General features: G+C 43.7%; 3 protein-coding genes, 1 long non-coding RNA gene and 5 pseudogenes across 10 annotated transcripts; 6 read left to right on the top strand and 3 right to left on the bottom strand.

Moving 5' to 3' along the window:
* Gm10784 (predicted pseudogene 10784) lies at positions 34,142–35,455 on the top strand (annotated as a pseudogene).
* On the top strand, positions 77,249–80,523 carry Gm8674 (predicted gene 8674). Its single transcript, XM_017315659.2, has one exon. It carries the CDS (start codon positions 77,360–77,362, stop codon positions 80,381–80,383), a length of 3,024 nt encoding a protein of 1,007 aa, XP_017171148.1. The 5' UTR covers positions 77,249–77,359; the 3' UTR covers positions 80,384–80,523.
* Positions 80,524–91,794: 11,271 nt separating this feature from the next.
* Gm272 (predicted gene 272) lies at positions 91,795–213,117 on the bottom strand. Of its 7 annotated transcripts, XM_030247493.1 has the most exons (20): positions 213,027–213,117; positions 212,323–212,403; positions 211,094–211,241; positions 209,194–209,392; positions 206,615–206,770; positions 195,357–195,501; positions 194,855–195,054; positions 191,715–191,829; positions 155,565–158,959; positions 150,507–150,636; positions 148,956–150,034; positions 135,565–135,711; positions 134,969–135,070; positions 133,815–133,977; positions 132,248–132,401; positions 123,015–123,071; positions 121,474–121,619; positions 100,881–100,985; positions 93,995–94,302; positions 91,795–91,957 (listed from the first exon to the last, which is right to left on the bottom strand). In XM_030247493.1, the coding sequence occupies exons 9-10, from the start codon at positions 158,907–158,909 to the stop codon at positions 150,622–150,624; spliced, it is 3,360 nt and encodes a 1,119-aa protein (XP_030103353.1). In that variant the 5' UTR covers positions 158,910–158,959; positions 191,715–191,829; positions 194,855–195,054; positions 195,357–195,501; positions 206,615–206,770; positions 209,194–209,392; positions 211,094–211,241; positions 212,323–212,403; positions 213,027–213,117; the 3' UTR covers positions 91,795–91,957; positions 93,995–94,302; positions 100,881–100,985; positions 121,474–121,619; positions 123,015–123,071; positions 132,248–132,401; positions 133,815–133,977; positions 134,969–135,070; positions 135,565–135,711; positions 148,956–150,034; positions 150,507–150,621. The 7 variants fall into 7 exon arrangements, with proteins under 7 accessions (XP_030103353.1, XP_006517055.1, XP_030103356.1 ...); XM_006516992.3 differs by having other exon boundaries at positions 94,023–94,302; positions 194,855–195,501; XM_030247496.1 differs by having other exon boundaries at positions 194,855–195,501; positions 209,194–209,365.
* Gm19011 (predicted gene, 19011) lies at positions 95,806–96,616 on the bottom strand (annotated as a pseudogene).
* Gm8672 lies at positions 115,380–117,771 on the top strand (annotated as a pseudogene).
* On the top strand, positions 173,616–174,828 carry Gm7251 (predicted pseudogene 7251; annotated as a pseudogene).
* Gm30302 (predicted gene, 30302) lies at positions 189,320–195,603 on the top strand. Its single transcript, XM_006516996.4, has 4 exons — positions 189,320–189,536; positions 190,738–190,789; positions 191,311–191,371; positions 191,618–195,603. The coding sequence occupies exons 1-4, from the start codon at positions 189,372–189,374 to the stop codon at positions 194,670–194,672; spliced, it is 3,333 nt and encodes a 1,110-aa protein (XP_006517059.1). The 5' UTR covers positions 189,320–189,371; the 3' UTR covers positions 194,673–195,603.
* Positions 213,118–214,226: 1,109 nt separating the features above from the next.
* Gm52027 lies at positions 214,227–215,365 on the top strand. The gene is made up of 3 exons (XR_003950536.1): positions 214,227–214,293; positions 214,822–214,989; positions 215,110–215,365. It is a non-coding gene; the product is annotated as a predicted gene, 52027 (long non-coding RNA).
* Gm19334 (predicted gene, 19334) lies at positions 227,212–228,409 on the bottom strand (annotated as a pseudogene).

Below are 230,248 nucleotides of genomic sequence, written 5' to 3'. Positions count from 1 at the left end.
GAACTCTATACCCTGGAATGTCAGCTGATTTTAAGGCTGAAAGAAGCTGTCCCCTGCCACCATAAAACCCACATAAGCCAACATGATATTGTAATATCTGATTTTTGACTCCTTTTGATAACTAATATCTAGGGGTGGAGGCAGGACTGTTGAAATACAATACAAACACAAAGCTGTTCCACTGCATAAATATAATACTGAATATCTAACCTAGTCAAAGACTTCCATTTGTTTTAATTTTTTCTAATCTTTAACATTAAAATAAAACAGCATTTTTGCACTCCTTTTAAATCTACTATTTCCCTTCTCCCACACCCTTTTAATCCTTATATGTTGAAAATGTATAAATGTATGGCTAAATGTGATGAGTCTGTTCAGTGATGCTTATATGTGTATATTTTCAGGTCTGAACACTAGGTATGGGAAAGCCAGTTAGGGGGCTCAACTGTGGGAATAACTAATTCTCTTAGTAGTGCTTAGTAACTTATAGCACTTTATCTCAGGATAAGTTCCCTTTAGGTTTCCCCCACCCACACTACCATGTTGGATGATATTGTCCTTGTTTAGGCTTCCTTTAAGCAGCCATATTATTGTAGTTTCATGGGTGCAGCTTCTATGTCATTTCTAAGAGACACCCACACTGTGGTTATTAGGATATGGAGAATATAGTCAGGAATTACAGTGGTTTAGTAAAGTGTCAATAGCAGACTGTGTCATAATATCCATGACCTCAGTAGCCATGCAGAATTAGTTAGGGTTCTAGTAACAGGCAGGATTTCCCTGTTGAGCAAGCCATGATTTAAATCCAATGACATAGACCATCTATCACCAGATGAGTACCTCTGTTGCCCCCTTTGGGACCTATCATGTTGGTCACATGGTGGTTAACAGACATTATGATTGTGTCCCTCTCTTGACAGCTTCTATAGAACCTGCCAGGATTCTGAAAGTTGGTCCTCATGGAGGAGGTTTTAGTATCACATCTATACCAAATTCCTTGAGCCCTATGTCCCAAATGCTTGGTATTTTCAGCAATAGGGTCTTACCTTCAATTCCTAGGAAGTGATTAAGGAAAGCATCAGTAATATATAATTTTAGGGAGTCTCTTGGGCCCCCATGACCAGCAAATCAAAAGGAGGTTCCTCATGCCAGGGTCCTTGTGTTTGAGGGTCTAGCTTGGGGACCTTTGGTTTCAGGATACATCCTGTCTCCTTTGGGAACTTGGTTTCTTCTGGTTATACAAGGATGATGTTTTGTCCCTAACTCCTGAAGTTAACAATGTGTCATTGGCTGTTCTGAATTCATGTTCTGGCTCGGCTACTTTCCCATCAGGCTTTTACCTGGAGTTCTCGCACTTAGGTTTCATCCAGGCTCCTTTGATTTTATCCAGGGCTATTTTTTGTTAGGTTATAGCCCATGTTAAAAGAAAATCTATAGTGGTAGGACTTTCATGTACACACACTAAGGTTCACTTGTGGAGTTTCTCACCATTTTTCAATCCCCAAATTGATCCAATAGGCAGAAAACAATATTTAAAACAAAAAAACAAAACTTTCATCAAGGAATGTGATAAGAGCTTTGGGTGAGATGACTCAAATATTTTTAGCAATCATTCCCTCTCCCCATCCCTGGAAAGTCTGTTCTGTTTGTAACTCACTGCATTAATTGCTAACGCCCTTCCTTCTGATGCTGGCCCAAATACACTGCGTTCAGATTCTGCAAGCCCCTGTCTAGAATGGGATCGGGCAGATAGCTGCAGCTCAGACCTCCTTAGGATGTCACCTGAAAATCTATGGAAAAGCCTGTGAAATATGTGATCATTGACCATTATTTTTATACTGTCTGATGGACTCTCATATCTCTGAAGGAAAAGGAAGTGTGGGGAATGGAGTAATTCAGGCCCAGATGGGAAGGAAAAGCCCTGTGAACATGTATACCCAACTGTAAGGAAGGGATTTACTAGACCATGAAAAGCCATAGGATGATGTTCACTGAGACCCCATACAAAGGTCCTGGGACACTGTGAATAATATACATTAACAAAGGCCATGGGAATGGGACGCAGAGATGTGGTTGGAAAGTGAACATGCCACAAAATCTGCCGCCTAAACTTCCCAAGATCATCAGAGGCAAGCCCACAGTTACAAGACATTGACCTCTAATTTATCTATTTGAAGGAACACAGCACATTTTACTGTTCACTAGGTGAGGGCTCCTGCTCACTTGGTCCCTTTCTTTAGTTTTACTTGGGAGACTCCAACTAAAGGCAAAGATGCAAACCATGGACAGGGTTACACTCAATTCTGGATGAAGTGTGAGCATACAAATGTGCCATGCACATGGAGACAGCAGGTAAGAAAGAGACGTGCTAGCTACCCACACTTGCTGTTTGTATCCATCACAACCTGTTTTAAGAAGTTCAACTGAGGTTTGAAAACAATCATTCAGAAATACAGGGAAGAGCCAAAATATGCATTTCAGGAAAAGACATGGTAGCAAATGAAAGTTATATTTATTGAAAACTAGATACACAATGCTAGGGCATGAAATGCCTGCTAAAGAATAATGTAAGGCTACAAGGCTTCCTTGTAGTGAAGATTGTCCAAGATCATAAAAAGAAAGAGTGTGGCCCATACACTCTTGAAGTTAAGCTGGACCCAGGGTACTCTGTAGTCAGAAGGCTGCCAGGATCCCACTGATGTCACTTTATGGCTTTTGCCATCATTGCATTTATCAGACCAGCTCTCCTTGTGGTTAAACTGTGTCCAACCTTCCTGGAGTAGTGGGTATGGCTCAGGTCATACTTGAGGTCAGCTTCTCCTTGACTCTAAAGGGTCTCATCTAGGAAGACCTGGGAACAGAGAATTTCTGAGTGGAGCTCCCACACCTTTGATTCCAAGGTGTCTCCTTGTTATGTTCATGCGTGACCACTTGAAAGCAATGATATGGTCTTAACACAACTGATATGAGATCTTGCCTCTTTTGGAAGAATGCCAGATGCAGCCCACAAACCATAGTGGTACACAAGGAGTTTCCAGATTATCATTGATGAGATTCACAACCTATGATCTGATGTCAGTGATCTGTGCAGGAATGGTAGTAAGTCCAAATATATTGTGATTGATCGACCTTGGTCACAAATGAGGCTTTGGTTTGTTCTGGTTATGGTAAATGGTGTTAAACATTTTGTTTTTACATGGCTTGTCTTCAGAGTCACAGTTTGGATTAGAAATACACTTTTTCTTAGCATGGTCCATGCCTCTTTTTTTTTAAAAAAAGAGGTCCAATATCCTCTGCTTGCTAGGGTCCAGGCTTCATAGGGGTCAGGACCTCGGTTCACACATCTTCTACTTTGCCTTGGGCCTCTTGAGGATTAGCGAAAGGGCCAGGCACCAATTCTTGTTGTTTTGGCCTAGGCCTCTTCAGGATCAGAGGTTGGCACAGGCTGCCAACATTTCTGCTTATTTTGGATCTGGGCATCTTCAGGGTCAAGGCTTGGCCTAGGCCAACATCTATACTAGTTTTGGGACAAGACTCCTCAGGTAAAGGGATAGGCCCAGGCCCACACCACTTCTTGCTTTTGGCCCAGGACTCTTCAAGGGTAAGGTATAGGCCCAGGCCTCTTCAAGGGTCAGGGCTAGGCCTGTGCCCATATTGCTTCTTACATTTGACCTGGGCCACTTCCAGGGTTAGAGATAGGCCCACGCCAATACCACTTCTTGTATTCAGCCAAGGCCTCTTCAAGGATCAGGGATAGACCCAGGCTGACACTGCTGACCCAGGACAATTTCAGGGTCAGGAATAGGCCCAGGCCCACATGACTTCTTGTTTATGGCCTGGGCCTCTTCAAGCGTTGGAGATAGGCCCAGGCCAACACCACTTCTTCATTAGGCCCAGGCCTCTTCAAGGGTCAGGGATAGGCCCAGGCCCACATCACTTCTTGCTTTTGGCCCGGGCCTCTTCAAGTTTCAGGGATAGGCCCAGACCCACATCACTTCTTCATTAGGCCCAGCCCTCTTCAAGGGTTGGGGATAGGCCCAGGCCCAAAATACTTCATTAGGCCCAGGCCTCTTCAAGGGACAGGGATAGGCCCAGGCCCATATCACTTCTTGCATTAGGCCTGGGCTTCTTCAAGGGACAGGGAAAGGCCCAGGCCCACATCACTTCTTGTTTGTGGCCCGGGCCTCTTCAAGGGTTGGGGATAGGCCCAGGCCCACATCAATTCTTCATTAGGCCTAGGACTCTTCAAGGGTTAAGGATAGGCCCAGGCCCACATTGCTTCTTCATTAGGCCTGGGCCTCTTCAAGAGTCAGGGATAGGCCCAGGCCCACATCACTTCTTAATTAGGCCCAGGCCTCTTCAAGGGTCAGGGATAGGCCCAGGCCCACATCACTTCTTGCTTTTGGCCCGGGCCTCTTCAAGGGTCAAGGATAGGCCCAGGCCCATATCACTTCTTGCATTAGGCCCGGGCCTCTTCAAGGTTCAGAGATAGGCCCAGGCCCACATCACTTCTTGCTTTTGGCCCGGGCCTCTTCAAGGGTTGGGGATAGGACCAGGTCCACATCACATCTTCATTAGGCCCAGCCCTCTTCAAGGGTTGGGGATAGGCCCAGGCCCAAAATACTTCATTAGGCCCAGGCCTCTTCAAGGGACAGGGATAGGCCCAGGCCCATATCACTTCTTGCATCAGGCCCGGGCTTCTTCAAGGGACAGGGAAAGGCCCAGGCCCACATCACTTCTTGTTTGTGGCCCGGGCCTCTTCAAGGGTTGGGGATAGGCCCAGGCCCACATCAATTCTTCATTAGGCCTAGGACTCTTCAAGGGTTAAGGATAGGCCCAGGCCCACATTGCTTCTTCATTAGGCCTGGGCCTCTTCAAGAGTCAGGGATAGGCCCAGGCCCACATCACTTCTTAATTAGGCCCAGGCCTCTTCAAGGGTCAGGGATAGGCCCAGGCCCACATCACTTCTTGCTTTTGGCCCGGGCCTCTTCAAGGGTCAAGGATAGGCCCAGGCCCATATCACTTCTTGCATTAGGCCCGGGCCTCTTCAAGGTTCAGAGATAGGCCCAGGCCCACATCACTTCTTGCTTTTGGCCCGGGCCTCTTCAAGGGTTGGGGATAGGACCAGGTCCACATCACATCTTCATTAGGCCCAGCCCTCTTCAAGGGTTGGGGATAGGCCCAGGCCCAAAATACTTCATTAGGCCCAGGCCTCTTCAAGGGACAGGGAAAGGCCCAGGCCCACATCACTTCTTGCTTTTGGCCCGGGCCTCTTCAAGGGTCAAGGATAGGCCCAGGCCCATATTGCTTCTTCATTAGGCCCGGGCCTCTTCAAGGTTCAGAGATAGGCCCAGGCCCACATCACTTCTTCATTAGGCCCAGGCCTCTTCAAGGGTTAGGGATAGGACCAGGCCCACATCACTTCTTCATTAGGCCTAGGCCTCTTCAAGGGTTGGGGATAGGCCCAGGCCCAAAATACTTCATTAGGCCCAGGCCTCTTCAAGGGACAGGGATAGGCCCAAGCCCATATCACTTCTTGCATCAGGCCCGGGCTTCTTCAAGGGACAGGGAAAGGCCCAGGCCCACATCACTTCTTGTTTGTGGCCCGGGCCTCTTCAAGGGTTGGGGATAGGCCCAGGCCCACATCAATTCTTAATTAGGCCCAGGCCTCTTCAAGGGTTGGGGATAGGCCCAGGCCCACATCACTTCTTAATTAGGCCCAGGCCTCTTCAAGGGTTGGGGATAGGCCCAGGCCCACATCACTTCTTGCTTTTGGCCCGGGCCTCTTCAAGGGTCAAGGATAGGCCCAGGCCCATATTGCTTCTTCATTAGGCCCGGGCCTCTTCAAGGTTCAGAGATAGGCCCAGGCCCACATCACTTCTTTATTAGGCCCAGGCCTCTTCAAGGGTTAGGGATAGGACCAGGCCCACATCACTTCTTCATTAGGCCCAGGCCTCTTCAAGGGTTGGGGATAGGCCCAGGCCCACATCACTTCTTGCTTTTGGCCCGGGCCTCTTCAAGGGTCAAGGATAGGCCCAGGCCCATATCGCTTCTTCATTAGGCCCGGGCCTCTTCAAGGTTTGGGAATAGGCCCAGGCCCACATAACTTCTTCATTAGGCCCAGGCCTCTTCAAGGGTCAGGGATAGGCCTAGGCCCACATCTATACTTCTTTTGCACCTGACCTCCATCAAGTTCAGTTTGCCCAAGGCACATACTTTTTTTCTGGTTTGTTTGACCAGCCCTGTTTCTTTTCATTCCTACTTATCTAGGTCCAGAAATCTTCAGGATCAGGGTATCTGATTCTTTTTTAGGATTTAAATAGAGTATACTTTTGAGTTCATATTTTTCCAAAGCTAATTTGTTGTTAGCCTTGATTTATGATCAATATTCCTGGGGATAAAAGAGACAAATATTGATAGACATATTTAATATCCTTCTCTGGCATCTCAAATGTACTCAGATCATCATTGACCTATCCTCTAGGAAACATGCTCAGACATTGACACATATAGTTTACAGTCCAGGTAAAACAAATTATACATTATACAAATAGAAAGATTAATAAAAGGCTGTCTGGGCAAGCCCATCCTGTTGCATAGCTGTCCATTATTGTGGTAGAGAGTACCCATGAACTCATGTGGAAAAATTGTTGCTTCTAAGTTGTGAGAGCTACAAGAGTGTCTCTCCAAGGTCCCATGATGCATTTCCCTCCTTCAGGAGGTCCCATAATGGAGTATCACAGGAAGTTAGGAGAAACAATAGAGGTTAGTCCTCCAAATGTCTTGCTAAGGCATTGAAGGCTGTGCAGATCTTCACAATTTCCTATATGGGATAGGTCTTCTTTCTATGTGTTGTACATGGCCATGGTCTGTGAGGATATCCCTCTAGTCCTTGCTATTACCACATCTGTCCTGTTCATCAAAATCCCTCAGACACTGAACTGTGCCTTAGTCACCTCTTTCACAAGAAGCCCTCAGTGAAGTACATGTCCTGATGTGAGATCAGGTCTTTACCCAAAGATGTTTCTGCACTGACTTACCTAGAAAGGATCCCTGCCACCTTCTCCTATCATGGACTCTGCTGCCCTCAGCACTAGGGCACACCCATAACCACGACAGTGACCCCTTCTGTGAGGTCACAGAGGCCAAGCTTCACTCTGTTTAGGAAAGCTCAAAGGGTATCCAGGCACACAGGTGCCTTTTGAACTGGTATCAAATTGAAATTTTGGCCTCCAACCTGTCTCTTCAGTACTATTAAACACAGCTTGTACTAGGATTCCCGAGAAAGCAGCATTTCAGGAAGTTTCCTTCCTTGGCCTCATCATGGTAGTTGATGACTTCTGAGAATGTCACTAAAGAAACAACTGACATAATCCTGTACACACACACACACACACACACACACACACACACACAATGCACACAGATTCGTTCACAAATACATTAACACCCACAAATATAAATATGAAAAGTAGACAAAGAGAGAATGTGATATCAATGTCTGTGTCCATGCAGGGAAGGGCCTGTGAGTTGAAAATAAAGATTTCTAGGAAGGTTCGTGTTTAAAGAAGCCACAGAAAAGGTCCTGAGAGAGCACTTCCTTATGAACCTGTGTAGCATATGTTCCGTGACTTAATGACATAGGGGCAGTGTAAGTAGTTAATCACTTATAGGCATGAGCTTTGAGTCTTAAAAGCAGGCACTGACTTGACAGTTTCTCCCAGAGCCTCTTACTGGCATGTATGGTGTCTTCTCCCTGAGTTTATATATAGCATGCCATTAGGCAGACACTCTTGTATTTACTGCCATTCTGGCTTAACAGAACTCCTATTGTGTTAAATAAGGAACACCTCAAGAACTTCATGGAGCCCTTGTGACTGCCATTTAGGTCCTTGCTCCTGCTCTTTCCTGCATGCCTTTATACCTGAAGGCACATGTACTCCCGTATATATACTCCCAGACCATGCACACTGACATACAATTTAAATATAATCATGTATAGTGTGCAGGGTTAGGTAGAGTGCTGGAATATGTCCTGTTAAGTACCTGCTTTCAGTCATGCTGGAGACAACCCCTGGACATAAAAGACAAGATTATTACTATGAAAAAGCAAAGTCCTTTCAGAAGCCCAGATGGTAGGACTCGGGACCATCTCCTACCTGCCCTGGACTCTATGGGCTGCCATAGCTGATAGTTGTCCCTGGCTTAGGGCACAACAGCAGAGCTTCATCCTGCACTGGTCTGGAGCCTGGAGTCTTTTCACATGATACAAGCTGGGTGTGTCCATTCCCTAGGCTTATTCTCTGGAGAGTTGTAAATGTTGTCTCCCTGAGTACTTGTTTGGCAAGTTCTTTAGCGTGTGCATGTGCACACACAGACACACACAGACACACAGACACACAGACACACAGACACACACACACACACACACACACACACACACACATCCTGCTGATACTTACTGCAACTGTTTTTACTGCTCTAGCACAAGTCACTTCAAGGACCGCATTATGCTTCATACACTTCCTCACTCCTATCTCCCAGTATAGCACACTGAGGTTTGGTCAGGACTTCATCACGGAGATCTGTATATATTTCTTCCAACATACAGTCCAACATACCTGCAGTTCCGTCCAAATCCCAGCCCATCTCTGAGCTCCCTCACACCAACACCATAGCCTTTAACCATGGCAACAGGCTATTGTATGAAGTAACAGAGGCCTGACCACACCTCTCTCCAGCTTCTTCCTATGTGCCTAGATGTAACATGAGGAACAACCTTGCTTTCTCTCTTAAAGCCTGAACATAAATTACCCTGACTCCTGTAATTATGTGTATATTTATAGCAAGATATGTGGCAGCATTCCATGTCCTCCTCGTGCACTTTCACACACGTGGATGTGGACCTGCAGACATGAGCACACACATAAGCACACATACAACACACATACAAAGTGAAAACCTGTGTCTAAGTACAGAATGAGAGGTCATGGTGCTTCCTGTGATACTGGCATTGATGTTTGTCGCATATTGGGGCAGCTCTCTGAGTGTACATGCAAAGATTGCTACTGCCAGGGACTGAAGTCCCCAGGGAAGATCAGACACCAGTGCCAGGGATGCTGGGCTTCCTTCCCTGGATAAGCCATCAGTGATGGTCAAATGTGGGTGTCCCAACAGCACTGTTCTGTCCTTCCTGTGCTAGGCTGGGGACTCAAGTCCTGGACCAGATATATAAATTATATATATATGGATTCTTTCCAAGCCCTCTCCTCCTGGTGAGTGAGGGGCTCTTCTTCCTGCAGTCGTGAGTGGCTATTCCCACTATTGTGATACTTCTGATCAGTTTCTAGCTCTTCTTAGGGTGAGATGTCTTTAGTCAGAAACACTTCAAGTCCCTCTCCCTATTTCTGTCTCCCCAACTTAAGACCCCAATGAAGAAGTGCCTCTCACTGAGTGAGCTACTCACGTGATGAATTTCAGGTAGTCCATCCCAGAAAACAGCCCAAGCCTGGGCAGACACACGTGCTCAGTGTGAATCCCAGCCCTTCTTGCTGGACTCTGAGTTATCCTCAGGCTAAACACCCTGCTGTTACTAGGGCAGGGATTTAACCTGTGAGGTCACAGAAGCCTCACCTCACAGCATTCTGAGAATCACAAGGGGCATCTGGTGCTCAGTCATCTCCCAGTTTGGTCCATCCTGTTCTCTACACAACTGCTTCCTCAGCTCAAGTGTCTGACCTCATCATCTCAGATCCTCTTTTGCCACCATGGTTTTTTTGCTGCCCCTCAGCCCACAGGGTGCCATTGTCTGCCCCTTGTCTCTGATTCTAACAGTTACCATACGTACATAATACATTTAATTAAATTTTCTCTTATTTTCAAGCATCTTTGGAAACACTGAGCTTTGGGAAAGTAGCTACGTTTCTTGTTTGTTTGTTTGTTTGTTTGTTTGTTTGTTTGTTTGAGGCAGGCTTTCTCTGTGCAGCCGTGGCTGTCCTGCAACTCACTCAGGAGACCAGGCTGGCCTTGAACTCAGAAATCTGCCTGCCTCTGCCTCCCAAGTGCTGGGATTAAAGGCATGTGTCACCACCGCCGGGCTGCAAGTGTTTCTGAGAGACAACTCCCTGGGAATCACCTACAAGCATCTCCTGTCAGCCCTCCATCTTCCCATATTACCTTCATCCTTGAAAGGAGGAACACAGTAGACAGCACTGCTTCCTCAGCTCAAGTGTCTGACCTCATCATCTCAGATCCTCTTTTGCCACCATGGTTTTTTTGCTGCCCCTCAGCCCACAGGGTGCCATTGTCTGCCCCTTGTCTCTGATTCTAACAGTTACCATACGTACATAATACATTTAATTAAATTTTATCTTATTTTCAACTACCCAATCCATCACATTTGTTAAAGAAAATGACTTATCTTGTATACTAGAGAAATAGTTCAGTGGCTAAGGTCACTCGCTGCTCTTGCAGGGGACCTAAGTTTTTACAGCAGCAACTGCATGGCATGGCTCACAACCACCTGTAACAGCTCCAAGAGATCCAGTGCCCTTTTAGGCATTCTTGGGTACTTAAGTGCACAAACCCACATTCAAATATACACATATAATTTGACATATAATTTGACATATAATTTGAAAAATAAGCAGCCAAGAGATGGTGGCACAGACCTTTAATCCCCAAACTCAAGAGTCAGAAGCAAGCAGATCTGTGAGTTTGAGGACAGCCTGGTATATTCGGAAAATCTCAGAACAGCCAAGGCTACACAGAGAAACCCTGTCTTGAAGAAATAAATCAATAACAATAACAACAGTAATGATAAATATAATAAACAATTTAAAAAAGAAAGTGGTTTATCTTGCCACTTCTCTGTTACAAGATCTTAGTTGTAAAGAGCTAAATAACCAGCTATAAGAACAGTGCGAAGAAGAATAACCAATGCCCCAGATGTTTACAGTTAGCCTGATATGCCACAGTGAATTAGAGATTGGCCTGAGAAGGAACAGTCTTGGGCAGCATAAGAACCTAAGGCTCCTGGGACACTGAGAGCCAGCCATCTCCATGTCTGTGCAGCTGAAAACACAGGGAAATCAGAAGATTAAAATGATAGGCAGAGTTCAGTTCTCTTGTTCTAGGTTCTTTAGACTACAAATGAAAAGAAAACTCAGTTCAGAATTAATCAACTGGATAGAGATTTCTAGACTATATTGTAAAATTATAGAACTTAAGAGAGAAAGCCAAAACAGTGTGGTAGTTTGAATAGGAATGGCCCCTATAAAGCTCAAATATTTGAATGCTTGGTCATTAGGGAGTGCCACTACTTAAAGAGATTAGGTGTGGCCTTGCTGGAGGAAGGGGTAGACTTTAGGGTTTCAGAAGCCCAATCCAGGCCCAGTGGCTCTCTCTTTTCCTGATGCTTGTGGATCTGAATATAGAACTCTCAAGTTTTCCTGTACCACATTTTTCCTGTGCATGCTACCATGCTTCCTGGCCATGATGACAATGGACTAAACCTCTAAAACTGTAAGTCAGCCACAAATAAATGCTTTCCTTTTTAAGAATTGCTGTGATAGTGGTGTTTCTTCACAGCAATAAAACACTGACTAATTCACTTAGGAAGATTTAAATTATAGAAATGTCATTGGGTCTCCCTAATCATTTTTATCTCCCTACTTTCTTCATTTTGTCTTTCCCCATTTTCCTTAGACATACCTACTCTGCCCTTCCTCAATTCTCTGCTGTTGCACCTCTCAATGAGGTCTATGGTAATCCATGTACCATCTTTCACATATATTATTATATTATATTATATTATATTATATTATATTATATTATTATATTATAGGTTAAAGTTAGTAAATCCCTGGACTCATGCCAACCCGATTTTTCTACGAGAAAAAAAAAAGTCCTATTTTCTTGGTTCTTATGTTAACCCTCCAGAGAATCCATTTGAGCCTGGCTTAGATCCAGTGCTCATTCCATGGTGGGAAAGAAGAACATGAGAAATGAGCTGTAGTCAAGTCCTACTGTTAGGGCAGGGGGTAGGGAATCTCCCCCAGAACAGAATACAGTTCTAGTGAAAGTCAGGGAGGCATGATAGCTATGAGAAACCTGGAAGAGCCATGAACTTAGAAGAGAAAGGCAGATTTTAGAAGCATTTCTAACAACAAAGAAAAACTTGTGCATAGGAATTGTACCTATAGGTGCTAGAAAGACGTGCCTCCTGCTGTCCCCATCATAGGATATAAACAGTTGCTCTTCAGCGATTAGAACAACCCTGCCCTCCGTGAGGAGAAATGGAAAAAAAGCTAAAATGTAGTAGAGAAAGAAAAGACAGTATTCCTCCTCACAGAAAGTGAGTTCCAAGACTCATCACCCCAGAAGGATACTTTCTCTCAGGCAGAAAGGCCTTACTGTGCCAAGAGGATCCCTGTAGAGCCCCAAAAGCCACTCAGTGTCTGCCTTACAGCCATCTACAGATCCATCTTGAGAACGTCTGTGGCCTTAGCAATGTGTGGGAAGAGATACACTGAAACACTCCTAGCAATTATTTCTGGATGAAGGAATTATGAATGGTCCTGTTTCCCCAGAGTTTTCTGTTTCTCTTTTTTCAGACACATGTGTTTTGCATCTTATAAATTTAAATATCTATATCTATATCTATATATGAAATATTCATGTATCCTCAAACTCTTCTATAGCCACTAGTTACAATAAATACAATGGAAATGACACTTAGATAATATCCAGTTGAAGTTACTTAGAAGTTAAAGCAATGCTATAAGATAATGTCCCGAGAATTAGTGTGAATGTCTGTGTACCTATATTCTCTCAAACACCGGGTTATTTAGATGATGTTTATCAGTGTTTATGGTTTTTATAAAATCAGGTTTACTTTCCTAGTTGGGTTGGCTAAAGCTAACATCAAATTAATTTGCATTCGCTGAGCACACAACATGTGAAATGGTACTGAGTACTTGAGGGAAATTGACCTTGGAAGAAACATTTGCTGCCAAAAAATAAAGTGCCCAATCTCCACAAAGATAACGAAGAATGGGTAGTAACAGTTATCAGACACCAGAGCAAACAGGAACCCATGACAACTCTCAGGTGGTATCATTTATGAAAGCTCCCATTTGCATCGGAGATAATAGCTTAAGACTTAAAGCCAGTCAAAATGTAAACAAACCTGGAGCAGGCAGAGTCCCTGAAAGAGTTCTCTGTGTGATAAGAAACCTGGCCAGTTTGCAAGAATGCAAAGCCAGTGTCACAACCAGCCATTGTATAATCATCTTGTGTAACCAGCCCTTTGTGCCTGCCTGCTGCTGCCCACGGTAATTTCCTTCCTACATCTTTCTTCCCTCCAAACCACACTGCACAAGGAACCTACAGGAGTTTACAGGGCATGTGGAGAATGAATGGAGTCTGAAAAGTAAGACAGCCTCTCCCAAAGTCAGAGGGGAACCGAAGAAGCTTATTCACGGCATACCTACTTCCATAAATCTGATCCTGATCTTCTTGTAGCCAGAAGTCCACAGGCCATTAGCATGGAATGCACAGCTCCTCTAGGGCACTGAGCTACTCTTTCCTAGCATCCTCCTCTCATTTCCTGGATTACATTTACTGCCATAGTAAATTACCCAAACCACCATCAGTTTATGCAACATCACACACACATGCATGTACACACATGCACTCTCGCGAGCACACACACACACACACACACACACACACACACACACACACACTATGGTGAGTACCCATGCACTTGGGTAATCCCTATGTTCCTGGCTCTATGCTGAGCAATTTATACACATTTTATCATTTAAGTCTCACCAAAACACAAAGTCCTTATGTTATATACCAATATTATTCCCATTTTAGGGATACTGCTTTTTAATTTAATTTAATGCTCAGAATCTATGATCTAACCCAAAGATAGAAAGCAATAAGAAGCATTAGATATTATCTAACTAAGCCTGACATGCTCCAAAGTTCACATGTGCTCTTGCCATCATTTAATAGAAAGATGTCTGAAAATATAACCACACAATTTCTCTCTGCCTGGTAAGACTCTAAGTGACATTCTCATTTTTGGTCTTCTACGTGAATTCAAAAACACACAAAAGCAAAAAAACATACACTTGTATACTCACTATCCAAACATTACAAATTTTAACCTTCTTCTATATTTCTTTAGATCCCTTTTTAATTGCATGTATACTTAAAAGCCCTTAGTCATCCTGGTTGGAGCCTGAGAGATGTAGGAGACTGCCCCTTATCGTTGAAGCAGGAAATGCTTTTTTCCAAAGCTATTGCTGTAGCATATGCTTAGGAAGGTCAAGTCAATCCAAGGTGGAATTTTATGCACACAATTCTGTAAAGTCGGGTGAGATGTGAGGATGGGTGGATGAGGTGGGCAAGAGCAGAGATGAAGCAGCTCCTGGGGGTCTGATCCAATGATAGCTCTATGTTGACAAGAAGAAGAGTAAACTCTGTGAGCCTCACCATTAACTGCCAATAACCATTGCAGATATTTACTTTGAGTGGAAGTGAGACATTAGAGAAGTTAGGGACAAATTCTCTGGCACAGACACTCAGAACCCATGCGTTCTGTGGAATTGATATATCATCTGACTTTTGTCTAACTGGAAAGCCACGTCATCTCTGCCAAGATGAAGTTAACAGATCCCCCCAAGAACAAAGTATAGCCCTTCTTAAAAGGCATTTCTAGGTCCTCGGGAACAAGGAATAGCTAGGCTCCTAAGTTCTTATAATGCCTCCCATACCAAAATCACTGAATGCTGTTTTGTTAATATAAATATCACAATTTTTACCTGTTCTTATTAGCTTCTCAACCAAATTGTATTAAAACAATGGCATTCATTGGTAATAAAGCTATGTGTTTACTTGAATCCCCAAACTGATGAAAGAAGCTTTGAAAACAATAAGTAGCTTGTTAAATTCTATGACTACAAGAAAAGACACAAACCAGAGAAACCAAAGCCCATCTCTGTAACAAATTCATTCAAAAGTTGCAACTGCCTGCCTAGGCAGTCTGTCTCCCGTCAGACACCTGTGAGGCAGTGAAAGTCCTGTTGTTTCTAGCCTTGGAAATGTGAGGACTCACTCCTGAAACCACAAGTAGAACTGAACACTATGTGTACTTATTTTTCCTACAATTACACACCTATAATTAAGTTAAAATTTTAAACTAGGAACAGTGAGAAGCTAACAACTCATAATATAGTACAGTATGATCTTATTATATTTCTAATAATATATTCTAATAAAAATGTGTGTAGAGAGTGTTATTCTGTGGACTTGCCAGTACCCTGGGCCCCATGCCTTTCCCATCCTTGGAAGTAGGATGATTCTCTTGCTTGAGGCAAGTTCTTGTCATATGAGATGACAGTTTACAGAGGATAACGAATGAAATGATCCTGTCTTCTCAACAGGGTAATCTTCTAATACCATGAGTGGATGCCCGAAACCACATAAAATACTGAGCTCTGTGTAAAGTATTTATTCCTACAAGGTACACCTAAGAGAATGTTTAATTTATAAGTTAGGAACCAGATTATATTAACAATAGCAAGTAATCAAATAAATTGAACAATGTATTAAAATAAAATTGCTGGGTGTGATGGTACACTCCTTTAATCCCAGCACTTGGGAGGCAGAGGCACTTGGATCTCTGAGTCTAAGGCAGGCCTGGACTACAGAAAGAGTTCCAGGACAGTCAAGGCTACAAACAGAAACCCTGTCTCAAAGAAAAAACAAAACCACAAAGAACCAGAAAAATGCATATGTGCTTGTTCTATCGTATATTGTCCTTGCCCTTATGATATTAAGAAATGATACAATATTTGCATGGTACCATGATGTGAGAGGAAGTGTACAGAAATTGTGAGGAAACATTGGGCCACAACATAAGGGTCACTTAATCACAAGCATAGAAATAGCAAGACACATGACCCAATAACAGAACAAGCCATTGAGTGACTAACAGGTAGATAACATACAATGAGGAGTAGATAATACATGCAATATGGATATGCTGGACAAAAGAATGGTTAACTTCTTGGGGTATGGGGTCTGAATAGGATGGCACGAGAGTTCATCACACTGCTCAGAATGGCATGCGATTAAGAACTTTTAAGTTATTTATTTCTGGAATTTTCCATTGGCTATTTTTGGATGCCTGTAAGTAACTAAAACCACAAACAAGCTGTAAGAGCAGACATGGTACCTGGCTTCTCCTTCAAGCCCTTTCTACCCATCCTATACCACCTGCCTCACCACAACAAAACCAATTTTATGCAAATACTATAAAGAAGTTTTCTTCACACCATTCTATGCTCCATGCAGTTGGGCAGTAAGTAATGGAGGAAACCACTAGTAATAATTAATAAGTTGATACAAGCTTGTTGATACTAATGTTCAAAGATCATAGTGAGAGGCCCACACGATGGATTATCCAGTTAAGGTGCTTGCCTCTGAGCCCAGTGACCTAAATCATTCCTCAGGATGAACCTCCCATATTTCTGGGCTGTTTTCCTTAACATGGTGTCCTCCATTCCTGTGCCTTGTACTGTAAATGACAGGATTTTATTCTTCTTTGTGCTCTATATTCTTTGTGTTGCTCTGCTTCAGCTTTGTTCAGCTGTTTTGGCCAGATCCCATCATATCCTCTAATGACTATAGGAAATAATGACAATAGGAAGCCAACTTGGAAAGATGGCTTAGCAAGTTAAATGAGGCACTATTAAATGGCAAAAAGAAATGTAAAGCACATTCCGTATGATCTAGGCTTTATTAAACTAAAGTTAAAAACCTTTAAAAACAAACCATGAGCAGTGTTCACGCTCAGCAAGATGCAAGATACATACTCTGCTGCAATTTGTTGAAAAACACTATATTCATCTATAGCATACCAAATTAAGTCAGGGTCATCCTAGAAAACAATAATTAATGAAATAGAAGAAAACACAATCATTAAATAAATAACTTATCCCAAGGATTGTAAAATCCTAACCTTAACAAGCAAGTAAAACTAAAAGGTTCAATGTTAATGTTATATCTTTAAATAGACATGAGCATCACTCCCATCTTTCTACCTTAGAATCCTTCCATACAATAGCAGACAACTAGACTGAAATTAGAGACTGAATCACAGATGAATTACTTAAAGAACCTGTACCTTTATTACCCATGACCTCTCTGCCAATGAAGAATACCAAACAGCATATAGATATAAACACTCCTGGAAATTTTAATATCTGAAGTTGTTCAAACCTTTATTAAAGAAAATAACATTGTAACGGAAGCATTAAATCTTTTTAGGGATGTCAGAACAAATAAAGTTGACCTAGCTAGCCTAGGGCCTTGCTCTTGAAATTACATTCACTCTAGCTTCTTCCCTTTGGGTAATTTCGTTTTCATCTAGTCTACCTGATAAACTTGCAGCCTTGGTTGTGCACTACAAGCATGCTTGACAGAAGGGAGGCAATTTCAAGAATAATGATGAGCCATTTGAACTCTCTGATGACGCCTTCCAAGAGCACTTTACCCACTCGTAGGCTCTCTGCTGGAGTCTCAGCAAGTGCCTCACTACTTAGCTTTCCACTTTAATGGAACACCAACTTATATTTAACTCTATGGAGAGCATAGGTCAATATTTTACTAGCTTCTTAAATCACTACAGTGGTTTGGTTCCATAGAAGGCATCTGGAAAGAGAAGAGAGGGGTCCTACCTGAGTTAGAAACAACCACCAAGTTGATGTACTTATGAATCTAAATGCATCTTTTCTTCCCTCTTTCTGTTTACCCAAAGAAGCCTGTTCTCCAGGGAGATACATTCAGAACCTTGTGACCCCATTGGCTTTGGGGTGTCTCCCCTGGGGTTAGATCAGGATGTGGGTGCTTGATACTGGCTGTTCACACCTCTAGATGTGGGTGCTACATCTAGAGGTGTGAACAGCCAGTATCAGGGAAGTTGCTAGAGGTACAGTGAGGGCCTCTGATAACTGCTTATGAAGAGGAAAAGTTCTAAAATGGTTGAAGACTCTTCCACTGAGCAATAAATTTCTCTCTGTTTAAAACCATATGAGGGAACTGGGCCGGTCCCTCAGTGGTGGAGTGTTTGCTTAACAGGAGTGAAATCCTAGGTTCAATCCACAGTATGTCAGCAGCAAAAGTTAAACTAATATTTAGATGGCATACTTACCAACAATGATGATGATGACTAAGAATTTCACAGGGGACACCTGATTGGATTATCTCTTACTCCTCTCTATTACCAGTCTACCACATGGTAAAAAGATTTCTAAACAAACCCATTTAAAAAATTTACTTGTTTTATGTGTATAGGAGTATTTATGTGTGTGTGCACATGCATGTACATGTATGTGTGTGTATGTGACTGAGTCTGAGTGTTTGTATGTGCATCATGTGTGTTCATGAGCTTGTGAAAGTCAGAGGAGAGCATTGACCCACTGGATTTACAGCTGGGTGAGCCTCCTTGGGGCTGCTGGGAAACAAACGTGCTCTTCTTCAAGAGCAGTAAGCATTCACAATTGTGGAGCCCACTCTCCAGCCTCAACAGACACTATTTATTGACTTGGATAAAACAAAGATGGCCAGCAATATAATTCTGTAAGGTCACTTACTGATTCAAAGTACAATAAAAGTTAATCCAACTTTAATCAAAATGAACTTGAAGACATCAAATACATACTGAATATTTCCCACAAAAATGAAGTCTAATAGACAACAGTGACTTGATGAAGCAAGGAACTAACACACAAAGGAACGAGAAAAAGTATACTTCACCCTTAAAACTTGTATATCCTAAGAGAAATTATGTTTGTGCACAGTATGCCTTTCTGTTGATATTGGAGACTTATTCTGCCTAATGCTCCTCTCAAGGAGGCTTTAGCATATTAGTCTTCTTTTGTCAGATAAATAATAGAAAAGAAATATAGCAGAAGAGAATATAAGCAATTTCAGCTGGTAATAAGAACATAGCAGGGAAAGCAGCGTTTCTCTCTTTAGGATGGTTGGAGGCTACACAGAGACCCCCATAGATTGTAACTGTTGAATCCAGAAGTTGTTGCTAAGATAAAAATAAATAAGAATCGTTATGAACAGGATCCCCCATTTTATAGCTCTTTATACTCTGACCAGTAACAGCCCCGTTTACTGATAAAATCAGAACAAGGTCACCTATTTTAATGAGGTTTTGTAATGAATATGTATGTGCAAAAATTAATGCAGTCCAACAGGATGCTAGTCGGTTCCTTCTTTCTTTCTCCTGGGGGTGGGGTAGTGTGCATGCATGTGTTACTGTGTATGAGTGTATATGTATGTGTGCATGTGTGTGTATGTATGTGGTGGCCAGAGCTGGTAGTTGAGTGTCATTCTCCAAGATCTATTACTGAACCTGGAGCCAATAGGCTGGCTGGACAGTAAGCTCCAGTGACCACCGTCTTTAATTTGCTATAATCCCACCATCACTGGGATTATAGACGTGCACCACATCTGCCTCTTTACTTGGGTTCTCATGCTTACACAACATGCATTTTACCAGCCAAGCCAACTCTCCAGCCTCCTCCTTTCTCTTCCCTTCTGTCTTGCTTTCTTTCTTTTTACAAACCTCCTGTTTTATTAAAGATTTATTTTTCTTAATATTTAAATTATATATTATAGGGGCATGAATATGTGAGTACATGTGCTGTGGAAGCCAGAGGTAAACTCCCCTAAGCTACATACAGTTGTAATACCCCCATTGTGGGTGCTGACATCTAAATTCAAGCTCTCTGTAAGAGCAGCACACATCTTAGTCACTGAGTCATCTCTTCAACCCTCCTGTCTCTTTCTTTCTTTTTTTGTCTTCCTCCTCTCCATCCTCTTTCTTTCTTGAAGGCAAAATATAACAGCATCCAGGAGGCAAAGGTAGACAGATCTCTGTGGATTTGAAGCCAGCCTAGTATACATAGTGAACTCCAGGCTAGCTATATAGTTAGACTCTGTCTCAAAAAAAAAAAAAGTTTGCAGTCCAACCCATTAGGCATGCTCTCCACACCTAGCACAATCACACGCAGAATGCCTGCTGCCTCTGTGGGCCCTGTGCAGTGCAGACCATCAGTCACACAGATGGGAAGGAAGTGCCAATCCAAGCACACATGTGGTGCCTCGACAGGACCGAATCACCCTAGGGACAGAGGAATGGGCCAGAGGAGACTCACAGAAGCATTTGAGCTGCTCCTTACAAGTTTCCCATGGAGAATAAAGGAGCGCACAGTTTTATCTTTTGCTGCCAGCTTCAACACACATTCTCGTCATTCATAAAAAGTACGTCAAAGAAAAGAACAAAAAGCAAGTCCTAACCCCATCGTCCCCATCAGATCTGAAACAGGAAGACGCGTGATGAATATGTCAGCACTTCCGAGTTCTCCATTTCTTCTCTAAAACAAATTCATCTGCAAGTGAGTCATGCATGCACTCTGGGGCTAGGCAGGATCTTCATTCCCACACTCCAGAAAAGAAAAACAACAACAACAACGTATTTATTTCCCTTTACATTTCCTGCAGCTCAGGGGGAAGGCAGGTGCCATGCAATTTCTGATCTAGGTTGAGGTCTGACATGATGTCAGTTCTCTTTCCTTCTCTAGAGCACAGTCAAAGTTTCTAAACCCAAGGCTAGGGGTTTCCTTTTTATTTTTCCTCAAAGCACATAAAGTGCATAAATCATCCCTCAAGAAAGAAGATAAGGCTCCCGGACTCCTGTTTGTCCAGCATGAAAACGAAAGTCCAATCTGTGAGACATTAAATTGCTATATTCATCTGCTGTATGCTCAGATCACTCCGGAAGACTGTAATTCTCCAGGCTATTTCTTTTTTAGTACAATAGTCAGAGAACGGTTGTTTCTTATGCACAGGTAACTGAAAGCAGGTTCCCATCTCACATAAATTTATCTTCTCTCTAAAAAGTAAGTGCATCTCAACATGCGGTCCCAGGCTCTGAAGGGTTGCAAGCTGCCCTAACACTCCAGGAGGCAGAGATCTGTTAGGAGAGGGAGGATTTTTATGGACAGAGCCTGGAGCAGATCCTGAGCTTATGTTAAAATGCCCTCTGCTGGTCATTAACCATAATTACTGAGACCAGAGAAAGGAAAACCGCCTGCTGTGGTCTTCCAAATGTCCGTCTGATCCTTAGCTTTGCAGCTGTTTGATTATGGTGTAAAATGCTATGCTGGTGCTGAGGTGTGAAAGAGACTTTCAATTGTATCAAAAGGACACGACTCTGTCTACTCAGTAAGTGCCCTGGAGACAGAGGAAACCTGTAAGATGTATTTGCTAGGTGACTAATTAAATGAATGGCTCCAGCTCGTAAATAATGGATCCAGTGTACCCACTGTGAGTTTGGCTCAGCAGCAGGCATGTGGATTCTTTCTGACTTCCATGGTGTACTCAAGTCACATTTTTCCCCAGGCCTCATTGCACAAACTAAAAGAATCACTCCTGTAAAATGAGGAAATGTAATGAGGATACCAAAGGAAGTGGTCTCTTTAAAAAGCCTTTCTGGGTAGAAGGGAAGAGGGTATTCTCTGACTGTCCACAGCCAAACATTAGGTGGAGCTCAGAGAGCCTTGTGGTATAGAATTGAGTGATCCCAGAGGTCGCAAGGTCACCACAAGGAGACCTAGAGTCAACTAACCTGGGCCCATGGGGGCTCACAGAGACTGAACCACCAACCAAAAAGCATTCAGGTGCTAAACCTAGACTCCCCACACATTTGTAACAGATGTTCAGCTTGGTCTTCATATGAGTCCCCTATTACAAGCAGAGTAGGGGCTGTCTCTGACTCCATTGCCTGCCATTGGAACCCCCTCCCCTCCCTGGACTGCCTAGTTGAGCCTCAATGGGAGAAGATGTGCTTAGTCCTACTGAAACTAGATGTCTTAGGGTGGGATGGTACCCAAGGGGGGCTTCCATTTCTCTGAGGAGAAGGGGAGGAGGTAATAGAGGTAATGGAGGAATTTGTAATAGTGGGGCTGGTGGAAAGGAAGCAAGGCTGTAATCAGGATGTAAAGTGAATGAATGAATAAATACATGAAAAATATATATAAAGAAAGGACACCACAAAGGAAGTAGAGTTGTGAAGGAAATGATTGAGTAAGTGGTTGTCATGACATTCAAGCATGCCATCCCCCACAGCCACCAGTGGACGTTACCTCATAAAAAGAGACTGCAGAGTTAGATTGCTCCCTCCACCAACCTGTCTCCAAATCCCTGTGAGAATTCCTTTAGGTTCCAGATTGTCAACCCTGTGGCTTCTGCCTCTACATCTGTATTTAACCCCTCTGGAGCTGAACCAGACAACACACAATGGGGTAGCTTTCAAATAACCCACAAGTGTCTACATCCCCCAGTGCCTGCACTACAGACTTCTCCAGCTGCCCAGAGAAGGATGCAAAGGAGGCAGGGTCATACAAATTCCAAAGTGAATAAAAGGGCATATAGTGAAAACACAAGGCAGAGACAGTGTGTGCTTCACACTATTCCCCAGACTACCCATGTCTCCGGTGAGAACACTATGCTAGCCTGCCCCTGCAATGGGGGAAGCTTCCACCTCTGGGCTGCCCAGTTCCACAGCTTAGCCAATGCATTTCAGCATCTGTTCCTTCAGCTGTAAAAGTGGGTCAGTCAGAGAGCGCATGTACCTACAGAATATTACGCACTTGTATTGAAACAATATGTGTTAAATAAATACAGTAGATGGATAAGACTTCTGTTGCCTTTCAAACTCACGGTAGATGCTGATAGTTGGAGAGGAGGAGGAGGAAGTGGACTTCTGGGGTGTGAATCAAGTGAAACGGATCCCCTCAGGCTCAGATACTTGAGCATTTACTGTATCGAGTATAGTGACAAGATTACAGTTTTAAAAACACAGAAATATTAGAACAATAATATAAAATATTGTCTTAATCCCAGGTGTGGGGATATAGGCCTGCTCTGTAGCAGCTGGCTATAATTTGGCCCTAGTCAGCAAGAAGTAGTCTAACAGTAATATCACCCACTTTCTGACCCCTGACTTTATTCATAAAGCTCTTTACTTTCCCTTCTATCCTTTTTTCTTTCCTAGTCAGTGTTCGGAGCTTGAAAAGGTGGAAGTAAGAGGGTTGAGAAGGGTGGAAGAAAGAAGAACCCACAAGGTAGCAAAAGACTGGTTGCAATCTAGTGGTTCTGTTTGGTGAGGCTGGAGAACATTCAAGCTGAGGAATCTTCCTGGAGGAAATGGCATCAAGATTTTACAGTCGGCTTCCATTCTCTGCTACACATTTTGGATACTACATGATCTTTGCCCACGTGGACTGTGTCACCTAAAACTGAAGGCCAAAATTTCAAAAAGCTTCTTTTGGCTATTAGAGCCAAGAAAAGTGACTATAATATAAGGACCAAATTGCTTTCCAGTTCTTGGAATAGTCTTTGCACTGGTTCTCCCAAGATTCCGAAGGAGCAGACAGAATGTCAGGAAGGAGACTTTCTCTGGATATTGAGGAAAGAAGAGCTATCATGTGGGCATGATCCACAGTGGGTCTTGTATCAGGCAAGATTCAGGGTCTGCAATAGCCTATGCCTTTTATGAAGTAGAAATCAACACAGAGCCGTGTTCCAAGCCAAATCTTATAAGCTAATAATTATTCTTAGTTTTTTTTCATAGTTTTAATACACATATGCTCTTACTCGCATAAGCACACACATAAATGCTCAGTGCATGTAATTGCACTCAGGCGCTACCACTCAAAAGACAAGTAAATGAGGAGTAGGAGATGGCTCCGTGGGGAAAGAGCCTGCAGTACATGAGTGAGGAACTGAGTGTGTATCCCCAGGACTCACATAGAAGACATGTGCAGCGGCACGTATCTATCTATGGCCCTGGTGCATGGCAGAGAGCAGAGAAAGATGGATCTCAGAGCATGCTGGCTAGCCAGTCTCACCAAAATAGTAAGTCTCTAATTCAGAGAAAGACGCTGCCTCAGAAAGTAAATTAGAGAGCAGTACAGAAAGACACCCACTATTGACCTCTGGCTCCTGCATGATTTCAGAGTTGGGGGGTGGGGATGCGTGCACACACTGCACCACACACACAGTAAAAAGAGGAGAGGAAGAAAAAGAGGATGAAAAGGAAGAGACAGCAGTAATGAATGCCCACCCACCTTTCCCTCTTAGTGGAGGAATTTTGCCTTGATTTTTTTCCCTGTTTTCTATTTTGGCTACCTCCATTAAAGTCTCCCAGGCAGTCCCATACCCCATGTCTCAAAACAGCTTCCAAATTCAGTGTTAAAGGAGAAGCCACCTTCTACAGCCAGCAGAATTAGGCATTTACCCCAAATTCTCAAGCCACTTCCAACTGGAATGCTACTCCCGGCACACCCTCCTGCCCTCTCACATGAACAGTTGAAGGACGCGTGGGTCTCAGTCCTCGGGCGGTGACCATCCTTTTACTCCAGCCTAAATGTCATGCTCGCTGCCAAAACCCACCAGCAAAATAATACAGATAGAGCCACCACGCTGAAGAGAATGCGTTTGCTGAGTTGGTTTCTTTTTAACATCAAGGACTTTCACTATATTACAGTTAAAATCAGTAGAAATGTAACCTTTTCAACCACATCAAGTGAGTTCATTTGTATTGGTGGTCTCTTTCTACCATTACAGTGTGGGGATTGCAAAAGGAACCAGGTCAACTTAAGCTTTATTGAAAGACCATTAAAGAAACAAACTCAAACTCATTTAAATCCTGAAGGCAGTATATTTTTAAAAAGATCAATACAGTAAGAACACCCGGGTTGGCTTTACTTAAAACATCCCACATATGAGAAGCATTTCACCATCACAGTTCGAGCAAACCCATAAACCTAGGAGACCTGCCAACAACGAAGCAATGCTGTTTCGTTCAATAGATTTGGAACCATGTAGCCCTTAACTTTAGCCTGATTAGGCTTACTGTGCACCAGCTTTTCTCCTGTATTTAAAAACTCATCTGGCAATGACTCACTAATCAATGAACACCATTTGCTTAAGGAAGACATTAGCTCACTGGGTTAAGGGAATGCTAATGTAGAAAGTGCAATTTTGTTCTCTAAGAATAACAAACACAAGTTAAGACTCTGGGGAAGGCCTCTTCCGGGGAAGACAGGAAAATCCCCCTCCTAACCACACTTAATTTGGCATTTTACTCTCTATATCTACCAATAGTAATGTATGAGACTAAATACCAACCAGTGACCCTATGGACTCAGTAGATTTAGGTTGGATATAAACCCCTCTGTCCCACAGGTTCCCCATCCTTGGCATGCTATAACCCTCTCCTAAATCCTTTCCTGTTTACAAGAATCAAGAGGACCACAAACCTCTTCAAGTCCTTCCTTGAAAACTACAGTATACATTGCAAACTCTTGTCATGGAATATACTCAGAAGAATTACCAGAAGAGTCTCTATTGGCTACGAGGCCCATCCATAGCTAGTCAGTTCTTTATTACATTACTACTACTAGAAATATATAAAAAACTCATTTGTGTCTGAGAACGTGCATGTAATCAGGCTACTCTACTAGGGAGGCTGAGGCAGAAGGACTCACTTTGAATTGGAAACCACATTGAGCAGCTTAGTGAGACTGTCCCAGAATTTAAAGAGGTGCTGGAAATGTTAGTTTGATGGTAAAGCTTTTTGCCTAGCAAGCATGAGACACTGGGTTCAACCTTAATATAGAATCAAGTGTGGTGGTTTTTCTAATCATAAGGCTAAAGGCATTCGTTTGGGTGAACTCAAGGACACAAGGAATGTAAGTGTCCACTCTTCCAATAAACCCATCTCTTAATCATGGACACTGTTAGAGCAATTCTCCATCTTAACCCTACCATCAAGCAAGCACATTGAAGTTTATTCCATGATAAAACAAAACATTCTCTCTTTACGTCTCTGTTTCTTTGCTTTCCTTTGCAGTGAATCTCCTGGGATGAGAAATTCATGCTTGGTATTTCAAGTCAGCTTGAATCATTTTCTTTATTTGATTTTGCTGAAGGATAAATTGTATGTAACAAAGACAGACAAAGAGAAAGACAAAGGGTCCTGCATACAAAGCTATTCTCCCTGCACATTTACACAAGGTTATATGCAGAACATTACAAGCCAGAGAAGCTACTCTAAGCCTTTGTGTTCCAAGTGATCTGGGGCTTAAATTACATACACATGATAGAGTGAGGCCTTGACCTCACAGGAGGAACCAGTCTCCAGCCCTTGTCTGTCTCCCAGAAATCAGACTGAGAGCTCAACTCTCCAGTCACGTACTTGATCAAGCAGAGAAGAAAAACTGATACCTCCTCACCTGACTCCCTGGAAATACGGCCCTCTCTCCAGGGCCTGTCAGAACTTCTATTCTAGGGAGCTTTCTCTTGACCCAAAGCAGGTGACTGATTCCCTCAGAATGGAGAAGAACCAGTGTGTTAGTCTTGCCTACAACATATTTGCCCAATGTAAAACTTGGTACCATCTGTGGGACAGAGCTACCTACCATGGCCTAGAGCATTCTCTGGATTTCAAGGTTTATGAAAGGGATACAGCATATCAATTATTCAATAACTCAGTGTCACATATTATATAGTCACTAGGCCTTTGTGTGTCCCTTTGGAGAAATGTCCCACATCCCTTCAAACCTTGACATGCTAGGATAACTCTCTCTCTCTCTCTCTCTCTCTCTCTCTCTCTCTCTCTCTCTCTCTCTCTCTCTCCTTCCACATCAGCTCTCACCTCCCCTCCATGCCACTCAGGCCTCTTCCACTATTTGGGGCAAACACAAGTTGACTCTTCCCTCATTGATTCATGAACTGGGTTTCCCAAAAATAGTCTAAGCACTTTAACCCAGTTTGCAGTGTTCTTATTGGCATCACTAGTTTAACTCCTGGCACAGTTTATATGGTGATTGACAGAAAAATAGAAAAATAAAAATAAAATAAAATAAAATAAAATAAAATAAAATAAAACATGGAAAGCCTGTGTAGCTGCATGAGGATTCCATGTGGTTTGTTGAAAGGCTGTGTGGGATAGATTGTCAGGAAGCACATGAAGTGTATGTCAGAGTCTCTCTCTTCCTATGAGCAGCCTGCAAAACCCCTAGCAGTCAGGATAGCCTATGACAATCACTCCTCTACACCCTGGGTGGTGTATGGGTCAAGTGCCCTGCTGACAGGTGCAGTGTTCTTGTTTTTTTAATAGTAGATGCTGATGCAACAACTTCTTCACTGTCCTGTTTTAATGACATCTTCCTATGAGGGGCACATTTTCAGATGAACTCTGTGTCTAGATTAGTCCTAGCAAGAATGATGCATTCACAGTTGGACAGAGTAGCCCCTTTTTCAACACAGACCAGTCTCAGCCTCAGTAGGCACATAGTGGGAGATCAACAGTCATCCACACCAGATTGAAACTGGATCCTACTTGATATCATTCCTAAGGCTCCCAGAAGGAGTTCACCCTGGAGTTTACTTGGGAACTATACTTCAACACCCTCCCTGGAAACTGTGCTAGGCAAAAACTACAGAGATGAAGTGTCCTAGTTAGCTTTAACTATCAACTTGACATCTTAGAGATATCTGAGGCAGTCTCAGTTAAGGGATTATGTAGATCAGAGTAGCCTGCAGTCATGTTTGAGAGATTGATGATTGATATAGAAATGTCCAGCCCACTGTGAGTGGTTCCATCCCTAGTTAGCTGAGCCTAGCCTATATAAGAAAACTAGCTGAGCATGAGCCAGAGAGTAAGCCAGAAAGCAACACTTCTCATGATTTTTGCTTCGACTTCCTGCTTAAGTACTTGCCCTGACTTCTCTGAATATGGACTGCAACCTGAGAGCTAAAATAAACCCTTTCCTCCCCTCAGTCACTTTTGGACAGATTGCTCTCTCTCAGCAACAGAAAGGGAACTAGAATGTAAAGAAAGACTAGATAGAAAAAGACTCCAATTATTCTTACAGTCTGAACTGTCTCTCCCAGGCTTCCTTGTCTGGATTTCTTCATTCTCATCATGTAATTCATGACGATTGAGCTATAGCCTCATATGATACAACAATGGCATACATACTAGTACCAGTTCTCATAAGCTAGACCACCTGATTTTAGTTTTTATTCCTCTTCTGAGTTTCCTTTCCCTTTGCTGCTAAATCAACTATAAAGTAAGAATTTCTCCTCTCATTTATGGATTTTTTTTAATTGTACAGATTTGTTGATGCTAGACAGTCTTCTTAGTTTTTAAACTATCTAATGCCCTAAATAATATGTAGTGTTTGTCCAGTAGATGGGGTGTTAGACTAGAGAAAGCAAAGCCAGGGGTGAAGCCTAATCTTTTTCTTTTTTGCTATTTTGAGAAATTTTTTATAGAAAACATAAATCACCTAAGGGGCTCCCTAATTCTTTTAATTGCATCAATTCAGCAGAATCCAATTACACTAGACCTTAAGAGGCAGATATATTTTACTGATTGCATGACCATAATAATGATGGCATAGTGACAATAGCGAGCATTTATATTTCCTCTCATTCTAAAATGGCTTATCAAACCGTACATGAAGCCTCCTGGCATCTCTGAAAGAGAAATCATGCACACAAACAGCAAAGAAAGAGCTGCCTCTGAAAGTCTTCACCTCCCAGGAGTCTTCTGCCTCATGGAAAAGAATGTCCTCCCTGACTTTGGTAATAAGCCAAAAGTCACATGACCACTTCCACTCTGGGAACTGGTCAGATTGCTAATGTCCCCCAGGACACCAACTCCTGCTTTACAGTCATTAAAAGGTGATGAACTATATGTCCCTCAGGTCCCTCCCTGCTTTAAAACCCCTGGTTGAACCTGGCCTCGATAGGAGCATTTTCTTCAGCCCCAGTGCTGGGATCAAATTTGCTGAGATCACTAGGAGCATATGGCACAGACGACTCTTAAAGCACACTCTGGACCTCAAAACTGCGAGGTGCAGAACAGCAGCCTGGCGGGGTCGACTCTGCTTCCCACCCTCTATCCACTGTTGGTTGGCTGCAGTGCTAGTGTCCTGAAAGGTCACAATTTAGGTGACAGCCCAGAGCTGGGTCTCAGCAGAAGTCTGCTCAAAGCCATCAAGGAGCCTAGGAGAGTACTGCTCCTGAGATGCACAGAAGCATCCGTCCAGCTTCCTCTTCACGCTTCAAATGAGGAAACTAAAGCCTAGGAAGGCTTTGTGACCTGTTGTCATCACACAGATGTTCAGTGGCAAAAATGAGGATATCCCTAACTCCTCTCTCAACTGTCCCTTCTTCTTCACACTGGACATCAAGAGCTGGTTTTCAGGAGCCTCCTAATGATCATCATAAAGAGAAAAAATGGCATAAAGTTCTGCCCATGACTCTAGAGAAGGGATGAGGTTGCTTCAGAATGGTATTGTAGCAATCGAAGCATAGCCTTGGGAGGACTGATTGACTGGCTGGCTGGCTGACTTGTTCCATTTTTATAACCCTCTGACTCGGATTTGGAGAAAGCACCTCTTTGCCACATATTTTCACCCTTAGAAATGCATGGAGATGGACAGTCTACTATGACCCTGGCCACCTCTGGCCTCATTTAATTAATATAATAATCAGGCTAAGCACTAATGAATTTGCAACATGATGGAAGCATATTTGAGAAATCATGGCGCATGTGAAGGACTAAGAGGAGCCCAGTCCACACAAGCAGGGAGAAGGGGGAGACAGTCTCACACCTCTCCCGACACTAGAATGCTGTCCCTCTCCTTTCTAGCCTCCAGGGGTCATTCGTTCTCTCCTGGCTTGTCCACCTGTGGCTAGCTGCAGTGTTCAGTGAGTTTTCCCTGCATAAGACAAACACCAGGTTACACATTCAAGCAGCTGTCTGATCAACCTCATTGCCAACCCTATCACACACAAAGGGTCTGCTGACTCTCACTTGTTCTGAGGGTTCCAATACAGATGAAAGAATTTTTAATCCTCTCTCTTCTCCTTAAGTATTTCTCTAAGTCAGCAGGACTCAGGAGCAACTTAGGGCCCAAACCAAGTCTAGATAGAAGACTAAGTGACTTCTCATTGCATCTGAGACAGGTAGCTGGTCAGAAGTAGCCATACAGTGAAGGACACCAGGTTTTCAGCAATGTGGTTCCAGGAGCTGTTCCTGTTGAGCTCAGATTTTTCAGGGCAGTGAGAAATAGACCAAGGCATGAAGATACAGAGACCTAGGAGGAGCATCTGATGTCTTTTTGTTGTCTTTAGAGCCAGGCTTCCTCACTCCAACCTGATGGCCTTGACAGTCTACAGTGTCAATGAGGTCAATTCAGTCAATGGGGTCATTCATATAACACTCCCTCAAAATCAAAAGTTCTAAAGGAAGAACTAGAGTACCCATAGCTGCACACACACACACACACACACACACACACACACTAGCAGACAAACATGTTTCAGCCAAAGATTCTTTTAATAATTCTTATATGAACACCCACTAAATTATAAACCCATTTCCCATGGATCAGAGATAGACAGATAAGGCTGTAGAAAAAGAAAAAGACACAGGAGTCTAGAGCTCTGTTGGTAATTCAAGGGCACCACCACCAGGAACTGTTTCCTCTCTGCCTACCCAGCCCAGGGACCAACACTAAACAGGCAGGAGTTATCTTCAACTACGTAGTAAGTTCAAGGCCAACCTAGGATACAAGAGACCACGTCTCTAGTAAATTAAAAGCAAGCAAATGGATGAATAATTATATGGATAAATAGATGGTATATTCTACACTCAATATCTCTAATTTAATTCTAAGTAGTACTTAAAATAGGATACCAGGAAAAGGGCAAGAAGCTCAGACTTTATTAATACTTCATTATGGTAGAAGTGGGGCCTGCGGCAGAACTGTGCCCTAGCATCTAAGGAGAGGGTGCCAGGAATAGCCCATGATTTCTAGGTATTTCCTCTGTGCCTACCCTAGCTTCTCTGGTCCATCTCTCAAACACAAACAGGCTGATGAAATCCCTTCAAAGTCTGCCAATGCAAACTGTGGCTTAAAAAATGGAAATGAGCTGAAACTGCACACTGATACCTGCAAGGACATTAAAGCTTCACACTCCTGTAGAACATGAGGCTCCGCCAGCATCAGTATGCTTTCAATGACTTAATGGTAAATGTTGAACAAATTAGTGTCCCCTTAAGGTTGTCCTGGGGCACATGGACTCACAGTCTTTAATTTTAATGAGACTCTTTTACACAATCTCTTATCGCCTCTTAACTTGCCAGGAAAATGACCACCAGCTTAATGTTCAGTAAAATAGCTCACTTGGACCTCAAAGAAATTACCTTGAAATTATTACACTTAACCGTTGTCAATGCACCAGGGTTCATTTGAGAAGAGGTGGCCACCTGGCAATGCCCGCAAAATGAGCCGTCATTTCTTCGGGCTTTTCAGGTTCTGCTTTTGCTGGCTTTATTTGATTTGATGCATATTCTCTTTTTAATGTAAGTATTTAAAACGCACGGGTGATTTCGAGTCCCTTTCCTGATTGACAGGGCCAGGCAGCTTCCGTTGAAGAAGCTGTACCAGGGCTGGCTAGTTCTATGTCAACTTGACCCAGGCTAGAGTCATTTGGGAAGAGGGAACACCAAACAAATTTTTCTGTATACAAGTCTGTGGGACATTTTCTTGACTGGTGTGGGAGGAGCCAGCTTCCTGTGGGCAGTGCCATCCCTGGGCTGATGGTCTTGATGCTGTAAGAAAGCAGAATGAACAAGGCATAAGGAGCTCTCCAGTAAGCCTCTACATCAGCTCCCACTTCCGGGTTCCAGCCCTGCTTGAGCTCCTGTCCTGGAGATGGACTATGATGTGGACAGCTAAGTTGAAATAAGCCCCTTCCTCCCCAAGTTGCTATGGCATCGGGGTTTTATCACAGCACTGGAAATCTTAAGTAAGACAGTGCCCGAAGCTGCCCGGGTTGCCTCTATAGTCAGACATAACTGGCTAAGAAGGCTAATCCCGCCCCTTTTGACAATACTAGACTTTTCAAAGTAATACCAGGGGAGTGAAAAATCTCACGATTCCACATCTGTTATATAAAACCGTAAGAAGAACTTAGCACAAAACCTTGGGTACCACAGTTGCTTAACACCTGCTCTTGTTTTTCTCTGCTAGTACAACACCCCATTCCCAGTAAAGCCCTCTAGAACCAGGCTCTCTACCAGACTAGGTTTATCACACTTTGCCAAATAAAGGCACAGCAGTCTGAGTTCAAATGAAGGACAGAATCCACAAGGCCAGGTAAACACAGGGTGTGAACATGAGAAGGAACTCTGGTAAAGGGAGAGTATAAGATTTAGACACCCCGAAGCTGAGAAAGCATATCCCAGGGAGAACCGATGTGGAGAGTTTCCAAATGCTGAATGCTAGGGATAAAACTTTCTTCCTTAAGATTGCCACCTGGGCCTGGAAAGTAAGTTGCTCCGGGGCAGAGTTGCTACTGGTCAAGATTGCTTGGGGAAGGGAACGTTTGCTCAGGTTTGGGGTTGCACAGGGTCTTTTATGAACTTGAACTCGAATTCAATCTCTTACTACATTGTACAACGCAGATTTATAGATTTAAAGCCACATAGTCTTGTAGTCTGTGCATAGTCTGGCATCTGTGTGACTGGCTAAAGCGAAGGGTTCAAAGGCACCACCTTCTGAAAGGATGCTCCCCTGCATTCCTACATCTACTCTTATCTTCTGAATGACAGTAGCCTCTTCTTGTGTCTGATAAGAAAACTAGTTCCCTTTTCTTGTTCAGCTTCCAAAAGCTGCCTCATTCCTCAACCCTTCCGAACCATATCATTCTTGGTGCTTTGTTTAATGTCAGAGTGCCTTCTCTTCACTCTGCCTCCCTCCCACAGGGGCTCCTGTGATTCCCTGAGATCTGTGTAGAGAGTTCAAAATAATCTCCCCACCTCTTCCATACGTCTTCACAGATCCTCTTGCTGTGTTCAGGTCAGCAGAGCTAGGCAGTGGGTATCTCTGGGGTCACCATCTGTCCACCATATCTCTGTTCTGGGGTAACTCCAGCATGGTCTCTGCCACCCATCCATCCATAGCCATGAGGAAACCTGGTGTGACATTGTCCCACTGAGAAGTTCTTCATGCTTGGATAGGGACACCATGGTCTTGCAGCAAACCATCAGCAAGAAGTGCTGTGAAGATGCACGTAAGAGCTGCCACTTCCCTTCTGAGCTGCAACAGCATAGCCTCTTCACCAGTTCTGTGCCAGCCCATCTACTGCCAGCTTCCTTCCCAGTCATGGAGCAGGGAGGAGGGTGAGAGGGCAGTGAGGGAGAGAAAGCGGGAGTATGAAGTAGAGGGATTCTCACCCCTGATGCGGAGAAGTGGGAAGAGTTCTCTTCTCTCCCAGCATGCCTTCCGCTGGTCTTCATTGAAGAATTCCCTCCTACCTTCCTCCATGACTGTGAAATGTCACATTTGCCACATTTTGCCTGTTGTAAACCACTTCCTAACAGAGTAGATATCGTGGACTGGAATGATTTGGTATTGCCCTGGGATGTCTGTCCCTTTTGTTGTCGCTATTGTTGTTTGTTTTTCTTTTAAGACGCTCACACTGTAATCTTAACTGGTCTTGAACTCACCATGTATCCTAAGCTGATCTCAAACTCACAGCAATCCTCTGCTTCAGATTCTAGGACTCCAGGTATAAGCCACCATGCCTGGCTATATTTTTTTTAAAGTATTACTTTATTAATTAAAACTAGATATAGTTGTAGTATATCTTTAGATATATGTAGTTCTCAACCTTCCTAATTTTGCAACACTTTAATGCAGCTCCTTATCTTGTGGTGACCCCGAATCACTAGGTTTTCTTGTTTCTACTTCCTAACTGTAATCCTACTATTTTTATGAATCATAATGTAAGTATCTGGTATGCAGAATATCTGATATGCCATACCAAAGAGGTCATGACCCAGAGGCTGAGAACCACTGCCTAGCTAGGTCACCATTAGTTGCCTAAACCAAAATTTTGAGGGAACCATTATTGTTTCAAAGCAGAGGAATAAAATTTCATTTAAAAAAAAAATGTGGGGCTTCCGTAGCTAGATGAGGGCAGTGGAGGCGCCACGTCCAGGGCGGTGTCTGGGAAGAAGTCAGTCAGGCCTAGGGACAGTTTGAAGTAACTATGGCCTTCACGCTGTACTCCCTGATGCAAGCGGCCCTGCTGTGCATCTCTGTGCTGCAGGAGGAGCACTTCCTCAAGAACATTGGCTGGGGAACAGACCAGGGAATTAGTGGATTCGGAGAGGAGTCAGGAATTAAATCTCAACTAATGAACCTTATTCGGTCTGTGAGAACCGTGATGAGAGTGCCATTGACAATAGTAAGCTCAATTACTATTGTATTGCTTCTGTTATTTGGCTAAACATTGTTGGGAAATCAGAGACTGAGAAGAAGAAAAGCCCCAGAAGTTACTTTCTGTTGTGACCGGAATATTCGTGTTTCAGCAGGCTCATCTTGAAGTTGACAAAAAAAAAGTAAAGTTGACAATAAAACCAGAGTTTCTATCTATCTGATTTTTTTTTAATTGTAGTTGCACTTGTAGATCAGATCATCAGAGGCAGGAGCACTCCTGGATTGGAGCATACTTGTTTTAGCTAAAATAGGTAAAGGCTAGGAAAGGGCACAGAACTGCTGCCTCCATGTCACTCCATATGACACCCTGTTACAGCACAGGGATGGATTTAGATATGACCTGAGAGTAAATAACTTCCTATATAAACTTAAGAGTTTTTTAAAGTAACAGTTACATCTAGTTGACAAATTGATATTTGGGTAATTTATTTTGAACTCTTTGGTTACCTCGTTTCTGCTATAAAGAAATTTATACAGGGCAACGCCCTGATTTCAGAGAGACTTCTAATTCTGGAAACCAGTTGCTTGGGAACTGTGGTTTTTACACCATTGTTTATTAGTTGACCTGAACAGTGAGACAATGAGAGCAGACTACTTACATATTTTCCTTTGTAGGAAGTCTTGCCTGTTTCACAAGGATTTGTTTTATAAAATCAGTGTAACTGTTCGTTGGCAAAATCAGCCCATACAGCCACAGACTAACCTGCTCCCATGACTGTCTGTTGGGAAGCCTTTGCCTTCCCTAGGTCGTGCTGCCATTCCTCGGTGGAGTGGCATGCTGTAGGTATGATTCTTAATTCTGTCTGTAGGTAGGTTGTTGATTCTATGTAGCCTTCGTTTGTTAGTCTGTCTTATGTGCTTTGTAATGTCTTAGACCAGCATTGTGGTGTTCTTGACTCATCTCATAATACTGTTTAAAGGGATGGGATGGCATCTTTCTGTATAGAAAACTTTTATAAATAAAGTTGACTTTCACATTAAAAAAAAAATGTGAACCTTAGCACCTTTATCCAAACTCCTGGCTTCATAGATGCAGGGTTTTGTTTAGCCTTGAGCTCAGTACAAGTACTATAAAATGACTCTCATGAAAGCCAAGTTCATCAAGTCTGAACCCTTAGAAACAGCTGAGAAAAAGAGGGGCTTCCATGGTGTGCAGTCAGAAGGTATCTTGGGACTCACTTCACTTCTATGACCATGACTTTGAGAGGAGCACTGTCAAAAGTCAACATGATTGTTCTGAGCACCTGTCAGGGGCTGGGAATGCTATAGACCCCTTGTGCACATATTATCTTTTTCTCTCTGTGTGTGTGTGGCCACTCTACATGCATATGGAGGCCAAACACCAAAAATTGACATAGGTTCCTCCATCACTCTCCATCCTTTTTTTTTTTTTTTAAGGCAGGGTCTCTGTTGAAGGAAATATCTAAAAAGTAGAGCCGGCACACTCCCGCGGTTGTGCCTCTGCCCTGGCAGCCTGGCTGGCCATGCACTGGCGGGCAAAGGCCGACCTATTTTATCTTGTGGAGTCTCTCTGGCCTGGAGCTCCTGAAATATCTCCATTCAGCTTGCTAGGTTCCCACTGTCAGATCGTTATCAATCCAACCTTGTGCTTCAAACCCCCCTGCAGCCTTTGTGGTGCACATCTCGCAATCCCATGCTTTGCTGCTGTACCTCTCTCTCTTGAACCCAGCTGAGCCACTGCCTAAAGGAAAACACAACACAAACTTAGGTCAGAAACAATGGTAACTCAATCTCTGGGTGCAACCACTGAAACCTAATCTTGTAAGCCTTATTAAAAACTGATTCTGCCATGACACAAGGAAACTCTAGCAGCTACATCTTACGCCTCCACTGTCCAGTTCCAAAAGGGCCCTAACTCGCTCCTGCTTCCTCTCTTCCTCTCTCCAACCCAGAAGTCCCACCTACTTGCCCAGTGATTGGCTTTATTCAGTAGGTGATTGGTTCACAAGAACAGCACGAGGCCCATCCACACTAGGTCTCTTCCTGAACCTGGAGCTGCCTGGTTGGCTAGACTGGCTGGTCAGAGACCTTTAGGGATCGCATCTCTTTCCGTATTTTCTCTCCATCCCTCCTACTGGGTTGCCTGTCCAGCCTTGATAAGAGGGTTTGTGTCTAACCTTATCGTAACTTGTTGTGCCATGTTCCATTGATATCCCTGAGAGGCCTGCTGTTTTCTGAAGGGATGCAAGATGTAATGTATCAAAGAAAAGTAAAAAAAAAAAAAAGAGCGAGTCACAGAACCCTAGAAAGTGATAAGAGCTCACAGCTGGGGAAGCACAAGGAGACCATAACTGTCATTAAAAGATAGGCCAGAAGAAGATGTCATGTGGGCACACAGGGATTCATCATAGTCTATGAAGCTGTGACACCACGGTTTGCACATGTACCTGGGAAATGTGGCCAGAAACATGCATTGTTCCAAGTCACTTTTGAGGACTTTCCTCTTTTCCACTGGGGAAGAACAAATTCTGCCAGAGGACATGGGCCATTAACCACTGTGATCCCCCCACCCTACTCTCAGCCTCTACGGATGCTAAATATAGCAGGAAAATTCATCTCCTTCTGAAACGCAAGTCGACCATATTGAGCTGCAGCATGCGATGGGGATGGAGAGCATCCGAGGGTCAGCATTCCTCTGTAAGCAGACAGCATCAGTACAGTGAGAGAATCCCTTTAAAACCATAATTACATAGACAGCACTGTCTAGCTCAGAGGACAGCAATGGAGATCCAATCAGGCAGGTTTTACTCTATGGAAATGAGTGTGGATCCTAATCCAGCCAGCAAATCACTCAGCTCTGGAAGGGTCTGTACTCATCAAACTGTTTTCAAAGGAAGAGACAGCCTTCCTTTTCCTCAGGGTGGACTTTAAATCCTGTGCTGTTGAAGTAGTTTCTAACAGCTTGACAACACATCTAAAAGCTCTAGAAAAAAAGGAAGAAAATTCACCCAAGAGGAGTAGACAGCAGGAAATAATCAAACTCAGGAGTGAAATCAACCAAGTGGAAATAAGAAGAACTATTCAAAGAATTAACCAAACTCGGAGTTGGTTCTTTGAGAAAATCAACAAGATAGATAAACCCTTAGCTAGACTCACTAGAGGGCACAGGGACAGCATCCTAATTAACAAAATCAGAAATGAAAAGGGAGACATAACAACAGATCCTGAAGAAATCCAAAACACCATCAGATCCTTCTACAAAAGGCTATACTCAACAAAACTGGAAAACCTGGACAAAATGGAAAAATTTCTAGACAGATACCAGGTACCAAAGTTAAATCAGGATCAAGTTAACCATCTAAACAGTCCCATATCCCCTAAAGAAATTGAAGCAGTCATTAATAGTCTCCCAGCCAAAAAAAGCCCAGGACCAGATGGGTTTAGTGCAGAGTTCTACCAGAACTTCAAAGAAGATCTAATTCCAGTTCTGCACAAACTCTTCCACAAAATAGAAGTAGAAGGAACTCTACCCAACTCATTCTATGAAGCCACAATTACTCTGATACCTAAACCACAGAAAGATCCAACAAAGATAGAGAACTTCAGACCAATTTCCCTTATGAATATAGATGCAAAAATCCTCAATAAAATTCTCACTAACCGAATCCAAGAACACATTAAAGCAATCATCCATCCTGACCAAGTAGGTTTTATTCCAGGGATGCAGGGATGGTTTAATATATGGAAATCCATCAATGTAATCCATTATATAAACAAACTCAAAGACAAAAACCACATAATCATCTCGTTAGATGCAGAAAAAGCATTCGACAAGATCCAACACCCATTCATGATAAAAGTCTTGGAAAGATCAGGAATTCAAGGACCATACCTAACCATGATAAAAGCAATCTACAGCAAACCAGTAGCCACAACAAAGTAAATGGTGAGAAGCTTGAAGCAATCCCACTAAAATCAGGGACTAGACAAGGCTGTACACTCTCTCCATACTTATTCAACATTGTACTTGAAGTCGTAGCCAGAGCAATTAGACAACAAAAGGAGATCAAGGGGATACAAATTGGAAAAGATGAAGTCAAAATATCACTTTTTGCAGATGATATGATAGTATATATAAGTGACCCTAAAAATTCCACCAGAAAACTCCTAAACCTGATAAACAGCTTCGGTGAAGTAGCTGGATATAAAATTAACTCAAACAAGTCAATGGCCTTTCTCTACACAAAGAATAAACAGGCTGAGAAAGAAATTAGGGAAACAACACCCTTCACAATAGTCACAAATAATATAAAAGATCTTGGCGTGACTCTAACTAAGGAAGTGAAAGATCTGTATGATAAAAACTTCAAGTCCCTGAAGAAAGAAATTAAAGAAGATCTCAGAAGATGGAAAGATCTCCCATGCTCATGGATTGGCAGGATCAACATTGTAAAAATGGCTATCTTGCCAAAAGCAATCTACAGATTCAATGTAATCCCCATCAAAATTCCAACTCAATTCTTCAACGAATTAGAAAGAGAAATCTGCAAATTCATCTGGAATAACAAAAAACCTAGGATAGCAAAAACTCTACTCAAGGATAAAAGAACCTCTGGTGGAATCACCATGCCTGACCTAAAGCTTTACTACAGAGCAATTGTGATAAAAAACTGCATGGTACTGGTATAGTGACAGACAAGTAGACCAATGGAATAGAATTGAAGACTCAGAAATAAACCCACACACCTATGGTCACTTGATCTTCGACAAGGGAGCTAAAACCATCCAATGGAAGAAAGACAGCATTTTCTTTTTTTTTTTTTTTTCTTTTTTTTTTATTAGGTATTTTCCTCGTTTACATTTTCAATGCTATCCCAAAGGTCCCCCATACCCACCCCCCCAATCCCCTACCCACCAACTGCCCCTTTTTGGCCCTGGCGTTTCCCTGTACTGGGGCATATAAAGTTTGCAAGTCCAATGGGCCTCTCTTTGCAGTGATGACCGACTAGGCCATCTTTTGATACATATGCAGCTAAAGACAAGAGCTCCCGGGTACTGGTTAGTTCATATTGTTGTTCCACCTATAGGGTTGCAGTTCCCTTTAGCTCCTTGGGTAATTTCTCTAGCTCCTCCATTAGGGGCCGGGTGACCCATCCAATAGCTGACTGTGATCATCCACTTCTGTGTTTGCTAGACCCCGGCATAGTCTCACAAGAGAGAGCTATATCTGGGTCCTTTCAGCAAAATTTTGCTAGTGTATGCAATGGTGTCAGCATTTGGAAGCTGATTATGGGATGGATCCCTGCATATGGCAATCACTAGATGGTCCATCCTTTCGTCACAGCTCCAAATTTTGTCTCTGTAACTCCTTCTATGGTTGTTTTGTTACCATTTCTAAGAAAGGGTAAAGTGTCCACATTTTGGTCTTCGTTCTTCTTGAATTTCATGCGTTTGGCAAGTTGTATCTTATATCTTGGGTATCCTAAGTTTCTGGGCTAATATCTACTTATCAGTGAGTACATATTGTGAGAGTTCCTTTGTGATTGGGTTACTTCACTCAGGATGATACCCTCCAGGTCCCTCCATTTGCCTAGGAATTTCATAAATTCATTTTTTAATAGCTGAGTAGTATTCCATTGTGTAAATGTACCACATTTTCTGTATCCATTCCTCTGTTGAGGGGCATCTGGGTTATTTCCAGCTTCTGGCTATTATAAATAAGGCTGCTATGAACATAGTGGAGCATGTGTCCTTCTTACCGGTTGGGACATCTTTTGGATATATACCCAGGAGAAGTATTGCTGGATCCTCCGGTAGTACTATGTCCAATTTTCTGAGGAACCGCCAGACTGATTTCCAGAGTGGTTGTACAAGCTTGCAATCCCACCAACAATGGAGGAGTGTTCCCCTTTCTCCACATCCTCACCAGCATCTGCTGTCACCTGAGTTTTTGATCTTAGCCATTCTGACTGGAGTGAAGTGGAATCTCAGTGTTGTTTTGATTTGCATTTCCCTGATGATTAAGGATGTTGAACATTTTTTCAGGTGCTTCTCTGCCATTCGGTATTCCTCAGGTGAGAATTCTTTGTTCGGTTCTGAGCCCCATTTTTAATGGGGTTATTTGATTTTCTGGAGTCCACCTTCTTGAGTTCTTTATATATATTGGATATTAGTCCTCTATCCGATTTGGGATAGGTAAAGATCCTTTCCCAATCTGTTGGTGGCCTTTTTCTCTTATTGACGGTGTCTTTTGCTTTGCAGAAGCTTTGCAATTTTATGAGGTCCCATTTATCGATTCTTGATCTTACAGCACAAGCCATTGCTGTTCTATTCAGGAATTTTTCCCCTGTACCCATATCTTCGAGGCTTTTCCCTACTTTCTCCTCTATAAGTTTCAGTGTCTCTGGTTTTATGTGGAGTTCCTTAATCCACTTAGATTTGACCTTAGTACAAGGAGATAGAAATGGATCAATTTGCATTCTTCTACATGATAAAAACTCTTCTCAAGGATAAAAGAACCTCTGGTGGAATCACCATGCCTGACCTAAAGCTTTACTACAGAGCAATTGTGATAAAAAACTGCATGGTACTGGTATAGTGACAGACAAGTAGACCAATGGAATAGAATTGAAGACTCAGAAATAAACCCACACACCTATGGTCACTTGATCTTCGACAAGGGAGCTAAAACATTCCAGTGGAAGAAAGACAGCATTTTCAACAAATGGTGCTGGCACAACTGGTTGTTATCATGTAGAAGAATGCGAACTGACCATTCCTATCTCCTTGTACTAAGGTCAAATCTAACTGGATCAAGGAACTTCACATAAAACCAGAGACACTGAAACTTATAGAGGAGAAAGTGGGGAAAAACCTTGAAGATATGGGCACAGGGGGAAAATTCCTGAATTGAACAGCAATGGCTTGTGCTGTAAGTTTGAGAATTGACAAATGGGACCTCATGAAACTGCAAAGCTTCTGCAAGGCAAAAGACACCATCAATAAGACAAAAAGGCCACCAACAGATTCGGAAAGGATCTTTACCTATCTTAAATCAGATAGGGGACTAATATCCAATATATATAAAGAACTCAAGAAGGTGGACTCCAGAAAATCAAATAACCCCATTAAAAAAATGGGGCTCAGAACCGAACAAAGAATTCTCACCTGAGGAATACCGAATGGCAGAGAAGCACCTGAAAAAATGTTCAACATCCTTAATCATCAGGGAAATGCAAATGAAAACAACCCTGGGATTCCACCTCACACCAGTCAGAATGGCTAAGATCAAAAATTCAGGTGACAGCAGATGCTGGCAAGGATGTGGAGAAAGAGGAACACTCCTCCATTGTTGGTGGGATTGCAAGCTTGTACAACCACTCTGGAAATCAGTCTGGCGGTTCCTCAGAAAATTGGACATAGTACTACCGGAGGATCCTGCAATACCTCTCCTGGGCATATATCCAGAAGATGTCCCAACTGGTAAGAAGGACACATGCTCCACTATGTTCATAGCAGCCTTATTTATAATAGCCAGAAGCTGGAAAGAACCCAGGTGCCCCTCAACAGAGGAATGGATACAGAAAATGTGGTACATTTACACAATGGAGTACTACTCAGCTATTAAAAAGAATGAATTTATAAAATTCCTAGGCAAATGGATGGACCTGGAGGGCGTCAGCCTGAGTGAGGTAACACAATCACAAAGGAACTTACACAATATGTACTCACTGATAAGTGGATATTAGCCCAGAAACTTAGGATACCCAAGATATGAGATACACTTTGCTAAACGCATGAAACTCAAGAAGAATGAAGACCGAAGTGAGGACACTGTGTCCTTCTTAGAACTGGGAACAAAACACCATGGAAGGAATTACAGAGACAAAGTTTGGAGCTGTGATGAAAGGATGGACCATCTAGAGACTGCCATATCCAGGGATCCAACCCATAATCAGCTTCCAAACGCTGACACCATTTCATACACTAGCAAGATTTTGCTGAAAGGACTCAGATATAGCTGTCTCTTGTGAGACTATGCCGGGGTCTAGCAAACACAGAAGTGGATTCTCACAGTCAGCTATTGGATGGATCACAGGGCTCCCAATGGAGGAGCTAGAGAAAGTAGCCAAGGAGCTAAAGGGATCTGCAACCCTATAGGTGGAACAACATTATGAACTAACCAGTACCCTGGAGCTCTTGACTCTAGCTGCATATGTATCAAAAGATGGCCTAGTCGGCCATCACTGAAAAGAGAGGCCCATTGGACTTGCAAACTTTATATGCCCCAGTATAGGGGAACGCAAGGGCCAAAAAAAATGGGAATGGGTGGGTAGGGAAGTGGGGGGAAGGGTATGCGGGACTTTTGGGATAGCATTGGAAATGTAATTGAGGAAAATACGTAATAAAAAAATATTAAAAATTAAAAAATTCAACGAAAAATGTTTTTTTAAAAAAAAAGAAAGAAATATATGAACATCAAAACTCATATTTTCACGCTGTGCACACTTCCTCGCTCCTGAGGCTGCCACAATTCAGACCTCAAAGTTACTCCTCCTTGTAGCTATTTCTCCAGTGCTCTTCAAATGCCCTACCCCATGGCCTCTGAGCACTTGGAACACAGAATGAATATTTCCACACTTGAAATTTGACTTCATTCTGAAAATAGACTTTTCCCTCAGGCTCATAGACAGAGTTCCATCCTCCTGGTAGAGAACAGAAGGCAAGGTGAAGTATTTGCACTTTCTCAGGACTTCCCCAGAGTGAATCCCCACTCAAGTGTAAAATGGCTCCTCTTGGAGAGCCATGACACTTGGTGCTGACAGATCTACCTGCCCTCACCACTACCATACTCTTCCTAACATCTCTACATTTTCTGAGGACTTTCAATCTTGTTTACCATCTTTTCTCTCCTCCACAATCCTCCAGATCAGGACAAGCCTTTCAGAGCAGGCAAGCTCAGCCTTTAGTGCCCTGGCTCTCCTCTCTCTCCCATTCTGCTAGCTCACACTTTGGCCAGTCACTTTTGCCCAGATCCGTGAATTGTCTCTGACTCCATTTTCCTTTTCTCGAAACAACAAAAACTACAAGAAATTCCCTAGTCATTTCTTTTTTTAAGGTTTATTTATTTATTTATTATATGTAAGTACACTGTAGCTGTCTTCAGACACCTCAGAAGAGGGCATCAGATCTCATTATAGATGGTTGTGAGTCACCATGTTGTTGCTGGGATTTGAACTCAGGACCTTTGGAAGAGCAGTCGGTGCTCTTAACCACCGAGCCATCTCTCCAGCCATCCCTAGTCATTTCTTGCCTGTGACATTTTCCCACTGTGTCCCCGGGTTGGAGGACCCTCATTATCATGCATCTTCCCCAGTACTAATCATTTCCTCCATACCCCCATCCCTACAGACTGTTTCCCCTCTGAGGAAATATGTCAGACTTTCTCTCCAGACATAATCTATTTATAATTGCTGCCTTTTCTCCCCTCTAACACTATCACTCATTGTCCCTTTGTTCCTAAGTGCTCCTTAGTTCTCTTCACTATTTCCTTTCCTCCATTGCTCTATGAAAACTCAGGTGACAGCAGATGCTGGCAAGGATGTGGAGAAAGGGGAACACTCCTCCATTGTTGGTGGGATTGCAAGCTTGTACAACCACTCTGGAAATCAGTCTGGCGGTTCCTCAGAAAATTGGACATAATACTACCGGAGGATCCCGCAATACCTCTCCTGGGCATATATCCAGAAGATGTCCCAACCGGTAAGAAGGACACATGCTCCACTATGTTCATAGCAGCCTTATTTATAATAGCCAGAACCTGGAAAGAACCCAGATGCCTCTCAACAGAGGAATGGATACAGAAAATGTGGTATATTTACACAATGGAATACTACTCAGCTATTTAAAAAAATGAATTTATGAAATTCCTAGGCAAATGGATGGACCTGGAGGGCATCATCCTTAGTGAGGTAACCCAATCACAAAGGAACTCACACAATATGTACTCACTGATAAGTGGATATTAGCCCAGAAACTTAGGATACACAAGATATAAGATACAACTTGCTAAAGGCATGAAATTCAAGAAGAAGGAAGACCAAAGTGTGGACACTTTACCCCTTCCTAGAAATGGGAACAAAACACCCATGGAAGGAGTTACAGAGACAAAATTTGGAGCTGTGACAAAAAGATGCACCATCTAGTGATTGCCATATGCAGGGATCCATCCCATAATCAGCTTCCAAACGCTGACACCATTGCACACACTAGCAAAATTTTGCTGAAAGGACCCAGATATAGCTCTCTCTTGTGAGACTATGCCGGGGCCTAGCAAATACAGAAGTGGATGATCACAGTCAGCTATTGGATGGGTCACACGGCCCCCAATGCAGGAGCTAGAGATATTACCCAAGGAGCTAAAGGGAACTGCAACCCTATAGGTGGAACAACAATATGAACTAACCAGTACCCGGGAGCTCTTGTCTCTAGCTGCATATGCATCAAAAGATGGCCTAGTCGGCCATCACTGCAAAGAGAGGCCCATTGGACTTGCCAACTTTATATGCCCCAGTACAGGGGAACGCCAGGCCCAAAAAGGGGGAGTGGGTGGGTAGGGGATTGGGGGGTTGGATATGGGGGACCTTTGGGATAGCATTGAAAATGTAAACGAGGAAAATACCTAATTTAAAAAAATTTAAAAAAAAAGAAAGAAAACGTCCCTCACTAATATCCTATCTATGACCCCAAAATGACCTAATTAACCACTGAACCCAGTGGACCCCAGCTTTCCTTTCTATCTCTAGCACAACTAGAGATAAATGGAACCTGATTGGCTCCTTCAGAACTCATAGCCTGTCTGAACATTGATTGGACTTCAGACTGTTTTGAAAACACCTTGTCCCTGGCCTCTGGTACTTCATCTCCACGGCTGTCCCTCCTAGTCTCTGTCCAGCACTGTCCTTCCTCCACTCAGGCTGAGTCTGCCATGCTCAATGCTTCCTCCTGGGTCTTCTTTACCTTCACTCTGCATAACCCCTGGGAAATCACATCCATCCATGGCTACAGCCACCTTCTGCCTTCCACACCACTGAATGTCCCTCAGTCCCCATTCCCTAAGGCTCATCTCTTGTCTGCCAGCCTTTGAACAATGTAAGTAAGAAGGCCTTTGTAGAAAGACTGAGTGGAATTAATGCAGCTTATGATTTCTATATGCTCTGTAAGCTTGGACGAGGCCCTTGCTTCTCTAAGTTTCCATTTCCCAAGTAGTTTATTGAAATGAAGCTAATGAAGTACATTGCACTAGAGTGTTATAAGGATCTAAGGGATAACATTGTATATCACAAAATACATAGTGGCCCTTTGATAAAATGTCTGACACCCATCCTTCTCGGTTTTGCCTAGTTCTGTAAGTGTCTCTGGAACTATTCTTATCGTTAATGGATCTATATTGCCAGCCAGATCTATCTCAACACAAACCCTGATCTTGACTTTCTACATGGCTCTAACCCACATCCTGTGGTGGAAGGGTTGAAAAGTCTCCAGTTCTCTTCCATAAGGATGCTTATCCCCTAAATAAGAGGAACTTGATTGCCTCCAAAGGCCACAACTCATTCTGGGGACTAAGTGTTCAACATAATAACTCTGGGGAAATGTGACCCTTCAGAGAAATCAAGCCATCTTCCCTACCCACAATCTGTGGAACTTCAAACATGACCCATATTCATCACTCTCCTTCATGTACTTCAACTCTACATTAGAAAACTTACCCCCGCCCCCTTCTCTCACCCATCTACATAGAGCTGGCCCAGATGTCAGTCTTCACATTAGAGTCTATCTCTTCCCCCGACCACTATTAACTCCTAGAGCACATGGCCTTTGACAGTTTCATGCAGATTTATCAGGTCTTCCCAGGATGTTTTCATCCTAACCATTTTTCACATCATCCATAGGAATTCACATAGGGGAGGGGAGGCAATAGTTAGAAATAGATTTGGAGTCTGGAGAGAAACTGTAACATGTTATATCCTGAGGGGTAAGGTTGATTGTGGTAGGTAAAGCAATAAACCTACTTACTAAATGTGTAAGTGGTATAGTCAAGCAGAGAGTAGAAGATGAACAGCCAACATGGGGAAATACTAGAAGAAAGAATGTCCTCCTGAAAGAGCTGGGAGAGCTCGCCAGCTAACTCGGCCTGCTTCTGTAAGCACAAGGGCCCCTTGGGCCTATAAAGCTTTGGCAATTGGCAGTGCTGCAGCTTAGATTTCTGCTGAGCCTGGTCATAAATATTAACCTGAGAATATAATAGTGAAAGTGGTGCCTTGTTTTCACATCCCAAACCCAAGAACAGAAATATTTGCCGTCATGTCTACAGTATAATATTAATATATTATCAGATGTTATGCATATTTTAAAAAGCATACTTTCCAGAAAGTATCCCTTATTGTTTTCCTTAAAGCTGGGGCTACAAAATGACCTTTAATGTTGCTGGGACACTGCCTAAAGAGTTACTAAAGTGGAAACCTGTTTAGTGGCTGAGGCTACTTACTTTCAGATTGATTACGGATTTCCTGCCACTTCAAGGCTACATGAGGAAGGAAGTGTGTCACCAACTTTGATCCATGAGTGGAATGGCTATGTTTCAATAAAGCTTTATTAATGATGCAGGTGACCAGACCAATGGATCACAGTTGACTGACTAATGAGCTATTCCTTGAATTCTCAGTTTTAGTCACTCAGCTGACCTGTTATTGTGGGTGTGGCTAAAGATCTACTCCTCTTACAATTACAGCTGCAGCTCTGCTCCTCCAGCAGCCTGGGTGGTTAACGCTGGTTAGATTAGCTATACACTGTTCATGTTGTGTGACTTTATCCGTGGTAGAGGTAGCTGAACTATATAACAGAATGACATTTCTGGTTTGCACAGGTTTTTTATTCTCTTTTTATTTATTATTGCTAGGCATTGAATCCAGAGTCTTGTGCATGCTAGACAAGTGCTATACCACACTAAGCTACATTTTTATTTTCCATAAGGTAGTCATTTATGGTTCATTTTCTGTAAGGTAGGCATAAAAATCAAACCAAAATTCTCTCTCCACTTTAAAAATCTTTACTCAACATGCATCATACATACATGACAGTCTCTCCCTTGCCTTTTCCTGGGAACATCATTCTAGAGCATTCTGTGGATGAGCCACTGTGGTCACTGCATCTATGGTGCTGTGTATTCCTTGGCCTCTGGATCATGTGGGCACGGTTGCTAACGTGTCAATGACCTCCTCTTCTAGGTAGTTAAGTGGAGCACCTTTCTGTGAGTTCTGAAGGGCATGACAACCATTCTCCCTCCCACTGAGCTGAGCTCAGGCAGACTGTGGAGCACTGGGTGTAAATCACTTCCCTTCATTGTCTTGAAGGACTTGTTCCATTGTTAGTAGCATTGCTCTGTCCAAGTTCAAGGCCATTCTAACCTTTAACTCTCCACTAAATACAGTGTTTCCCTCTCTTTGTAAGCTTTTTGAAGCTTCATATTCTTCTCCACTTTCTGAAATTTCAAGAACATTATTCAATGTGGGTCTACTTGAGTACTTGTCACTGGATTATTTTAATGGGCTTTTGCCTTGGAGAGCCATTTCCTGTAGCTCTGTGACATTTCTTTGAGTTGATTTTGGAGGTTAATTTCCTGTATTCTCTGTTTAGCTCTCTTTCCACGACTTATGTCCTTGAGATGCCATGCCTCTTGGATTGACTCTGACTTCTTATGGTTGTTCTCATTGGTTCAACTTTCTTGTCTCTGTTTCCCCAAATTTCTGAGCCATGGTCTCACATTTGCATTTTGAAAATCTCCATTGTTTTTTCTTTCTTTTATGTCCTGAATTTCCAAAAGCTCTATTTCTGCTCTTTGAAAATTTCTCTGCTGCTTCTTATTTTGTAGACATGACATGCTATTGACTAGAAAATACTAATGATGAGTTTGTTTTTTATTTAATTAATCTTTCAGTGGTGGGAATTGAACTCAGGACCTTACATACTCTAGGTAAGTGCTATGCCACTGACCTACTAAGGCTCCAGCCTTAGTGAGGGCTTGCTTCTGTCTTTTCTCTACTCGGTGTCCCTTCGCTTCAAGTAGGTCTGCTTTGTGTTTGTTTATATAACAAGAGAACTCTTGACACCAACCATACTGGGTCTTTCTTGTTGATCAAAAGCCCTAGTAAAGCATTTTTCTATTCTCTTGACTGAAGGGTACACAGCTAGCTGCCATTTTTCTACAAGCTAAGAAGAAGGGATGTTATTAAATGACTAAAGGGATTTTTGAATGGTTAAATTAGTTATTAAAAACAAATTTTATGTTTTAAAGTGATGTGCTTTTTCTCTTTCTCCCATGGTGAATTTTCTTCATGTTGTAAGAAGAAGACTTAGGAAAAGAGCTATGCATAATTATTCACTGTAGAAAACTTGGAAATTTTTTCAAAAAAAAAAGTATAAGATGATCTTTAAAACATTCTATACTTTCAGCATTAATAGACATACAGCTTGATCCATGGTGTACATACACACTGAACTAATACATTTCTATGCTTAGATTTATTTCAAACTACTATTTTAAATAGATCCAATTTTTAAAGATTGGTATGTGTGTGTACATGTGTATGTGTCTATGTGTATGTGTGTGTGAGAGTGTGTATGTATATGTCATTCCTACTTAGACTAGCTTATATTCACCCCCATTTTCAGCCATCACATACAGCTCATTTTTCAGTAAACCACGGCTGGCTGCACAGCGCTGATTCTGTTACTTTAGGCTATATGCTGGGACAACATTTTATTTGACCTGAAATCTGCAGTTGAGATACAAATGTTGGCAATTTCTCTGGTTATAGAATGGAGTTGTAGCAATAACAAGCAACCAGAAAATTCATGCATTTTATTTGTTTCAGAATTTAAACTGGCCAATTCTCTTTCCAGACAAATGAGAAGGCCTTGGTAAAACACCATTCTTAGAAACCTGGGTTTACATAAATATGTGAACATTTTGTGTGTTGTGTCCGGCCAGCAGACCACAACCTGGGTTTTAGCCTGGAAAGGCATTTTGGAAACCTGGAAGAGAAGAGGGGCTAGGTGGCGAGAGAAAAGAATGTAGCCAAGACAGTTACTCTGATCAAGGCTCAAATTTTATTGTTGCGACACTAGTTATGAAGGAAGGGGGAGGGGACCCGATTCCCGCCGAATAATCTCTGGTCCAGTAGAAAGGTGTGGCTCTGCAGGTTCCAGCAGTGGGCGTGGCAGAACAAATGAGCAGGAAGCTCCACCCCTGAGCAAGCAGGTTTCAGGCTAGGGGAGGGGAGACTACATCTCCTCCCTTTTATTAACAAAAATTTAAAAAAAGAAAAAGCTGGCCTGAGGGGGTGAAAATTATCTATGCTCAATAGTTCTGCCTGGAATCTAGGGCTAAAGAAAAAACTTGCTTTCATGGGATTCCTTAACTTTTCTTATGGTAAACTGTATAAGGCTAAGACTGTCCTTTCTTATCTTAGTGAACAACTAACTGAAAAGCCTGGAGCTGTAGGCTCTGACTTTATAATGCTAATTAGTACTTGGTAGGTAACTTTTTAGTTGAATTTTAAGTAGGGCGTTGGAACTCTGGCTAAGTTTGACTGAACAAATGTGAAATACACTATAATAACACTAAGTTGATATTTCTCCGCTTTTTTGGATGATAGGTGGGAAACAGGGAGAAGGAGTTCGACCGGCTCTTGTAGTACAAGGCCAATTGGCTTTTTTATTTGGGTGGGAGGCAGTGAAGGGCTTGCCCTTTCAATAGTACGTCTCCAATCTCTCTCCCCCCTATTGATTAAGTTAAATAAGGCAACGCTTAACTGAGGTGATCAAATGATTTTCTCATCCGTAGATGAGTGGGCTTTTAACCTTGGCTTGGGTGGACATGGACCCGATTCCTCTCGTGGGTATTGATAAGACCCACACATGTGGCTCTGGGTATCTTTTGGGGAGGCGAGGCAGAGCCGGAAAATATTTTTGATTTTTAACCAAAATATGATACCAACCTCTTTTAAACCGGGTTTATCTCACAGGAAACTCAGAAATGGTCAAGCCGGACCTTCTCTTGTAGTACCTCTGCACCAAGCGATGTCCATACTGAATTTTTACAATCACAAACCAGTATGCACAGTTTTGAGTGCTGTGCAGCTCTTAAAGGAGAATTGTCAACCTCAGAATTAGCAAAGCCTAAGCAAGAATTATGTCGTTAGTAACACCACGATTTGTGGCTAAAATAGGAGCTGGAAGTCGTTTCTCCTTATCCCTGTTTTTTTCATAGCCTAAGGACACCTTGCAGTAACAGCAAGGGTGAAAAGCCAGAGGTCAGCTAAGGGACTAAGCCTGTCTATCAAAATAAAAACCAATCTTTATTAATATAGAAATAACTACTTTTTTAGCCCTCTTGGTAAACCTAATTTTTAACTCAGACTGAAAGCCACATGCTGGAAATGTCCTTGGAAAGGAGATAACAGCAGCCACCTGTGTGCTCTAGGGGCGCGGGGATGTACATCCGCTGGTCCGCCTCGAGAATGTTGATTTACCTGTTTGAAAGACAAAATCTCAGACAGTGAGAAAGTAGGAAAGCAGAACTTCTTTTGGGGAACTTTAGGTACTTTATTTAAATGCAAATTGTAAAGCTGAGGCTAGTCTCCGGCCTCCTGTCCGGAGCTGGCTTAGAGAGTAGCTTTTTTCGGAGCCTGAGTCTTTAAGCCGACTTTTAAGCAAAAGAGGAATTTTAGTCTTCAAGGTGATACTTTAGAAGATTTAGAATCTGTGTTCATCTAACAAATTAATTTATCTGGCAGCCACTGCGCTCTATCTTCATCTCGTGAAAAAACACAAACTGAGTCTCTACCCCAAATTAGAACTGGATCTGGACCCTTTTATTCATTAGTCAGGGGGTCCTTCTATTTTACCAATGTATTAAGTGACCAATTGCTCTTTAATAGCTTTTTCCACTAGCTGTAAGGCCAGCAATCTTTCTGAGGTTAGGGATCTAGGGGAAGTGGGGGATGTGCTCTGAATTAACTTGCTAGGTAATTTAGAATATAGGAATCTCTAACATTGGACTGAATATTAGGACCAGTCTAAGATTGAGTTAGAATGGCTGGTCACACTGAAGAAAGGAGAAAAATCATTATGACTCTATTAAATGACTAATTTTACTAAGTCTGAATATACAGTCTCTGATGTACTATTGCCATAAAGTTAAAAGGCTAGAAGCTAGTCTAAACTGGAAAAATGACAAGTAAGGATGGATCTAAAACATGAATTTAATTTAGTTTTTTAGTCAATTCAATCAGGACATGAGTCAACTTACCTACCAGCTCGTCACACGAATTTACTAATATGCTTTTGTAGCGTTCTGTGGAGAAAACCTGTTTTTTTCTTTTTTAATAAGGTAGTTGTTTTAGGATTAATCTATAAGCCAATAAGTAGATCCCTTTAAGATACTATAAAGCATTTATTAAACTCTTTGACATTAAAATATTAGATTTTGAAAATAAAGGTAAGACTTCAATAGTGTGCATGGGAATGCATTAAATAGTATGCATGGGGATACAATTTTTCTCTTTTTTGTCTTTTAAGAAGTTAAAGTTTTAAAATTTTACAATACCTAAACTTTTGAATTTATAACTAGTTGACAAAACATTTTAAATACTTGGCTGTAAAGGGGTAGTGACTAATTGCACTTTCAATCAATTTTCTTAAGGAGCAGTTGTAATTAGAAGGCTTGTAAAATTATTAAGAGTCACATGTGCATAATTTATTTATTAACTAGAAATATGCATAAGTAATTGTAAATTTGAGAATTAATAGTATCTGAGGGATGAACAATTTAAGTAATTGCGAGCTCAGAGATATGGCATTGACTATTAATATACAAATTAAGGTTTGATTGTTCAGCATTTTAAAACACCATCTACAGCACACAACTAGATCATCTGTGCTGGAACAGGGGAAACTGTGTCTTAAGACTCCGCCCCACAGAAGCTAGTTGGGCCCACATGGGCCAACGATTAGCTGGGAGGATGAGAAAAATGACTTTACAATAATGTTTTTTTTTTTTGTCAAAGAATTGTTTTGGGCACAAACAATTTTTAATTACCAATTAATAACAATTATAAAAGCTTTATTTTTTGTAGAAACTTTTGTAGTAAACTAAAACCCTAAGTAATAAAAGGATATTGTCTCTGAATCTTTTGGGTGAGAGCAAGGATTTAAGGTAAACTTTAAGAAGCATTAGTTAATAAAATACTTTTCACTTAAGAAACAATATACACTGAAAGATTAAAACTCTTGGCTTCTTGTATAGAAGCAGAAACAATAAAAATTTTTTCTTACATAATGTAAAGCTATATTAGCCATACCTAGAGGCAAAATTTTTTAGTGATTACAGTTCACTAGAAGCAAAACTCTTTGAATTTAAGCATTATTTTAAACATCTGAATAGATCTGTAACACTGTTAAAAAGAATTTCTCTTGAACACAGGGAAAAATCTTTCTCAGGCACTGTTTGTAAAACAAAAGAAAGGCCAAAAGCCTCTCTGGGGCTGCCCAGAGCCCTGCATTGACTCAAACGTAAAATACTTTTTAATCTGAGCATCTTGGCCCTCTTGTAATAAGGACCGATTCTAGAGAAACAATATAATTGTCTACGCCTCTAAATTATGATACTCTTTCTTAAGATGACTTACAGTTAAAACGTTCTTCACAACTTTAGTGTTGTGAAAAAATTGTCCGTACTGCAGTTTTCTGTCAGGCAGCAACTATAACCAAACTGTTTGTCTAATCTATTTACAAAGACAAACATAACTAGATAACTCTGTCACAGTTTTGTATGAAGTGAGCTGTATGAGCGCTCTCATAAGATGATTACTCTTGTAATTATCTTAATTGCAGTATACAGGTGAATTAAAGATCTTAAATTTGAAATCAAACTGTAAGCTGCAGTCAATGGAACAATAGCAGTTTTAACCACAATTTTTAAGTTTTTTGTGCAAGGTTAGGATAATACCTGTAACCTTGGGAAAGCAAAACCCAAGTTTAAAACAATTTATTATCTTTAAAATCAATATTAGAAGCATTACTATCATATTACGAAGTTTGGATGTCAATTAATACCTATGAATACCTATTAAAGCAAGCTTTAATGCTTTAATAAAAAGACATTGCTTTAAATCTTATCTTAAATTTTACTATTTAGGATACGAACCACATTAATTATTACCTAAACTAGAAATATCTTTAGAGACCCAGCCTCTTGGGCTGCCTTATGCCATGTGTCGGAAGGACTCTAAACTTGAGTTATCAAATTTAACACTAACCATCTGTAGCAATGTAACAATTATTAATCTTAACCAGCAACTTATGAGCTGATTGTGAAAACACTCAGAGCACATTACCAATAAAAAAGAACCAAATGAAGCAGTTACATTTAGACCAATCAGAGAATAATAATTTTTGTAGCTACAACCATAAAAATAAAAAACACTTTACCATTGTCAAACACATTAATCATGAACCATTTATTAGCTTTTTTACTCTGAAACTTAGAGGCTGCGCACTCGCCCTTATTTCCTAAAATGAACAGTTTTTCCAGCAGGGGCCCTCTCGCCACGTGTCTGATTCCTGGCTGAAACACGTGGCAGCTCTCGGCTTTGCAGATAAAGTTTTTTATACCATCTTTATTACCTAACACAAAACATAGAACATTCATTTATACAGACTGGACACGAACATATATGAATTGAACACGAGAACAGATTGGTGCACCGGACATTAGACAAGACACAAAAGGTAACAGAGTACTCCTGCTATAAGGCCCAGAGAGAAATTTCTCTCTGCTTTTTGGGACATTTTCCTCCCTTATGATGCATTTTTTATTAACTGGGGCAATCCGCCTATTCCTTTTAATAAACCCTTTCTTTTCTCACGCCTCATGTAGCTTCGGAGAGCTACGGCCTACCGCCTGATACCCAGCTCCTCACTGCTGAACCTAAGTGAACCAGCGCTCGGGTTTAACGCTGTCTCAGCTTAGCCCATACCTTCTCCGGTATGAATTTCCTTTATCCTTTATTTTATGGAGCTCCGAACCAGCAGCGTCTCTTCCAAAAATCCTTTGCCGTTTCTCAGCCCCACGTTGGGCGCCAATTGTTGTGTCCGGCCAGCAGACCACAACCTGGGTTTTAGCCTGGAAAGGCATTTTGGAAACCTGGAAGAGAAGAGGGGCTAGGTGGCAAGAGAAAAGAATGTAGCCAAGACAGTTACTCTGATCAAGGCTCAAATTTTATTGTTGCGACACTAGTTATGAAGGAAGGGGGAGGGGACCCGATTCCCGCTGAATAATCTCTGGTCCAGTAGAAAGGTGTGGCTCTGCAGGTTCCAGCAGTGGGCGTGGCAGAACGAATGAGCAGGAAGCTCCACCCCTGAGCAAGCAGGTTTCAGGCTAGGGGAGGGGAGACTACATTTGTGAATCGTACTTTGCCTGTAACCAGGGCAAATTAAATATAGGATTTTACATATAAGAGCCTTTCAGTAGGGGAAAAGTATTATTTCAACAATATATAGCTTCTGAACATCAAATCTAAGCCAAAATACATTTATGTTTCATATCTGTGCTTTCACTGAACAAACATGTCCTGAGATCCTGCTTCTCCCGACACAGCACTCGTCAGTCTCTCCGGAACATCTATCTTAAAGCAAGAAGAACATACACTGTTCTGAGGAAAGGAGCTCTAAATATATGGTAAGACCATAGCAGAAACCTGGCCAGTGCCACAAATAAGGGATGTAGGAGTAAAGACCTTAATCAATGTAGAAACACTGAGATTAGAAACATGAAGGAAGCCAGCCTTTAAACTGCAGAACTAGGTCAGAGTTCAAGCATGACCAGCTGCAAAGACGATCCCTCCTACCCGTGCTCACAATTGATACCAGAGTCCTTGATAGAATTCAGTGTGTATGTCTTTAATGAGGATGTAAGGATTTCAGAAGCAGAAAACTAAATAGGCGCAGACAATACCCACACAGAGCCTATTATAATGATTTTATTGGACATTCTAGAGAAAACCATTGTCTGCTTTCCTAGACACTACAAAATCCATCCAACACAAACAAAACACTGCTCCAAGAGGAATATTAGAGGCAGGAACACTGACAACTCTAAGAATAGGCAATGTCTGTGCTAGTAAACAAGAAAGCAGATAAACCAGAAGATGCTTGTCAGATAAATTTCATTTTTGCAAGGTTCTGCAGAGGTGCTGTGAGTCTTTGATATTTGGGGGTGGCCATCACAAAAGTCCATAAGCTCATCTTATCTACAGATGAATCTTCATCAATATCAAATCCAACTCTGCAAAATTACCTCTTCAGGTAATTCTGAACATACCAAGATTCCACATATCCTCTAGTAACTTACTGTCTAAGGCTGTTACAAGAATAGACATGGCCTCTACTTTTGCCTTTGGGATTCTTTATTTCATGGCTCCAACCCAAAGAACTTTATCCTTCACTGGTAATACTGACTCTAGAGAACCTGAAAAAATCTACAGAGACTCAGGTACCCAGAGTCAGAGAGAACTTGCTTCAATAGGTATCATGCCTCCACATGTCCACACTTGTTTTAAAGTTCTCTGGGAAAATATAATGTACAGCCATGATGAAAACTGTCACAATAGTCCCATGAGTCTGACCCTGTCTTTAAGATACTTTGGAAGAGTAAACTTGGAGCTCCAGACTGTCATTCAGGCACCTTTTCCAACATCCAAAATGAAGCTAGATTTAGTCTTAGATGTTTTAATCATGTGTGCTCCTTATGGTCTCTGATAGAACATACATTTTGTTCATTTGTAGCAGTGAGTTTTTGACTAAACCACTTTGTATTCCCAAAGGATTGCACATATGCACCATCCCAGGAGCTATCTTTGGATCCTCAAATGAAAGACACACACAGTGTCACACACACACACACACACACACACACACACACACACACACACACACACATTAACCTATTTTTTAAATGCCTTGGCTAACTCAAAAGCTGGGCACTCATAAACCTTCCCTTACTACCCTAATCTCAATTGAGGAAGTAGCCAGTGGCTACTTACCCAAAATCTCACATGGCTGGTTGACTTTATCTCTTGTTGCTCCTAGCTCACATAACTCTAAGGGTCCTGCCCTATCTCCCTTTGCCCAACAATTGGCTACTGACATCTTTGATTGATTGATTGATTGATTGATTCATCAAAAACCAATTGAGGACAAGGACCTTTAGCATTTGGACATGTAGATTCCTAATTGAATCAAATCATTAGAACCACTCTCCTACACATATGTAATTCTCTTTATATATTTCTTGCCCCTATACTATCTACACTACCATCTTGTTCTCCAAGTTATAAGATTCTGGCCCAAACTAACCACCACTCCTAATCTTACTGGGAAAAATTAAAACAGTTAAAGTGAGTTTTTAAGAAAGTAAACTTTAAAAAAGTAAAATTTATAAAATGGATCAGGAACCTGGTAGAGCTGTGTTGATGAAGGCAGATGGGCCATAATGTTAGCACTCATAGTCATGAAACAGAGCACTCCTTCCACTTCCACAAACTCCTCTAAGGCAGTGGTTCTCAACCTGTGGATCATGACACCTTTTGGTATCAAACAACCCATTCACAGGAGTCACCTAAGGTCATTGGAAAACACAGATATTTACATTATGGTTCATAACAGTAGCAAAATTAGTTATGAAATAGCAACAAAAATAATTTTATGGCTGGTGCTCACTATAACATGAGACTCTGTATCAGACAGTTGCAGCATTAGGAAGGTTGACAAGCACTGCTCTAAGAAGTCAGGTATTCTATCTAACCATGTGGCCTTCTTACTATAGCACACCCTCTGTTAGGTAGAAAGCATTGCATCTCTCACAAATTGTGCCGTATGTAACCTAGTCTTCCCCTGCTTGTGTTAGGTGAAGGAACCATTGTCACAGAAAATACTATGATCTCAGAACTTCCCTCCTTCTTGCAGGTGTGCTTAAACAGGTCAGCTCTGAATGTAGCCCAACATATCTATAGACCACAACACAATGTCACCATGTCAAATGGTTGGATGTCTCTGGGCTACTGTGGTCCCATGGACAGACAGCAGGGTTAGCTTGCATGTGACTGTCCTCACAGACACCTTGTTGCTGCTTACTCTCTGCCTTGTTTTAATTAGCTACCCAACAGGAAACATTCTATTGACTGCTGCCTGTCAAAATCCATAGAGTCATTTTAGCACACCAGAATTCCACTTAAAAGTGTGAGGATTTCTCCCTGAGTTTTGCCAATGTGTGCCTATAGCCTCCTCTTGGCATCCTCCATTCTGAACATCCTCACTGAGTTGATTCCTATTATCACATGTAATTAGAGAACAAAACTATAAAGTAATATTTAACATGTCTTGTTTAGTAAATCCCTGTAATAAATTTCCCCATTGTTCCACAGCCTGTCAAATCACAGAAAAAAGATGCATGCTGTAATTGAATGTTTAACTTCTGAGTCCCAAGGGTTACCACTATTCCAAGCCTTAAAGAAGCCTATGCATCGCTTGGAACTGGCATTAAGCTAGATTCTCACTGTGTTTGCTTTTGTTTGGCAAATGGCACCTAACATGAGTAAAACATTTTATGTTAATCACTTTGGGCTTCTACTGTCTGTGTTGGTCAGCTTTCCATCTCATAATGAAATAGCTAAGATAATTACTAACTTTATTGTTGTTGTTGTTGTTGTTGCTTTGGCTCAGAATTGGAGATTCTTCCCCAAGATCCTATGATCACTTGTTTGGACCTCTAGTGGATGTGCTGTGTGACATTGACTAGGAATATATATGGGAGCCAGCTACTTACTTGATAGACAAGAACCAAAACAGAAAGAAAATAATGGCCCTAGTATTCAAGAGTTGGAAATCCAGGACATACAGGCCACCAATGAGTCCTAGAAGAGAATTTTCAGACAGTTCAAGGAGCTGGGAGGATGAATCAGTAGATAAAAGCACTTGTTGTTCAAGCATAAGAGCTTCAGTTTAAATCTGTAGCAACCACATAAAATCCCGGAGTGGCCACATACCTACACCCACCCCCAATGCTGTGTGGTGAAGAGAGAGAGCATGGGAGAGTGAGAGGTGGGCAGGCTGTAATGGTTATATCAAATGCAGGCCTTTACACCTTAACATGTGTGTACAAAAGGAGTGTGGTTTTGCTGATTAAATAAAGACAGACTAAAGCAGGGTGGGAGAGCGAACAATTGTCTTGGTTTCTTTGTCTGCTACTGAGATAAAATATTCAAGTAAAAATCGGCAAAAGAGAGGAAGGATTTATTCTGGGTCACAGTTCTGCTCAGCTTCCTCAGTCGCCTTTTACAGTTCATCTGTACAGTACAGGAAAGGGTACCAGCCACAGTGTAGGGTCTTCCCATCACAATTAACACAGCCAAGAAAATCCCCCAGAGGCTCTTCTCTAAGGTGATTTCAGAGTCTGCAAAATTGACGATCAACATTAACTGTCATACTATTAAATAGACACTTAGCTCAATTCTTAATTATTATGGTTACATTCTTAGTTATTATGGTTATTTTTAAACTGAGTAACTATAGCCTAGCACTAGATACATGTGGGTATATTTTTATGCATACAGCTTATAAGTAGTATTTGCTTCTGACACAAAATTCTGGCTTTTCTGTGCCCTACCTTCATAGTTGATACTCCGGATAATAGGATGTACTTGAGGCTTTGCTCACCGTGAGCGGGAACATGATTTGGAACAGGCTGTTCAGAGAGAAGAGAGTTATTTGCTTTGCCCAGACTGTGGGCTTCTGGATGGTTAGAGAAATACACACATTTCTTTTTTTTTTCTTTCCATTTTTTATTAGGTATTTAGCTCATTTACATTTCCAATGCTATACCAAAAGTCCCCCATACCCACCCGCCCCCACTCCCCTACACGCCCACTCCCCCTTTTTGGCCCTGGCGTTCCCCTGTTCTGGGGCATATAAAGTTTGTGTGTCCAATGGGCCTCTCTTTCCAGTGATGGCCGACTAGGCCATCTTTTGATACATATGCAGCTAGAGTCAAGAGCTCCGGGGTACTGGTTAGTTCATAATGTTGATCCACCTATAGGGTTGCAGATCCCTTTAGCTCCTTGGGTACTTTCTCTAGCTCCTCCATTGGGAGCCCTGTGATCCATCCATTAGCTGACTGTGGGCATCCACTTCTGTGTTTGCTAGGCCCCGGCATAGTCTCACAAGAGACAGCTACATCTGGGTCCTTTCGATAAAATCTTGCTAGTGTATGCAATGGTGTCAGCGTTTGGATGCTGATTATGGGGTGGATCCCTGGATAAGGCAGTCTCTACATGGTCCATCCTTTCATCTCAGCTCCAAACTTTGTCTCTGTAACTCCTTCCAAGGGTGTTTTGTTCCCACTTCTAAGGAGGGGCATAGTGTCCACACTTCAGTCTTCATTTTTCTTGAGTTTCATGTGTTTAGGAAATTGTATCTTATATCTTGGGTATCCTAGGTTTTGGGCTAATATCCACTTATCAGTGAGTACATATTGTGTGAGTTCCTTTGTGAATGTGTTACCTCACTCAGGATGATGCCCTCCAGGTCCATCCATTTGGCTAGGAATTTCATAAATTCATTCTTTTTAATAGCTGAGTAGTACTCCATTGTGTAGATGTACCACATTTTCTGTATCCATTCCTCTGTTGAGGGGCATCTGGGTTCTTTCCAGCTTCTGGCTATTATAAATAAGGCTGCTATGAACATAGTGGAGCATGTGTCCTTCTTGCCAGTTGGGGCATCTTCTGGATATATGCCCAGGAGAGGTATTGCTGGATCCTCCGGTAGTACTATGTCCAATTTTCTGAGGAACCGCCAGACGGATTTCCAGAGTGGTTGTACAAGCCTGCAATCCCACCAACAATGGAGGAGTGTTCCTCTTTCTCCACATCCTCGCCAGCATCTGCTGTCACCTGAATTTTTGATCTTAGACATTCTGACTGGTGTGAGGTGGAATCTCAGGGTTGTTTTGATTTGCATTTCCCTGATGATTAAGGATGTTGAACATTTTTTCAGGTGCTTCTCTGCCATTCGGTATTCCTCAGGTGAGAATTCTTTGTTCAGTTCTGAGCCCCATTTTTTAATGGGGTTGTTTGATTTTCTGAAGTCCACCTTCTTGAGTTCTTTATATATGTTGGATATTAGTCCCCTATCTGATTTAGGATAGGTAAAGATACTTTCCCAATCTGTTGGTGGTCTCTTTGTCTTATTGACGGTGTCTTTTGCCTTGCAGAAACTTTGGAGTTTCATTAGGTCCCATTTGTCAATTCTCGATCTTACAGCACAAGCCATTGCTGTTCTGTTCAGGAATTTTTCCCCTGTGCCCATATCTTCAAGGCTTTTCCCCACTTTCTCCTCTATAAGTTTCAGTGTCTCTGGTTTTATGTGAAGTTCTTTGATCCATTTAGATTTGACCTTAGTACAAGGAGATAAGTATGGATCAATTCGCATTCTTCTACATGATAACAACCAGTTGTGCCAGCACCATTTGTTGAAAATGCTGTCTTTCTTCCACTGGATGGTTTTAGCTCCCTTGTCGAAGATCAAGTGACCATAGGTGTGTGGGTTCATTTCTGGGTCTTCAATTCTATTCCATTGGTCTACTTGTCTGTCTCTATACCAGTACCATGCAGTTTTTACCACAATTGCTCTGTAGTAAAGCTTTAGGTCAGGCATGGTGATTCCACCAGAGGTTCTTTTATCCTTGAGAAGAGTTTTTGCTATCCTAGGTTTTTTGTTATTCCAGATGAATTTGCACATTGCTCCTTCTAATTCGTTGAAGAATTGAGTTGGAATTTTTATGGGGATTGCATTGAATCTGTAGATTGCTTTTGGCAAGATAGCCATTTTTACAATGTTGATCCTGTCAATCCATGAGCATGGGAGATCTTTCCATCTTCTGAGATCTTCTTTAATTTCTTTCTTCAGGGACTTGAAGTTTTTATCATACAGATCTTTCACTTCCTTAGTTAGAGTCTCAATAAAATTCTTGCTAACCGAATCCAAGAACACATTAAAGCAATCATCCATCCTGACCAAGTAGGTTTTATTCCAGGAATGCAGGGATGGTTTAATATACGAAAATCCATCAATGTAATCCACTTTATAAACAAACTCAAAGACAAAAACCACATGATCATCTCGTTGGATGCAGAAAAAGCATTTGACAAGATCCAACACCCATTCATGATAAAAGTTCTGGAAAGATCAGGAATGCAAGGCCCATACCTAAACATGATAAAAGCAATCTACAGCAAACCAGTAGCCAACATCAAAGTAAATGGAGAGAAGCTGGAAGCAATCCCACTAAAATCAGGGACTAGACAAGGCTGCCCACTTTCTCCCTACCTTTTCAACATAGTACTTGAAGTATTAGCCAGAGCAATTCGACAACAAAAGGAGATCAAGGGGATACAAATTGGAAAGGAGGAAGTCAAAATATCACTTTTTGCAGATGATATGATAGTATATATAAGTGACCCTAAAAATTCCACCAGAGAACTCCTAAACCTGATAAACAGCTTCGGTGAAGTAGCTGGATATAAAATTAACTCAAACAAGTCAATGGCCTTTCTCTACACAAAGAATAAACAGGCTGAGAAAGAAATTAGGGAAACAACACCCTTCTCAATAGTCACACATTTCAAGGTACATGATTCTTAAAAGAATCTCCACAAAGCAGATTCCATAAACTGAGCTCACATGTCCAGGAAGCCAGCTGTTTAAGGATTGCAGGGGAAATACAGCTGACCCCACCTCTGAAAACTGGTGTTTGCAAAATTACACAAGAGACCTCACACTTTCAAAAACATTATCTAAAGAAAATTGCTAACTACCTCATACTGCCCATGCAAAACACCTTTCCAAATTAATGATCGTTAGCTGCAAAACTCCGGCTTTGTGTGCAGGCTAAATCATCTCAGTCTTATATGCCCTGGGTCTTATAGCAGCATGTACTATCCTAAGCATCCACATGTCCCATCCACAGAATTTATTAGAAATCAGGACCTATTACACACACCACTGGGGGCAGCCAGCAGCCTGGTGTTTCATCAGACACCATATCAGCACCACACACCGACCTGCAGATTCCAGTCCTCCAAGGAACAGACACAGACTCTGAAGAGTGTAGTAAAACAGTGCCAGGCTGAGGGCATCCAGGAGGGCCTGTTACATAGCAGTATATGAGTGATGTGCTGTGCTGAGTATGAAACATATCAGGTTCAGCTTGTCCCCCCGGCAATCCAAAAAAAAAAGTTATATATAGAGTATATAGAGTATTGTTACACACCTCACACCTCACTCCTCACATAAGCATCTAGCTATCAGACCCTTCTACCAATTCTGCAGGCACTGCTAATGATCAGCCCTGGTATAACCACATTTCTTTTGAAAACCCTCGAAAGACTCTGATACGTGGCAAGCCACCCCCGAGCCTGTAATCACTGATAATTGCTGAACTTCTTCGCAGAACTATCACTGGACTCTCAAAACTCTAGCTACTGAATAATGACACAGAAACTTATATTTGTTTATTGTAGCTTGGGCCTTAGCTTGCTACCCCACAACAACCATTTATAACTTCATTAACCCATTTATTCTAATTCACATTTCCCACATGTCCCATAACCTCATGTTCAGTTCATCTGACTTCCTGCATATCTAGCTGGAAAATCCCTCCCAACTCAGATTTCTTCCCAAGTTCCTCTCTCATCTCATAAGTTCCAACCTCTGTATTCTGCACAGATATAGGCTTGCAGCTCTTTGTTAAAGCCAGAGAATGCCTTAGGCTAGTAAGGAGGACAGAGATAACCTACACTCAGTGCACAGAAATGCTACCCCAGTAAAGACCCAGCAGGGTGTCAGTCCCTCTAGCAGACCCCATCACCACCACAACCCCTGCTGGAAATCATCCCCTGCCTGACAGCCCCTCCATGCTGTTCATCACCACAGAGTCTAAGTGTGAGGGCGGTTGCACAATACTCTAGAGCCGTACATACACAACTATGTGCTAGGCTCCAGTGACCTATGCCCTCTCCCAAACCAAACATATGGTCTTTAATGTTAGCTCCTCATCATTGACACCCAAACTACACTAGTGTTATTTGAACCATGATGGCCTCCCAAGTACTGCCCTCCAACCAAAATTTTTAGAAATCAGACTTTGTTGGACAAAATTCCCAGGCAGCCATTTCACATACAATGCTGGATATTAGACGCTTCTAGACACATGTTCTTCTTGTACCCCACATAGATCACTAAGCATCAGGCCCAACTGAACAATGGGGGTTATGGCCACATATACACATCTAGGTATCAGGCCATGTAGTGCTTTTACCCACAAACACGGTTAGAAGCAGACCTTGCAAGATATCCCCCTCTGTTGAAGCCAAAGCCACATATGTTTGGCTGGCCTTGCTGGGCTCACTATCCCTAGACTCTGCAAATTCAAACATACCTCTTGGTATCAGGTCCTCTCCCTCCTTCATCCCAAACCAACATTTACTCTTATGTGTTTTCCCATGATGGTAGTCCTCTGCCATGTTTCAGGTACACCTTAGGTTACATGACAGCAGGACACACACACACACACACACACACACACACACACACACACACACACAAAGACTGCAAGGAATCAGGTCCTCCTGGATACTTCCCCTGTCTCTGCCACCACATACACATTGTTATGCACTGGGCTCTTTTGGACAACCTTCATCAACTCTCCATACAATGTTACCTTGCACTATTGGACACTACCCAGCATACTGTGATAGGAGCAAGGTTTTCTTGAACATGGTCCCTACAACACTGGCAGCAAAATATTTATTTTTAAGCCATACTAACTAGACTTAGCACTTTTGCCATCCTTTCTAAAATTACAGGTGTCAGGCCTCCTAGACAACTCCGTCAACTGACAACTCACATACAATTCAAGGTAAAAGGCCTACTGGACACCCTTCTACCACAAGTGCCATCCTACTATATAACCCTAAATCTCAGCTGCCACTCAATTCCACCATGGATAGACTAACAGGTGTCAGACCATGCCTGGCACAGCCTCAGACCCTGACTGGATACCAGCATAGCCTCACCATCTATAAACTTGTAAGTATCAAGGATCCTTTTCAAACATTCATCCAACATTTCATTATTTATGTAAAAATGAATCAGAGTATGCATCTCACTTGTGTGAAGAAGGTTTTCATCTTTAACAAATAGTAAAGCAATATGCACACAATACTGTTTTCAAACAAATGAAGGATTATTTGAAGTAAATGTTTCATGGACACATCAGTATTACAAATAGAGACACAGTCTAGGTCCTGTGAAAATGTTCTCAATTGAAAACTTTAGTCATGAATGGATGAAGTTTAAAAGACCCTTGCTCTTCACCACAAAGACTGACAGCCTCCTGCTGTGTGGGTCACAGAGAAACCTTGATAATCTCATGATGGCCTGGGTGATCCTAACAACTAAAAGATCATTGGCACTGGGTTCCCAGGGTCCCCAAAGTCAGAATATGGTACTAGGTAATTGTCTCAGGAAGATACACACAGATCTGAGCTCACCCATACTCAAGCTATAAGATATCCTGGTAGACCACCATCTCTCATACACTGTCATATATCAGGATATGTTAGATACCCCACCCTCCTGACATCAAATCCCCAAATAATATTAGTCAGAATGGCTAAGATAAAACATTCAGGTGACAGCAAATGCTGACAAGGATGTGAAGAGGAACACTCCTCCATTGTTGGTGGGATTGCAAGCTTGTACAACCACTCTAGAAATTAGTCTGGTGGTTCCTCAGAAAATTGGACATGGTACTACCAGAGGATCCTGCAATACCTCTCCTGGGCATATATCCAGAAGATGTTCCAACTGTAAGAAGGTCACATGCTCTACTATGTTCATAGAAGCCTTATTTATAATAGCCAGAAGCTGGAAAGAACCCAGATGTCCCTCAACAAAGGAATGGATACAGAAAATGTGGTACATACACAATGGAGTACTACTCAGATATTAAAAAGAATGAATTCATGAAATTCCTAGGCAAATGAATGAACCTGGAGGGCATCATCCTGACTGAGGTAATCCAATCACAAAAGAACTCACATGATATGTACTCACTGATAAGTGGATATTAGCCCAGGAACTTAGAATACCCAAGATACAAGATACAATTTGCAAAGCACATGAAACTCAAGAAGAACAAAGACCAAAGTGTGGACACTTTGCCCCTTCTTAGAATTGGGAACAAAACACCCATGGAAGGAGTTACAGAGACAAAGTTTGGAGCTGAGATGAAAGCCTGGACCATCTAGAGACTGCCATACCCGGGGATCCATCCCATAATCAGCCTCCAAAAGCTGACACCATTGAATACACCAGCAAGATTTTGCTGAAAGGACCCTGATATAGCTGTCTCTTGTGAGGTGATGCCAGTGCCTGGCAAACACAGAAGTGGATGCTCACAGTCAGCTATTGGATGGAACACAGGACCCCCAATGGAGGATCTAGAGAAAGTACTCAAGGAGCTAAAGGGGTCTGCAACCCTATAGGTAGAACAAAAATATGAACTAACCAGTATCCCCAGAGCTCATGTCTCTAGCTGCATATGTAGCAGAAGATGGCCTAGTTGGCCATCTTTGGGAAGAGAGGCCCCTTGGTCTTGCAAACTTTATATGCCCCAGTATGGGGGAATGCCAGGGCCAAGAAGTGAGAATGGGTAGGTAGGGGAGTGCGAGGGAGAGGGTCTGGAGGCTTTTGGGATAGCATTTGAAATGTAAATTAAGAAAATACCTAATTAAAAAAATTTTAATTAAAAAAAAGTAGAGAAAAATTATTGTGATACAGTAGCAGATACAGCAAGGCTCTAAGAACATTTAAAACAGAGCTGGAGAGATGGCTCAGGGATTAAGAGCCCTGACTTGTTCTCACAGTGTTCCTGAATTCAATTTCCAGCAACCTCATGAGGGCTCACAACCATCTGTAAGGGATTTTATGCCCTCTTCTGGAAGAGTGCAACAGTGTACTCATATACATTAAATAAATAAATAAATCTAAGAAGAAAGAGAGAAAGAGAAAGAGGGAGGGAGGAATGCATGGATGGAGGGAGGGAAAGAGGGAGGGAGGGAGGGAAGGAGGAAGGAGGGAGGGAGGGAGGGAGGAAAAGGAATAAGAGGAGAAGAAGAAGAACTTTTAGAACAGATCTAAGATTATACTTGACAGATATGGGAAACCTATACTACAATCAATTGACAGCAAGAACTGGGGAAATTTCCAAATACATATAAAATTTTTGAATAGGTTAAAAAAGCAATGAAGTTGAAAAATTAATAACTAAAAATAAACCAACAAAAAAGTCCAAGGTCAGACATATTCATAAATCAACTCTACCAGACTTTGAAAGATCACCAATGTTCCTAAAATAATTTCATAAAATAGAAGGGAGGGGATACTTTCCAATGTGTTCCAGAAAGCCAATGTTACCCTATAAACAAACCCAGACAAGCAGAAAGCCAGCTGCTTCAGTGGGTAAAGCTGCTTAGGACCAGACCTTATATCTGAAGTTTTATTCCACGAGCCCACATGGTATAAGGAGAGAAGTGGCTAGAAAAAATGTCCCCAGACCTTCACACGTGTGCAGAAGTATCCATAAAATTAAAACTACAAGAAACCAAATACTTAGCCAATATTTTCATTTCAAAGATGCAAGAAACCTAAACTAGAGTCCTTGATAATTCACACTAGTTGAACAACACATTTAAAAGTTCATGTTCATGATCAAAATCAGTTTATGTACATTTGTAAGGTGAGTTTGAAATACACAAATCCATACATAGGAGCATGTGACAAGTATACAAGATTTAAAAATTGCCTAGACTTAAGAATGACATATTGTCCTTTTCTAGAAAATAGGTAGAACTAAGGATAATGCTACATGTGACAAGCCAAGTATCCAAAGGCAAATATGCTGTCCTCTCATTCCTATCATTATAAAAGGACTTTCCATGGTCACATCAATGTCCTGTACAACTGCAGAGGAATAAGACCAGATCTGAAGGCCAGAAGGGACACAAGCAAACATGTTACACTCATCACATGTGGTGCTCCTGCCCATTTCATGCATTCCTGCCTCACATTTCATACCTGTATTCACTATTTGTTCCAGCAAGTGAACACATCTCACTGTACTTTTTCAGCATGAAGTATAATAGAGGTGTCGTCCCATGCTCTACTTACCAATGCCGACCCTGTGCCTCTGAGTTGGCAACAAGAATTCAAGTGTCCACTGTGGTGGATTCAACCTCACAGCAAAGCTGTTGCCTTACAAGGCAAAGAATCTTCTATAAATAGCCTAAAAAACTCTATCCTCAGCTTCCAGGTTCACTAATAATAGTGCAAACTGTGCAAGTTCACAACATTTTCTATCCATAACTTAGATATCTTTAAAAATGCATTTGTGTGTGTGTGTGTGTGTGTGTGTGTGTGTGTGTGTGTGTGTGTGTGTGTGTGTGTATGTGTTTCTGTTTGTGTTTTTATGTACCTTCTGGACAATTGTGTGGCTGTTTAGACAATTTCAAGTATCATTGGCGTTCTTCCATCTTTGGATCTGGGGCCTAATTGGGTTGCTAGATTATGGAATGGATGCTTTTATCTGCTGAGCCATCTTGACATAACCCCCATAACTTAAATCTCTGGAGGTCTGGGTCCATTGTCTTAAGATGAGCAAACTCAGGATGGCATGGCCCTCCTTTACTGAGCATGCTCAAGAAGAGACTCTCACATCTACAACTGGATAAAAATCCACATGCTTTCTGTCTTTGGGGAAGATATTGCCCTCCAACAGATGTACATGCTCTCCTTGCCTGTGATAGGCCATGAGTCTTCACTCTCTATGCAGCATCTCTGTTATTTTGCTTTTGCACTCACTAACACAAGAGTGACCCTTGTTCAGTTACACCATCTCTACACAGAATAACAACACACAGCACCTCTTGCAGGTGTGTGTGCTCATGTGCTCGTCCACATTTGTAAAAGAAACTTTACTAAAGCTCAAAGCACACATTGAAGCTCACACAATAATAGTGGGAGACTTCAACACCACACTCTCACTAACAGACAGGTCATTGAAACAGAAACTAAACAGAGACACAGTGTAGCTAGCAGATGTTATGGACCTACAGAAAGCACAAATACTCATGGAAATTGCATAATTCTCTACTCCATGATAACTTATTCAGGAAAGACATAAAGAAAGAAATTAAAGACTTTCTATAATTTAATGAAACTGAAGGCACTGCATATGAAGGCACTGGCCCAAATTCATGGGACAAAATGAAAGCAGTGCTAAGAGAGAAAACTCGGAGCACTAAGTGCCTTCATAAAGAAATTACAGAGATCTGACACAAGCAACATAACAGCACACTGGAAAGCTCTAGAACAAAAGAATGCAAACACTCTCACACACACAAGAGGAATAGACTGGAGAAAACAATCAAACTCAGTGCTGAAATCAACCAGTTAGAAACAAAGAAAATGAGACAAAGAATCAACCCAACCAAGGGCTGGTTATTTGATGAAATCAACAAGATAAATAAACCCAAAACAAAACCAAATAAAGGACATAGAGAAAAATATCCCAATTAACAAAATCAAAAATGAATAGCAATGCATAATAACAGAAATGGAAGACATTTTAAAAATCATCAGCTCTTACTACGAAAGCCTATATTCAACAAAACTGGAAAATCTAGGTGAAATGGATAATTTTTCGTATGTGAGACAGATACCACATACCAAAGTTAAATCAAGATCAGGCAAACTATCTAAACAGTCCCATAACCCCTAAGGAAACACAAGCAGTCATTAAAATCTCTTAGCCAAAAAAGCCCAGGGCCAGATTCTTATAGTGCAGAATTCTACCAGACCTTCAAAGAAGAGCTAAAACCAATACTCCTTAAATTATTTCACAAAATAGAAACAGAGATAACACTACCTAAATCATTCTATGAAGCCACCGTTCCTTTGATACCTAAACTGCATAAAGACCCAGCAAAGAAAGAGAACTTCAGGTCAATTTCACTTCTGAATATCAATACAAAAATACTCAATAAAATTCTAGCAAACCAAATTCAAGAACACATCAAAACCATCATTCCCACACACATTTGTAGCAGTTGTTCAACTCAGGCTACAAGTGTGTCCTGTAAAATTGCATTGGGAGCTGTCTTTGACTCTGTTGCCAGCCTTTGGATTTTCTAACCCTTGACTGCCTGGGTAGACCTCAGTGGAACAAGATGCACTTAGTCCTCCTTCCATTTGATTGCTGGGGCTGGTTGGTACTCAAGGTAGGGTGACTCCTTCTCAGAGGAGAACAAAAGGGAGTAACGAGGGACAGATTTTGGGGGTTAAGACTGGAAGGGGGCAATATGATCAGGATGTAAAATGTATTTTAAAAAGTAATGGAAAAGAACGGCAATAGCACATAAAAGAGTCCAATAAGTTAAAAATGAGATTTCATGAAATTTAAAGGCTCAGAGGATGGAAGGTCATCCAACCCGCCAAATTCCAATGTGGCCCTTAACATTTAGAATGTACAAAGAACTGCTCTTAAATACCAAAAAAAAAAAAACAAAAACAAAAACAAAAAACAAAAAACAATAAATGGACTAATGAAACTTTTTTTAGATGAAACACAGAGTATAATAACTTCTTACCAAAAGTTTTAGCATTCTTAGCCTTCAGACAAATTCAAGTTAGAAATACATAAAGAACTCAAGAAAATAGTCACCAACAAAGAGAATAACACAATAAACAAGGGAGAAGCATAACAGAGAATTTACAACAAAGAATTCTTTAATGTTTTTAGCTATCAGATAAATTCAAATTAGGGTAACATTGAGATTCCATTTTATCTAATGATCCTGACTGGGATCAAAACAAATGAGAAATTCTACCAAAGATGAGGGAAGGAACATGTCAGGAACTGCTATTGGGTGTGTAAACTGGAGCAGCAGGGTGGAAATCGGTATAGAGGTTCCTAAAAATAGAAATACCACAGGTATTTTTGAGCATGGATTCAAAGGATGCAGTCTACTTCCTGCCAAGAAAATACCTGCACATTGATGTTGATGGTGGTACTACTCCAAATAGCAAGACAATTAGGTATTTTAAAAATACCTAATTAAATTCTATGATGTTTACTAATTTAAAAAGTAAACATGTTGGGCATTTCATCAAAGGTATCTCCCTATGAGTCCTGGGAGTCTCTTACCTCCCAGGTCTCTGGTGCATTCTAGGGGTTCCCCCCAAACTCCTATTTCCTGAGGTTTCGTGCTTACATTCTTTCTGCTGGCCCTAAAGCTTCAGGCTTTTCCCTCACCCAATAGCAGTCCAGGTTCCCTCTAACCCCCACTGCCCCGCCCTGTCCACTTTCCCTCCAAAGTCCCTCCCTCCTTCCCTACTTGGGATTGCTTTCTCCTCCCTCCCAAGTGGGACTTAGGCATCCTCCATTGGGCACTTCACCTTGTTGAGCCTTTGATATTCTGTGGACTGTATCTTGTGTATTCTGTATAAGTTTGTTTGTTTTTTGTTTTTGTTTTTCTGGTTTTTTTTTGTTTTGTTTTGTTTTTTTGTTCTTTGTTTTTTGGGCTAATATCCACTTATCAGTGAGTACATATCATGCATGTCTTTTTGGAACCTACCTCCAGCAAGAAGATAGGACATCAAGTGAGGAATGGGGTTGCCATTCCAGTGTTACACCTCTGACCATAATTATTTCTTTATGGAAGAATTAAAGGAATGGAAATTGAGAGGAACCTGAGAAAAATAATGTCCAGTGAGAGGCCCAAAGTGGAATCCAGCTCAAGGGGAGGTCCCATGGCCTGACAATATTACTGAGGCTATGGAACACTCACAAAAAGAGGCTTATCATGACTGCCCTTCCAAAGACCCAACAATCAGCTGAAAGAGTCAGATGTAGGTATGTGCACCAAACCAATGGGCAGAAACCACTGATCCCAGTTGTTGAATTAGGGAGTTTGGAAAGAAGCTGAGGAGAAGGGCAATCCTGTAGAACAGCAATCTCAATTAATCTGGGCCCCTGAGATCTCTGAAACACTGAACCACCAAAAAGACAGCATATACCAGCTGATAGGAGGCTCCCAACACACATGAAGTAGAGGACTTCTGGGTCTGTGTTCACTCAGAGATGATGCACCTAACACTCAAGGTACTGGAGGCCCTAGGGAGTTTAGAGGTCAGGTGGGCTGGGGGATTGGGGGCATCCATGTGGAGACAGGGTGGGGTGGGGAGGAGATGTAGGATGTGGAGCCATCGGAGGGTGGATGGGGAGGGGCGGGGAATGGAAGTTGGAATGTAAAAAGTGAATTACAAATAAAGTTAAATTTAAAAAAGGAAACATGTAAAGAAAAGAAGCAAAACACTACTAAGCATTCACATTATCACAGATGGTTTAGTTCATAATTAGCTACAGGCATTCTTATGATTAGGAAATGAATTTCATTTTCTTTACCATTCTATACCTAAAGACAAAAAATTGGACTGTTTGAGATTATACTGAATAATGAGAAAGCTAAATAAATAGGAGATAAATGTAAGCTTTGTGTCTGACTTGAGATGAAGCGGGATCATATAACAGACAGACACTGATCTACAGAAAATGACAACCTGAGAGAAACCTTCCATAAGAAAAAACCCAAGATCTGCAGAGAAGCACATTTTGTCAAAAACGAAGAACCTGATGGCCTCAAGCAGGAGACAGTGTAATCTTCTGACACTCAACCTTCTTGAAAGATGACATGTCTCCCTAGAATAGGCTCATATATGCCGCAGAGCCCTTCTACTGCAGTGCTTAGCCATGCAACTCTCTCGGGCTGCTGAAGCACACTCACTCTATCCCGTGCAATGAGACTAGCCTCGTGGGGTGCAAGAGCTGAATGGCCAGCGACCTATTGCTTAAGCATAGATAACCATATATCAGGGGAAGCACCATGTTCTAGAGCTGCAAGTGCCTGGGCAATAACCACCTTGTCTCTCCTAGTTTGGGCCTTAAGCTTACAGACCAACCAAAGAAGCAACACTAATCCACAGCAAAGTGTATCTCCAAATAATATCAATCCCACCCATTCTTTAAAGAAGGAAAATGCTGAGGAGATCCAATCGGGTAATCCTTTGATCAGGGACAGGTCCAAGTGCATGGAGTTGACCTGAATGATGGCAATTCTCAATTCCCGAAGGGTCTGTTCAAATTCAGCCGTCCAGTTCTGTAACATATACTGAGAAAGACTTTTTGACAAATTAGCTGCCCTAGTAAATTTCTCATACTGAATGGAAGTAACGCATAATGAGAGGTCCCCCAAGCTCCCAACAAACCCTGAGCCAGTCTTGTAAACCTTTGTTCTTTCTTGGGGCTATGGCCGCTCTGCATTCCTGCGTGGCTTGCTCATAAATAAGCTATTCTACCAGAGGTGCAGCTTGCTCTGAATCTCCAAAAATACGCTCTGCTGCCTCTGTCATTCTGGCCACAAAATCTGAGAATGACTCCTGAGGTCCCTGGACGATCTTTGTTAGTTGTCCAGTGGCTTCACCTGCTCCGGGGAGCGCCTTCCAGGCCCTAATAGCCTTTTCATCTGATTCAGAACTATTAAGAACTGGCTCCTTGAGCTCACCTAGTGATGAGTATAGACTCCTTCTCCTAGAAACCTCCCATGATTGATCTTTTTTCTTTTCTTTTTCCTTCTCCTTCCTTCCAATCTCTCCCCAGGTATTCTTACCTGACCTAAACTTTTCCTCGGGTTCAAGACCCGTGGAAAGGCCTGTATACTTATTTTGTGTACCATATTTCCTCTTTGCTCCTACTCTCTCTCCCCGCTTTACTTCTGATAGATTGCCCTGAATTTCATCCAGAATTTTCAGCCCTGCCTTAACCACTTGATAACATGTGAAAAAGAACAAAAAGGCTCCTAACACTAGAGAAAGTTCAAGGCCAAACATACCTTGTAAAGCTATTTCCCACTTTACTTCTGATAGACTGTCTTGAATTTCGTTAGAAAGTTCAAGGCCAGACATACCTTGTAAAGCTATACTTACGGGTACCCTGTTCCCCAGCTGAAGAGTTCTGAATTCACGCAGTTGAATCCTTCTCAACAGTCTGTGTTGCGGGAACACTTTATTACCACCATTCCCCAGCTGAAGAGTTCTGAATTCACGCAGTTGAATCCTTCTCAACAGTCTGTTTTACGGGAACACTTCATTACCACCGTTCCCCAGCTGAAGAGTTCTGAATCCACGCTGGATCCTTCTCAACAGTCTGTTTTACGGGAACACTTCATTACCATGACCCGCAGTTCTGGTTCTGGAATGAGGGATCTTCCTTGCGCCGGTGATGGTAACCGTCCCAGGTTTTCTCGTCCCAGGTCTTCTCGTCCCGGGTCTTCTCGTCCCAGGTCTTCTCGTCCCAGGTCTTCTCGTCCCAGGTCTTCTCGTCCCAGGTCTTCTCGTCCCGGGTCTTCTCGTCCCGGGTCTTCTCGTCCCGGGTTTTGGCACCAACTCTTAGACGCGTTTCGGCACCAACTCTTACACGCGTTCTCGCGACCGGCCAGGAAAGACGCAGCAAACCGGAATCTTCTGCGGCAAAAGCTTTATTGCTTACATCTTCAGGAGCAAGAGTGCAAGAGAGCAAGAGCTCTATTGCTTACATCTTTAGGAGCCAGAGCGCAAGAGCTTTATTGCTTACATCTTTAGGAGCAAGAAGCAAGAGCCAGAGCAAGAGTGCAAGAGAGAGAAAGAAAGCAAGAAAAAGAACAAGAACAAGAAAGCAAGAGCAAGAAAAAGAACAAGAAAGCAAGAAAGCAAGAAAAAGAACGAGAGCAAGAGAAAGAATTGCAAAACCCCGTCCCTTTTAAGGAGAATTATCCTCCGCCTAGGACGTATTACTCCCTGATTGGCTGCAGCCCATCGGCTCAGTTGTCATCACGAGAAAGGCAGAACACATGGCGGGAAAACTGCCCCTGCACGTGTGCAGATTATGTTTACCACTTAGAACACAGCTGTCAGCACCATCTTATAATGGCAAATGTGAGGGCGGCTCCCAACATTTCAGAAAGAAAGAACAAAAGATAGACAGAGGTCTATTTCTGCCTGACTCAGCAACAGAATATGGAAGGAGGGAGAAGGGAAAGGACACAAGAGGGCATGCTGGGATGGAGGCTGGGGAAGGGCTGTGGCACCCTCTCCCCAGCCAGGAGCCCTTTGTGATGAGGAGGCCACAGATGTGTGATGTGTCCTGAGCCCTCTTTAAAAGTCACATGCTGTACACCACAGCTCAGTGTTCTGACAGCTGCACTGGAATAAAGAAGATGGGGAAATTTCTTGCTCTGATGAATAGTATTATTGACTCATGGATGGGCCCCAGCTCCATGGACATAGCAATGGATATAGGCATTGCCTTTATGTGTGGAGCAGGGCTCTTTTTCCTATTACAGCGCTTCCTGAAGGACTGCCCAGTGTCACCACCACCTGAAAGAGAAAGGGACATCCCAAAGGTGAGGAGAGCCTTGCTTAGCACACAATGGAACAGCAGTCTGTTGGTCAGGACTGTTACTCTCACATTTCATAGAAATACAGGTGAACTGAATATTTTGGACATTTAAGAAAAACATAAATATAAGAACATAATTTATTATTTAATCTCAGGTATAGAATATAGGGATGTTCCATACTGTCCACAGAAACTGATTCTGTTTTGCCTCATTCAAGAAGGAGCATGATTTTGCCAATAACAGATAGTTTCATTGTTCTTGAACTTTTGGAATTCTGGGAACTTTTCAGAGGGTATATAAATACTAATTCCTTGAGAGGTATGATGGGTTGTTGGTTGTTGTTAGTACCTATACCTTGCTGGTGTTTGTGCTTTGCTAACTACTCATGTGCACAAAAGAAAGAAGTAGTTATCCTGGATATCCAGAAGTAAAGATCAAACATGCCTCAAGGTACCCAACCCCCACCCCCAGACCCTGCTACTAATCAGCAGAAGATATTCCAACAATAACATTCTTTCTCTCTCCTATCTACTGTTACGGGAAAGAATAGGTGGAACCAAAAAAAGGATGAAGAAGGTTGGAAGAAAGATGAAACTACAATTTAATTACGTGTACATACAGTCAGGAGAGGAGAATATCCAGAAAAGAGTCTGAAGGAGTTGACAGGCAGGGCTGAGGTGACAGTGGCCCTGAGGTGTCTGCCTGAAGTTCTCAGATCATCTGTAGAGGGTGGCAGAGAGGCCAGTAAGGACTAGTGAGTCTCTATGGACAGATTACATTTCTGAGTTGGTGGGGTAACAGGACAAGCGCAGAGGAAGATCATCTGTCCTCTGTTCAGGGTCTTTCTTTTGTTTGTGCTAAGCTGTTGCAAAGCATCTGATGAGACCAAGGGCCTTAGATCAAGGCTTGAGTCTCCTCAAGTCTAAGGAAGCGGATATCACTTGACATCCCAGAGTCAGAGGCTGAGCTCAGCCTTGGGTAGGAGCCTGTCTGAGAAACACTCACTGTACCATGTAAAGGTCATGATGACATCCCTGGTAAGTGTGGCATAGACTGCCCTTTTTGTTGGTTTTCCAACAAGACTAAAGAAATGAGTTTATGTTCAGTGAGCACGAGGCAAAAATGGATGACAGAGAGAGCTCCCTGGGAAATATATATTTCATGTATTATAGGACCAAACAGAGCAGGTAGCTTGTTTATCACAGAAAGGAAAAAGAGACCCCAACTCATCTGTGCTGTTTCTACCTGACAGGATGTGAAGAGGGGGCCCAGCAAGACCAGGAAGAAAACTGTTACTGTAAAAGGTAGGATTCTGCTTTTCTGTGGTGAGATATTCCATCTGGCCTGCCCTTTAGTGAACCAGGGTCATGATGAGAGAGTCATGTGTCCAAGGACATGATATACAGGAAGGAAGAGGGACTTTTGGGAAGGAAAGTAGAATCAGGGAATACCCAGGTATTGTGATAGAAAGAAGCTGTGGTTGGCCTTGGATGGGTGCTGCACATGGGAGTGTTATTCAAGGCACTGGACTAATGCAGTGTCCCTGTATAGGGGTACTCAGCTCAACCTGACAGCAGGTAGCTTCAATTCTCACAGCTGCATTTCTCTTTCAGATAAATGGTGCTGTGTCCTTTGCACTATTGTAAGGGAAAATGACAGAAGGGGGAGGTGCAAGGAAAGTTTAAATGGAGAGATGAGGTCCATCCAATCTCCTTGCTCACTTTCAGTGCTCTGTCCTTGCACTATGGTAGTTGAGCATTAGAGTCCTAGCAATGGGTAGTCATAAGAGATATGCCCCCCTCCTGGATATTCTAATTCCTTGTTCTTATCCTAAATAACTATCTCCAGGTGGCAGAGGTGGCAGAAAACATGTGGAAGAGACCCAAACTCCATCACAGCCTATGAAAATGTAAGGAAACTTGGTCTCTTAGAATTTTTGTGCGAGAATGTGAGCTCTTCATACTGAAGATGCTATGCAGGGTGGGATGGGAAGACAGTCATGTTTAATGAGAGACTTCTGAACATGTGACATGGAGGCAATGGAGGGAAAATACCAGCTAGTGCAGGTACCATATTGACAAAGACTGATGGCCATACTGATCCTTTCTTGTGGCTGATGCTTTTGCCTCCTGTCTTTATAGCCTCACAAAGCAACTCCTGCAGGACTCCACACCACAACCCTTGTGGAACCCTAATCAGAAAATGGATCACCTTCCTCTCTTTCAGTTGTTGTCTTATCTTGAGGTCTTGGAGGGTCTCATACACAAGGAGTTTAGTCAAATTTCCTGGGGCACATCCTCTATGTTCTCTAACTCAGTTGTGGCTACTGCCCATGTCCTCAGAACCTCTTCCTTGGCAGAGCATAAAACCATGAGGTTTCGTGATACCTGTGGCCCTGCCCACACCCTATCTGAGGCTCAAGGACCACCACAGCTTTCCCAGGACCTGCCATTGCCTCTGGAAATTGTGACACAATGCCTGGAAAATGAGACATGGTTCCATGAAATGGAAATGGTCCCAAGTTCTACACCAAACCAAATGCCCCCTTGTTTCAAGAGTAGGACCTGTGGAATAGCATGTCCTACCATTGAGAGAGGGACACAGACATCACTACCAACAGAAAACCAGCCATGGCCACATGGACTTTATTGGAAAGACACCAATGGTTATGATATCCAAAAACTTGATACAGACATTAGCATTCCCACTGGGAATTTCTCAAAGGGCACCATGCATAGGAAAGCTACCATGCCAGCATCCATCCTTTCTGAGCATTATCAGATGGTCCAAAACAATGAGGAGCCACAGAATGAAGACAATACAACAAATGGGGGTGAACAGCAAGGAACTCCCAGCAGATTCCTCCTATCCCAGAAACTGACCCAGCTTCAGGAATGTTTCCCAGAAAATGATAATCACTATTGCAAGAACAAGACTCAACTCTCTCAGCCTGCCCATCCATCCATCTTCAACTTCAAAATATGCAAATGTAACAAAATGATGGGGTCTGTGCCCCTTGGAATATCCGTAAAGAAGGACATAGCAACCTGTGACATACATAACAGCATCAAAAAGGGCCTTGGCCCAAAGGGCCTAGACCTGCCTTGCACTTCAAACAGCAGCCCTGGGAAGGTGCTGAAGCCCAGGAAAAGCGCACTGAAGACAGACAAACTGTCCCACGTGAACCCTGATGAGCATTGTTCCTGCCTTGACTCAAACACTGAAAGGAAGCTTACATCAAGCATCATGAAGCTTCCCATGAAACGAAGAAAAAGGCCATATTTGCAGATCCTTGATGCAACAGATTTCACCCCACCTGGAGTTCCAGCCTCAAATCTCCACCAGTTTGTTTTTCCCTCCTCTCCCATCTATGATTCCAAGGCTGCCATGGTCCTGGAAAATTTGCATCACCAAGATCCAGGGGGGACAAGGGTGGAAAGCTTATCAGATGCCAGGCTAGAGAGTGCTGTGTCTATAAACTCACTTGCAGAGGTTCAGGAGACCCAAAGAACACCTTCACCTGCTGCCAGCCATAGGGTCTCAGAGACCCATATAGATCAATGTCAGAGATGCCTGAGTGTTCCACAACCTGCTATCTGCTTCCAGGTAAAGCCTCCGGAGAGCAAGAATGTCCCTGCAACTGGGACAGGAAGCCTGCAACCAAGTTCCGGCACCCAAATGGCCAAGCTTCCACTACAAAAGAGGTTTCAGAATATTGAATCAGGACACTGCTGGCTTGGCCCTGTGATTGACCCTGAAGACAGGGTCCCACCTTTAGCAGCCAAACCAAACAATACACTGGAGGTGAAAGAAGAGCCAACACCTTCATGGAGGCTGAGTCTGGGATCCAGTAACACTCACAATGACCAAGCCATCAGTATCAGTCCCAGGGAATTTGGGTCTTTAGAGACTAAGAGAAGACCATGCCATCTCCAAACACCTACCCCACAGCACTCACAGTATTCAGGTCTAATACCACAAGCATACAGTAAGTTTGACTTGATATCAAAGGAGCAGCCACAACCCTGGCTTGTGAGACACGATCCAGATGGCCCCAGTACATTACATATTGCCAAGGCCATCTTGCCTTCACAGCACTCTCTGCCCATCTTCCAGACCAGATGCCAAAACCCCAAGACCTCCCAGGGTTTATGCAATGTCTTCAGGAGGAGACATGAGAGGGTCTATACTCAAGAGAACAGTGTCCCAAAGGATGAGATCAAAGTGGAGAATGTGAAGGGGGTTGATCCACGTGAAGAGAGGGAGGGAACTCTAAGATCTAGAGCCATAGGTCAGAGAGAAAGGCTTGAGAGACTAAGGCATTCTATCCGGAGCTACACACAGCTCAAGGCTGCAGAAAAGACTTGGATAACAGAAAAAGGAGAGGCTACTTCTCAAAACCCCTGGAAGAACATCACAAGGAATGCTTTACAAGAACGAAACCTCAGCACAGAGCACACCCGACAAGGGGAATCATTAAAGAATGATCAGCCCCCACTACCTGCTGAGCATACAAAGAAAGTCCCAACAAGGAAATCTAAAATCTACAGTATGATAGCAGAACTGCATTCCCTTGTGGATATACTGTTCCAGATCTTGGAGAACACTGGAGGAGACCCATCAAAGTTTCAAGGGTGTGAAGTGGAATCATTGACATCCCACCTGCGTGGCTCATCCCAATCATGTGAGAGTTTGTATGACACAAACTATAGCAGACCAGCAAGCAGGAGGATCTGTGGCCATGCCAGCCCTGAGATGCATAATTATCCCTTCACATATAAAGGAATTGGAGACAAACTGCAGTCAGGGACTGAATACCAGAGAGCATGTGACCAACATGTGAACCAAGAAAAGAGAGGGATGTGCTTTGACCAGCTCCACATGCCCACGGGGAAAGAAATTCGATGTGGACACATTAGAATTGGACCCATGCAGGAGCCAGCTCCTGCTGACCAGAGAGCCTCTGGCTCAGGTAGAACAAGGATTGTAATGGGCCACTGTGCACATAGAAGTCCTGAGGGGCACAAGTATTCATTCAGATACAGAAAAATTGGAGAAACACAGGAGCCAGGTGTTGACCATAAAGCCTTTGACCCACATCAAAGCAGAAAGAAAACCATGGGCTGTGGCTGCTTTCTGAGTCCCAAAGAGAACCATCCAATCAAGCACAGGGGAACTGACTGCTCCGCTTTAGTTCCTACCCAGCGAGACTCTGACCCCAGGTAGACCTTACCAGAATAGGTCAAGGAGCAGGTGGCTCAGGCCATCCATGCCTTCCCACACCAGGATCTTCTAGAAGATGTCCCATCTGCCCAGCCATTGTTTCCCCCATGCCTCCTGATAATAAACTTCGTTTTGTCCTTGCAAGGAAACTTTTTTTTTTTTTCTGGAGTTCTTCCTTGCCTGCTCATGGCTCCTTCCCAGACCAGAGTTGCTTCCTGGTTCCTGCTCCTGTCTTTCAGCACAGTGGTTTCTGTCCTACAGTGATGGAGCAGGGGAAGGACAGCATTGCTTCTCCCTCAGTGCAGTTTATGGAGAGACAGGGCCCATGGGGAGGCACAGTCCCATAGATGTGTCATACTCACACAGTCCTATTACTGTGCAGTTAGTATTAATCTTTCTGTCTTTACAGAGACAAGAAAACAATAGGGGTGTTTCAAGATGAGCCAACCCTGTGAAGACCCCACCCAGGTCTGTGGTCCAATGTCTTCCCTTCACTGTCCCACCTTGATTTATTTGTCACTGTACAGAATAAAGTGCAGTGATAACAATCACAAATTTCCATCCCCAGTTCCAAAGTAGGAGTATCTCTACCTGCATGCATTTCTAGGACAGGCACAGAGAACACCTATCCCAGGAGACCCTACTCAACTTGATGCAGGCTGATCCCCTATCAATGCTTACCTCAGCCTGGGTGATATGGCTGTTACTATCCAGTCTGCTTTCCTCTCTGAATAGAGCAGGGTCCAGAATACAACCTGTAGTGTATGAAAGTCGGTCCTTGCTGAAGGCCATGTCACACAGGCCTGCCCAGAAACACAGCAAAGCCTGCAGAGAAACCAGAGACATCTCATTGAATCCACTCAGTGCCCTCCCTGCAGACCTGGATCCATCCTGCCCAGGCCATTGCCTTGATGACATATGGCTATGCAGGTCACAGGATTTTGCACCAGTGCCACTCTGGTGTAGACAATGTCTGTCAGCTTGTAGTGTTTCCTGGTGGAAGGATTCTTTGTGAATAATTTGGAAACCTACATTCCTACTTTACAATCAGTGAGCTCTGAGAACAGAGACCCTATTGCATCCATTGTCTGTCAAAGTTCAACCTCTGGTCTTTCTTCCCTTAGTTTTCTTTCAATTCTGCATCCTTTCTGCCAAACCCCAAATGAAACTCCATTTTCCATCCCACACTGCTTCACCTGATCTCATCTCCACTACTTCTTTTGTATTTTCTTCATGTATTTGTTTTTAGTGTAAAATAAAGAAAATATAGCAAAACATATATGTGATGCCAATTCATTACTGTAATAAACAAATCCACAAACACAGGGTAAAAATGCAGGATGCTGTCAGACCCTCAAAGTCCATGTGCTCCTCTGTTATCAACCCTCCCCCCTGCAAAGGATGTCACCTTACTTTAGGAACCACAACCTGACATTTAAGTAGAATTTTGATACACTGAGTTTGTATTGCTCAACTCAGCAGCCTGGCTTGCTCATACTGTGTCTGGTCTCTGTCTGGCTTCTTTCATTTAACATTGAACCATAGGATGATACTTACTTCCTCAGTAGAACCTCATCTGATTCATTTGTATTAACTAGTTTCACATAATTTTAATATATCCAGATTTCTCTATTTATTCCAAAGTTGATAGATGTTCATATTTCCCAGTTGAATTGCTGTGACTTCCATGGAACCCACTTCCTCCATGCATGTTGCTATTAATAGCAGCTCCAGGTCTTGTGTACAGAGGTTCCACCTGACACATGGCTGGACTTACATTCTGCTCATTTGAAACTTCTTTTCCCTAGCTTACTCACTTCAGTAACCTTAGTATTGGCAAATGGGGTTGGGGCTTACGTATGTTTGGTGCCTGTTTATATTTGTTTTATTACATGCAGCTCAGATATAGGCCATTCTTCAACACTTTTCAAAAGACTTTTCCTTCATTGACTTAAAGAAACATATATTTTGAGTGTATGCCTGTAGAGCCATTTCTGATGCTAAGTTTCTGGACCCCATTTGCATCTTGATCTGTCAGAAAAGAAACCCAGGGACAAATTACTGGGTGGAAGTTAAGGGCAGGACTTCTAGGACCCTGCAGGACCAAGAGACAGACTCAGTGGAGGAGAGAATTCCCCATGCTTTGAGAGAGATAAGCCAAGCAGCCACATGAGGTCTTGGGAGGAATGGTGGTCGGGGTATTTAGCAGGGATTAGATGTATCTTACCAACTTCAATTTTGGGCATGTGAGAGGAGAGCAGATAAGAATTTGGTTAAGGGCACACTTCTCCAGATAGGGTGTAGGAGAGTCCAGCAATTATGTCTTAAGGCAAGTTGCAAAGGAACAACTGAGTGTGTGTCTTTTATTCGGGGATTCAAGGGAAGCTGGGTGGGGTCTGGTAGTTCCCAGAGCACAGGCTGGGTAGTGAAAAGCCCTTCACAAGATGAGCCCTTTATTGGTTGTATAACTTGGCAGGAAATAGTTCCATGCAAAGCACTTTCCCCCTGAAAATTGAGTTACAGATGGCTGTGTGCCACCATGTGAGTGCTGGGAACTGAACCCTGGTCCTCTCCAAGGCAGCCATTGCTATTAATTACTGAGCCACCTTTCCAGTCTCATAGGTCTTTTTTTTTCTATTCACATTTTTTAATTAGGTATTTTCCTCAATTACATTTCCAATGCTATCCCAAAAGTCCCCCATACCCCCCCCCACTCCCCTACCCACCCATTCCCACTTTTTGGCCCTGGCATTCCCCTGTACTGGGGCATATAAAGTTTGCGTGTCCAATGGGCCTTTCTTTCCAGTGATGGCCGACTAGGCCATCTTTTGATACATATGTAGCTAGAGTCAAGAGCTCTGGGGTACTGGTTAGTTCATAATGTTGTTCCACCTATAGGGCTGCAGATCTCTTTAGCTCCTTGGGTACTTTCTCTAGCTCCTCCATTGGGGGCCCTGAGATCCATCCGATAGCTGACTGTGAGCATCCACTTATGTGTTTGCTAGACCCCGGCATAGTCTCACAAGAGACAGCTATATCTGGGTCCTTTCAGCAAACTCTTGGTAGTGTATGTAATGGCGTCTTAATAATATATTGAAGGACTTTAACTATTTCATCCATCAAAATAATTTTATTATTCCCATTTATTTTTGTATACATATGAAATCCCAGAAGAAATAAAAACCTGTACCTTTATCATAATAATATTAAATCTGAAAATAGTATATTGAATTCTCATTTTCATTACACTGGAATGTATATCAATTACAATAACCAGTACCATTATAAAATTGATTCTTTTAAATTATGAAGATGTAGTTAGTACTTTAAGTTTAGGAATATTAAATATATCTTTTCATAATTTTGTAAAACTTTACTTTCAAGGCTTTCCTGCTTGTATTAGATATTTTCCTAAATGCTAGTTATGTTTTAAAATTATGGGACAGAACCAGTATAATTTTTGTGTTTTTATTTGTTTTATTTTCCTTAAGCCAAAATTATGAAGTTGGGTGGGTAGCAAGAAAGAATTTTTGGAAAAGTTGGAGGAAGAAAAGGAATATGAACAAAATATATTGTATGAAATATTTACAAACAAAACAAATGATGCTCAGGAAAATAAGAAGAGATGTGCTACCACATGACAGTCAAATAAAGGTAAATAAGATTACTTTGATATATGGAAAAAAACATTTTATTGCTGCATACTGAAGAGCTAACCAGCTACTTTGCTCACTTCTCAGGGCTTTCTTCTCAGTTCATTTTCTTACAGATTCTGCTGTTAGGAATGACATGTGCTATCCCTGCTCTACTCCACTTCACACTGAAACTCCATTCCCTCCTATGATTTTGGCTCTGGGACATAATTAGGTTACTAAGATTTAGATATCCTTGTATGTAGAAACACAGAATGCTTGTGTGCTCTATCCTCTGTATGACGCTATGTAGTGTGTGTGTGTGTGTGTGTGTGTGTGTTTTGTATGTGTGAATATGTGCCTTTCTCTTTGTTTCCTTAGTGTGTGTGTGTGGTGGGGTGTACCAATACAAGAGGCACATCTGAAAACCAGGAAAAGAGTCCTCACTTCAAACAAATCATGTGTGAAACACATTCCTAATTGAATTGCCCTTGGTGCCCAAAGAAACTAAGGGGGTGGACCTCCATCTATGTAGGTATGTGGAAGACATCAGGCTCACTGCATCATAACTTTTCTGTTACAGCTCGGCAGGGAGGAAACCAGCAATTCTGCAGGTAACGCATAACCTATGCTCTGTAAGTGAACACATGCACTCATTGATTCCCAATGTGGATCCTGTCAGAGTGTGTCACTGGGACCTTGGAAAGGAGGGTAGAAGTTAAGTCTCCTTTTAGGAAGAAATTCTATTGACACCTAAGCTGCTAAGATTTTACTTGCTTTCTTATGTCAGGGCAGGAGGTGTCCAGCAAGATCTGCATCTAGCAGATTATGTAGGTCAATGACAGGAGGTGGGATGTCCAGCAGGACCTGATACCTATCTCTGTATCTCAGGTGGCACTAGGGTCAGAGGATTGTCTAGCAGGTTCTGGTCCCTGTCATTGTATAGGCCACAGAAGAAGAGATGCTGTCAAGGCAGGACTGATATCTAGAAATCTATATTTTGGGTCTAATGGTAATCCACCACATAAAAACATGACAAGGAAAGACACCCCAAAGGATCATCTCATTAGATGCTGAAAAAACTTTGACAAGTCCAACAACACTTCAAGTTATTAGAGGCAACAGGAATACAAAGTGCACACCTAAACATAAGGGAGGCAATATATAGCAAGCCAATGGTGGACATCAAATTAAATAGAGAGGAACTTTAGCAATTCCACTAAAATCACAGACAAGACAAGGCTGCCCACTCTCTCCCTGTCTATTCAGCATGATACTTGAATTTCTAGATAAAGCAAAAAACAACTAAAGGAGATCAAGAAGGTACAAATTGGAAAGGAAGAAGCCAAAGTACCATTATTTTTACATGATATGATTGTATACATGAATGACCACAAAAATTGTACCAGAGAATTCCTGCAACTGATAAACACAACAACAAATTGGCTGAATACAAAATTAACTCAAAAAAAAAAAATCAGTAGTCACAACTATTTTCAAAGGCTACTTTTAATGATGGATCCTAAAGACTTTATCCACCAGGTAAGCAGTGGAAGACCAATCAACACACAAACACTTCACAGGTATATGAGCAGAACAGTTGGGTATTGTCAGGATAGCAGCAACAGTGGCAAAGACTAGCAGGAAGAGCTAGGCCTCCATAGAACCATCATGAGTCAGCAGGAGGGATGCGAACCAGAAGGTATGGCAGGAGCAGCTGAGCCTCTCTGGACTGAGTGAAAGTCAGTGAAGACACAAGACCAAGAAGAGTTTATCTGCAGAAACACAGTCCATTGAGTCCAATTACACTCCCTCCAATCATCACATGTCCTCCCTGAGTTTTGCCTCACCGTGTGTCTTGCCTCAGCTCTTGAGTCTGTCTTAGCTGACATGACTCTGCTAATTGGCTGGAGTCCTCAAAAAAGCAAGAAACATAGCACAGCATGTCACCAGAAATTTTTTTTGGAGAGTTTCACTCTATGGAGTTCTGACAAATGGAGATGAAGGAAGAAATGTGAGGGGGACCAATACAAGTGGGTTGTTAGTGAAATATCATTCATCACATGTCCCATGTGCTTGCTTTTGCAAAACATCCTTTCACCTGTGTCTACTTCAAGGAACGCTTTCTTGACATCTTTGCTCCAGCAAACCACCATCCAAAACAAATGACTTTCCAAAGAACCCTTATGTTTCCTCATCTGTTATAATGAACCCTTATGTTACCCCCATTTCTGTTTAAGAAGTTTCCTTTGCTCCAACATTAACAATTTATTCACAATAGACATAAGAAACATCAGATTTTCAATAAAGGGTTTATTTACAATACAGTCAAAATGAGCTAACAAAACAAGCTTACATTTCTATGATTATAGTATGACTAAATAAAAAACCTGACATTTCTTTCAATATACAGTAATTAAACAAAAACCTTAAGTTTCTATTAATATACAAAATCCAAACAAAACCATCTACAACCCTAGATAGCAACCACAACACATCCAGAGTCTAAAACTACCCTCCCCAACTTAAGGGATTGGGATGATCGTCTTCTTTTCCTCCTGTACTGGGCAAAAGAATTCCTGTTTTCAGACCCAGGGGAAAAACAATCTGAATAAAGCTAGCTGTTGCATTTATTTGCCAGCCTATGCATTTATTCAGTCTCTGTAATTGTCCGTTGTTTGCCTCTGCACCAAAATTATTAGTCTACAGCAAACTAACAACTTTTTGCTTCCAGAATAGGGCCTATGGAAAAGCTGTTCCTAATACTGATAAAGGGATACAGGCATATCTTCAAACTAAAACCAACCCCCACTAAAAAGGACTGAATTGGAAAGGCAATACAGGTTCTAATTAAGCAACCATTAGCCAGCAGATGGGCACCTTTTCCTGGGACTCCCTACCCACGAAAGCTATCAGGTAAGCCTCCATCATTCCTGAGCATTGTCAGATGCTCAAGCTCCATGAGGAGGCACAGAATTAACACAAGGCAACAAATGTGGGAGAACAAGAAGCAACCCTGTCCTCAGATTCCTCCCATGCAGGAAACTGACCCTGCTTCAGGGACATTTCCCAACAAACAGTGATCATGTTTTCAAAACCAGGCATCACCTCTCTCAGCCTGCCCAGCCCGCTATGCAAAACTACAAAAGGTAAAGGTCAAGCTTTGTCATGGAGTCTGAATCCAGGGAGATGCTCTTACAAAGGCAATAGCTAAGCGTAACATACAACATGCCTACAGTAAGAGCCTAGGTGTTAGGGACAATGTGCCTTACACTTCATGCAACATGCCTGGGAAGAGGCTGACACCCAGGAACCCTGCACTGAGGACAGACAAGCTGTTCCATGTGAACACTGCCATGCATCATTCCCTGATTGACTCAAAGATTGAAAGGAAGCTGGAATCAAACCACACCACTTCCTGTGAAATGCAGGAGGAGACCATATCTGGAGAACTTAGAGGCAAAGGACCTCACCCCGCCTGTGTTTCCAACCTCAAACCTTCCCTAGGTTGTCAATACCTCCTCAGTCATCTGTGATTCCATGAGTGAACGCCATTCCAAGTCTGCCATGATCCTGGAAAATGTACATCACCAAGATCCAGGCGGGAAAAGCGTAAAAAGTATATCAGCTGCTAGGCTAGAGAGTGCTGTGTTTATACACTCACCTGCAGAGGTTCAGGAGACTCAAACAGCCCCTCCATCTGTGGTCAGCCATGGGCCCTCAAAGGGCAATCGAGATCCATGGCAGAATTACATGAATGCTCAGCCCTACTTCCTGCTTCCAGACAAAATGGGAGCAGAGCACAACTATCCAAGGAACTACAACAGGTAGCCTGCAAACAAATACCATTTCAAAATAGGCAAAGTATAAACCAGGACAGATGTTGGATGAAATGGCGTCAGGATGTACTCACTGGAGTGCAACAACTGTAGGCTCTGAAGAAAGGGTACCACATTCACTGACCAAACAAAGCAATACATGACAGGTGAAAGAAGAACCACCTCCAGCCTTGAGAGTGACTCTGGAATCCAGTAAGATTCACAATGTTCTAGACTTCAATATCAAGTCCCAAGAATTTGAGTCTGTACAAGCCAACAGAAGCACAGGACATCTCCAAACACCTATGCCACAGCAATCAGTGGACTCAGTTCTAAAAACACAAAGGTACAGTAAGATTGATTTGGGATCAAGCACACAGCCATAGACTTGGTGTGTGTGACATCATCTAGATGGCCCCAGTTCAGTACTCCCTGCCAGGGTCAGTTTGCCTTTATAGCTCTCACTGCCTAGATTCCAGAGTAGATGCTAAAACCACAAAACATCACAGGGCTTAGTTGAGTTTCATGAGGAGTCATCAGAGGTTCAATATTCAAGATTTCAGAATTCCCAAGGCTAAGATCAAAAGGAAGGATCTCAATGAGTTTCATCTCCATGAACAGAGGCAGAGGATGATAAAATCTCAAGGCATAAGCCAGGGGGAAAGGCTTGAGAGAGTAAGGCCTTCTATTTCAAGCTCCACCAAGCTCAAGGATACAACCAAGACTTGGAGTCAGTCCTCTTTATATGATAAGAAAATGAAAGTCTCCTTCTAATGCCTCTTTGAATAACATCACAAGAATGATCTGCTATAGGTAAATCTCAGGACAAAATTCAATGGGATAGGGAATTCTTTGAAGAACAAAAACCCCACACCAGCTACTAAGCACAGGACTTATTAACAAGAGAAGAACCCATCTACTCTATGGCAGCTGAACTGCAAGCCCTCATGAATGATCTAGTCCATATCCTGGTGAGTAACATACAGGACCCATCAAAGGTACAAAAATGAGAAGTAGAATCAGTGATGTCTCAGCTGGTGGCTCATCCCACACTTCTGAGGTTCTCTATGACCCACACCATAGCAGAGCAGCAAGCAGGATGAACTGTGGCCAAGCCAGAACAGAAGGGCACAAGCATCATTTCATATACAGGGGAATTATAGACAAACTGCAGTCAGACATTGATGCCAGAGGACCTGTGACCATCATCTGAACCAAGTGAAAAGAGGAATGGGCTTTGACCAGCTCCCCACTCACAAAGGGAATGACAATGTTGGTACAGGGGACTTGGAGAAAAGCAGGAGCCAAATCTTGCTGACAAGAGAGTCTGTGACTTACATCAAATTAGGACAAAGGTTGGAATGGGTAGCTGTCCTCATAGAGTCCTGAGGTACACAACCATGCCTTCAGATGCAGAGAGACTGGAGATAAAACAGCAACCAGACATTGTGTATAAAGTCACTGATGCCAGGAGCCATCTAATAGAAACTAAAACTAAAACCTAGCTGGTGATCTTCCTGAGATTTTTTTCCTCATGAACTACACAGGATGTGGGATTTGCTTATTTAGGTAAGGCCACAAAGATTACATTGGAGTAAAGATTCCTGTTCTTAATGCTCTTTTCAGTTATTATTAAATTTATATAAAAAACACTAGATATTAGCCCACCCTCTTGAGGACATTTCTGCAGAACAACAAATATGTACTGTCTTATATTGGTATTATATAGACAAATAGTTGAATTGTTAATTCATTTTAAACATACAAAAATTCCTAAAATTATTAGGAGTTATTAATACCTTTAATAACATGACTGTTATTAAGTCATTTCCTATGTCAAAACTGTAATGAGAATCATGCACACCTTCAAGGATTCTCAAGAGTTAGTTGCCTGTGAGACACAGGCATCTACAACTTAGAGAAGCTTGTAAAACAGTTAACCACCGGTGATAAAAATGGAACTACCAGTTAACTATAGGTGCAAGGACAGAACATAAAAAAACTGATTTGGTTCATCTATAGAAAATTTCAATAATAACTTAGTAACAAAAATTATGGTTTTTCACTTTCAATAAACCTCTTGAACTTGTTTGCATCTAATGAATGTTTAGCTTGATAATTACTTTTCATAGAGATGCATGCAAACATTCTCCGTTGTAAACTTCTTATTCAATTTATTATTTCAATTTATTTATGTGTAAACTTGTGGTGAACTTTTTATCATGTCATCATATATTTTTAAGATACTTAAGTGTTAAGGACAAAGAGAAGACAGGGAACACTTTTTCTTGAGACCATTTTGGAGAAATGTTTAGAGAATACAGATTCTCAGAGACCTTTATAGATATAGAAGTTGCAAATAAAGATTAAAATTGCTTTATTCTGGGTCTGCACTAGCGGGCTGGAGAAATAGATCTGAGTGGTTCCTGAGGAAGAGGCACAAAGGCTACTTTACTTAATGCTGTGCTTTTATGTTAGAAGCTTTAATCACCTAAGCCAGTGGTTTTTAACCCTCAGAATGGGCCAATAATATTTTCTATGACTTTTTAGGGGTATAAGCAAGCATTGAGAATAATCAGAGAGCAGGCTATCTGGAGTACATCCATGTTTAAAGCTACACCTCCATCAGATACTGTGTCTAACTGTGCAGGCTCCAGGCAAACTGACCCACACCAAAGGACAGAGAAAGGAATGGGCTGTGACTGCCTTACAAGTCACAATGGGGAAGGAAAGTCCCAGTGAGTAAGAAAATGGTACCAGATGGTAAATCAAATTCAAACAGACAAATGACAAGAACAGGAGTGACAGGGTCTGTGTAGAAATGAACAGACTCTACAGGGATTGGTGTCCTATAAAGAAATGAAACAATGTGTTGGATTTCCATCACAGAGATGTAATACAAATAGCCATTAGGCCCCAGAGGAGGGAAAGAAAACAGCTGTTCTGAAGCAGTTTGTCTATGCTATCAAAGCTAGATTACTACTAATCTGAAATAGGTTTGGGCACATCATTAGAGCATCTAGTAACTATGGTCACAAAATCAGCCAAATAATTACCATGACACAATAAAAAAATCTATAGACAAATATCTAATAAAAATAAATAAAAAATAAAACCACACACACACAAATATCTATAGAGAACAAAAGGAAACCATTGAGAAATAAATATGAGCTGTAGGATGAAACAAAACGTTACAAAGAAAAGTGTAAAGCTAACCCCATCAGTGAACCGTCATGACCATGTGCTTTAGTGGGAAAGGCTGATAAACTTGAAAAGAACGTGGTTTTGAGTAGGAGTTTGTTTGTTTGTTGTTTTGTTTTGTTGTTTTGTTTTTAAAGCAGCCCACTTTGGCTAATAATGTCACAATCTCCAGCCATAGTATCCTTAGTTTTGGGAGTGTTGGTGTTGCTACCATGCCAAAATAAAGAGAAATGGTTAGGAATGTAATTTCCAGTGAAGGAAAGGGAGGTGTTGCAGTCACAGAGGAATGGAAGAAATAGGAGTGTGTATGAGAGAAGGAAGCCAAGAAGAAAGGAAAGAATAAAGGGAGGGAAGGAGGGAAGGAGGGAAGGAGAGAGGGTGGCTGAGAATGATGGGGGGAGGGAGGGAGGGAGGGAGGGAGGGAGGGAGGGAGGGAGGGACAAGGTGGAAGTGAAGGAGGGAGGATAAGTTGCTCGCCTCAGTGGCACTGCCAGTAGAATTTTCATTCATAGACGGTGTGAATCTATATGATGATAATTCCAGCCACCCCATCAAACAAAACTAAAGAAAACATGAGTAAATAACTGGAATTATTAAACAGTCTTAGAGGTTATAGAAAATAACATTACTGTTAAGATTTTGTGCCCAGCATGCTACAGATTCACACACTGTACATTTCAAAGAGCCTCTTAGATTTCACCAATTACCAGCTTACAACTTAGTCAACAGAACATCACTTGCAGGTCACTGCCCCCAGCAGAACACCCAGGCCTGGCCAGCCTTCACCTCTCAGTCTCCTCCTGTCCTGTGTCTAGAATCACAGATTAGGCATTGGAAGCCTGAAGAAGGAATGTACAAGTTTTATGGGGAAGTCTCCAGTTGTCTCTGCTCTCCACCCTGCAGCTGGTTGGATTCTTGTGCTCCTGAAAGAGAGGAACCCAGATAAGACTCAGTTTAAGGTCAAACACCCAAAATTAGGGAGATAGCAAGGAAAATCAAATACACCCTTCAAAAACAAGTGGGCCTAGCAGAATGGACTCACACCATGTAAAGTTTTTCTGAGCTTCCTGTAGCGTAGGCACATGAAGTGCAGATGTGTCCTTCCATACAAGCCCATTTTACCATGAATTAAGTCTAAATGTTTATATATAATTATGCCACCTGTAATGTTTTTATGACATGTATAATAAATATCATCTTTTATATTAATATATTATGAATATATAACATATCATGTATCATACATACAATATACACATTACAAGAATATATTATATATATGCAAAATATTATACATACATCACAAGAATATACACAATGGTCTAAATTCACCCAGAGTGGTCAAGTTTATTAGACGAAAGCATAACCAAAAGGTACCTGAAGGGAACTGAGTTTTTCACAGTCCATCAACAAATGCGACCTATTGATTCTATAGTTCTTTTTCACAGCCCACCAAAATCTTGGCATCCTGTTTGGACACAAGCTGATGGTCTTGGAATCTAACACTGTACTGCAGTTCTACCTTGATCTTGTTCATCAGTAGACAGATACCATTAACTTACATCCTATCTGTAGGAACTGTGCAGGTGCAACTATTACCTTTTAGCTTCTATTTGTGGGCCTTGTCTGTCACTCTTCCCAGGAACTAGCCTCCTGTCTAACACAAGAACAGTGTGTCTTACAAAATGAAAGTCCACCACATGTATATAGCCTCAGGGGAAAGGAGGAGGTGGACATGGGAATAAACCTGTCCCATCACATTTCACCAATGTAGACGGGCCTTCACAGAGGACAGAGACTTATGGCAGGGAAATGTGCACCACCCTTGGACACAAGGACCTCTCAGGTATCAAGGACAAGTTGATATACCTGCAAGAGTTGCTTAGAGTGGTGATTCTCAACCTGTGGACCACAACATCTTTGTGGAATGTATATCAGATATTCTTCATATTAAATATTTACATTATGAATCATAACAGTAGAAAATTACAGTTTGGAAGTGACAGCAAATATTTTTTATGGTTGGGGGGTCACCACAATATGAGGAATTGGATTAATTGGTTGCAGAGTTAGGACAGTTGAGAAACACTGGCTTATAGGAAGGAGATCAGGCAGAAAGGCCAAAAGGAAACACAATTGTTATTCTACATTGTTTTCATAAGTGATTCCTGCTTACACTGAATTACACAAATAGCTTCCCAGCAGTACTTGAACATGAAGTCTACAAGAAACAACTTCAAACCTAAAACAGTTCCATGTGTGCCCTGTGCACAAAGGCGGGCTACAAATCTGTGTCCACTGTGGCTTTCTTAGCTGCACTCTGTGGTATTCTTAGCCACACTGTGAGGAAGGCACCTTCTGGAATCTGCTGAAAGCTAATGTCCCCTCTTCTGTCTGTCAGTTCAATTTTTAAGGTAGGTGCTGCATGAACACGAATTTAGCATGCTCAGGAGTGCAGTAAAATACTCCTTAAGCATGCTTAGTTTAGTGAACTCCTGTACTGATCATGCTAAGGACGGATGACTCTTCCTCAATGACGCATGTTCAGTAATCATCCCACAGGCTCATGGAGTGAAGTACCCACATGTTGGATCAGGAGGTGGCCTTCCAAATAGGATGGCAATGGTCTCCTCATCCTCTTCAGATAATAAACAGTTCTCTTGTCTTTTGGCTCATCTCTGCTTAGTGTGTCTTTGAGTCACTGCCATGAGAGCCTTTGGATTTAGATAATCAGTGTAGCCCACAGAACAGGCTCCTCCCTACATTTATTCTGCATAAGGGACTTCACCTGCAGGGAATTTGCAAAGGTATGTGCACTTCTAAAGGTCCAGCTGAAACACATTTACATCTTTTTCAATAAGATGTGGCAGCAACTCCTGGTGAAAAGAGGACCTAACATTTAAGCCTAATAAATGTGCAAAGGTGGGGGGAAGGATCCCACTTCCCATTTTCTATTTCACCTGTTGGTGTTGGTCCAAGTTCCAGTACCTGTTGCAAACAAAAGTCAGGATCTGGGATGATTGAACCATTCTTGACTGGCTTGACCAGGACTTCATAGCTGGAGCTCCTGAAAGCGGATGGAGCATAGATCCAGCAACTGGAGGAAGGGCACAGGCACTTGTATCCAGAGTTGCATTGTTGGCTGGTGGGTGGTCAGGCGTATGTCTCCTTGAAGCTTGAGCCTGGCTCTTCTTGAAACTCTCAGTCCTTGTCAGGATACTCCCTGATCCCCATGGTTCAACACAGAGTTTGGGAGTTTCTCCATCATCTGAGAGACACAGGAAAGAGACTCTATTAGAAAATATAAAATACTGCACTTAGTACTGAGTAACACTCACCAGTATCAACAGCATCCTGTAACCTATGTTGTAAATCAAGTCTGGGCCAGAAAAATCCATTACTCATATGGGCCAAGGGAAAGAGAGGTGGAAAATGACTCCTCAGAAATCTGAGCATTCATGAGAAATTGTGGAAGATTGATTGATTTGTGAAAACGGCTTGAACTGTGGCTTCCTCCACCTGGTCACAGAACTGTTCACCTTAACAGGAGGGTCAGAAGTGCACCCAACTCAGCATTCATTCATTGCAACTGTAAGTCTCTAGGAGATTATCCAAAAGATGTTAGCAGCTCTACCATCTTCCTTGTATTCTATGTGTCTAACAGCAAGTTTGCTTCTCCTTAATGAGTAGATATTACTGTGACAGTATTGATGGCACAAGCACATATGTGAACATACTGCATCTTGCCACTGCTCAAAGTTATATCTGAAATGCATCCCCTTCCTACCATTCCAAAATGATCCAATAGATATAAGGACCAATACACACACATACACACACACACACACACACACACACACACACACACACAAGGTATTACATCCTGCAGGATACTACCAACTGCTGTTGCCTAACCAAAAACAAATCGACAAATGTCCAAGACCAGAAATATTCTTGGATGAAATCTCCCAGACTTTTAAAGAACACCAATGGTTCTAAAATAATTCCATAATATACACTAGAAACTTCCCAATGTGTTCCACAGAGCCAAGGTTACCCTGAAAGCAAAACCAGAAAAAGCAAGAAGCTGCTTCAGTAGGCAGGGTTGTTCACAACCAGACATGATACCCCAGGTTTTATTTCTGGATCCCACATGGTGGAAGGGGAGAAGTGACCCAACAATTTGTCCCCTGACCTTCAAATGGGTGCAGACAGAAGCATAGGATTTAACCTAAGAACACCCAATTACTACGCCAATATTCTAATATAATAGAGGTGACAAACCTCAGCAGAGTACTTGATACTTCACACTAGTTCAACAACACATTTAAAAGCTCATGATGTTCATGATCAAGATCAGTTTGCTCATGTGTATAAGGTGAGTTTGAAATACACAGATCTATAAATAAAAACATGTCAAGTGTATACAAGACTAGCACCTAGCCTTGAGAATGTCATTTTTTTTCATTTTTTATAAAATAGGTGAAACTGGATGTAATACTATATGTGATAAACCAAGTGTCTAAAGACAAATGTGTTTTCTCTCCATTGCACAATGTGAAGGTTTCAGGGATCTTAGAAGGAAAAGGGGGACATGAAAGAGGGCAGGGTTCTGCTTCTCTGGGGTCGTCCACAGGACATGTGGTGGGCAGGGGCCTCCTGTATGTCTCAGTCACCACAGACTGTCCAGGGAGTGCTGTACAGAGTCCTGGGAGGTTCAGCATCCAGACTCCTGCAACTCTGAGGCCTCCTTAGCCAGCTACTGGAAGACCTTGCACTTAAACTCATCCAACACAGTTACACTTGGGAAGTACCTTGGGCTGAGTAGCCAGTGTATCTCACATTTCTCCATCCCCTCAGGGGCTGGTAATGTGAACAAATTTCCTCTTTTCACTCAGTCTGGGGATTCTGCATATTTTCCTTTGAACATTCTCTTTCCATGGGGTATTCATTGTCGGTTGGCTCTCTGCAAGGTTCCTGCCATCAAACCAAAGATTCCTTTCAAGGAATCCCTGACATAGGGCTGCTTAATGCACATGAGGAAATAGCATGTGGCACTGTATGGAAGGCCAGGAGAAAAGAAGGACCCAACCTGTCATGGAGCCACACCAGGATGCAGAGAATCATGGTGTCAACTAGGGTTACTTGCCTGTGCATCGGGAAAGTCCTAAACTTATCTGAGTGACCAGCAGCTTCAGGATTCACTTCAACCCTTTCTCTGAAACTTCAGTATACTGTACATCATGCAAGATGCTCAAGGCGAGGACAACCAGGTGCTGGCTGGAGAAATGATGTCACTATAACCAGAGCTCACTCACTGCACAGCCAAACTGCTGCCTCTGCCTGCAGCTCCCCATTGCTCAGGAAAAAGGAACTGCATTGCTCTCAAGCACAGTAAATTCATCTTCACTCTTGAATGCTGCAACCTCATGCAAAGGGAGTTTGAGGAGAAAATCAGAGCTTCTGTTGGTTTGGCCAAAGTGGAAAAAGGGTGCTGTGGGGAGCACATGGCCTGAGCCCTGCTGCACTGAACAGCAATAAGGATCTTGAAATCTAGGATTTTAACAATATGTGTACAGTGTGCACGGGGTGGGGGGTGCTGTCTGATTGTCTTTACATAAACATAAAATAAGGTTTCTCTGGCTTTTTCTATCATCCTTGGCAATGTTCCCTCTTGGTAATTCCCTCCATCCATCCCTCATCCCCTGAGACTGTCACAGTACCCTCCATACTTCTTGCTGTTTCCCCTGATTATGACACCTGTTTCCCACTATCCCTCTCTCCACAAACTATGGACTCTCGGGCCCTTTGTACTTTGGTGTTTTGTGAGGTTACTCCACTTGAGAGGCGGGAGGGGACAATGCACTTGACAGGGCAAGTTCCTGGGAAGTAGGGTGCCCATTACTTTGGAAGCAACTCAGTGGGTGGTATAGTTTTGTCATATCTGGATTTATTTTTTGCTTTCTTGGAGATCTCCACACTAACTTGCAAAGTGGTTACACCTTGGTATCTATTTTGTTTTGTTCACAGAGTATTTCATGTAGCCCAAGCTTGCCTCTAGTTTGCTATGTGGCTGAATCTATTCTTGAACTTTTGGCAATCCTATCGGAAAGAATTTTAGGGATCCAGGAGAGCTACTAATACGAGATACCATTTGCAAATAAATGATAGCTTTTCAATTGTTTCAGACATGAGGAACTCAGCAGGCACATGATTGAAGATACTTTGTCACAGTCCTCAACAGGATGAAGCAAGAGTTCTGAGCCACTGGGTTCCATTCTGTGCAGCACACATCCCATAATGGGTGGCACATGCCTGTTAAACTAGCTCTCAGAGGAGACAGGAGGAACAGTGGTCCAAGGTTTCAAGGTCACTGTCCAATACTAAGAGACTTCAGGCTAGCCTGTGACACATAGAGCCATGTCTTAAAATCTTAAATGATTTTATATACTTCCATATCCTTATGCAAGTATATAAAATCATTGAGGATGACTATGTCAGACCAGTCTGAGTACTCTTATCTGAGGTACTGAGGATGTCTCAGTGGCACAGCTCCTTCCTGTAATGCATGGGATGTCAGCTTAGATTTCCCAAAATCTAAGAGAGAGAGGACTGGGTGGATAGTGACCCAAAACGTGGAGCTTTCTGAAGATTGCTGTGGGAATATTCAGTACCATGCATACAATATCCATTTAATATATTTATATAATTAAACAAGGGATGCCATTGAGCAATGGTTATCTTTTACAACAAACTTGAAAAATCCCTGCAAATGTAATAATCATTTATATATTGGATACATTCCCTATCTAAGAAAATATAAGATAGGCTTTCATACTTGACACTCTATTTTTATTTTAACTCTGGGATTGTGGCCTGTGGTAGAGCACTGCTTAGCATGTATAGAACACCATATCAAATCCCATGTACTAAAGAAAAAGAAAGAAACGGGATTCTTGTGTCCATGATTTAGCAGGCCAACAAACCTGAGTTAGTCATCATCTCCTGTGGATGAGCATCTTCCCTCCTCTCAGTGGAAGATCCTCATTCCCTCATCTCTGGGAGTTCATTACTACTCCATGTCGGTTCTGAGAATGTGAAGGACAGTGTCACATGATCTTCAGGAAAAGAAAATCCTGTGCATCCTTTGAGAAACACCCAGAGCTGCATGGATTCCATCTCATAACAGAGGTCCCAGCCTCTGCATTTTCAGACCCTGTGTTGTGGGGACTCTCTCTTTGCTGCAGCTCAGTGTTTGAGAGGAGGGAAGCTGCCCTTACAGACAATCCTCATGTCCCAGCACCCCTAGAGGTTCTCCTGAATCTTCCTTTATCCTTTCATTGCCTTACTTGCATCCTTCTTGTATCAGCACCAGGGCTAAATATCACTGCCATTTTTGGCTACTGTCCCTCTACCTTGGCCCCTGTTCCTGCTTGGTGGGATGTAGTGCATCTTCAGTGAAGGAGGAGGAGGAGGAGGAGGAGGAGGAGGAGGAGGAGGAGGAGGAGGAGGAGGGAGAGGAGGAGGAGGAGGAGGAAGAGGAGGAGGAGGAGAAGGAGGAGGAGAAGAAGAAGAAGAAGAAGAAGAAGAAGAAGAAGAAGAAGAAGAAGAAGAAGAAAGAAAGAAAGAAAGAAAGAAAGAAGAGAAGAAGAAGAAAACACACACACACACACACACACACACACACAAAACCCAAAAGTTGTTAATGGGACCTAGATGGACACAAAGCCTTAATGCCTTAACACCAGGAACACTGAAGATAGCAGACACATTTTCCTCTAACAAGAGTGCTAGATAGGAATAAAAGTGTTATACACAATCACACTCACATGGTCAAGAACATACACACAAACACACTCAAGCACATACATAAACACAAACACCACACACACACACTCAAACAAACAAACACATACACACAAACACCCATACATATGTGTACACACAGAAACACACACATAGACTCAAATACACACACACACTAAAGAAACAAATGAACAAATAAACACACCCCATATTTCAAGATCTAAGATGCAATGGCAGTAACCAGGCAAGAGCAATAAATATTTTGTTCCTGTTCTTGGATGAATCAGGAGCTACCTCAGGCTGGGACACATTTCTGCATGACCCTTGGTCCTGGGCAAACAGTAGAATTAATGTGTATGCACTATCAAAAGCAGCAGGAACTGTCACTAAGTCCCCAAGAATTTTCAGATATCTTCTAATAAGCCCCAAAGTCACACATGTAATCCAATTCTGCTTCCAGTAGGTATGCCCCTTAATTTTATGAACTCAGCAAGATCCATATATATAATTTGTTCTCAGACACAGTGGAGTCCATTGACTCTGAGGAAAGACTCTCTACCAGGCCTCACTGTCAGCCAGGGGTACTGAGTATAAGATTTCCAGACCACCACAGTCTCAGGCTGCCTTCTGTCAAGCACAGATTAGGCTCTGTGTGTGTGTGTGTGTGTGTGTGTGTGTGTTGGGGAGTGGGGAATTATGTGGAGTCCTAGTCCTTCCTGTCTTCCCCTTTAATTGAGGGTTGGGTGGAATATAAACTCTTTGTGAATGTGCAGAAGCCGGTTTAGAATCAGGAGAGATGGAGCTGGAAGTAATACCACCTGGATGTTGCTGTATACTAGAGTATAGCATCATGTAAGAGCAGACCCTCCTGCTGCCATGGCAAGCAGAACTCTAGTGTCCCTGGAATTGGCAGCACTGGATGCTAGTATGGAGTCTAGTATGAGATGAGGCTGCCACAGGAGACTAAATACAGACCTGAAATTTAAGAGACTCACTATGAGTCCTGCCATGAACATGGTTTCTTTTGCTATATGTGGCACAGATAGGCTCTTGCCTAGCACTGGCCTTTGGGCCCCTGGCAAAACCAGGGCAGAGAGCTGGAGTTCCCCAAGTGCTATGCTAAGTTTCAGGTCCAGAGGACAAATGGGACTCCCTGAGGATGAGGGTGACCTGAGGCCAAATGCTCCCTACACTGGTACACTTCAAGCCTCTTCTTCATATTTTGCTTCATGAAGACAGATCTCTACATCACTAACACTGAACCCACAGACTCCATAACTTTGTTAATAAGAGCACAAGAGTATTTAGCTGAGAAGTAGGTTAGTAAAATTTGCTACAAGGCTATATGTGATAATCTCTACTTCCTGACTCCTGAGGACAACTGGTAACATGGGGAAGTCCATGAAGAGGGAAGGGTGACAAGATTGTCCAGTGGCACCTTCTCCATATGCATGTGTGTTCTTCCCATTCTCATTGATAGACATGGTCCCTGTGAGTCTGGAGAGCAGACTCTCTTTGTGTGTCTTTCCTAAGCTCAGTCACTAGTACTCTGCAGTAGGTTTCAGCAGTGACAACTGTGAAAGCCAGGGAGAACATCTTAGAGCTGGGCTCTACTGCAGCCTCCCAATAGACTTCTTGGCCTCTATTCATGAAAATGAAGAACAGGCATGATGAGGCCTGCCCTCTTCCCATGATATTTAAGGAAATCTAGGACTTGCAGGGAACTGAAGATGAAGCCTTTGGTGCCCACTTAGAGATAGAAATAATCAACATTTGGATGAGTGCATAGCCTATTGCAACATCTCTTTGTGCAACCTCATCTCCTAGAACAGTGGAGAGCAGACTCTAATGGCTCTCTGCAATCTCCACTCCATGCCACAGTACAAAGGAAAGCACTCAAAGGGTCTCCTTGTCTTTGATAGTTCCAAGTCAACAGCCTAGTCACAGGAATACAATTTTAAAAGACACATCTATGCCAGAATGATCCACCCAGGGCAGTTTTCACCTTCCAACCTCTCTTTTAACTATATCCAGACTCACAATTGCTAGGCAGGTGCCTGAGCATGTATCACAGAGCCGAAGAGTCATGGAAAGTGCTCCAGTTCCCTCTGCATTCCACCAGCAGCTCTGTAGGTTATTGTGCTCCTGAAACACAAGAGTTCAAATGGGACAACTCAGAACACCAAACATCCAGAAATTAAGGAGTTCAAACAAGCAAAATAGAATACAGTGTGTATGAAACAAGCTGACTTAGCAAGTTAAGTTCCCATCTCTTCTGTCCCTGCCATCCCTGCCCTGTGCATCCCTCATCATGGAGTGTGCTTCTCAGTGAGACCCATTTTTAGCATGAATTTAGTATATGGTGACAGATACAGTGTAAGAATATGTATAGGGGTATAATCATTCCCCAGATCTTACCGTCTGCTAGAGGAAAACATGGCAGCTTTCTCCATGTGATCCCTTGTCCAGGAACTCTCTGAAGACTGCTACTTTAGACACTGACCCATGGCACCTACCCATGGCCCTGTTTCATGGATCACCAGAACCAAAACCTTTGCATCCTGATTTCAGTGTGGCGTGAACCACCACCTCGTTTATATTCTGACCATTACTTAACCTCCAGGATTATCTTCTCATCCTGTTTCAGGACCCTGAGAAGGCCAGGCCCTGTTCTCATGCCCTGTTTTAGGGACAGTGTGTCAGTTACTCCAGGACCTAGCCTCCTGCCTAATTCAAGGATGATGTCCTGAAATAAAAAGAAGGTGCCAGGGCCTGAACCGTCTGCTGAGTGCCATCTGTCCTCTCTGAGCGTGGAGGTTCCAAGCAGAGAAATAAAGCCACATGTGGTTCACAAAAAGTCTGCACCAGAGCCTTGGCCTCTTACAGAGGGTGAAGGTTCAGGAAGCCATGTGTTCAAGGGATGGACACCACCACATGGCATCAAGGGAAGAGGCCATAATTAAGCAGGGGCACTCTTCACCTGAAGAAATGTTGGAGATAAATGTGAACAGATATCATGGCAAAAGGACTTTCCATGGTCACATCCATGTCCTATATAACATCAGAGGGCCAAGACCAGACCTGAAGGTCAGAAGGGTCACAACCAAGCATGCTACACTCATCTCATCCAGTGCTCCTGCTCATTTCATGCAGTGCTCCCTGACAAGTCATAGCTGTGTTCATTCCTTCTTCTGGAGTGGACAGAACTCAGTGTAGTTTTTAACTATAAATTTAGTACAAGTATCTGCCCTGTACAGCAGAGGTAGCAACAAGAATCCAAGTGTACACTGTGGTGGATCCAGCTTCAAAGCAAACTGTTGCCTCCAAACACAAACAAAATCTTCTGAAAAAAGCCAAAAAACTCTGTCCATAGTTTCCAGTTTCACTGTTAACAGTGCAAACTGAGCACACTCACAGCACTTTCTGTCCATAATGTATTATGCATGTATGTGTTTGTATGCATGTGTTTATATATTTTGTGGCCACTTCATTTGACAACTTGAGGTACCACTGCTCTATGTCCATTGGATCTGGGGCCTAATAAGGTTGCCAGGTTACAGAGTGGGTGCTTTCTCTGCTGAGCCACCTCAGCAGCTGCACCATAACTTAAATCTCTGGAGCTTTGCTTGCACTGCCTTAAGCAAACTCATGATGGTATGGCCCTCCTTCACTGCACATACTCAATATTAGACTCTCCAGCCTACTACTGAAAAAAAAAATCCACAAGCTTTCTGTCTTCAGGGAAGATGTTTCCTTCTAAAGGATGTGTGTACTCTCCTTAACTGTGTTAGAAGATGAGTCTTCACTTCACTCTCTATGACCCATCTCTGCTATTTTGCTTCTATACTCACTAACACCAGTTCCATGGGTGTCCAGTTACACCATCCCTACAGAGACTAGTAGTACACAGCATCACTTGCGGGAGTGTGTGCTGATGTGCTCAGCCACATTCTAAAAGAAACTTTACTAAAGCTCAAAACACATATTGAACCTCACACAATAATAGTGGGAGACTTCAACACTACACTCTCACTAATGGACAGGTCACTGAAACAGAAACTCAACAGAGACACAGTGTAGCTAGCAGAAGTTATGAACCAAAAGAAAGCACAAATACTCATGGAAACTGCCCAACTCTCTGCTCCATGATAACTTGGTCAGGGAAGAGATAATGATAGAAATTAAAGACATTCTAGAATTTAATGAAAAGGATGGCACAGCACTCCTAAACTTATGGGATACAAAGAAAGTAGTGCTAAGAAGAAAATTCAGAGCACTAACTAAATGCCTTCATAAAAAAAAAATTACGGAGAGCCTACACTATTTGTGATAACCCGGGAACTATATCATCACCAGGCGCTGATAGGAGACCCCCCGTTTCACAGGGCAGATTCAGAACTACAGGACAATACAGCTCTACAAGGTATGGCTTTGAACTTTCTCCAGTGTTAGAAGCCTTTCTGTTCCTTTTCACAGGGCTCATTCTTTTCTTTAGATTGCGTACAGTTTCCACAGGAGAAATTGCTAACTAGTGTTCAGACGAGGTCAGGCAAGGTTAGAACAAAGGCAAGAAGATAGCATGGGAGCCTCCCACTCTGTGGTGACTGCCTTACAGTCGGTCCTGAGGCAGCGTGGCTTGAAAGTCTCCACCAAGACACTAGAATGCTTTGTAAAAGAGATAGATCGCATAGCACCGTGGTTTGCATGCTCAAGGTCCTTAACTATCCCCTCTTGGGAGAAACTCAGGGGAGATTTAGTTGGGGAGCAGGAAAACGGCAAGCTTAAAGCAGGAACCATGCTGTTATGGAAGCTCATTCAATCGTGTTTAAAGAACGAGGAATGTCAACAAGTAGTTAAGGCAGGGCAGAAAATTCTGGACGAAATTCAAGAAAGCCTATCAGAGCTAGAGCGGGAAGAGAAAGTAGGAGCAAAGGGGAAACATGGTGCACCAAATAAGCATACAGGCCTCTCCACGGGTCTTGAACCTGAGGAGAAGATAATGTCAGGGAAGGATACCCGGGGAGAGATAAGAAGAAAGGAGGAGAAAAAACAAAAGAAAAAAGATCAATCAGCAGAGGTCCCTAGAGGAGGGAGCCTATACCCGCCGCTAGATGAGTTTAAGGAGTTAGCTCTTAGCAGCTCATAATCAGATGAAGAACTTAGCCCCTCTGAGGAAACAGACTTGGAGGAAAAAGCAGCTCGTTATGAAAGAGAAAAGTACCAGCCAGATAAAATTCGAGCTAATCAGGCAAGAAAAAAGCCAAAAGCGGCTGGCGAAGGCCAGCTTGCTGCTCTGCCTCCGGGCAGTCAGCTTCAAGGTCATAGTGCACCTCCGCCCTATGCGGAGCCCCCACCCTGTTTATTGTGTCAGCCCTGCACAGAGAGACAGTGTGCAGACTCGTTCATTCCAAGAGAGAAACAAAGGAAGATGCAACAGGCATTTCCGGTCTTTGAAGGAGCCGAGAGTGGGCATTTCCACGCTCCGGTAGAGTATATACAGATTAAAGAGCTTGCCGAGTAGGTCTGTAACTATGGAGTCAGTGCTAATTTCACTGTGGCACAGGTCGAAAGACTTGCAGCCTTGGCAATGACTCCCAGGAACTGGACAACAGTGATAAAAGCTGTGGCTCCAAATATGGGAATGTATCTTGAATGGAAAGCATTGTGACAAGATTTCTGCCAGACACAAGCAAGGGCTAATGCTACCATGGAGTGAAAAAAGAAGAAAAGAGAAAAACAAAAGATAATATAAAATATAAAGATACAAAAGATAATATAAATTATAAAGATACAAAGGATAAAAATTAAAATTAAGTTAATTTACCCTCCTCTCGAAGACTTTGACTAAAGAGGCAGCTTTCATTAAAGGGTGAAGATAACTCTCAGGGTCACTGTACCTCCTCTCATTCTCTGGCAGTATTCCCAGAAGAAGGAGATAAGGAAGTAGAGTCTGTACATGAGAGAGAGAGGATGAGTTTTAGAAGAGCAGTTGTCCCCTGTTTGGGATCTTTTAGCAAAAAAGAGAAAAAATGAAAATAAGCTATTTCAGAGCGCTCCTGGGGAACAGAAGAAAAATGGGAGTCGTCCTGTTTTCTCTCTGACTCCTATGGGGATTTTCTTAGCTCTGGTTGAAATATCTGTGTCCCTTTGAGACACCAAGTTCTATTCCCTGTCTGTCTATTGTCTGTTTTTGGTGCACCAAAACAAATTGTCCATATGTCTATCAATTCATGTTTGTTTTTGTTTTGTGGTTTAAATGGTTATTGTTCTGTGTTTCATGTTGAAAAATATAAATGGTTAAAACTTGTTTTAAAAGTAGTTTCAATTTGCACAAGTACAATAAGTTAGCTGCACTGTGGCTGGGAACCAAGTACAGCTGAATAAGCCTTTCAGAGAGCCTATTACAAACGGAGCTCTTAAAGGGGCAGGCAGCCTTTTGCTTGTAACAGAAAGTTAGCTTAAAATTGGGAACTCAAGGTTAGAATCTTTCTAAACAACATAAACAAACACAAGAAAACAGGTCTTTAAGGATACTTCAACATAGGGATGATCTTTGAGCCAAGACTCTGGCAGAGTGTTCAGATTGAAAAAAGTTTGCATTTGGGTTAAGGCTGAGCTCAGAGGGGAGCAGCTTCAGCTCTGCTTGTGTGGCACTTCTTAGAGCCTTATTACAGACCTAGCCAGATGTTGTTCTAAATAAAATTTAAATTCAAAAAGTTTATAAAAGGTCAATCAGGCTATAAAACTATATTATAAAGGCATTTCAAAATAACTTGCCTACTTCATATAAAATTATTATAGATTTAAAAGTTTAATTTTTTCCATTTGTAAAGAGTTTACTTCTAGTGAACTGGTGACCATTTAAGGTTTTTGCCCCTAGGTATGGCTAACATAGTTTAACAATATGTAAAAAATTTTTATTATCAGCTTCAATACAAGAAGCAAAAGGTTTAAATCTTTCAGTATATATTGTTTCCTAAGTGAAAAGTATTTTATTAGCTAATGTCTCTAAAGGGAAGTTTAAAGTTCTAGGGAATAGTTGTTGCTTCATAAGATTCAGAGGCAATATCTTTTTTAATAATTAGGGTTTCAGTCATACTGGAAAATTGGTACAAATTTACTTCAAAATTTTATTTCCAAAAGCTTACAGGATATGTTAATTGGCTAAGACCTCACCTTAAACTCGCCACAGGAGAACCTATGCCTTTGTTAGGTGCTATCAAGTGAGATTCCAATTAACTGGTGAGAACCAAAAAGGCTTTAACAGAAAGTAGAAGAAACTTCTGTAATCTATTGGTATCAATTGTAATTGGTGGTAATCAAATATTAGTTACATATTCTAGTTATTTTTATTAAATGTGTCCACAGCTATTTTTTGGCAAAAATAAACATTAATGTAAAATCATCCTTCTTTACCTCAAGTTTTAACATCCTATTATAAGGCTGCTGTGGTGCTAATTAAGAATTCCTTGTTCCAAACAGCAATTGGTTATTGCAGAATATTGATATTTGACCTATTACATACCATCATATGAAGTAAAATTGATAATTATCCTAAGATAAGTTAAAAATTTATAAATTCATGCATGCATGCATCCCATTTACTGTGTTTAAAAAATAGCCTTTATATGAGAAAAAAGTATATGTAAATCAAATCACATGCTTATCCTGTTTCAGCACAGATAATTAAATTGTGTGCTGAAGATGGTATTTAAAAATGTTGAACAATCAAACTTTAAGTTGTATATTAATAGTCAATATTATATCTCAGAGCTTGCAATTGCTTATGCAATTTATAAGAAAAAATACTGTTTCTTTAAGAAAATTGTTTTTGGGCAGTTAAGAAATTGTCCTAAGTTGCCTGGAAAAGACCTCCAGGATTTGCTTTTGTGTTATAGAGGTTTACATAAAGCTTTAACTAATAAAGATTACAGATAGCTCCTGAAAAGAGATCAAGATTCTTATATTTATTTGAGTTTTAAAAGATAGTTATTTACAGAAACAACTTAAAGATTTTCTCTAATTTCTGATTAATAAATAAATAAATTATACACAAGTGACTATAATGACTTTTCAAGCATTCTAGTTACAATCTCTCTTCAAGAGAAACAATTGAAAGTGTAATTAGTCACTGTTCATGTTATATTAAAACTGACTAACAGTTCAGTATCTAAAATTCTGATGAAAATACAAGATTATATTTTGATGCGTGAGCACCCTTTTTATATTCAACATATTAGAGCACATGCATCATTACCTGGCTCCTATTCAAGGGAAAAATTCCTAAGCTGAAGTTAGCCACTGACAAGAAAGACTAAACAGATAAGTCCTAGCTGTTTATTTTGTAAATCTAAATAGTATATATGACTGGGCTGAATAGCCACCCTAGAAACAAATGTTCTGTTCTTATTAGTCAAAAACATTCATGACAGTTTTGCCATCAGATGAATGTGACTCATCTGACTGGCCTTCCTTATAATCCTCAAGGACAAGGCATTGTAGAACGTGCCCATCACACTCTCAAGTCCTATTTAATTAAACAAAAAGGGGGGATAAAGGCTATGACGCCAAAGATGGCTCTATCCCTTATAATATTTACTCTTAATTTCTTAAAATTGGATAATGCTGGGAGATCACCAGCTGAAAGGCACAGACAATGGCCTCAATCACTCAATGAAATGGTCAAGTGGAAGAATGTCCTTGATAATAAATGATATGGCCCGGATCCTATTTTAATAAGATCCAGGGGAGCTATATGTGTTTTTCCACAGGAGGAAGATAATCCCTTTTGGATTCTGGAGCGCCTCACTCGAAGGATCCAGCTCTTGGACAATGAGTCACAGGAACAAGATCCCAAGACATCGATGGATCATACTCCTCATGCTGGACATTCTGGTTCCTAGTATATCTGGAGAGTTAAGATGGGGAATTATGTCAACTTTCCCTCTTCCTATGCCAGTTATGCATAATGCACAAATATTTCCACGCTTTTTCACTACAGATAAAGAGCTGGGACTTGCTTATTTACCCTTAGATGAACAGATTCAGGCTTTACTAGAAAATAGAACCTTCTTCCTACAGGGAAGCCTGTGCTTTATGTTAATTTCCTCGTTACAAGATAAGAGCCAATGTATATCCTTGCATTATCAATCAGCAACCTGGTTAAGAAAGAGCTCTTGGGGCGTAACGACTGATATAAAGGCTGATACCATAGTTATAAGAGGATGGTGGGCCAGCCGAAAAGGTGGAAGATCTAAAAATAAGCCACCTTCACAACCTAGAATGGCACCCTTTTGCAAGGAAGGGTCCATGGAAGATGTAATGTTACCTTGGACAGGTTGCCAAGCTAAAAAATATACTTGGGCAGTAGAGAAATATTTTTCCTTTTCCCCATATATTAGTAGAGAGTATAATGATACTTTTGCTGGATATGATTTTAGTACTATGGACCCCCTCCAAACTAATACTAACCCTTTTGATCAGTGGTTGCTTTGTGGGGTTAATGGAAGCTGTATTGATCTCGCCCCCATGGCAATGATTGGAGGAGGTTCTAGTGAGAAAGGAGAATTGACCTTTGATTGGAAAAGTACCTTGAAGACCGGTCGGTCTGATAAGCAGAGTCCAAATTCTTTTAAATGGACCACCTCCAATGTTAGATATAAAAAACAGAAAGAGGTAAATTTTACCGCCACCCTGGTATGTGTATGGCCCCGTTTTTGTGGGTGGTAAGTAACAAAAGCTTAAATCAGAATAAGATAGAGATAGATTGCTCACAAGAAAAATGTTTTTATGCCTTATGCTGGGATGCTAAGAAATATCCTTTTGCTTTGGTTACCCGCATGCCTAGATTTGTTCCTGTTCCTGTAAATGCCCCTAATAGCTTGACTTTGTTTCGAGGGAAAAGAGATTTTGGTATTTCTGCTATCATAGTTGGATTGGTGGCCACAGCGGCGGTTGCAGCCTCTGTCACAGCCTCGGCACTTGCTCTATCTACTAGTATTAAAACAACACAAACTATTAGTGAGCTTTCTATGATGGTCACAACGGCTTTAGATAAACAAGCCACAGCCAACTCACAAATACAAGGAGGGTTGTTGCTGATAAATCAGCGCATCGACCTAGTCCAAGAGCAAGTGGATATTCTTTGGCAGTTGGCTCAATTGGGTTGTGAATACAAGATGCCTGGTCTTTGTGTTACTTCTGTTCAGTTTGAAAATTCTACAAGAGCAGCAAATTTGTCAAAAACTTTGTCTCGTTATATGTTACAGAACTGGACCATGGAATTTGAGGAAACGCTTCAAGAGTTGAGAGTTGCTATTCTACAAGTGAATTCTACGCGTCTCGACCTTTCGCTGACGAAGGGCTTCTCCACCTGGATTTCCTCTGCATTTTCCTACTTTAAGGAGTGGGTGGGGGTAGGCTTGTTTGCCGTGATCCTATGCGGTGGAGCGTTGCTTTTGCTTTGGATGGTCTGTAAACTTAAAGCCCAAACAAAAAAGTACAAGATGGTGATAGCCCAAGCACTTGCAGCATTAGAACATGGTGCCTCCCCTGGTATATGGTTATCTATGCTTAAGCAATAGGTCGCTGGAAGCTCAGCTCTTGCACCCCACGAGGCTAGTCTCATTGCACGGGATAGAGTGAGTGTGCTTCAGCAGCCCGAGAGAGTTGCACGGCTAAGCACTGCAGTAGGAAGGCTCTGCGGCATAAAATGAGCCTATTCTAGGGAGACATGTCATCCTGTATGAAGGTTGAGTGTCCAAGTGTCCTTCCCCCAGGAAAAAACGACACGGGATCGGACCAAGACCCCTCCGGTTGATGAGCCTGGGAGAAGGTTTTGTGTAATGCCCCTATTTTTGCACACTGGGGATTTGACCTCTATCTCCACTCTCAGTACTGGGTGGCCTGTTGCCTTTTAAATAAAAGAAAAGGGGGAAATGTGAGGAGCCGCCCTTGCAATCGCCATTACAAGATGGCGCTGATATCCGGTGTTCTAACTGGTAAACAAGTAGTCTGCGCATATGCTGGGGTATTTTTCCATGCCTTGTGCCCTGCCTGTCCCGTGGCGTCATCTGGGCTAATGGTGAGCAGCGAATCAGGAGCTGACACGTCTCCAACCGCTCTTTGTGGGTTATAAAAGGACTGATTTTCCTGTATTCGAGGTCTTCCTGATATGTAAGCAATAAAGCTTTGCCGTAGAAGGATCTGGTTGTCCAAGTGTGTTTTGCTGGTGAAACATTACAAGGACAAGAACTATTAAGTTAACAGCACCTCTGAAAGCTCTGGAAAAAAAGAAAGCAAAACAGGCTCAAGAGGAGTAGATTGGAGGAAATAATCAAGCTCAGAGCTAAAATTAACCAATTAGAAACAAAGAAAATGAGACAAAGAATCAAAAACACCAAGAGCTGGTTCTCTCATAAAATCAACAAGATAGATAAACCCTCACGAAAACCAACTAAAGGATATAGAGACAATATCCAAATTAACAAAATCAGAAATGCATAGGGACACAAAGTAACAGAAACTGAGGAAATAAAAAAATCATCAGATCTTACTACTAAAGCCAATATTCAACAAAACTGGAAAATCTAGAGGAAATGGATAATTTTGTTATGTGTAACAGATACCACATACCAAAGTGAAATCAAGATTAGTTAAACCATCTAAACGGATCCATAACCCCTAAGGAAATACAAAGAGTCATTAAAATCTCCCAACCAAAAAAGTCCTGGTCCAGATGCTCTTAGTGCAGAATTCTACCAGACCTTCAAAGAAGAGCTAATACTCCTCAAACTGTTGCACAAAACAGAAACAGAAGGAACACTGCCTAACTCAGTCCATGAAGCCACAGTACTCAGAACCTAAACCACATAAAGACCCAACAAAGAAAGAGAACTTCTGACCAATTTTTCTTATGATTATCGATGCAAAAATATTCAATATAATTTTAGCAAACCAAATCCAAGAACACATCAAACCATCATTCCCCCTACACATTTGTAACAGTTGGGCAGCTCTGGCTTCATGTGAGTCCTATAAAATTGGAATGGGAGCTGTCTTTGACTCTATTGCCAGCCTTTGGGTTCCCTTCCCCAAGCTGGAATGCATGGGTAGACCTCAGTAGGACAGGATGCACTTAGTCCTGCTTCCAGTTGATTGTTGGGGTTGGTTGGTACCAAAGGTGGGGTGTCTGAAAGGGAGTAATGGGAGAGAGATTTGTGAAGGTGAGACTGGAAGGAGGGACTATAGTCAAGATGTAAGGTGAATAAAAAAATTAATGGACAAAAGAACAACAATAGCACAGACAAGAGCCCAATAAGTTGAAAATGAAATTACATTAAATTAAATGGTTATATTAAGCAGATAAAAGATGTTTGCATTACAGGCTCAAAGGATGAGAGGTCATGCTAACAGTGAAATCCCAGTGTGGAGCCTTAACATTTAGAATATTCAAAGAATTACTTAAACAAGAATTACTTAAATTTAAAATTAGTTAAATACCAAAAATAAAAACAATCAACTAATGAACAGTTTTTAAAATGAAACACAAGAATAGAGTAACAAATTTATCAATTGTTCAACATTTGTTGCCTTCAGATAAATTCATGTTAGGAATATGTATAGAATTCAGGAAAATAGACACCAACAAACAAAATAACCTGAGAAATAATAAGGTACAGAGCACAACAGAGAATTCACAACAAAGAATTCTTCAATATTCTTAGCCGTCAGATAAATTCAGATTAGGATAATATTGAGATTCCATTTTATCTAACAACACTGACTGACATCAAAACAAATGAAGAATTCTACCAAAGATGTGGGGAAGGTACATGTCAGGAACTACTATTGGGTGTGTGAACTAGAGCAACATGGTCTATGTCAGTATATAGGCTCCTAAAAATAGAACTACCATAAGCCCAGGTGTACCATTTCTGAGCATGGGCTCAAAGGATGCAGTCTGCATCCTGCCAAGGACATCATGCACATCCATGGTGACTGTGGTACTACTCCCAATGGCAAGACAATCAGGCATTTTAAAAATACCTAAATAAATTCTATCAGAGTTTGCTAATTTGAAAAAGTGAACTTGTAAAGAAAAGAAGCAAAACACTACTGAGCATCCCTATTGTCAGAGATGATTTCATCCATAATTAGTCACGGACATTCTTATGGTTAAGAAAAAAAAAGGGGGGAGATCTTGGGTGCGACCTTGGTGGGGGGTCCCAAAGTCCCCAGGGGACTCTCAACACTGCAGGCATCCTAGCACACCCAGGATCTTGAGATCACTGGTGAGTGGAATGCAACATCTGTTAAAAAAAAAATAGGGTCTTGTGCTAGCAGGAACAGGGTCAAAGGACAAAGGCAGGCCCTAACACACCCAGAATCTTGGGATCACTGAGACTACTCTACACAGGAGAGCTCGTGGGCAGCAGAAGTAACAGAGATTCTTGGACAGGGTTCCTTTCCGGCCTTCATCCTCAGCCAGGAGACAGAGCTGAGACCAAGACCCCTGAGAACCTTCCCTGCCAGAGCAGAGTCAACCTCCAGGGAGGGCTCTGACCCCAGAAATCAGGAGGTGGATCTGAGCTCCAGATTCTGTGCAACTTCCCTGCAAGAGGAGAGGTTGCATGCAGAAGTGCTCTGACCACTGGGACTCAGGAAAGAGTTGGAATCCCAGGAGTGCTGACAGAGGCTAAAGAAACACAGAAGGAATAAGCTCCAGCCAGAGACGGCTAGAACATCTAACACCAGAGATTACCAGATAGTGAAAGCCAAATGAAAGAATCTTACTAACAGATAGTAAGACCACTCGGTATCATCAGAACCCAGTACACCCACCACAGTGGGTCCTGGATACCTCAACAAAAGCAAGATTTGGATTTAAAATCATATCTCATGAGGGTGATAAAAGATTTTAAGAAGGGCATTAATAACTCACTTAAAGAAATACAGGATAACACGCTAAATAGTTAGAAGCCCTTAAAGAGGAAGCACAAAAACCCCTCAAGGAATTACAGGAAAACACTGCTAAATAGGTAGAAGACCTTAAAAAGGAAACACAAAAATCCCTTAGAAAATTACAGGGAAACACATTCAAACAGGTGATGGAATTAAACAAAACCATCCAAGATCTAAAAATGGAAGTAGAAACAATGAAGAAACCCCAAGGAGACAATTCTGGAGATAAAAAACCTAGGAAAGAGATCAGGAACCATACATTCGAGCACCAGCAACAGAATACAAGAGATGGAAGAAAAGAATCTCAGGTGCAGAAGATTCCATAGAGAACATGGACACAACAGTCAAAGAAACTGCAAAATGTATTGCAAGCTGGAACAACCACTCAGGACATCAGTCTGGCGGTTCCTCAGAAAATTAGACATAGTACTACTGGAAGATCCAGCAATTCCTCTCCTGGGCTTATACCCAGAAGATGTTCCAACTGGTAATAAGGACACATGCTCCACTATGTTCATAGCAGCTGGAAAGAACCCAGATGTCCCTCAACAGAGGAATAAATACAGAAAATGTGGTATATTTACACAATGGAGTACTACTCAGCAATTAAAAACAATGAAATCATGAAATTCTTAGGCAAATGGATGCATCTGGAAGATATCATCCTGAGTGAGGTAACCCAGTCACAAAAGAACACACATGATATGCACTCACTGATAAGTGGATATTAGCCCAGAAACTTAGAATATCCAAGATACAATTTGCAGAACACATGAAACTCAAGAAGAAGGAAGACCAAAGTGTGGATATTTCACTCCTTCTTAGAATGAGGAAATAAATAGTCATGGAAGGAGTTACAGAGAAAAAACTTTGGTGCTGAGAAGGAAGGAAAGACCATCCAGAGACTGTCCTACCAGGGGATCCATCCCATATACAACCACCAAACACAGACACTATTGCATATGCCAGCAATATTTTGCTGACAGAACCCTGACATAACTCTCTCTTGTGAGGCTATGCCAATGCCTCGTAAATACAGAAGTAGACGCTCACAATAATCTATTGGATTGAACACAGGGCCCCTAATGAAGGAACAAGAGAAAGTACCAAGGGAGCTAAAGGGGTCTGCAACCATATAAGAGGAACAACAATATGAACTAACCAGTACCCCCCATAGCTGTGTCTGTAGTTGCATGTGTAACAGAGGATGGTGTAGTCAGCCATCAATGGGAGGAGAGGCCCTTGGTACTGCGAAGATCATATGCCCCAGTCAGGGGAATGCCAGGGCCAGGAAGCAAGAGTGGGTGGGTTGGGGATCAGGGCGGGGGTAGGGTATAGGTGGCTTGGGGGATACCATTTGAAATGTAAATGTAGAAAATATCTAATAAAAATGCCTTATTAAAAAAATAGAAAAAGAAAGGAAAGGAATTTCATTTTCCTTACCATTCTATACCTGAAGACAAAAAGGTACATTGTTTCAGATTATACTGAATTATGACAATGCTAAATAAATAGGAGACAAATTAAGTTTTGTGTCTAACTTGAGATGAGGTGTGATCATAGACAGACATGGATCTACAGGAAACGACAACCTGAGAGAAACAATCCCTACGTAAAAAGTTGAGTTCCACAGACAAGCACATCTTGTCAAAAACTAAGAACCCGATGAACTCAAGTCAATTATCTTGCAGGAGACAAAGGTAAATCGTAAGCTTCTGTTTCTTTGGAGACTCGGGTAAGTTATAATGATGTTTTGCTGAGGCTGACCAGTGAAAGCCTGTTTTGCTAAAGTAGACACCTGAAAGGATGTTTGGGTGAAGCAGACACAGGTGAGGATGTTGTATACGTGTGAAGGGATGCATGGTGTTTAGAAGGAACATTAGTGTGACCCCACAGACAGTGGGAGCTCCAGCTTTGGCTCGCCTTGCTCTGCCTTCCTAATCATTGCTGCTGACAAGCTTGTATTGGTTCACCCTACATTTTATTGCTGAGCTTAGCCTATGGCATCTTCTTCAAAGACTCACCAGGGAAATTCTGATAAGATTCCAGAGGCTTCTTGCGATTTCTTTGGAAATGGCCCTACTGGTGAACCTCACAGTTTCTTCTCAAATGAACTGCCCTTGCTGACTCATGTGTGGTGTCTGGAGTAGACTGGACTGGAGCTGCTAATTCATGTTTGCTATTTGCTAGGGGACTGGACCAGTAAGAAAGAAGATTGGGATTTTTGAAAAGAACCATTTCCAAGTTGGCCTACTTCACTCATGTCCCAATAACATTCCTTCTCCACAAGTTCTGGTGGGTTGTGAGTCAGAGGGGATAGTAAACTCTTATAAAAGTAAGTTGGGTAAAATATATGCCTACACAGATAAATATTGATGCTCAGAAAGAAAGAACAAAGGATGGACAAAGGTCTATGTGTGCCTGATTCAGCAACAGGATTTGGAAGGAGGGAGCAGGGAAAGGACACAGGATGGGAGGATAGGCTAGAGGCTGGGGAGGGGCTGTGGTACCCTCTCTCCTCCCAGGAGCCCTTTGTGATGAGGAGGTCACAGCTGTGTGATGTGGCCTGAGATTTCATGACACATATCAACCTGCACCCTAGGACTCAGTAGCCTGAGAGCTGCTCTGCTGTTCAGAAGATGGAGAATTTTCTCGCTCTGATGAACAGCATTAGTGACACATGGATGAGTCCCAGCTGCATGGACATAGCAATGGACATAGGCATTGCCTTTGTGTGTGGAGCTGGGCTCTTTTTCCTACTACTGCCATTCCTGAAGGACTGCCCAGTGTCACCACCACCAGAAAGTGAAAGCGACATCTCAGAGGTGAGGAGACTCTTGGTTCACACACAATGGAGCAACATTCTGTTGTTCATGAATGCTACTCCCACATTTCATAGAAATACAGGTGTAGTGACAAATTGTATACACACACACACACACACACACACACACACACATACATACTCAGGTGTGAGCTTCAGAATGCTCACAGCAACTGACTGTGCGTTACCTCATGTTCAAGCAGTAGCATGAATTTGTCAACAGCAGAAAATTTCATTGTTCTTATGACTTTTGGAATTCTAGGAACTTTCAGAGGATATATAAATGCTATGTGCTTTAGAGGCACACTTGGCAGTTGGTTGTTAGGTGCTATCCATTGCTGGTGTTTGTGCCTTGTTAACTATTCTAGTGCACAGAAGGAAGATGATATCCTGGATATCCTGACAATGAAGATTAAACTTGCCCTAAGTAAATAAACCCGCCTAACCAGCAGAAAATAGCTTAAGAATAATGTCTCCCCATTTCCCCTCTATCTTTTTTTTTTTCTATCTAGTATTTGGGGACCGAATGGGTGGAAAAAATGGTGGAGAAGGAAGGATGGAAGAAGGACAAACCTACAAAGTAGCTAAATTCTAGCTACAGACTGGTGAGGGGAAATTTCCAGAAAGAGTCTGAGAGGGCTGACAGGAAGGGCAGAGGTGAGAGTGGCTCTGAGGTGTCTGCCCAGAGCTCCCAGAGCATCTGTACAAGGAGACCACTAAGGACCATTGAGACTCCATGGACAGACTGTATATCTGAGTTGGTGGGGACACAGGAGAAGCTCAGAAGAGATCATCTGTCCTCTGCTGAGGCTCTTGATTTGTCTGTGCTGTGCTGACAACAAGCAGGTGATAAGACCAAGGGCCTCAGATCAGGGCTTGAGTCTCCTTTGCTCTTAGGGAGCAGGTATCACCTGACAGGCCAAAGGCAGCTGCAGAGCTCAGCCTTGGGTAGGATCCTGTCTGAGGACACTGACTGAGGACATCCCTGGTATATGTAGCATATATAGCCACTTTTGCTTCTTTTACAACAAGGCAATAAGGAAGTGAGTATAGGGTGAATGAGGCAAGCATGGCTGAGAGAGAGAGCTCAGTGGGAAATGCAGATTTCATGTATTCAATCACCAAAGAGAACAGGTAGCTTGCATACCAGAGAGAGGAAGAACAGACCCCAGATCATTTGTGTTGTTTCTAAATGGCAGGATGTGAGGATGGAGCAGAACAAGACCAGGAAGAAAACTGCTACTGGAAAAGGTAGACTTCTGCTTTCCTGTGGTGAGATATTCCATCTGGCTGGCCCTTTAGTGACCAGGTTCATGATGAGAGGCATGTGTCCAAGGACATGATATGCAGGAAGGAAGAAGGACTTCTGGGAAGGAAAGTAGAATCAGGGAACACCCAAGTTTTGTGACAGAAAGAAGCTGTGGTTAGGCTAGGATGGGAGCTACACATGTGAGTGTTGTTCAAGGCACTGGACTGATGCTGTGCCCCTGTATAGGGATCTCCATGGTCCACCTGACAGCAGGTAGCTTCAATACTCCCATCTGTATTTCTCTTTCAGATAACTGATCCTGGGGGCATTATATGTTGTGAGTGGAATTACACAAGTTGAGGGAGGAGCAGGAAAGTGTAATGGAGAAATGAGATCCCTTTATTCCACTTTCTCACTTTCAATGTTCCTTGCACTATGATAGTTGAGCATTAGAGTCCTCACAGAGGTGTTCATAAGAGAGATGTCTCACTCCTCTGTGTTCTCATTCCTTGTCCTGTTCTTACTTAACTATCTCCAGGTTGTAGAGATGGAGGAAAAAATGTGGAAGAGACCAAGACTCCATCACAACCTATGAGAATGTAAGAAATCTTTGTCTTATGGGAATTTTCAAGCCAGATTGTGAGCTCAGGTTCTGGAGATGCTATGCAGGGTGGGATGGGAAGACAGCCCTCTTGAATGTGAGAATAAGGAATATGTGATATGGAGGCAATGAGTCACTGTATGGCTACAGGTGCCATATTTACACAGACTGATGGCTCTCTTGATCCTCTGCTTGAGGCTGATGTTTTGCCTGCTGTCTTTTGCAGTTCCACTAAGCAACTGCTCCAGGACTCCCCACCACAACCCCTGTGGAACCCTCTTCACAAAATGGATCACCTTCCTCTCTTTCAGCAGTTGTCTTACCTCAAGGTCTTGGAGCATCTTATACGAAAGGAGTTTAGTTACATATTCTGGGGCATTTCCTCTCTGTTCCCTGAGTCACTTCTGGCTACTGCCCATATCCTCAGAAGCCCTACCTTGTCAGAACAGAAAACCGTGAGGTTTTGTGATGCCTGTGGCCCTGCCCAAGCTCTAACCCAGGCTCAAGAACAACCACAGCTTTCCCAGGACCTGCCATTGCCTCTGAAACTTGTGACACCAAGTTTGGAAGGTGTGGCATGGTTCCAAGAAATGGAAATGGTCCCAAGCTCTACATCAAACCAAATGCCTTCTTGTTTCAAGAGAAGGACCTGTAGAATAGCATGTTCTACCACTGAGAGAGGGACACAGACACCACTAACAATTGAAAACCAGTCCTTGCCACATGGACTATACTGGAAAAACACCAAAGTTTCTGATATCCAAAAACAACAAGAAGCTATTTGTAAGCCCACTCAGAACTTGTCAAAGGGCACCCAGCACACTACAGGTATCAGGTCAGCATCCATCCTTCCTGAGAATTGTCAGATCATCCATAACAATGAGGAGCCACAGAATGAAGACAAGGCACCTAACATGGGAGAACTACAAGGAACTCCTGTCACACTCCACCCATCCAGGAAACTGACCCAGTTTCAGGAACATTTCCCAGCAAACAGTGATCATTATTGTAAAAGCAGGTCTCAACTCTCTCAGCCTGCCAAGTCCTCCATCCTCAACTCCAAACCCTACAAATGTAGCAAAATGATGGAGTCTGTCCCCTTGGGGGTACCTGTAAAGGAGGACATAGCAACCTGTGATATACATAACACCATCAAGAAGGGTATTGGTCTAGGAGTCAAAGATGTGCCTTGCGCTTCAAGTAATAGCCCTGGGAAGGCACTAAAATCCAGGAACCCTGCACTAAGGACAGACACTCTGTCCTACATGAACCCTTTGGAGCAACATTTCTTCCTTGACTCAAACACTGAAAGAAAGCTGGAATCAAACAGCACAAAGATTCCAGAGAAACGCAGAAGGAGACCATATCAGGAGAACCTTGAGGCAAGGGATCTGACCCCACCTGGGGTTCCACCTTCAAAAGTTCCCCAGGTTGGGTTTGCCGCATCACCCATCTGTGGTTCCAAGGCTGAATACTATTCCAAGGCTGCCATGGTCCTAGAAAATTTGCATCACCAGGATCCTGGAGGGACAAGGGTGGAAAGTATTTCAAATGACATGCTTGAAAGTGCTGAGTTTACATTCTCACCTGAAGAAGTTCAGGAGACCCAAAGAACACTTCCACCTGCTGCCAGCCATGGGCCCTCAAAAGCCCAAACAGATCCATTGCAGGGAAACCTGAGTGTTCAGCAACCTGCTTTTTGCTTCCAGGCAAAACACCAACAGAGCACAACTATCCAATGCACAGGAAAAGGCAAGCTGCAACCAAATAACAGCCCCAAAATGCCCAAGCTTCCACCATGGAAGAGGTTTACGCATGTGGACTCAGGACAACCCTGCTGGCGGGTGATAGTGATTGATCCTGAAGAAAGTATCCCACCTTCAACAGCCAAACAAAACAATATAGTGGAGGTGAAAGAAGAGCCGCTTCCTGCATGGACAGTGAGTCTGGGATCCAGTGACATTCACAATGACCAAGCCATCAGTATGGATCCCAGGAAATTTGGATCTTTAGAGGCCAACAAAAACCCAGGCCATCTCCAAACACCTACCACACAGCATTCACAGGACTCAGGTCTAAAACCACAAGCATACAGTAAAGTTGACTTGCTATCAAAGGAGCAGCCAGAAGCCTGGCTTGTGAAACATGATCCAGATGGACCCAGTACAGTATATCCTGCCAAGGTCAGCTTGCCTTTAGAGCACTCACGGCCCAGCTCCCAAAATACACCCCAAAACATCCAAGCTTTCCAGGGCTTAGGTGATGTCCTCATGAGAACACATGAAAGGGTGGAAACTAAAGAGATCAGTGTACTGGAGGAGAAAATCAAACTGTTGGATCCCAAGTGGCTACATCACCATGAAGAGAATCAGAGTATTGTAAGATCTACAGGCATACGTCAGGGAGAAAGCCTTGGGAGAATGAGCCCTTCCATGCCAAGCTCCATGCAGCTCAATGATACAACCTGGAAACCAGAAAAAGGAGAGATTACTTCTAAATGCTCTTGGAAGAACATCAGAAGTAATCCATTACAATATGAAAACTTCAGCAGAAAATACAACAGGCAGGGGGATTCTTTACAGAATGATCACCCCCCAGCATCTACTGTCCAAATGCAGGAGGTTGTAACAAGATACAAGGTCATCTATAATATGGTAGCTGAAATACAATCCCTCGTGAGTATTCTTGTCCAGATCCTGGAAAACACTGAAAGGGACCAACCAAAGGTACAAATGTGTACAGTGGAATCACTGACATCCCAGCCAGGTGGCTCATTCTATCCTTCTGAGGGTCTGTATGACACAGATCATAGCAGAGTACCAAGCAGAAAGAGCTGTGGCCATGCCACAATCCCTGAGATGAATAGCTGTCCCTTCACATACAGAGGAATTGGAGACAAACTGCAATCAGGGATTGAAGACCTGAGAGCCTATGATCAACATCGGAACCAAGTAAAGAGGGGGATGGGCTTTGACCAGTTCCACATGCCCAAGGAGTTTGACCTTCCATATAGGTACAGCAGAATTGGAGACAAACAGGAGCCAGGTCTTGCAGACCAGAGAGCCTGTGGCCTATGTAGAACAAAGACTGTAATGGGTCACTGTCGACACAGAAGCCCCGAGGTGCAAAAGCGTTCATTCAGATACAGAGAAATTAGAGATGAACAGCAGCCAGGTCTTGACCATAAAACCTTTGACCCACATCAAAGTACAAGAAAAGGAATGGGCTGTGGCTGGTTTCTGAGTCCCAAAGAGAACCATCCAGTCAAGCACAGGGCAACTGACAGCTCTTGGCCTTCAGTTGCTGCCCAGCGAGCCTCTGACCCCAGGTAGACCTTACCAGAGTAGGTCAAGGAGCAGGGGGCTCAAGCCATCCATGCCTTTCCACACCAGGATCTTCTAGAAGATGTCCCATCTGCCCAGCCACTGTTTTCCCCATGCTTCCTTGTAATAAACTTGGTGTTGTCCCTGCAAGGAAACTCTTTTTCTGGAGTTCTTCCTTGCCTGCTCATGGCTCCTTCCCAGGCAGGAGCTGCTTCCTGGTTCCTGCTCCTATCTTTCAGCACAGTGTTTTCTGTCCTACAGTGATGGAGCAGGATAAGTTCAGCATTGCTTCTGCCTCACTGAAGTTTATGGAGAGACAGGGACCATGGGAAGGCATGGGCACTTAGAGGTGGCATCCTCACACAGTCCCATCACTGTGCAGATAGTATCAATCTTGCTGTCATTACAGATACAACAAAAAGCTATAGTTTTTCAGGATGAGCCAACCATGTAAAGATCCCATTCAGGTGTGGCCCAATGTTTTCCCTTTGATGTCCCACCTTGATGTATTTGTCACTGTACAGAATGATGTGCAGAGACAACAATCACGAATTTTCATCCCCAGTTCCAAGATAGGAGAATCTCTACCTGCATGAGTAGGACAGGCACAGAGAATACCTATCCCAGGAGACCCTACTGAACTTGATGCAACCTGAGCCCCGATCAACACTTACCTAAGCCTGGGTGATAGGGCAGTGATTGCCCATAGTCTGCCTTCCTCTCTGACGAGAACAGGGTCCAGAGTTGATCCTGCAGTGTTTGACCTTGTGTGGTTGCTGAGGCCCATGTCACACAGGCCTGCCCAGTAACACAGCAAAGCCTGCAGAGATACCAAAAACATCCCATTGAGTCCACTCAGTGCCTCCCTGGAGACCTGGATCCATCCTGCCCTGGCCATTACCTTGTTGACATGTGGACATGCAGCGCTCTCTCTCTCTCTATCTATCTCTATCTCTCTCTCTATCTCTCTTTGTGTGTGTGTGTGTGTGTGTGTGTGTGTGTGTGTGTGTGTGTATTAGTGTTACCTTTCTCTTTGTTTCCTTCTATCAGGCAGGTGAACAAGAGGACAATCTGCAAACTAGGAACCGAGTCCTCAGCACAACCAAGTCATGTGTGCAACTCTGCCCTAATTGCACTTGGCCTGGCAGGGGAGCTAGAGTATACAGGCCAGGAAAGACTAGGGGAGGGGGCCTCCATCAATGTAGGCTTAGAGAAGACATCAACCTCACTGGGTAATAACATTTCTGGTGCAATTTTGCAGGGAGGATCACTTGCACCTTGGTGGGTAACCCCTAACCTATGCTCTGTAAATAATGCCTAAGCGCTCCTTGGCTCCCAGAGTGGATCCTGCCTAGTTTGTCACTGTCACTTTAGAAAGAAGGGTAGATGGTAAATCTCCTGGAAAGACATTCTATTGACACCTAATCTGATAAAGTTTACTTTCTTTCTTCTGGATTCCAGTTTTCTTAACTATTCCATTCTCTGTCAGTACCTGAGGAATAGGAATTTAAATATTTTTTTTCTATCATTGTAGGAATGACTAGTGTTCTTATAGATTTCTTTTATATATTACATTCTGTGGTTCTCCATTCTCCCTGCAGGCTGCTGACACATGAATGGACAGAGTCAAAGAACAGTATTTGAATGGCCCTGAGTACATGACAAACATTCAGGATTAGTTTCACAGAGGCAGCTCAACTTTATTTGGTATAAATCAAGGACCAAATAATCTTTGGAAAGAGGATAGCGATTTCCTAGATGGGTAAGTATTATTGAGTAGGGCTGGTACCAAAGAAGGCCTCCTTTGCAAGTAGAGGAATTCCAGGATTTTGCTTAACAGGTTCTTATCAGGAGAAAAGAAGCTGAACCTGTAACCTCACCAAGGCTTGTGACAGTTCCTAAGTAGAGCATATATGGGTCAGGCTCCCCAGATGAGGGAGAGAAGAAGCCTAGCTAAGAAAAGGGAGTCTTAAATCCTGCACTGAGCTCAAGAAAGCTGTCTGGACATTGAGGACCTCAGCAGCACTGCTTAACCACTTTCTTAAAGTCTATTCATTTGTGAACTTGCTTGTTTGTTGAGATTCATTTCAATCATCATTGGTCCAAGGGAGAGATAATGAAAGGCAATGTGCAGTGGGAACGCTAAGAGCTAAGAATTCAGTTGTGAAACACATACTTTGAACTTTATCTACAACTTTTAGAGCTAGATACATACCTCAGGTGTCGAGTGTTTTGCCTGTCATGCTAAAAACTCTGTGTTCATGCTCCAGAACTGAAAAAACAAAGGAAAACTGTTTCTGTGTCTAGGAACCAATAATTTATGCTGACAAAATGTGATTACTTCTCTCAAAATGAGAATATGATTACAAAAGTATGATTACTTTTCTCAAAGAGGAAGTTAAGGTCAATGCTACATTTTATCGTCTACCAACAGTGCTAAACTTACATAAACAGTTTTCAGACAGATGATATTTAAACCTAAATACTAAACAAAAACGAAGCATACACTATAATGTCCTCGACACACATGACTCAACTCACTACCAGCATGTTTAATTTTGCTTGAGTCAGTCACTCAGTGATTAAAGTTGTATGTTCACAAATGCCACGTTCCACTCCAGAATACTTTTTTGCTCCATGATATTTAAAGAATTTATGATGGAAGGATGAAACTGTCCATATAAAAGTGAATGTTCTTTAAAAAAAATATATGGGGCTGGGTAGTGGTGGGGCACACCTGTAATCCCAGCACTTGGGAGGCAGAGGCAGGCAGGACTGCACAGAGAAACCCTGTCTCGAAAAACAAAAAAATAAAATAAAATAAAATAAAATAAAATAAAATAAGAAGAAGGAGGAGGAGGAAGAAGAAGAAGAAGAAGGAGGAGGAGGAGGAGGAGGAGGAGGAGGAGGAGGAGGAGGAGGAGGAAGAAGAAGAAGAAGAAGAAGAAGAAGAAGAAGAAGAAGAAGAAGAAGAAGAAGAAGAAGAAGAAGAAGAAGAAGAAAAAGGTAGATGTTAGGGTTTGTATTTTGTTGAGCCAGGGAGTGGCACCATTTGGAGGTGTGGCTTTGTTGGAATAGGTATGCCCTGATTGGAGTAGGTGTGTCACTGTGTATGTGGGCATAAGATCCTCACCCTCGTTGCCTGGAAGTCAGTCTTTCACTAGCAGCCTTTGGATGAAGATGTAGAACTCTCAGCTCTGCCTGTGCCATGCCTGCCTAGATACTGCCATGCTCCCACCTTGATGATAATGGACTGAACCACTGAACCTGTAAGCCAACCCCAATTAAATGTTGTTTCTTATAAGACTTGCCTTGGTCATGGTGTCTGTTCACAGCAGTAAAGCCCTAAGACAGTAGACATTCCTGATAGAATATATGTATATTTCTTCACTCGTTGAGTTTGAAAATAATAGTAAAAACTGGCACCACCTCTTTTAACTAGTCACCACAAAAGATCACAGCAGCACTCACTTCATGTGGAAAGCCTTTGTGTGGGCAGAGACTGGATGTGCTGGTGAGTTAAGGCACTCACCACTACTTCCACCTCTGCTGTTTGCATTGCAGTATCCCTGAGGCACTGACACTCATCCCTGTGCAGCCCTAATGTAGTTTCCTGATGGCTCTGCTTCCATGGTAACCTTTACTGCCAAGCCTTGAGCTTCCTTTCCATCCCTGAGCAGATGGCAGATGTGTAACACAAACCTGGGGAAGTCAGACAACCCAAATAAAGATCTGTAAAATATCGATGACAATAATTCTGAGCCTGGGGCTACTTAACATAAAATAGCTTGATGCCCACAGCATAGAGGAACAAACAAAATTATTGACAAAATGTAACACACAGTAGGTGAATAACACCCACACAGTCCGGCCCTGGATCATGGGGGACACTGTGTTGAGGAATAGAGCGATGCCTGGATTCTAATTGTTGACTTGGAGACATGGATAAGTGTATTAAGATCGAAACTAAGTGTTTGACTCCAAGAATAATAGACATTATTTTAAACATTACTGTAGGCAAAGAATACACACTATTACCTCCCCAGCTACAGTTTACTGATAAAAATTACACAGGCTGCAAATCATTTCTTCATGTATCCCCAGTGAGCCTCACCCCTAGAAGCACCTCTACCCACTGGGTGGTGACCCCATCACTCACTAACATGTTCTGATATGGAAAAGTAAAATTCACCAGTGAAAACAAAGTTAACAGTGATGACTGATGAAAGTCCAGGATACACGTCTCAGACAGAATTCCTCCCAGACACACTCAAGAGCAAAACAAAAGCTAAATTCCAAAAAGAACCATGCCTAGGACACAAGAACAGTGGCAACACAATTAAAATTTATGGAAATTCTAAAATACAGCCAGTGAACAAGAATAGCCTTGAACTTAAATGCTGGTTGACATAGCATACGAAAACATGGGAAGCCTACTACCTGGGACCTGATGCATTCTGTATACTACAGGAGTGCTCTGCTTACCCATCAGCTCTGGCAGTGGGTAATCTGGGTGCAGCTTGGACAGGGTCAGTCTTTGGGGAAACTGCCAGAGCCCCCTGTTGTGCATAAGGGACAGTCATGTGGGGCGGTTCAATGCTTATATTTCTCCAAGGGCTTCAGTCCAACTGTCCAAGATGGGTACCAACCTTACTGCCTGGGGGTTATACAGCAGATGAGTGTCCTGCCTCATAGTGTTCCCAGGACTATCAGCATGGTCTGGGAAATGAGTGCCCTGGTCATTGATAACCTGGTAAGGTAGCTGTGCATCACATGAATTGCTCACAGCTTTAGAAGGTAGACATTGAGTACCTCCCTCACTAAGGAAAGCTTGCTGCAGCCAGTGACTGTGTCTACTCAGAGTACAGTTGCTTCACAAAGGAGAATGTCTAGCAGTCCCATACTCATGTACTGCAGCTCATGTAGGTCACATGATAGGGCAAGAGGTAGGAATATACCTGTCACTGGGTTGTGACCATTACAGGGTTACAATATTTTAAGGACAATCCTGCCCAGTTATCTCTGCTTTACCCCATTTTAGCACTTTCAAAAGAACTTTCTATATAACCACAGCACATGTCTGCTGCCTGGATCAGGACTGCAAACACCTGTGCCTCGGTAAAGCCATCTCCAACTTTCAAGCAGGTGGAGTACTTATGAATCAACATACTAGCTAGGGTCAGTGACCATGACCACACAAAGTGCTAATATAATTGCTCAGATAGGTTATCTTTTTATTATTATGTATTATAGATTATCCTCCAGTAGAGAACATGATTCTCTTGCCACACATGTAGGCCTCAGTGTACTATCCACTTAGTAAAACCATTCAGCAGCCATGTTTCATGAGATACAGGAAATCATGCAGTCTAAGCTCCACCCTCATATTGCTGACTTCCTGTGCCAGGCCTCTCAACACAATCTGTAATGCAGGAATGTACAAGACATTTAGGTTTCCTGCTGTTTATCAGTTTATGTCAGATATGTGCTGCCTTCCCTTCATGCCTCAGAGGTTACAGAGGTCACCTGAGACATTGTGGCATTTGCATAGATTAAATGAGCCCAATAGCAGTCACAAGAGGACCAGTGAGCTGTGAAGCCTTGATGTTGTGAATCCACATGCTGCTAATACAGAGCAGAGAAGACCCTTAAATCTAGATCTAAATAGACAGTGGTTGATTCATTACAAACTATCCTGAAAATCTTGTCAGGCCATATCAGACAAGTATTCTTACTTCTTGGGAAATGGTGCCATGCCACTGTGCAACAAATAAATGCCTTGTTTTGGGGGTCAGAAATTGATTTCTTGTATTGTTGAAGATGACTGATTCAAGACCAAGATACAAGAGATGTAGGGTGATATCCACCTGATATTGTTGTCATACAGTCTTGCATAGGACTGAACTCAGTTCTTCCAGCTGTTTTCTGGGTGTGGTATCTTCTCTAATGGCTGTATGAACACCAAGGCCTTGTCGCCTCCTGAAGGCGGGGCCTCTTCCTTACACTGAGACTAAGGTTTCCACAATGTTGGAGGGAAGCAGGCTCAGCTCTGACAGCACACAAACTACAGCTGGTCACCACTAGCTATGCCCTGCCTGAGCAAATCCTTCAGGTTCAACTGACACATGATAGTTGTCAGAGAGGTTGCTATTAGGAGGAGGAGACAGGGGAATCGGCACTTTAAGACCATACATACAAAATATTCAAGGAAAGTTCAGAGTGAGTAAATTTGTCTTCTCCATGGTCTACATCACTAATACATGACAAATTGTTACTCTTTGTTTTTGCATGCACATGTGTAACACAGCAACTGGGGCGCTGAAGCTGAAGCAGTGTCTTGCATGTTCTTGTTACTCTTTGTTTTTGCATGCACTGTGTAACACAGCAACTGGGGCGCTGAAGCTGAAGCAGTGTCTTGCATGTTCTTGAAGCACTGCTATAGCTTACTCTAGACAGCTGTCACCTTTGCATTTAAGTGGAATCGTCATGGGAACCACAAAGAAGCAGCCCTATGATGTACACTAGCAAACTTCCTGGGAAGATTCTGAGAAATCAAGGAGGGCTTTGTTAGCAAAGATTCAAGTGCCACAAGGAAATAAAACTTTCCTACACATCACCATACTTAAGCCTAGGCTACAAATTCTAGGAGGCAGAAATAGGATTTTTATGCCAACCAGAGGAAACCTGTGTGTATCACTCTGAGCTGGGTGGTAGATTCTGGGGCACTGTACCCAGAGAACCACCCTTGACCAGTTCTAGTCTCATCTCCCCATCTGCAACCCCCCCCCCCCCCGCTGCTATGTGTGTGTTTCACCTGTGTGTACATGTTCGTGTGCAGTTTCTCATGAAGGCCAAATGTCAACCTCAGATGCCCCTCCTCTGTGGTCTTCCACTTTGTTTTTTGAGAAATGTCTCCCACCAATTCTTGAGTTCACCAGTTCAGCTCTTTTCTGTGCCTCTCCAGAGTAGGGATGACCACTGTATGCAACTGTATGCAACTTTGAATGTGGTGCCAGGACTAGAACTTTTTGGTCTTCATGCATTTCCAGCAACTGAGGCATCTCCCAAGCACTGCCCCCAAATTCTAGTGTCTCATTCTACAGAATGTGAACCATGATGGTTAGTCTCTTGACACTATAATGGGCTGCCTGCCAATCGTGCAACTCCCTGGAAGGTCATGTCTGAGAGTCCCTGTCCAGAAGTCAAGAGGGGCCTGTTGACCTAGATGAGTGTGAAGTGGGCCTTTGTGCTCCCACCAGCAGGTGACCCAGGATGAAGAGTAGCACTAAGAAAATCACTGCCTGGTGAACAGAACTGTCACCAGGCTAGTGGGGAGTTTCAGCTGGGTGGGGTCGGCACAGCTCCTGACCTTCTCTTTCTTACCAGGACCAGTCCTTTCTGGGGCATCAAGGTGGCTCTATCCCGTCTCTTTCTGAGCTTTGGGAGTTGCAGGTGATCATGCATGTCCCTTGGCACTTTTCATCTTGGGATAGCATTGTTTCTGTTTCTGACTCCTTTCCTCTGTGTCCAAACCTACCCCTGCTTAGAAAGACCCTGATCATATGCTTAGGGTCCCCTCTTCTTGCCTTCTATTAACAACATCCACAGCAACCATAAGTCCAGATACGATCCACCATCAGTTCCTGAACTTGAGACTCCACATAAAAGTTGGGGAATGGACTGTGGACTTAGCTCAGTTGCAGAGTGTTTGTCCACATGTACGCCTGAGTTCTCTGGCAGTAGCACATAAACTGGGCAGAGTAGCCTATGCAAGAAAACGATGCTTTTGCACTAAGATTGTTTACCACCTCAGTCTGTCACCCATGGCACAAAAGTGATTCTGCATGAGCTCTGCTGCAACTAGACTAGGAGAAAGGAAATACATGAGTTTGTAACAGCTTGGCTGATCTCGGGGAACTCTGACAATAAAAATTACTAAATATCATAACTGAGGGACTGAAACCAGGGCGTGACTAAGCAGAGAGGCAGGGACTCCAAAGGTTCTCCATGTGAGCAAGGTCTGAGGGGGAAGGAAGGAAGGTTTTGTATTTATTTTAGCATTTAAAGGTTCTTATAGTTGATAAGTTTTGTCGAGTAATCCATGATGCCTATAAATAGTTAAGCCACTGAACTAAATCTGTCAAGTATAAAGGAGAAAAGTTTTTTTTTAAAGATCCATTATAAAGACATAAAATCTATCATATTTTGTAAATTATAATGTTATTCTTCTATACAAACGTATTCTACAGTGATCTAACCAAACATTATAATAAACTTTAAGTTTAGTGCCTGAGCCTCAAGGTTTCTAGTAGTTTAATGAAAGTCAAGAGAATTGCTGATAGCTATTTGACAGAGAATCAGTAAGCAAATATATCATTGAAACAACTGATACAGTAAAATTAACGTCAAGCAGGCAAGCTTGATTTACTGGGCACATAAAAACTTCTGTGGCAGCAGAGAACACACCACCACCACCTAACACACGAGGACTGTCTACAAGAACCAGATCCAGGTTGGGCTGCAGAGTGAATTTCACTGGCCTAAAAATTGTCACATAAAACAACAAAACTTTGTGTTACATTTATTTACTGTCTGCACATGCGCATGAGCAGGGCCCCATGTGTGCAAGACAGAGGGCAAACAATCCGTGGGAGTCAGTTCTCTGCCTCCCCCTATGGGTTCCAAGGATCAAATTCCAAGCCTCTGATGTGGCAGCAAGATTAAAGAAAAAAGTGTGTGTCAGAGAAGCCCTCCCAGGTATCAGCCCCCAGGCTCTGGGTCATGCCACTAAAGGGACTGACTTCAATCCTAACATATAGGAGCCTGAAGCAGGAGGATTGTTGTGACTTGGAAATCATCTTGACTACAGAGTGAGACACTGTGATTTAAAAAAAAATTGAAAATGCAGTGACTAGAAACAGTCAAAGCAGTTATATCCTAACTGGCTGACAGAGCGTGACCCACCAGCTCTCAATCTGAGACTTGTCCTTCTCCTGGAGCCAGGGCTCCTAGTCACTGATCTCATGTCACTACAGCTTTATAGATGTGTTCTACCCACCAGCTCTCAATCTGAGACTTGTCCTTCTCCTGGAGCCAGGGCTCCTAGTCACTGATCTCATGTCACTACAGCTTTATAGATGTGTTCTTCCCAGAAGCATCTAGAAGGGGCTCTGTGTTAGATTTTATTGCTAATTTGATACAACGAAGAGTCACTTGGGAGTCTCAGGTGAGGGATTGCCCAGATCAGCCTGTGGCCATCTCTCTTGGGAATCGTTTATATTGATGGTTGGTGTGGGAGAGCCAGGGCTAGTATGAGTGGTACACATATACAGCCCTTTATGAATGCTGTCAGGAAGGATAGACCATACTAAAAGTTGCATGGACATAGTTACACACAATTCCCACATTCACTCTCTGCCTGAACACATGCTTGTATCTACAATCACACGTATGTATCCGCGAACTCATTATTGATGAAGCATTTTATTATCCTAATGTTTCACAGTTATGTGTGATGAAACAAAAACAATGACTGAAAAAAGCACAGGCTAGTTTCTACTCTTAGAAATACTGATAGCTTCTGAGGTACCCATTTTCTAAAGACACCTGAAACAAAGCCATGAGGAAAAAAAAAAAAGAGAGCCATCATGATATTTTTTTGTGTCTGGGCATGTGTGGGCTGTGGCTGACTAGAACACTGTGTGTGCCTGGGGTTAGAGCTCGGTACAGTAGACCATATATATACCCACCCAATGTGGGGACACCCACCCAATGTGGGGACACCTTCCAGCTCATTTGTGTCTACAAATGAGCCATCTCCTTTTCTGCATGAATAAAATTTTCAGAGGATTCTGCTTGCTGGCATAGTGTATGTTGACATAGCCACTCAGAAACAGGTACAGAGATCTCCGTAATGACTTGGCTTGCCTGCCTTCTTTCCTAGAGACTGCAGAACCTTGTTTGCTCTTTGTGAATTCTGAACTCAATTCCAGCATCCTTTTGCTCTTTCCAATCAGGGCCAAAGTCATGATAGCTCCTTTCTGGAGGTTCTGAAGGGAATTCTGCATTCTGGATGAGGATGTGTGTGTGGTACTGGGTACACCCTTCACAGCATGAAGTCAACTGCCTACTCTTCAGTAGACCCATCTAATGAGAAGAGAATCAAATTCAAACACAATTTTGCAGGACCTTTCACTAGAATTAACAAAAATCGCAATTACTGCAGTTTGAAAAGTAGATATCACACATTAGAAACAGAATCATTTCTGAAAGATGAAATGTTAACTAATGATTTTTTTCTTCTTCTCCATACCCCTGTCTACTTGTGTCTGTGTCTGTGTACAGGTGAGTGAGTTTGCATTTGTGTTCAAGGGCACATACATGTGCTTGGTTTTATGAGAGTAGAAAAGAGTTCAGCATCAAGCCTCTCTCTCTGTAACTCTTTACCTTACTTTTAGACAGGCTCTACTTGAAGCTAGAGCCTGACAATTAGTCTACAGCATCTGTACAGGGAGTTCCAAGGTCTGTCTGCTTCCATCTCCCTAGAGGTGGGGTCATAAGGCACACACTGCTCTGCCAAAGTTTTCTGTGGTTGCTGGGGGATCTAACTCAAGTCCCCCTGCTTGTTTTACAAGATTGCAGACTATGGAACTGTCTCTCTGTGATAAAGAGGGGCAGACTTAGGTGGTGAAACTCTCATCAGATTTCTCATGAGCCTAACACAGGCCACAAAGAGCAGATTTTCACACCCTGACTGGTCAATCTCCTGGTGCAAATATAAGAAGCAGGTGAGGCTGGTGGCAGAGTCCAGCCTCTGTGGAGTTCATAGGACTCAGGAGAGCCTGTGCACCCAGATATTAAACAGTCCCTGTCATGGTGAACAGCCTGGGGGACCAGGCAAAGTGGTAGGGAACATTTTCTCTTGACTTGTGCTGAGATCATGAGTGTGGAATTGAAGACTGAAAGGGAGTGGGCAACCATGCCCAGTGCTTCCAAAGGCCCCAAGGCACATGGGACTTGGTTTCCTGGAAGTACTGAAGAGAAAAGGTCTGGCTGATTGGAATGGTATTCCTAATGGCTCCCGGGAGCTAGACCTGCAGGGGCTGAGTCACTTCCTACTGCCTCAGCCTTCCTAGTGAGGAGGGATGGGCAGTTTGATTGTTCCATTTCTCTGCTTCCATGGTACTCAGCCTGATTTCTTCCATCCCACATCCAGGCTCAGGGGCCAAGCTGTGAGAAGCTTTCAGGGCTTAAAAGTCTTTCCCAACCCAAGCAGCTCAGAGCACTCCCTGCCAGTGTGAACTAAGTGTCTCACTTTGGTCTACTGAATCTGGGAGGGTCATGGGCTGGGAGTTACAGTGAACATTTTCCCTGTTTGAACCTGAGTGAGGCATAGCCTCACTGTCTGGCACAAACTGACTTGTTAGACAACAGCAACATTAAACTCACTATTTGGGCTTTGAGAACCAAGTTCAGGTTCTCTATGAGAGCAGCACCACACAAGAAAGGATCTTCAGGGAAGAAAACCAAACTTGAAAGGCTTCTCACATCATCCTGTGCTAGGGATAAGTCTGAGCTTCTTCAAAGAGGCTTTCTGGAACATCTGCAAGGGATGAGAGACATGGATGACATTTCTCTTCTGTTAAAATGCAGAGTCCAAGGGTGTGTTTGCAACCTTCAGCACACACGATGATGCTTGCCAAGGGGATATGCTTCTAAGACCAGAGATAATATGGTTAAAAAAAAAAAAAAAAGGATCCAGGCTCTATCGGGAACTGGTGTTACCATGGTCACTATCTACAACATAAAGGATCCAGGCTCTATCGGGAACTGGTGTTACCATGGTCACTATCTACAACATGTCTCTGACTTCTTTCTAAGCCCCAAGGCTCTGGAGAAAGAGCCCCAGGAAACCACATGTCAAGTTCCTCATTAAGATGACAATGATGCCCAATTCTCCTATCACTGCCACCAGGACCAGGCAGGCTGCTAGGCAGAGGCAACTTTAGCTACAGGTAGCAAGGTTTGGCTGAGCAGCTGTAATAAATAAATAAATAAATAAATAAATAAATAAATATTAAAAGAGAAAGAAGGAAAGAAAGAAAAGAGAGAGAAAGGGAAGGAGGGAGGGAGGGAGGGAGGGAGGGAGGGAGGGAGGGAAGGAAGGAAGGAAGGAAGGAAGGAAGGAAGGAAGGAAGGAAGGAAGGAAGGGACATTACAGGATACCCTAGCACAAAATTTTGTTCCCTAGGACTGAGGCTGTAGCCTCTGTAAAGAACAGCATGTTCATTTTCACTGGTGGTCAGAGACTAAGGAGAGGCAAGTACAAAGCCTGTCTCCTTCCATTGTGACCTTTGCTGTGTAGAGACACCAAGCAGGGCCTCTCAATCCAGACTGGGCTTGGTCTGGCTGAACCTACTCGTTTTCCTGGCAGCAAGCTCTGGGGTCCGATGGTCAAAAATGGCTCCCTACCAACATGTCACCCTGGAGCCTCTTACCTCCCACCTCCCACCTCCATTATGCTTGTCCAGCTGTGACAGAGCAAAGACAGTTTCAATGCTGAACACATCAAATAGATCCAGCAGAGCAGAGACCCGAGAGGAAGGCTGGTGGGTCTCTGGAGCTGACAAGTGAACTTCTAAACCCTGCCTGGGGCCACAGAAGACATCATGCCTAGGGCCAAAGGCCTGGCTCAGACATGACACAGTTCCCTGACACAACTTGTTGTTCATTCCTCAAGAACAAGCTCCTAGTCTCTAGTATGGAGAACAGTGCTTCCTCCACCTAGAGGAGGAAGTGTGTGGGCAAGTGGAACTTGTGCGTCTAAACATCCTGATACCCAGAGACAGCTAGGAAATGCATCAGTTCCCTACCAGCCAGGTGTGGAAGATATAGATAAGCAACTGGTGAAGGTGCTAGATTCAAGGACCCTTCCTCTCCCTAACTGTCCGTTCTCCAGTAGAAAACCAAAGCCATGAGCGGACAACATTCAGGGAAGTTAGCACCACATGCATACCTCTGTGTGTGCCCTAACAATGTGTGCTCCATCATGAAACTTGCTGCCATGGGCTGGATGGACTTCATCCCTAGACACCTGGCCTTCTCTTCACCTAGGATGGCCACAAGATGAACACCAATCAGTCATCACAGAAAGCGTGTTCAGAGCTGTGCCAATATCCCTGCAAGGAAGGAGGAGATGAGCTGTTAAGGTCTGACTGCCACAAGCTCACGTTCTGGGCACACCCCAAATATTGGGAAGCATGGCCAGGGCCATAACAAAGCAACCCAGTTTTCCTTGAGAGTACCTCATAAATCACAATCAGACAGACAGACAGTCTCTCTCCCTCTACCCTCCCCCCACTCCCTCTCCACTCCCCTCTACTACCTATTGATTATTTCCCCAAACTTATTTCCAAGAGGTCAACAAAATCTACCACCTTCCCGGCCCTGGCTTCAAATACTCTGAAGTAGGAGCGGAGATCTGCCCCAGTGAACACCCACACCTAAACCTGCTCTGAGCACACAAGCAAGACGATCTGTGCCTCTGCCTTGTTTCCCATGTGGGACCAAATGGGACTCGCCACATGGTCGGGGTTGAAAAGTATGATGTAATGCAGTGGCTGGACAGTGACATTGGCAGCATTCATGCCATACAGCTGGGAACATGATTTGGTTACCCCCTTCAGAATATCCCAATATGCCAAAAAGGCCTGGGGCCAGAGGGTGAGAGAGGTAAGCCTGCTACCAAGCACAACAGACCAAACCCCAAAGCAAATCAGTGGTGCCTTCCCCTCTGGGTCAGGGCATCCTGCATAAGCCACTTCCCTCTTATTTACTTGGACTAGTGGTATGTCAAGACCAGGCTTCAGAAACCCATCTTTTACCACAAACAGATACTTAGTGGACTCAAAATTACCTCAAGTACATAATCTCCACAGACTACCCCCCTGTATTCCTGGTCAGCTGGTAGGTCCCCATGGACTCCAGGAGTTACACCCTACCAAGAAGGTACCCAGGGGAGCAGTGCAGACACCACACCAGCAGGTGTCCACTCAGCATTACTGGCTATCACCATGGTTCTTTCTAAACCTGACCCCTAAGGTGGACACTAGTTACAAAGTAGTCCCACAGCTGCTGCCTGTAGAGACAGTGCTGAAAAGGCCTACCTACCTTGGCACAGTGAACCAAAACAATCTCAAAATGTAGTCCAGCAAGCGTTGAGGAATTGTGTCTGTGGGACCCTGGGAGAGGAAGGGACATCATCACAGGAGGCTGAAAAGACAAAGATAGACATTGGCAGAGCAGCAGTCCAGTGTCAGAACAGACAGGACAATGATGGGTCTCCAGGGATGGATGTGGCTTTCCCTCTCTCCTGCTATACCCTGCCTCAGCAACCCAGGACGGGAGCAGATTTCCAAGCCAATAGCATACACATGTGCCTTGGCACATGCTGGGACCCTCCAATCAGGGCTTCTTCTCGTGGTGGGACGAGGCCTGCGTCCTCCAACTCCACTACTCTGGGGAAGTTTGGTCCTTTTGTCCCACTCCCTGCCCCAGCCCATCATCCATCCCTTTCTCCTCACCTCTCTGACAGGAGTTTCCTCAAGGCAGGCTCTACTCCTGCCCCAGTTCCCTTCAATTCCTCCCCTTTTCAAATCTCCCTTCTCCCGCTAGACTCATGCAGATTATCTATTTATGTCCCACAGGAATTGTGAGAGAGAAGACTGGAGGGGGTGCAGGGAAAGGGCTGGTGAGAAGCCTGAGACCTGTGTTCCAGTCAGTCTTGCTTTCGGGGGTAGATGTTCTGCAGGAGCTAGGGAGGTAGGCCTTCATCAGGTGAATGTCACATGGCACCATCTCTCTGTGCAGCCAGCAATGCTGGGCTGAGCAAGCAGGGAGCCAACAGCGAAGACCTAATGGAAGAGAATGACTATGGGAGCCTGTGCCCTGGGTGTGTGGGCACGCAGCACCCTGACATTCTGGTCTGGCTCCCTTCAGTGGCTGTCCATCTGCACCAGGTCTTGTCTACTTCGCCACTTCAAAGAAGACACATGAAAAGGCCTGTTATTCATCTTGCTATAGGCAGGCCTTAGCACTAAGCTACCTAGCTGTAGCCTAGTCCTCCACTTGATTCCTCCCCTTCTGAACCTTTGCCCCCTTTTGCAAAACTCTCCTTCCTCCTTTACAGTCTTCTGGTCGCTATGTTCTGCTATCTACATCTGGTCCAACATTCCAAGGATCTACATAAGAGAGAGACGGTAAGCTTGTTCTTTCTAAAGAGATAGACACCCTAAGTCTTGTACACCATAAATTAGTATAATTTGTCATTTGCAAGGGGCATCAAAAGGCATTAAAATAAAATGTAGACATGCATTGTGGTGCCCTAAACTACCAGACCCCATTCACCTCTCCTTTCTTTACAGCTCCTTACAACAAGTATTCATGGCTCACCTTTGGGTGAGCAGGCAGCAGCGAAGTGTTCTAAATACTCAAGTAATTCACCTTCTCATTCCCTTCCAGCATTAGTCATTTTGGAGCCAGAGTCTATAGATTCAACCTAGAGCTAGTCACTGGGTGTGACTGACCCTGTTCACGGTTCCACAGGACACAAGCTCTTGTTCTCTTCATTTAGCCTTGTGCTTGTTGCATCCTAGGGTGACTCTGATGGGGACTGCTCATCAGGTCACCCAAAATCATATCAACTTCAATATCCTCCAAACATTCACAGTTTCACTTCCCTTGTGTGTGGTACCTAGACAGGGCATCTTCTTCAGATAGTACTGGGTGTTAGGTGTGCTGTGCCTTCTGCAGCCCTTCCTCACTCCTTCATCATCCTCTTGAAGTTGATTCTTCTCAGGTAATAAAAGGGTTGGACAGTCATGTTCACTTTCTTCTTCAAGGGCAGGGTAAAGCAAGAGTCCCTGCAGCACTGGTATTTAAACAGGGCTTCACAGTTGGGAGATAGCTATCCCCACAGCTCAATTGATGTTTCAATATATTGAATTTAACTCTGACCCTCATTGTGTAACCTATGGTTTACATATAATATGAATTCCTACAGACTATATACCCAATCATACACATGGTCTTCAAGGTCATCAAAATTATTTCTTTAGAGACAATTGATTCATGTTCTTGGATGTGGAATAGCCATGTGTGTTCCACTAGATGATCTACTGTCATATACCATGGGGATGGGTAGACCATGAGCAGTCTTGCAATAATAACTTGGCTGGTTTTGGACAAGTGACAAGGAAGATGATCCATTGTGGTGGTGATGAGCTTGTGTATGCCTCAAAGACTTGTTTCTAAGTATGAAAAGTGATCTGTGAGCATGACACTGAGAAGGACATCCAAGCTCTGTGTCAACTGTAAGGTATCCTGTCAAGGTATCTGGGTTCAGGTAGAGCAGGTGACCACAGATCTTCTCCATCCATCCATTTGTGAGTTTAGTTGCCATGCCAAAGTCACAAAGTTTGAATATCCTGCTGCATCTACTACAATGTTCTCTAATTTGATATTCTGGTAGACTTGTGCTTCTGGTGGAGGAAGTGAACAACTGACATAACCTGCTGGAAAATCTATGATGCCTCCTCCTAGATGTAGCCCAGCTCCCACAGACACCTCTCCAGTTCTTCTTACCAACACACTTCATTATCATATAAGTGGTTAATGGTATATCAACCATGTGAAAGAATCTGATGATCTTCCAATGATTTAACAAGTTCTACCTCAGAGGTGGTGTCATACAAGTTTGTTGTGTTTCTTCAGAACAGTTACTTGTCTGTGTGTGGAAATGTGGCATGCAAGTTTCACCTCATTAAATAAACCACAGCTCAGGGACAATAAGATTTTGGAATCATTTTGAAAAATACCCTCTTCATTCAGGTGGCCATGACCCTTGCTACATCTCAACCACTTTATTATGGGAAATGGTAGCAACACACAATGCTAGGAAGAAATATAAAGCAGGTCAGAAGTTTACAGATATGAATTATATATCATAAAATCTGAGAGGCCCCCAAACAACCTAATGATGCACTTCATGTCATAGGAAAATAAGAATAACTAAAATCCCAAAGTACAGTAAAGACCAGAGATGGGACACTCAAAGGACAATACAGAAACAGAAAAAAAAAAGTTTTAAAAAAGAGGATATTCACCCACAGCACCCAGAGGAGGCTCCACAATGAGACACTCTTGCACACCCAGGATCATAGGATCAAGGGTGAGTAGAACACAACATCTGTTCCAACACCACAAGGAGTAACTGAGACCCTGCCCAACCAGTGGCTTGGGTTCCTTCTGGTCCACACCAGTTTACCTTGTACACAAACTCTGCAGCCTGCCCCCAACACCAAGAGGAGGCTCAAATCCCAGGCACACTAACACACCCATAATCACAGGATCACAGGAGCTTGGTCACACCAGGTTCTCAGGATCCCAGAGGCAGCCTAACTCCCAGGAACTCTGACACACCCAGAATCTCAGGATCACAGGATCCTGGAATCAAAGGACACAGAGACAGAGGGACTCTAAGGAGTTCTGACAGAACCAAGATTGCAGGAAGGACAGGATCTAGTCAGATATAGCAAGGGCAGGTAGCACTAGAGATAATAGATGGTGGGAGGCAAGAATAAGAACAGAAGCAACAGAAGCCAAGGTTACTTGGCATCATCAGAACCCAATACTCCAACCACAGCAAGTCCTTCATATACCATCACACCAGAAAAGCAAGATATGGATCTAAAGTCACTTCTCATGACGATGATGGAAGACTTTAAGAAGGTCATAAACAACTCCCTTAAAGAAATACAGAAGAACACAAGTAAACAGCTAGAAGTCCTTAAAGAGGAAACACAAAAATTCCTTTTAAAAATACAGAAAAACACAATCAAATAGGCAAAGGAAATGAACAAAACCATCTAAGATCTAAAAATGGAAATAGAAACAATAAAGAAATCACAAAGGGAGACAACCCTGGATTTAGAAAACCTGGGAAAGAAATCAGGAGTCATAGAGGCAAGCAACACCAACAGAATACAAGAGATGGAAGAGAGAATCTTAGGTGCAGAAGATACCATAGGAAAAATTGACACAAGGACACAAGAGTCAAAGAAAAATGGAAAATGCAAAAAGCTCCTAAACCAAAACATCCAGGAAATCCAGGACACCATGAGAGGACCAAACTGAAGGATAATAGTTACAGAAGAAAGCAAAGATTCCCAACTTAAAGGGTCAGTAAATATCTGCAACAAAATTACAGAAGAAAACTTCCCTAAACTAAAGAAAGAGATGCCCATGAACATACAAGAAGCCTATAGAACTCCAAATAGACAGGACCAGAAAAGAAATTCCTCCCATCTCATAATAATTAAAATACCAAATGCATTAAGCAAAGAAAGAATATTTAAAGCAGTATGGGAAAATGGTCAAGTAACATATAAAGGCAGACCTATCAGAATTACACCAGAATTCTCACCAGAGAATATGAAAGCTAGAAGATCTTGGGCAGATGTCATACAGACCCTAAGAGAACATTAATGCCAGCCCAGACTACTATACCCAGCAAAACTCTCAATTACCATAGTCAGAGAAAACAAAATAGCCCAAGACAAAACCAAATTTACACAATATCTTTCCACAAATTCAGCCCTACAAAGGATAATAGATGGAAAACACCAACACAAGGAGGGAAACTACACCCTAGAAAAAACAAGAAAGTAATTTTTCAACAAATTCAAAAGAGGATAGGCATACAAACATAATGCTACCTCTAAGAACAAAAATAACAGGGAGCAACAATCACTTTTCCTTATTATCTCTTAACATCAATGGAATCAATTCCCCAATAAAAAGACATAGACTAAAAGACTGGATATGTAAACAGGACCCAACATTTTCCTGTATACAAGAAATGCACCTCAGTGACAAAGACACTACCTCAGAGTAAAAGGTTGGAATACAATTTTCCAAGCAAATGGTCCCAAGAAACAAGCTGGAGTAGCTATTCTAATATCGAATAAAATTGACTCTCAATGAAAAGTTATCAAAAAGGATATTCAACCACATTCATAAAAGAAATTTTACTAAAGCTCAAAGCACACATCACACCCCACACAATAATAGTGGGAGACTTTAACACCCCACTCTCAGCAATGGACAGATCATGGAAACAGAAACTAAACAGAGACAGTGAAACAAACAGAAGTTATGAACCAAATGGATCTAACAGATATTTATAGAACATTTCATCCTAAAGCAAAAGAATATACTTTATTCTCAGCACCTCATAGTACCTTCTCCAAAAGTGACCATATAATTGGTCACAAAACAGGCCTCAACAGATACAAGAAGATTGAAATAATCCCATGCACCCTATCAGATTACCACAGACTAAGGCTGGTCTTAAATTACAACAAAAACAATGGAAAACACACATACACATAGAAAATGTACAACGCTCTACTCAGTAACTACTCAATAACTTGGTCATGGAAGAAATAAGGAAAGAAATTAAAGACTTTTTAGAATTTAATGAAAATGAAGACACATCATACCAAAACGTATGGCACACAATGAAAGCAGTGGTAAGAGAAAAACTCATAGCTCTAAGCACCTCAAAAAAAGAACCTGGAGAGAGCTAACACTAGCAGCTTGACAGAACACCTGAAAGCTCTAGAACAAAAAGAAGCAAATACACCCAAGAGGATTAGACAGCAGGAAATAATCGACCCCAGGGTTGAAATCAACCAGATAGAAACAAAAGGAAGGATACAAAGAATCAATAAAAACCATGAACTGGTTCTTTGAGAAAACCAACAAGATAGATAAACCCTTAGCCAGACTAATAAAAGGGCACAGAGGCAGCATCCATATTAATAAAATCGGAGTTGAAAAGGGAGACATAACAATGGAAACTGTGGAAATTCAAAAATTCATCAGATCTTACTCCAAAAGTTTATACTCAACTTAATTGGAAAATCTGGATGAAATGGACAATTTTCTAGACACATACAAGGTGCCAAAGTTAAAATAGGATCAGATAAACCATCTAAACAGTCCCATAAACCCTAAAGAAATAGAAGCAGTCATTAATAGTCTCTCCACCAAAAAAAAAAAAAAAAAAAAAAAAAAAAAAAAGCCCAAGACCAGATGGGTTTAGTGGAGAATTCTATCAGACCTTTAGAGAATACCTAATACCAATACTCTTCAAACTATTCCACAAAATAGAAACAGAAGGTACTCTACCCAATTCATTCTATGAAGCCACAATTATGCTTATATCTAAACCACACAAAGACAAAATGGAGAAAGAGAACTTCAGATCAATCTCCCTTATGAACATTGATGCAAAAATACTCAATAAAATTCTTGCCAACCGAATCCAAAAACACGTCAAAACAATCATTCACCATGATCAAATAGGCTTCATCCTAGGGATAACAGGGATGGTTCAAGATACAGAAATCCATCAATGTAACCCACTACATAAACTGAAAGAAAAACACATGATCATTTCATCATTAGATGCTGAAAAAGCACTTGACAAAATTCAGCATCCCTTCATGTTAAAAGTCTTAGAAATATCAGGAATTCAAGGCCCATACCTAAACAGAGTAAAAGCAATATACAGCAAACCAGTAGCCATCATCAAACTGAATTGAGAGAAACTTGAAGCAATCCCACTAAAATCAGGGACTAGGCAAGGCTGCCCACTCTCTCCCTATCTATTCAATACAGTACTTGAAGTTCTAGCTAGGGCAATTAGACAATAGTAGGAGGTCAAAGGGATACAAATTGGAAAGAAGTCAAATCACTCTTTGCAGATGATATGACTGTATAAGTGACCCCAAAAATTCCACCAGAGAACTCCTAAAGCTAATAAACAACTTTAGCAAAGTGGCTAGATATAAAATTAACTCAAACGCTGTGTGTGGTGGTGTATGCCTTTAATCCCAGCACTCAGGAGGCAGAGGCAGGCAGATTTCTGAGTTTGAGGCCAGCCTGGTCTACAAAGTGAGTTCCAGGGCAACCAGAGCTATACAGAGAAACCCTGTCTCGAAAAAACCAAAACAAACAAACAAACAAAACAAAACAAAACACCTCAAACAAATCAGTAGCCTTCCTCTATTCAAAGGATAAACCTAGGTATAATCTAACCAAGCAAGTGAAAGATCTATATGACAAGAACCTCAAGTCTCTGAAGAAAAAAACTGAAGATCTCAGAAGATGGAAAGATTTCCCATGCTCATGGATTGGCAGGATTAATATAGTAAAAATGGCCATCTTGCCAAAAGCAATCTACAGATTCAATGCAATTCCCATCAAAATTCCAACCTAATTCTTCATAGAGTTAGAAAGAGCAATTTGCAAATTCATTTGGAATAACAAAAACCCCAGGATAGTGAAAACTATTCTCAACAATAAAAGAACTTCTAGGGGAATCACCATCCCTGACCTCAAGCTGCATTACAGTGCAATAGTGATAAAAACTATATGGTATTGGTACAGTGACAGGCAGGTAGATCAATGGAATAGAACCGAAGAACCAAAAATGAACCCACACACATATGGTCACTTGATTTTTGACAAAGGAGCTAAAACCATCCAGTGGAAAAGAGACAGCATTTTTAGCAAATGGTGCTGGCTCAACTGGCAGTCAGCATGCAAGAGTGCAAATTGATCAATTCTTATCTCCTTGTACAAAGCTCAAGTCCCAAGTGGGTCAAGGACCTCCACATAAAACCAGAGACACTGAAACTTATAGAGGAGAAAGTGGGGAAGAGCCTCCACCATATGGGCACAGGGGAAAAATTCCTGAACAGAACATCAATGGCTTGTGCTGTAAGATCAAGAATTGACAAATGGGACCTCATAGAATTGCAAAGCTTCTGTAAGGCAAAGGACACTGTCAATAAGACAAAAAGGCAACCAAAAGATTGGGAAAAGATCTTTACCAATCCTACGTCCAACAGAGGACTAATATGCAATATATACAAGAACTCAAGAAGTTAAGACTCGAGAGAACCAAATAAACCTATTTAAAAATGGGGTAAACAAAGAATTTTCAACTGAGGAATATCGAATGGCCAAGAAGCATCTAAAGAAATGTTCAAAATCCTTAGTCATCAGGGAAATGCAAATCAAAACAACCCTGAGATTCCACCTCACACCAGTCAGAATTGCTAAAATCAAAAATTCAGGTGACAGCAGATGCTGGCAAGGATGTGGAGAAAGAGGAACACTCCTCCATTGTTGGTGGGATTGCAAGCTGGTACAACCATTCTGGAAATCAGTCTGATGGTTCCTCAGAAAATTGGGCATAATACTACCGGAAGATCCAGCAATACCACTCCTGGTCATATATCAAGAAGATGCTCCAACTTCTAATAAGGACATATTCTCCACTATGTTCATAGCAGCCTTATTTATAATAGCCAGGAGCTGGAAATAATCCAGATGTGCTTCAACAGAGGAATGGATACAGTAAATGTGGTACATTTACACAATGGATTACTACTCAGCTATCATAAATGATGAATTCATGAAATTCTTAGGCAAATGGATAGAACTAGAAAATATCCTGAGTGAGATAACCCAATCGTAAAAGGACACACATGGTATGAACTCACTGATAAGTGGGTACTAGCCCAAAAGCTCCAAATGCCCAGGATACAATTCGTAGACCCCATGAAGCTCAGTAAGAAGGAAGACCAAAGTATGGGTACTTTGGTCCAAAAAGGAGAACAAAATACTCACAGGAGCAAATATGGAGATAAAGTGTAGAGCAGGGACTAAAGGAAAGTCCACCCAGCAACTGTCCCACCTGGGGATTTACCCCATATACAGTTACCAAACCCAGACACTCTTGTGGATGTCAAGAAGTGCATGCTAAAAGGAGCCTGATATGGCTGTCTCCTGAGAGACCCTGCCAGGGCCTTACAAATACAGAGGTGGATGTTAGCAGCCAACCATTGGACTGAGCGTGGGATTCCTAATAAAGGAGTTAGAAAAGGGACTAAAGGAGTTGAAGGGGTTTGCAACCCCATAGGAAGAACAACAATATCAACCAACCAGACCCCGCAGAATTCCCAGGGATTAACCCATCAACAAAGGAGTACACATGGCCCCACCTGCATATGTAGCAGAGGATGGCCCTGTCATGCATCAATGGCAGGAGAGGTCCTTGGTCCTATGAAGGCTTGATAGATGCCCCAGTGTAGAGGAATCGAGGGGGAGGGAGGTGGGAGTGGGTGGGTGGGTGGATGAACACCCTCATAGAAGCAGGGGGAGGGAGGATGTGATAGGGTGTTTCCAAGAGGGAAGATAAATGTTATCCAGGAAAGTGGATAACATTTGAAATATAAATAAAGAAAATACCTGCAGGGCGATGGTGGCGAACACCTTTAATTCCAGCACTTGGGGGGGCCAGAGGCAGGCGGATTTCTGAGTTTAAGGCCAACCTGATCTACAGAGTGAGTTCCAGGACAGCCAGGGCTACACATAGAAACCCTGTCTCAGAAAAATAGAAAAAAGAAAAAAACAAACAAAAAAAATCCAATAAAAAAAAGAAAAAGAAAGAAAGAAATTGGCAAATACCATAGCATATAAACAGAAGAAAGTGAAGAGTCCCATTAAAAGGGTGAAATGTCATTTTCAAGAAATATATGGAAGGGGGAAGTACCAGTTGCATGGAATGAGCAGGCAAGTGAAATAGAGCAGGGGAATATGATGGGAGTGTAGTGTAAGTAGGTATGGAAAGTCAGGGTGAATGACACATCAGCCTAATGACTTAGATATTATCCACGAGGACTGGCCATGTTTTCCCATCTATCTACAGACCTCAGTTTATGTTACTGTCCCCTGCTCTCCCATGAGCCAATTTCTGGGCAAATACTACATATGAGCTATGGCACGGTGACTTATCACTTCAGGAAGACTGCATCATAGGTAGAGCTGAGGTCACCCCGTTCAAAGGTGCTACTGGTTGTATCAGTGGGAACCGTGGGAACCCCACCTGGAAGAATGATGGGGCTTGACTTAGGGCCTAAATTTGATCCGATGCAGAGGAACCCAGGGGAATGGGGGAATTTTGTGTCAGGTCAGGGAGTTGCAGCCTTTGAAACCCTTCCAACCTGCTGATATCTAATCCTGCTGCACTCACCCGGCACCCTCTATGGCCTGGGAAGACCCAGGCCACAGCTTCCATTCTCTCAGAAGGCACAAGATCCTGTCAGTGTGATTCGGGAGGGAAAATCCAATGAGCACAAGGAGGGACAACCCTGAGGAAGAGAGGGATGCAGTCATCTGCGGGGGAAAGGCAAAGGCATTTCAAGGGCTTCCCCAGAAAGGTTGAATTAGTATATGGAGTGGGTGAAGGCTCTCCAGGTAGGAGGTGTGAGAACAAAGCCATGAACACTGGATGCTTCCCTAGTCATGCTCAGAAACAAGTGAGACTTCCCTCTGCACACTCAACATGTGCACTCAGCAAGACCTTCACGACTGCATAACACCAAGTGGAGAAGCAGCCTGGCAGGAGGCAAGAAGGACAGTGCCTGTCAGCTTTGCAGCTCTGTGAAGAAGTCCCTGAGAGGTTCGACTTGAAGGGAGTGTTAGTTTGGGCTCACGGTTTCAGTGGTTCGGTCCATGGTCACTTGCGGAGTTGCTTTAAGCCTAGGATAACATTCATCAAGAAAGAGCACATGGCGGAGGGACCTGTTTACCTCCCAGGCATCGGGCATGGCAAGACAAGCTAAGGTCCATACATGAGTAGGTACTTGAGGAAGCAGGGCTTTATCTGGCTTCCATGTACAGAGGGCAAGGGCCTCCTCCTGGGGTTAAGGCACCAGCACTCCTGGAGTTTGGTGGAGATGGGCTGATGCACAGGGAACCAGGGGGAGGCAGTGGCTGGAGAGACCTGCTAGTCCTAGGTGCTAGGCTCAGGCCAACAGAATTGACCTATGGCCAGAAGTTTCCTGGGTGTGGGACACTAGAGCATTTCTTAAAAAGCAGATGAAGGGCCTGATGCCAGCTGAAAGCTGAGCCTTAAGCCAGAAGAACTAAGAGCTCAGCCTCTGGTTTAACACTCACCCCAAAGTTAGCAGGAGAACTGATTCCCTATCCATCTACTCCTAACCTCATCCCTCTATGGACCTGCTCCCCATTGTTTGAAGCCAAGGCCAAATCTGTCCCAGAGTCCACAGATTTAATAATTAGTGCCTGATGTCACCTATTAAACTGAGCCAGGACTCAGTAGTGCAATTTAAAAAAAAAAAAAAAAGTCCTGGGCTGCCCTTCCTGTAAATGTGCCAAGCACAGCATCCTTGTAGAGCCAGGAAGACTCAGAGACTCACAGTACAGACTACCCCACTTTTGGGGCCCTCAATAAAAGGAAAAGATCCCAGTAGCCCAGGTCCACAGGAAGGAGGCAGCATTTGTGGGGTTCAATACAAATCCTTTACCATCTGGGAGAGCTTCGCTGTGCCTCTCGACAGTAGAGATGGACTGGTGCTTCAGAGCAGCACAACATTCCTGTCTTCTGTACTCTGCCGCTCATGCAGATACTTCCATCATAACAGGATCTCGTGACAGCTCAAGAAGGTGCCATCTGGTTCCTCAGAAAATTGGACATAGTACTACCGGAGGATCCCGCAATACCTCTCCTGGGAATATATCCAGAAGATGTCCTAACCAGTAAGAAGAACACATGCTCCACTATGTTCACAGCAGCCTTGTTTATAATAGCCAGAAGCTGGAAAGAACCCAGATGCCCCTCAACAGAGGAATGGATACAGAAAATGTGGTACATTTACACAATGGAATACTACTCAGCTATTAAAAAAATGAATTTATGAAATTCCTAGGCAAATGGATGGACCTGGAGGGCATCATCCTGAGTGAAGTAACCCAATCACAAAGGAACTCACACAATATGTACTCACTGATAAGTGGATATTAGCCCAGAAACTTAGGATACCCAAGATATAAGATACAACTTGCCAAACACATGAAATTCAAGAAGAACGAAGACCAAAGTGTGGACACTTTACCCTTTCTTAGAAATGGGAACAAAACACCCATGAAAGGAGTTACAGAGACAAAATTTGGAGCTGTGACGAAAGGATGGACCATCTAGTGATTGCCATATGCAGGGATCCATCCCATAATCAGCTTCCAAATGCTGACACCATTGCATACACTAGCAAGATTTTGCTGAAAGGACCCAGATATAGCTCTCTCTTGTGAGACTATGCTGGGGCCTAGCAAACACAGAAGTGGATGATCACAGTCAGCTATTGAATGGGTCACACGGCCCCCAATGGAGGAGCTAGAGAAATTACCCAAGGAGCTAAAGGGAACTGCAACCCTATAGGTGGAACAACAATATGAACTAACCAGTACCCTGGAGCTCTTGTCTTTAGCTGCATATGTATCAAAAGATGGCCTAGTCGGCCATCACTGCAAAGAGAGGCCCATTGGACTTGCAAACTTTATATGCCCCAGTACAGGGGAACGCCAGGGCCAAAAAGGGGGAGTGAGTGGGTAGGGGATTGGGGGGATGGGTATGGGGGACCTTTGGGATAGCATTGAAAATGTAAACGAGGAAAATTCCTAATTAAAAAAAAAAAGGTGCCATCTGCAGCTAAGGATGAAACACACTTGACAGAGCACTTGCCTAGCATACAGGAGACAGAGTTTCACCCCCAGCACAGCATACACAAGGATGTCAGAACAAATACCCATAATCAAGCAGTTGAAGGGTGGAGGCAGGAGGACCAGGTGTTCATACTCATCTCCAACTATGCCATAAGCTTGAAGGAAGCCTGAGATTCATGAGAGCCGATCCTAAAACAGGCATAAGTGCATTCACATACACACACACATACACACACACACACACACACAGATACACATGCATGCACAATCATGGATGTACACACCATCTGAAAGAATCTTCCTGGTGTCCACTCGTATAGAAGTCCCTCTCAGCAGAACCTGCATCTCCTGCAGCTCTACTCTTGAGGCACCATGATGGTTACTTTTACACCTACCTCTAGTATTGGACCATGAAACTCCAGTTTCTGGAATGTAGTAGGGAAATGCTTTTCTCTACCTCTGAGTCTCAATCTGGGTTGCAGTATCTTAACAACAAATTGGCTAAGGGCCCAGAGATACCAGTGTTGTCCAATAGATTTCCCCAAAGGGTATGGAAGCTCAGGGGACCCAATATGAGACCCCTGCACTGGCCCTACAGTTACTGTGGCAGCCTCAGGCGACCTGGGCCCTGGAAACCTGGGTGTCATATATCCTATTTCAGGGGCTAGGTCAAGTCCCTATCCCTCTGGTATTCTAAGCAAGGTATTAACCAAGAACCTCTGGGGTAATCTCTGGGCTCCTCGATTCACGTTTACTCTCTGTAGGCATCTGCACCTTTCCCCAGGCATTATGCTTAGATTCCAGACCACTCTAGCCAATCTGTCAATCATCTCAGCTTCATGACCAGATGGACTAATAACCGTGACCACAGACACTGTCTTCTCATGGTTCTGAAGGCTGGAGACACAGACAGGGCCTGGCAGAGTCAGTAATGATGACAGCACTTATAGCAAGCATAGCTGTCTCATCACATAGGACTTAGAGAGAACATAGGGACCCCCTTCAAACTTCACAGAAAGGCACACCACCCCATCAGGGCTACCACACTCATGACCTAAGCCTGATAATGACCTTTATTTTGTGGATTAGGGTCTTAAAACAGAAGACTGGACAACAAAATCATCCAATCTTCCACACACAGATATAGATGGCACATGGGATGGTCAGAAAGAGAGGTAGCACCCTAAGTGTTAGTGTTTAGTACAGAATGTAAGGTCCTGGAAGCTGAGAGTCCACAATGGCATAAGGACAAGGGTTGTGTGATGGCTGAGTCAGCTGGTGTTAGAAGGTGGGCTTGTGGATTGAGTGTTCCTAATGAATTGCAGCCCAGTAGATGTCCATCATGAAAGTGGAGGAGAGCCTGTGGAGGGGCCTACAGGAATGGCAGCACCCAAGCAACTTTGACCAAATGGGTGGCAGAGAAGCGAGTCAGGGAGTCTGGGGAAGAGGTTGTGTGATGGAGGAGAGGGGACTGCTCTTTCTTCAATGGACTACTTACCCAAACACTGCCAGGAGGAGGCTCCCATAGCTAAGGCCCTCCACTTGGAGATAGCCTTGCTGCCCAGGAGGTTGTTTTCATCACCTAGAATTCTGGGAGTCCTCTGCCCTGTAGTCCCAGATCTGCTGGCCTCATGTCTCACTGGTCAGGAGTCTACCTCTGCACTCAGGTTGCTGGTCGGAGTGAGTGGGAGAAGTGACCCACTCAGTACAGTGCTGCCTCCTCCAGCACTGGGAGTCGTGCAATGGAACAGCCTGCCAGCCACGTGCCAAGCCTTTGACTGGAAGTTGGTATCTTGAAAGTAAAGCACGGCTGCTCCACAAACCCAACTCAGTTGTATCCATAATGTTGATGGAAATGGGAAGATCATACAGAGAGGAAGGATGCCTCTTAAGACACTCTGAGGACATGGCTCTGCTTTCTGCCTTTATACCATGTGATGCCCTCATGCACACAAGCCAAAGAACAGCTCTCAGAGGGAAGCAGCCACACCTCTCAGCTTCCCTTCTGCTTTCTCCTGACATCTCCTGGGCCTTTGTCTCCCAGGTCATCCCAGCTCTCCCAGTCTCAGCTTCAGCATCTTTGGATCTAGTCCAAGATCTCTGATGTATTCCACCAGTCATATGCCTGACCAGCTTGTCAGACAGATCTTCCATAGTCCTGGGCAGACTCAGGTGGGCCTGAAGGAGAGATTACTTGAAGACTCTTTCTGGGACACCTCAACTGAACTTGATTCCTACAGATCCCAAGGGATTTCAGATGTCCTCAGAACTGTGCTTCTGTCCTGAGATCAGTAGCCTCTTTGGAACTGAACCAGCCCACCACAGGACCTTGCTTCACACGCCTGCCCTTAGCAGTCCTCCAGATCTGGAAGCTGGTCATGGCCTCCATCTCACCTCAGACTGAACTTCATAACTAGGTTTCACAGAGTTTGAGAGCACAGAGGTGATGGGGAGGATCCAAGGTTGGAGATGATGATAGCCTTCTAGTGCCTGCTCCTGCACCCCACTAAGACAGGAATCTTTAAAGTCCTGTTGTTGAAGATGTTGTTGAAGAGGCAGGGAGGGCTTCTCATATACCTGTAGGTATCCATGCAGAGGCCAAATCAGTCACAACTTTCTGCTCTTCCTTCAGAATGGGGCATTTGCTACATTCGCTAACTAGCTCCATATAGCCTGGGGTTTCTGCTGCCCTTGGTCTGAGATGACCTGGCTAAGAATATTACTCCTCTTTCCTGTCACCTCTCCAAAGGTCCAATGTGCCTTACACTCAGGAACTAGGCACTGGGTTTGCAAAGTAACTGGGATATTGGTGATTCTAAATGTTCTCCCACATGGTTCCCCCAGATGTTCCTCTTATAAAGTTCCCTCTCATAGGTCTTTAAGACACGTTGTCCTGGTTTACCTTAGGCCAGTGCAGTTCCCCTGAACCTTTCTCTCCTTGACATGTCTGGGGTGAAGCTGGACCCAAATTCCTACTCCAGCATATTCTCTTATCTTCCAGCATGCACCTCTATAAAAATGTACCATGAGGGTTACCCTAGTAACCTACCTGCTGGCCTCCAGATAAGTGAAGTCACCAGAGACTAAAGCACTCAAAGAGATCCTGCCTGAAGCTGGTCAGAAATACATGCACATGATGCACTGGCTGGAAGGTTTCTCAGAATCTACTGAAGAAGAGCCTGAAAAAAAAAAAAACAGAAAAAAAGGAAATGCTAAGCCAGAGAAAGCAGAGGATGAATCGTACCCTGATCCAGGCTACACAGATGAGCTATGGTCACAAGAAAATTTTGTTGAACAAGTGAGCTGTCTCTGGAGCCCTGGTGTTAGCCAAGTTCTGGGTATGGCATCCTAGGTCTTTGGAACTAAGCCTGTTTCATTACTGTTTCATTACCTGTACCTGCATCTGTGTGCACACATCTGTGAGTGCATCTATGTACACATACAACGACATGCACTTGTCATCATGACTTGTCAGTCATAACATGCGAACCAGGAAATACCAGGCATTGCTTGTTGATTCCCTTGGAAGTATCCTAGACTTGCTTCCTGCCCTCAACATTCATGTCTTTCTTTTTTTTTTTTTTTAATCGTCACAATCTGTAATATATTCTTTATTAAATGCTGCATATACAGTGCCTTTGTGGAGAAGGTACTGTTGAGATCATAGCCTCCCACTGTTTTATTCATGGAAGCCATTTTCAAAGAGGATTTCCCCACATTATCTTGTTTACATATTTTACTGTTGAAGTACTTAGATAACCCATATTTTCCTCCTGATGGAGGAAAGATGCTGGATGGAGATGCTAAGCATCTTTTTTTTTCCATTTTTTATTAGGTATTTAGCTCATTTATATTTCCAATGCTATACCAAAAGTCCCCCATACCCACCCACCCCCACTCCCCTACCCACCCACTCCCCCTTTTTGGCCCTGGCGTTCCTCTGTACTGGGGCATATAAAGTTTGCAAGTCCAATGGGCCTCTCTTTGCAGTGATGGCCGACTAGGCAATCTTTTGATACATATGCAGCTAGAGACAAGAGTTTCAAGACAATAGGATACCAGGGCAGGGGACAGGCAGGAGAGAGCAAGTCACCAGGCAGCCTGGGAAAAAGAGAAACACTAGGAAGACAGAACAGGGTTGGGAAGGCCAAAGTAGACTAGAAGACAGAAGAGGAAAGAGACACTGCTGTTAAGGCTGGGGCTGTCCTAGATGAGGGGTGCAGCCTTTGACTTTCGTTGCTGGATTGGAACTATAGCCTCTCCAGGCCAGAAGAAGCATTCTACTGCTGAGCTGCATCCATGGCCCTCTTTATACATGTAATTCTAGGTAGGGCTGTGCTATGTTAGGCAGCCTGGTCCTGAATGCCCTGTGGCCCAAGCAAGGTTTAACTGACAATTCTCCTGCATCAGCCCTGAACCCTGCACAGTCTTCAAAGGTAAGACTACACCTATACTACCAAGCCTAACTTGTAAAATTCGACATTTATTATAACCCAGAGTTGAAGGAAGTTTTTCGGGTCTTGTGCACTCAGAGAGTTGGAGGGGTGGGGGTGCTTGTGTGTGGCTCTTGATCAGGTGGCTCCGTGGTAAGTAAAGAGTTAACACATCAGCTGACCTGGCTGAGCCTGACCATCAGTTTAGCAGTAGCCATTGCTAGACATGGGTCTCACAGGAGGATAGCTTCAATGACGATTGGCTATCAGGACAAACTGTGGGCTTTTTAAGCCCCCTCAGGCTGTACTGGGTCTGTACTAGGACGCTGAGCCACTTCCCGAATCCTCAGCTAACATATCATGCAGACTGCTCTCGTGAAAACGTGCGCCCTTTGGTTCAGACAGCACTCAGCAGTGGTCATTGCTGATCCTCACACCAGTCCTCTCTGAAGGATAACTTCTACCTCACTTGCCATTGTCTATTCCTGTTCTGTCCTCCGCCTTAAGTCGCTCCAATAATCACACTCCTGGTTGTGTTCTGAGTGTTCGGAAAAGCATATAAGGGTCTGTAGAGAGAAGCTTCCTCACTGAGCATTATAGCCCTCATCACACTTGAGGACAGAAACAAAATGCCTAACAAGTATAAGCAGAGGAGGGAGGCACGATGAATTGCTCTCTTCTCGTAACCCACTGGCATGACACTGAATTCAGGTTCTCTATGTGTGCTGAGGGAGAGCCTCAAAAGCAGAAATTCTTCTGAAACTCCAAGGGACCCAGATGTTGCCACACTGCACATTGTTGCTGGGACCCAAAGGCTTGGCTCAGAACTTTAAAAGTACCCCTACCAAACAGCCTCTGTCCCAAAGAGCAAGCTACTGAACATCTCCGAAACTCAGCTTCCCTCCCTAAGAGGTGGACATCAGTGTGTTACTTTGGGATGGTGTAGAGAAAGATCTGGGTACACAGTCACTGCTAGTGACTGCACTTAGACCTCCAGCAGCTCGGGAAATGAGCAGGAAAGCAGTGAGTGGATTCTGGGTTTGAGGGCCTGTTTATTGCTTGACTGTCTTCTCTCAGGTTGAAGACCAAAGGCTGCAACACTGTTTCCTGAGCAGTAAGAAAATGACTATACCCTGCAGGGCTACCCATCTACCGCTATGATCTCCAGACTCAGCCTCTTTCCTAAAAGACCTACTAGTTAGCTAGCACTAACACACTTGATTCTCTGGATTGTCTGCCTAGGGGTTTCCTAACAGGGACAGAGCTGTCACTTCCCCCTTGCCCAGGCCCCAATTTCACTGGAGTGAAGCTCCAAGGACCTAGCTCAGTACTCACCCAATGACCTGGACCCATTCTGGTCCCCTGGGCAAGCTGCTCAGGGTCTCAGGGCCTGTTTTGCATGCCAGGCTGTGTGAGGCTCACTTGGTGCTGATGAAGGGGCTGGCCAGTGGCACAAGACTTTGCTATGCTGAACAGTGTGAGGAGATGCTATCCATCTTCAGCATAAGCACTTTCTCCATGGTGGTCTGAGCACAGAAGGCTGGGATGGAGGTGAGCTGCCTTCAAGGCCCTTCCAAAGCCACAGCTATGCCTTCTCTCAGTCGGCCTTTGCTCCTCTGTAAGGCAGGGCCAGTCACAGCTGTCCCAAGGGTTGAGGCAAGCTGGCTTCAGCAACCTCATGCCTTTCCCTGTACACATGCCAGTGTTTAGACCAGAGCCCCGAAACGTGTCTTCTCCCAGAGACCAGTATTCAGTGGGCTCAGGGACTTCTTGAGCAATGAGAGCCCCCACATTGGCCTATACATTCAGTGTTGTGTGGGTGGCCACCCTTCAGTGCAAGGAGAAGCTCTCTACCACCAAGTGCCTAGGAGAACACGCAGACAACTTGTATAAGGAAACACAGAAGCTGGCACCGATGGCTGAAAGCCCCAGCTGGATGATAGTTAGTTTCCACCTAGGCCTGACTCTAAAGGTGGATGCTGGGTTCAAATCAGTTCCACAGCAGGTGGCAAAGGCATCTAAAGTTGCTATGCCCTAGGTCAGGCAAGGCCCACTCACCTCTCCAAAGTGCAACAGCGCCTCAGCTGCGCAGTTTAGTGATACATATTCTCCAGCTTGCTGGCACTGTCTTGTCAGACAAATGGTCTCCTTCCCCCTTCTGACCCACTGCCCCAGAATACTGTGAGGCTGGGTCCTCTGACTTGGAAGGGGGGTGGGACTATGGGAGACTGAGGAAGTAAGGACATGCAGCCCTCTTTGGGGACACTCCAGCTCAGGTTTCCCCAGGCTTTGCTCTGCACTGGTCACAGGATTCAGGCATCAATGTGAAGAGACTTCCGGACACAGAAACCTCACTGCCTCCTAACCACACATCATCTCGTCTCCCAATGCTTACCCCATCAAGGCTGTCCACCAACCTGATCACACTGGAATTCCCAGCCCCACAGCACCAACAGATGTTACGTCTTCTGTTGTGTGACAGTTTGAGAGCAGCACCCCACCAAGGTGACTCTATGTCAGCAAAACTGTGAGTAAAACCATTGCCAGGCCAATTTACAGGGAGGAACCAAGGTGATCAAGGTCCTTGCCAAAGTCTGTATAAAGATCTCACAACCTATATCAGGAGGTCTCTTGAGACTGTCCTTGTAGAGCTGGACTCTCTAATAAATGTTATTAGCTTGTCCCAACAGACTGCTTGGGGTGTGGACTCAATCTAGCTAACCTACCTTGGGACAGTGGGGTAGGCTATCTAGTAGCTCTCTGGTGAGAAGATTATTCCTCCAATATGCTAAACCATCTTTTCACACACAGAAACAGGAAAGAAAGACAGGTGAGCAGGGCAGGGGCATGTGTCTCATCGAGTATTTTCAATGCTTGCCTCAAGTGAGGGCCACAGGGGCTTCTCACTCCAGGTTAATTCAGGCATGCTTTCAGCTCAGTCTCCACTCCAAGCAGGATGCGATGGAATGCCACCACTGAGCTAGACTCCCTCCTGGCTGGGATTTCCTGGGGAGCACCTATGATAATTCACTTACCTCCTCCTATGCAGGACAAAGCCTTCTTTGCAGAACTTGTAAGCACACTGCCACCTAGACATCCTGCCTGCCTCCCACTGTCCCTGTCTCAGTCCACCCTGGGCGGATTCCTCACCCTGTGGTTCAGCATCCACAGAGAATCATCACTTGAAAGCAGAAAGACTGCATTGAAAGACACTGTCTGTGGCTGAAATGTGTGGGGTGTACTGTGCTGTAGCTGACTGTGTTGACTGAGCTGGCCCTGCTGTGCAGATCCCCCCACCTGACTCCTCCCTTCTACATCACTGCTCCCTATAGTAAACGCCGCAGCTGCCCCCTTCCCCAAATTCTGGTCACCATCCTCTGCTATCTACCTCTATTCAGCTTTCTCATGCTCCACTTAAGGAGAATGCTGCAAGGTTGGGAAAGTGGGGCCTCATTTGCTGGCAGCACAGGATGTGGTACCTATGTTAAGGCACATACCCCAGAAGCACATACAATTATCATGTGTCAGCTACCAAGGATGTTAGAAAATACATATAGTAAGTAAACTGCCAAAGGGCATCTTGATGTTCACTACCTGGTTTTGTGTGACTCCACCATCCCCCTCACCTGGTTTTGGGTGACTCCACCATCCCCCCTCACCTGGATTCCCCTCACCTGGTTTTGGGTGACTCCACTGTCCCCTGACATCTGGTCTTCTGTAACTCTATTTTCTCCTGCCTCCCGTGGAACCACTCTCCTCTGCGAAGTGCAGTTTCTCCTTTGGGCGGGCAGACAGCAGCATAATCTCCTTAGACACTTGGCCATCCTTCTCTTTGCCTGCTTCCACCCACCTGGCCGGTTTTGAGGAGAGGCACTGGCAAAGTGTGGTTCAGATGTCTCCTGCAAGGACAAGCTTCTGTCCTGGTGATAACTGTCTGTGGTGATCATATCCTCAGAGTTCCATACCGATGCTGTATTATGGGGGTATGAACTGCACTTAGTCAGGGATTCATCCTGGGGATCCTCCTGGAAGATGTGGTACTCAGAAAGAATACCCATGGAGGACGAGGACACTGTGCCTGAGGACACATCCCTGGAGGCCAATGTGTTTCTCTTCTGCATGGAGCTGCTTAGGACTTGTTCATGGTCATGCTGCACAGGACCACAAGACACAGCCTTGGAAACCATCCTTCTCCTTTGCAAGTTGCTCTTCAAGAACTGTTCCTCATGTTGCACAGGACCACAAGACACAGTACTGGAAACCATGCTTTTCTTTTGCAAGATGCCACTCAGGAGCTGCTCATGGTCGTGCAGCATGGAGCCACAGGACACAGCCTTTGATGTCATGTTTCTCTTCTGCAAGCTGCTGCTCGGGGGATGCTCATCAAACGCCACAGAATCACAAGACACAGCACCGGACGCCATGTTTCTCTTCTGCAAGCTGCTGCTCGTAGGCTGCTCGTCATCGTACTCCACAAGACTACAGGACACAGCACTGGATGCTGTGCTTCTCTTCTGCAAGCTGCTGCTCAGAAGCTGCCCATGGCCATACTGCACAGGACCACAGGACACAGCCTTAGAAACCATGTCTGTCTTCTGCAAGCTGCTGCTCAGAAGCTGCCCATGGTCATACTGCACAGGACCACAGGACACAGCCTTAGAAACCATGTCTGTCTTCTGCAAGCTGCTGCTCAGAAGCTGCCCATGGCCATACTGCACAGGATCACAGGACATAGCCTTAGAAACCATGTCTGTCTTCTGCAAGCTGCTGCTCAGAAGCTGCCCATGGCCATACTGCACAGGACCACAGGACACAGCCTTAGAAACCATGTCTGTCTTCTGCAAGCTGCTGCTCAGAAGCTGCCTGTGGTCATACTGCACAGGACCACAGGACACAGCCTTAGAAACCATGTCTGTCTTCTGCAAGCTGCTGCTCAGAAGCTGCCCATGGCCATACTTCACAGGACCACAGGACACAGCCTTAGAAACCATGTCTGTCTTCTGCAAGCTGCTGCTCAGAAGCTGCCCGTGGCCATACTGCACAGGACCACAGGACACAGCCTTAGAAACCATGTCTGTCTTCTGCAAGATGCTGCTCAGAAGCTGCCCATGGCCATACTGCACAGGACCACAGGACACAGCCTTAGAAACCATGTCTGTCTTCTGCAAGATGCTGCTCAGAAGCTGCCCATGGCCATACTGCACAGGACCACAGGACACAGCCTTAGAAACCATGTCTCTCTTCTGCAAGCTGCTGCTCAGAAGCTGCCTGTGGTCATAATGCACAGGACCACAGGACACAGCCTTAGAAACCATGTCTCTCTTCTGCAAGCTGCTGTTCAAGAACTGTTCGTGGTCATGATGCACAGGACTATAGGACACAGCCCTAGAAGCCATGCTTCTCTTCTGCAAGCTGCTGCTCAGAGGCTGCTCATCATCGTATTGCACAGGATCACAGGACACAGCACTGGGTGCTGTGCCTCTCTTCTGCAAGGTTCTTCTCAGGTGTTGTGCCTGGTCATGATGCACAGGACCACAGGACACAGCCTTAGAAACCATGTCTCTCTTCTGCAAACTGCTGCTCAGAAGCTGCCCATGGTCTTGATGCACAGGACCACAGGACACAGCCTTAGAAACCATGTCTCTCTTCTGCAAGCCTCTGTTCAAGAGCCGTTCATCATCACACTGCACAGGACCACAAGACACAGCACTGGAAGCTGTGCCTCTCTTCTGCAAGTTGCTATTCAAGAGAAGCTCCTGGTGATGCTGCACAGGACCGCATTGGGCAGCTGTTTGGGGAGGCAGGCTCATCTGCTGGCAGCACAGAACATCAGCCATGCTGTGATTCTTGCTGTTCTTCCTTACAAGCTTGTCATCATTGTGGGACTGGTCTTTTGCTGATGAGGCAGAGGTGGAATTGTCAGGCTTATCCCCTATCTTCTTTAGGAAGAGATGGACAGTAGGAGGATCTGTGGGTATCACGTCAGTACTGGGCTGCATGAGTTTAACCTTGTGGTTAGCGTTGTCCATGCAAGGTGACTGATGTTTTAAAATTAAGTAAGTCGCCATGATGCTATTAAATTTTTTTTTATAGAGAGAGTCTGTAATGTCCTTGGGGTTATAGCCCATGGTCCGCATAGCTGCCACAATACTGGGGTTGGGCTTGCTGGAGAGTGTTTCTTGGGATAGGTTTCTTTTTGAAAACTCCTCACTGCCCTGCAACCACTGATGTTCCATAACATCACCTATCTTGGGCCTCTGAACAGGATCAATAGTGAACAACTGCACAATGAGGTTGGCAATGTGTGCTGGGAGCTTTGGTGGAATATAGTAATGTGGGTCTTGCATCTCCTCCTTCATCTTGTCATATGTTGTTGCTTTGAATGGGTAGTGCTTTGTCACCATGATGTATAGTACCACTCCCATGCTCCAGATATCAAGTGCCCTAGGATCATAGCTTTGGATGTTGAAAAGTTCCGGAGCACAGTATGGAAGGGTGCCACAGAACACTGTCGACTTCTGCTCAGTGTTAACCTTGATGGCCAGGCCAAAGTCACACAGTTTGATGTTTCTATTTGCATCCATCAGAATGTTTTCTGGTTTGATGTCCCTATGTGCGATGCCATTCTCATGGCAGTAACTAACTGCACAAACTATCTGTGTGAAGATGTGTCGGGCCTCCTCTTCATGTATGTAGCTCACCTCTATGATGCGACCAGCCAGATCACCACCAGAAGCGTATTCCATAACCATGCAGATATGTTCAGTGGTTTCCATGACATGGAACAATTTGGTTATATTAGGGTGGTCTACTAATCTCATGATCTCTAGCTCATTTGAAATCAGAGTAGCATTCTTCTTATCCTTTTCCAGAGTCTTCAGAGCAACTTGCACCTCTGTGTGGAGGTGGACAGCCAGTTTCACCTGAGCAAAGTTGCCTGTGCCGAGGGTCTTGAGGACCCTGTAAGGACCAATGAGGAGCTCCTGTTCAGAGGAGCTGGCTTTACGATCCTGCTGCATTGTCACTTCCTCCTGTTATTTACTGTCCATCCCAGTACCAACTCACAACACTAGATTTCAAAAAATCAAAAGCAGATCTGTATTAGTTACACTTTTATTGTCATGTCAAAATACTATGGCTGAAAGCAGCATATAATAATCAAGTTTGCTTTGGCTCCCCGAGGGAGGAGAGTCCATCAATGGCAAGTGAGCTATGGTAGCAGGTAGCAGGTAGCAGGAACAAGAAGGTAAGAGATCACATCTTAATCACATGGCAGAGCACACAGGAAGTGGGCAAGGCTATATATAAATGCTCAAAAGTCCACCCTAAGGGATATACTCAGGCAAGGCTGGACCTCTGAAAGGTTCAGTAACCTTCACAAGCAATTTCACCAAAGGTGGGCCAACTCTTCAAATATGTGAGCCTATGGGGGACATTTTTGTATTCACTCTACTGCGGAGTCAAAAAGGGAAGCTCATGTCAATAAATTCATACATAAAACAATCAGAGATCTAATCAATCTGATTAGAAATAACCTATGAAACTGAACATCAAGTTCTCAAGACAAGTGGTAAATAAATATTTTTAAAGTGTTTAACCAGCATGAAAATGCAGATTGAAAGCAACTTTGAAATTTCATCTCACTCCAACCAGGATGAGTATCATCAAGGAAAAGAATCTGTGGAAATGCTGGTGAGGATGTAGGGGAAGAGGGGCCTTTATTTGCTGTGGGTGGGAGTATGAACTGATGCAGCCACTATCAGTGTGGACATTCCTCAACAATTACATATAGAACTACCATATACATATAACTCAGACACATCTTCTGAGCCTATACCCAAAGGACTCCAGGATCTACAATAAAAATATATGCACCTCCAAGTTCATTTTACAATAGGGATAAAATTAAACACATCTAAATGTCCATTGATGGATGAATGAATAATAAAAATGTTCATGTACACAATGGAATTTTATTTACTGGCAAAGAAACTAAATAAATCATGGCATTTACAAGTAAAGGAGTGTGTAAAACATTATACTGGAGTAACCTAAGCTTAGAAAGACAAATGCCATGGAAAACTCTCTTATATATGAATTGTTAATGCTATGTATTTAACATTGAATGCTGGTGATGGTCAGAGAGGTAGAGAGGGACTCTTAGGTGGTGAAAGGTGAGAAAGAGGCCTTAAGGGAAAGGGGATAGTAGAATATATTGGAAAGGAAGGTGGAGGGGGATACAGGAGGGGAGTCTAAGGAGGGGTGGGAGGATGAGGAGAAGTAGGGATGGGAGCAGTAGCCAAAATGAGAACATGTGAAAAAGATACATGGAATCATATGATCTTATAAGTTCATTAAAAACTACAATCTAAAGGAAATTTGTATGCTGGTGTCAATAGATGAAGCCCCTTTTAATAGCTAAATTAAGTACATAATCCAGTGCCAGATATTGTCAGCCAGGGAAACCCCCAAAATGGTCACTGCTCCGGTGGCTCACTAAAGCGTAATGGTAAGATCCTATTACTGGAGACACCACTTACTTTGGTCACAGGACACAGAGAAATCAAGTTGAAGATGGGCTGGAAGTTTTCTCTCTACTGGCTAGTCTTCACAGTGCCTAAGGATGCTATCTTCACAGTGTCAAAAACTGGTAAAGAATAGTCATCAAGAGTCTGATCCAGCTGTAAATCCTAAGAGCTACAATGATGGCTTGCCAAGCAAGATATGCCCTCTAGTGGAATTGTGGATAAGCTGTTCTATAAAACAGATCAAGAACCCTTAGTTGATGAAGTCACAGGTGCCAGGGTAGAACCTACTACTGTTGTTTTGAGTTCATGTTATCAAATGGACTTCTAAATACTCATGTTGATAGCCATAGGCTGATGCTGCAGCCAACCTCAGTCATAGAAGCTTCTTATGCTGAGGGCAGGGACTGGTGCCAACCTTGCCAAATTCATGGCTAGAATTCATGGTGGTGGAATGCTCAGCCCTAAGTCTTCACCCACGCCCTAAGCCCACAACTTCAGGAATGTGATAGAAGAGGGGATGATGGGAAGAATGTGAGGGCCAGAGGATGGGGAGATGTGTAGCAAAAAAAAAAAAAAAAAAAAAAAAAAAAAGGTGTTTTCAGGACATGGCATGGCTTTTACATGCAAGAACTCACTTCCACTGTGGTATCCAATGGGACTGGGCTCCTCCACTCTTCATCACTGATACAGGAGGGGTCTATGAGACCCCATGGCTGCCTAAGAGACTACTAGAAGGTACCATTGTTTGAGAGAGAATCATTTTCTCCAGTGGTGTAGCCACTTTTTCATGATCTTGCTCAGAGAAACAGTCCTCCATTGCTGGTGGGAGTGCAAATTTGTACAGTCACTATGGAAATCAGTATGTCAATTTCTCAGAAAGTTGGGAATAAGCCCAGCTATATCTGAAAGACATACCACAAGGACCTTGCTCAAGCATGTTCATAGCAGCTTTATTCATAAGAGCCAGAAACTGGAAACAACCTAGACATCCCTCAACTGAAGAATGGATAAAACAAAATGTAGTACATATAGACAATGGAATATTATTCAGCTCTTAAAAATATTAAATCTGAAATTTGCAGTCAAGTAGATAGAACTAAAAAAGAAATCATCCTTAGTGAGGTAACCCAGACCCAAATAGACAAACATGATATATAAGTGAATATTAGTGTAAAGTAACCATGCTACAATCAACAGACCCAGAGAAGCTAAGTAACAAGGAGGGCACTAGAGAGGACACATGGATATCTCCAGGAAGGGTAAATAGAACAAATTTTGTGAGTGGACTATGGGTAGATGGGGATGGGAACAGAAGGGATCAAGTAAGGGAGGGATGGAGGGAAGGAGTACAGGGAGAGACAACTGAAATTGAGGACATTTGGGAGGCAATATGGAAACCTAGTGCAGTGAAAACTTACTGGAACCTTTGAAGGTGACCCTAGTGAAGACTCCTAGTAATGGGGGATATGAAGCCTAAACTAAACATCTATTGCAACCAGGCAAGGCTCCCAGTGGTGGGACTGAGACACCAAACAAGTCACAATGATGGCTCAGAGCTTGTGGGAGTGGCCAACCAATGACTGGTCTAACTTGAGAACCACACCATGAGAAGAAGCCCATGGCCCACACTGCATGGGTAGCCAGGAACTGAAAGCTGCATTGCCTCCAGAGACCTCGGGTGGAACCAAACATAACTGGCCAAAAAAAGTCAATAAAGTAATTCCAAATTATATTCTGCTATACTCAAAGACCAACCAGTGCTTAGCCCAATTATCATCAGAGAGGCTGCCTCCAGCAGCTGATGGGAGGAGATGCAGATACACACAGTGTGATGGTTTGTATATGCTCAGTCCAAGGAGTGGCACTATTACAAAGTGTAGCTCTGTTGGAGTAGGCATATCACTGTGGGTGAAACCTTTAAGACCCTCATCCTTGCTGGCTGGAAGCCAGTACTCTGCTAGCAGCCTCCAGATAAAGATTTAGAACTCTCAGCTCCTCCTGCACCGTGCCTGCCTAGACACTGCCATACTCCTACCTTGATGATAATAAACTGAACCTCTGAACCTGCAAGCCAGCCCCAATTAAATGCTCTTTTTAAGGGTTGCTTTAATCATAGTGTCTTCTCACAGAAGTAAAACCCTAACTAAGACACACAGCCAAATATTAGGTGGAGTTCAGGGAACCCCAAGGAATAGGGAGAGGGAAGATTGCAGGAGCCAAAGAGGTTGAGTATACCAGGAAAACATGACCCATAGAATCAACTAAGCAGAGTTCAAAAGGGATCACAGAGACTGAAGCAAGAACCATAGAGCTGGCATGAGTATGTGCTATATGGGTCTTCTGCATATCTGTTATAGCAGATTAGCTTGGGGGGTTGTGGGACTCCTATCAGTGGGAGTAGGGGTGTTTCTGACTCTTTTGCTGGACCATTTTCCTCCTACTGGGTTGCTTCATCTGGCCTAGATATGAATGTTTGTGCATAGTCTTATTGCATCTTGTTATGCTGTATTCATTTGATATTCCTGGGAGGCCTGCTCTTTCTGAAGGGGGAGAGGAGAGGTAGGGGAGGACTGGGAGGAGGAGAGGCTATGGTCATGATGTAGTGTATGAGAAATAAATAAACAGGAAAACTAAGATGTCCTTGCTCTAGCAAATAACCTCTCACCCACACTAGAGTAATGCATTCTAGTGAAATTTAGGGGCCACACATAAAGAGAAGACAGTAAGTAGGAGGGGGTCTTGTTGAGAAGGGTCAAGCAGTAGAGAGATAAGCATGAGAATGAGAGAAAGGGATGGGTGGGAAATGACTAAATTCATCCTATAAATCTCAAACAATATTCAGAACTATACCAAACAACCTAATGGTGCACTTCAGGTCAAGAAGTGGGTAGTGCTGGGTGTGGTGGCACACGCCTTTAATCCCAGCACTCGGGAGGCAGAGGCAGTCAGATTTCTGAGTTTGAGGCCTGCCTGGTCTACAAAGTGAGTTCCAGGACAGCCAGGGCTATACAGAGAAACCCTGTCTCAAAACAAAACAAAACAAAACAAAACAAAACAAAACAAAACAAAACAAAACCAAAAAAGAAGAAGAAGAAGAAGAAGAAGAAGAAGAAGAAGAAGAAGAAGAAGAAGAAGAAGAAGAAGAAGAAGAAGAAGAAGAAGAAGAAGAAGAAGAAGTGGGTAGCAATGCACACATAAAAAAATCAAAGTTGAAATGAACAAAATGTTATCAGAAAGAATCAGAAAGATAAAAAACAAAAGAACAAAGCTATTTGAAAATATATGCAAAAGTGACTAACCTTTACCCAAGCTAATCAAGAAAGATATACAAATTAATAAAATTAGAGAAAAGAAAGATGGTATTATGCCAGGTACCATCAAAGTCCATGGACTGTTAGGAACTATTTTGAAAACTTTAATAAATTGGAAAAACTGGAAGAAATGGCACATTTCTAGACATACATGACCTATCAAAATCAAGACAATAACATTTAAAACATATTAGTAGATACATTTTTAAAGTAAAATGATAATTTAAAAAAAATCCCTAAACAGAAGAAAGTCCAGGGCCACAAAGGAATGTGAAGAAACCTTATTGGACCATTGAAGAAATGGGGATACTCACACTAGTCCTTAGAAAGGAAAAGTATACTTCCAAACTGATTCTGCAAAGTCAGATTACCCTGGTACACAAAACCTAATAAAGATGCCACAGACAGGGAAAAAAAAGCCAAATTCCTTGATGAACACAGACAGACAAGCATGAAATTCTTAAATGAGAATAGTCGGCATTTCACACCAAGTTAAGCAACACGTGGGATGAAATGAGCTCACCTGCCACTCATCATGGTTCCACATCTCAGACTGATAAATGATATAGCATGTAAACAGAACCCAGTGTAAAATCTCATGCTCAGTCATAAAGAAGTGTTGTGAGTCTCGGGAGCTGGAGATGACTGTGCTACGTGTGACTAGCCAGTGTTAGTTACTTCTTGTTTTCTATCCTAGGTAGAGTCTAGGGTGCTGAAAGTGAGGCAGGGAGGAAGGAAAGGGGAGGGGTGGGGGGAGAGAGAGGGAGAGAAGGAAATGCCAGTTGCCTGAACCATCACAGACTGCCAATTTAAAACTCTGGACTTAACAGCCCTTAGGATCTCTACCAGCTAACCAGCAGGAGCAGAGGCTAGGAGCATAAAACCCAATTTAAAGTGGCTTTGACAAACCATTAAACAGAGTTAAGGATTCACAACACTGTAATGGCAAATGACAACAGGCAAGACTGTACCTGGACGTTGGATGAGTAGATTAGGAAGCACCTCTTCCAGATCTGTAGTTTTGTACACTGCCTCTGCCACTGGTGCCCTCGTATTGAAAGATATGCCTTCAGTAGAACAAGATGGGCACCAACTGTCTTGGCCACCCACCTCAAATTTCCAACTGTGAGTCCTGACCCATGACCTAATTGGTCACATGCACAGAACCTAGCCAATCAGGATGGCCAAGCAGGGTGAGCTCTCCTGATTGGTCGAGCTGAAGTCATGTGACTTAGACCTGGCATGCGGAAAGAAGGCAGTTGTCAGTAAAGGCAGGGCAGTATAAGGGACAGGATGTTCCCATTCACTTGTGCCTGCTCATGCCTGCCTCCCTTATCCTAATGGCTTCTCTCCACAGAACTCATGGCGGTACTTCTTCCATCCCCAGTTCCCATTCCACTTGTAAAAATCCTGGACTGGCTTTCTGAAGGTCAGCGTTAGGGTTTGCCTCCAGCTCCTAGCTCTCTTCCTTGAGGAACATGACAGTCCAGAAACTGTTCACTTGCTAGGTGGGTCTTTGTTAGCTGCTGGCTCCAGGAATCAACAGGACTGGAGATGTAGCCGTCTTCAAGGAGCTAATGGTCTATAAGGAAATTTGTTCTCCTCTTAAGGAGCCGGAGTGTGCACTGTCCTTTCCCCACGGCCCCTTTCTCTCCTTTAATGCCTGTGCCTAATCTACATAAAAACCTTTTCTTAGTGAATTCTAGATTTATATCATAAAAAGTCAGCACCTCCTTATGGAGTTCAACATCCTGAATTTTCAGAATTTTCCTCTTTATGGACAGAGTCACTCTAAAACAGTTTTAGTTCATAGACCTGGAAACTTAACCCCCAGACATCCCATATACGATTTCTCCTTTGTTCTACTTGAAAATACTTTCACCTACTTTTTGAATCAAGTCTTCAATTTCTTGTTAAACTTTATAGATCTCCTCAGTTCTGCTTCCAGATCTCCAGTCATGATTATACTCATTTTTCTTTTCTTATTAAATATTGTTGAAATATTCATTCTAAAGTATCGAGTTCTTGCTTAATGGATGCATCATTTTCTCTCATCTCTCTGAGGACTTTAAAGGGGTTATATAGTAGGACACTATCAAATAGGTATAAATCTGGGTAGTGAACAGTCATTTGTTTCCAAACATCTGTAAAAACAGACTCCAGTGTCAGAAGTTTATTAATTACTAGATGCATAGCTGAGGTTAATTGAAAGGTGATCTTGTTATATTTTTGACTGAACAGAAATCTGATTATTTTTTCATAAGGACTCAGAGTTTTTAAATCAGTGTTGTTGGATACTGGGGGAAACTGCAGTTGGGGTGTACTGTATGAAAGAATAATGAATAAATGAATGAATGAACTCATTGATTTAAAATATTTTAGATTTGTTTATTTTATTTTATGTATATGAGTGTTTTCTTGCATGTATATCTGTCGGGGGTCAGAAGAGGTCACCAGCTACCCTCACCTGGGGGTATGAACAGTTGAGATCTGCAATGTATAAAATGATGGCAATTAAATACAGATCTTTGGCAAGAACAAGTGCTCAGGGATGGCCCCGCCCACAGTGGACTGAGCCATCGCCCACTGACCATTAATTGAGAAAATGCTTTGCAGCTTAATCTCATGGAAGTATTTCCACAACTGAGGCTCCTTCCTCTCTGATGACTCTAGCTTGTATCAAGTTAAAGCAAAACTAGACAGTACCGGTACCTTCAAAGTTTTACAGAAGTTACTGTAAGCACAGGGCTCCTGATCTTATGAGTGTTTCCAGGTACAGATGATTTTTTGATGGAGAAAGCCTCCCCCAGGAGATGGGATACAAGTCCAGGAATGTGGCTTTTACATTTTTATTCTGAAGCTCTATGCTGAGTTTGTAAACCATGATCCATTGAAGAAAAGCCACACCAATAAACTGCTTTTATCAGTTCAAGAACTTGTGGATTTATCAAAAGACATAGGCTTAAACCTTGAGATTCATTTTTTTAAAATGTTGAATGAAATTTGGCTTAAAAAAGTGGTTCCTAACCTTCCTGATGCTATGACCCTTTAATACAGTCCCTCATGCTGTAGTGATCCCCAACCATAAAGTTGTTTTGTTCTCTACTTAGTAACTGAAATGTTGCTACTGTTATGAATCATAATGTAAATATTTGATATGCAAGATATCTAATATGCGACTTCTGTGGTGGTCTCAACCCATGGATTGAGAGCTTCTGGGCTACAGATTAAAGAGAAAATTATTCTCAGCATTAGTAATTATGAAATCAAAGTATCAACTCTGAAAAAACATTGAAGAGGCTCCACATTAACCAGTCAAGCCAAGGTTTAATGTCTTATACAAAAATGAATAAACACTCCCATCTCAATAGTGTGAAGACTCAGGTCTATGCCTCTTGTCTGTTTTCCTGAGGAGGCCTGCCCACCCCACGAACATCCATGCTACACTTCCCCCAATTTCCTGCCTTCCATGTCCCCTTGGGGCATAGTCAGCAACAGTAAACTTCATCTGCTTCCCTGAGCTCCATTTTCCAGCCCACCACTCTTGCTGCATCCTTCATGGCCAGCCATCACCAAGGACAACCAGATGGCTAAAAGCCAGCATTAGAAAACAGTAAGAGCCAGGGTAATATGGCACCAGCAGAGCCCAGATACCCTACTACAGCAACCCCTGGATATCCTAACACAGCCAAAGCACAAGAAGATGGCCTTAATTCCAATCTTATAAGGATGATGGAGGCCTTTAAAGAGGAAATAAATCAAATCCCTTAAAGAAATACGGGAAAATACAATCAAACAGGTGAAGGTCATGAATAAAGCTGTTCAAGATATGAAAATGGAAATAGAAACAATAAAGAAAACACAAACTGAGGAAATCAAGAGGTAGAAACATCAAGAAGAGAACAGGAACTATAGACTGAAGCATCAACAGAATACAGGAGATAAAAGAGATTCTCAGACATGGAAGATATGTTAGAAGAAATCAATACGTGGGTCAAAGAAAATATCAAACCTAAAAAGTTACTAACAAAAAACATCCAAGAAATCTTGGATAGTATGAAAAGGCCAAATCAGAGAATAATAGGTGCCAAGAACCAGTCTTGATACCCAGTTATTAAAGTTGGATGCAGAGTTGGCAGGGACCTTGAGAGACCAATTCTCAACTTCATATGGAAAACCAAAAAATCTAGGATAGTTAAAACAATTCTGTACAATAAAAGAACTTCTAGAGGTATCACCATCCCTGATTTCAAGCTGTACTACAGAAAAATAGTAATAAATCCACATAGTATTGGCATAAAAACAGACTGGTTGATCATTGGAATTGACTCAAAGAACCAGAAATTAACACACACATCTCTGGACATAAACATTTTGATGAGGAAGCCAAAACCATACAGTGGTAAAAATGATAGCATATTCAACAAATGTTGGTGGTCTAACAGGATGCCTACATGTAAACTACAAATAGATCCATATTTACCACCCTACACAAAACTCAAGTCCAAGTGGATCAAAGATTTCAACATAAAACCAGATACACTGAATCTAATAGAAGAGAAAGAGGGGAATACCCTTGAATGCATTGGCACGGGAGACAACCTCCTGAAAAGAACTCTAATGGCTCAGGCACTAAGATCAACAACTAATAAATGAGACCTCATAGTACCCAGGGGGTTGGTGAGATAGCTCAGCGGGCAAGAGCACCAACTGCTCTTCCAAAGGTCCAGAGTTCAAATCCCAGCAACCACATGGTGGCACACAGCCACCCATAATGAGACGTGACGCCTTCTTTTGGTGTGTCTGAAGCTACAGTGTACTTATTTACAATACTAAATATTTCACGAGCTTTTGTCCCCGCCGGCAAGAACACACTCAGAACAACCGGAATCTTCTGCTGCAAAGCTTTTATTGCTTACTTATCAGGAGGGAAGACCCCGAACCGGGAAAATGGCGCTGCTTATAAAGCCCGCAGCATGACTTTTCAGCACCTGATGTGGCATGACAGCTCCTGATTCGTTGCTCGCCCATCACCCCATTACTATACCGCAAGATGGGCAGTGACTAGGCGTGAATTCACTCTTGCACTTGCGCATAAGGCTTGTTTACTAGTTAGGTGCAGTGGAAGCCAGCGCCATCTTATAATGGCGATTGCTCACGGCACGCACGCGATTGCTCGAGGCATGGCTCTCCACAATAAATCTTTGGGCCGGAGCAAGAAGGATTTACCAGAGCAAGCAGGGTTGAGCAGGACTGACTGGAACGAGCAGAAGTCCTAAAGTCAATTCCCAACAACCAGATGAAGGCTCACAACTATCTGTACAGCTACAGTGTGTTCTCATATACATAAAATAAATAAATAAATCTTTTTTTAAAAAAGCACAAAAAATTAATGAGACCTCGTGAATCTGAAATGTTTCTGCAAGGCAGAGGGCACACCACTGATAGGACAAAATAGCAGCCTATACCATCAGAAAAGATCCTCACCAACCTAATATCTGATAGAGAGCTAATATCCAAAATATATATTGAAAAACTCAAGAAATTAGACACAAATAAACCATTAAAAAATGAGGTACATCCCAGGCTGGCCTTGAACTCATGATCCTCCTGCCTCTGCCTCCTTTAGCAAATCCTACTGGTGTGTGCCACCACAACCCTAATAGTATACATAAGTGACCCAGAAAAATCCATGAGAGAACTCCTACAGCTGATAAACAGTTTCAGCAAAGTGGATGGATACAAAATTAACTCAAACAAATCAAGAGCTTTCCTCTACTCAAAGGATAAATGGGCTGAGAAAGAAATTAGGGAAATGACACCCTTTATGATAGTCACAGATAATATAAAATATCTTGGTGAGATGCTAACCAAGCAAGTTCTGTATGACAAGAACTTCAAGTCTCTGAAGAAAGAAACTGAAGAAGACCTCAGAAAATGGAAAGATCCCCCAAGCTCATGGGTCAGCAGGATAAACATAGTAAAAATGGCCATTTTACCAAAAGCGATCTATAGATTCAATGTAATCCCTATCAAAATTCCAAATCAGTTCTTCACAGAGATAGAAAGAGCAATCCTGAAATCTATCTGGAATAATAAAAAGCCCAGGAGAGCAAAAATCACTCTCAACAATAAAAGATCCTCTGGGGGAATCACCATCCCTGACCTCAAGCTATACTAGAAAGCAATGGTGATAAAAATAGAATGATATTGGTACAGAGACAGGCAGGTAGATCAGTAGAATATAACTGAAGACCCAGAAATGAGCCCACACACCTTTGGTCACCTGATCTTAGAAAAAGGAGTCAAAACCATCCAGTGGAAAAGACAGCATTTTCAACAAATGGTTCTGGTTCGACTGGTGGTCAGCGTGTAGAAGAATGCAAATTGACCCATTCTTATCTCCTTGTACAAAGATCAAGTCCAGTGGATCAAGGACCTCCACATAAAACCAGATATGCTGAATCTATTGGAAGAGAAAGTGGGAAAGAACCTTGGACACATTGGCATAGGGAGAAATTTTCCTGAACAGAACAACAATGGCTTATGCTCTAAGATCAACAATAGACAAGTGGGACCTCATAAAATTGCAAAGCTTCTGTAAGGCAAAGGACACTGTGAAATAAGACAAAACAGCAACTCACAGATTGGGAAAAGATCTTTACCAATCCTAGATCCGATAGAGGACTAATAACCAATATATACAATGAACTCAAGAAGTTAGACTCCAGAAAAACAAATAATCCTATTAAAAATGGGATACGGAGCTAAACAAAGAATTCTCAACTGAGGAATATGGAATGGCTGAGAAGCACCTAAAGAAATGCTCAACATCCTTAGTCATCAGGGAAATGCAAATCGAAACAACCCTGAGATTCCACCTTACACTAGTCAGAATGGCTAAGATCAAAAATTCAGATGACAGCAGATACTGGTGAGGATATGAAGAAAGAGGAATATTCTTCCATTGCTGGTGGGATTGCAAGCTGGTAAAATCACTCTGGAAATAAGCCTGGAGGTTCCTCAGAAAATTGGAAACAGTTCTTCCTGAGAACCCAGCTATACCACTCCTGGGCATATACCCAAAATATGCTCTAACATATAACAAGGACACATGTTACACTATGTTCATAGCAGCCATTTTTTATAATAGCCAGAAGCTGGAAATAACCCAGATGTCCCTCAACAAAGGAATGGATACAGAAAATGTGGTACATCTACACAGTGGAATACTACTCAGCTATTAAAAACAATGACTTCATGAAATTTGCAGGCAAATGGATGGAACTTGACAATATCATCCTGAGTGAGGTAACCAAGTCACAAAAGAACACACATAGTATGTACTCACTGATAAGAGGATATTAGCCAAAAAGAATCTTGGAATACCCACGATACAACTCACAGACCATATGAATCCCAAGAAAAAAGAAGACTACACCAAAGTGTGGATGCTGCAGTCCTACTCAGAAGGGGAAAGAAAACAATCTCGGGAAGTAGAGGGAGAAAGAGATCTGGAAGAGAAGTTTATCTGAAGTTGATATATAGCAGTCTATGTGGGTTAATGATGGACCTGTGCAGCTCAAGACTTTGTGACCTCCAGAAAGAATATACACAGAGAGATCCCATATATATTATTGATAGATAGATCTATATAGATATATCTAATAAGTTCCATATATAGTGCGATGTGTGTGTGTGTGTGTGTGTGTGTGTGTGTGTGTGTGTGTATGATTTATTAGAATGATTTGCAGGCTGTAGTCCAGCTAACCCAAGAATGGAACGGCTACCTATGAACAGAAGGTCGGGGAATCCAGTAGTTGTACAGTCCAAGAGGCTGGAAGTCTAAGCTGGTCTTCAGTATGTACTAGAAACCTAAAGAAGTAGGTCTGATGCCAGTGAAGGAACAAACTTGCTAGTGAGGGCAACAGCAAGCAGGCAAAGAGCAAAAGCTTTTTTCCCTCATGTCCTTTATGTAGGCTTCCAGCAGAAGGTGTGGCCCAGATTAAAGGTATATCTTCCCACTTTAAAAGATCTAGATTAAAGCTGTCTACTAACATCAAAGATCAAGACTAGAAATGGATCTTCCCACTTCAAATAATGAAATTAAGCAAAAATCCCACACAAGTGTGCTCAGACATTTTTGGATTTTAGTTCATTCCAGACGTACTCAAGTTGACAACCAAAACAGCCATCACATCATCTCTTAAAAAAATTCCACTTCCTCCTCTTCCTCCCATTTCCTCCCCACTAGTCTCAGGAGTTGAGTTGTGGAGAGCAAAGCTCCCAGGTAAATTAGAGCTGGAAACTACAATCCAGCCTGGCCTAGGAAGAGTTCAGCTCCTAGCCAATGCTGCAGTGGCATCTACGGTCAAGGAATGGGGAAGAGCAGTGCACATTTGCCTGAACCAGTTCCTGTGTTGTCATAACAAAGAACAACTCAGATGGCTTAGAACAGGATTTGCTGTCTCCCAGCACTGAGGTCCTGGGGTGTGGCAGGGCAAGGCTCCCTCTAGTGGCCTGGGGGAGGGGATTTGCTCCAGCCAACCTCCAGGTTCTGTGTTTTCTTGGCTGGTGGCAGCAGAGGCCCAGTTGCCATAGGTCATCTTCCCTGTGTGGTTCTGTGTCTCAGGCTTCCCTGTTATAAGGCATGAGGCTTCTCCTATGACTTTAATAGTGGCCATGTAATTTTTAAGTCATTTATGTGGGTGTGTCTTTTGACACCTCTTATAGATCTAAGCCCAGATGTTTGCTACATATGATGCATCAGGCATCAGATTGTCATTCTACCAAGTCTAAAGATAAAATTCTAATGATCTGTTATCTTAACAACTGTGCTGCCAAAGAGGACAGGCAGGTATAGGTAACCTACTGAGAAATGCAAAAAGGTTTGTCAGGGGTACTTTCAACCATCAGAACCCGACTGTTGTAATAGCAGTCCTTTGGAAAGCCCCTGGGAGCACTGGTCTTTGATCCCTGGAGAAGAAAAGGCTGATCATACCCCAGAGCTTGTCCTAACTGACTGGTGCTGCCTGGCACCTCCTCATTTCTTACTGAACTTCAAGAACTGTTGCTGTTACTTGTCCCAATGCAGGAACTGGAAAGTCCCTCCCTACTGCCATCACCACCACAAGGCTTCCCACTGAAGGCTGTCAGGGCAAAGTCTCTGTGGGATATGGCCAAGCACTAATAAGAGAAAGAGCAGCCCAGTCAAGGAGACGCTGACAAAAAGCCCCATGTTCCTCAGAAACAGGTCCTGTGGGTGTCATGAAAAGGAACAAAATTATTTTGTGCAAACGTCAGCACATGCATTGTCTTTCAACCAGGTACGCAGTAGAGTATAGATGCACAGTGGGAAAAGAGCCTTGCAGTAAATGCAGTAAATAACACTGATATTGTAGGAAATATTTTTAAAAAGAAAAAAAATCTAGCACTAACCCGTGCTACGCCGGGCACCGGCAGGCCACATGACACCAGAGAGGTGTTCTCATCTCAGCAGATTCTCTGGCCCAGAGCTCCTGAAATGTCTCCACCTAACTCACTAAGTTCCCTTGGCAGGTCGCTGCCACACCAGCCCCATCCAAGGACTGCCCATCTCAGGGTTAACTGTCACAATTCCCAGTAACCCTGTGAAATGAAAACTCTAGAAGCTTATAATTAATCATTCAGATTTACATATCAATAAATTCTCAATTCACAAGATGCCCACACAATAAATTCAGGGCCAATTGATAATGACACAAACTGCCCACCTAGATTAGACAAGTTATCCCAATTATTCTATCCCTGTATGATATTATAGCTACATGTGGCTATTTAAAACCACATGGAGGCTCTCTGCTCCTCCCTGTTCCAGAGACAGCCGCATCTTCTTGTGCAGTGCCAGCCTCATCCGGTAGACAAAATGTGAACGGATTTGGCCATATTGGGCGCCTGATCACCAGGGCTGCCTTCTGCTCTCCACATGGTAAAGTGGAGGTTGTTGCCATCAACGACCCCTTCATTGACCTCAACTACATGCTCTACATGTTCCAGTCTGACTCCACCCATGGCAAATTCAACGGCACAGTCAAGGCCGAGAATGGGAAGCTTGTCATCAACAGGAAGCCCATCACCATCTTCCAGGAGCGAGACCCTGCTAACATCAAATGGGGTGAGGCCAGTGCTGAGTATGTCGTGGAGTCTACTGGTGTCTTCACCACCATGGAGAAGGCCGGGGCCCACTTGAAGGGTGGAGCCAAAAGGGTCATCATCTCCGCCCCTTCTGCCGATACCCCCATGTTTGTGATGGGTGTGAACCAGAAGAAATATGACAACTCACTCAAGATTGCTAGCAATGCATCCTGTACCACCAACTGCTTAGCCCCCCTGGCCAAGGTCATCCATGACAACTGTGGCATTGTGGAAGGGCTCATGACCACGGTCCATGCCATCACTGCCACTCAGAAGACTGTGGATGGCCCCTCTGGAAAGCTGTGGCGTGATGGCCATGGGGCTGCCCAGAACATCATCCCTGCATCCACTGGTGCTGCCAAGGCTGTGGGCAAGGTCATCCTAGAGCTGAACGGAAAGCTCACTGGCATGGCCTTCCGTGTTCCTACCCCCAATGTGTCCGTCGTGGATCTGACGTACCGCCTGGAGAAACCTGCCAAGTATGATGACATTAAGAAGGTGGTGAAGCAGGCATCTGAGGGCCCACTGAAGGGCATCTTGGGCTACACTGAGGACCAGGTTGTCTCCTGCGACTTCAACATCAACTCCCACACTTCCACCTTCGATGCCGGGGCTGGCATTGCTCTCAATGACAACTTTGTCAAGCTCATTTCCTGGTATGACAATGAATACAGCTACAGCAACAGGGTGGTGGACCTCATGGCCTACATGGCCTCTGAGGAGTAAGAAACCCTGGACCACCCACCTCAGCAAGGACACTGAGAGCAAGAGAGAGGCCCTCGGTTGCTGAGGAGTCCCTATCCCAACTTGGCCCCCAACACTGAGCATCTCCCTCACAATATCCACCCCAGGCCCCCATAACAGGAGGGGCCTAGGGAGCCCTCCCTACTCTCTTGAATACCATCAATAAAGTTCGCTGCACCCACCCCCCCCCCACACACACACACACACAAAACCACGTGGAGTCTGAATCTTCTTCTTCTCCCTCCATCTTCCTTTCTCCCTCCCCCTGTGTTTGTCTTGTCTCTTCCTAAGTCTCTTAGCTCTGCCTCCTTTTTCCCTGTCCAATCACAGGCTTCTTGAATTAATATTTAAATTAATTGGACATGGAGAATTCTGCTACACACTAGCTAAACAAGGCATCCACAAGAAGCATTTAGACAGATCTGTCTTTCTCACCCTGTGAAACGTCAGTTCACAGTAGATAACACACCTGAACTTAAGCCCTGTATGCAGAGGCTGCTGGAAGGGGAAGAAGGAAAATCCTTCATACACAGGCATAGGCAGAACTGTCTGACTGGAGCACCAAGAGCACGGGGAAGGGCCCCACGCATTGACAAATGGGAGTACAAGAAATTTAAAAGCTCTACGTAGCCAAAGATGCTATCATTCAAGGGAACAGCCAACCTAGAGCATGGGATAAGATCATTAATGGTCACATTCCTGTGGGGTGTTAACATCTAGAATGTACAAAGAATTGTGACTACTAAAAACAAAACAAACAACAAAAAAGAGATCAATAAATTGGCTAATGAACCAAATAGTTTTCAAAAGGAATCACATAGAGGCCAATAAATATTTTACAAAGTCTTCAACATGCTTAGCCTTTGGGAAATTCAAACTAAGGCCACTTTGATGTTCCCTCTCACCTAGACCTCAGTGGCTAAGATGAGACAACAAATGAGACACTCTGGCAAGGGTGTTTGGAAAGAACCTGTCAGCAACTGCTATTGGGTGTGTAAACTGGAGCTGTGGGGTGGAAATCAGGATAGAGGTTCCTAAAATCAGAAATCTCATACGCCCAGCTCTACCAATAATCACGATGGACTCAAAGGACACTGTCTACATTCTACCAAGGAATACCTACCTGCACATCCAAGCTGACTCTGCACTGCTCACAATACCAAGACAACTAGGTATAAAAAAGACCTTAATGATTCACATTATTTTATGCTAATTAAAATAAAATAAGCTTAAAGAAAGGAAACAAATATGAATCACTAAAAATACTAAAAGTTTATTTGATAATAATTAGCCAGATACATTCTTATGATGTATGTTTCATTAATATTCTTTTTTTTTCTTTTTTTGCTTTTTCGAGACAGGGTTTCTTTGTGTAGCCCTGGCTGTCCTGGAACTCACTCTGTCGATCAGGCTAGCCTTGAACTCAGAAATCCATCTGGCTCTGCCTCCCAAGTGCTGGGATTAAAGGCATGTGCCACCACTGCTCAGCTTTTTTTAAAGATTTATTTATTTATGTATATGAGTGCACTGTCGCTGTCTTCAGACACACCAGAAGAGGGCATCAGATCCCATTACAGATGGTTGTAAGCCACCATGTGGTTGCTGGGAATTGAACTCAGAACCTGTGGAAGAGTAGCCAGTGTTCTTAACCACTGAGCCATCTCTCCAGTCCCTCATGTTTCCTTAACATTCTAATAACTGAAGTTACGTAATTAAAATTATATTCTTTTAGGTTTTATTGCAAATTGGCAAAGCTAAATGAATACGAGACAAATGGAAGTTTCATGTCTCACCTTAGACAAGCTGTGATCTCAGGATGTGCAGACAGACGACATCCTGAGAGCAAGAATCCCCAAGAAACAACACAAGTTCCACAGAGAAGCTCACTTTGTCAAAAACTAAGAACCTGAGGAACTCAAGTAGGTATCTTTTAGGAAGCAGAGGAATTCTAGGGTTCAAAGAGGAGAAACAAAAAAAGGACAGAGAGCTATATTTGACTGCTTCCGCAGGAGGATTTGGAAGGAGGGAGCAGGGAAATTCGGGAGGCCTGTGGGGCTGCTGAGCTGGAGGCTGGATAGGGGGTGTGGCACCCTCTCCCCTGCCAGAAGCTCTTTGTAATGTGGAGGCCACAGCCGTGTGATGTGACCTGAGGCCTCCTGACAAGTCACATGCTCAGCGGTCCAAGAGATGCACTGGGACTCAGAGGATGGAGAAATCTCTCCTTCCCGTGGAAAGCATTAGTGACACGGGGATGAGCCCCAGCTCCATGAACATAGCAACGAACATGAGCTCTGCAACTGTGTGCAGAGTGAGGCTCTTTTTCCTACTAATCCCATTCCTGAAGGAGTACCCAGTGTCACCATCAACTGAGAGCCTTGGTTGACAAACAATGGAAATGCAGACTGTTGTTCACAACTCTCACTCTCAAAGTTCCTAGAGAGAGAGCAGCTGACTATGAATTTGCCTCGTGCTCTAGCAGGGTGTGGTTCTCCAAGCAGCAGATAATTTCTGCATTTCTGTGACATTTGGAATTCTGGAAACTTTTCAGAGTGTACATAAGTGTTAGTGGCTTAAAAGGCATGGTGGGTTATTGGTTGTCGGTTGTTTGCTATCAGTTGCTGGTGTTTTGTTGCGCGCGCTCAACAGGCCAGGAAGAACGATGCTGCAACAGGATCCTTCTGCACACGTTTATTCAGTCCTGTTTCTTCTTGTTTATATCTCCCTTGTTTTTATATCTCCCCCGAACCCTGGGCCTCTCACTCTTTTATACTCTCAGTTCCCATCCACGCACAGCAGGCCACGCCACCTCACCAGGCATGCAGCTTCAGCTAATCAGGGCAGCAGGGGCATATCTCCATCAAATTGGATTCACCTGTATCCTGGTACACCTGCGCAGCACTCAAGATGTTTGTGTCTTATATGAGGAAGTCAGGTGCAAGTCATATGACTTAGCTGCAGTCCCTGGCGCCTTTGGGACTGCCGCCACACCCGCTCCCCACAATTCCCCCTTTTTTCTTTTTTGGCAGAGAGAATGTCTGTAGATAGCCCCTCGCAACCATGCCCCTTACCCGTCTTTGGGAGACAAACAGCATTGGTTTGATCCCTGTCTTAGGTTGGTGACATGCCCAGGGAGTCTTATCACTGACTACCTCTCAATTATGCCAAGCCACTCCTGGGGAGATTGTGTTTTGCTTGCGGCAGGTGCATCAAAAGGCCAGGATGTTAATTAACCTATGGCCAGATCTTAATTGCTGCAAGCAAGCCTCATGGGTGAAGGTAGAGGTCTGATCCCCAGTGTGCAAGCATAGGGGCCCTACACAAAACCATCCCTTAGGCTCATCACCCAGAGAGGTCTTGGCCAGCTCCCGTGTCGTTTTTCCTGGGGGAAGGGAACTAGGACACTGAACCTTCATGCAATCAGACGTGCCTTCCACAGGATGCCAACAGAACGCTATCCTCTGTGCAGTGCTTAGCCTCGCACCCCACGGCATAACGCAGCATTATTTCTTTTAGAGCGGCAAACCGAATCTGAGGAGATTGTCCCGCCTCCACTGCAGCAAAAGCCTACGCTACCATGGCGAAAGTGCGGGCCGCACACTCTGCACCTAACACATGTGCCAAACACAAAACACACACACACACACTATAACAAGCATACATCCCAGGGCTCTCACCCCCGCTCATCTTCCCTAAAGCAAGGGATAGATGGCCAGAGGGGCTATATCTTTAAGGGGAATTCAGGGATCAAAAAGCGTGGAAAAATTTGAATGTCATGTCGAGCTGGTATTGGCGCTTCTGGAACACCGAAAGGATCTCTCATCTCGGCTCCATCCTTTGTGCTTGTGGGATCATCCACCACATCCACAGGGGCAACTGGATCAGGAGCCTCATTCTTGCAGCATCTCACCAATCTCTCCGGCACCCAAAGAGGTTCCGTCTGGTCCTGTGGAAACACACAAACAGACCCTCTCGCCCATGTCAACACCTGATCTGGTCGATCCTCTCCAAATCTCCAGACAGAAGGTCCACCTACAGGTGGCTGCTGAGGAGGCATAGGGAGAGGACGCAGAAGCTAATTCGCCTTCCTCCTCCACCTCGGCTCTTATATTTTGTCCTTTCTGTCCACCTGATAACACTGTGTCTCCTTTCTTTTTCCTTTTTCTTTTTAAGCCCTTCTCTTCCGACATACTTTCTTGTTGCTCTATAAGGATTTTCTGACCTGTCTTGACTGCCTCTACACACAGTTTCAAACAGTAACAGAGTCCATATATCAGAACAAACAAGACCAAAACTATCAGACCTACCCACAAAGGGTCAATGGGAGAAAAAAACATAACTACACAGCGAGGATCTATTGATCACTACACTGAGGTTATCATAGTTCCTTAACTTGTCCCCAAACCGGGAACTTTAACTTGTCCCAAAACCAGGAACCTTAACTTGTCCCAAAGCCTGCTTCCTGGCAACTTTATATTCGCCTCTATTTTATCCGAGGTCCTTCCCAAACTCCTGGGTTACTTTGTGCCTACTTCCTGGCAACTTTATGCTCACCTCTATTTTATCCGAGGTCCTTCCCAAACTCCTGGGGTCGCAAATTTCACTCACCGTGAACTTACCCTGCCTGCCGGCAACCACTGACTGCTGAAAGTTCTGAACTCGGTGGGGGAGTCGGTTCCCCGTACGGGCCACCAATTGTCACGCCCGCTCTCGACCAGCAAGAACGATGCGACCACCAGTCCTTCTAACAGCAGTTTATTCAGTCTTCATCTTTCTTCTTTCTCTTCATCAGTACCGTTCCCCAGCTGAAGAGTTCTGAATCCACGCCGGATCCTTCTCAACAGTCTGTTTTACGGGAACACTTTATTACCACCTTTCCCCGTGATGCAGTTCTGAATCCTCCCTGTAGCAGGGGGTCTTCGCTTGTGCCTGAAGATGTTTCTTTTCCCGGGTTTCGGCACCAACTCTCGAGCGCGCCCCCAACTCGCCAGCAAGAACGATGCTGCAACAGGATCCTTCTGCACACGTTTATTCAGTCCTGTTTCTTCTTGTTTATATCTCCCTTGTTTTTATATCTCCCCCGAACCCTGGGCCTCTCACTCTTTTATACTCTCAGTTCCCATCCACGCACAGCAGGCCACGCCACCTCACCAGGCATGCAGCTTCAGCTAATCAGGGCAGCAGGGGCATATCTCCATCAAATTGGATTCACCTGTATCCTGGTACACCTGCGCAGCACTCAAGATGTTTGTGTCTTATATGAGGAAGTCAGGTGCAAGTCATATGACTTAGCTGCAGTCCCTGGCGCCTTTGGGACTGCCGCCACACCCGCTCCCCACAGTGTTTGTGGTTTGTGGTTTGTTAAGTAGTCGTGTGCAAAGAAGAAAAAAGAAACTGGGTATCCTGACAGTGAAGATCAAACTTGCCCCAAAGGAACTCAACACCCCTAATCAAGCAGGAAATAGTCTAAAAATAACGTCTCCCTCTTTCCCCTCTATCCTTTTTTTTCTCTCCTATCTAATGATAGGGGATAAAATGGGTGGGTGAAAGAGGGGTGGGAAAGGGTGGAAGAAAGGGCATACAAAGTAGCTAAAGCCAAACTACAGACAGACAAGCCGAAATCTCCACAGAAAGCACCTGCACCTCAGTCTCAGGGGCTGGCTGAGGTCAGAGTGGCCTGCACGCTCTGCCAAAAGCTCTCAGACCTGTACAAGGAGGGAGAGAGGCCATCAGGCATCCTAAGGTTCCATGGACAGACTGGATTTCTGACTTGGTGGATGCTCAGGGAAAACTCTAAGAAAGGGCATCTGTCCTCCACTCAGGAACCTGCTCTTGTTTGTGTTGAGCTGGAGTGATGCAGGTGATGAGACCAAGGTAATCAGATCAGGGCTTGAGACTTCTCAGCTCTGAGAAAGCAGGTATCACCTGACAGCCCAGAGGCAGCTGCAGAGCTCAGCCTTGGGTAGGAGCCTGTCTGAGGAATACTGACTAAGGGGATCCCTGGTAAGAGTAGACAGCCCTTTCTTCTATTTTTCCCAAGAGGCCAAAAGGAAATGTGTTAATGCACAGTGTGAATGAGTCAAGGATGGATGGGAGAGAGCTCCCCGTGAAGCTGTGAAGGTGAATCTGGATTTCCTTGAAAATCCCAAGATATTGGAGATACCAGAGCCATGGGATCCTTGGGAGTAGGGAAGCTGCTGGCAATGCATGGGACAAGCCCAAGAGAGAAAAAAATGTTTTACAGTTAAGCAAGCTGGAAGGAGTGGGAGATCTGAAGACCTTTAAGCAGTGTTGAGTTTGCAAAAGACCATGGGGATTTTTGAAGTTGGGCTAAATTCATTATGACCCACCTACAGGCCTACAGGTGCCAGGGAATAGAATATGGTAGTTTGAATGAGAATGGATCTCAGATGCTCATATAGTTGCATGCTTAGCCCAAGTTAATGGAACTGTTTGAGAAGGATTAGGAAGTGCTACCTTCTTGGAGGAGGTGTGGTCTTCTTAGAGGAGGTGTGTCACTGAGTCATCTCCTTTGAGATGTCTCAGAGGTGGTTGCTTTAAGGTTTCAAAAGCCACACCAGACTCAGTCTTCTTTTCTTACTCTATTTGCCTGCCTGCCTGCCTGCCTGCCTGCCTGCCTGCCTGTCTGCCTGCCTGCCTCCCTCCCTTGCCTTGCCTGCCTTGCCTTGCCTTGCCTTGCCTGCCTTGCCTTGCCTTCCCTGCCTTGCCTTGCTTTGCCTGCCTTGCCTTGCCTTGCCCTGCCTGCCTTGCCTTGCCTTGCCTGCCTTGCCTTGCCTGCCTTGCCTTGCCTGCCTTGCCTTGCCTTGCCTGCCTTGTCTTGCCTTGCCTGCCTTGCCTGCCTTGCCTGCCTTGCCTGCCTTGCCTGCCTTGCCTGCCTTGCCTGCCTTGCCTGCCTTGCCTGCCTTGCCTGCCTTGACTGCCTGCCTGCCTTGCCTGCCTGCCTGCCTGCCTGCCTGCCTGCCTGCCTGCCTACCTGCCTGCCTGCCTGCTTGCCTGTGGATAAGGATACAAACTCTCAATGCCATATCTGCCTGTCTGCTGACATGCTTCCTGCCAAGATGATACTGGACTAATCCTCTGAAACTGTAAGCAAGCCCCCAGTGAAACATTTTCATTTATAAGAGTTGTCTTGATCGTGGTGTCTCTTCACAGCAATAAAACAGTAACTACAATAGCATTCGAAGGTATTAGAAAATGCAAATTAAAACTACTCTGAGATTTCATCTTACCCTAGTCAAAGCAATCAAGATCAATAAAAATATGGCAACAGATGCCAGGGAGGGTGCAGAAAATGGGAAACACTTATCCATTGCTGGTGTGAGTGTAAACTGGTATAGCCACTATAGAAATCAATGTGGAGGTGATTTTTTTAAAGGTGAAAATAGATCTATAATCACAAAATCCAGTTATACCTTTCTTGGGCATTCATTTAAAGGAATTTATATTGGCTGATGTCATTCATATGTGTGGCAGTAGAGAGAGAAGTTCACCAAGATGCTAAGCCTTCATTTTCCAAAGGAGCAGAGGGTTTCAGCCTTCTTGGAAAAGACTGACACCCAGCTAGCTCATTCCAGTTACTATATTCAAACATTATACAAGGACTATTGGGGCTAAGAAAGGTCCCAGTAACAAAAGTTTTCTTGTCCTTCCTGCCCATGAGAGCAGATAACCCATACAAATCTCAGTCCCTTCTGACCATGGCTAGCCATTATCAAAAGTAAGAACTCCAGGTTTGCCAGGGGTATCTTAGGACACCAAGGTTGGTGCAACTGCAAGCTCTCACATGGCACCAAGTGCAGATTCTCTGAGACAGAACACTTCTTCAAGATTCAAACAGTTTCAAAACAATGTCTCAGCCACTACTACTAATTGACCCAAACATTAAAAAAGGCTTTGTTGAAACATTTTACTTAGAGTCAGATATAAAAGCTTTACTATACAGAACACTACAAATCTACTTATGACTATACACCATAGACACTTGCATATTCATTTTCACCACTGCTCTATTCAAAGCAACCAAAGGTTGAAAACACCCTAGAAGACCATCAATTATTAAATGTATAATGAAAATGTAGTATATTAACACAATGGAATATTAGTTGCTGTTAGGAAAAATGAAAATTTGAAAATTTCAGATAAATGGCTAGAGCTAGAAAAAAATGCTAAGTGGAAGAATCCAGTCCCAGAAAGACAGACATTGCATGTTTTCTCTTATATAGAGATGTTTTCATTGTCCATTTCATTTAGAATATTCAGAGGATAGATAGCTACTAAGAGACTTGTGGGTGTGGTAGTTGGAGGAATAGATCTTCCAAGGAAGGGAAAAAACAGTAGAATATAGTGTTATAAAGGGATAGATAAAGGAGAAAGTAAAATAGAATGATTACATGAAGAGGGAAATGGGAAGACAGGATAAAGGAGGGCTGGGGAGGGATAACTAATACTAAGAACTTTTGAAAAGTCATAAAGAAAACTACTAATGTAGAAGCATCCTAAATTTTATTTATGTGTGTGTATGTATGTATATATATATGTGTGTATATATATGTGTGTGTGTATGTGTGTATGTATGTATATATATGTATCTATATATGTGTGTGTGTGTGCACATGTGTCATTATATAATGGGGGAGAGAGTGCTTCAACTATATATCATATGCTACCAAATAGAATTCCCAGTGCCTGGCATGCATTGCATCTTTTTGAGTTGTTGGTCAATGCAATCCCATAATCATCCCCACCCCCAACAATACAGGTCGTTGCCAATGCTATCGGTCACCCTCCACAGCATGCTGCTTAGAGCCTATTGCTAAAGCCACTTGAGCTTTGCCTCCAGCGTCCATGCAGATCTCAGCTGTCTTCCAAGACCAGGACAGACCACTAAGTGCTCCAACTGTGTTCCAACGACTTTTCTAATCCAGGTCCTAAAGTTTTCAACATTTTCGGGGGGGGGGAGGTCCTATGATCAGGTCTATCACAGCAGTAGCTTACTCTCTGGTACCAATTTCTGTCTTACTTTTCTATTGTTGTGATAAAACACCATGACCAAAGCAACTTATACAAGGAAGAAGGGTTTGTCTGGCTAATAGTTCCAGAAGTTAAAGAACCTGATGTAATGGTGACACATGGAAGTAAGCAGTGGCTAGAACAGAAATTGTGGGCTCACATTTAGAAACATAAATGTCAAAAAGAAGTCCAACGAGATAGGATGAAAGTATTTAAGCTATCAGAGCCTGCCCCTGACACAGTTCCTCCAGCAAAGCCACAATTTCTAAATTTACCCAATGAATGCCACCAAGTGGGAATCAAATGTTCAATGCCTGGGCTATGGAGGACATCTCATCATTCAAAACACCATACTATGAGATAGATAGATAGATAGATAGATAGATAGATAGATAGATAGACAGACAGATATATTGATTCTGTATGTGGGTGTTTTGCTTGCATATATGTCTGTGTTTTACTTGTATGCATGGTGCCCTCAAAAGTCAGAAGAGGTTGTCAGATCTTCTGGATCCAGAGTTACAGACTACTGTGAGCTGCCATTCTGGTGTTGCAAATCAAATCTATGTCCTCTGGAAGAGCAGCCAGTACTGTTAACCAATGAGCCATCCCTCCAGCCCAACCATGATGCATTTTGATTGAGAGAAAATTGATTTTGCTAATTTGTTTCATAATGTCATAGAGATCCTTTGGAAAAACCCAGTTATTGAAACATGTGACTTCCAGGAAACAGCTGTAATGTATTTTCCTTAAAGGTGATAAGGCCCTCTTCCCAGCTGGCCTGCCTAAGACACAACATGCAGAGGTAAGTTGCATGTGGTTGCATGTGTGAAGAGCCTCACTGCCTATCTCTGGGTTCATTCGTTGGTCCAAAAGAGCCTTGCAGGACCCCAAGAGTGTCCTGCTGCCCTGTGGAACCCATCAGGGGCCACAAAACTAACCAGCTTGGAACCCTATCCCACCAATCCCATCCCAGTTGGATTAGCCTGTCATCCCAATAGATATGCCAGGGACACAGCATGCAGAGATGAGTTTTGAGTGGTCCCCTGAGTTCCACTGTCTACCTCTAGGCTCAATCTTTGGTCTTAAGGACTCTTTCAGGACCCCAGGAGCCTCCAACTAACCTGTAGGTGCCTGTGGAGAACCCAAAAACTACCAGCTTGAAACAGCTGGATGGCCCACCAATCCCTTTCAAGTGGGTTCTGCTTCAGTCACAGCTAGAAGAGGCAGGAACCCTGATCTCCACTGTCTGGCCCATGGCTCACCTCACATTTCCAAGAAGTCCTGCTGACAGCAGGATCATCCAGTCAACACCAGATGCCTAAGGGGCAGCATAAGAACTCAATCAACGGGGACCTGGGCAATATAGCGCCACAAGAGGTAATCCATTTGCTACAACCAACCCTGGATATTCTGATGAAGCTGAAGCACAGGAAGATTCTTACATCGAGTGGAAACTTAAGGGTTCTTTGGAAAATCGGTCGGATGGAGTTTTGCCAGGGTAACCTCATGAAGGAAAATTTCATTAAAGAGGACACAAGGGTGAAAGCCTAAAGCAGACTCATGAGGAAGGTTGTACTGAAGCAGACACAGGAGAGAGGATGTTCTCCTAAAGCAAGCATGTGAAAGGACACGTGATGAAGGATTCTTTGCTAATGACATGGATGTATTGGTCCACCTTACACTGCACAGCTGAGCTGCATTTGTGGGGACTCCATACAGAAGAACACACCAAAAAACTTTTGCTGGTTTGATGCAGTTTCTTGCTTCTTCCAAGATCGAGCTGATTGGATACACGTGCTGAGGCAAGACCTATGCTGAGGCAAGGGACATGGAGGATACATGATATCTGAAGGGTATAAACTGGACTCTACGGAGTCACGGAGAGAGCTCCGCTTACTGGCACAGCTAGCTGTGCAAACTCTTAGGGGTATCGAGTCTTCACTGATCTTCACTTCCCTGAGAGAGGTACAGCCAAGAACTTCTCCTGGTGTTCCTGGTGGTCCCTCCTACTGAATCAAGCCCAGGCTGAGGCCTGGCTGTCTCTGATAGGTCCTGTCTCTGCTGTTGCTAACCCGACTCTATTAAACTAGACTGATGTTGTATCCACGAAGAGTTTGGAAGTGAATCAAGCTGCCTCTGCCTCCTAACCTGTAAACTGAAGTGCTGATTTCCATACAATACAGACAGGAGTTGCTCTAAAGAACTTTTCTAAACAGGTCCATTTCCCCCATGTCCTTTCTTTTCCACTACCTCTGGTAGGTGGTGGGCTACAAAGGGACATTAAAGCATTTAAGAACCATCATAATATAAGAATTGAAAAAAATTAAAGTTATACTTAAAGATGATAGAGGCCTCTAAAGAGGACGTGAATAAATCCCTTAAAGAAATACAGGAAAGTACATTCAAAGAAGTAGAAGCATTAAAAGAATATATATAAAGAAATACAGGAAAATACAATCAAACCAGTGAAGAATATGAATAAAACTGTGCAACACCTGAAAATGAAAATAGAAGCAATGAAGAAAATACAAACTGAGGCAATCCTAGAGATGGTAAACCTAGGAAAGAGGACATAAATTAAAAGTGTGAGTGTCACCAAGGGAGTAGAAGAGATAGAAGAGAAAAGCTCAAGCATAGACAATACAATATCAGAAGTCAATACAACAGCTAAAAACTTCATGACAGAAAACATCCAGAACATGTAGGACCCGCTGAGAAAACCAAGTCTAAGAGTAATAAAAATGGAAGGAGAAGATTCCCAGCTCAAAGGCCCAGAAAATATCTTCAACAAAATCATAGGAAAAAAACTTCCCTAATCTAAAGATAAATATGCCTATAAATGTACAAGACACCTATAGAACAATAAGCAAGTTGGACAAGAAAAGAAAATCCTCTGCCACATAATAATCAAATCAGTAAATGTATGGAACAACAAAAAAAAAAGACATCAAAAGCTGTAAAGGAAAAAGACTAAGTAACATATGAAGGTAGACCTATCAGAATTATACCTGACTTCTGGACAGGAACCCTAAAATATAGAAAGCTCTAGACAGATGTCTTGCAGACCCTAAGAGACCACAGAGATCAGCCCAGAATACTATACCCAACAAAACTATCAATAAGCAGAGATGGAGGAACCAAAATATACCACTACAAAACCAAATTTAACCAAAATCTTTCCAATAATCCAGCCCATCAGAGGGCTGTGATCCAGTCTGTCTGTTGTTGATGTCGGAAACTGGGTGTTTCAACATGTGCCAACCATATAAGCTCAGTGCCAAAGAGCAAGTTACTGATCATCTCTGAAATTCAAGGGCCTCTCTTGTCAGGTGGACATTAGTAGGCTATGTTGGGATATGAAGATTCTGGTACACAGCAGCTTCTACTGACTATAACTGCTCCATCTGGCAGTATAAGAAATTTGAACATGGGCGGTGCATGACAGGGCAGTGTATATGGATACCTTTTTTACCCGGTTCTATTCTCCCAGGTAAAAAGAAATCAGGAAGGGACATTAATACTTCCTTCTGAGGATCAGGGATGTAGCCATGCCACAAGATACCTAACTTCCTCCGAAGCATCCTCACAAATCTCCTAGACGCAATCATTTTGAGAGACAACCACCTACTACTAAAGCCCTTGATATTCCAGATGTCTATCATGTGGTCTACCCTCACAGGCCCACAGTACTCAATTCTCACATACCAAGGCTGTGGCTTCATTAAGGTAGAACCAAAAGCCTAGCTTAGCAGTCACCAATGCACACAAAATCACTCTGGGCCCAGGAGTTAGTTACTCAGACAAAAGACCTGAGCTGGAACACTGAAGCTGCTAGAGGAAGAAAAAGGGAAGCACCTCATACACAGGCATAGGTGAGAACTGTCTAAACACCAACAGTACAGGCATAGGGGAGAACTGAATGCCAACAGTACAGGCATAGGGGAGAACTGAATGCCAACAGTACAGGCATAGGTGAGAACTGTCTAAACACCAACAGTACAGGAAAAAGACCAGAGATCGACACATGAGATTACATGAAATTCAAAAGCTTCTGTGCAGCAAAAGATGCTTTCATGTGGGGCCGGGGCAGCACACACTTTTAATCCCAGCACTCAGGAAGCAGAGGCAGGAGAATCTCTGCGTTTAATGCCACTCTAGTTTACAGAGTCAGTTCCAGGACAACCAGGGCAACACAGAGAACCATGTGTCAAAATTAAAATAAAATAAAATGCAAAGAAGAGACTATTACTAAAGGACACAGCCTCCATCATGTACTCATAATATAAAATATACAAAGAACTGTAAATATTAAACAACCCAAACCATCCAATTAATACATAGACTAATGAACTGAACAGTTTTCTAATGGAAACACAGAGGTCAATGAATATGTTACAAAGTGTTCAACATCCTTGTTCTTCAGAGAAATTCCACTTGAGACCACTTTAAGATTCCATCTCACCTAAGCCACAATGGCTGGGATCAAGACAACAATTGAGAACCAAAACACTCTGTCAGAGATGTGGGGAAAGAACCCTCAGCAACTGCTAATGAGGATGCTAACTGGAGTCGCAGGGTGGACATTAGTAGAAGTTCCTAAAAAAAAAAAAAAAAAAAAACTACCCTAGACCCAGCTCTACCAATCAAAAGCATGGACTGATAGGACACTGTCTACATCCTGCCAAGGAGATACCCTGACTTTCATGCTGTTTGTGGCACTGCTCACTATAGTGACACAATTAGGTATAAAAAAATCATTAATTAATTCTAATAAAATTTGCTACCTGAAAAATTAACCTATAGAGGAAAGAAGCAAAGTCCTCAGGTGACAGCACATGTTAGTAAAAATGTGGAGAAAGAGAAACACTCCTCCATTGAGGGTGGGATTACAAACTGGTACAACCACTCTGGAAATCAAGCTGGAGGTTCCTCAGAAAATTGGACATAGATCTACCTGAAGACCCAGCCTTACACTCTTGAGCATAGACCCAAACGATGTCCCACCATGCCACAGGGGCATGTGCTGCACTGTGTTCATGGCAGCCTTATTTGTGATAGTCAGAAGATAAACATTCAAATTATCATTGAAGGTTCATTCCACAATTACCCACATGCATTCTTATGATGAAGAAACGAATGTCACTTTTTCTGACTGTTCTATTGCTGAAGAAAGTAATCTAAAATTCTATTTTATGTAAACTGACACAGTTAAATGAATATGATACAAGTGGAAGTTTCGTGTCTCATTTAAGATAAGCTATACTCTCAGAAGGAAGAGATGTGGATGTGTACAGAGAAGATATCCTATGAGCAACAATCCCTAAGAAACAATGCAAGTTCCACAGAGAAGCTCACTTTCTCAAAACTAAGAACCCGAGGGACTCAAGCAGACACCTTCTAGGAGGCAGAGAAATACTAGAGCTCAGAGAGGAGAAACAAAACATGGACAGAGATCTATCTTTGACAGCTACAGCAGCAGGAATTGGAAGGAGGGAAGAGGAAAAGCCAGGAGGAGCCTGTGCCACTGGGGTGGAGGAGCAGGAGGGGTGAGGCACCATCCCTCCTGCCAGTAGTCCTTTGTGATGAGGAGGCCACAGCTGTGTGATGTAGCCTGAGCCCCCTTGACAAGTCACGTGCTGTACACCATAGCTCAGTTGTCCTAGGGTTGCAGAAGATAGAAAAATCTCTCCTTTACATGGAAACCATAAGTAACATATGGGTGAGCCTCAGCTCCATGCACATAGCACTAGACATGACCTTTGGCATTATATGTGGAGTGGGGCTCTTTTTCCTACTAATCCCCTTCCTGAAGAAGTACCCAGTGTCACCACCACCTAAGAGCAAAATGGACATGCCGAAGGTAAGGAGAGCCGTGGTTCACACACAATGGAGCTGCAGTCTGTTACTCTCCCATTCCCTAAAAAGACTGCTGTAGTGAGAGATTTTACATTTGGTGTTTTTAAAAAAGACAGAAAACTATTTTTGTATTAATATGAGGTGTGGAATATCAGACTGCTACAGATAGTGCACAGCAGCTATGACATGCCTAGTGCTCTAGCATGGGTACGGTTCTGCCAGCAGAAGAGAGTTTCTATGTTTGTGTGACATTTGGAAGTCTGGTTACGATTCAGAGGGTATATAGGTACTTGTGCCTTGGAAGGCATGGTGGGTTGTTGGTTGTTCATTGGATGCTATTGATTACTGTTGTTTGTGGTTTGTTAGTCAAGGTCAAAGAAGAAAGAAGAAATTGGATATCCTGAGGGTTAAGATCAAACTTGCCCCAAGAAACTCAACACCCCTAATCAGCAGGAAATAGTCTAACAATAACTTGGCCCCCTACCCCCTCTATCCTATTTTCTCTCCTATGTAGTGTTAGGGGATAGAAAGAGTGGAAGAAAAAGGGGTGGGAAAGGGTGGAAGAAAGAAGAACCTAGGAAGTAGCTAAAGTCTAGCTACAGACAAGTGAGGGGAAATCTCTAAAAACATTAGCACCTCAGCAGAGCAGATGGAAATGTGACCCAGAAGTGTCTGCCTGAATCTCTCAGACCATTTGTACAGGGCAGCAGAGAGGTCACTAAGGGTAAGTGAGGCTCCATGGAGAGAATGCATTTCTGAGTTGGTGAGGACACAGGACAAACTGTGGGAAAGGTCATCTGTCCTTGGCTCAGGCATCTGCTTTTGTTTGTGTTGAGCTGGTGTGAAGCAGGCGATGAACCAAGGGCCTCAGATAAGTGCTTGAGTCTCCTCTGCTCTGAGGGAGCAGATATCACCTGACAGCCCAGAGGCAGTTGCAGAGCTCAGCCTTGGGTAAGATCCTGTCTGAGGTACACTGACTGAGGACTTCCCTGGTAAGCATGGCACAGACAGCCCTTTCTGCTATTTTCCCAATGAGGTCAAGAGGAACTATGTTTATGCACAGTGTGAATGAGTCAAGGATGGATGAGAGCACTCCCTGGAAAATATGGATTTCTTGCTATTCACAATCACAGATAACAGGCCGCTTGTCTAAAAGAGAAAGGAAGAAGGGACCCCAGCTCATTTGTTTTATTTCTAACCGGCAGGATGTGCAGAGGGGGCAGAACAACACCAGAAAGGAAACTGCTGCTATAAAAGGTAGGCTTCTGCTTTCCTGTGGAGAAGAATTCCAGCTGGCTGGCCCCTCAGTGATGAGGGTCATGATGAGAGCCATGCTCGCTGAGGACATGAGATGTAAGAAGGAAGAAGGGGCTTCTGGGAAAATCAGAACCAGGGAATCATTAGCTTTTGTGACAGAAAGTAACTGTAGTTGGCCTGGGCCGGATACTGCCAATGGGAGTGTTGTTCAAGGACTACAATGTCTCCCTGACAGCAAGTAGCTTCAATTCTCCATGCTGCATTTCTCTTTCAGATAACTAACCCTCTCTGTGCTACATATGAAATGAGAGTGGTTGAGGTAGGGGCAATAAAAGTGTGAATGGAGAGAAGAGGTCCCTCCATTACCTCCCCTGGCTCACTTTCAATGTGCTGTGTCCCTAGACTCTGGTGGTTGGGCATTAGAGTCCTAGCTTGAATGGTGCTTGCAAGAGGTGCCTCTCACATTCTCATGGAATGTATGGAGTTTTGTGGATTTTCCATAACATGGGCTTTATTTTCAGATTATAGAAACAGCAGAAAGGATGCACAGGACACTCCGAATGTATCACCACCTATGGAAAGGTAAGAAATCTACCGTTTGTGCAATCATTCAAACCACAATTCAAAATGTGAACTCAGACGCTGGGGCTCTTCATAATGAACATACTTTGTATGGTGGGGTTAAAATATAGCCCTCTTAGACACTAAAAGATATGGGATATGGAGACAGTGGAGGAGCTGTGGGATATAGGTGCCATGTTCATGCAGACGAATGGGCCTCTGGAACCTCTGCTTGGGTCTGACGCTTTTGCCCCCTGTCTTCTGCAGCCCCACCAAGAATCCTCTTCTGGATCCCACAGAACAACCATTTTGGAATTATAATAAGATACTAGATGAGCTTCCCATTTCTCCGATGTTGTCTTACCTCCAGGTCTTAGAAGAACTTATACAGCAGAAATGTAACCAGATTTCCTGGGGCATATCCTCTGCACTCCCTGAGTCAGTTGTGGCCACTGCCTGGGCCTCCAGGAAACCTCCCTCTGTAAAAAACAAAACTTTATCCTTCAGTAATTCATATAGCCCCTTGCCAGCTTTTCCTCTGGCTCAAGGACCTCCACACCTTTCCCAGGCCCAGCCATTACCCCATCAACTTGGGACACCAAGCTTCCTAGATGTGACAGAGACCCCGCTACTGAACAAACACTCAAGTTCTAAACCAAAAAATACACCTTCTTTATCCAAAAGTGGGGCCTATGGAACAACATATTCTAACCCTAGGATGAAGGTACTGACATCCCTCCCAACTGAAAACCAGCCCCAGCAAAAGGGTCTGAAGTGGAAAGACTCTAGAGGCTCTAATGTCCCAAAACAACAAGAAGCCATTAGACAGTCCGCTGACAACTTGCCTTGGGGCACCCTGCTCACTGAAGCACTCAGGTCAGCCTCAATCCTTCCTAACCATTGCCTGATGGTGCAGGATCATGAGAGACAGAAGAAATACAGGGTGATGAAAGAACGAGACCAAGGCCCTTGCTTCCAGGAGCTGATGAACCCTGCAGGACATTTCCCAGCAAACAGTCCTCACCAGTCCAAGAATGAGAGTGGACCTTCCCAGACTGCCCAACCCTCCATCCTGGACTCCAAGCCCTACAAGTCAAGTCAGATAATGGAGTCTGATCCCTCAAGATTACCCTTAAAGAAGAGGCCAGTTTACAAGCAGGACTCCATCAAGGAGAGCCGCCTGTCTTGCACTTCAAGCAGCACCCCTGGGAAGAGCCTAGAACCCAGGAAAGCATTGAGGACAGACCAGCCGTCCAATGTGAATACTGCACAGGATCTTTTTTTCCTTGACTCAAAGACTCAAATGAAGCTGGAATCAAACATAGCACAGCTTCTTCTGAAATACATAGAGAGACCCTATCTGCAGGCTCCTGAGTCAAAAGATGTCATCCAATCTGGGGTTCCAACCTCATACCTTCCCCAGCCTCTGTATCCTTTATCAGACACCTGTGTTTCTAAGGCTGAACACTCTTCCAAGGCTGCTGTGATCCCTGAAAAATTGCATCACCAAGATCCAGGAGGGACAAAGTTAAAAATAGTATCAGCTACCAGGCTGCCGAATACTCTGTCTGCCCACTCATCTTCAGAGGTTAAGGAGACCCAAAGAACATCTTTCCCTGCTGCCAGCTGTGGGCACTCTGAGGCTGATGGAGCTGCATCCCGTAGAACCCTGAATACTTGGGTCAATGCTCACTGCCTCCTGGCAAGAACCCAGGAGAGTAGGACTATCCGAGGGATTGGAAGAGGCAGCCTGCAGCCAAGAACTAGCTCAAGAATTGCTGGGCAAGTACCATGGAAGAGATTTGACAATGTGGCCTCAGGACATCCCTTCTGGGGAAGCACAATGGCTGCTCCTGGAATAATGACTCCACCTTCAGTGTCCAAACAGACCAACAGAATAGTGGAGATAAGAAAAGAGACACCTCATTCAAAGAAAGAAACCCTTGGGCCCAGCAAGATTCCTGGTGGCCAAAACATCTATAGCAATCCCAGAGCCTCTGAATCTGCCAATAGAAAACTAGGCCATTTCCAAACATGTCTCCCTCACTCAAGAGGCCCACCTCTAAAACCACAGATGATTAGTGATGTTGACTTCACATCAGATAAGCAGCCACTGACATCCACTGCTAGGCTCCTTACAGACCATCAACGTACTGTGCACCCTGCCACAGTCATCTGGCCTTCACAGGACTCACTACCCAGATACCAAAATAGATACAAAGATCCCAAGACTTCAGAGGGCCTACATGATGTGCTCATGAGAAAAACTCACAGCCAGGAAACTCATAAACTTGGGGTTCCCAAGGATAAGACTCCAAGAAGTCATCACAAAATGTTTCATCCTAATGAAGAGAAGGGGGATTTTATGAGATTCAGAGCCAGAAGCCAGGAAGAAAGACTTGGGGGAGTGCAGTCCTCTCAAGGCTGTCATACCTCCACCCAACCCAAGGCTATAGTCATTCCTGAGAGTCTGGCTGATATGCCAGGAAATGTAAGAAGGCTTCTGACAGAAATCAAAAGAAATTTACAATATCTTAACCTTGAAATAAAACACAGTGAGCAGGGAGATTCTGTGAAGAATGAAAGCGCCCCACCATCCACTCTACAGAGTCAAATAAGAGGGAAGTTCATGTATAGTATGGCAACTGAAGCACAGTCTCTCTTGAATGCTGTGGTCCACATCCTAGTAGACGCACTGGGCCTTAAAATGGAGGACCCGTCCAAGATCCAGTGGTGTGACGTGGAACAACTGTTATCCCAACTGGAGGCCTCTTCCCACTCTTCTGAGAGGGCCTATGACCCAAAGACTAGCCAACCAGGGAGAAGAATGAGTTGTGATCACACTAGTCCGAAAGGAAACAGCCATCCTAGAGACAGGCAAGAGTCAAATGTTGATGCCCTGAGAGCCCATGATCAACATCAGAGTAGAGTGAGGAGAAGAATGGGCTTTGACCATCTCTACACCCTCACAGAGAAGCACCAGGAATTCAGGTACAGGGGAAATGGAGACAAGCAGCAGCCAAGTCCTGCTGCCCAGAGAGCCTATTACCCAGATCAAGACAGATCAAAACACGGAAAGGAGCCCTGTCCACATAGAAGCCATAGAAGCCACGAGGGGCACAGGCATTCGTTCAGATACCGAAAAAGTGGAGGCAAGCAGCAGCTGGGTGTTGGCCATAAAGCCTTTGACCCATATCAAAGTGCAAAGGAAGGAATGGGATTCGGTCATCTTACAAGTCCCAAAAAGAACAATCAAGTTAAGTATAGGGAAAATGGAGGCCAGGAGCACTCAGGCACTTATGTCCAGGGAGCATCTGACTGAAAGACCTTACCAAAATAGGTCAAGTGTAGTAGCCTTGACCCACTAGGGAAGTCTTCCAGACATGCCATCTGCCCAGCCATTATTACCCCATGCCTCCTGGTAATAAACATTGGGGTTTTTTTCCCTGCAAAGAGACTCTTTTTGCCTACTGGAGCTCCTCCTCAGATGTTCATGGCTCCTACCCAGGTAGGAGCTGCTTCCAGGTTCGTGCTCATGCCTTTCCGCACAGTGGTTTCTCTCTTACAGTGATGGTGCCGAGGAAGGTCAACATTCATCCGGTCTCAGTGCAGTTTATGGAGGAGACAGGGCACATGGGAAGCCACAGTCAGCTTGAGGTGTCATCTTTACACAGTATGTCACTGTATAGTTAGTATTAATCTTTCTGTCATTACAGAGACAATAGAAGTCTAAGGGATTTTCATAATGAGCCAACCATGTGAAGACCCCACCCAGGTCTGTGGCCCAATGTCTTCCCTCTTCTGTCCCACGTTGACATTTGTGTCACTTGCAGATTGGTGCACAGAGGCACCAGAAAGTCAAGACCCTTCACTCATCACAAACTGTTTCAGTCCCAGTTCAGAGGTGAGAGAATCTCTACCTGCATCTCTAGGATGGCCAGAGGGAACATCTATCCCAGGGGCCTCCACTCACCTTCATGCAGGCTGAGGACCCAGCATCACTTACCTCAGCCTGGGTGATAGGGCAGTGACTGCCCACAGTCTACCTTCCTCTCTGACTAGAACAGGGTCCTGAATAGAACTTGCACTGTGTGACCATGGGTGGTTACTGAGTGCTGTGTCACACAGGCCGCCAGTAACACAGGAAGCACCTGCAGAGAAACCACAGACCTCCAATTGAGTCCACTCAGTCCCCTCCCTGGAGCCCCGTCCAGGCCCAGAACCCTGAGACCCTCAGTCACCATGACCCTAAGCGGGTTTCTCTATGCTGGCTAAAGCTCCAGAATGATCTTCCTAGGTAATATGATTGTCCCTCTATCTTTCCCAAAATTAAACCCAATGACTGCTGTTCACCTCTAGTGAAAGAATATATCCTGATTTTGTGCAGTTTCAGGTGACATCTACTCAAACATTTAAATGGACTGTTTTTTTCTTTTTTTTTTTTATTTAGTTTATTTGTTTATATCTCAAATGCTGCTCCCCTTCCCCTCCTGGTCCCTACCTCACCGAGTCCCTTCCCTGCTTTCCCCTCCCCTTCCTCTCAGCATCCCCATGCACTGGCACTTCAAGTCTCTTGAACTGGGTGCCATATTGGAAACAATTCATTTCTGTGCTAATCTACCCTGCCACTGTGCTGACATCCAAGTATGCAGTCCCTGTCATATGCACCAATCCTACTTTGGTGTAGAGAATTTCTGAGTACATTTTTAGATTAATTACAGGTGTTATATTTTCTTATGGATAATGTCAAAATCCACAATCCTTAAAAAGCTAATAAAAGTTACATGGCATCATAAATCAAACGCACCTAAGGGGACACTCCACCAAACATTAAAAACAATGCATGTTGTTATCAGCAGCCCTTGGGGCTTTGTCCAAAATAGAGCACACATTAACAGACAAAGCAAGTCTCAACAAATGTAGGAAGCTACATGTCCTGCATTCCATCTGACCCCCATGCATTAAAGAAAATAAATAAAATATACCAACTCCTGGATGCTAAACAATATACTACAAAAAACCAAATTATGTGAAGGAGAAATCAAGAATTTTTTTTAATTCTGAGAACTGAATGAAAACCAGACAAAAGACAACAAAAAAAAAAGAGAAAATTATAGGCCAATGACCAGGAACACAAAATTTCCAATAAAATACAAGTAGAATTCAAGAACACACCAAAAGGTCATCATGATGAAGTTAGCTTTATCCCAGAGATGCAGGGATGGTTAAACATAGAGCAGTAAATGAAATCCACCTATGTGAGGTGGTGGTGGGTGGGTGACGGGGTGGAGGGAGCATCCTCTCAGAGGCAAAGGAGAAGAGGGACTGGGTGAAGAACTCTTGGAGGGGATACCTGGAAGGCAGACAACATTTTGAATGTAAATAAATCAAACAATTAAAGAATAAATAAATGCCGCAGCAAAATAAAATAAAATCCACCACATAAATATACTAAAAGTCAGAAACCACATGATTTACATACAAGTAATACTATACAGACATATATGTGCATGTACACACACAAACACAAACACACACACACACATGTAATAGAGGCCATGAATTTGAAAGAGGAAGGTAGGAAGTGGGGTAGACAGGAAGATTTAAAGAGAGAAAACTATGTCATTATACCATAATCTTAAAAATATAAAAACTTTTAAAATAATAGAAACTCTTGTGTGATGATTTAGCAGACATTTACTATGGAAGTCAGAACTCCCTCAGGGCGTAAACTTGCTTCAGCCTCTGTCCCTAGTTCCTAACCCAAAAGACAGTCATCATTAGGAGACTCAGCATCCAGGAGCTAGACCCAGAACAACATGGGCTAGGTGGTGGGAAAAAGGCAGCACAAGGTCAACTATGGCCACATTGAGAATCAACACTCTTCACAGGTCAACATTGCTTTGGAATACAGAAACAGATGAGAACTGGGTGCCATAAAAATGATCTGAGCTACACAGAGCTAGAAGTATCCTGAGACAACAGAGATTAAGGAAAAAAAAAAAAACCAATTCCTTTACACAGTACTCCCATACCCCATGAAAATGCTGCTCATCAAACAGAAAGCAAAACCTTTGATAGTATCATGGTCCCTTGGAGGTCCTGTCTAGTTCCTGAGGCCTCAGGTTCCATGGAGACATGCTGGTTCACAACCAGTGGCACAAGTGACCTGTGGGTACCCAACAGTCCCCACCCAACATAGAGGGAAGATGACAGTGGGAACACAGGTTCTGCAAGCTTTAAACCTCTACAGTCTGGGACAGGGGGAGGTGTAAGCCCGTCTGCCAGGCTCCACAGAGGATGCAGGAGCACCTGTGATTGCCCAGGTGGGTCTCAGAGTCGTTGACATGGCAGAAGAATTAGCTCACCTAACTCCCTGTCAAAGACATAGCATCATTCTATAACTGCTGCCAACCAGATGGCACACCATCAAAGTTATGTTCTCCACAGACATCTGCCTATCACATGAGCACTTGCCACCTATATGCCATGACCATACAAGGTAGAAAGGGCATGTACTACAGATCAGTGCCCAGAACCTCCAGGGTCAATGTCTTGAGGGCCCACTCAAATTATGCAAACCTCTTATACATGTAGACCTACTGAGGCCTATATGTTCTCCACAAAAACATACTGTACACGTGTGTGTGTGTGTGTGTGTGTGTGTATGTACACATGTATAGGTGTGCCATTAAATGCTAAGGCTACAGGGGAGGGGGGTGTCAGGGTCTCACTCTGAAGTTCAGGTACTGAGGAGCACCAAGTAGGCAGACAAGAGGCTGATGACCTCCAGCCATTGACTTCCTCTTGCTGTTCTGGTGATTCTAGCAATTAACTCTCTTTTGCTTTCTTGAGGCCAAAAGCTGATGGCTTCTAGCAACTGATCCCTGCTGAGAGCAACAGGGGATTAAGAAAGGAAACTTAATTACTTGGGCTCTTTCCTCTTTTTTTTTTCCAATAACATACTACTTTTTTTATTCATTTCCAACCCAGTCACAACACCCTCCCTCATCTCTTCTCAGTCGCATTCTTACAAATCCCTCCCCCTATTTGGAGAAAGGGAGCCCTCCTCCAGGGTATCTCGTCCCATCCTGGGATATCTAGACCCAGCATAACGAGGCACATCCTCTCCCACCAAGGCTCAACCAGGCAGTACAGGTAGAGAGAAGAGGATCCAGAGCAGAGAGAGCCCCTGCTCAACTTGTTATGGAACTCTCATGAAGACCAAAAGCAGATGTTAAGCCTTTACAGATCAGTGCCCAGAACCTCCAGGGTCAATGTCTTGAGGGCCTACTCAAATTATGCAAACCTCTTATACATGTAGACCTACTGAGGCCTATTATGTTCTCCACAAAAACATACTTCACATCTGCTACAGATGTGTAGAGAGTCGAGGCCCAGCTCCTGCATGCTCCCTGGTTGGTGGCCCAGACTCTGTGAGCCCCCATGGACCCAGGTTAGTTGACTCTGTAAATCTTGTGGTGTCTTTGATCCTTCCTGCTTGCTCACTCCTGTCCCCCAACTCTTCCACAAGACTCTCCAGCTCCACCTGATGTTTAGCTGTGGGTCTCTGCATCTTCCTCAATCTGGTGCTGGATGAAGCCTCTCAGGAGACAGTTACGTTAGGCTCCTATCTGCAAGCATAGCAGAGTGTCATTAATAGTGTCGGGGATTGGTTCTTGCCCATGTCAAGTTGGGGCAAACATTGCTTGGCCATTCCCTCTTGTCTCTGCTCCATCTTCATCCCTATAGGCAAGACAGTGGTGTTAGAACTCCCAGGCTTTAGGTCCACCTCTGAAGGGCACTCAGTCATTCAACACAGCACTGCTGCAAGACGCAAGGAGCGAGAGCTCAAGGGTGGTGAGCCACAGTGGTGGCTGCCTGCTCAGAAAGATAGGCCTGAGTTTCCATTACGTCTCTCTGTGTAATGTACTCTGGACACCACCATACCTGCTGGGCTAACGGTTAAGGCAAAGTATCTGTGCTTGATCCAGTTCTTCCATGCATGCACCTGTGTCCTCTGCCCTGTCTTCCACTATCTCTATGCTCAAATCTTCCAAACACACGCATATGCCCAGTCTTCTGCCCTGGCTTCCATGTCCAATACGCATGCGCTTGCAGACAGTCTCCCTGTTCTGCTGTTTAGCCAACCTTGGGAGCTTGGAAGGGCATGGAGAAGGCACCAGAGCTCCTCGGCCACCAGCATGGTGAAGCCTGGAGCTTTGCAGGGAAGGAAAGAGAACACAGGTGTAGAAGACACATCTCCTCCTCCTCCTCCTCCTCCTCCTCCTCTTCCTCCTCCTCCTGCCTCCTCCTCCTCCCTCCTCCTCCTCCTCCTCTCCCTCACAGAACCTGTAAGGCAACTCCGCCTTAACACCAGGGATTACAAACCATCCACCAAACCACTCAGTGCCTTTACAGACCTTCACACCTTTCGAAGACCATCACTTCCTCGAGTGGACCTCTAGTTTCATAGAGGAACACTCTGGCATAGAATTTCAGACCCTGGAAATGCTCCAAGGCATGATTTGCCCAGGCTCTTCCCCTGCTGTCCTTCCCGAGATATTCACTATGCTAAGGTCACCAAGGCACACAACTCTCCCTATAAATGTCAGTTCAGAATCATTTTCTTTGAGATGTGTCGTTACTCCTTTGAGACACGGATAGTCTGGGTCCTTCTAAACCTCTCTTCTTTTCCCAAACTTCTGCCACAGCAGAAACTCCACAGACTCCTAGTTCCAGGGAAGTGGGGCTCATGTCAGCAGCTTCTGGGGCAGCTTCTAGGGATCTCATCCACATCCACACTCAACCATTTCCTAGCAACCCTAGTGTCACAACGCAAAATGAGACTGCTGTCTCCAGCATCCCAGGACTGATCAAATGAGAAGCACAATATTAAAATAGGAACCAGACAAGCTTTGTTTGAAGGGGTGCTACAACCAAATGCCCACACAGAAGGGCACCTGCTCCTTCACTTATGATGCGTCCCCTAATAAACCCTTCATCAGGGGAAACATCCTAAGTCAGATATGTGTTCAACACCTGGCTCAGTCAGGGTTTCTATTCCTGCACAAACATCATGACCAAGAAGCAAGTGGGGGAAGAAAGGGTTTACTCAGCTTACACTTCCACATTGCTGTTCATCACCAAAGGAAGTCAGCACTGGAACTCAAGCAGGTCAGGAAGCAGAAACTGATGCAGAGGCCATGGAGGGATGTTTCTTACTGGCTTGCTTCCCCTGGCTTGCTCAGCTTGCTTTCTTATAGAACCCAGGACTACCAGCCCAGGGATGGCACCACCCACGGTGGACCCTCCCCCCTTGATCACTAATTGAGAAAATGCCCCACAGCTGGATCTCATGGAGGCACTTCCTCAAGGGAGGCTCCTTTCTCTGTGATAACTCCATCTTGTGTCAAGTTGACATGCAAAACCAGCCAGTACAACACCCAAGCTGCCAAATACTGTAATGTACACATTACACACTGTATGTGCAACATGCTCAGAATACACATTACCTTACGATTGGGAAAATTCAGCTAACAGTTTATTTTGTGATCTATTATTAAATATCTCATGTTAGTAGATGAATATCTGGCAGACATGACTATGAAAAAATCCTATGCAAAAAATACAAACAACTACACACAGTATAAAGCACTGACTCTTTCAGAGGCCTCTGGGTGGTGTCAGCTGCTGCTCACTACCTCTAACCAGTACTGTCATTAGGAGAGCACCTCCAGTCTGTGAAAAAAATGAAAATATAAAATTCAAATATAGTCAGGCCTGGTAGTGCACATCTTGGATTCCAGGACTCAGGAGGCAGAGGCAGGAAAGTCTCTAAGTTTGAGGCCAGCCTGGCCTACAGAGTGAGGACTCCAACAACATTAAGTGTAAGAGCCTGACAAGCTGGAAGGCAAGGCAAAAGGAATCCAGGATCATAATGGAGGCAGGAACAAGGTGAGTGCACACATACAGGAATGGGGATTGGGCTAATCAATGCAATCCTGGCTTGTCAATATGCACACGGGTTCCATGCTAAGTCTGTTTCTATCACCTGGAAAAGCAGGATACTAGGATTACTAAGCTTTTTCATCTTAAGGGTACAAGAGTGGCTGGGCAGTGTTTGTACACACCTTTGTCCAACACTCGGGAGGCAGAAGCAGACAGAACTCTGGGACTTCAAGACCAGCCTGGTCTTCAGGTCGAGTTTCAGGAGAGCCAGGGCTACTCAGAGAAACCGTGTCCCAAAACCCACAAAAAGAGTACAAGGTTGTTTTATGCTTTCTTCTTCCCCACATCTAACCCTGCTCTCATTGAGTCTAGAAGCTCGGTGGGGTACAATAGTACTTCATATTTCAGGTCATCTTATAAGTCTGCATATTATTACTATTATTATAAAAGTTTATATTTTATCATAGAAGCAAGATTCATACTATATGTTCTGATGACTATTCTTGTTGTCAACTCGACTATATCTAGAATTAACTGCATCTGAAATTAAAACCCAAAAGAGGCAGGCACACTTGGGAGAGATTTGTGCTTAATTTACAGTGGGAGGATCTACTCCTTTTGCACTTCTTCTCTCATACAATACATTCCAACTGCAGTTTCTCCTCCCTCCACACCTCCCAGCCCCCCTTTCCTCTCTCCTCCAGATCCATTGCTCCTCTGTTGCTCTTCAGAAAAAGGCAGGCCTCCCAGAGATACTGACTGAACTTGGCATACAAAGATATGAGACAATAAGACGAAGCACAAACCCTCATATCAAAACTAGGTGAGGCAACCCAGTAGGAGGAAAAGGGTCCCAAGAGCAGGCGAGAGGGCCAGAGACACTCTCACCCCCCTACTCTCACTGTTAGGAGTCCCCAAAAATCCCCAAGCTAATGACCATACCATATATGCAGAGGACCTAGCACAGATCCATGCAGGCTCAGGGAACTGCCACCTCAAGTCTCTGAGAGCCCTATGAGCCCTGCTCATTTGATTCTGTACCCTGTGTCATCCAACCCTCTGACTCCTACAATTCTTCTTTCACCTCTTCTGAAAGGATTCCTGAGCTCCAAAAAGTGAACCCCGATGGAGATCTCTAATTCACTCTCTCTTCATCTAAAAGCTTCTCTAATGGCAATTGGGTTAGGTGCTGACTTGTCCAGCTCTTTTAGGTTGGAAGACACACCTTTGATACATAGCTTTAATCCAGATCTAATTTTGGCCATGCCTTCTGCTGGAAACCAATATAAAGATATGGACAAAGGAAGCTTTGCTCTTTACTTGCTTGCTCTCCCCTTGCTAGCAAGTCCATTCCTTCACTGGCATTATAGCCTACTTCTGCATTCCAGCGTGCACTGAGGTTCAGCTGAGACAGCCAGCCTTGTGGACTGAGCAAATGATTGATTCTTGGACCTTCCATCCATTGCCAGCCAATGTTGGATTAACTAGACCACAACCTATAAGTCATTCAAATAAACCCTAAATAGACAGACAGATGGGCAGACAGACAGTAACAGAGATAGAGATGTTCATTTTGGTACCAGAAGTGCGGTTCTAAAACAACAAAAGTATATGAGTGAATCGTAAATATCTGGAATAGTCTTTCCAGCTTGCCAACATATACAGTTACTGAAGCCCTCCCAGGACCTCAGAGAATACCGAAAGCCCATGGTGTGAACTATACTACAAAAGTAAGGAGATAAATGCATTTGATTATCCTGATTCATCAGTTGAGGGTGGCAACATATTTGGTGACTCTGGGTATAAAACTTCTGACAGTTTGTGAAAAAATAAGGAAAATGATGGTGCTGGTTGGTTGCTCTTAGCATCTCTGAATAAACTGACAAAAGACATGAGAAACCACAGTGAACTTAGTGATAAAATTGTCCAGATCCAGACACACTTAAATAGTCTAAAGGTTTCTAAGTGTACCCTGGGGGAGAATCTTCTCTCCAACAGCCACAGAGCTCAAGCTGCAGAAAATCAGGCCTAAACCCTCATTATAAAGTTGGCAGAATTACAGCAAAAATTCAAGCCCCAACTCTAGATAGAGGTTTTCAGAGTTAAAGTAAAGAGCTTTAACTGGTAAAGAATGAGATCCAAAACATGGGATGGGGATGTATACAAAGATCCTATTGAAGATGAGAATTTTGAACCCTCGGATTCTCAAGGGTTTATCTACGCTCAGCCTCACCCTTTGAAAGATTGCCATCTTCAACTGTGACTGAGGAAATTAAGCCTTGTCTTGTAAACCAGCAGTGAGTTTCTCTTAAGGAAATGTCAGGTAAGACAGTACTAATGTCTCCTGGGTCCACCAATAGTTGCCTCTAAATCTCTAACCATATTTAATGCAAAGGCAGCATCTAGAGAGGACGTAGAAAGTGTAGACCATGAGGAAGGGAACTACACAACTAAGGAGCTTAATAAGTTTGTTAATTCATTCAAGCAGACGTCTGGGGAACTCAAGAAATATCTGTGGGGATGGATTTTAATGGTGTGAGATAATGGTGGAAGGAAAATAAACAAGGTTAAGGTTGCATTTATTGATGTGGGCCTCTCTGAGTGAAAATTCTAGGTTTAGTATGGAACTTTGTACAGTTTTAAAAGAATGTGTATAGATCACTTGATCAAGAAGAGCTAAGACCTGCTGAGGTGTTTGCCAAGGGTAGAGGAATACATAATGGGTAGTAGAGGGAGGTAGATAACTATTAATATCAGCTAAGGCCCTATGACCAGCTAGCCCCAAGGCTCTTATGAATCTGCCACAAGCCCTCATGGAATGTCTCTCTCTGCCCTCCACCTCTCCCCCACAGTAGAATATGGCATGCCTCATTCTGGAGCTGTGCTATTCCCTTGGTCTTCCATTTGACTGTGACAGGAAGCCTCTCTTCCCTGACAGTGCTTTAACAGCAGAAAAGGGGTGTGGAGTGCTGTTGGTTTTAGCGGGTCCCAAGGTGGCTGGTTTTCATTTTCAGGGGCCTCAAAGAAAAGCATTTGGCTTGGAACATGTTTGGATCTCACAGTTAAGCAAAGATAGAATGGCCTTTTGGTCTTGGCTCTCTTTAATGAGGTTCTTGTGATCCTGTTTGAACAGCAATGAGCTCTAGGAAATTATGTAGCACTTGGCACCTGGCTTGCCTGGGGAGTCATTCCATTATATTACTGGGAACTTTTTCTTTTAAGATTTATTTTATTTATATGAGTACACTGTAGCTGTTTCTAGAGTGGGTTGTGCTTCCATTTTTAAAGGAACAAAGAGACTGGGTGAGGACTGCAGCCCAGTGACTGGAAGGAGACTCTTCCTCACAGCTCAGCGAAGCCAGGAGCAATCACAAAGGTCTCTGGTTTCCCAGGAGTCACAGAAAAGTCTGTCCATGTGTCTGGGGAAAGAGCATGCTTAGGAAACTAGAAATAGACCCAAGAGCATCTGGGCTTACAGAACTCCTGGAAAAACGTCCACACAAAGCATCTGTGGGCAACAAGAGACCTGTAGACAGAGTCTGAGGAGCAGAAAGTGTGCATACAATTGTAAAGAATACACACACAGAGACACACACACTCTCTCTCTATATGCTGATCCCTCTTGTGACTCTGCCAGTAAGACATCTCATGTGAGTCCTTGAGTTTCCAGAACAGAGAGTTGATTAAGACACAATTCCTCAGTGTTTACAACAACCTGCTTTCCAAGTTTCAGAAGTGTGATGGTCTGGAAGAACAGTGGGAAGTCTCCACTAGGAGATATGGACACCATTAATAGAGTGTCAGAACTCGATGGAATGAAGGGGAGAAGAGGCACTTGAGGCCACAGGATCTGAGTAAAGTTGGGGCTCAGAGTCTGGGACATTGGCAAAGCAAATCTCTCAAGACTGTCTTGATCCACAGAAGACAAAATGGCAGTTGTAGCTCAGGTCCCAGGAGCCTTGGCCAGTGCTGCATGAGTGTCTAGAAGCAAAGAGAACTTGGGAGTTACTGACATTGGCAATGCCCATCCTCATACATGTTCTCTGAGGCTGCTTTTATGCTACATACATAGCTGAGTGGTGGCGTCAGAGACCATTAAATATTTACTATCAAGTTCCTTACTGGGGTCCAAGCCTTCCTGGTCTAGGTGATTTGCAAAAGCAGTAAGAGAAGGGCTTGAAACCCCAGAGCTGGGTGTAGGGGTCTCCATTCCACCTGTTGTCCCAGCTGAGCAGGCGACTCCACCTGGCATGTGGATTAGCACTTGCATCCTGGGACATGGGTGGCAAGGGCAGGGGTCTATGAGACTTGAGAGGAACTCTTGGCCAAGGCATGGGGCCATTTCCTTAAGTCAGAAGCCTGCTGGTTGGGTTCAATTCTGCAGACCACCATCTCAGCAGGTGTCTGGTGGGCAATTGATGGCAGTAGCCTCAAAAGATAGAGTCTCTGCCTGCAGAGGCATCTTATGCATCCCTGAGTGCTACAAAATTGCCAAACTGCATGGGTGGCCATCTGAGGGGCTGAGGCCAAGTAGGCAAGCTGTGCAGATAATAGAGAAGGCTAATGTAGCCTAGTAGGAGTGGAGAGGACAGAGCAAGGGTGATTTGAATTTTCAGAACCATAATGTTAACTACCACTCCCTTTATTCCATCTAAAGGGAGCTCTACCATGCTTCCTAGGCAAGGAGGGGAGGAGGGTGGGGAAACACTCTCCCAAGTACTGCAGTTGGCAAGGGGCAGGGCAAGCTCTCCTGCTCTCATTCCTTCAGAGCCAGCTTTGCCACAATGCCCAGGTGAGGGGTGGGGCAGCTCTGCACAACACTCAAACCTCAACATGGCCCCAGGTGGTAACCTAGACCAGGGATGTCTGCTTGCCCTTTGGTGGTAACAAAGGATTACAGCTTCAGGGCCATGGACCCGGACATGGTCCTGGGTGGCAGCACAGGCCAGGACCTAACCATGGCCTGAGATGACTTCACTGGCTATTCACAGCATGCTGGGTGGGGTCTCACCCTAAGGTCACCAGTCCCTTTAATTCCATTTAACATAAAGGCCTTTTGTTAATCTGTTTATTTCCTTGAATACCGGAATTAACTCCATTCCACTTCCTGGTGTCCCTTTTTTTTTTCTCAGTTTGTACATTTTTTATTTTTACTTGCCAAATTTGCTCATTTTCATTATTGGTCTTCATACGAATGAATATTGTAGCCATAAATTTTTCCAACCTAATTTAATAAGGGTTCAACCTCTCCTCTAGCCCACCATCCACCAGAGGTACTGGGGGGGGCATTGTTAGGACATGGGGGAAGTAGACCTGTTTAGAAATCTTCATTGTCAGAATGTCAGCAGTTCAGGTTCATAGCAAACACTAAATAGGATTCAGGAGCTTCAGTTCAATCCTGAAGAAACTGCAAGGCCCAAGGCGAGGCAGAGAAGTGGCGAGAAGTCGCAGGAATCTCATGAGAAGTTCCTGCAGACCAACATGAAGATGTACTTTTATAAATTAATGCTGTCTAGATTAATTAATCCTGATTTGATTCAAATAATTTTAGACAGAAAGTTTAAGGAGATGGTTTTAGTTGTTATACCAAAGACACGTAATAAACTTAGTGTGGAGAATAGAATGTGCCCCTCCTCATAGACTGGTAAGCAAAGGCTGCAGGATAAGGGATGCAGTGAGCTTTCAGACGTTACACTAAGAAGAGAAACAGGCTTGGGGCAGATGTGTGATCAAAGAAAAGCATTCATTCTAGGTCAGGTGCAAGGATGGAGACTCGGTGTGGTGCGCACTGTGATAAAGTAAGACCATGGGAAACTGTTGCTTTGAACTTGTAATGCACTTACAGAATGAAACACTGCTTTGAACTTACTAGTAGCATCCTCCTGTAACTCCCCTTTAGTGTAACATTTTATCTCTGGGGTGATTTTTTTTTAAAGAACCTCTGTCTAAGAAGGTATGAATTGCCAGAGAGAAGAAATATAGTATGGCTTTTGAGGTTCTGCTCCTTCCACCAAATGTATTTATGTATATGTCTGTCTGTCTATATGTATGCACATACATGTGTGTAGGTATATGTGTATGTATGTATGTATGTATGTATGTATGTATGTATGTAAGTATGCATGAATACTTATGGAACTGATGAAGCAGGTGATCAGGCCAGGCCAAAGTGTCAGAGTGTGTGTGTGTGTGTGTGTGTGTGTGTGTGAATGACTTTCTCCCTTTCTTTCTTTTCCCTCTGGCTCACAAAGAGTTAACAAATTCTCTTGCCTGGCCAGTTAGGGGCCCTTGAATCAGAGAGAAAAGAGCTCAGAGATAGCTAAGCTTTTTTTTTTTAAAGAATTATTTATTTAATGTATATGAGTACACTGTTGCTGTCTTCAGACACACCAGTAGAGGGCATCAGATCCTATTACAGATGGTTGTGAGCCACCATGTGGTTGCTGGGAATTGAACTCAGGACCTCTGGAAGAGCAGTCAGTGCTCTTACTTGCTGAGCCATCTCTCCAGCCCACATTTTTTTTTCTTAATCCCCTACTGCTATCAGCAGGAGTGAGATTGCCAGAAGCCAGCAGCTTTGGACCACAGAACAGTGAAGAGTTAAAGCAGAAATTACCAAAAGTAAGCAGCTGTTGGGCACACCCACCAATTCCATATTCCCCTTTCCCATTGCCTGCCACAGTACACTGATACCCTGGCTGGCCCCCAGCAGTTACCCATGCTGGGGTGAGCTTTGGTGATACAGCTAGCTGCCTTTGAGTCATTTCTGTTTCTGTAAGTAGCCCATATCCCTGTCAGTAACACCAATAAAACTCATTGGTTCACCAAGTGAACCCTTGCTAGGGATCAAGCTCTGTAGCCCACCACCCTGCCTTGCCCCATATACATTGCTAGTAATGATGAATTCCCTCTCCCCTACCCTGTCACTGGCACCACACATGCACTGCTGGGTGCCTGGCCTTGTTGCACAGTCCACCCCACTGTGCCTCCACATACACTGCAAGGCAGAAACAGGTTGTTCAGCATGGTCTGAAAAGTAACTGCATTTTAGGGGGCAACGAGGTGGTGCATATGTGCACTGGGTGGGGGGGGGGGGGCATGGCAGGAAATATTCAACATAGAGACATTTAGGGCAATGTCCAACAGGACCGGAGACAGACAAGAGGGTTTATGGGGCTGGAGGAAGGTGTCCAGCGGGGCTTAACACCTAGCAGAACTCTTGGGGAGGAAATGTCAAGTAGAGCCTTTAACTGGCAGTGCTATTGAGAAGCATCAGCAAAGGCCTACAGTGGGTGCTGGGGCTATGTGGGGTGTCCTGCAAGGCCTGGTGCCCAGCAGTGTTCATGGGGCAGTGGCAGGGTGTGCTCACATCCAGTAGTGTATGTGGAGTGGAGATGGTGTGGCAGCTCTAGGCTTTCTACTTTCCAAAAACGGCTTCTTCTATGACTTTAACAGCTTCCATGTGAAACTGTTTTAGTCATTTAGGTGGGTCTGCTGCTGGGCTCCATGATCCCTTCCATGTGTCAGGTCTCTGTCCTTTCCCCTTAGCACTTGCTGCATCACTGAGGCTCTTCGTAAGTACTGGAAGCACAAGTGCACAATCTTGAGGAATCCCTTCTGACTCCTGCCATCTCTCCTTGGTCTAAGCCTAGTAGCTTGCTCCCTGTGATGTCAGACTGTCATTCTGCTAAGTCTACAGATGAAATTCAAGAGATCTGTCACCTGAACAACTGTGCTGCCAAAGAAGAAGGGCATCTAAGAATCTATATCCCTTTAGATTTCTCTCAGACATGCATTGCATTGTTATAAATGCAAATTATATTGGGTTTCTACTTCAGGACCATAGCATTTTTTTATTGCAAATTCTATCTATGTGATACCAGTGAGAGTACCTGGAGGCCCCAAGTTTCCATCTTCACATTAGCATTTGCACCCTGGAACTGGGGGTCCATGGTCACTGTCTTCAGGAGATCCAGTCCAGCAGTCGGGCACAGACATGCACTCACTTCTCAAGGCTCTACTGAAACACTTTCTTAGTCTGCTCAGGCAGGTTTTCTGGAGCATCTGTGAGGTCAGACAGATGTGAGTGACCTGCCATGTGAAATATACACAGGATCAAATCAGAGGTGCTGGGAAGCCTACCCAAGGGGACCCACCTGCAGACCCCAGATTTTGTGGAGAATTAGAAGAGGCTCTGGTCTTTGCTTGGATGCTGGAAGACCACATCATCACCCAGGACAACATTTTGGCCAAAGCCCATGAGCTGCTCAGAGCCTCATAACTTGCGGTCTCCCCAGTAAAAGGGAAGATGGGAGGTGCTCTCTATCATCACTGGCAATAGTAGGGAGCACAGGGCTCAGGTCAGGAAACTCCTGGCTATATGTTAGGCTATAAGAAGTGACCAAGTGGCTCCCAATGGAGGAGCTAGAGAAAGTACCCAAGGAGCTAAAGGGATCTGCAACCCTATAGGTGGAACAACATTATGAACTAACCAGTACCCCGGAGCTCTTGACTCTAGCTGCATATGTATCAAAAGATGGCCTAGTCGGCCATCACTGGAAAGAGAGGCCCATTGGACACACAAACTTTATATGCCCCAGTACAGGGGAACGCCAGGGCCAAAAAGGGGAAGTGGGTGGGTAGGGGAGTGGGGGTGGGTAGGTATGGGGGACTTTTGGTATAGCATTGGAAATGTAAATGAGCTAAATACCTAATAAAAAATGGAAAAAAAAAAGAAGTGACCAAGTACCTACAAAAGGAAGGGAATTCAAGACAAATGGAGAAGAGGGCAGAAGGCCTCACATTCTCCAGGGCCAGAGTCTATGGCCTCTTCAGCGAACAGCAAGTTTGTTATACACGGCATTGGGGTTAAAGGGGACTACAATGCCTGTATAGGTTTCCTTTGTGTTTTCTTTAATACGGAACTGCTGCTGCTCCGGCTTGAACACACCAGCAAGGCCAGCTCGGAGCCCTCTGTCTGTGGGAGTGAACTCGCCTGCCTGGAACTGCTGCTGTTCCGGCAGCGGCTCTATGAACAGATCAGCAGGAACAGCTCCCGATCCACCGCGCCTAAACGTGGCCCCAAAGGTGAGCACTGGCTAAACGTGGGCTCTCTGCTCGCTGGTTGCTCGCCGCACACTTGTGCAGCTGGGCAGGTTGAAGACACCCTGAAAATAATCTTCCACAACAGAGCATGTGGAACAGCTACAGAATCGAGAGGAGAGACGATGGTGCCTCAGAGCTGCCATACTGGGCTGGGGCCAAAAGGCGTGGCTCCCAATGCAAGCTGCCCTGACCAAACATCCTCTATCCTGAAGAGTAAGCTGCCAAGCATCCCTGAGACATGCTGCCCTCCCCAGTGAAGTGGACATGATTGCAATACCATAGGATGAGATGACCCCACCTGCTCCCTCCAGCAGTGAGAGATGTGCAAACTGTGGGTGTGGGTGCTGGATCTGTGGGCTCATTCCTCATCTGACTACTTCTCTCAGGTAGCAAAACAACACTTTCCAGAAGAGCAGTGATAGACAACAACCATGCCACAGGAAGTCACCCTTTGTAGTGCCTCTTCTGCATTCCTGAGACTCATCTTCTTGGAAGACTACTGAGTTCCTGGGAGCCTGACACGTGACTGGGAGCCAGAACGCACAACTCCTCCTTGCCCGGACCCTGGCATCAGTAGGACTTAAGGCCTGACTCAGTAATTACCTACTCACCTAAACCTCTTCTGGCCCCATGAGCAAGCTGTTCAGTTTCTCTGACCTGTTTCCTGTGCTAGGCTGTGAGGCTCACCTGTGTTCACGGTTCTGGAATCCAAAGAAGATGGACTTGGTGGCCACTGGTGACAGGACAACATAAACCCCATTTGTCTCCATTGATTTCAGAAAGAAAGCCACCAGTTCCAGGAACTAGGTAGTAGGTCACCAGCTCCAGGAACAGCCTGCAGATAACCACAAGAATGGGGAGATAGCTAGGGATGGGCCATCTGTGCTGGGCAGCCCTATCTCATCCTGTGGTTAAACGATCACGACATAGGAATGAAGACCACTGGCCTCCTGGCACAAGGCAATCAGAAGCTGACCTCTGTGGCCTCCCCAGCACCCACCAATGAAATGTTGATTACTTAACCTGCTCTCTAAATATAGAACTAACATAGTAGCCAATCAAAGTTAAAGTAATGTCACTGTTTGGCCCCTAGTAATCACATTAGAGATTGATTACCTAGTCCTTCTAGAAAGTTTCTCTGGTTCCCTATAAGAAGGCCTGCATGCCCTTGTCTGGGGTCACCATTTTGAAGAATGGCTGACCCCTGCATGCCAGATGTTTCTGGGGAATAGATGTTCTTCGTCTTTGTATACTATCTGAGTCTGCAGTCTCCCTTCAGCAATTTTCGGACCCTATAGTGCAGAATGGCTGACATGCCCATATAGGTACCAGGGGGAGGTTTTTTCACCCTTGTCAAAGCAAGGTTCTCCTCCACAAGGGTCTGGGGACAGGGTCAGAGAGGAGATATGCTACCTACTACCTGCCTAAATGGCCCCAGGGTCCCTCGGAAGCTGCACCACTGCCTCCTCTCAGTAACATTTGCTCCTCTCTGTAAGGCAGGGGCGGTGACAGCTGTGCTTGGGATCAAGGTAGCCTGGCCTCGGTAGCCTTATGCTCCCCTGCTCTGCACTCGGGCCGGTGACAAGGTTAGACCAGACCCCGGAAACCAGTCTTCTCCCAGAGGCCAGCTCTCAGTGGGCTTACTAACACTGAACGGCCCGCACATCTGCCTCTGGCATGCAGCCTCCTGTGGGCAGCTGTTCATCACAGGGAGAAGCGCTCCACTCGGAAGGTGCCTACAGCACTGCAGGCAACTCCTACACACAACAAAAACACAGCTCATGTGGCTGGCGTGCGGATCAAGGTTTCCATCTTGACCTGGCCCCAAAGGTGAGCACTGGCTATAACTGAGTTCAGTAGCTACCAGCAGTGCCACATGAGACCACTGTGCCGCAGGCCTGGCAAGGCCCACTCACCTTTCTGAAGCAGAGTGCCAACTCAGAGGCCCAGCCAAACTTGGGAACATTTATTTTTCTCTTCCGCCTGCTGGCCTTGTCCTGTCAGGCAAAATACAGGCTTGGATGTGATAAATTAAAAAAAAAAAAGTCATCACACAAAAGGTCCCTTCCTTTCTTGATTTGTTGGACCAGCATGCAGTGGGGTCCGGTCTCCTTGCCTGAGAGGGAATCAGGGACATGGGACATGTGGCAAAAGCAATAGCAGTCAGAGGAAGTCAAGGTGAGGCAGTGCAGCTGTCCTTGGGGACACTGCACAGATCAGGGTTCCCAAGCTTAGCTCTACTCCAAGTCCTGGGGTACAGGAACCCCATGGAGCTAAAACCACACCTATCCTGTCTCCCCACACACCCCATCGGGGCCATCTGTCAACCTAGGATCACAGATTCCTCTTCCCCCACATGACAAACTACCTCTTGGGGCCCAGAAATCTGACAGGGTCAGAAAGACCTGCAGAGCAGGAAGATGTGAGTCTTGGCAAATGCCTTCTTATTGCCTCCCCTCCCCCACGGGGCACAAGGGGGCTTCTTGCCCTTAGGCAGCTCTGGCCATCCTTTCGACTCACACTTTTGTTCTGAGCAGGACGCTGTGGAAGTCTAGCCCCAGGCCTTATTTCTTCATCCCTGAGATTCCCTGTGTTTAGAAACCTAAGGCTGTTAGCTTACCCCCTCCATGGCAGGACAGCGGCCTCTTTGATGGACGTGCAGTCACATGGCCACCAGCACCTCCTACGTGGCTCCTGGTGCAGCTGTCTCAGTCTGCATGAGGCTGACGCCCATCCCCATCGTCAGCGTACACAGAGGCCCAATGCTTAAAAACAGACAGACACACAAAGACTCTCTTAATGACTTTGAAGAACACAAGACTTGACTGTGGCTCACATTGCTGTGACACAGCTCTCTCATGGAGCCCCCCCGCCCCCAGTCTGAGCATGTGACCTCTTTAGGCAACCCTTTCCCCCTGCCTCTGCAGCCTCTCACCCTCTGCTGCCAGTCTCTAGCTAAACCCTTTCAGCTTACACAAGTAGGTGATGCTTGGGGGCTGTTCCTTCTGAACTCATGGAGGTGTTAATTTGAATGCCCCACAAACGGGACAGTTATGTTGTTACCAATTGTAAACGGCAGTAGAAATACATAAATAATAAATGCCTCCGTCCACCCTTGTCACCCCATGTACCTCGTTTTGTGTGACTCCGTTGCTTTCCCCCTCCACTGGAGTCACTGTCTTCTGGAAAACCTGGCTTGTTTGTTGGGCTGGCAGGCAACAGCATAGTCTCCGCACACAGTTCCCCATCCTCCTCTTAACCCTCTTCCAGCCTTGGTGTAGACCGTGGGAAGAGCCTGTCTTTGCGCTCTGCGCTTGAGCACCTGAGAATTTTTCTCCAGAAGGTGTTTCCTGATGGGACCCACGCCTGTTATTCTCACATGTGCCATTGGTGGTCACACTCCAGGGCCCGTCCCCCGAGTTCTTTCCAAATGGCATATTCTGGGTGCGTGGTGGGCTGTTCTCGGTGGTGACCACAATCTGGGGTGCTCTGTAGGATACTTCAGAAAAAACATCCTCTGAGGATGTGTTACCCAAGGACACACCTTTGGAGGTCATGCTGGTCTCCCAAAAGCTGCTGTTCATGAGCTGAGCAGCCACGGGAGCATGCCGGGGATGTGTGTCAGGAAAAAGAGTTCTCATGTGCTGGCAGCACGGGACGTCAGGCATGCTGGGGCTTTTGCAGCCCTTCTTCCTTGAAAGCTTGGCATTGTCAGACGCATGGTCTCTGGTTGTCAGGGTGAAGATGTGAAGAGCAGACTCGCTCCCTGTCCTCTTTAGGGGGAGATGGAAGGTGGGCGGGCCTTTGGGTGTCATGGCAACATGTGGCACAGGCTTTGTTTGGTGCCCAGCATTGTCCCCCCAGGGTGACTGATGTTTTAAAATTAGGTAAGTTGCCATGATGTTATTGAATTTTTTTTCACGTAAAGACTCTCGGATGTCCTTGGCACTGTAACCCATAGCCCACATAGCCACTACAATGCTGGGGGCTGGGTTGCTAGGGCATGCCTCCAAAGAAGATGCCAGTTTGGAAAGGTCTTCACCACCCCTGAGCCACCGGTGCTGCATAATGTCACAGATCTTGGGCCTCTGGTCTGGGTCCACGGTGAACAACTGCACGATGAGGTTTGCAATGTGTGGCGAGAGCATGGGTGGGATGGAGTACTTGGGGTTCAGCATCTTCTCCTTCATCTGGGAATAGGTCTTTGCCTCAAAAGGGAAGCGCCCTGTCACCATCGTGTACAAAACCACCCCCAAGCTCCAGATGTCGTTTGCCTGCGCGTCGTATTCCACGTCAGTGAAAATCTCCGGAGCACAATACTCCAGGGTGCCGCAGAACCCCTTGAACCTCTGCCCGGATGTGACTTTGATGGCCAGGCCAAAGTCACACAGCTTGACACTCCCTCTGCCATCCAGCAGGATGTTGTCCGGTTTGATGTCCCTGTGTGCGATGCTGTTCTCGTGGCAGTAGTTGACGGCACACACCATCTGTGTGAAGATGCGGTGGGTCTCTTCCTCCTGCAGACAGCCCACCTTCTCGATGTGGCTCACCAGGTCTCCCCCAGCAGCGTGCTCCATCACCATGTAGGTGTGCTCTCTGGTTTCAATGATATGGAACAGCTTGATGATATTTGGGTGGTCCAGGGACTTAATAATGTCGATTTCAGTCATGATAACAGAGTCGTTCTTCTCGCCCCTTTCCAGGACCTTGACAGCAACCCAAACCCCTGTGTGGAGGTGGCAGGCCAGCTTCACCTCAGCAAAACTGCCTTTGCCCAGGGTCCTGAGGATCATGTAATGATCGGTGAGGGTCACCTCTTCAGGGGGGCTGGCCTCCAGCTCTAGCTGCATCGTCACCTCCTCCCTTCCCTTGCCTGCAAGTTGCTTGGGGATTTTGCTGACAACACTTGATAAGGACAGATTATTTAAAATTAAAAACAGGTCTAGAAGGAAAGCATATAGCTACAAATTCCTATGTCACAAAATCAGAGACACGTCAAACAACCCCATGATACACTTCAAGGTCACAGAACCAAAAAACAGTAGGTGACAGGCTATGATAAAGATCAAACCTGGAATCAATGATCTAGAAACCAAAAGAGTAACTTGAAGGGTTAAAGAAGCAGGGTCAGTTACTTAAAACGATAATCAAAACTGATAAAACCAGTGCCCAAACTAAGAGAGGGAAGACACACATTAATAAAAGTAGACACTAGTGCCGGTTGTGATGGTGCACGCCTTTAACCCCAGCACTCGGGAGGCAGAGGCAGGTGAATTTCTGAGTTCGAGGCCAGCCTGGTCTACAGAGTGAGTTCCAGGACAGCCAGGGCTACACAGAAAAACCCTGTCTCAAAAAAAAAAAAACAATAAAATAAAAAAAAGTAGACACTAAAGAAGGCAAGATGGTAGCACATATGACTAAAACCTAAAGAATCATCAGGAAGTGTTTTGTAAACCTATACTCCATTAAATTGTAAAACTAGATAAAATGGACACATTTCTAAACACATATGGCCTGCCAAAAATGAACAAGAGCATACAAAATACCTAAATAAATAAATAAATAACAAGACATGTGGTTGAAATATTAATGAAGAAATTACAAAAAAAAAAAAAAAAAAAAAAGCTGGGCAGTGGTGGTGCACATCTTTAATCCCAGCACTCAGGAGGCAGAGGCAGGCGGATTTCTGAGTTTGAGGCCAGCCTGATCTACAGAGTGAGTTCCAGGACAGCCAGGGCTACACAGGGAAACCCTACTTGGGGAATAAAACAAAACAAAACAAAACCCAGGACCAGATATAGTTATGGCTGCATTCTATTAGATCTTTAAAGATGATCCCGTGTTCTTCAAACTATTCCATAAAATGGAAGATAAGGGACACTTCCCAACACATTCCACAAAACCAATAATATCCTTGTGCAAAAAATTAGACGAAGGCACAATAAACAGAAAAAAATTACAAGTCAATTCCCTTAAACATAGATGTGAAATCCTTATTGACAATTCTTAATAGTCACACCAGATTCAACAACCCATTGGCGCATCCAAGAATTTAAGGATGGTTCCACATGTACAAATTGATAAAGAATACAGCATGCATAAGAACCCAGGTCAAAACCACATATTCAGTCATAAGAACCAAGTATCATTCTCAGGAAAAGAGGTGAGACTAGAGATGACTGTGTTACATGTGACAAGCCAGTCTCACAAAGACAAACCACTGGTGTTCCCTCATATGCAGCATCTGGGGATCTGGAGGAGTCTGAATATAAAAGAGGAACCACTGGGGATGTGGAAGAGGACAGTGGTCTGGTAACCTGAGAAGGCCGGCAAAGTGCTATGCAGGGGTTTGGGGTCCCTGAGCCACTGCGGACAGTCTACGGTGTGCTGCACTTGGGCTTGGGTGGCTCAAAATGCAGTCGAAACAAGGGTCGGTGTTGTGTAATACCTAACTCAAAGTGGTTTACACAGCAAACAAGACAGGGTGAGGGAATCCATGAGAGCAAGGGGTCCAAAGGGAGAGAGCAGCAGACAACATGGTACCTAGGTGCTGGGTGAGTAAACCAGGCAGCGTATCTCCTTAGCGTCTCAGTGTGCACGCACTTCGCACTTCGGTGATACCTCTGCCACTAGCGTCTCTGCAAAGAAAGCTCCGCTTTCAACAAGACAAAGCAGTCACCAACTGCCTCAGTAACCCTCGCCCTCGCCCACGTCCAACTGTGCCGCCTGAGAAGTCTGATTGGTCACATGCCTAGAATTTAGCCAATCAGATGTGTCAGGTCGAATGGACTCTCCTCATTGGCCAGGTTGAAGTCATGTGACCTCTGCTAGTAGGTACTGAGGAGGTATTTGCCCTCGATCTAAGCTACAGAGCCTGTAGACGCTGGTGTGGAGAGGACTCTTCACATGATCTGTGCCTTGGTTTGGAGATTTTGTCTACTCATGTGGTCTCCTTCACCCCACTGCCTTCTGGCCACAGGAGAGCTCATAGTGGCGCTTCTTCCCTTCCCGACCCCATTTCACTTAGAAGAAATAGCCTGATTTTCTGAAGGTCGTTGGAGTTTGGGTTTGCCTCCAGCTCCTAGCTCTTTCCCTTGAGGGATGTGAGTGTCGGATTGCTGGGTCAACTGTTGACTTGTTAGCTGCTGGGTCCGGGGATGAAAAGGACTGAAGTACCTGTCAAAAGGGCCCGTCATCAAGGACTTGATGATGTACAAGGAAAAATGCTTACCCCTTAAGGAGTCAGAGTGTGCACTGTCCTTTCCCCGAGAGCCCCTTTCTCCTCCTTAATGCCTACGCGCAATCTATGTTTAAACCGTTTGTCTCAGTGAATTCTAAATTTGCATCATAAAAAATTATGGCCTACATTACCTTATTTTGGCACACAATATCCTAAAAGATGAAAGTCATTTTGCATGAAGTGTGTGATTAGTCACTTTTATTTTGAAATTTCTGTTTCTCAGACTTGGAATCTTTCTCCAAAGTACTCCTATCCTGGTATCTCCTGTTCATTTTGAAAATACAGTTAATTGAACAAATTCTGAATTAATTTGTTGCATGTGCCAGATTTCCTCAGTATTACTCCCAGTCCCTCATGGGGCCTGAGAGGTAGGTGAGAGTTCTACATCTGGATCCACAGGCAGCAGGCAGAGAGATACTGTGTCTGGCTTGAGCATTTGAAACCCCAAAGTCCACCCCTAGTGACACACTTCCTCCAACAAGGCCACACCTTCAATTGGTTTTTTTTTCTTATTTTGTTTTTTAAATTAGTTTTGTCTAAATGTTATTTCATATTGTGTTAGTTTCAATAGGAATGCCCCTCCCCCCATAGGTTCACAGATATGAATGCTTGGCCATTGGTGCTATGAGGAGGTGTATCCTTATTGGGGTAGGTGTGGCCTTGTTGAAGGAAGTGTGTTGCTTGGGGTTTCAAATGCTCAAGCCAGGCCCAGTCTGTCTGTCTGTCTGTCTGTCTGTCTCTCTCTCTCTCTCTCTCTCTCTCTCTCTCTCTCTCTCTCTCTCTCTCTCTCTGTTAAACCTTAACTTGGTGGTCATGGTGTCTCTTCACAGCAACAGAACACGGATTAGACACATAGTATCTAGACTTCCTTCCTAGACACAGAATCTTCTCTCACCTCTCCCAGGACACAGGCAGAGTTTCAGCTGTGTTTTGTTGTGAGGCAAGGCCACATACTCTTGACTTGGCTAGGATTATAGCAATCCTCCTGACTCAACCTCTCCTTCCACAGTTCTTGCCTTGCAGGCATGCTTTTCTACTACCAGCCTTGATAAGAGATTTTAGTGTTGCCCTTTTTATTATGTAATCTTTGTTTCCTCCCAGTTAGTTGTATTTCCTTTTATCATTAACTCCCACAAGGGACGTTTACCACAAGCTATTTGTATTAGTCAGGGTTCTCTAGAATCACAAAACTTATGGGTAGTCTCTATATAGTAAGAAAATTTGTTGATGACTTACAGTCTGCAGTCCAACTCCCCAATAATGGTCAGCAGCAGCTGTGAATGGAAGTCCAAGGATCTAGCAGTTGCTCAGCCCCACAAGGCAAGCAGGTGAAGGAGAGTCTTCCTTCTCCCAACGTCTTTATGTAAGTCTCCAGCAGAAGGTGTAGCCCAGATGTGTACCACCACATGGGACTTGCGTTGTCTCAGACAACCCTGAACTCTGGGATCTCCTTGTCTTAGTCTCCTAGGACTCATAGCCACTATGCCTCAACATCTCCATGCCAAGATCCAGGTCAGAAACTTGTATCTCAGGCTGGAGTGATGGCTCAGCAGTTAAGAGCATTGACTGCTCTTCTAGAGGTCCTGAGTTCAATTCCCAGCAACCACATGGTGGCTTATAACCATCTATAATGGGATTGGATGCTCTCTTCTAGTGTGTCTGAAGACAGCTACAGTATACTCATATACATTAAATAAGTAAATCAGAGCCGGGCGTGGTGGCGCATGCCTTTAATCCCAGCACTCTGGAGGCAGAGGCAGGTGAATTTCTGAGTTCGAGGCCAGCCTGGTCTACAAAGTAAGTTCCAGGACAGCCAAGGCTACACAGAGAAACCCTGTCTCAAAAAAACAAAAAAAAAAAGTAAATCAAAGTTTAAAGTCAGTTTAAAAATGGGGGTGTGCTGGAGAGATGGCTCAGTGGTTAAGAACACCGACTGCTCTTCCAGAGGTCCTGAGTTCAAGTCTCAGCAACCACATGGTGGCTCACAATCATCTGTAATCCAATGCCCTCTCCTGGTGTGTGTGAAGACAGTAACAGTGTACTCACATAAAATAAATAAATTTTAAAAAAGAAAAAGAAACTTGTATCTCCCAGTCTCAAGATCAGGATGATAGGTGAGCCTTCCAATTCTGGATTGTAGTTCATATAGTCAAGTTGACAACCAGGAATAGCCACTACACTATTCTAACACTAAATCTAGAAAGGAGGGGACAAAAATCAGCACCTATGTGCCTCCCACCATCTTACTCAGAACTCCTCCTGACTTATAGTTTGACTGTATATATGAAAACAATGATCATTGGGGGGTGTATTTTTAAATTAATTAAAATGCGTCTTCTCTCACAAAAGACGTTAAGAATTACTTTTTTAAATGCTATTTTTAATACCTACATTTAGTTCTTCAGAGCAGTTTTTGTGACCTCATTGCTGCGTGCTGTGAGGAGATGTGTGGCCCTGTAGAGATACCAGTTGCTCTTTTGGTCTCACTTTAGAGAATGCTCCAGAGTCCCCGCACTTTAGTCACAAATAGTTTCCATGTGCTGGGAGCTGCCACTGTGGATCAGGGCTCAGAGGTAAAGCCAGGAAACCTTCATTTCTTTCTGCTAGTATCATCTGGGGCTGCCCTGCTCCTCAGTTGTGGACAGGATTTTCAGAGGTCCAGTAGCCTCATTTGGCATCTAAGACACAGCAAGGTGAGGGTTGGTAGGAGAAATGTGTCACTTTGTACAAGGAAAGGGGGACACATCTGTCATTAGTCCATAGTCCTTCTCCTTTTTCTGTTTACAATCCATTTTTTAAAAATATTCAATCTGATCTAAATATCTAGAACCCTGACCCCCATACACCAGAGAGACATAGTTTATAATAAACTATGACATGCACGTACACACACTTTCCTTCCTTTGAAAATCATTTGCTATCTTTTGGTGATTTAGATGAGAAATGCACCGCACCCCACCCCACCCCCGCCCCTGTAGTCTTAGAAATTTGGATACTTAGTCCGCAGTCGGTGGTACTGAGTGGGGAGGTTTTGGAAGTGTGGATGTGTCTCACAGGAGCCTGGCTTGGAGAATAAAAACCCTTGACTGCTTCCAGTTTGCTCTCTGCTTCCTTGCTTGTGGTTGAAGATGTGAGCTCTCAGCTCCTAGCTCCTAGCTCTTCCAACCATGCCTGCTGTTCGTTGCCATAGCTCCTGTCTCTCTGGAACTGTAAGTTTTCTTCTTCCATAAGTGGCTTTTGGTCATGGTGCTTTACTCCAGCAACAGAAGAGTAACGAACATGGTATTCCTAGAGTGTCACTTTAGTTTGTGAGCTGGTTTTATACCCTTGACTGGGTTTTTAATCCATTGCAGGGAGTTCTCACATTTCTCAGGTGCTGAAAAGAAACCTCCTTAATTCCTAGGACTGTTTCTTAGTGAATGACACACTAAGTGTCTCTTTGCAATTGCTCTGATGCCTTTGGCTAGGCACTCATAAACCAATGTTGAGTGCCTGTCTTAACCTGATACTCTGGCTTTCCCTAGCTTGGTACAGAGTGGCACTTACAGTTGGTGCAGAATAATCTGGCCAGCAAGAATAATATTGACTGTTAATAAGGAAACTGGGTGTCAAACCATTAGCAGGAAGGACAAGATAGATAGAAGATGCCTGAAAATATTTTGCAACCAACAAAGTATATGAGCTCTTTACTCTGAATAGCAAATGAATAGTCGGCTTTTGTTGGGCGGCGCCTGGCATCCTGATATGAATGGGACTTCCCATTGTTTGTAGGCCTCTAGAAAGGAGAAGAAAGTATTTTACAAACAGCTAAAATTAAGCTGTAGGAAGGTATATGCCACTGGCCCATGAGGAAATGTGCTGAGCTGGGCCTGAAGGTCGGGTTAAAGTCTTCAGCTCTATTTGTGTCCATCAGCACACTGCAGGCTCAGTGACTTAAGGTTTTGGGTTCTGGCCTAGGCCCCTACTGTCTTCTGTGCCCAGCCCCATGCTAGCTACACTCACTCCACCTCTCAGCATTCTTTGCTTCTCTTCATTTCCTATCTTTTAGCCAGCATGTTTCCCAGCATCAATGGGGAGTCAGATTTCATGGGAAAACCACATATGGTGGTGCTGAGTTGCTGGCCTACAGGCATCACTTTGTCTCAAAAAAGTTTCATGTAGGCTTTTCTTTGGTGAGACACTTTTTGGATTTTTGTAGTGTGTGTGTGTGTATGTGTGTGTGTGTGTGTGTGTGTGTGTGCGTGTATGCGTGTGTGTGGTATACAAAGAAGCTATGCTACAAAAGCAAAACAAAATTCTTAGCAAGATGCTAACATCCATGTCAGATCAAGGCAGGCATGAACTTCCTGTGGCCTTGCTCTCTTTTCTGCAGTGTGCCTTGGTTGAGTGATGACAGTGGGTATAGCCCTCGGTCGTAACACCTGGAAACCTCCTTGGGCTGCCATCAGCAGGCAGGTCCCACTCCATCTGCCTCGGGAAGAGCCCTAGGCATGTTCAGCGATGAAAAAACTCACATTCAGACACGGCCAGAGTTGAATTTGTGGCAATCCATTTGTCTCTTCTTACTGAGAGCTTGTATTTATAGGGATGAACCCCGGCTTCTTTTAGATTTTTTAGGGCACAAAACTGCAAAGATACCCAGCATAGTGTGTTACACCTGTGGTGATCATATGCTCTTGGCTAACCCATGTGTCTGTTGGCCATACCACTTCTGAAGGTCTGTGAGACCAGTAAAAGACAGAAAGCTGTGAATTGATATCATTAGCCTGTGAAATTTTTGATACAAAATTCACTCCTGTTTGTCAACATTCCAATTTCCTTGAAGGCTTCTTCTTCTTCTTCTTCTTCTTCTTCTTCTTCTTCTTCTTCTTCTTCTTCTTCTTCTTCTTCTTCTTCTTCTTTTCCTTCTCCTTTCAGAGTTTACTTGAATGGGGAAGGAAACGAATCCCATCCATTGCTGTGTGCTCTTTGCCTGCCTAGTCACTTTCCTTTCCACCCCTTGTCACTTTGTAAAGTTCTCGGCTAAGTACCGGACATGACATTTGCACATCTGGATGCCCCGGGAGCCGATGAAGGCTCTCAGTGGTGTGGGGGGCAAATGGAGCCTGAGCAGCTTCGGCATCTTTGGCTATGCTGCACCCCAACAGCTGTCTCCTAAGAACCTTCTGCTCTGGGGTGGAGGGAGGTGGCTGAACCCTGTGCTCTGTCCATCTGTCCTTGACTTCTGCAGGCTCACACCCTTTCCATGTGTGAGCTCAAGCTGAACAGGAAGGTAGAGCAGAGAGCGCCGTGTCTCCAGAGACCCTTTTGTGCTTTCCTCGGGTCTGCATTACCAGTGGAAGACCTCACAGGGTTTTTGCCATACTTACAAAGACTGGGGTAGTTTAGTCAGATCAGAGCAGCAGAGTCGCTGCATTTATAGCAGAAAGCTTCTGGTGCTGTCAGTTATATGCTGGGCATTCCAGGCTCCAGAAGCAAGTAGCACAGTGCATGCATGTGAGTATGTACGGCAGAAACCAAAAGAGGCCAACCATCCACCCAATGTTTACATAAAGGTGGCCAACACTGTTCCTCTTACACAAGTGTCTGTTTTTGGTCTCCCTGTACTCATCATGACCACGGGGGGTGGGGGGGGGGGGTCTTTATAACACTTTGCCTTTCGGATTTCCTGGTTCAGATCCTGGCATGGCTGTCCTGCGGGGATTATGTGCCATCCTTGCACATACTTCTTTGTGCCCTATGACTCTGGGGACCTTGACTACTGATGGCAAAGTTTGTCACCTCACTGCTCAGGCTGAGAGGCTTAGAAGACCCTGAAATCTTCCCAGAGCCTCATTATTTGGAAGCTGCGTGGCCTTGAGCAAGCCTTGGGGAAAGGAGAGGGGGACCCACCTGGTGTAGTTACCAGAAACATGGAGGGCAGTGGTGGGGTGATACTGGATGTGTTGGGGGAGAATCAGCTGTTACCCTGATCACCATCAGGACCATAGCCGAGGTTTAGAGATGAGGCCATCTCTCTCCCTGTGGTGGAGATGCGTACACTTCTGCCTCTCTGGAAAGCCCTGTGCACTTGGCTTTGTACTGAGTGACTTCTCCCTTCTCATTGTGTCTCCACAGTGTCTCTGAGGTGGGCAGTGTATTTGAGAACTTGATGCGCTTGCCACTGCTAAGCCACCCCCATCTGACTCAGAACTCCATGAGCTTTTGATCCCACTCACTGCCTCCAGGGCCTGTGAAGCGCAGGTGGCCTGCCTTCTAGCCCAGGTGCCAGAAAGTGGGAGCTCTGGCATTCAGTGATCAGATATCAACAGCCACAATTTTAATGGTTCCTGCTGGGTGCCTTGGAGTTGTTATGTTGGCCTTAGGGAATAATTTCCAGATAATCAGAAATGTTCTGGTTCTTTTGACAGCTCTGCTCCGATTGCAGCATATGTCTGAATAAGAAATCAGTTTCCCAGGACCGTCCATAAGTTTGGGCTGACGTGGGTAGTGAGGCTGCTGACCTGCTGTGGGTCAGAGATGAGTACTAGGATGTTGTCTCTCTATACTGGTACTCCTGGGCAGAGATTTGGGACAGAGACTACTAAAGGTCTTAATGACACATGTCCCTTTTATTCAGGGTTCTTTTGGACAGCCAAGCTTCTGACAATTACTTCTCTCCTGGTTGGAAAGGTTTGGGTGTCAGCACATACAAATTGCTTCTTTATTTTACCTTTCTGAATTTTTATTTTCCAGAAAAGTGTGCATTGATGGCTCAGAAGCCTGATGCAATAATAGAAAGCATGATCCACCTTACTGCAAGTGAGGTTGGACCAGTTCGTGTTTCCTGAGCTTAAGGAGGAAAGAAGAGGATCCCATCCCCCCCCCTATGTGTATGGTTAGTGTGCTCATTCTCTCAGAAGGGAAGGGGGACCTCTGGATGCTAGGATCTTTAATGGGGGTTAAAAAAAAAACAGCTCAAGACCTCTATCTGTTAAACATGTATATTCAGAAGGGAATAAATAACAATAAAGGCCAGGAAACTCCAAAGGAACTGAGGCTTCCCACACTGGAGCAACACAATAGAACAGAGTGAAGGGAAGATCACTTGAGGCAAAAGGTTACAATAGATGGAGAATCCAGAAAGGGAGAACCAACCAAAATAAAAGTTCCTTATGGAAATCTGTTACCTTGTAATCTGGTTTAAAAATAAAGGTAAGATATTATACAAAAGAGCCAAGCTAAGGCCAAGAGAGCTACCAAGTTCTGGGCTAGCCTAAGCTATACAGAAAGATCTAAGCCAGCCTGAGGCTACATAGTAGGGTGGGGTCCTGTCTCAAAAATGACAAAGTATCCGTACCACTAAGAGTAAAAAGAAATTTTTCATAATAGTAATTTCAATTAACTAGAAAACATTAACTCTAAAGTTAAATGTATTATTTAAAACAACTCAAAATACATAGACCCAGAAAAAGTAGCTCACCAAGAGAGACAAATTCACAATTGTTGGGAATCCTTAGGACACCCTATTAGTAAAATTAATTTACAGAGAATGGAAAGACTTTTTCTAATGTTCAACTCTATTTTGTCTTCTAAGGAAGCAACCAATTGAGACTGCTGGCAGACTATAGGACACACAGACGGCACAGTAACAAACTTGGAGCACAGAATTCTATGTGTCAAAACTTTTTAGAATTACACATATTTAATGTGACTGTATGTGGTTTGTGATGCACCTATGTGAAGGTCAGAGGACAGTGTCACCTGTGGGATTGGCTCTCTCCTTCCACCATGTGCATCCCAGGGATTAAACTCAAATTCTAAGGCTTGGAAACAATCATCCTTAGCTGAGTCATCGTGCCAGCCCATCTTTTTTTCTCACTCCACCCCACTCCCCCACCCCCCGCCAAGACAGGGTTTCTCTGTGTAGCCTTGGCTGTCCTAGAATTTGCTCAGTAAGCCAGGCTGGCCTGCCTCTGCCTCCTCTGCCTCCTCTGCCTCCTCTGCCTCCTCTGCCTCCTCTGCCTCCTCTGCCTCTGCCTCTGCCTCTGCCTCTGCCTCTGCCTCTGCCTCTGCCTCTGCCTCTGCCTCTGCCTCTCTGCCTCTGCCTCTGCCTCTGCCTCTGCCTGTGCCTCTGCCTCTGCCTCTCTGCCTCTGCCTCTGCCTCTGCCTCTGCCTCTGCCTCTGCCTCTGCCTCTGCCTCTGCCTCTCTGCCTCTGCCTCTGCCTCTGCCTCTGCCTCTGCCTCTGCCTCTGCCTCTGCCTCTGCCTCTGCCTCTGCCTCTGCCTCTCTGCCTCTGCCTCTGCCTCTGCCTCTGCCTGAGTGCTGGGATTAAAGTCATGCCACCACTCCCTGGCCCATCATTTTTCTTAATGTGCCCATTTTTCAAAAAGGAATCAGTAAAAAGAAAAATTACAAAGTCCGTATAAACAAAGGTGAGGTGAGGATGCAGAGTCTTATCTAGAACCAACTCCTGAGACTCTACACTACAGCCAGCGTGGACTGCAGCTGGCATCACTGATCAAGTCTAGCACATAGGCTTGAACTCCTGAAACCCACTTCCATAGTGTCAGCTAACATATACTATAAAAGCAGTAAAGATGGTAATGTCCCAAAGGCGAGAGAAAAGTGAATCACAGAAATGTTCTTCCTTTCTTCCTGAGTTCACCACCTTCTACCTGGAGAACCAGCGCTCTTCAGGAGCAGTCCATAGAAACCTTTAGAACATTTTAGAAAGTCAGTAGAAAACAGTAGAAAAGTAGCCACTCTTCTTTGGAAATATTGTGAGTCAACGGTGATCCATTTGCTTCCTGAGATGCAAAAAACCTCAACATGCCTGAATTTACACAACTGCTTACACAAGTGAAAAAAAGATTCCAAATCATCTTGGTTTGTTTTGTTGCTGCTGCTTGTTTGTTTGTTTGTTTTGTTGAGACAGGGTCCTCTGTGTAATAGTCCTGGCTGTCTGGGACTCACTTTGTAGACCAGGCTGGCCTTGAATACAAGAAATTTCCACCTGCCTGTGCCTCCCAAGTGCTGGGATTAAAGGCATGCACCACCACCACCACCTGGTGCTGCGATTGCTTTTATTTACTTGCCTGAGAGATACAGTCTTGCCATATTGATCAAGTTAGTCTCAAATTCCTGGGTTCAGAGAACTTTCTGCACACCAACATGCCTGGTGCATCTCCACCATCACTTGTGAGCAGTCAATGTGAGAGATAAGCCCAGCAGTGATTTGCAGCTTAAACACTTTCTCTAAAACATCCCCCCAGATGTGTAGTAGGTACATGCTGTATTATCCAGATATTCATAACTTAGCCTAGCTAGATGGCAGCGGGCCCTCATTACCTCATGTTTGAATCCCCACACCATCGCTGTGGCGTCAGGCCCTCTCCTTCTCCAGTATCTCATTCCTGAAGTGTATTGAGTTGACTTGAGAGTTCTGGCTTCCAGTTTAAGGCTTCCTAAAAGTTACTACACTTATAAAGTTTCTGTTTAGCATGAATTTTCTGGTGTTTAGTAAGTTTTTTCCCACATTCAGCACATATATGGTTTCTCTCCTGTGTGGATTCTGTGATGTTTCATCAGTGCTGACTTCCTTGCAAAGGCTTTCCCACATGAACAGCACTCTAAATGTCTTTCTCCAGAATGGGATTGCTGATGTACGTGGAGGCCCGACTTCTGATAGAAGGATTTTCCACAGTCACAGCGTATAAAGGGTTTCTCTCTAGTGTGAATCTTCTAATGTGCCAAAAGATTTGACCTCTCTGTGAAGGCCTTTCCACACTGGACACATCTATAGGGTTTCTCGCCCATGTGAATCTGTGGGGGTACATGGAGTTGTGACTTCATAGTGAAGGATTTCCCACAATCGCAGCACCTATACAGTTTCCCCCTGGTATGAATACTCTTATGTATAACAAAATGTGATTTGTGGAAGAACACCTTCCCACACTCCAGGCTAACATAGGATTTTTCTTCTTTGTGGCTCTTCTGGTGTGTATGCAGTGTTGACTTGCGAATGAACAACGTCTTTCTACATTCACAGCATTCATGATGTTTCTCACCCATGTGATGCTTCTGATGGGGCCTGAGACCTGTCTTCCAGGTAAAAGGTTTTCCACAGTCACTGCATTTATAGGGCTTTTCTCCAGTGTGAATCTTTTGGTGTTTAATGAAATAGGACCTGTCAGCAAAGGCCTGTGCACACTCAGTACATACATAGAATCTCTCCTGGCTATGAATCTTCTGAAGTACAATGAGGTTTGCCTTATGAGAGAAGACCTTTCCACATTCTGAACATATAAAGGGACTCTCTCCTGTTTGACTTCACTGGTGCACATGAAACTGTGACTTTTTAATAAATGATCTTCCACACTCAGTACACACAGAGGGTTTCTCTCCAGTATGGAGTCCTTTGTGTGTGAGAAACTGTGATTACCGGGTGAAGGTCTTCCCACACTCAGTACACACATAGGGTTTCTCTTCAGTTTGGATCTTCTGATGCATTCTTAGTCCTGATTTCCTTCTGAAGATTTTTCCACACTCAGTACATTCGAGAGGTTTCCCCGTCGTACAATTTTTAATGTCTCTACTGAGATTTGAACCCTCAGATGATTGTCCACATCCATTGTGTTTATGGGGTTTTCCTTCAGAGTACTTCATCTGGCATCTCAGCAGCTCAGACCTGTGGATGACAGCTCTCCCACACACTGGGCACTTAATGGTGACTCACCTTCTGAGTAGCTCGATGCCTTGACTTATGGGAAAAGTCCTTCCCAAGTCTAGTACACAGACTGGGTTTTCCTCCTGTATAAACACCCTCCAGCGCCACACGCTGGGAGTTTAGAGTCAACACTGTCTTTTCTTTGCTGTTCATACACTGTTTTTCTTCAGCAGTAAGACTCTGGTGTGTAGAGACAGGTGGCTTATGAGTAGCAACTTTTCCATAGTCAGGAAACAGGTGGAGGTTTCTCCTGGTCTTCCTTTCCTCTTGTTGAGTGACAGCACAAATACCACTCTGAGGTTCCCAACACTGACGGCCTTCAAAAATGTCTACTTCTGTGTGGGAATTCGTATCAACAAAAATATCACCATATTTGATACTCTTCTCATGATTTTCTGTCTTATTTCTGCTGTGATGATGTAAGCTTCCACGAACCTTCAAACTCTTTCTGCAGGAGTCAGAGCGATGGAATCTCTTTCTTGCAGGAACAAGCCGTGTGTCTATGGGACCCTGCTTCCCAGTGTCCTCCCCTGTGCTGCTTTTCCTAGGAGTTTCTGCTGCCATGCTAGCGGCGACCACGTGACCTAGAGGTTTGGGTTCTTTTTTTCTCATATCGCCCTCTCTGCCTATTATCTTTCTGCAATTCGTCTAAAGCTGAAGCGGGGGTGTCTATGGTGCAGAGGTTATTTCTCACAGGCTGGAAAGAAACTTCTCCAGATGGTCTGTCTTGTGAAGTCTCAAAAACAATGTCCCCATGTAAAAAGAAGAAAAAGATATACTTAGCACAAAGAACAACTAATAGAATGATTTATATATCAAAGGATTCACAGTGAGCACAGAGAAATAGAGATGTTATACAAATATATTAAATATACATAAGTGGGTATACTGCCTCACATACAGCAGATCACAACAATATATATTTACCAGACACTAAGTAATAGCACTTGGATGTGTTATGTCACTCCATATTTAGTTAACTAAGCTTTAGGACAACCCTTTGCTATTGACTCGGTTTTATAGGTGAATGACTGAAGAGGTTTAGTGATTCAGTTTTATAGGTGAATAACTGAGGAGGTTTAGTGACTGCCCAAATCAAGTACTGAGGGACTGAGAGGGAAGAGATTCGAACCCAAGCAAACCCAGAAGTAAAGGTGAGGAAGATGCCCAGAGAGCAGAGTAATGAACCCATGAGTACCTATGGGTTTGGTTTCGGTGCTGAGTGGACTCTACGGTCTCACACGTGCTTTGTCACCGAAATACACCTCTAGCCCCTAAAGGAAATATTTCTAGCCCAGATTCTTACCTTTTATCCAGAACGCCTCTAATCTTCCCTGATTCTTGGTTTCCTATTTAACGGTATGTACTAAATAAATACCAAGTTATTTAGGTTGATAGTGGATGATTGCAGCCTTAGTTACCCACCTTAGCAAAGACCAAACTGCATGTCTGTGACTTAATTCTGTGACCCCAGCTCTAGGGGTTTTACTGCTTGCTTTCCTCATCTCAGACAAAATACCTGGCGAAGCAGCATCAGGGAGGCAGGAGTTTTTCTAGCTCCCAGTTTCAGCGGGTATATCTCATCACAGCAGAGAAGGTTCCACGGCAGCAGAGCATGTTGGGGGAGCTATTCATTACATGGTACTACCCAGGAGGCAGAGAGCTTGGGCCAAAATTAGGATGTCCTATAACCCTTAATCCCTGCCCTTAAGGGCCTATGTTTGCCAGCTAGGCCATACACCCAATAGGAATTGCGACCTCCCAAACAGTACCAACAACTGGGACCATGTTCAAACATATGACTCTGTGCTAGACACTTCATACCCAAACCATTACAGGGACAGAGAGCTACGTATCCAATAGGAGGACAACAGATGTCTAAGATAGAAAACTG

The sequence above is a fragment of the Mus musculus genome, chromosome 13, assembly GCF_000001635.26.
Source record: "Mus musculus strain C57BL/6J chromosome 13, GRCm38.p6 C57BL/6J".
Classification (NCBI taxonomy): Eukaryota; Metazoa; Chordata; class Mammalia; order Rodentia; family Muridae; genus Mus; species Mus musculus.
This window is presented reverse-complemented; position numbering and strand designations above follow the sequence as displayed.

Coding starts and splice junctions, on each gene's coding strand:
- Gm30302 (XM_006516996.4), top strand. CDS start 189,372: ATGGAAACCATAAGTAACATATGGGTGAGCCTCAGCTCCATGCACATA. Junction 189,537..190,737: donor GCAAAATGGACATGCCGAAG/GTAAGGAGAGCC, acceptor TCTAACCGGCAG/GATGTGCAGAGGGGGCAGAA. Junction 190,790..191,310: donor GGAAACTGCTGCTATAAAAG/GTAGGCTTCTGC, acceptor CTTTATTTTCAG/ATTATAGAAACAGCAGAAAG.
- Gm272 (XM_006516992.3), bottom strand. CDS start 158,909: ATGCAGCAGGATCGTAAAGCCAGCTCCTCTGAACAGGAGCTCCTCATT.
- Gm8674 (XM_017315659.2), top strand. CDS start 77,360: ATGGATCACCTTCCTCTCTTTCAGTTGTTGTCTTATCTTGAGGTCTTG.